Source organism: Anastrepha obliqua, chromosome 4, assembly GCF_027943255.1.
Source record: "Anastrepha obliqua isolate idAnaObli1 chromosome 4, idAnaObli1_1.0, whole genome shotgun sequence".
NCBI lineage: Eukaryota > Metazoa > Arthropoda > Insecta > Diptera > Tephritidae > Anastrepha > Anastrepha obliqua.
In genome coordinates this window covers 36964194-37204381 of record NC_072895.1, presented here as the reverse complement: position 1 = coordinate 37204381, position 240188 = coordinate 36964194, and the positions used below count along the sequence as shown (strand labels likewise).

Genomic DNA, 240188 nt, shown 5'->3' with positions numbered 1-240188 from the left:
TCATTATAGGCTTTAGATGCTGAATTGTTAAAATGTTTCCAATGCATGTATAAAACAAAAACATTTATATATATATTGGCGCGTACTCCCTTTTTGGGTGTTTGGCTGAGCCTCTCCTCCTATTTGTGGCGCACGTCTTGATGCTGTTCTACAAATAGAGGGACCTACAGTTTCAAGCCGATTCCGAACGGCAGATATTTTTTATGAGGAGGTTTGAAAATACTTTTAGAAAAAACTTTTTTCTTCATTTTGGTGTTTCACCGAGATTCGAACTTACGTTCTCTCTCTGAAATCCGAATGGTAGTCACGCACCAACCCATTCGGCTACGACGCAAAAAATTTACATATTTAAAAGGCAGTTTTGAAAAATTTTTTATTTTGCATTAATTGATCCAGCGCATTCCAAATGATGTTTGATAATTTGGGCTCTTCAAATTAGAATTTTGAACATCTTACCAATCGTTTAATTTTAAATTTCAAAAAGATAAACCATAAGCGGGTTGAATATTTTATGGAGAATGAGACATAATGAAAAAGATGGCTGCCAAACTGCCAAATTTACGTTTGCATAACACCAGGCAATATATTTTGATATATCCCGACAAAATATTTTTGTAACAGCTTTATAATTATTATATTTTAAATAATATTAAAATGACTACAACATCTAAAAATAGAACTTAGATGCCGTTTTAAAAACTTTATTCTGAGTGTTTAAAAAATTGTTCTGCAAGTCTTTCCTGTTGCGAGGGTTTTAAATAATAATATCTCAATACGGACGACTGTGCGGTGGCAGCTTCGTTGTAATCGAAGCTTTAAGCTTTTGGTAAACTTTGCCTTGTAAGCTTTCAGCTACAGTTTCACCGGGTGTTCCTACCGAAATTAAACGATTTTACAATGAGTAAAAATAATTATTATTTGAATTTCATGAGTCGAGCGCCACGTTCTGATTTAACAACTGTTATATAAAATTTAATTTGGTTAAGCGTAAAAAAATATCTTCCATATCCTGAAATTGACTTTTAATATTAAGATGGATATGTATGAGCGAATATGTGTATGTATGTATGTATGTATGAACAAAAATATTGTACTTGTTAAACAAACGCGTAATATTAAAACAGGGATTCAAATAAATTTTAAAGTGTCATTACTTAGAACTGAGGTGGGTAAAAGATTTTTTTGTTATAAAAGGCTTAAATGTTGAATATTGTAAAACTTAGCTATAAGATAATAATTTACTGGAAACTTTTGTACAAACTTTGCATATAAATAACACAGAAGTGTTATTTTGATATTCAAAGAAAAATGCTATTCTGTAATATAAATGATCGGATGTTTATTTCATTATAAAGAGGAAGGTATGCCGTTAATAGTGGAAAATAACATTAGGCAAAGACCACCACGATCACGCAAAGAAAAAAGTCACAAAGTGTTAAGTCCCAAGATCTCGGTGTCCAATTGTGATCACCTCTTCCTGAGATAACACGGATCGGAAACTTTTCCCGCAAAATATCAATGGTTTCGTTGCTTGTGTGGCATGTAGCGCCGTTTTGTTGAAAATAAGCGTTGTCCAGATCAATACCATCCATTCCGGCCATACAAAATCTTTAATCATCTCTCGATAGCGCAATCAATTCACCAATAACACCTGTTATTGGAAAACCCTTTAGATAAAAAGATTCATTTATTTTCCTCAAAAAATCTTACCAAACTATTTACAATATTTTTTACTTCATTTAAATGAACGGCAATGACTTTGAAAGTCGTCTGCCGGAAAAATTAGGTAGATATTTTTTTACAAAACTATTCATCTATAATAAATTGTCTGTACTTTAAAATACTAATGATACAATTGATTAATTTTTTCCATCATTTACACCATTTAGAACACGAACTACAAGGTGAAGGCAAAATAAACAAGAAATGTTTCTGATGGCACCATCTTTTCAATGAGTTAGTGCGTTGGAAGTTACATCCCGAGCTGACATCCAATGACAGCTTGGTGATATTCGTATTGTGAAGTTTAAATTGTCATCGGCACAGAAATGAGTTTCGAACAGAGAGCTAATATCAAATTTTCTTTTAAAATGGTAAAACGTTTACCGAATTGAAGAAAAAAGTTTATGGCGATGATTGCCTATCCCGTCTCAGAGTTCATGAATGGTTTACACGTTTCAGAGATGGTTGAGAGGACATAAATGACAATGAACATACGGGCGGCCCAAAATCAGTAATCAATTCTTAAAAACGAACCGAAATCATCGTTAAAGTTCACGGAATCGAAGTTAAATATCTCCAAAACATTGATTTATCGCATTTTAACTGATAATTTGGGCGTACGAAAGGTCTGTGCACGTTTCATTCCGCAGAAGTTAACTGAGGACCAAAAATTGCTCAGAATTTAACATTCTTTACAGCATTGTAACTGGTGATGAAACGTGGTGTTTCGAATGGAAAGCCCCAGACGAGTCACCACCCAAAAAATCGCGTTTGGAGGAGTCAAAAATTAAGTCGATGCCCATTTGTTTTTACGATGCGAAGGGAATGGTCCACAAGGAGTTCATGCCTATGGGCCAAACCCTCAATGCGATTTTCTATCTTGGCGTTTTGAAGCGTTTGTCGCATCGCATTCGCCCTGAATACCTCGAAGAAGGAAGCTGGCACTTATTGCATGATAATGTGCACCATCTCATCGATTCACTCTTGTGACTGATTTTTTGACTAGAAATCTTAGCATTTTAACCATCCCATGGCTTCCTGTGACTTTTACCTATTCGAAAAATTGCATTTGGCGTCCGTCGCGGCCATCCAAAAGGCTTGTACCGACATCCTCAAAGACATTCCGGTCAATGACCAGAAACACTCTTTCGAAAAGCTTTTAAAATCCGCAAAAGTATATCGAGGGGATTATTTTGAATAAATAATCTCGAAGTTATCAGAACAAAGCCCCTATCGTTTCTATTTTAGCTCAGTCTTGTTTATTTTGAACTGCACCTTGTATTTCGGTACTACTACGGAAAGGCCGTTCCCAAAGAAAGTGCAGCCGTATTGATTTAATATTGGGCATCGTTCAGGAAAATGTTGGATTGTTTCCTTCTCACTTAAATAACATAAATAGCAGTGTTTAGTGTAAAGGCAATTAAATGAAAATTAAAATTTCTCTGTGTCGGTCTTAAAATAACTTTGACCTACACTATGGGCCAGTTCCTTGAACATATATATATGTGTATTCTGTTCGCACTGTTTGGTACTCTAATCCACATTTTTTGCCTGTTAATACAATTTAGAAATATTTCGCTTTTTTCTGCCCACGGGCCTTTTTCTAAAGGCGCTCCGTCGCATCTCAAATCGTAAGCCAATCCCATTTGATTTGAAACCGTAGCCCAGAAAACTATTTTTGTTAAGAGGCGTGTAAGCCTCAGGGCTTCATATGGAAATATTGTTTTCGGATATAATTTAAGTACAATGCAAGCTTGTAAATGTGGGCACACTATATAACTATTTCTAAATAAATAATCTAATTTTCTTTATGAATTGCAGTTGTAATTTGCCAACATTCGCAAACATACAAGAGCCCCATACCTGCGCCGCATAACTTTGCACAGCTCGACAGACTGATTGAAACGTTTTCCATTTCACAGCTAATTTTATTTCCTTCTTTTCAAAACAGTTATTCCATGTGAAGCTTAAACTTGACATTGCGGCGTATTCCTTTTTTCTAGATGTTACTGGAAAACCATTTTGGGTGTAAGAACCAGATACCTGTAAACGGCCATATTTTCCTTGATTTTCATTAAAATTATTTAAAATGAAGAAGTAAATACATATATATTTTTCAAAATTATCATACAGTTTATTTACACATTAAAATAATATACATTTTTTTTTAATCATTTAATATGGCAGATGTGCACTCAATTCTTCCAGGAAGGTCGCAGCGGGGCTTCTCAATCGGCGGGCATTGTAGCATCGGCGTTAGTGACCTGAATACAAAAAACCAAAATTTTTTTTGTTTATTAATGTCATAATTTTTATATGAATTAAAAAAAAATGGAAAAAGAAAAAAATTCGCGGAATAAAATGCTTAAAAAAAATGAATTTTGGGGCGAATTTTCCCACTATTTTTGCTTCGAAGAAATTAATATATTTTTTCGAAAAATTTTCGAAAACTTGTAATTTCACATAGAAAGCAATATCATAAAAAAGATGTGTGCAAAATTTCAGGGAGATCGGTCAATAACTTTTCGAATTATCGTGTACGCCAATTCGAAAAATATAGTTTTGAGAAAAACGCGTCTAAAGTCGGCAACGTAACTATACCTCCGCCAGCGCTCGAACGCTAAGAAGAGAGTCGCCACGGTTGACGATTTATAATATAATATAAGAAATACTTAAATTTACGTTCTAAAATTTTTTTGACATATTCTTAAAGGATTATATTATATTAACATTTTTTGAAAAAAAAAATTAAATTAAAAAATAAATAAATAATAATAAAAAATAATTGGAAATACAATTGATTTATTTATTATAAAATCGTTATTCCGCACAAAAATGCGAAGGAGAAGATCTCACTGCTCACGTGAAAATGTGAGTGGGGTCTTTACGAAAAGGGTAGAAAACAAACAAAAATTTCAGAAATAATGGGTGGTTCACGTAAAATGGTATATAATGTCATCAAATGTTTAAGTACAGACAAAAATATGCTTGGAAGAATGAAACTTCGAAAGACGCCTGCGCGGAAGACTACAATACAGCAGGACTTTTAAGTTCTCTCGAGCGATAAAGTTGGAAACAAGTAAGGAATATAGCCTAAATAACACATGGGCTGAAAAGTACCGGGTGTAACACATAGGTGGCACTAGTTTTATTGTTAAATTTCGTGATATTTTATTCTTTAGTTTGTGAGTTGTTGTGCTAAGAGTGACGCTACCTTTGTTGTTTTTCAAAACAGTGGATCAAAAAGAATTTCGCGTTTTAATTTTGCACTGCTTCTCAATGAGCAAAAAATACCGTTCAAACACCAGAAAACATATAAAAAATGGCTACAAAATCGCTTTGAATGATCGAAAAGTTGCGTGAGTTAGCTGTCATTGTAAAAATATCAAACGAAGGTGTTGGCATGAGCATTTGACTATGAGAAAGCCGCATTTGCTCACTGTTTTGTTTCATCAAGGCAACGTACCGTGTCACAAGACAATCAAAACAATGGCAAAATTGCATGAATTAAACTTCGAATTGCTTCCACATCAACCGAATTCGCTGTTCGTTATTGGCTGTTTGCAGACCTAAAAAAAAATGCTCATTGCTGATGACGTTTGGGCAGCACACTTTGAGAATACGCCGGACACATCTGTTTGCAAAGCTTTGAATTTTTCCGGTTAGATGTTTGGGACTATTCACCAATTTCAAAATCATGTACTTAAATCCAAGCTTGAAACATTGCGAATTAAAAAAAAATATTCATTAATGTTCACTAAAATTTCATATTTCCTCGCACAAGTATTCTATCAAAAACGGAAAATCGGAACATTTTGTCTCTTGTCCCTCTTTATGATAAGGGTCCCGTGTTTACTTATAAAGGGTGTTTTTTAGAGGTTAGGTTTTCAAGTCGGCACTACTGTTTTCGTAGATGGTCTTTTTGACAGCTGTCACTTGATTTATGCTCAGTTTGGTTTGCCATTTCATAATGAATAGACTTACACCTGAACAACGTTTGCAAATCGTGCAAATTTATTATTTATTTGGTTGAATGGGTATGTCAATAAGCAAAATTGTCGCATTTGGAGTGAACATAATCCACAAGCCATTGCTGAGACGCCGTTACATCCTCAAAAAGTCACTGTTTGGTGTGCTCTATGGCAGAGGGAATCATTGGTCCATATTTCTTTAAAAATGCAGCCGGCCATAATGTTACAGTCAATGGAGAGCGCTATAGAGCCATGATTAATGACTTTTTCGTGCCCGAATTGGACGATGTTGATGTGGACGACCTTTGGTTCCAACAAGATGGCGCTACATGCCATACAGCCAACGCAACAATCGATTTATTGAAGGAAACTTTTGGTGAGCGCATTATCTCGCGCCGTGGACCTGTGGCGTGGCCTCCAAGATCGTGCGATATAACACCGTTGGACTATTTCTTGTGGGGCTATGTGAAGTCGCTTGTCTACGGAGATAAGCCCAAGACGATTGACGTCTTGGAAGAGAATATTCGGCGCGTTATTGCTGACATACGGCCCCAATTGCTGCAAAAAGTGGTCGAAAATTGGGCCTCTCGGCTGGAATTTATTCGAGCCAGCCGCGGGGGCCACTTGCCCGAAATCATTTTTAAAACATAATGGCAAACCCTTATCTTTATAATAAAGCTGAATTCTTGGCCATAACATTAAATTATATACGTTTTATTTCATCTTGAAAACCTAACCTCTAAAAAAAACACCCTTTATATGTACCTAGTAGGAACAAAGCGTAATGCGAAGTATACACGCTTCAACCGTTGTAGCAACATGGGCATGTCGGACCACATGTGTATTATGGTTGTACAACCCATTTCCCTGTTGGTCACACGGTTGCATGAAAGTAATATAAATTATTTAAATTTTTGGAATGAGTTGGAACATGTATAGGCAGATTGTATTAAACAACCCACTTTGTTTACATTTTTATTTTTAGCTATTAACGTAAAAAAAAAAAAATAAAAATAAAAATGCATATACAAAAAAAAAAAAAATAAAAAAACATAAATTTAAAAAAATATTAAAAAAAAATATATAATAAAAAATAAAATTAAATAAAATTTCATCAACTAGTATTATTGAACAAATTTCACTTGATTTCTGCATTTTGCGAAATGTTCAACACCACGAATATAAGAATAATGAAGTGAAACAATCCGTTGTGTATCATGTGTTGGTGCGTGTGTACTGAACACCCGTCCAACTCAACGTGTTGGTAACATATGTATGTATGTGCAACGGTTGGGGCGTATATATTTTACACAAAAAAATTTTTGACTAGCAGGAACATTTTTCATATTGACAGTATTGTTTCTCGTGAGAGTGAGCATTATAGCTAATTCAAGTCATTAAATACGACTTAAACTAGTTCCTGCTTTAATAATTCTTGTTTGTGCTACTTTGAGCTAAATAACAGCATTCAAAATCTTTTTACTTTACATTTTCCACACAGTTTATTTAATCCTTTGCGATCCAGTGTAAGCCACCAAATCAAGGCACCATACTAATTTTATAATGTATTTGTTTATAGAATTAATAAGTTTTGTTTATCCTTCATAATCTTACATGTTGTGTGTCATTGCTCGTTCAACGGAAATTAATTCCGATTAGTACGAGCCCGATGTCCCAATTTAATGTGACCGCAAAGGGTATGTTAAAATACTGCAGGTCTTTTTGAAATTTTACAGGATAATAATTAATAACAATTATCACTGACATTAACATCCCTAATATATATACATACACACATATTTGTATATTGGACAGATATTACTGCCAGTCTGTTGTAGTCCAGTATGAAAAACTTCTGTATGCTCACATTTTTATTAAAATCAGTATTTTATAATACATGTAAATATGTATATGCATACTCCACTCCTATATGTGTCTGTATGAATATGCGTCAATGTTTTTCTTGGTGCGGAGGAGCAGCAAATACTCTTTTGTACTCTCTGATAACTCTACTTGCTCCCGTGTGGAATTGGGCGCTGTGCTGCTTTCGGTATGGACGGCTCGATCAGTTCGACTGTGCGGCATTCGCTTTCAAACTGCTATCGGGGGCAGTGTGTACTCACGCTTAGTCGGTCTCGCAGGTATTTTAGCAGAGTGATAAATTTCTCAGGTGGTTTTGTTTACTTATACCAGAAGTGTTGTTGTGCTCTTTCTCAAATTAAGTTAAAGTGTAAGTGTAATCACCCAAATTTGTAATAAAGTTTGTATGAAATTCTCCCAAAATAACAGCGTTACCAACTCAAAACTCGCATGAGAGAACTGTGCAAACAATTAATGCATACAAAGCGAAACAATGGAAGAAGAAATAAACAAACACATAATCGTCGAGTTCATTTTATCGTTTCATTTGCACTTAAACTGAACCAGTACCTACGACTTCACTTTGCAACATTGCTTGTTTTTGTTTATTTTTTAAAGTTAAAAGGAGTCAAAGAGAAAACGTGCAAAGAAAACCCGAAACGAACCTGGTTCAAATTTGGAAAAATCCAGTTTGACCACCGCGCCTACATACATATGTACATACATACACACGCGAAAAAGGACTAAGAGACAAAAAGTGAAACATTCAAAGTTATTCAAAACAACAAAAAAAAAAAAAATAAAGAAATGGATAGGAAAATTTCGAAAATTTGTTGGCAGGCAATTTGCAAGGATTTTAAAATTTAATGCAACCGATTTTCCGCATATGCAAATTGAAATTAATTTTATGTACATATATCTATGCATGTGTGAAGGTTTGTACATATTTATGCACACATAAATGTGTGGGAAAAAGAAATGCGGAATCAAATTGCTGGCCTCGCATTTTGAATAAAATATAAGGAACTGCATATTTCTCGAAATTTTTAGTGCACAAAAACACATTAATGAGACTATTGGTACCTACATGGGGGCATATGTACATATGTACATATAAACATAACTATGCGTAAGTAAATATGCCTATGCGTGTGCATACCTGTATATATTTTGCATTGTAGGAATTGCGGGAATTTTAAAATTAGTATGACAAATATTAGCTACTTTTAATCAAAACTCACGTTTAATCGCACTAAATCGCCTAACGTGCCGTGCCGTTTCATACCGCTACAACCGTAAAGTATTCCGCCGGCAGGCGCAGGGTTGTTTCTGCCCAGGTGCGGTCAGTTGGAAAGTGCACCTACTTGGCTCCACCTCTGCACTTATTTGTTGTGTTTATGTATGTAAGTACGTAAGCAATATATTAACTTCGAAGTTATCCTCAAATCAGAGAATGCCAATTAAATAATATTTTTCAGAGAATGTTAATGAAAAATGTTAATTTACATACGCTGCTCAAAGTATTACATTTGCGTGCATACATAGGTATACTATTTACATACGTCCGTGTTTACACTTATACACAACTTTTAGTACACATTTTTTTAATATTATTGCGTATAAACACAGTTAACGGCTGTTCGATTACGAAAAGGGTTTTTAATTGCAATAAAAATTGTGAAGACAAAATTGATTTTGACGATTGGTGAGTCATATTTCTTACAAGCGTATGCTAAACTGAAAAGTTGACGCAAAGTCTGTATAAAAACTGTCAGTACATACGTATGCATGTATGTATGTGTACGCAAGTGGGTAAAAATCTAGTATGTTCAATATTCAGGTTATCTCTCCATTGCGAGCTTAATTTCTTAACCCGTAATCACAAAAAGCGATTAGGTTAGGTTGGGTAAAGTGCCTGTCTTATGACGCACTTAGGCTAATACTATCGTAACTATCCTATCATTACTTCACAAACCATCTTGTGGACTTTATAAATCTAGTTAGTCTAGCTAAATTTATATATACAACATCCGCGATGCTGTCCAGAGCGACTCCGACCTTCTTCTACCCAGAGACATGCTCGCGCATAGATCTGTCTCCAACTGTCTCTTCGTCTTCTGCATTGTGACAGCCTCTGCAACAGTCAAAATATGGTGCACCAATTCTACTTGCACGCTTTCCTATAAGACAGTGTCTAGAGAGGATTTCTACTAATATTTTTAAGTCTGTCCAATTTAAGTTAAATAGACTGTTAGTGCGACCTATATTCCATTCTGGTCACCACCTCCCACTTGATTGTTGAGCTTAGAAGCGCCGGTATATATACTGACATCATTTTCATAATATACTAAACCATTTTTCTAGTCCCCTCGATCGTATAAGGCCTGTCAAGGTGTAACTCCACCGAGTTATAAAAGTCAGTGGTAACCGGAATGCAAGGAAAAAGTCTGAGAATGCGCGAATGCACCGCTGTTAGAAAAAACTTTTTCTATTATTTGATGTTCATGCACGGATATTCTAACCTACGCAATCTCGCATGGTAGTCACGCACCAACCCATTCGGCTACGGCGTACCATTCGGGAATGCGTTGAGAGAAGATTTTACGACTCAATTGCGCACTTAGCACCTGTCGGCTAGAGTTATCCTTCGCTTGATTTCAAGGCTGACATCGTTGTTGCTGGTAATAGCTGAACTAAGATATATGAAGTCCTTGACCATATCGAACTTATAGGTGCTAACTTCGATCTGTGATTCAAGACGCGGCGACTCCCTGCAGGACGCCAGCCAATACTTGGTTTTGCCCACCTTTACCGCCAGACCCAGTCGTGTGTTCTCCTTTTCAATAGCCGTAAAAGCGGCAGCGACATTCCGCTTAGTATGACCGATGATCTCGATGTCATCAGCATGCGCACGGTGCTGAACACTTTTATAGAAAAAAGTTCCGTTTCGTTCTATCCACGCCTTGCGAACCACACTCTCCGTAACAAAGTTGAAGATATCGCATGGCAATGGGTGACCTTGTCTGAAACCTCGAACGGTATCAAAAAGTTCGGAGAGGTCCTTTCATTTCTTGACGGAGCTCTTCTGCACAGCCGCATCGGCTTAACAGGGATACCAAACTCAGACATTATGCGATATAGTTGGTGGCGAATCAGGCCATCAAAGGCTGCCTTGTAGTCGACGAATAGGCGGCGCGTGTTAATTTGGATCTCATAGGTCTTCTCATGATCTGCCGCAGTGCGAATATTTGATCGTCGGTGGAGCGACCAGGTGTGAAACCGCACTGGTACGGCCCAATTAGGGACGTTTCAGCATTCCCATGGCAGCCGATTCTACGTTACCGGAATGGCTTGAGCTTTTCCCGACCAAGGGCTGCCGCCCAGTAAACTAACCCTGTCTTTTGATCCGTTTATCAGGGCCGATTTAGTTTATCATATAGCAGGCAGGAGAGAATTTTATATGCGATAGCGATAATGCTAATCCATCGATAGTTGGCACAGTTCGTTTCATTTCCTTGTTCCTTTCTTTACGATCGGAGAAGGCTTACTGAAATACACCGGGCATCCATTTTGCTTGCCATATCAAGCCGATAAGTCGGTGTTAATCATCTCTTCCAGCTTTAAATAGCTCGTCAGACCGGCTCTCTAGCTACACTGAGTTAAAATGCTCCATTGTGCAACCAAAAAACTGGGCCTAAATAAATTGGTGCATTTTTTGCCATTATTCCACTTTATTAATATGATTTATTCAAACACCGAGCAAAAAAATGTACACAAACTTGCCATATTAAGTCTGTCTGAGTAAAAGGGTAGCCGAATTAACGCAATCTGTTTCGATAATTTCCCATCATTTAAGTTAATTTTGTCAAAATAGCTTCAGCATCTATTGAATGCTTGACTTAGACTAAATGTTCCATGACAATATTTATTATTCGGAACTTTTTGATTACGTCACACATTCTTCTCAGAAAATATTTTGGTTATAATTTCCGCGGGTCAGATTTTCTGTGGCAAAAAAAATTCTTTTAATGCCGTAGGTGTCTTAATAGCTGTATGAGTGTACAAATAAGTCTGAAAATACAAACAATGTTACAATTACATCTCGCATATCATCGGTTGCCTTCTAGTGAATTAAATAGAAGAGTAGCAAAGGCGAAAACTAAATGAAAGCGAATGGCAAATTTGATCTTACACTCAAAAAAAAGTATGCGCATATGTATGTATCCCTATTTACGTAGGTAAAAAGAATTTGCAAATGAGCAGCATTGAAGAACTATCAGCCGCGTTAACTGTTTGTTGGCAAGCAAACTGCTTTCGCGCCACGCGTGTATTGTTCGTGCTTTACTTTTGCTGTGACTTTTGTGCTCTCCCACAGCTCAAACAGGTCGCTTTTAGGGAGTGCACCAGTTCTACTCGCACTACACTCAGACGGAGGTGTGTATGTGTGTACATGAATATATGGATGTGTACATGAATGTGTACCAGTGTGCTAACGAATAATTATTATAGCAGAATGAACGCTTATTGGTTCTGAGATACAACTAAATACACCGACGAGAGATATAGAACAAAAACAAAAAAAAAAATAAAAATAACAGATAAAAAAACAACGGTGAGAAGGTAGGGGCAAATGCAACGATTGTCGCGAGAAACGCGCAATGTGCTTTTGAGACTTTTCACAATGATTTTCACGAATTTTCTTTAGTTGAGAGAAAATCGTCGCCTAGTCAACGTCGTCTTCTAAATTCGAAAGCACCAAAATAATTTTTAATAATCTAGCCAATCCGAACGAATGCAGACTACAATTATACCTATTTTGGGACTAATCGAAAATATCAAGACTTAGGAGCAAAACGAAAAAGTGCGTAAACGGAATTGAACGAAAACGGTTTACATACGAATTACATGAAAAAATCTAAACACTCATAGGAAATTACAGCTTTATATAAATAAATACATTTTTTTTATTAATTTTTTGCAATCTAGTGCATGCAGTGCTTTGTGAAAATTAGTGATACAGTAAGAAAATAAAAATAAACACACAATAAAAACGGATCAGCCAAAGCATAAATAGTGCCTTAGAAAGTATTTAATATGCGTTAAAAAAGTTCAAGGCCAAATTTAAATCAATCTTGCAAAAGAAATATTTCAAAAAAATCTATATTATAAATTGAGAAGAGGTAAAAAATAATATTTAACGGATTTTTCAGCCGAATATTCAGCGGACTGTGTGCCAAATTTGCAACAAAGCAACATCTTTAAATTTAGCCAAACAGAAGCAGAGGCAGCAGTAGCAGTAGCAGCGGCAGTTTTTTTTAACAAATTGTCCTAGTATCTGTGGCGCATTAGAGCGTAAAATTTCAGAATCTATAGATTCTGACAAATTAAAAATATATACCACCGCAGTAGTAGCAGCAGATATATCGAAAACTTTTCAAGGTGAGTTTATTTTTAGACATTCGAAATAGCTGAGCAGAGATTTGTTTTCGAAATGTATCTGCTTTTCATATTTCATTTCGCTCTTTTTCATTCAGTTCTTTAGTTGTTTTGAAGATTATTTGTCAGATGCAGTCTATTAATTCATACATAAGTGAGGCAAACATACATACGTACATACATACATACATTAATATTCAATTGCAACGCATTCATACATACATATCTACATATTATATATACAGATCCATTTACTTATTTACATGTGTATGTATGTATGTTCGCTGGCCGAATTCTCAGACATTTATGTGTGTATGCACACATATGTAATGTATATACACTTGCGTTCATAACAATAGCAGCGCGACATATTTTTCAGTTCATTCCTCGTTCGTCACACAAATTTTGTATACATTTTTATTAGCAATATCAGGCCTCTTCGTGACGTAAGCGTTAGCAAGCGGCGAATAGATGAAGCAACTGGTATGAATGAACATATCTTGGCAACGCTGGAATAGAGTTGCCTAAAATTACATTTGTTTGTAAAATAACGAGCGGAGAGTTGGCGAGCAGAAAAGTAGCGAACAAAAGAGGCCTAGGAGGTAAATTTTAATATTTTCCGAGTCATTGTAGAAAACATAGTTTAAATATATAACCTTGCGGAGAGAGAAAGTGAAGTTTGACCCCTGAGTGTAGTAGCTTTCGTGTATATTTGGCGAATGAAAAGAGCAACAATATAATTCATTTCCCATTCTACGTTACCGGAATGACTCGGTTTTTCCCGACCAAGGGTTGCCGCCCCAGTAAACTAGCCCTGTCTAGCGAACAGTATATACCCTACACTGACGGAGCTTGTATCACTGCTACAACCACAACAACAACAACAACAGCAACAATATAAAAGCGTTTTTTGTTAATAACTTTTGAAAGGAGAAAAAAAAAAGATTTTTAATCCTATGGTCAATGCGCGCCGATTGGTACTTCCTTTGACTGTTTCATGTACTCCATGAAGTATAAAATTAACAACTTTTAAAAATATTTAAATTTTTTTTTATAATAACAGGTTATACTGCAACAAACACCATCTAACTAATAGCTTCAAACTTTATATAAAGTTTATAAAACTCAACAAATTTAGATTAAAATTTTAAAATCATTTATAGACAGCCCTTTGATACGATGCAGGACTCTACTCTTATTGTAACCTTGATGTCGGTGAGAATAAATCTCTCTCTTCTTCTGTGATTACCATTCGGAGAACGTAGGCTCTAATCTACGCGCAAGAAACATCAAAATGATAGAAAAAGTTGTTTCTAATAGCGGGCGCCCCTCGGCAGGCAATGCCAAAGCTTCATATTTTTGGCAAAAAAAACTTCTTAAAAAAAATCTGCGGTTTGGAGTCGATCCCTCCTTTTTGGAAGGACATGAAGATGCACGCCACAAAAAGGAGCAGGAGCTCTGTCTTTTTGACGATGTGGTTGCCCTTTTTCTTTGCCAATACTGCATCTTTTGAAGTAGGTCTCAAGTCGAGGGCAGTCTACGTTTCCGAAGGCTTTGTTCCACCGGAAGCATTCGACTTCGAGGGCTATTCCGCCTTTCACAGGGGAGATGCAGTCTGACTTGCTTTTTTCGTACCGTCATACATCAGTGCCTTATCCCGTGTGGAAAGAGAATTTGGATCACGTTTGCTCAGCTTCCCAAAAAACTTGACTGAGCTTTTGTAATTTCATCTTTTGTTCTCGGGTTTTGTACACCGCAAGTCTCTGTGATGTATTATAGTATCATCTAATTTGGTATTTGGATCAGCGAGAGGCTTTGTAGTCTGGTCTTAGAACATTGCGGTTACCCAAGATATATCCTCTTCCTGTTCGATCCGAAAGACTGCTTTCGGAGACACTCGTAATTTTGGCCTGCCTTAGGACAGTTTGTTTTTCCCCAGTAGTTTGCCGATTGTCCACGAACAACTGGATCTCCGTAGATTTTAGAACCCTCTGTAGCCAGATACTGAGAGTCGAGCTGATTAAACATTAAACATCGTTAGGAGAGAGAGACAGGTTTGCATTTTATACCTACTGCCAGATGTGGATAAAACTGCAGCCCACTGGGATCAGACGCAGACCAGGGAGCCGCTCACTATGATACCGACACTTCTGGATTTCCAGACGTTGATGACCTACCTCACTATTACTTAAATTACCAATCAATTACTACTCTCAAAAATCATATTGGGAATGAAGCAGAGAGTGGAGAAAACCACAGAGCATGTTTTGTGCATTGGCGTGGCGAAGACAAGATCGCACATCTTTCATCGAGATCAAATGGATCCGAATGAAATCAAAAATGCTCCTCTTGCTGATATTCTGAAATTTGTTCGAAAGGCGGAAAATTTACTGAACGAATTTGACTTTCAAGATGTAGTAGCACAGAAAAGATCTTTTAAATCGAGGTGTCGGCCATTGCGCACACTCTACAGATATAAAATTATTGTTATCATTATTTAGAAAAATTACGAGTTAGCAGTTCTATAGGCCATTTAATTTCTATTAAATTGTGCCAGTTGAAATCGTCTGAAAATTCGTGCTTATTTTTGATAATTTTTTTTGTTTCTGTATTTTCTTCCACCCGCGAAATTTGTTTTTATGTCGAGAAAAATCAAAAAAAGATCATAAGTCAACGCGAATTTTAAACCATTTCAAATTTGCACTTTTTTATACCAAAATTCCATGAGCTACAAAGCTGTATACTCAATATTTGTTTATTACTGAAAATTTGTTTAATTTTTTTTGTGTTTGGGTTTGTGTATATAGTTTTTGTTGCACTACAACCCACGTTTAAAAAAAAAAAAGTATAAAAAAATATAAAGTTAAAACTTTGTTGCGCTGCTATTATTGTGAACGCTAGTGTATATATGTATATAAACGCATAGAAATATTTGCGTAGAGAAAGCATTGTAGCGAAATCAATTTTTTATATAATATTTAAATACGCAAACAGTATAAAGATTCTTTTAATAAAACGGCATAGGCGTCTCAATCATATTCGCCTACGTACATACATATGTTTGTATGCATGCACATACACATCAAATTTTTGGTAATCAACTTCGCAAAGGAAAGTTGTTTAGTCTAATGGCAAATATATATCAGAAGGCAACTCAATTTGGGGACTTGCATTTGCGATTTTCCTTCTTCTGGGAAGTACTGCTAAGAAAAGCGAGAGTTGCCATGAGTCAAAATTAATCAGCCTATCGGAAGATTTGTAATATTTGCAAATGGTTTCGTACGTCAATCATATTTGACACTTGTGAACTAGACAGCTTCAGTTTACAAAGAGACAAGCGCGTAAAGGCCAAAGGAAAGTTTTCCATCATTAAAAAAAAATTATTTGGTAATTAGAAATTATATGAATTAATTTAATTAAAAAGTTATTAAAAAAATTTGATGATTAATTTTGCGCCACCTTGCAGTATTGTTAGCGAATTGATGAAAATAGAAATAGAAAAAGAAAATTGGCCTAATTATGATAAATATTATTTTCTAGCAAAAAATACATACATATGTTTTAATAAAAATATTATTTTCTAATAAAATACATTTTTTTACAATCAAATTTTCAATTCTTATGATTTTATGTTAAGGGAGCCTCTCATTAGTGGCTTCAAAATAAGGTGTTTTTTCTCAATTTTTTTTTCGAGACGAAAAAAGCGACACACAGGAATAATCTTTTGCATTTATTTAAAGGCATGATTGAATAGTAATAAACAATTTTTTATCATAAATAAAAAAAAAATGGCGGGCATATGAGAGATCTCGCACAGCTTCTCGTTGCGCGCTAGTAAAACGGCGTGTAAGATTGCGGTCGTAGTTTTCACCTGAAACACAAAAGAAAAATATTGTCTTATTCAGAAGGCTTTCCCGCATATAATAGACTACACTACATAATTAAATATTGAAAAAAGTGCTTTTTTACGCTTTTTTTTCAAAAAAGGTGTTAAATAACATTAAAAAATAATTTTTTTTTGTATTTTGTTAGTTAATTAATTGCGCATTTTAATTATCTTTATATAGATTATCGGTTTGAAACGATAATTTTCGTCGTTTTTTTTTTAATCTTACACGCCATTTTCAAAAACATGGTTTTGAGAAAACGTGTTTCAAAGTTTTCAGAAGGTAGACAGTAACTCACACGAGGGACGGTACACAGGTCTGTAACTCCGAAATCACTTTGAATTCCGCTATAAAATTTTGAGGGCATATTCTCCTTCTATTGATTACAGTAAAAAGAATCGATTTTTAGAAGCCGACTGATAAGGGGCCCCCCTTAAGTATAGATTTTAGGCCTCTTGTTTCGCCAAGCGTTGATAAGTGACGAATAGATGAAGCAACTGGGATAATAGAACTGCCTTAAATTATATGTGTTTGTACGACAATGAGTTATACCAGTCTACTAATGAGATATAGCCATACTGGCTAGCGGCGAATCTTGCTCGATAATTTGTTGTTGCTTTCGCATGCAAATTTTTCGTCAATTTAATCGAGCATAGAGATAACGAGCGGGGGAAATGGCGAATAGGAGAGGCCTAGTTAAGATTTTAGTTGAAACGAACCATTTTCGGCTCGCAAGTCGCTTAAATGCGTGCCACAGTAGAGATTTTCTGAACTACGCTCCCAAAATCTGTTCGTCCGAATTGATCCGTGTACAGTCGACTTCTTGCTTTCTAAGTTTTGCATTGCAACTGACAAAATCTTTATAAGAATCAGCTTCGTTTTCAAATAATATATTAATTTATTGATTTTTATTTTTAAGTCCCTTACATCACTTTGAGGAATAATAGGACGCAACTAGGACGCGATTTGATTTCAATGTTGGCGGAAAGCGAAAAGTGGCTTCAGAAAATTAACCTACACGCCACTTTTTGGAAATGAAAATCCACTTTTTCGCATGGGTCTTTGAATGCATAATGCGATTTTTTCTGAAATCACTTCTTGCAAATTTTTGAATTTCACAGACTTTCAGAATATAATTGTTTTGGCACGTTTGATAGCAACATTAAGCAAAATAATTTCACTGCATTTTCTTGTGTTTACGAATTGGTTCAAAACTCCTCATGCAGCGATAATCAGTCTTAGGCCTATTCCACCATATGGAGAGTTCAGAGCACCCTGGATTAGTTGATTTTCCTGGAGGGCTGTAACGAAAACATATGTATATGCAAACATGTAAGCACATTTGTATGTATGTATGTACACATCTACGCGCAATAAACGAAACATACAAACGTGCGACGGTTTCATATGAATTTTATACTTTTGTTTACAAAATTGCTTTATCTTAAATGCGAAAATGTAAAGCAAAGTAAAGATATGCCTGTGCACTTACATACATACTTATACATGTACATATGTATGTACATATGTATATAAAATATTTCTTTTTCCAATTCTTTTCTGGTGATGTAATAATAAGGCTCGCTCTGCCCGGTTGACGGTTTGTTGGTACAATTCAGTAAAAATATTGTAGAATTTTAACGATTCGCAAGCGAAATAAAATGAAATAAAGAGCAGTGGTACATACATACATACATGCATACATACGTACATATATTTATATGTATATATGTACGTAAAAGTATCTAAGGCAGCACAAAGAAAGATTAAACTAAAAAGCGTGCAATGGCTTTGTGTACATACATACTTGTATGTAGGTATGTATATCCATGTATGTATGTATGTATGTGTGTATGTTCGTATGCTCTGTACTTGTACATTATCGCTTGAAAACGCTGCGCTACGCTATGCTACGGGCACTTGGTTGGCACTGACACTCGGTTAATACTTTGACGGCGCATTTGGATCCACCGTAATTTCTTTGTGGCTGTCTTCTTGCAAACATACGCGCATATCTACTCACATATGTATATATACACATACAAATGCACATGCATCTGCATTAAGAATTTTTGACTTATTAAAAACAAAAAAAACACTGGTAAATTTGAAACCTGATGATTTTTAAAACAAATATGTGTGTATGTGTGTATGTATGTATGTATGCAAGCATGTCTGTGTTCAGCCCATTGTTTTTGTTTGGCAAAGGAAATTCGCTGCATTTCTGATTCGAGTTCGAAAGCTTATGATTTTCAGTAGCGCAACAGACAATTTTCGAAGTTTTCTCATTTTTCGCGCCTTTTGAAACATCAATGTAAATGTGTATATATGTATGTACATATGTATGCGTGTGTATATACATATGAGTGTAATTTATATTTCATTTTTCTAAACTGAAGGCGCAAAATTTGTAAATAGGTCTGTTCATGAAGCAAATAATTTGTAAAAATTGGTACAAATTATCAAGTTTCGGTGTTCATGTATCCAAAAAACTTGCAAAGTACGGGAAAGAGAGAGAGCAAAATACCATTTCATTTTTAGGAGAAGTGGCAAGTTTTTACTGGATAAATTTTTACTTGTAAGGATTTGCAAGGTGAGAAAATAGCTGATCGCAAAGTAAAAATAATTACGAATTAAAACTTGCGAATTGCGAATGGAATGTTTTTAATCTGACAGCGATGATGAAATGGAACAAATTTGTGTGGACAAACTAAATCATGTGATTTCGAAGCTCGTTATTTTGCATTTTAATTGCAAAATACGAGGTAGCTCAATTAAAAAAATTGTCAGCTGTTCGTAAAACTTGCAAATTGTTTTGGTGCTCACACTCACCAACGTAAACGTACGCCTGTATCAGCTGGCACGATGAGACAACGATTTACGATACTACGGAACGGAACGATGAGAGAATTCATTTACATAGGGCTCTTATTAGTTTCATCGAGTCAGCTGATACGAGCGTACATTTACGTTGGTGGGTGTGAGCACCATTACTGGATTTGCGTTCGTGTGCTTTTTTGATATTTTTCTCTTTGAGAGCGAATTCTCGGATATTAAGTTACTCGATAATTTTCACATGAATAGGCCTAAATTCTTTGGGCAAATTATAAAAAAATAATTTTATTGTCGTTATTTGATTATTCAATACACAAACAGAGCTAAAGTTTTTATTTAGACGTTTGTTTGGAAGTATTTAGATAAAATACACTTGAAATTAATTACTTAATTTTAATTATTCAAAGATGCCAGGTAATATAATAACATTTTGGACTTTATCCATTCAAAGAAAATTTGTTATCAGAAATAGGCTTTGCGTTCTAAAGAAAAAAATATTAGGTGTGCAACTAAGACAGCCCTCCAACCACATCAGGGGTAGTCACGAGACCTCAGACTCCTTAGCTAAGATGCCCGTTTTGCCACTCCCTTCTGCGACCATCAAAGCCACGGTTAGCAAATGGGTTACTACAACCCACAAGCGAGCTTGGCAGGCTGAGAGAGCTGCAGATGGACTAAACTGATGCTATCTGTCATGTCCGACCGACTGTTGCAAATCCTCCTGTCATTAAGCAGAAAGGAGTGCAGACAGCTGGTTGGACTGATGACGGGCCTCTTTCGGTGGGCGAAGCACATGGAAGAGGTAGGCATCTCAGACAATGTACTCTGCCCAGCTTGTGAAAAGGAGGATGAGACGGCGGACCACTTTCTGTGCGTCTACCCTGCCTCCGCTCGAATCAGGTTTGAGGTCTTTGGCACTGATGTGTTAAGAAGCGACCATCTTGGCTCCTTGGCACCACAAGATCTACTCAGATTTCTTCGAATATCGGGTAGATTTAGAGAAAATTAAAGGGACTCCAAGTGTAGTACAATGGACTTAATTTATGTCTGAGTGCTGCACTTGCTAGTTGTCCCGACAAAAAAGAAAAAAAAAGAGTTCCCCCTTTTTATCAATAGATGCCGCCAACAGTGTGTGCTAGTCGATTCTAACATAACCTAAACGTCATAAACCAAGCTTAGACATATGGGAAACAAACTGCTTCGACACACTAGTGATTTGGTTTTGGTATCATATACTTTTGGTTTTGTGAAAATGTCTGATTTTGTACCGAATAATCGTCATTTGCGGGAAGTGGGAAATCCTACCCCACCCGCCATATTCTCCAGATATTGCGCCGTCCGATTATCACCTGTTCTGATCGATGGCACATGGTCTGGTTGACCAGCAGTTCCATTCATACCTTCTGCTCAAATATGAACGAGGCGGTATCAATAAAACGGTCCGCGGATGACAAATTTCAAAACTTCATTGGTCTGCATTTAAAAAAATTTCAGTCGTATTTTACGCAAGGTGACACAAAATTAGTTATCTGTCTTTGTTTTGGAATAACTTGTTTACTAAATAAAAACCAATGATTTTGAGTGATGGAAAAAAAGTTACAAACCGACAAGCATTAGAAGTGCAAAAATTGTTAAATGCACCATTTATTTAAATTGAAAGGAAAATATTTTAGAACAAATTTCATAGTTATACAGGGTTACCGGATAAGTCATCCTAGATACTTAATATTATTATTTAGGTCATTTCTAATTAATTTGGTTATAAGACATGATGGAAAATGGTCACCTTTTTCAAACGATTTAAAAAAAATTTTTTGAATTTAATAAAGCCCTTAAATTTAAAAAGTTCTAAAATTTTAAAAATTCTAAAATTAAAAAAAATCTAAAATTAAAAAAATTTAAAAATGAAAAAAAAAATTAAACAAAATTTAAAAAATTCGAAAAATTTCAAAAAATTCAAAAAATGTTCGTCAAATTTCAGGCTTCATTGGTCTGCATTTAACAAAAATCTAGTCGTGCAATTTTGTAGTCCATTGATATTTCTTGTCAGTCAATATTGAGGCAGTTTTGATAGTTTTTTGGTTGACGGTGTTTTTCTTTCATATAACTCCATCTTTTATCTACATACATACATATATAGAGAAAATGTACAAAATCGCCGCAAAAGAAGAGTTTTCAAAAATTTGTAAAAAAAAAATCCCTGAATAAAAAAATTTCACTCTCGACAAAGTTCCAAAACCAGATATTCCGTTCTATTCAATTTTAGTTCATAATAGATTATACCGATAATAAAAGATAAGAACCTCTATAAAATACCAGCTGCTTGAAACTAATACCATCTGCTATACAGACATATCTTTGTTGGAATGCAATTCAAAATACATACAAATGTGTATGTGTGCATAAATACACTTACATACCTACAAATATAGACTTGATCCGCCAAGCATTAACTGGACACAGGGGCAGGATAATAAGAATAAGAAATAAACCTCTTTGAAAAATGTAAGTCATAACTGCATTTGTAAATTCTCTAGAAATATTTTGATACTCGATTAAAATATTGCGTGCGTCATAGGGGTAAGTCTGATTAATGCGACATTCCTTACCATAAACCCATTACATCCATATAAACATATGCTTGTATTTTTGTTTTGGGCTCATAACATTTTCGATTTTTAATGGAAACAAATTTATCAGCCATGACCAGCCAACCGCAGCTCAAAACAAGAGAAACTAATCAAAAATATTTTGTTCGACACTTTGAATCAATATGCGCGAACACACACACACACACGAGTATACACTTCACCGTAGTAGTCATGAGTCATATATCAAATTATAGTGCCCACTGCTACGTTCATTGATAAGGAGAATAGTGAATCAGCCATCACACAAACACACACACACACCAAGGTATTATAAGTATGAATGGATTGCTCATACGAAATGAATACGAATGTGCATGCGACGGTACATCCAAAAAAATGCATAATGCGTACATTAATAAGAGATATGTATGTATGCATGTATGTATGTGTCTGTGTACATTTGGTATGCAAAAGAAAGGTATTAACACCTCGCTAACTCTGAGCTTCTATGATTACTTAGAAATTTACAAATTATCTAATGAACATTTTTAGTTTTTTTTTTGTCGAATGAAAATTTTTAATATCAGCAATAAGAACATTCAAACCCCAAAAACAAAAACAAAAAAAAAGGAACTAATATTTTTTATAAATTTTTTTTATTATTAGTCGAAGGATGCCTCTTGGCAGCTTGATTTTGTCTATAAGCCGTAGATGCCTAGTTGCATTAACAACTGGCTCTAATCCAAGTTTATTTAGTAAAATTTTCCATTCTACCGTGACACCTCTTTTAAGCGGGCGTTCACTCCTCGATCGGGCGTTCACTCAAAAGAGGTTAACTTCTACGATTTGGTATAGGAACCAAAAAGTCCGCTCAAGGGAGATGTCTGGCTAATAGAGGTGTTCGTCGGGGGAGGTTACACTGTACCTTCTACATCCATTCCAACGATGCTGCCCGACGCCATGATTGTACTGGTGTTTCTGCGTTGTCGCAAGGTAGACCGCAAGAACTTCTGTAGCGTTCACCTGGCCTTCTCAAGGTACTTCTCAGGCCATCTGAATCATTATAAAATGACAAGCATTAGAAGTGTAAACATTTGTAAATGCAGCATTTATTCAAATTGAAAGTCAAATATTTTAGAATAAAATTTCATAATTATACAGGGTTACCGAATAAGTCGTCCTAGATACTTAAGAATTTTATTATCTAGGCCATTTTTGAATAATTTGGTTATGATGTTCAAAGCTTAACCGTTTTCGAAATATTCGATTTTAAAGATTATTTTAAGAAAATATTTTTTTTTTCGCTCTGTGCGAGTTTTTGTCTGCTGCACAAAATGCCTTCATTTTTGGCTCGTACGCCCACTTTTTTATATGTTAATTCAGGGATTCGATTATTTTTAGTTAAAGGGTGTGTCAATTAGTACAAAATATCAATAAAATTCGAACTAAGCTATGATAGTTGTTGTTGTTGGCGTTGTTATTGTAGCAGTTCGGATGTAGTCACTCATCGTCAAAGTCTAGCTATTCTAACAGTAGGCTCAGGAATCAATACGGGTTAGATCCGGAGTGAGAGGGGAGATAGGTTAGTGAGTTTATGGGAGTGAGGGCATGTGAGTAGAAGTGGTTAGTGTCGTGATAGGAAGGAGTTTAATCTTATCCACAACGTAATTTAGTCAAAGTTACGCGGGTCTCACGAGGCAGCTTAAACTACTCACCTGCGATGGGTGGTAGTTGGACTCCAATGACGGTGTTCGGGGGTCACGGGTTAAAAATGGCTACTTGATAAAGTTTTGTTTTTCACTAGCTATTTATTACTGCACACCATTAAAAAAAATTTTGTGTAAACTATTCTGCAAACTATTTGAAAAACTGGTTTAGGCTTTTTTATGTTAATGTAAGTATGTTTTTTTAAGCCACCAAAGCATGATTTTGGTATAAAATGAATGATGCATTTGTCTGTTCCCTTTTTCTTTTTACTATTAGTAAATATTTTTGAAAACAAAATCGAACATCAAGTTCGATGAGATGTTTTGTTTTTTTATTTATTTGTAAATGCACACAATTCTCCGAAATTCTATGAAGTGATAGCTCCATATAACTGCGGTGCAAGCACTTTATTTGGCTATAAGATTTGTATGTCATCAACGCTGAAATCGTGAAAAACGTATTAAAACGAAATAATTTAACTTTTATTAATTACTCTATTACAAAAAAATATATACAAATCGTATTTTGAAATTTGCATCCGAAGAGAAACTTAGGCTTCACCAACAAGGCTCACCCTCATCAAGTATTATAAATTAAAAGATTTCTGCTTCGAATTGTGAGAGTAACTTTGGCAGCACCATTCTGTTCGCTCACTTCACAAATGTTTCCCTTATATCACCAACACAGTCTCGGTTTTGTCGTAAACAAATTGTCAACTAATCAGCGGACTCTTTCAAATTCACTGAGACCTGGTTACCGGTATTCTTTTTAACATTCACGCTACTGAGCAATGTATTTGAAAGAATCGTACAAAGAGGAGGCGTCTGAAAAGAGAGCGGTTTTGGTATCGATCAGTTCTAATACACGAACGAATTATTAAGGATTACAACACTCAGCGACCGCCATTTGTAAACAAAAAACAGCTGTTACATCATCCGTACCTAAGATTTTCACTTTTGTTTGTGTTCCATTGAAAGCTCAACATAAATTGTGATAAGTACTCAATTAAGTTATTTTTTTTAAATAAAATTGACACAAAAACCTCTATTCAGCGGTCGCGAACTCCTCAAAGGCGAACAAAATATTAGTTTGGAGAAAAATAAATTCATAATTTTTGCGTAAAATTTTTGCATAATGGGTTTCAAATTATTTTACGGTCTATCTTTAGCTCCTGGACGATGCTACGACTGAACTAATATATTAAGAGCCAGTAGTAGTTAGTTACAAAGGGTTTTCCAATAAGAGGTGTTATTTTGATATTCTAAGAAAAATGATATTTTTTAATATAAATGATCGGATGTTTACTTCATTATAAAGAGGAAGGTATGCCGTTCATAGTGGAAAATAACATCAGGCAAATGACCACCACGACCACGCTTACAGGACAATATTCCTTTCATGAAATTTTCCATAACCGAATTGCAAAGTGGCTGCCCTATGTCCTCGATAGCCTCACGAATTCCATCTTTGAGGTCTTGAAACGACCCTGAGCCTTCTCTTTAACGTAGCCCCAAAGAGGTAGCCCCCAAAGAGGTGTTAAATCACAAGGTGTTAAATCACAAGATCTCGGTGGTCAATTGTGATCACCTCTCCGAGAGATAACACGGTCCGGAAGCTTTTTCCGTAAAAGATCAATGGTTTCGTTGCTTGTGTGGCACGTAGCGCCGTCTTGTTGAAAATAAACGTTGTCCAGATCAATACCATCCAATTCCGGCCATGAAAAATCGTTAATCATCTCTCTATAGCGCAATCCATTCACCTGTAACACCTGTTATTAGAAAACCCTTTAGTAGGTTGGTACATATAAACCCTTTTCTAAAGCTTTTCGGTAGATATTTTTACTATTTAACTTAGATTAACTTAAAAATTCGGGTTAGTTAAACACTTTTAAAAATTTCAATTTTTATGATTTTTAGTACTTTTTTTCTAATCGCTGCAAAATTTTCTTCTTTCGGAGGCCTTTCAAGGCGACCGATTTGGGGTAAGGAGTCGCCAATATAAAACATCTTTAGTTTTGCGTCATGACAATTACTCTGCATTCTATTCATCATTGGTGCTGCCCCGTTTACAAAATGGGAAAACAATTTTGACTAGTTTTATAGAAATATCAGCGCAAAGAAATCAATTATTTAACATTGCGCTATGCTATTTCGATTATCGTAATTTCACTACCTGATAACTCAATTGTGTGAGCGAGCATAAGCGTACTCGTATGTGAAGTAGTGCAATTGCGCTTATCTCTTACAAAAAATGTATACAAAAAACGTGAGATGTAAAATTCGAAATGAGCGTATCACCTGCTAACATACTTACATACTTACATACCTCTGCGTCTACAATATTACATAAATAGCGCGCACATTCTTGTGCACATAAATGCAGTGGATCACTGTACACATTTTTTCACCTTCGCTTCTGTTTTTTAATTGTTTACTTCAGCGTTTTTCGGTCGTGTTGCGTTGCTACATCCGATGGTCTTCTATTCCGCTTTAACTTTTCACTACACAACACATTTTTTAAGTGCATTTTTCTATCGCTTCGCTGCTGACACCACTCACACACGAAATATCCAAAGTTCAAATTAGTTTTCAATTTCGATTTCGAGATCTTGGGCAGTGAGTATTTCAAGTGTTCCGCATTGGGTTTTGTTTTCGAAGTGGTCGCAGCGTCTACAGTCAATTGTGGCCCCATTTTCTTAGCTTTTGTTTTTGTGTGTAAGCTTTCGATTTTTATGACTTTCAAATGTACGTACATACATACTTACATATGTGTCTGAACATACACACATACATGCATGCATATAAAAATGTTACGATCGCATCGATGCTCAATTTCGTGTGGCTGACAAATATCTCATAGCAATGAGATGTAAAGTGGGGGAGCGAGAGAAGGCAATTGATCAACTAACTGCCTATGTGCCTGTCAAGTGCCGAAGCGAAATTGCGCAACATTCAATTTGGATTTTGCAAATGGGCCTTGTTTACCCACGTTTCAGTGCTGCTGGCTTTGAGCAAATAACGAAACTGGAAGTTCATACATACATACATATATATGTACATACGCACAAATATATAATATTAATGCAAACGCAATGACTGGCGAAGTAGGTAGATGTGTAGGCAATTGGGATTTTTCGTTATCCATAGAAAGTCTTATAACTCATATTCATACATGAAATTAACCCCATTAGAAATGGTCAACAGACTTGACATTCAGAAAATATGCTAAATTATATTCTTAAAAGGTACGCAATTAGAGGTATTCCATACATACATATCTACATCCTCGAAATGCTATTCAAGTTGTACGTATTCACCCAGCCGCAGTTTGTTTGGTTTTTCGCAAAGTAAAAAATCTATGAAAGGCGAATCTGCAATTTGCCATCAGAAACAGAAAAAAATGGTTCTATGCTACAAAACACTTTACAATTTTTTGCTATAAAATATATTTAATAATTAATAATAATTAATGCGATTGCCATAACAAGAAACCAAGTAACAAGAAAGTTCAGATAACAATGAGAAATAACTGTAGAAAAATAATAAACTCTTTCATTGTGACAGTAATTGAAAGAATTATCTTTTCTGCTCGAAAAATCATAAACAGTTTGTCAAAGAAGTATTTTGACATCTACCAAAAATAAATAAATATAAATAATTGGCGCAAAAACTCTTCTCAGGTGTTTGGCCGAGCTCCTCCTCCTGTTTGTGTTGTTCGCCTTGATTTTGATGCACAATTCGAGGGATCTACAGTTTTAAGGCGATTCCCAACGCCAAATGGTTTTTATGAGTAGCTTTTTTCATGGCAGAAATACACTCGGAGATTTGCCATTGCCTGTCGTGGGCCGATTGTTATAAGAAAAAACGTTTCCGTTGTTTTGCTGTTTCATGCACGGAGATTCGAATGTGTGCACTCCCGAACGATAGTCACGCACAAATTCATTCGGTTACGGCGGCCGTCATCTACTAATCTAGCGAAAATCAGACATTTCTTATATCTCCTCGTGGAGCATAGGACCTGTCGGTTGCATTCATCCAAACTCGTAGTTGTGCTTACCGGTCATTGGACAATCGGTACAAACGCCGAAAAGCTTTGTTTATCATTTTGTTCCCATTGCAGAACTGTGCGGACTTTTTAGAGAAGGATACTGTTGCGCACTTTCTCTATAAATGTCCGGCTTTGGCTGCTCGACGATTAAGGGTGCTCCTTAATGCGACAGCCCGGACTAGTGTTCCAACTTAAATCCCATTCACCTTCTCTATTACAGCAACAGCTCTGGTTGGCTTTAGATATCTGCCCTTTGGAGGTCTCATAATAGTATCAAAAAGGCGGTTTAGTGCGACTTGGGGAGTACCAGAGTGGTACCTAAAAAGAAAAAACAATATATGCACACTTTAAAAATAGCTGTTCGGAAAGTCGTTTTACATTTGCAGTTAATAACTTTAAGTTATATATTTTAAAGAATGAGATGTGAATCAGTACTTTGTATTATCCCGAGCATCTACAACACCTTCTACATAGTCTGCTTATCATAAAGTGTGGTTAAATTTCAAGGGCCGATGTTGAATGTGAACCACCCCTAAACGTCAACGACACCGTTGGACTTCTTTCTTTGGGGTTATTTGAAAGAAAAGGTGTATGTCGATAAGCCAGTAACAATTCAAGAGCTAAAAGATGAGATAATTCGGCACATTAACGGCATAGAACCTCAATTATGCGTCATCGAAAATTTGGACCATCGGATGGAGGTGTGCCGCCAAGGCCGCGGCGGCCACTTGGCCGATATTTTGTTCCATACGTAATTGAACTATACCAATATTATCATAATAAAGAGAAATGGGAATAATTTCATAAAAAACTGTATTTTATTCAAAATCAACACCGGCCCTTGAAACTTAACCACCCTTTAGAATTTGCATTTTTGAGCATCATTATGGGGTCCTTTGTGCGATTTCTCTAAAATAACGTTTATGAGTGTTTTTTTGTGTGCAACTTTTTTCTTCTGCCTAAAAAATTTCTATTGGCTTAATATCCGAGCTTTGGGCTGATGCAACCAATACTTTACTGCTATAAAAAGAAGCCACATTCAGACCATACGAGCTTTATATTTTGCATTGTTGTCCTGGTAGAATTTATGTGGTTTGTTATCAACAATGAAGTCAAATTTTGTTGCACTATTTGTCAAATGGCATTGCGGAATACTCAGATATTTTCGTGCATCCATCAGTAGATAAGATCACTCATTCCCGTGTTGGATGTGCATCCTCACAGCATGACTGAAAGTTTGCCAAATTTCACTGTCGACATAATAGTCCGCCTTTCCAGTGCATGATGATGATATTCAGGATTTGTGAAGTTCCGAGTTTGACTAAGCATGAAATGGCTGATACCATAGGCATCTCAGATAGACGCGCACTCCAAATTGTACATGAAAAATTACGTAACAAAAACTATTCGTAAAGTAGCTGATGGCTTGGGTTACCAATTCAGCAAAAACTAAATCGAAAATCAATTTCTCAGATCTCGCAAAATTCGGCTCCGAAGCTTGAAACAATTCTTGTATGAAATGCATTTTGCGTCGGCTGAAAAAGCCACATAATACTGCTATATTTTGCAGAGCTTCCGGAAAATCATTACAGTGATGGTATAAAATAATTGGAGATTATATTGAAACTAATTTGACTTAAAACTTCATAATCTTTTATTATTGATTTCAATATATTAGTTTTCAATGCAAACATGAAAAAACACGATTTAAAAACTGATAACTAATAGTCTAAAATGGATTTCGTTCCTTAATTTTATAATATTACAGGACTGTGCGGTTACACTTGTGGATCTGTACATACTTATATAACTATTGTATATATATATTTATAAACTTACGTTAATAAAAACATTTCACTTACACATATACATGCACACATACATACGCATATATGTATATAAGGGGCTGGGCAAGTATGACAGTGTTGCACGCTGCATTGCCAAATCGATTTGTCACACTTTACAAGGCGAGTATTTAACTCGATTCACTTTTATTGCATTTCGCTAGGATTATAGCTTCATGCCAAGGGAAAATGTGTGAGAGGAATGGGAAAAAGATGAATGGAAAACATCTGATATTCTGATAGTCAGTCGAAACGTTCAACGGGTCGACAACGCACCTACACACGTACACATGTATATAAGTATTTGTAGACTAGCCAACAGACATGCAATAAGTTCATTGCCACAACCAGAAATAAATAAATTTTAAAGTCAGTGCATGGCAGTAGGAGTAAAATGTATTAACTACGTGACGATAACTATTCGGCGGAAATGATATTAATTTTAAATAGCAATAACAAACATGGCACACTTGACACTCGATAAGGGCTCTTTTATAGCATTCTTTAAAAAAATGCTTTAAACCGACTTGAAATTCTTGACTGATGTAATTCTTTGATTTCAAACTCGAGTCATGCCTGGCAGACTTTATTTTTTTATGTGCCAAAAACAGGGCAACCATCTGAAATGCTTAAGCTTTGCATGAGTAGGTATGAGCAAAGGATGAGGGGGACCGGTTCTATAAAAATCGGCTTTGGATTAATCGGAACTTTATTGAATGTTAAGCCGTTTAAACAAACATTTTTACCAAGAAAAGACACAAAAAAAAACGCCGGTAATAAATTGAATTGAATTTTGTTTTTAATATATTATATAAAAAAAAAAAAAAAATAAATAATTGGCGCGTACACTTCTGTTAGGTGTTTGGCTGAGCTCCTCCTCCTATTTGTGGTGTGCGTCTTAATGTTGTTCCACAAATGGAGGGACCTACAGTTTCAAGCCGACTCCGAACGGCAGATATTTTTATGAGGAGCTTTTTCATGGCAGAAATACACTCGGAGGTTTGCCATTGCCTACCGAGGGGCGACCGCTATTAGAAACATGTTTTTATTAATTTTGCTTTCACCGAGATTCGAACCAACGACCTCTCTGTGAATTCCGAATGGTAATCACGCACCAACCCATTCGGCTACGGGTATTGGGTATGGGAATAAAAAGGGCGGAAACCTAGTAAAAGAGGTGTCGCTGCTGGCACTATTTTTGTGTCCTGTTGTATATGTGAGGTCTCAATCGCAGTAGTTGATTCGTGTAAAGATTCTTTTTAATCTGACGTCACAAATGTCTACGTTCGTTCTGAAAAAAAAAACACCATTTACGGGAAGTCAGGCTTCATTATTACCTTATAAAGAAAAATGCAGCTGAAACCTGCCGTATATTGATCAATATTTACGGTAATCAAGCTCCCTCAAATACATTATGTAAAGAGTAGTTTCGCTGCTTCCAAAGTGACAATTTCAACGTGAGTGAGAAAGATCACGAAGGGGCACCGAAAAAATTCGAAAATACTCAACTACAAAAATTATTGAATGAAGGCGCATGTCGAACCCTTGATGATATGTCTAAAGAGTTGGATGTTGACAGATCAACCGTCGGTAAACGTTTTCACGCGATGGGAATGGTTCAGAAAACAGGTAACTGGGTGCATTGGGGTCAATTGAAGGAGAGGGATATCGAAAGACGTTTGGTGACGTGTGAGAAGCTTCTTGAACGGCAGAAAAGAAACGGTTTTCTGCATCGCATCGTCACTGGCGATGAAAAATGGATCTATTATGATAACCTTAAGCGTAAAAAATATAGAACCTGCTAGGTGAACCAGGTCCATCGACAACGAAACAAAATATTTATGCTTCACAGGTTATGTTTTACATCTAGTGGGATCAGAAGGGTGTCATCTATTGTGGACTCCTTTAACCATCTGAAACCATCACAGGCGATCGTTACCGACTGCAGCTAATGCGTTTGAATCGAGCTCTCAAGGAAAACCGGCCGGAATGCGACGATAGACATGACAAACTGATTTTGTTGCATGACAACGCCAGGCCACACGTTGTTGAATCGGTCCAGAAATATTTAGAGGGACTGAATTGGGAAATCTTGCTCCACCTGCCGTATTCACTAGACTTTGACGGGTCTTTTAAACTCATAACGAAGCAGGGACGCCATATGTAAAAAAGCAAAATTTCATTAATAGCTTTAAAACTTTCTGAGCAGCCCAAGGGAATCAATAGATAAAGGCAGCATACTTACCTGCACGCCACAAAGAGGAAGAGGAGCTCGGCCAAACACCCAAAACGGGTGTAGACGCCAATTATATATACATATATATATCTATTTTAATGGCCATATGTGTACGCAGATGTTGAGGGCATTCATCACTCCGTGCGCTGTGCGGTTTGCTGCGGAGGTGCTTTTGTTATTCCATTTCGTTACTGGGTAAGACTCCGTCAGAAAATATGAGATTTGCAAGTGGTCTTTCGATTTCTTTGAAACTTTGGGAAATATTAGTTCTAGGTAAGATACATTCGAGCCTAAAAGGATTTTGGAAAATTTTCAAAATTGAGTCATCTGTTGAAAATCGGGACCGTGTTTTTTTTCAAAAATCAATATTTCTTGAACCGTTGGATGGATTTCAATGCAATTTACAGACAATATAGAAACAAATAAGTAGTTTAAATTAGTATTTTGTTAAAAAAAAATTTCGAAATTTTGACCAAAAAAAAGTCAAAAAAATTTTTTGAATCAATTTTTAGTTGATTTGGCCAGTTTTTTAGATTTTCTGTTATACACGTAACGATTCCTTATGATTTAACCTTTATTTTGAAAAAAAAAAAATTTATGGTGTCTATAATAGTTCTCGAGATATTGCGATTTTAGTGGAAGCGCGCACGCACGGTTCGCGCTGCGTTATGTGTTCCTGTATGAAGTGACTGGAGCAGACTGCTGCAGGTCTGTGCGCGTTTTTCTACTCCCGCTGAAATCCATCCAACGGTTCAAGAAATATTGATTTTTGAAAAAAACACGGTCCCGATTTTCAACATGGCGTAGATGACTCAATTTTGAAAATTTTTCAAAATCCTTTTAGGCTCGAATGTATCTTACCTAGAACTAATATTTCCCAAAGTTTCAAAGAAATCGAAAGACCACTTGCAAATCTCATATTTTCTGACGGAGTCTTACCCTACTTTGATCACGCAATCCTGGGTTATTTTCGCTCAAACGTTAAATTATTATTATTATTAAATTCTTGTTGGCTAGTAATGAATTGAACAGCTGAGCAGCTTTATTTGGCTTTCCGGATAATTAACAAAAATGTACAAAAAACAAAATACCTTCAAAGTTTTCCCGAATACAGAGTTGTAACTTTACCCAACTCGGTCTCATGTTTGAACATTTGGCATCTATTCGTGTGCAAATAAATGGGAAATTATTGCACTTCGTCATATTTGCATTTCATTGTGCACACTCCATATACATACGTGTGTGTATATATGTGTGAATAAAATGTTTATATATAATGAGTAAGCATTTCAGCAAATAATATATCGCAAATAAATAATCGAAAGGCCAGCAACAAAGCGCGTCGCAGTAATTTTTCACTTGTACTTCCTGCACCGATTACAGAGCCAAAGCCATTGAACGGCTATGACTCAAATCTGGACTTTGGGTGCAACTGAGACGCAATTCGCGGCGGCGGCTCTGTCACGCCGCAAGGCAGTAAATCGGCAGAAGTTTAATATTTTAGGTATAATACAAAAATATATTATCAAGTATTTAGGTATTTGTGCACAGACATGCGTATGTGCCAAGGAAACAATGCAAATGCTGCATGGCAGTTCAGTTTGTGAAACGGCAATTGACGCCTGACAAGCAGGGAGCGCCACATACAGGGAATACTGCTGATTTCCGTATTCTAAAGACATAAGAAGCAATCTATACGTACGAATGAAATTCATTAGCGACACTCATTATTCCACAACCGTGCGCCCAAGTGCTTTCTAATAACATAAATGCGATATTTATATAAGTAAAAAAGAAAATTCTCAAGCTTACGATTATCTAAAAAAATTGGAAAATCGGCTTGGCATCGTCTCTCAGTAAATAAAGCTGATATTGCCACTTGCGAGGCGAACAAATGTGGGGAAGCGAACGGTGTGCCGAACACACCTAAAATTTGCATTGTGAGTGGCGAATGATCTTATTCGCCGGAATTATGTCGTTGCCATTTAAGAAAAATAAATTAGTTCATCTTCTTTTGACATTTCTGTCATTATACTTAAAAACTTGTGTAGTTAAACGAACTGAAATTTGAACAACGGAAGTGTTTAATAACGCGGATCTTTATGTCGAGGATAGTTACAATGTGGATCCGGGAGCTAACCCTCTTCGTCAGAGGAAGAAAAGACTCCAATCCTATGGAGCTGCCGGCCGCAATGTAAGTAAAGAGATTTTCAATAACAGGTGTTACAGGTGAATGGATTGTGCTATCGAGAGACGATTTTTTATGGCCGGAATTGGGTGGTATTGATCTGGACAAAGTTTATTTTCAACAAGACGGCGCTACGTGCCACACCAGCAACGAAACCATTGATATTTTACGGGAAAAGTTTTCTCTCGAGGAGGTGATCACACCGAGATCTTGGGGCTTAACACCTTGTGACTTTTTTCTTTGGGGCCACGTGAAAGAGAAGGTCTACGCCAACAGCTTAGGGTCGATTCAAGACCTCAAAGACGGAATTCGTGTCCTTGGGCCACTTGCAATCCGGTTATGGAAAATTTCATGAAAAGGATATTGTCCTGTATTGTCCCGTGGTCGTGGTGGTCATTTGCCTGATGTATTTTTCACCATTAACGGCATACCTTCCTCTGTTTCTTTGAATATCAAAATAACACCTCTTATTGGAAAACCCGTTATTTAGTGCAGATAATCGATTCGGAGAAACAGTAATGTTTTTAAGTAAATTATGTTTTCTTTACATATTTGCATTTGTAGATTCATAGCGAACTTTCGGCTAAGTAAGAACTCATTTATGTTTGTGCTGGGCAAAATTAAGGATACATTTTATTACCGCCATTGCCATGTTATGTGCAAAAATTTGTTGCTACTGGCAGTGGGCAATGAATTTCAATTCACAATTTCACTTATTTTAAAGGAGATACTACCAATTTTGGAAGGAGATATTTGCAGTGCATCGATAAGGACAGAAATGACTTATTCTACTCGCGTTCCCTACGCCTTGGAGGACTATTGGCTTTAAGTTCGGTAGCTGACTTCTCCCACAGCTCTGCTCTGCTCTTTTTAGTTGAGCCCAAACTTCCCATTCCTCTGGCGACATCTGGGTTTTAATCCAATACTTCTTCCAGTTGCGCTGTTGTCCGTTCTGTACTGAAAAATGATTAAATTATTAAGTGTACTTACGCCCTTTCCATTTTTTAATGCGAACAGAATAAATAGTAGCCAAATTTGGGCAGTAATGGCGAAGCGAATGTTTTTTCGCCAATGGCAATACAGAAAATTCATTTTCGACACTTGTTCGCCATTGTGTGGCGAATTCGTTGGAGATTCGCATCTCACAATTCGCTTTGCAAGTGACAATTTAAGCCTAATTTTGAACTTTACTCCAGTACGAGTGGATGAATACAGTGGAATAACCAAAACGCAGTTCCCTTTTAAATAAATTAATTCTTCTCATTCTTAAACTCAGATCCCATTAACGGCACAAAATACCGATTTTCGGGAATTTCATGTTCAAATTCGGCAATCTTTGCCGGAATCCTGCTAACTATAAGCAATCAAAAATCAACGTTGCCGTGCCGATAATGTAAACACACTTTTGCCAAATGTAAAGCAATCAAGTTTTAAAAAATGTGCCGAATTTTATATGCCATTTGGGCACCGATCAAAGTAGGAAATCAATTTAATAATCTTAAAATTTTACGCCCACGATTAGTGATATATAAAAATAAAGATAAAATTCAGGCGTTGCAGGTTTTCCTGTTATTGCAGATGGAGAGTTCATGAGAATGAGTACTCCCACTCCCATTACTCTCGTTGTTAAGAAAAGGAAGTAGCCACATATAACAAATGGACAAATGATTCTATTATTGACTTGATCCAGTACGTTGAAACCCGAACTTGCATTTGGCAGTACTTTTGCCCAGAGTACAAAGACCCCCTAAAACAAGAAAGAGTCTGGCAAAGTATAGCAGAAAAGTTTCCAGAGCACGTCGTAGAAGGATGCAAAGCAAAATGGGACAATGTGAAAGCCTCATATCTGCATATGAAAGACAGAATGATAATAAAGTCTAGCGAGGGAGGAGAGCTTACTCAACCGCTTTGCCCGTTTTGGGCAGCCATGCAATTTTACTGGCAGTATGAGGAGGCGGCCGCCGTAGCCGAATGGGTTGGTGCGTGACTACTACTCGGAATTCACAGAAACGTAGGTTCGAATCTCTGTGAAACACCAAAATTAAGAAAAACATTTTTCTATGAGGAGTCTTTATGGCGTGCATCGGTGTCTACTTTTGAAGGTTCAAAAGACAACCAGCGAAGCACATCTTCCTCTGCTAAAAAACCGAGAATTACTACAGTGGAAGAAAAATTATCAGCAGACGAAGTAAAGCTTCGCGCACTACAGTTTTTGGATGCCGGTGTTGATAAATGGCATGGATTTGCCATATATCTAGCATTGCAAATGCGCGACCTTGCCCAAAAAAATATACAAGTTGCATGCCGAGCTGGTGAAAAAGCGTTGACAGGGTCCTACAGTTTTAAGCTGACTCCGAAAGTAAGATATTTTTTATGAGGAGCTTTTTCATGGCAAAAATACTATTGGAGGTTTGCCAATGTCAGTCACGCACCAACCCATTCGGCTACGGCGGCCTCCCTCTTGGTGACATAAAATAATTTTCGTACTCTTGGCGTACCAGCTTTTGCATCGTTGCGTATATAAGAACTTGGAGTTCCTTCTGTTTCATTTTCAACGGGTAAGGGATCATTAACGTGCGCTCCAATAACCAGATCCCCGTGCTCATCAAAGCGATCGACCAATGTTACTTTTTAATTGGGATTTTCGTCACTAAAAAGTTATGCAGTGCATAACAAGCTTAAGTTTCAGTCATAGTTTCATTAGCATTAGGCTTAATAGGACGAGAGAAGGGTTCGAATCGCTTGATCATAATCCCAAACACATTTAAGGGGTCCCGGTGGTCTTGAGGTCGAAAGTTAGGGTATTTGCAGGAATTTTTTTTACAATAAAAAAAATTAAAAACAGTATTTAAATTTTTTTGGCTTTTTATCAACTTCTTTTACATACAAAAATGAAAAAAAAATTTTAATTTGAGGAATTCTAAAAATGGCGCTGAAGTTGTCCCTCCCGAAAAATTGGTCCTGAGCGGTGTTGTCCGTTTTGGCTCTTCTATTTATCTTAAACATAAAAACTAAAAAAAACTATTATTCAGTATAATTGTAGCTATGTCCCGCTACTAGAATAAAAAACAAAAACAAAAAATCTGACAAAATGGCGCGGAATTTGACACTCTAAAAATCGGGGGTTTTTCAGTTTTTTAATAAAAAAAAATGAAATAATAGAAATAATAATATGCTTCTAGTACGGGCGATTGCCATTGATGTTGTGAACAACATATTAAAATTTCAGACGATTCGGTTGAATCGTGTTTTTTTGTTTGATAACACCAGACCGAAAAAAGTCGTTTCGAGATAATTGAGTTTAAAGTTTGAGGTACAGGAGCAGGCGGACCGCTCCCTACCTAATTAATAGGCTGTAGTAGCTAAAATATTGGGAATTTCCGCAGTAAATTCTAAAGATACTATACCTTCGAAATATCGAAAAAAACAAAAAATTGATTTTTTGAAATTTCTAGACCACTGGGTCCCCTTAAGCACTGAATTACACAATGAACGCCAACGAATTAGTTATATTTACAAACGCTTTTCTCCATTGAGAAGGTTGACATAGGACACAAATTTGTGAAAATAATAATGGCGAAACTCCAACACGATGAGCAACATCTGAGAAACGACTGAGGGGACGAAACGTCCGAAGAGCCTGCCTTACGAAGGAGTATCTTAACGGCCCCGGATTTGATGTTTTGATGGACGGTTTTGTACGAACAGCAGGATTACGAGGTAGAGGGGCTGATTCAGCCACAGAACGAGCGAGCGAATCGGGCATGCTTATAGCACGGGCTCTAAGTATCTTTAGAAGATTTAACCTCCTGTACCGAATACCAAAAAGAAAAAAAAAAACAAAAATCAAAAGCTCTTCTATAAAATTAATTTACGTCCCGGTAAGATATACAGTAGCTGTTGGTATATGTCTGTATGTATGCACAAATATGTAAATATATACATCTGTGTATGTGTGTGCCAATGAGCGAGTATACGCAAACACATTATTCATACTCACACACGCACACACCAGCCCATTTTTCGCGCACATTTTCCATTGATATTCTATTTTAATTAAATTATTTTTGTTTTTATGTATGTACATATGTGTATGTATGTAAGCACGTACATTTGTATATGCAGAGCATTTGCTCATTTCATATTAATTATGCGTCCGCCGAGTATGTTCTCGTGTCTAGTAGCAGTTGCTGATGACCCCCTTCGCAACCATCGCATTACCCATACTTCCAGGGCAACCCATCCACAATACCTGAGTTACTTTCAACGTCAGCGACACTGTCAGTGTCATTATCATTCGCACGTGAGCTCCACAGTTCCTCGTCATCTTTGCTAACATCCTAATGCACTTACCGCTTCTGCTTGGCCGCTCTTTCGTTTGTCGTTTCGCTTTGACAACTAACTCCACTTACTGGGTCACACTTTGTGAGGACATTTCATATTATTTCACATTTACATGCCGGCATCCTTTCGTTGTGAGCAACATGCAGGTGTGAGAGGGTAGAAGCGGTGGCACGTAGCTGATACGGGGCCGCTGAAAATGTTTTTTGCATTTCCACCTGCTAAGAAAGGGCATTTTTTGGAGGACTTACAGTTGTGTTACATGCGTTGAAAAGTGCTTTCGCTTAGCGATAGATTAGCCAAGAATTTTAAATGGACATTTTAAATCGGTGACAAAAAAAAAACGCGCTCAATTTTATATACAAATGCACGCATACTCACAGACGTGCATGTGCATGTATAAGTGTGTATTTATATGCAGGACCCTCGTAATTATTTATCCAGCACGAAATGTGTTTTGGCTTGGTGTTTGGTGATTATTGGCTTATTATATTATTACAGATATGCATGTGTGTGCGTGTGCGTGTGTGTCAGAAGGACAAGGAAACGTGGGTAGTGGCATTGCGTTTATTTAAAGTACAATTTTTAAAACATGTGGAAATATTTAAGTAGGTATTAAAAATTTAAAATAAAAACAAACTTAAGTGAAAATTTTCAAAAATCTTTCAAGCAGCCTTGACCAAACTCTGAGTTCGTTCGGAAAATTTCACAACACATTTCTTTCACGTTTCAACAATTATTTTTGGAAATTCTCTAGATTTTTATTTTTCTGTTTGTTTTTCTATTTATTCAAGTTTATGTCTAAAATGACCTTACCCTTTCTCATTTCAGTCTCATCCACGCAAAGGGAGGAACGTAAATGGCTCAACCTCAGTTACTGCAAATCAAGCTGTCGCGCTTCGACGCCCAGCCTTGGGGCTTTCGATTGCAGGGTGGCGTTGATTTTGCCACACCGCTGGTCGTGCAAAAGGTTTGTGCATGAAATCTTGTTTCATTTAGGTTATGTGAAAACGATAACTTGGATAACACTTTTGAGTTAAAAATAGGCATATCCATAAATTCGCATACATACATACACACACATACATATGTGCAAGTATTTTCAACAATTCAAAGTTTTGTGAACGTACATACAAATGTACATAAGTAAATATGTTTGCCAGTTGACGAGTATGTGAAATTGTTTATGGTATGTACATACATATGTATGTATGTACATATGTACGTATATTCAGTCGGATACAGTGATTTTATTTTTAAATATTTTCTTTAAACAATTTGGTATCTATTTGCATGTTTTTTTTGTTTCTGGTTTTTGTGTAAATGACGCCAAAGTTGCGAGGGTCGGCGCGGAGGCGTATTAGAGCAATTTTGCGCACGACTCGCTTGCCATTTTTATAAATAATCTTGACCGTCGTCGATTCGCTGGACCGTACATCTGTCAAATGCGGTTGTTTCGACTTTTCCGAAAAAACGAATCCATCTTTGCGGGTTACTTAACATTTTTATTTTTACTTTATTTTCACACCCAATAAAAATATTGCATGTTTTATTTACTTTTATATTTGCTTATAGCGTATTTTTTCATTCGGACATTTTTAGTAAATATTTCATTTATTTTCGTTCAGTATTTAATATTTCCACGAATTAATTATCGCTTCTGTGCATATTTCCATTTCATGAGTCAGTCAGTGGCTATGAAAAATTTCGAAATGTGAAACCAAGTCACAGAGTATTTGACTCACAATGAATTCATTTTCTTAAAAGCAGAAAAATGGTTACTCCTCAAAATTATTTGAGTTTATTCGCATTTATGTTGGTATCAACTCCCTGAAATTATCCTTATCCTTACGGGCTCTAATCGCAAAATTGGGCCATTTCTACAATTGTGACCAAGCTGCGCCATGAACAAGGAAGGGGCAAGCATATGAATGTATAAGTATTGACATATTTACTCACTACAAATACTCGTATTTTGTTAAGTTAATTCATAAAGTAAAACAATTTAAAAATATGTACCACATTAACATTCGTGTGAAAAGTAGCGAACCAATTTTAAGTGATCGATTTGGTTAGCAACTAAAAAAAACTTGTTGTATTATATATTAAAAGGAATTCAGCAGGATTTACATGCATACATATACATATGTGTGTGTGTATATACCTAAAAATATAACTTAAGTCCCAATTTTGTCCCAATGACTTTGAATGAGAAGAAACCATTTTAGCATTTTGTTGCTTTTCCTTTTGTTTTATTAGTTGCGTTCATTCTTTGCGGCATTGATCCGCAATGATTTAAGAAAATTGGTGGTTAAGCATAGAAAAGACAATTAATATTAAGGCGAAATTGCTAAAATAGCAAATTTAAGTCGAACAGCAGTACAGACGATTGCTAAAAACTATAAAGAGACACTAATTCATATGAAAATAAAAAGCGAATTGGCCGCGCCAAGAAGCTGTCCAGAAGAGATGTAAGCTCCATTTTAAGAGAAGTCGACTAAAATCCAGTACTTAGTTCTCCATAATTGGTCCAATATATCTTCGAGTTATGTGGAAAAACTGTTCTTTAAAGAACTGTTAGAAGATATCTTTATAAAAGCGGATATTGCAGCAGGACAGCACGTAAGAAGCTTCTGATTTCAGAAAAAAATCGTTGCCTATGGCTTGAGTTTGACGGACACATATTCCAGTATTTATTTGCTGACGAATCAAAGTGCAATATTTTTGGAAGTGATGGTCAGGCTCAAATTTGGAGGAGGTGAAACGCGGATATGGAAATTAGAAATTATATACCTACTGTCAAATACGGCGGTGGTACTGTGGTTATGTAATAGTCTGGGAAGCTATTGCTGCATCTGCCGTTAGAATAATTACCTTTTTTTAATGGACTATGAATCAATTTAAATATAAAAACATATTGGAACAACATTTGAGGTTATCAGTAGATAGCTTGGGTTTTAAGCAAGTAACCCAACTTCCCACAAGGCAATGACCCAAAGTAGGTGTAGCCACTAAAACAATCCCTCCTCCTCTTCTGGGGAGACTCCGTCTTCCGGAACTATTTTGCATTACTTCGTGAAGGCCCAAAACGGTGTCTATTAAATGGACCAATACTATTCACCCACGTCTGGGTCCACCATATTTGTAGCCGGCTCGTATTCTAATGCTTCTGTGCCGTCATACCAGTGGTATGTGAGGCATGCACTCAGGTTCCTCTCACATGGGCGTATGGATGTTATACGCTATCGAGGTTTCTTTTGCATCTGCAGCAAAGCAAATGTTGCGACAATATTATACCGTCTTATGCCGTCGTGAGCTCATGACTCGAGCGTCTGTGATTTGTCGTCAGTTCGTAGACAGTCTACCTCCTATCGAGAGCTGATTTGTTTTTCTCTGCGTTTTGCGCTGTCATTCCGCGCGTCGCACGTGAAGCATTATCCCCTTTGCAAAACTTTTAACTGGGTTCTAACAGTCATTTGTTGCACACATGTAATTGATTAAGCTGTCTGGGCTCAGCTGTTCACCACCCAAGACTAACTCAGGTGTTCGGCGATCTTCGTTGAAACGATCACAGAAAAAGAACACGTGCTCCGCGCTTTCTATTGCATTGCATTTAAGGCAATGACCCTAAACTCCATTCTTTATAGCTTTGTTGGTGTGTTTGGAATCATTATTCTGCTGATATACCCATTTCAGTGGCAGATGGCAGCATTTTTCTTCTTTTTGATTGACGCGTTAACCACTTACGCGATTTTGGCCGAGTTTAACAAACTGCGCCAGTCGTAACTTTCTCGTGCTAACCGGCACCAGTTGGAAACACCAAGTGAAGCCAAGTCGTTCTCCAACTAATCTTTCCAACGCAGATCTCTTTGCTAGCACCTCTCTTTGCTAGCACCTCTTCCTCTGCTAGCATCAGCTGGTAACGCATCGAATACTTTCAGAACCGGAGCATTTGAGATGACCCAGTCAACGAAGCCGAAAGATCTTTAATTGCTGCGCTATGTCTACGTCACCGTAAAGCTCAGCTCATACAGCTCACCGTTCCATAGCCTGCGATACTCGCCGTTACCAACGTGTAAAGGTCCAAAAATCCTCCGCAGAATCTTTCTCTCAAACACTTCGAGGTACGCCTCAGCGGCTGTTGTTATCGTCCAAGCTTCTGCGAAATTCGATGGCAACATTACCTCGTCTAATATTTTCACAATCACCTGTAATCTGACACCTTCAATGAAATACTAAAGTGGGCCCATTCCGCTATATGGAAAGCTACGCTCAGTAGCGCTATTTTTCGTGTACTTCTTGGGAATAATTTGTGTTCCACTAAACGTCTACGTCAGTAACTGGCAAACTAAGCTCGTCGCGGATAATTCTGGGTGATGCAAATGGATTTTTTTCCAGCAACGTATTATATTACGATCATCTTAAGCGGATATTTTGTGCTTTTGTCCACGAGTTTTATGCTTATTTTTATAATTAAGGCATTTACCACCACCTGATCAGAATATTCTATGGAATCTTGAATTGATATTTTTACTCTATATTTTTACGATATTCGAAATATTTTTCATACTCAATTTTTTTTTCGTAAATTTTTTGTAAAAATATGGTTAATTGCATGGCCCTGTAAATCAAAATTTCAAACTTTGTAGAAAATTCAAAAAAAAAAAGCAAATTTTCAACTTTTTAAACAGAATCTTTAGAAAATTTCTGCGTGTACAGTTTTAAGACTCATTCAATTTCAATGTAATAAAGTTCATGTTTGGTGTTACTCAAAAATCGCGTGGATTTTTTTTAATTTATGTTTTGTTTTTTTGCAAACGATGTTGAAAATTTTCTTCAATATAAATCAAATCTTCGACAGTCTTTTATATAGGAGAAAATGTTGAACATCGTATGCAAGAAATTTCATGGCACATTCATGACCGTAAATTGAGCCAACGGGTACCTATTGCGTTGCTTTCTAATTTCACTGATACTTCCGGCTAACCAATTTCAGCAGTTCCGCAAATTCTCATGGAGATTTATTAAAATCTTTTATTGTTTTGTTGCTTTTTTGAAGTTTGGCTACATTATCTGTCCCCAACCATTTTACTTATACAGTCAGCAGTGCAGTGAATGTAAATTTAATTTTGTTTTGAAATGTAAATATGTGCATATTTACAACGTCCGGAATTAATGTACATATACACATGTACACACATACATATGCAGATGCTAGCTAATGATGGTAGGACATGAATTAGAATCGACGTGAACTTGAAAAGCGACTGAAGTCTTGTAGCAAATTGCAAACTCAATGGCAATGCAAGCAAGTACTAAATTATTGTTTTTCTATTTTTGTCATACATATGTATGTACTTATGTCTGTAAGCAGACAGTAGAAAAATCATAAAGTAATCCGATTAAAGTGAATGAGTAGCTTAGTTTTTGTTGTACCAACGCTGAGAAGTAAATTGTACTTACACTGAAGAGCTGTACAAAAAATGTTTCTTCATAAAAAATTAATTAAATTAATTCAGTTACAGTTTTGAGGTCACAGCTTAAATGATGCACTAAATTAAAAGTATTCAAAAAACATAAACACATTAATATTTCGATTTCATGATTACGGCTAGTACTTAGTGGGGTATCCCTTTTGATTCAAAACAGCTTCTAATCGGGAATTCTTAGATTCTACAAGTTTTGCAGTCTCATCGGCACTAATTTTATCCCATTCTTCCTCTAGTGCCCCTATCAGATCAGAAGCATTAGAAATATTGTGGTTTCTTATTTTATTTTCCAGCACTGACAACAAATTTTCAATAACGTTGAGGTCTGGACTCTGTGCAGGTGTCTGTACTACATGTGGGCAGATCAAGATAAGCCAAGTTTTTACAATACCAGACGTATGCTTGGGATCGTTGTCCTGGTAGAACCTAAACGAGTCTCCAATGCCCATTTTATCCGTACTAAATTATCTTTTAGCAGATCCAGATACATCTCTTTATTCATGTTTGCTTCGATAAATGTTAACGACGCTGAATAGGGCATGCAACCCCATACCATCACACTAACCCCGCCGTTTTTGGTTTTCTCCAAAAGCAGGACTTCCCATCAGGCCTGCAAAAATAACGGACGAAACAAAAGACGAAATGTCTTTGTTCAAATGTTGTCTGCAAAACTCTTTCTTTGTTTTCTATTACGTGCATTAATCAACGGCTTATTTCGAACAGTCCTTCCATGAAAAGTTTCTTCGCGCAGAACTCTACGAACTGTTTCAGGGTTAAAGATCTTGCCTAAGCATTTTTCGATTTCGTTCGTTAATTTTGGAGCGCTAAAATCGGGTTCTTCTTTGACTTTGCGAACACTCTACCTCTTATCTGCATCGTTAAACATTTTATTTGGCGCAGATCTGCCCTCATTTTCTATCCTGTTTTCGTGGCGAAACCGTTCTATAATGTGCTGGGCAGTTGAGGAACTAATAGCAACAATTTCTGCAATTTTTCGTCGATACCTTTTTTCAAGTGAGATCCGTTTTCCCTTTTTAAAAAATTTTAATTTTTTCACTTTTTCCTCTCAACGATTTTTTGGGGATGACTTAAGACGCTAAGCTAAAGAGAGAAAAATACATTTCACCGTTATTGCATTCTCAGTGAAAATATAAAATACTCGTACACTGCATCATTTAAGCTGTGAGCATATCTTGATGAGAAAACTATTTGTTTCTATAGTTTTTCAGCAAGCTTTGTTTTTGTTATTGTTCTTTCTGCAGTGGTCAACAGTACATATGTACATATCTCATTACAAGTCGTATATATTTTTTTATAATAATTAAATTTAATAAACATCGAGTCATTTTCGTTTCTCTAAAAAAGTATTGCCTGCATCAAATAAGCTGTGAGTCACTGATGAATTCATGGGTACTGGTATATGCCCTTAAAAAATTCATTTAAAATATATCGCTAAATTTTCTTGGTTTTATGTATATAGTTTAGCTTAAAAAATCACATGCTATATAAAAATTGTTAATAATTAAATATCTTACTGCAAATTCAGTCTGTAGTATAAAAATTAATTCAATAAAATTAACTCAAAATATAATAGTTGTCCAGGCGCGTAGAATGCAAGAATATCGAACACCAGTTTTAATACTTGAATTATGAAGTCACAATTTTAAGAACTATGGGCAAAAGGCCCCCTAAACGCATTGAATAAGAACTAAAACTAACTCCAAAAAAAAAAAAAAAAAAAAAAAAACACGACGGTTTCAGCTACGAGTATTTACTTCGGATCGGCTGTGATAATTTCCACATCAAGATAAGCCGATGTGTGAATGCATAGGAGTGTATACCGGGCAGGCAAACAAACATTGATTTATACCAGTATGCATAGGTATATAAAAAAAAGGAAAAAATTAATTTACTCAATAATTATTGATTGACTTAATCAGTTCCGGAGCGAAAATTTAAAAATCGTTAAATTTTGAAGCCTTCAACAAAAATTACTACATATATTTAACACCGTCCTTACTCGCTATAAAATCAGTATATGGATTGCAACAAACAACAACATACCTTAAGGACTCCCATAAATTATTATTACATGTTGGAGCAAACAGGTTCATATGAAACCGCACACTTGCACATTTCCGCCTGGATTATTGCCGGTTATAAAAAATCCATTGCTCATCCATTAGATGAAACGTGCCCAGTTGCGGTGTACTAACAGATGGAATTCCATTTACAACAATTCGAAAACGATTTGTTACCGTGCTAAACGTGAACTACTTATGCGTCCCGGCATATGCGCCCTAGGATAGGATGAGTGTTTGCGAGTGTGTGTGCATACATACACGTGTCGTTCGTGTGTGTTCGTGCGTTAGAAATAAATTTTGACCAATTTGCTAGTGTGTAGAACAAAACCAAGTTAGGCCGACATCTGCATTTGCAGAAAGTTGCCGACGCACCAGAACTCGTGAATATCCTAATTCCCACCATAAGCGTTCATGCGCATGAATAACATTAAACTTATCGCTTTCATGTTCTTTGTTTGTTCATGTTTTGCTGCCTACGTCGCGTCGTTACTGTTACTGCCGTGCTGTCAAATAGATTTGCTGAAATTACTTGTTGCCCCTGCACGCTCGATTGCATGTGTAACCATGGCGTGATAAAGTTCTGAACGACGCATCGCACAGTAGATGAAAAACACTAAAATGTGCTATTATTTAAGTGAAGATTTTTAAGTAAAAATCTATTTATTCTTTTGAGTAAAACTATGATATTTTGGGCCTATCGAAATATTTGTGTGTTTTTTCTTTGACGGTGAGGTTGGTTTGAATGCCCAAGTCATGTGTTCTTTTTGTTGGTGTGGTTTTGTTTGTTTCTGATTGAAATTTTGGCGTTCAAACCAACAAATCACAAAAATAAAATATATTTAAATTTTGTTTTTGCACTACTGCTTGTGAATCTGCCTTGGTTCAAGCCTTATAAAGGTAAAGACAGTGTGGCATAAAACACAACTTCTACGTTAGTTTGACGATCCTACACGTAGACGTATGGCTGAGGATGCTCTTGTGAAATAAATATTGCGATTCAGCATCGATGAGCGAACACCGAAAGTAAGAACCAGAGTCAACTATCTGTACTTGATGCGATTAAATGCAAAATGAGAGGGGTAAACTGAAAAATGATTAGGGACACATAAAAAGAAGAAAACAAGGTCAATAACAGTTCCAGGTTGTTTATAATACAATAAAATATTGCAAAGCCTTACAATTTTTTGTATAAAAATATGGTACATACTACAATAAAAACCATATAGCTTAAAGTTTCAAAGTTTTTGCAAAATTCAAAAAAAATGTTGTCAAAATTTCACAGATTTTAGTCACAATTTCAAAATTTGTACAAAATTAATAAAAAGACATTAACAAATTTTCAAACTATTTAGTAGAAAAATTTGAAAATATTTTGGGGATGAAATTTTGTAGAAGCCAACTTAATTTTGGTACAATAAAGTGCAAGTTTGAAGTGGCTCAAAAATCGTGACGATTGTTGTTAATTTTTTTGCTGGAGATCCTGTGCATTTTCTCCATACAAAAAAAATTTCGAGCAAAAGGAACAAAAAAAAAATAATAATAATAAAAAATAAATAAATATTAAATATCAAGCTACGACAAAATCGAATACCCGGAATTTTCCTAAATTTTTTTTTACTAAACATTTGAAATTTTCAGAAAAATTTGTAAACTTTTTTTAATTTTGTACAAAGTTTGAAACTTTCAGTTACATGGCAGTTGTTGGGGTATGAACTATACTTTCATAAAGAAGAAATAAATAAGCAAAATTAAATAAAAAGTCATTGTGGACTACTTCAAAAACATCTCTATTAGCCAGACAACTCCTTTTAGCGGAACTTTTTTTCCTTACCAAAAGTTACTCTCTTTTGAGTGCCACCTCTCTTGAGCGAACAAAAGCTGACTGACGGTGAGTGTCTGGCGAAAGAGGTTTCACTGTACTCGAAAGTTTCCTAAAAACTCTGACTATAACGTTTGCAAATTGGATGCAAGTTTGTTGATTTGTTTAATTTTGTACAAAGTTTGGCTATTATTGTGGCTTATAATTTTATAATAAAATACTTAAGCAAATTGAAAAAAGAAAATAAATAAATAAATCTCTGAAATTTGGATCATCAAAAATTTGCAGTATATTTCGCTGCTATTTTTGTGAAACTTTCGATTTGGCTCTTGATTTTGTTCGCACATTTTCGAACATCCCGGGCAAATGAGCAACGAGTATCTGTTCTCGAGTCCACGGAGTATTTCATCTTTTTCGAGTGATTCGAGCAACAATTTTAAATATTTTGACTTTTTTCTCAGTACTTTTTTCTTAATTTCACAAATTTTACAAACAGTGCTAACATCGGTCGAAAGCTAAAGAAATGCTGATAAATAAAAATGTCGGAAGCTCGAAAATCTCGAACAAATCATTGAGCAGTTGAGCAATCAGCGAACTTCGAATGAGTGTAAAGCAACTCGCACTGCTCTTTATCCAGTTAACTGGAGCTTTGGTATATATGGCGCAAAATTAATCATCCAATCATGTTTTTACATGACTCTTTTATTAAATAAAAAAAATTATTTTGGGCGATGGAAATCTTTATTTTCATCTTTACCAGCGCTCCATTGCTCGTTTAATAAAGTGATGTCGATTTGAAAATATTTAAATTTTATTTCTTAAGAATTTGGAATTTAGTCCCAATGTTGATACGCCCATCTGCCTGTCAATGCTCTTCCGTTCCTTCCTTCGTCTCTCTCACAAATATTTCTTATTTGTATATTATTAAGTATATGCGTTATTTTATGTATGTATGTTACGTACCTACACACATAAAAAGGTGTATATATGGATGTGTGGGAAGCGCCTCAAGATGTCTAGTTTTAATAGGGACGTCCTTTTTGACACGACCATGTTTCAAAATCGGCATATGCGGTGAAAATTAAAAAAAAAATATATATCTCTCTCTTTCTCTCTCGTTTCTTCATCTAATTAATTAATCATTCAATAGTTTTTTTTACTAAACAAAAAACAAAATAATTTTGAGTGACGGAAATCGTTATTTTGACCTTTACGCGCTCCATTCCGTGTCTGTTTGTATACTGCAGCTGTCTGGTTCACGAGTGTGAAATTATGAATCTTCCGATGGGCTGATTAATTTTACGCCACCTTGTGTAAGGCTGGACTTTATGCTCGTTTATATGAGGATGTAAATGAACACCGCATAAAACGAGATACCAATCGAATAAAAATAATTTGTATGACTGAAAGTATCATTCATAAAACTGGATATGTGACATTCGTTTACTGAGGGGTCGTATTTTTTGTAATTTGATATATTCGAAGTGAATTGTAATACAAATTTTGTCAAGTAATGTTTTAGAGATAATAGAGAGTCATTGTATGTAGCTGTAGATATGGAATTACTTATTCTGTTTAGCAAGTGTTGAGGAGGAAGTCATGAAAATACCCATTGAATTGTTAGAAGACGGCTAAGGGTTAAAAGTAATCCGCCTTCCTTGCCGAAAAATGCTCTCATTAAAAATTAACTTTATTATCCAGGTACATCAAAATACTTCGACTCATTATTTATTTATATTTCCCTTTTTGCGTTCTTTAATTTTTACAAACGAATAGAGTTTCGCAATCGAATGAAAATTATGTTATATTGAGTATTTTTCTTGAAATTGTAATACCAAATTAGTTCGGGGGAAAAGAAATTTTTGTGTAAAATTCAAAACTTTAAGATATCTTGGATTGTCTGATTTGGGTCAAATATGCAAAGTTTTGTTCTATAATTTGTTGCTATTTCAAACGTATCTTAATAATGTCTCTCTCTTAGTAGTCTTGGTCCTTATTGGCGAAAAACTCTAGTAATCGATTTTCACAATCTTCTCTTGATACCAAATTCATATCCCTCAGAAAGCTTTGCAATGGAAGAAAAATGTAGTGATCGCTTGGTGCCAAGTCCGAAGTTTTTGACGAGTCCCTTCAGACGTGTGCGGCCATCTCTTCTGTTGGTCAATTCTCGCCGTTTCTGTTGTTTACAGTTGAGATCTAAATTTAATGTTTGGCCGTGCAGAAGCAACTCATAATAAGTGATTCATTTCAAATCGCACCAAATACAAAGTAGAGCTTTCCTGGCCATTAGTCCTGGATTGTCCAGCTGCTTTGACCACGATCGTTTTTGCACAATATCGTCGTTGTGACCCATTTCTCATCCGCAGTCACCATCCGTTTAAGAAATGGATCGATTTCATTCCGTTTGGCTAAGGCTTCGCAGATCGAATTTCTATCCATTATGTTTTTTGGTGTTAATTGGTGTTTCACCAAAGCAGCGAGCTTATTTTTGGATCCATCCTTACGCAAATGGCTTAAAAATGCTTTATGGTCGATCTTTCGCTCCTGGGCGATGCTACGACTACTAATGCCGGTCAACTTCGATTATTTCTGTGATTTTATCGACATTTTAGCATCAAAAATGCCTGAATTGAATCGACGAAACTAAAATTGCACGAATTAGCTGTTGAAGTATCGATACCATAAACACTATTCACAGTTTCAGCGGCTTGTCTTGCAATTGTTGACTTTCATTGTTAACGCCCGCAACAACTAAAAGGAAAGCAGCAAAATAATTGCTTTTGTGTGAAATGTCACCTTGACAACGAGCATAAAATTTTAAACTTTTTGATTGATACTTTACGAGATATCGATCACCACAGCCATCTACCGAGAAAATAAAATAATTATTTTTCCCCGTTAACAGATCATCTAATTCAATATCTCATTTTGATCTTTTTTCTGCTGTGATATGTTTTTCCTACTGAGAGCATCCTAGTCTTGTTTATTAGGCTGCCTTCTAACCGAAGCAGAGTGCCGAAACAGTATTCTGCCCGCTCATTTCAATCTATTCTTACACTTTTCAAATCAGTCTTTGGTCAAATGGCAACGAAGTAACAACAGTGAAAGTTGTGTTGATTTTTTCGTACATCGCCAACACAGTCTTAGTTTTTGCCGACCTCTTTCGTAAACAAACCACTAACACAACCCCAGTGACGTATCCAAATAAGCTGATTCCTTCAAAATCGCTGAGAATCTCTGCAATCTGTTGGTCGGTGCGCTTGTGCTTAATTTGAGTGACAATCCGAATAAGAAATCATTTCATTTTTCTCTCTTCGTGCTTATTCCACACAGGTTCGTTTTTACAAGCACATATGTCACTAACACAGTCTCACTTTTTTCCGACCTCTGTCATAACCCCGGTTACGTCAGCAAATCAGTTGATTCCTTTAATGTCGCTGAGAGCCGATTAACGGTCTGATGTTGGCTACACCTTCTGAATTCTGTTCACCACTCATCCGTGTAATGTCAACATTCATCACATCTTCAAATTCATTAAAATTCATTTGTGTCAATTTAATCAAAATCAAATACTTGAATGCACTTTTGTATATTTGCTAAAATTATTTTTGAAATAATGAACATCCCTTAGTTGTAAATTGCGTAATACCCCTACACCCTACACCTAAGGATATACATCAATACCCGTAAATATGGAATGCTTGTGTAACGTTGGCAGTAGCAACAACAATCACTTGTCAATAACTTTTGCTTCAACTGGTGCGTTCCTTACGTCTGCTAGCTGCCCACCTTTCATTATTTGAATTGACTGCCTGAATGCTGCCTGCTACTATTCCTAATACTCCTTGATGCTCGATGTTCAGGGCAAATTGATGATGTCTTGTTTACGTACATTTTTACGAATCGCAATTTATGTTTATGTGGCACCATGTTGCCTTTGTGAAACTGAGAGGCTCCGGTATATTTATTGATTTATGGGCATTGTTGTTATACAAGCCGTTGGGAACTGGGGAGGAGAAATCCGGTAACATTGCGCTTGTAGTTTCATACAAAACGTCTAATTGCGCAAATTGAAGAAGAGATGCTTGTAGCACACCAGTGCCTGAATTAATTTGTAGGTGCAACCAACCTATGAATGTCTGTGAATGAGTAATACGGGAATTATCTTTTGTTTTGTAAGGCAGAAAATTTCAATATTTCATTGCAGAGAGTACGTGAATAAGTGAATACAAGAAATATGTGAAATTTTTCACAGAAACTTCTACTTTGTAACTTTTTTTAGATGATCAACTTTTTTTGAGTTCACTGAATGATTTATATAAGTTATTTTACGTCACCTTTCCCAGACATTTTAAACTTTAAATTTGTTCCGAAGTCATTGCAGTAGAGATATTAGCAATCGCACTCGAAGAGTTTGTTTAGTAGCGCTCTCGGGGGACTGCACTTAGCAAAGGTTCAATAGGGGCTATTAATTTCGTCAATTAGTGAAATTTATCAGCATGAACTTGTTTAGTAGCTTCTAATTGTTCTGAAGTTGACCACAATTTTATGCTCCCTTTTGTCATTCCATAAAAATGCGGCTTTCGGAATACAGCAACGATGCTTAGAGTTGGATTGGAGAAGGTCGTATTTGAAATTGCTAAAAAAGTCTCTACAAACAAACTTCATTGCCTGATTGAACCAAAAGGCATGATATCGTAAACTAAACATGCCACGAGTTGCCACATTGCCTAGGGTACTTTGAAAGTCGATCCTGCTTAACCTTCGCAATTTATACTATTTTACTCGAATTTCCGGTAGCTGAGCGCTTTAAAACACTAAGTTTTCTATTTCTGTTTTTTTTTTTTCAATTTACTCGTAGTTTAACGGAGAGTTAACATCTAACATCCAACATCCAACATCTACACTTCTATAGGTCAAATCCGCTAAACCGTCGATTGACGAATGCCTAATTTTTGTCCGGTTTTCGGTCTGCCAGTCCTTTTTCTATTCTCCAAAGAACCAGTATCTTGAAATTATTTCACCAACCTCTGAATTTTGGACTCATTCGTACGATTATTCCCACCCAAAAAAACTACGAATTTTGCGATATGTTGTTCTTAAAGATCCACCATTTTCATAGTAAGTTTCAACAAAAATTTTTTACGCGTTGTTCTATCGTACAAAATTGTACATCTGTCTACTTAGCAAATGTCAAAGATGACATAAACAAAAGGCATCGTTTAGGAAGTAGTATTACTGGCATCTACGCGTCACTCTTGAAATACCCTTTATTTATCTTAAAACAAGGATAATTTCTTCTCAACAGTCGGTGGTGGTTGGAATATTTGTACTAAATAATCGGTGGTGATAATTAGAGCTTGTCAACTTCGAAGCATTCACACCTGCCTTCCTCAAGCACAGATTAAACCCAGCCTGTACTTGAACTTATCCAACTCTGCTTTGTGTTTCCTGACTTCTCATCATTCGATATCGCAAGTGGCACCCAGTTGAGTCTTACAAATAAATGTTTGTATTAAAACTGAGCATTTGGGAATTACATTAAAGATTGTGGAAGTTAAAAGGATATATTTTTTTTCTTGAAAAATATCTAATACAGCATAAAATTTATTTTCACGTGCAGTTAATCAATAATAAAAAATATCTCGTTATTCTTCCATTTCTTGATCGGCAGTATAGAACCACCTCCTCCATGCATCTCCAATGTCGGTTAGCATTACCGCAGTTGTGGCATGAATAAGACGTACATTTTTCTATAGAAATAGAAAGGAAAAGGCAAAGTCGTAAACAAACCCATACGAAATGTTATTGAAATCAAACGCTTCGTTTTCTTTCAAAATTGTATGGTAAAAAATAAAAATAAGTTATGGTTCTGAAATTTTGAGCTCCCTTAAAGAGACTGGGCAAACATATTACGCAAACTAATCCCAAGTTAATGTTTACAATAGTTTATTGTTGTTATTCTCTAAACTAATATTTAGAATAATTTATTGTAATAAATTTAGAAAAAAAATTTTTATTAAAGTAACAATTCATTTACAAAAGTAAAAAGAAGATACGATTTTTCCCTTGTGAAAGCACTTTTTTAACAAACTGTCACGTACAATTAAAGACATCGTATGTATGTATGGAGATACAAGTCCATGGGTATATATGCATATTCATCAATTAACTTTTCAGTTAGGTTATATGTACATTAGGGAGGCGTGATTTTTTAAATAGCTTTTAGCAGTACCTGAATTGAGTACTAAATTGGTTCTCTATTCCAGAAATAAGGGTGTGAAATATAATCTGTTAAGGGGTTAAATGTTAGAGGTGTCCTAAATAACATTCATTTTTGAAAAACGAAAAACGTTAAATTTGATGTTTAATTTTCATTTCTCAAAACAGTGTACATACATGCATGCATGCATTTAAACATACACTCGTATTCGCTCTTAGTTTTTAGATTGATTCCATAGCATTTCCATAGCTGCGTCAAATTTCGTTTATTTTTACAAATATGATTAATCTGGGCACCTCAAAATGTTATCTTAAGAAGGTAGTATTTTGCGATTTTTATTAATTCTTATAAAGGCAGCATCTCATTGCTATGCCATTACAAAAGCAACTAAAAATAATTTCCACGAACTATCGCAAGACTAGTAACAAGAGCAAGGACTTTCGATAAATTCGAACAAGACATAGGGACGCAGACTTAACTCTGTCTAGGAGTAATCCTTGATAAAATTTAGACCGAAAAAATCATTTTTCGTACATTAATATACAGCTTTGATAGTAGCATACTCGTACACGTGCCGAAGGCCAAAATTGATGATGGCATGGTCTTATAAGACAATAATAGCGCCTGTGACCACCTACGTCTCTTTAGTATGGTGGCCAAAGGCACGCCAAATTAAGCCTCAGATAACACTTCAAAAGGTATACAGAATAGCCTGCCTGTACGTAACGGGAGCAATTAGAACTTGCCCCACAACAGCGTTAGGAATGGCCATTTGACTAATTCCATTTCTCCTTGTATCCACGCTAAGCGTGGTGCAATACTGGAACATCTTTAAAACAGGGCGCACAGGTGTGGTTTACTGATATGTTCAAAACGAGAGACGGCAGTGCCGGAGCAGGGATTGTCGGCCCACATTTCAAGAAGGCAATTGTAATGGGAAAAACGACTTCCATTCTTCAGACGACGGTCCACGCCCTAGAGCTATGTGCCAGAGAATTTATTCGTAGAGCATTTCCTCTGACAGTTAAGCAGCTCTAAAATTGCTTGATAGCTTCTCATTCCAATCAAGGTTGGCCGGGGAATGTTTTACAATTCTCTCCCTAGCATCAAGATGCCTTGTTACCCTGATGTGTATACCGGGACATGAGGCCCAGGAGGGCCAGGAGGGGAATGGATTTGCGCACACTTTAGCGAAAAAGGGCGCAAACACTATCTTAACAGTCATTTGAGGGACGCTATCCATTGCTTTCGCAGTGCCCGGTGCTGATACCAACCATTAAACTAATGGAAGCCAGCCTAAATTGATGAGGAACCTAATTCTGTGTTCATTCCATTTAAGGTTGATATTATTAAATGTTTTTCTTATTTCAATAATTTATATTGAAATCAGTGTTCACTTCTGACAAACTAACTTTAAGGTTTGGCTTGGCGCCCGTTCGCACATAGGAACAGTGATACCACTTAGACCACGAAATGGGTCCATTGTGAGCAACTTTAAGGTAAATTTTTAAAGATTTTAAATGCTGTTATTAAACCATTTTCAAAGTGATTGCCAACTGAATGTTCGTATGTATCAGAAAACTGGTTAATATTTATATATATTTTTTGCTACCAGTGCAGTCTGGCATGCATTTATGTGATATACAGGGGGTGGGAGCCAAGCTTGATTCCCCAGTGCTTTCTAATACTTATCGCTACTCGACACTTAATGGCATTCCTCCGATTGCATTTCTGCCATAAAAAAGATTTTAATAAAACTTTGTGTCATTAGGAGGCGTCATAAAAGTGTAAGTCCCTCCATTTATTGGACACCACCAAGGCGCAGAGCACAAATCAGCTGAGAAGATTAACCTAAACATTTTATCATAATAATTATTATATTTTGGTAAATCTGCCACCCACAGGCGTCTTTCCTCAGTAATAAGTAACTCAAGTAGACGAAGATAATAATGGCTAATGTATTGACATGCGACTTTGTGTTTTTTTTTCCGTAGATCTGCTTTTATTACACAGCAGAAAAGCATAAAAATAAAATTGAATAACCACGTGGCAGCAGCAGAAGCAACATCAAACCACAGCGGCAATTGTTGCTGTCCTTGCCTAGCGCCCAGAAGTTAATAAACATTTGCACGCCTCTAGTTTTGGGAGATGTCATAAAAGGCAAACGAAAAAACAAACAGCAATAAAACTGAAGTCTAGGGCCGTAAACAGATTCCTCTATTCAATTTAACCGTAGCGGAGCTCAGTGCAAATGGACTTTGAAAGTTGCTGCCCTTTCCACATCTATTCGTATTCGACATTTGCTTATTTTATTTTCCTAGCTGTGTAATAAGCGTCAACAAAGAAAGCTTCGAGAAAGATACGAAAGCAATTTTATGTCACTTTTACCATATTTGGAGTTGCCAAATATTGTCTACTTCCTAGAACTTTTTTACGTGTAAATCCTAGTTATTGACAGCCGGAGACACCGGATGCTACAACAATACATACATGCATACATATACATTCGCTGAGCAATGAAAGGTTCAATTGATTAAAGGATCAATCAGGATGTTAATGCTTCAAGGAAATCACTTTGTAATATTCTGCCGACTTGATAGGGAATTTTCATTATTTTATGCAAATGCAAGCACGCAACTCGTAATTATTTTCTTCTAAATTTTGCTCATTGAGCGCATAAGTAATAAATACGAGTACATTTACAAAAGAAAATCTCTGTCGATAAACTGCGTTTTGTGGCCCCTGTGAGTTGTGTTTCAATTGCCTTCTTAAACTCCCATTCGCCGCTCCTCGCCTATGTCTTTTGCCGTCTATGGATGTGAGCTGCATTCTGCAGAGTTTCTTGGTTTGCGTCAAGGATTTGCGAATGATTAATTTGTGAAATTGCCAGTTCTCGGCCGTTATTCAGCCCGTTGCCCCTTGTATTTTATGCTGGCGTATTTATGAAATTTCTGCGGCTGTTGTCTATTAGTCGATTCAGCATTCCACAGATTTGTTCACAGAGATTGATGAATTTACTGATGTGCTGTTATCCTCGATGTGGAAAAATATCAATTTCAGAGATGCAAACTGTCTAATATATCAAATTTAGGTGGCCTTCCAGGCAGAATGTACAGTGGCGAGCATAACTGATTGCAATATGCTTGTTATTAATATTCGAGTTAGATTTTTTTGTTACTTTTTGTTTTGTTTTGTAAATAAAGCTCATTCCCTAATCAAAACCGCATAGTTATAATTTTTGAACTTTATACAAAATTTATAAAAATTTATCAAATTTAAATGAAAAATGTTGCACTTCATAATCTGAAATATTCAGAAAACGTTCGGGTAGGTATCTGGTAATATGGCTCACGGAATTTTGGTAGAATGAACGAATGCTTTAAGTGGCTAAAAAATATCTTTAATTTTTAATAATGTTTTTTCGGCGGCTTTTCATTCCATACAAAAATTAACTTTTTGTGGAAGAAAATTTGCAAATAAATGCGAGAAATGGAAAAAAAATCAGCTACAGTTTTTTTTTAAATTGCAGTTGTTATAAGAAAAAACCGCAAGACAGTCAATAAAAACATTTTTTATACCTGGAGTTTAATAAAAATAATAATAACAATAATAATTAGCGCACACTCCCTTTGTTGGGTATTTGGTCGAGCTGCTCCTCCAATTATTGGTGTGCGTCTTGATATTATAACGGCCAATGGCTTTTCATGAGCACTTTTTTCATGGCAGAAATACACTCCGAGGCTTGCGATAGCCTGCTATTAAGGGGGGAAACCGGTTTAGGAGGCCAAAATTTTTGTGTTTTTCGAGATTTTTTTAACAAAGAAGGAATAATCAAAAATTGCTTAAGTTTAGAGGATATTTTATATATATTTTTAGGTACACTTTTCAATTTTTTTTGAAGCTATTTCCGCGGGAGATAGTGGCGTTAGAGCGTGCTGTCCATGGACGATCGCCATCCGAGTGTCTTGCTGGTGATAATTCCTGAAGTTGCAATTTTTCTCTGAAATCAGCAGCAATTTTTTTTATATTAACAACATATTTCCTAAGAATACGAACCTAATTGCGGTAAAAAAATATTGAAAATTGCATGCCTTTGAGGCGCTTGAACACAAATTATTTTTTCATCTATTTTGCTTAAAAACCCATATTTTAAATAATAATATAATCCCAGAATTAGGTTCATATAGAATAGAATTGAATAAAGAAAAATCCCGAAAAATTTTAGAACGATTGGTCAATAACTTTTTAAGCTAGAATGCCCACCAGTTGAAAAAAATTGTTTCGAGAAAAACGTCGTGCTAACCAACGCGCGTTACGGCGCGGAACCGACGGGCAGTCCCTTAAGTGCTCATAGAATCGGGAATAATGCGAATTTCGCTTTAAAATGTTTACCACATATTCTTGAGTAGTTATACTAACGATTTATGCAAAAAAAATCGATGTTTTGATCGATATAAACCGGTTTCCCCCTTTAAAAAATTCTATTAGAAACAAAAAACTTCGGGATTTCATGCCCGTGGCTTCGCACCCGGGTACTACAGAACTATAATCACGCACCAAACCATTCGGCAACGGCGGCCGTGTAACTCGCACTTTACTATACCAAAATTCAATGCGCTATAAACATGCATATTCGAATTTTTTTTAAAAACTCCAATTTAAAATTTAAAATGCAAAAATGCCAATTTGTTGAACTTTTTTAAATTTTGTATGAAATGTGAATATTTGATTAATATGGTTTTGGTTAAAGAATGAACATTTTAAAAATAGAAATAACAAACAAATTCTAGATCGAAAAACATTTAAATATAAGAAAATTACTCAGTAATGCACACCGCAGTAATTGTGCATATACGGGTAATATTTCCAACAGAGATTGAAAATGCTCCTCTACTTCCTAGTTTTCATTTTTGCTCTCACTACTACTCTGACAAACCCAGTATACCTCGAAGAGGACTGACTACATCGTCCCGATGGTAATATTCAGTAGAAATTTTGTCAATCTCTTTCCATCTCGGAAAGAATGGAATAAGGGATTCTCACTAAACAACTCCGACACTACAGTCTATACAAATGGCAGTAAAATCGATAGTGGTGTTGGAGCTGGTATATATTCTCATAGACTTAAAATTGAAAGATCTGTGCGTCTCCCTAATGCTTGCAGTTCTTTCAGGCGGAAGTATTGGCAATTGGGGAAGCTTGTAGGCTACTAATCGCAGATCCTTCTTTTAAGGACAATATCGCTATTCTTTCGGATAGCCAAGCTGCAATCCACGCACTGGGTTCAGCTCCAACAACCTCTAAAATGGTGGAGCAAAGTAGGACCAGCCTTACCACCTTGAGCGAGAACCATAAAGTTACCTTAATCTGGGTCCGGGAGCATCGGAGCATCCAAGGTAATGAAAAAGCGGATGAACTGGTAAGAAGGGGATCTGCCACGAATAACGCTTTTGCAGAATCGGTATTCACACGAGGTGCAGTCAACAGTGCAATTTCCCTAAAATACCTCCGAATCGCAGATTGTAGATGGAGAGACCAGACGAAATGCAGAATTAGCAGAACGTTATGGCCCACCTAAAACCTTAAGCAATCGTCAACATTGATAAACATGAAACGACGGGGCGCGTGGAGACTAACGGCAGTCATAACTGGCTTTTGGTCTGTGGGAGAGCAAGCAGCCAAAATGGGCATGCCTCACAACACATACTGTCACAGTTGTAAACAACCGGAGAAAAAGAAAACAATCTTCCATTTCCTCTGCGAAGTTGTTGTTGACCCGATAAGGTTCCTGAACCGCACAGACTGGGTCATGCTGTAAATAACTGGTAAACAAGTTGGTAACGCGTATGCGGCAACAAAATGATCACCAAAGAATCACCACTTAAACCAATCAACCAACTACTCTGAACTTGAACAGATGAGTAGTGGAGCAGGTAGCGCAAAACGCGCGATCAACTGTTTTACTCCGCTCTAAGCTACGTTCCGTTACTGTTAGTAGCTTATAGTCCAAAAAAATGTACAGTACTCTTTTTAGTTGGAGTAGAAGCAGAAGACTTTCATTCGGTTACGAAATTATTGATGTGTACTCCAGCTACCGCTACTGCTTCTGTTGCCGAACTACTACTGCCATAGCTGCCATTTGAGCGGTGTTCGTGTTTGTTTTATTAGATGCATTTTGTATGCGATTTTATGGGGGTACACTGAAAATATAATGGACAATTGAGGTACATCAGTATACTGTACGTTGTAGATGTTGTTGAATATAACTTAAAATTATATTTTTTATAGCTCCTGAACCCTCGAATTTTTTTTGTTAAAAAAATTCATAAATGTATCTATGGATATCTTGGCTATTTTTTGAACGAGTTATTATTTATATATGTATGTCTATAACTTCGAATATGACGCTATATCACATTCTATGTCAAATCATATATCATAAGTAAATATGTGTATGTGCATATGTATGTATGTACTTATATATACGCTATATATATAAGTTCAGAGTAGTACATAGTGAGAGCAGAGCAATGTTTCATTCATATGACTGCTACGAAGTAGCCTGATTTCAAGTGAATCGGTGAAGATTTGTTCGAGTTATGAGTCCGGCCGACTTGAGAAATATATTTAGTTCCGAGAAAAATGCGGTACGGTATTAAAAATTGAAAATATAGGTGCGTATACATTTTTCCCACCATAAGCCTTTGAGAATGTAATTTTTAAGATATTAAAGCATCTCTTAAACAAAAATCGCATATTAGCGACACAAAAGAAGATACTCGTACTACGTACACAATACGCACATAAATAGCGCATGACAAAGTCTTATAATTTTGTTGCAAATTTCGCTTCACGTACAATAATATTTACCTGCAGGCAAAGGCATCATTTCTGCATATTCGCGTTGCTAGCGAGTAAATCAATTTGGACTTTATATTAAAGCGTTTTTCAGTAAGAGCGCTTCAACTTTTTTTTTTGACACAAACGGTTTGACTTTTTTAACTAATTTTTTTTTTTATTATCGAGTTTGAACATATACATTTAAGTATGAAATTCGATTTCTTTTGCATGACCACCGCGTGCACGTTTTACGAAGTCTAATCGTTGAACCCAATTTTCGACCACTTTTGTAAAAATCGGCCGAAATTCCAGTAATTTCGCGTTCAATATTGGCTCTGAGCTCACAAATCGTCGCCGGCTTGTTACTGTAGACCAATGACTTCACATAACCCCAAAGAAAATAGTCTAGAGGCGTCAAATCACACGAGCGCGGCGGCCATTCGACCGGTCCATTTCTGGAAATAATGCGCTCATCGAACTTACTCTTCAAAAAATCGATTGTAGCGTGTGCTGTGTGGCTTGTGGCCCCGTCCTGTTGAAACCACATGTCGTCTAAGTCCATACCATTCAATTGCGGCCAAAAATAATAGTTTATCATGTCGCGGTATCGTTTTCCATTCACAGTAACGTGGCGATCGTTCTCGTCAACGAAAAAATATGGGCCAATTACGCCGCCGGCTTGTAAACCGCATCAAACAGTGATTTTTTCGGGATGCAACGGTGCCTCATGAATCACGTGTGGATTGCTTTCTGCCCAGTAACGCATATTTTGCTTGTTGACAAAGCCATTGAGCCAAAAGTGAGCTTCATCACTGAAGATGATTTTTTGGAAAAAATCTGGATCATTTTCGAGCAACAGAACGATTATTTTCATAAAAAATTTGCACGATTTGCAATCGTTGCTCAAGTGTGTAGCGTTCCATGATGAAATGTATACTAATGAAGTTTACAAATGACAAGCGAAAAATAAAAAATATTGCGTCGTTCGCCCTCCCTATCGGAAAAAAGTTGAAGCGCACCTATTGAAAAACGCTTTATATTATTATTATTATATATATATTTTTTTCAAACATCCCATTCTTTGGGAGGCACTTATACAACTTGGCGGCAGCTTAGCTGCAAGTCAGATATTTACAGTGTTTTAATAAGTTTTTAACTATCGTACTCTAAATTAAAATATAACTAATAGGTACAGGTGTGCATATTGTAACAATAAATATATACTAATTTACTGAAGGAACTTTATTATGATGTGGCAAGAATTCAGCAGAGCCGCTTTTTCAAGATCATAGATAAGATGCTTCTCCAATTTGAGCTTCTTGAGGTTTTCCGTCAGATTTACGTGAACGAGTCCGTAGGCCGATATGATCAGTGGCAATAGAAACCCCTTTCTGAGTTTCTACTGCCGCTTGATGTTAATACACAAATCGGAATATTTGCTGATTTTCTCTGTGTACGTTTTATGAATATTTTTGTTCAATGGGATACCAATGTCTATGACAAACGCAGTGTTGTCATTTTTATGTACCACAAATATGTCAGGTCTACTATGATATGGTATTCGTAAGGATTGTTCTGTCATAATAGAGAAGCATTTCCCTATCTTCATGCACTGGTTCTGGAACAAATCTGTAAGAGGTTGTCATCTCACGGTGAAAATCGTACATTTGAGCAAGTCGTAGGTGTATAATTTTTGCAACACCGTAGTGCCGTTTAGGGTAGAAGGAGTTTCTTAATAGCGTACACCCAGCTAAAACATGGTTTAGAGTTTCGCCGTGGTCGCCACATCTACGACATATGTCTTTCGGAGCATTGAGCTCTCTGATGACGTACTTTACATAATTTCGCGTGGGTACTACTCCATCTTGCATAGCAAATATAGCACTTTCTGTTTCCGCGAAAATTCCATTATTGATTAGCCATAAGTGCGACAGTTTCGCGTCGGCATGCGGGCTTTACAATTCTTTGTAATATTTATATTATATTATTTTGTTCTATATACTTATATTACAATATTTGATTTTAATTGTTCTAGTTATGTATGAATACAGTGAGTGAGAAAATTAGTGATCATCCTAATTAAGTGAGTGGCAAGCACGAATGCAGAAGACACATACAGAACCGTTATGTATCCATTTCTTTATATTATCTTTAGCTATTAAACTCTGTATTTGTGTTGGTTAATTACAATAGCTAATTAAAATATAGCTCTTAGCTGTTTTCTTTGCTTACTATAAAAATAAAGGAACTCAATTAAGTATTCCCATCAATGATATTTAACCTAATAAATTTTATATTTTTTTTATGAGATCCTTTAGAAGACATGCAATTGTATACACATGTGGATGCATGTGTACGTATGACAACTGAAATCAACAACCTTCATCCTTTTCTGTCTACATTTGTACATGTAAACATATTTGCTTTCTTAGAGCCGCAGAACGAATTAATTTTTGTGAAGTGCTGCTTAGCAAGTCAATCGCCGCATTACGAAATTGGGTGATACTAAATAAATTGTCAGCGGTACTAAATACAAAAGAAAATAATTAGCACATCGGATTAGGGAAACTGCTTTAATCCATTCTCCTACTCAATGAATACTACTGATACTACCTTCTACCCCAATTCGGTAGCGAAACGCAATGTTTAATTTCCTCACCTCACACCAAATTTGTGTCATACCACTGCAGCCAGTTGGGTGATGTTTTTAGTGCAAAGGCGCTTTTCATCGTATACTTGAAGTCACAGTTTGTGCGTAAATTAAAAATTTACATATCTTAATTAGTATCGCTTTTGCAGCGGCGTACACTACATATGTACTTGTATCAAACAACATTCTGCTTTTGCTTTATGCTTCAGTTACCTCCGTCGTAACACCGCTGAACGTTTTCGTCTCAGGGGAACCATGTCTTTTGAAACTTTAAATGGCTTTATTGAACTGTATTTTGAAGAGTCCCAAGTATTTGACAACTCACGACAGCAGAATTTTTCTGTTGCCGTAGACGTGGCCGCTAAAATCTGTGGCGTAAAACCAAGTCAACTGGCTGTTCTCTCTCAAAGCAGAGTTCAACTACATGTAATGCTTTAGAATGTTTAGATCTGTGGATAGTTACAGTCATTAGTTAAAACTCCTCTTAGTACTCGTAAAAACCAAACTTCAATTTAAAAGCAGGTTTTATATTTTAGTCAATACTAGATTTTATCCGTATGAAATGCAAAAAATGGATAAGCCCTAGGAAGCCAGTAGTTAAGTGTGATTGTGCATGCCTACCGAATTCGGGTCTGAAGTCCATTGTGTATATGAAACATCAGAAATGTTTTCTTTGCTTTTATGCTTATTAGTGGCGTTTATCAATATTAAGTATTTCTATAATCAGTTCCGCAGGAATCATGAATTGAATCAGCGATTATGTAAATAATTTACATAAAGAGCGATGGTCCGGTCTGCAGAACGCTGCAGAACTGCAAAGTGTTTTATGAGAAGTCCGAACAGAAAACTGTCAAAACTTGGAAGGAAAGACGTTCGGTTGATGGTTGGTATCATTACAGGACACAACCCATGGGGTCAGCATATGACCACCATTGGAATCATTGATGACCCAACGTGCCTGTCGTGCTTGGAGGAGACGGATAGCACTGAGCACTTTCTGTGTGAGTGTCCTGCCTTTGCTAGAGTACGGCTACGAGTTTTGGGTTCCGATGTCGTGAGAATGAGTAATATTTGTTCTCTAAAACTGGAGGATATTTACAGATTTGCCAAAGAATCTGGAAAATTCTCACAGGACTAACTATCTCTATCTCTGTCTCTATTATTTCCTATCTCTTTCTCTGATACTTTTCTCCTTCCCTCTTTGACTATCTGCCCTATTTCCAGAGCTCTAAATAGAATGGGCTTTTTAGCGTGAGTGTTTTAGGAACCACCAAATCTCCTGGTGCTCCTAGGCTCGACCTTTTCTAATTTCAAGTATTTTTATTAATATTTATTTGCTGCTTCATGGAAGCAGTATTATGAAAATCCCCCTGATACAGCTCAAAAAACTCGTTTCGCTCCTTGTCTTTTTTGTTTTTCTGATCGCGATTACTTGCCCAGGGGCGACCGCTATATTTTGGTCTTTCACCGAGATTCGAACCTACGTTCTCTCTGAATTCCGAATGGTAGTCACGCACCAAGCCATCCATTATTTGATGCTGCTATCAAAAAATATATACTTTAATATGTAAAATATGTGGGAAAAAATGTTTCATTATTCCCAACATGATTCATAGAAATGAGGATGTGTGCATATCTGATTTTTCCTCCTTCCCTTTTCTTTTTTTCTTTGAAAACTTCAATGTTCTGGCAATACTGGTTGCAGCTTTCACTTTTAAGCCTTAGTTCTGATTAAAGTCACAAAAGTTACATAATTTTAATTTCAAATGTGCTTCCAAAATATTTCAATCTACGGTTACATAAAATTTTGCTCTACTGGCTTGTTGTGTTGTAGGCACACACGCACACAATACCCAGTGTAAACAAGATTAATGACATTTGCGTGTTGATTCCTGGCTTCGGCATAATTTGCAAGGATGATGGGGCAGCTAGGAAATCTGGTACCAAACAATTTTCTGTGGTTGAATGTGTAAACACATACATATCTATTTACATTTTTATTGTAATCAAGTAATATTTTCACACTAGTGGAATATAACCAGTCGATTCGATATATTTTAAAGCATTTTTCTTCCTCTTTGCCAATCGCTTTCAAATATCCTGTAATCTCATTGGAAAAAAGGGTACAACTTTTATTTCATTATATTTACTTAGAACAAACGAAAATAAAAATATATATAACTTATATTGAAAAGTAACTTCGGCTGTTCCGTCTCTGGGGCCAAGCCAGTCATTATTCAGATGGCAACGAATTAATATGAGCAATAGCTCATGTGCTTCGAGTTTTTCGTTAATATCCAATACAATCTGCGTTCTTTCCTAAACAAAGCGCTGTGGTGACCCCGACTATGCCAGCCAATCAGCTGGTTTTTTTTCAAAATTACTGAGAGCCGGTTAAAGGTCTGATATTCGCCACACCTTCTGAATTTTTTCCACCATGTTTTGCCTGCTGATTTCACATGCATTGACAAACTCGTCCAATCAGTCATTGCTCAGACGGCAGCGAAATAACCTGTGCTGTGGCTACGTTGATTTTTTCATATATCATCAACACAATCCTCGTTTTTTTCGTAAACAAATCGCCATCACAACTCGCATAACGTAAGGATATTAGCAGATTCCTTCAAAATCGCCGAGAGTCGGTTAACGGTCTGATGTTCGCCACACCTCTGTAATCTGTACATGCGCCTCATTTAAGTGATAATCTGAATGGGAAATCATTTTCTTTTTGTCTCTTCGTGCTTATTGCACAGAGGTGGCCTTAGAAGAAGCACAGAAGACAGAAGGTGCAGAGAGAATTTTTAATATTTTAGCTAACTTGAAGACTAAGGTTGCAGACTGCGTGGAAGCGAAGCCGAAGCCAAAGAAAAAGACGTTGCGCAAGCGGTCAGCTTGAAATTGTGCGGTAATGCGGTTTCAAAGATAAATCGCTTGCTGCAGTGAATTATCTACATTTCATCTAATTGCTTATATTTATGTATGTATATAGACCCTTTTTGGGTGTTTGGCCCAGCTCCTCCTCCCATTTGTGGTGTGCGTCTTGATGTTGTTCCACAAATGGAGGGACCTACAGTTTCAAGCGGATTCCGAACGGCAGATATTTTTATGAGGAGCTTTTTCATGGCAGAAATATACTCGGAGGTTTGCCGAGGGGCGACCGCTATCAGAAAAATGTTTTTCTTAATTTTTGGTGTTTCACCGAGATTCGAACCGACGTTCTCTCTATGAATTCCGAATGGTAGTCACGCACCAACCCATTCGGCTACGGCGGCCGCCTAATTGATTGCACTTGTAAAATAAACGCGACTTACTTTTACCAATTTATTAACGACAATTCTATTAATTAATAAACTATGTTGGATTAAAAAAACACTGCGAATGGGTTTCCGTCTCATTTTCAAATGGCTACCCAGGGGTCGTATATGTATTTATCCATATAGGAAGGGTAACTTTTCTTGAAGTTCGGATTGTGTACACCTCTTGCCCCTTCGCCAACTATTCAAAATCAGTTGGATATCTCCCTTAAAGACACAAATAATAATCCAGCGGCCATGACCAGAGATTTATGGAAATTTGTCCATTGTTTTTTAAATAAATGGCTAATTTTTTGGCAAAATGTAAACAAACGTATTAATTGACATTTTTGAATATTCTACAAATTTCTGTTCATCTTGCCGTTATTCTTCATACAAGTGGTGAAATTCTATAAAATTTTTTCTAGACAAATTTATTTCGTGAATAGATTTTTTTTTTTTCTATTTTAGTTTCACCTTAAAAAAAAGCTTTTCTTTTGAAACAATTGCTCATCTGAAGACGAATCCATTTTAACTGTTATTACATCTCGTTAGTGTTCCACTATGAACACTCGGTAGCTTGCCCACAATGCAAGCAATACTTCTTCGGCTTCGGTGGACTCTGTCTGCAACCTACAATCCTTTGCTGCTTTAAAAAATCCAGCTTGAGTAGAAGTAAAATATGTAGAGAAAGAGAGAAAGAGAGAGAAAAGAGACAGAGAGAAAAGAGAGAGAGCAAAAGAGAGAGAAAGTGGTAGAGAGAAAGGATATATGTAACAATAAATAAAAACAAATGCAGAAACTTTTATGGTCTGTTGGTATATCATTTTTGGCTAGATTGATGAGCACAAGAAATCATAATTTCGCTAGTTTTTATTCTCATAAGACCCATTTTCCATTCTCAGCCAGCATAGACCTGTAGGTTACTCCATTTGTAAAACAACGTCAAGAAACTTATCACAAATTAGAAGAGAAGTTCGAATGATAAGAACTAAATTCAGAAATGTATTCCCAGGCTCATATGGTTTCTGTGCGTTCATATATATATGTAAGTGTACATACATAGATATTAACCATATTTAAGTACATACTTACATTTGCACACAAATACGCATGTTTGAGATATTTCATTGAAAGTCTGTTTTCCACTTCCAGGCGGTGTAAAGCCAAAGCGAGAAATTTTAAGATAAAATATTACATAAAAAACAGATCTTCAGCGAATTGTTGGAAGAGTAAATCAACAAAATAGTTTAAGAAATTGCTTGTGAAAGATGTAAATATTCAGAAATTAAAACTTGTTTTGCAACTAACACAAAATGCTAATAACTCATAGAATCTAGGCAAATAAATGATGGCCTTTTTCGCATCATAATGCAGGGTTCGTTTTTGCATATTTTGTAATTATACTTAGTTTAGTCATACCCCTATTATGTGGTTTTGGAAATAACGGCAATTAAGGGTGTTATTCGCAATTTTAAAGCAATTGCTCGTTTCGCGCTAGCCTCCAAGAAAACGGAGCTTTTCAGAGCAAGCGATGAGTCTGAATCAAAATGCGTGATGAGGCTGGGGTGGGATATTACCCCAAACCATAACGTCAGGAAAGGTAAAAACTGTCGATTTATCACATATTTTTATGCTTTAGAGCGCTCAGGAAATGCCGGTGAAAATCTGCTGTTACTTTTCGTGCCAATAAAGAGCCCAATTAATCCACTACTAATGTTAAGATTCTCCAAAGTTCCTTTGAATTCTTCATATAACTTACTCGTACACTATAAAGACCAAAATTATATTAGTATAGCAGCAAAAATTGCAAGCCAACAAAAGCTTATAAAAAGTAAAATGATTTCATGTTACAGGGCCCGACACTCGAAGTGTAACCAACTTCAGACCGCTCGCGGCACTATATTAGTTCCAATTACATACCTATGATGTAAAAGAAAAATAGAGCCGTTTCAATAAAACACATTTTTTATTTCTTAGCTATTTTACGAACAAAATATATTCTAACTTCTATTATAAAAGAAAAACATAGATTTTAGGACTTAAAATTTCTTAAAGTGCGATATCTTTCGAAAAAATTGCCCATAAGCATTCGCGGTTTACCGGGACAAGTATCACAGTATTTCGAAGTAATACGTCTTTGTCCCGTTTTCTGTCCATTAGAACAAACAATATAATCTCTTTTCTTACCTTTTCGCAATATGTGCAGTTTTTAGCCCAGTCTTGTTTCAGTTGCTGAAGTGAAAGGTCTTGCCCGATCTTCGCGGAATTCACTTACAAGTTGATCGACTAATCTCTTGACGAACTTCAAATGGGACAGTGGTTAAGGGCGCCGAGGCAGCAAAATGACCATGTCGTCGCTACGGCGACAGCGGATTTACTGTTAGCTTTTTAATGTCGCAAATACGGCGACAACGGAGTGCAAAGGGTTAATAGTGTGATTGCATTATATTTGGTGGAAAATCCCAACCAGCGATTGCTCGTCATCTCGAGCATCTTAAAGTAAATAAACTTTTTGTTTATCGTACCATTACTCAACACAATGATACTGTTAGCATCGCGAAATGTTATGGAGGTGGTCATCAAAAGACTGCAACGTCACGTGAAATGGTTAAAAAAGTGAAGAAGCGACTTGAGCAAAATACCCGACAAAATGCCAATAAAATGGCGAAAGAACTGAAAATATCTGACCGTAGCAACCGTCACATACTCAAAAATTATCTTAACGTCAAGCCTTACAAGATCCAAAAGGCACATGATCTCACACAAACTCAGCAACAAGTCAGATTTGAGAGAGCGAAAGAGTTGCTGCGCTTGACCGAAAGCAGTTAATTTCCGAACCTTGTGTTTTCTGACAAGAAATTTTTTCGAATTGAGCAAATCGTAAACTCCCAAAACGATAGGGTTTATTTGACCGACCGTTCATACGAGAATTTGAGTCATCGATTGACCACCTGAAGACAGCACCCGCCACAGGTAATGGTTTGGGCCGCTGTAACCGCAGATGAGTGTTCTCCAATCGTTTTCATCGAGCCTGGCGTCAAGGTCATTAAAGCCGTGGGCAGACAAACGTTTCAGTGACAGACTATGGATGTTTCAACAGGACTCGGCACCGTCTCACAAAACTCGAGTGAACCAAGAATGGCTGAAAAACAACGTTACGAACTTCATAGCGTCCACACAATGGCTCTCAAATTCACCAGGCGTGAATCCGATGGATTATTCTCTTTGGGCAATTTTGGAGAGGAAGGTCCGAACTAAAAGATTCACCAGTCTCGAGGCGCTGAAAAAGCCATTGTCAGCGAGTGGGCCAATATACCTGCAAGCCACATTCGGGCAGCTTGCGACTCGTTTCTGGACCGTCTCAAGGCCATAGTCAAGGCAAAAGATGGTCATATCGAGCAAAAGTAAATTGATTCTTAATTTTGTATTATTTTCACACATTTTTTACTTTGAATTGAATAAAAGTAATTTTCCAAACTTAGTTTACGGCCTTTTTAATTGGTTGTACTTCGAGTGCCGGACCCTGTATGCCAGGTATTATGTCTAGCGCATCTATCGGGTTTTATTAAAATTTTGTTTTGTTGTTTTGTTTTTATTGTAACAGAGTCTGTTATTAGAGACTGTTTTTTGCTTTTCGAGTTGCTTATAAACGCTGGCGCAAAATTAATCACCCTATCGGAAAACTGGCTGCAGTATACGAACAGACAGGCAATAGAGCGCGTAAAGGTCAAAGTAAAGATTTCCGTCACTCTAAACTATTCTTTTTTTGATTCAGTAAAAACCAAAATTGGACGAATAATTTTGCGTCACCTTTTTCAAGTTATCCAACTACACGGCACCTAAAGACTACGCTGAAATTGTAATTAGAACTTTGATTTAAAAATATTCCGTCTTGGTTAGTTCTAAAATGTACTTTTTGCGTCGTTTTTGAAGGAATGCATCCTTGGTTATTCTTACTCGAAAATTGTTTACTTAATAAGGCAATCTTTTAGGAATTATTTTATGTTTGGAAAAGGAAAGGAATGTTTTGGAATTCGGTGAAGAACGAAAATTTTATGGAAGAAAATTTATTAGTGAACTGTGTTAGTTCAAAATCAAGTAAAAAAAAGACTATCTTGGGACATCGCTAAACTTCGCTGACATTTCCCAAACTTTACCCCAGTTGACATTTACGCGGAGGGACTGGCGGACAGATACACATAGTTAAGTCGATAAATCTAGTAACTCTAGTCATTCTGAACATTTTGCTATACATACCCGTGCTTGTATGTATGTTTGTATGTACTCGTATATGTCACATCTATCTGATACAAAGAATCACTCGTGCACTAATAGGGCCAGGCATGAAAATTGCTTTCAAATTTTGACAACGCAAAACTTGCTCAACTCAACAACGGAAAATTCAATTGAATGCGCTGATAAATTTTCATACTGAAAACTGCTGCGGGCCCTTTTTGAACAATAGGCTAACCCTTGTTGTTGTGTTAATGGGGAGTAACTGCATACCAATGTATAAAGCACATAAGTATGTATGTATGTATGCATGCATGCAAACGATTATTATTTACAAATGTAACTCGCTGGGTGGCCTTCATCTCATCGTCCTTGTATTGCTCCACTCGTCTGAAAGCCTCTCTCTCCGCCCGCCGCAGTTGCACGTCGGTAAACCATTTTAGGCATGATTGCGGTTTGGCAAACGAAAGGATCCTTGCGAAGGCCTAAAAGCCACCGCCAACGCCAAACAAATAACATCACGTTTGTTCAAATTTATTATTTGTCTGCAAAAATTATGAATCAGCAACATTGTTTAGCGATTGGCCATTCTCACTCCGGTACCGACAGGATGTACAGTAACACTCTCGTGCGTATGTAGTATACCGAGCTTTCTGTATGTTCGTTTGCGAGGGAATGTAAGCATTCCCGGCCCCCTTACCTTTTCCTTCTATCCCTGTGCTATTGAATAGCAACTGAATTCGACGACAACTAATTTACAAAGTTGCCTGCATAGCGATAATTCACGAACTGCTGTATTTTGTTGTTGTTATTGATAAATCTGATATTTTTGATATGCCTACGCTACGTTAAAAAACTATAGCACTGGGATTTATTGACAAGTTTTGACAATTTATTTGCTTTTTATTTCATAGTTTTTAATTTAATTTAAATTTAAAAATATTTGTGTCGAAATATAGTTCGTTTTCTTAGAAATCCAAAGAAATATCCATATTTCAAAATTTGTGCAAAGCTCAGAAAAAGTTTGCAATTTTCAAACAAATTTCACATTTTTTATTCAGACTTTGTAGAAAAATGCCTAGTGTGCAATTTTACAGCCCAATGATAAAATAAACTGCTAGTTTGATGTGGCTCAAAATCTTGCTGGTTTTTGACACATTTTTTTTGACTACACAAGTCCATTCTTTCCATTGAACGAATGTTCGAATGATTTTTAAAAAAGAAAACACCCAACATCGCCGTTATATTTTTCAAGTATTTCTCAACTCGTAATAAAGTTGACAACAAATATCTGAGACAAATGTAAGAAAAAATTACTGGCTTAAAGTAATAAACAGTGCTTCATAACAAAAGGTTTGAGATTTTTATTTGAAGTGTTTATTCGTTTGTTATTCTTTAAATTACCCATTACATGTAACACCTTGATCAAAAAGTTCGCGGAACAACCGCCAATTGTCGCTCTAAGTCAACTGATTTTTGAGGTTGCCATCTGTACCATCTGTGATTAATATTTTTACCAAAATTTGATCGCTTTTTCTTGACATTTGTAGAAGTTACGTCGTCTTGAGTAAACCTACCTTTGCGCGTCTTTTTGATTTTTTCTAATTCTAAAAATGGGTTTGGATTTGTAACAATGAATTGGTATTAAATTTTGCGTTAAGAATTGATTCAAAGTTGCGAAGGCCTCAGAAATGTTGTAACCCCGAACTGTTAAGAAAAGGAAAGATAATCTAATAAAAAAAGCCGCTTATGGGAGGCTGCATGCTTCAGAAGAAATCGTGAGCCCATCGAGAATGACGAACGTAATGTCAGGCCGTCGACATCGAAAACTGATGAAAAGATCAATAAAGCAAAGGAAAAGTTGATCAGCAACCGCATATTAACCATCGAAGTGCTGGGAGAGAACTTGAACATTGCTTATGGATCCATTCAGGGCATTGTCGTTAATGATTTGAGCTTGCGCCGTGTTTCTGCTGTTGGTCCCAAAGAACCTAAATTTCATATGAAATGCAAAACAGGGACCTCGTTGATATCGAATATCGCCAAAGACATGATTTCCAAGGCTGAATCCGACAGAAAATTCATCCAACGCATTATTAGTGGAGACGCGACGTGACTTTATGAGTACAACACCCAATCCAGACATCAGGCAAGTGAGTGGAGGGTTCCGAATGAACTATGACCAAAGAAACCACATCGTTTTCAGTCAAAAAACAGTGATGCTTACGATTTTTGTGGATTATAACGGTATTGTACACCACGAATTTTTGTCAGAAGGCCAGACAGTTAATAGAGCTGTTATTTGGACGTTATGAGACTTTTACGTGAATCAATTCGCCAAAAAAGAAAGGATTTGTGGGAAAACAACTTGTGGATTTTGCGCCATAATAACGCAAAATCGCACAGTGCTATCACTATTCGTGAATTTTTGACTAAGAACGAGACGAATATCATCGAATAGCCATCGATTTTACCTGATTTGGACACCTGCGATTTTTTTCTGTTTGATCGAGTCGAAAAGGCACTACGGGGAACGCATTTTAACAGCCGAGGAAAAGTAATCGAATCGAAAACTGCTCTGGGTACCGAAAATACAGTTCCAGAAATGTTTCGAGGTCTGGATCAAATGCTGGAATAAGTGACTTGCAGTTAATGGGTAGCACTTTGAAGCCAATAATTTGAGTTTGAATGTTTTGAAAGTTCAGAATGTATTTCGAGGTCTGTTTGTTCAGGTGTTTTGATTGAACGATTGATTGTATGAATATTTAAGTGTGTGCCATCAGTTGATTCTTCATGAGGCCTAGCAAAGATAGGCCAATGCAAATGCGGTTCAATGGTTGTATTAATGCTAATTTTATAATTTTGTCATAAAAAATCTTTAGGTACCTCCATTTGTTGAAGAAAATCAAGGGGCACAAAAAAAAATAGTGGGATGATTACTATTATACTTTTTTTTAATATAATCCTGATAAAACAAATACTCCTACAATATATAGTCTTTCCCACTTCCGCTTCCAAAGTAGTGCTATGTTGCACTCTAGTATTGACGGTCCTGAGTTTATCAAATATTTGACGAAATAATACGAGGTTTTACGAATGTGTTTCAAAATTTTCAGGCTGTTAAAATCTAAAGTTCTTCAATTTCAATACGAGGGCTTGCTATTTTAAATTTAAGAAATAAGATAAATTTAAATTCGATTGGTGAAACTGGGCATGTGACTTTTCCAAATTTCTAATTAAGTTTTTCTCATTTCCAGTATTTTAAGTTAATTTAAGATTTATGTAAAATGTTTACTAAAAGCTTTGAAAATTTTTGCTTGCAGGTCAACGGCGGCAGCTTGGCGGAGAGCGCTGGTCTCATCCCTGGAGATGCTGTGCTAAAAATCAACGATGTGGATGTTTATAATTTGCGCCACAAAGAAGCTCAGGACGTTGTTGTGCGCTCCGGAAACAACTTCGTTTTGACTGTCCAAAGGTGAGAGCATTACTTGCATAAGGTTTAAAAGGTAATACTTCAATCGCATGAACATATTTTACAGGGGAGGCTCAACTTGGCGCCCACACATTGCGCCAACAGGCAATCTACCTCAGCCGCAGCAGAATTCCCCGTATTTGCAAACAGTGACGAAAACTTCTCTAGCTCACAAACAGCAGGAAGGACAACATATTGGCTGTGGATACAACAACGCTGCCCGTCCATTCGTAAGTTCCGAATTGTCGCAGACGAGCGTGCATACATATTTCATAATTTGCTTATGTCACCACTAATACGGCTACTTTCACTCCTGACATTTATGGCCAGCATATGTGAGTGTATGTGGGTTGGAATGTTTGTAGAGCCAGCAAGAGATCTCTTGGGGATTTCCACCGCAAAGGGTTTGCTTTGTATGATGTGACAGTAAATCTTCATATTGCCAACGTCATTGTGTGGAACTTAATTGATTTATGCAGAAGATGTCTGTGTAGGTGTGTGCATATGGGTGTACGTGTTAAGTAGATAAGTTAATGTCCGAGCTACTTATGCATATGCACCCAAACAAGCAGCAAATCCACAGTCATCACCATCGTCATCATCATCAACATAAATTCCCAGAGTTCCAGTGGGAGCATAAATGGACCATGAATGGACTTAAAAAAAACATTTTTAAATTTATTTCAAACAATACAGATTTTTCAATCTTAGTTGCACACATATTTGCATGCACATGATGGGGCCTATAGATAGGTGAACAGTGGATAGGTTTAGAGGAATTTTATTTTTCTTGCTAGAAAGGTAGGAAACTCGGTGTATGAAAATGACCGATAAATGGGAGTTAGCACATACCCTATGGTCAAAAAGTACCGGGGATGTTTAATTGACTGTTTTCTTCGATTGCCAAGGCGTAATGCACATTGAGTACCTTCCATCGGACCAGAAAGTCAATAAAGAATATTATTTATCTGTTTTGAAGCGTTTGAGAGATGCTGTACCTCGCAAACGACCAGAAATGTGGGCAAACAATTCTTGGATTTTGCATGATGATAACGCGCCACCGCACCGAGCCCAAATTGTGCTGGATTATTTGACCCCGTGCGACTTCTTTTTGTTTCCTCAAGTTGAAGTTATCACTTCGTGGAAGGAGATTTCAGTCGATAGAGGAGATCAAAGAGAATGCGACGAAGGAGCTGAAGGCCATCCCTTCGTCGGCCTACCAGGGGTGCATGGAGGACTGGGTTAAACGTTGGCACATGTCCGTTGCTTCATACGGGCCATATTTTGAAGGATATAAAATAAATTTTGTTGAAATTTAACTCTGTTTTGTTTTATTTTAACATTTCCGGTACTTTTGGATCATAGGGTAAATATAATTTGAACCTTCAGGATTGACACATAAAAACCAAATGTAGACTACTTAGCCTTCATCAATGCTCAGCGTCCTAACCAACCACATGAAAGAAAAATTTAAATAATTTTATGAAGGCCTTGGAAATTAAAGAGTTATGCATATATTAAACACTTCCCTTTTATAACGGTACTAGTTTTATTATTTTATATGGGACATGTAGAGTATATATACGGTAATATCTTTGAGTGGTAAGACCACGCCGAAATTTTTAAAAAGTAGATTTTTTTGCTTGATTTAAAATTAAATAATTAATTTAAAGTTTAAATAATTAATTTTAAATTCAGGATATCTTAAGCTCTTTTCGGTAAAATCATCAATAATAAATAGAGAAGCTATGATTATTTCAAGACAACTGAAGCAGAGTGCAGAGGCTCTTTATCTTCTTCTGCGTTTTTCTAGAAGCCTCGTTTTTCGAAACCGTGGGCATGATAACTCAAACCTAATTCAACTGATTGTATGATAAATACTTTGTACATAGAGTATCGTATAATGTATTTTTAAATCTGTAATATTGGTTAGTTGAAGTGGTGATTTATCCAGAATCCAACTAGCGCTTCCGCACGATTTTTTTGCCACATCCTCGTTATCAACTTGTTAGTGGTTTAACAACCTTCTTATGTTATTGACGTCTAAGCCAGAAGTTGTTCGAAACTCTTAGCGATTTCCCAAGGTTGATATTCTCTCCTTCTATAAGGGAGGGCTTTCACAGAGGAAATGGAAAATTGCTTCCTTTTTCTTGGTTGTTTACAACTGTGGCAGTGTGTGTTGAGACAAATACCCATTTTGGCTGCTTATTCCCCGACAAAGCAAAAGCCAGTTATGACTGCCGTGAGTCTATAAGCATCCTAAGCAATTTTTATCAACAATGGCGTTTGTTTGAGGTTACAGGTGGGCGTTCTGCTAATTTTGTGATATTACAACATTAAAAAAAAAAATGTTTAGCTAGCTTTTGTATCCAAAAAAACTTAAGTTTAAAATGTTCCAATTCGCGTTAAAAATCTGTTTCCAAAAACGGTTACGTCACTCTGTAGATAATTTATCAAACTTTAAAAAGATCTTCAGTTACTTTTTTGGATAAAAATTCAGGTGCCACCTTGAAGGAGAGTTCACGAAGAAATACTGCCTTGCGTAGTCTTACTTACATTTCCACTATTTACACATTTTCCGTTTTTGAAATACTATATTTGTGGCACAACATCAAGATGCACACCACAAATAGGAGGAGAAGCTCGACCAAACACCTAACAGAAGTTTACACGCCAAATATTTATTTATATTTTCATATTAAATTTATCTGTTTTGAATCTATAATCTAATTTTCATGCTCTCAGGGTGGTCTTACCCTTTATACACTTATCGCAGGGAGGTATACCACCTTGATCAAAAAGTTCCTGGGATATATTAAGAAGATTTAAAATACCAGTTTTTGGTACTCCAAAAAGTGCTATTATCCCCTCTAAAATACTCGCCATCGATTGCAACGCACTTATGCTAGGGTTTGATGCAGCTCTCAAAACATTTCGGGAACTGTATTGCGATTACTTTTCTTCGACGGTTAAAATGCGTTCCCCGTAATGGCTTTTTCACTCGATCAAACAGAAAAAAATGCAGATATCCAAACCGGGTAAATTCGATAGCTGTTGGATAATATTCGTTTCGTTCTTGGTCAAAACTTCACGGATAGTGATGGCACTGTGCGATTTTGCGTTAATATGGCGCAAAATCCGCAAGTTGTTTTCCCACAAATCCTTCTTTTTGGAGCGAATTGCTCCACGTAAAACTCTCATACGCCCAAATAATAGTCTCCATTAACTGTCTGGCCTTCTGAGTAAAGTTCATGGTGTACAATACCGTTATAATCCATAAAAATCGTAAGCATCACTGTTTTTTGACTGAAAACGATGTGGCTTCTTTGGTCTTGGTTCATTCGGAGCTCTGCACTCACTCGCCTGATGTCTGGATCGCCAGTCGTACTGATAAATACACATTTCGTTTCCAGTAATGTTGTGTCAGATGCAGTCTTGGTTATCATGTTTTTGGCGATATTCGATATAAACGCATTCGCTTTTTTGCATGAAATTCAGGCTCTTTGCGACTAACTATGCAGCATTACGGCATAAACCCGAATCATTAACGGCAATGTCCTGAACAGATCCATAAGCTATGTTCAAGTTCTCTGTCAGCTCGAGTTGTTCAAATTAGTGAAATTTCGAATGTGAATCATCTGATTTGTAGGTATTTCGTCTTCTCTGATTTTTATCGCAAATTTAACGAAACTAAAAGGAACGAAGTTATAGAGGAAATGCTGCTTTTCCACAAGATTTGCAAAATGTTTCTTTTTACTTCTCATTATGTATTGATTGCAAGAAACAATACCATACCAGATAAAAAACAAAAAAAGTATAAATGCAAAGAACAGAAGAAGATGAAGAACTAGACGTTGACTTTACTTGATACGCCTAATTTTCTCAGGCTGACGAGCCTTTTTCAACTTAGCTGAATTCCGTGGATGGCAAAGAGGGTCCGCCTCCAAGTGCATTTTCGCCATGAAAGAGATTGTAGGTCCCTCCATTTTTGGAACAACGTCAAGACTCACGCCACAAATAGGAGGAGGAGCTCGGCCAAACACCCAAATAGGGTGTAAGCGCCAATTATGTATGTATGAATGTGTAAACAGGGTAATTCGCGCTGGTAATCGCGAAAGTAAACAACATCAATGGAGTTATGTGTGGGAACTTTCTTCTAGGCTTTAATGTACTGGAAACTCTCTTCTGCACTTTCTTAAAATAATATTTTTTTAATGTGCTTGTGCATGCAGTGGGCAAATTTATATAATAGCGATGCTTAATGCACGTAAAATTCGCCATAATGCGGCTGGTAATTCCCTTGCACACAATTTACTAAATTGAATTAAATTTCAACGTGTCCTGCTGTTCGTTCGCGCTCCTGCTGAAATACCATTCATGAGCAACCTTAAGAAACTATCTTTAAAATATACAAACATTCATTCGCGAATTCCTTGGAACTCACCAACACAATGCTTTTTTTATCAATTCCGCTTTCACCCGGTCTTACACTCTTTCATCTCCTTATTTCCTTCTGTTTCATTATCACTGATATTTCGGTCTTCACCGTTAAATTCTCAAATACGTTTCTTCTATCCACATTCAGGCCAATGGCGGCGATGGCAGCGTCAAGAGTATCGTCAATAAACAATACAACACCCCGGTCGGCATTTATAGCGATGAATCTATAGCGGAAACCCTTTCAGCTCAAGCTGAAGTTCTGGCAGGCGGCGTTCTTGGGTAAGTGCAAATGGATGGAGTGTTTGTAAAAAACACAGATAAATATGTCTATGTGTGCACGTGATTTTGGGGTGGTAACAAGAACAACACAAAGGCATTTTGTTATGCAGCAACGGCGAAACAGCGAAGGCAGAAAAAATTAGTGACGGTAACAGAGACACAAAAGTAAAAGTTGAGTGAAAGTGAGTCGAATTCATGGTGCGCCCCTTATCGGATTCTTCAAATTATTTTGGTGAATTCTTGCGGCGTTTTGTTATTTTAAAGCCAACAACAACTATGTGCTTTTGCGAAGGGCAAAAAGTCGTTCATGCTGGCGCACAACAATTGCAGTAAAATAACGGTAATGGCAAGTCAGAAAAGTTTTCCACTTGCCCTTAAAATCTCCATTTAATTCATTTTCCCTTGAAGTCAGTAAAATTTCATTGTTTTGCCGCGGGCTTGAGGCATGCCGAGAACGCGAAATCCGGGGAGTTGAACGTTAAGTTTGCTAAAGGAGGTTTGTAGGAGAGCTGTTATCCGCTCCTTCATGCGGATGGCCACATATTTGTACTCACGAGCAAGCGTAAATCTGCATTTTATGCAAATGTGTACACCTCCTAATGTACAAAACCTATGGCATACCATTAGCCTTAAGTTATTCAATAGCAAAATAAAATATTTTCAAAAGTAATTCGATTTCTTTGTTCCAGTGTCAACTTTAAGAAAAACGAAAAGGAATATCAAGCTGACAAGTCGGAGGTTTTGAAGTTCCTACGTGAGGAAGAAACTGGACACTCGACTCCAGGTAACGACATATACGCACACTATTATACTTTGGCGCAAATTCTATACACAATAAATAATGGCGAAAATCTCTTTGTAACAGACAGTTTACTTGATTAAGTCAATAGGAGATTAGAAGTAGGAGACAAGTTTGTAGAGCAATAGGCTGTTTTTTGGTGTTGTTATAGTTCTGTTTCTAAAAAAATTATAAATAAAAGATTCTTCATATAATAAATCCTTTTTCACATATAAAAGTAGTTTCTATTTATGCATTTTGTTTGAAAAATTTTATTTCTACGGAGGGCTGAAAAAAATACGATTTGCCTCTGTTTGTTGGAGAATTTTACACTAACAGTAAACTTGTGTTTGTTTGTGTAATATTTGTTGCATTTTTATTAACAAATATATCTGTTTCTCTGAAATCTTTCGTTACATATTTTACATTAATCAACTTGGCATCAAACTTGTCAACGATCTCATTGTCTATTCTGTGTATTTTTCTGGCTTCCACACACCTCTGCATCTCTAAACCACAATATACAAAAACCGTAATTACACAGCCCCACATCAAGATCACCAACACCATCAACAACACCACCACCAACAACAACAACAACAACTACCACCTCAACAACAACAACACTATCAACCATCTGCCACCAGGCATGTAAGCGCTCCGGTGAATGCACCAAAACCTCCAAGTACTGGTGGATTGCCGACTGGCCAGAACATTTGCCATGAGTGTGAACGCCTCATAACGTAAGTCAGAGTTCACATTTTTAATTTAAACTAATCCATGTGTAACTGAGGGCCTCTTCGATTCGCCAAGCGTCTGGAAAAGAGTTGTCAAAAATTACATTTGTTTGGAAGCACTTAATGAGTATTAGTAAGGCTGCGATTGGTGGTGCTGCACCATAACGCCGTAACCATAACCGTAGCTGTATGTGTACATTGAATTTTGGTTTTTCTCCCCTGCTTACGGTTAGCAGCTGTGAAATACTTATTTGTTTTATTATTTGCGTTACAAATTTGAATATTAGAAATGAGCGACGAAAGTTTAATTGAGCTATTGACTTATCCGTGTTTTTATGACAAAATGAAAATGTTGTCATTAATTATACTTCTATACCAGCTGTTGATGGTTACGGCATGACTAATCGACAAATGCTGTAATGTTGCAGCTATGGGTATAGTTGCGGCTATGACACCACTAATTGCAGCTGAAGACCGCAATCGTATAGGGCAACTTTTGTTGCTTCAATTCTTTGCTAGGGAGTCTCATGCTCTATGTACATTCTTTACGTTGTGTGCAAGCTGTGTGCACGCTACGGAAACATCAAAAGAGAATTCGTGAAGTTGGAGCAGCAAATGTTTCCCTGTATGAACTCGGTCTAATGCAACTCTGTCGAAAGAGAGTTGGCAGCGTTGAAAATAGTGAATTATACCAGTTTTGTGAGGAATAGCCATATTCGCTAGTGGCGTATCTTGCTCGATAACTGTATTGTTGCTTTCACATTTTTCGTCAAGTAAGCAGAGTGCGAGCAGAGAAGTGGCGAATCGAAGGCGCCTTGAGTACCGCATAATGCTATTGGAAGCTACTGCAATACTAACTCTTCAATTAAATTAGTGAATGTCAGTGTAAAAATTTAATATTTATTTAGTTTCAATTTAGTTTCTTCTAATAAATCGATTTATTTTAATGATAGGCAGACAATCTGAAATATTATCGCTTGCATCATTGCTGACACGTACAAATTTTTATTACATCAGTAATTTTACCTACTTATAAAATTAATATACTTAATATGCACTAACATTTTTCTATTTACTAAATCGCATTTTTTACTAATCACTCTGTTGCTTATTTGAGAAAAGTTTTTTTGACAAATTTTTGTGGCATACTTTGTCAGGAAAAATAATTTCTGAAGAATTAAAATATAGCCGCTCCTCATATTAAATAAAAGAACGGTGGCCAAATGATAGAAAGCTTTTTTTAATGGCTGTGGTCCCTTGCCAGGCAATCGGGAACCTCCGAGTGTATTTCTGCCATCAAAAAGCGCCTCATAAAAAACTATCAGCTAAAATATCACAGATTATGCCACGAATAGAATGTGAGGAGCTCGGCCAACCACCAAGAAAGAATTTAGGTAAAAATTATGTGCATCAAAGTACCGTATCCCCTTAAAGATTTTCAAATAATGTCAAATATTTCACGACGCAAAATGTTGCATATTTTTTCCTTGTTTTCTCTTTTTAAATTGGTGTTAAGAAGAGATATCGAAAACGTGTTGCCTAAGTGACACAACCCAGACCCAATTAGCACAAAAAATGTAATTTTCGTGCATCGAACCATCTTGATTTGACTATGAATCTGCCTAAGCCGTCTATTTTATTTTCTGCAATTTCTTTCAAGTTAACCATCGAGAATCCGCCCAGCATTCTATGTCGTAGAGCACCAAGACTTGGGCACTCACACAGATAGTGAAATACGGTTTCTTTAGATTCTTCTTGATAGCCGCTTCTACATCTATCGTTGTACGGTCATCACATATTTCTGGCATGGCCTTCCAAAGGCCAGTGGCCGGTGGTTGTTGACGAAGTTCTGAATAAGTCTGCTCGTAACTTTCTTAACAACTCATCACTTCTGGATTTGTTGAAATTGGGTCACGTTTGTTGAGTTATTTTACAGGTCATCTGTCAAGGGCCTGCCTCTCGAATAGCGAGTAGATCTCCCTTTTGCGCACACTTTGGGGACAACCTATTTCTACCGCTTCGGATTCGTTGTAAGATGCCCCCTGTGTTGCCAGTTCATCAGGTTTCTCATTTTCTTCTTTGCTCATGTGGCCATATACCCAGATGAGAGTGTTGTCTGTGGTATGCGCTAAAGCATTAAGCTCTTCTTTGCATTGTTTGACTATTTCTGAATTGGTTATACGAGTATGTGACTTTAAAGCTAAGGTGGCTGCTTGACTATCCGAAAAAATGCATACTTTGTTAGTTGTTGTGGATGATTTATAAATAGCCTGCAAGCTTCACTTATCCCGAGAACTTCTGCTTGAAATATATTATTCCAATCCCAGGCGAAAAGGCTTGGAAGTCCCGGCGCCGACGCCGCAGTCTCATCGCGTTATTCCATTGGAATCTTTTAAATTATTTTTGGATTCATCAGCTAAAAGTACGGTTTTCCATTGCTGAACTGTCCAGTTCAATGGGAGAAATGCGATTTAGCAAACTCGAATGTTGCTTGTCTGCTTTTGGGCGAAATAAACGGTTTCGGGTAGGCCTTATAATCGTCCTCGCACCAACTGGCATATTTTATTTATGTATGTATGTTTATTAGCTTAGAAGAAACTGTAAGAAGGCTCTAAATTTGTCTTACTATTAATATACTTGGAATTATTTGAAATTTTTTGAGGGGAACCCTTTAGTTTGAGCCACTTCATGGGTGCATACTGCATGGGCGTTTATGCGGAGCTTCTCTTCTTATTTGAAATTTGAAGTGATCCGTGAAGCCTTACTGCAAATGGAGGATCTTATAGAACCAGTATATAAACTCGAAATGTACATGGAAATGTACTCAAAAGTTTCAGGTTAGTTGACATAGTAAGCTGAAAACTTTGAAGCCGTTTTCCTCAACGCTTTCGGTTTTAGAGGCCGATATGCAAATGATATCAAACAGTTTTCTGTCTAACTTTCCATCCTTGGCCAGTGGAATAAGTGCTCAACTGCCAATCCGACGACTTCAATGATCTTATGAGCTTCATCGACGATTGGCCTACAAAACTGAAGTAATGTTTGCACTTTCTACGGGAGCAGGTGTAAGTCTTTGACTAAAACTCGCTATAGGGTCGTCCGGTTGATGTTTCTTCGATCTCAGCGACATTGGCAGCCACAGCCGCGATATTTTCGTTCGAATGAGCACTTCGGCATACCTGTTCGGGACGAGCAGCCAAGCGCCGAAATGTTTGCTCAGTTGGCGCGACACGATTAGGAAATCGACATCGATACTCACGCAGCGCCTACACCACTGATCGATTATTGGTAAAAAAATTCACACAATTATTCGGAGTATAGGCTCCATTGCTTGTTTGTTTGTATGTACAATGCACCTGCCTGGCCCAGAAGTGTCAAATATGATTGTCGTACGAGGCCATTTGCAAAAATTATAGCCTCTTCCTACCAATTTTGCGCCACCTCATATAATACTAGGTTAGGTTAGGCAGGTTGCTTGTCTAAGACAAGACATTCGGTGATACCTGCATTTGCTTGCCATCCCCTAACTAAGTTGCTTAAACCACTTTGATTGGCATAGAAGATACAACTTAACATTTTTTTGGATTCTTTAATTCTTATGCGAAATGTTGCAGCCTGCATAATAGCCTGATGCTAACATGGGTTTCGGGACACGTGGGTATCGTGGGTTACGAGATCTCTGACTCTTTAGCTAGAATTGGCTCTGAGGTCAACTTTTTTGGCACGGATCCCGTTCTGCCACTCCTTTCTACAGCCATCAATGGTTAGCAAATGGGTTATTCTAACCTACAAGCGAGCTTAGCAGACTGAGAGAGGCTGCAGATGGACAAAACTGATGTTACCTGTCATGCCCGACCGACTGTCGCAGTTCCTCATGTCACTAAGCAGAGGGACTGTAGGAGGCTGGTTGAACTGATGACGGGCCACTTTCTATGGGCAAAGCACATGGAAAAGGTGACCATCCCAGACAGTGCACTCTGCCCAGCATGTGGAGAGGAGGATGAGCCGGCGGACCACTTTCTGTGCACCTGCCCCGCTTTCGCTCGAATCTGGCTTGAGGTCTTTGGCACTGATGTGTTAAGAAGCGACCACCTTGGCTCCTTGGCACCACAAGATCTACTCAGATTTCGTCGGAAGTCGAGTAGATTTAAAGAAAATCAAAAAAGGAATCCAAGTGCAGCACAATGGATTTAATTGTGTCTGAGTGTTGTACTTGCTAGTCTGTCCTGACAAAAAATAAATGTTATAGAAAATTTAGGTGCTTTGTTGCTTTTTACGTAACTAATTTTGTTTTATTCCCACATACAAATATTGACTTAAGTATGCGATACCTGTATGCATGTGTGTGTGTGAGCAAAAGACACTTACTGCCCATGAATGATTTGGTTATGTGTGCATGCATGTATAGTACATACATACCATAGCTCTGGTATTTGTCATTATCTAATAAATGTTTAATACATTGCGCATTTGTGTTCTTTAATTCTTACCTAAGCATTTGATTTACATTCCATTTGCCGTCATTGCCATAATCAGTATTATATTTAGGAGCAAACTACATTCGACAATTAAAAGTATTTAGCACAACAAAAGGTTTTCGGCAGGAGATTTAGTCATTGTATGTAAAACAACACACAACACTTTATTCAAAGGCGGCCATGATTATTCTACATTTATTTATTCGGATTAGTGGATTAACAAATTTTCATTTATGAAATTTCAATGCCTCAAATTGAAAATAGAACCACCAGCTCCGGCAAATTTCTATTGGACTCAAAGCCACGCCATTGGCGGCAATGAACGGCGTACTCCGCTATCGCATCAACACCAACAACATTCACAGCAGGAGCAACCGCAGGATGAACGCGTGGAAGCAAAGTCGCTTCAAAGCAACGCGGCCACAAATGAACCGTCACGACCAGGCCAAGCGTCCAAAGAGGCAGCGACACCCGCTGAATCCGTTGATCCTCGAGTAATCATAATGCCTGTATGTCCAGCACTACAGGGACCGGAATACAAAGCGGAATTGGAAGCGGCAGCGGCTGCACTGCAGCACGATGCTGGCCCGCGGCCCTTGTCCGCCAGCGGACATCCGGCGTGTGCATTGTGCGGCGTCGGCATTGTGTAAGAGTTTCGAGTGCATTGTAGTGTGTATTTATGTGCATACATATGTATGCATATTTATTGTATGTGCACACTAGGGTAGGCCAATTTGCATGGAACGTTTTTTTTTCACATCGTTCCCAGCAGATTTGGATTTAGAATAATATTCTAAGAAAAAACGTTTATTAGAGCATAGCTTTAAGGTAGTAGTTTGGTAACTTGCACGTTTTTTGAGGCCATGTTTGGGACATTTTTTGGAAGGGAAAATAAAATTCAATCGCTTTGATTTTCTGATATGTTATAAAGGTATCAGAAGGTGTACAAAAAAAATTTTTTTTTTTTTTTATGTTTTGATACTATTTTTGTACACTGCAGCAAGCGGCAAAAAAAAAAGAGGTACAGTGGCTGGCCGGCGTGATTTCGTCACTTGTGGTCATCTGAAACAGAAAAAACAAATTGCTTATTAATCAGTGTGCTTGTCGTTCTGGCGGGTAGTAAGATCAAATGATTTAAAAATAACAAAATGGCGGATTTCGTAAGAGAATTGCCCTTTTTTAAAGCGGAAATCGGACTAAAAAATGGAAAGTTAGAGACGAAATAAATTAAATCTTCTACCCGCCAGAACTATTGATGTGTAGAAAAACATATCTAAATTTCAGCTCAATCCGTTAGATAGAAAATTTGTTTTCACGACGGCCATCCGGAAAAACGTTGTTTTGAGAAAAACGCGTTTAAAGTTTTAGCGGCTTAGCGCGCGCAAGTACGAGCCGCTCTCATGTATGTGCTATAATTTCGTCAATATTTCGAATTTCGGTCTAAAATTTGTACAGTATATTACCAATATATCGCACTTTCAAAATATGTAAAAAACCGAAACTCGAAATTTTCAAAATAAGTTACCAGACTACTATCTTAAATCCAATTTTGAGCGTCTTAATTTTAAAAGAATCTATCTTTGACTTACACGATTATACTTAATTTAATAATATTGGAGGGAATTTTGGCAATAAGGAAAGCAAGTAGAAAATTACGCCTGCTAAAAGTAGAAAATATAAAATAAAATCGAAATACGTTGGAAATGTAGCCTGATCTGCATCATAAAAACCCACAAGCAATGAAGCGCGTAAAAGTAGGAATAAAGAGTTCAATCTTTCGAAATCAGTTTTTGGTTTTTATTTAGTGAAAAAGTTATTCAAAACCAAAATTGGATGATTAATTTTGTGACATCTTTTCCAATACAATCCTGTTAAGTTATTAACAAAGAAATGTTTCCTGCTTTGTAGTGGCATCATGTGGCTGCTGAAATAAAAAATAGGTATCAAAAATATAAAGGCTGATCAATTTAAAGGTATCGGATTTTAAATTGAAATAAAATAGCGAAAATTCAAATTGATTGGGCAATCTTTATTATTTTTGTGTAGAACCATTCATGACATTTATTTCTTTAAGATAATCCCTTTCAAATGTAGGTCGCAACTGCGTCGTAATTCGGCCATCCGTAAGCACCAATGTTGAATGACTTGCTGGAGGACTTCGGTCGGTATCCCGTGAATAACCTTAGTAATGTTGGCTTCCAATGCCTCAGTCGAAGTTGGTTTATCCACAAAGCATTTATACTTTGCATACCCCAACAAATAAAAAGCCAAAGGTGTGTTATCCAACGATCGTGGTGGCCAACCCACTGATCCGAGACGAAAATAGCCCTCCGAAACGAGCTGCCAATGTTTCACGAGCTGTATGGCAAGTGTCTTGTTGAAACCAAATGTTGTGGAGATCACAGGCTTAAATTTCCGGCAACAAAAAGTCGTTTATCTTGGCGCGATAGAGTTCGCCATTCACTGCTACATTGGCGCTAGCCTCGTTTTTGAAGAAATTCCTCCAACCCGTACGCTACGCCAAAGGTTTTCTTTGTAATGTTATGGCTGTTTTTTAAATGCTTTGCGTTGCTCTTCAGCTCAAATACGGCAATATTGTTTATTGAGGTAGCCATTAATCCAAAAATGGGTCTCATCACTGAACACCATAAGTTGGCCTGAGCGCGCGATGAACTCTGTTCACAGAGTGTCAATTTTCGTAATACAATTGTATGATTTTAAAACGTTTTTAAGGCGTAAGTCTTTCGATGATGAAATGTCAATGAATACTGAAAAAATGTATTTAGTTTGACAGTAATCACACGTGATCCTTCATAAACCACTATTGGAAAAAATACCTCCAGTCTGATCACCCTTTATTTGTCGTACCGAAAAATCTCTACGTAGAAGTTTGTATTAAAAAAGATAACAAAGTACACGAGTACTTTGACCAGTCTCAATCTTCATATTAACTTCGTATTAAAAAACGATAGTTTATTTTAAAGTTTGCAGAACTCGAAATTGTCTTCATATGTTAGCTATGCTCTTATGTACTTTATTTATTAGAACTCTATGTACAGCCCGAATCTGCTACGAACGATGTCAAAAAAAAAAGTTGCCCCACCCTAATGTAAGTACAAATGTATGAATTTGCATGTGTATGTGTCAGAATTCCAGAAAACCAATAGGTAACAACGGCCGAACTGAAGGCTAAAACACAAAAAAAACATTGTTAAAACTCTATTCAATTCAGAAATATGCATGAACATTAAGGTGAGGTGGAAAACGTTTTGTTTCAACATGCCTTAAGCATTCGTTCGGCTTTAATTAGAAAACGTTTGGTATAATGGTTTTATTATCAAATGTTTGTAATTCGTTTATGAGTTTCCAAATTAAGTTTTAGTCAATGCTCACAATGAAAATGACTCGAGTATACAAATTTGCAAATTTTCATAGTTTCAGTACGGCAGTGTGTATGTGCATATATATGTATGAAGATTAGGCCAAGCCAAATAATTGCAGCTAAATGTTAGACGTAAGTACATACAGATATGTGTCAGCAACCCTTTTTCGATGTGGCTGAAAATAAAAACTTTCCTTCTTCTCGAACTTTGTTCTTCCATTCTGTTTAGGGCGCCCTCGCCTTCGTTGTTGCTTGCTCATGGGCATTGTACAGATCCATAAGAACACTTTCCCCTGGCCGTCATAAAACGCCCACAGCTGAAATCACCTGATTCCAAAAGGCTCTTTTATGTAAAGAATAATTAAATTTCATACAAAGTCTAAAAAATGTCGTAAAAATTTAGATGTTCCTCAATAAAAAAGCATTATTCTAGCTAAGAAATATATTACAAATATTTCGTATTTTAAATTTTCCCAGTCAATATCTTTGTATTTTTTTGTCGATATTCTACTGCCGTTATTCTACCGCCAATACGCTCAAGCAAAAAGAGCGTCAAACTCACACCAAAGGTACCTGTCTAAAAATAGGAAGAAGAAAAGTGATTTTATTTGTATTTCTGTACAATGGTCATGGCTGCCGAATTGGCGCCTTGGCTTCTTTGTTCGACATCCTTGCCTTTAAATTTCCCACCAGACCTAAAATAGTTCATATTAGCAAGAGTTTGTTTTTGAACTTTGCATTGAACGCAAGGTTGATATTGTTGGTGGTATTTTACTGGTTGCTAAGTAGACATAACCAGTCTGAGAAGTTATAGCACAGCTATCGAAATTGACGATTGTTCTAATATGCTGCGACTGTTTGTAATGCAGTCACGAGGTAGACTTTAATTTGCCCTCATTCACCACTAGACCATCAGATTTGTCGCCTCCTCTAAGCAGGGACTCCAAATTTAGATAAGTCATCATATAGTCAGCTTCTTTTCGGGCTGTCAGAAGTAGAATTGAGCTCAGCGGAATTGTAGTGCGTCTGGAAACTTTTGCAGGATTGGCCGTACGTAGAGAAATCTGGTCTGCGGTGTACCAGGAAGTTTGACACCAATAGGTTAGTGCGTGATTACCATTCGAATGTGCGTAGGTTCGAGTCTCCGTACATGAAACAGAAAAATGATAAATGAAAAATGATAGAAAAAGCTCTTTATAATAGCGTTCGCCCCGCGGCAGGCAATGACAAACCCCCGAGTGTATTTCTGCCATGAAAAAGTTCTTCATAGAAAATATCTGCCGTCCGGCGTCGGTTTAAAACTGAAGGTCGCTCCAGTTGTGGAACAACATCAAGAGTAACACCACGGCCAAATACCTAACAGAAGTGTGTGCGCCAACTATTTATTTATTTTATTTAATTCAAATTTTTCAGGTAAATGTATTATAGTTCCATGAACTTTGTTTTCTACCCATTTTGGAGATTTAGTTTCATTTAAAACATTGCTAAATCTGTAAACTAAACTTAAAGGTTTAGCAGCTATCATTATTAAAATATTTACCCCTGGAAGGTACAATATGAATTGAAATTTTTTCCAAAACTTATTTTGGGATTGGTTTATAAAAATCCTAAGGCATCTATAATTTTAGTAAGATCCACACGCACTCTGTAATTTATTCTTCTTCTTCTTCTTGATTGGCGCGATAATCTCTTAAGCGATTCTGGCCGAGTTTATCAAAGCGCGCCAGTCGTTTCTTTCTCGTGCTAACCAGCGCCAATTGGACCTAAGTAGGGAAGCCAAGTTCTTGGGGACCGCAAAGGAGACCTTCCTCTTCCTCTGCTACCACCAGCTGGTATCTCTCTGCGAATACTTTCAGAGCCGGAGCGTTTGCATGCATTCGGATGGCATGACCCAGCCAACGAAGCCGCTGGATCTATGTCGTCATTCATAAGTTCATACAGCTCAGTATTTCATCACCTGCGATATTTCATCGCCTGCACCGTCGCCAACGTGCAAAGGTCTAAAAATCTTCAGCAGAATCTTTCTCTCGAACTCTCCAAGGGATGCCTCATGGATGTTATCATTGTCCGTTTAAATATTTGACGTAGCTTAGAGTTTTATATGGCGGCAGATATTAATTAATTATCCAGATAATTAATACAGTTACGCTGCGCAAGCAAGTTTCAATTGGCGTATTTAGGTGAATTATGCAACATTGGGTAACTTTCTGTTGGTCTAAATAATTATAATCATAAATGCGTACGAATGAGTTCAGACTAGTTGTTGTATTGTATATACATATGTGCGTATATGTATGTAAGTGCGTATGTTTTTTGCTTTTGTATTTAAAGAGCAAATGTCTCTAAGATGTCAATAATCTTAAGAGGTGCAAAGTGCTTGCAATGAAATAGTTTTAGAAATAAATATTTATTTATCTGCATAAATTCACCTGCGCGTATGCATTAACATTGCTTTGTTTGTGTGTATTCTCATAAATATGTACATTCATGTTTAAATTACGCTGAATTACTCATACATTTATATCCTCGATATTTAATTGAATGCAATTTCCGTTTGCTAATTCGCAGTGGCGTGTTTGTGCGCATCAAGGACAAGAATCTGCATGTGGAATGCTTCAAGTGTGCCACTTGCGGCACCTCATTGAAGAACCAGGGCTACTACAACTTCAATAACAAGCTCTATTGCGATATCCACGCCAAGCTTGCTGCTATGCAGCATCCACCATCCGGCACCGATGGATATGTGCCCGTGCCAATTAAGCCGTAAGTATTTCATGTATCTGCATAGAAATATGATTTTTAAGAAAACCTACATTGGAAGTAGTCGAATCCGCATTTATATGGATACTTCCCTTCCCAAATCGATTAACTCCAGGTGTTGAGTATTATTAAATTTTAAATCAAAGCACTTGATTAGCACTTAACAAATTTGCCTTAAAACAAATTTGTCTAATAATAAGTACTAACACTGCTAAATGACAACACCCTTTTAGCCATTGAATAATAAATAATTTATGTCAGAAGCCAATCTGATAAACTCCATACTATAATATAATGTATTTATATCATAAAAAATCTACTTAATCCGGTGCACTATTTTTCCTCTCTTACGGTGAAATCTGCAAGTCGTTCGTTAAATTTCGTTATTACCGTTAGACGAATAACTGTTATCGCCCACACGAACTAAATACCAGACATGAATAATAATATATAAATTAGTTGTATTCGAACTGCCACAAGTGCAGCTACTTATAAATTTCAGTTTTATTGTGAATTGTTTAAAAATCTGGTCTCCGTACTCTGTGCCACTCGTTGGAGAAGTAATGCCGGCGCACGTTAATCATATATGGCCCTTGTGAAGTAGACAGCTGCAGCATACAAACAGACAAGCAATGGAGCGCGTGTAGATCATAATAGAGGCTTCCATTACTCAGAATCATTTTTTTATTTAGGAAAAGAATTATTCAAAAATAAAATTGGATGATTAATTTTGCCCCACTTTGTATAAATAATTCCCAACTAGTATTAAAACTTGTATGCTCGTGTTTTTTCATAAACTTGATAATTTGTTTACTAAATAAAAAAAAATGATTTCAAGTGATGGAAGTTTCTATTTTGATCTACAGGGTCCGCCATATAACTTTACGGAATTAAAAATGCTATAAAAAAGAAACTACTTAATATTTTCCCAACTGTTTTTTTTATTTTGAAGTACAATCCTTCCGGTTAATGATGGAACACAACTTCATTCATATGGTTGCCTCGGCTAGCCACCAAGGTCTTTACGCAAAATTCGTCTCAATGATGTCTCCGAAATGTCCAATTGTTGAGAACGACGATGAACTGATGTTCCTGGTGATTCACGAACACTCTCGGCCACAGCAGCAATATTTTCGTACGCACGGTTTTTGGTCGGTCACGCGTTGGTTTGTCAATAAGCAACCCTGTTTCTCTTACTTTTTTCGCAAAGTAACGCACATACGCTTCATTCGGTGCTTTTCTTCTTCCCATTGCCGTACGTAATTTTCGTACACATTCTGCAACATTACCATGATTTTCAAAGTAATGTCGCAATATTTCCCAGCGTTCTTTGAGCGTATACACAACCATTTTCGTTCAAAGAAGGAATAAAACAAATTTCCTGTCAAATCAGATGACAGCTAAGTGTTACCATTCTTCAAATAATACCTAGTTCAAATCCGTAACGATAGATGGCGGGCCCTATACATGCGCTCCATTGCTTGTCTGTTTGTATGCTGCAGCTGTCTAGTTCACAAGGGCCATACAAGTATGATTGACGTACGCAGAAAAAAGATCGCAGTTTGTGATTGCTAATTAAAGGTGGCCACTTGATTGATATTGTACTCAAACAATTGTTTTAATAAATTGTAAATAACCAAACCAAATAAAAATACCTCACTTATACAAATTAGTTTTTTTTTTTTTTCAAAGTTATTCAGCGTTTACATACCGACATAAAAGATGGCGCACCCTGTACAGAAAATTAAAAGCATGAAAATACAAATTAAATGGTTTAAACTAACCCTTTTAAAAATCATAAGAAAGCATTTCAAAAAATTCTGGTTTATTAAATTCGTAAATATTCAATTCAGTTCAAACCTAAAATTATTCGTTTTAAATACACAAATTAATTTTATAAAATAAAAATACACTCCTGCATAACTCTGTGCCCCATCTTTTCCAATTTGTTCCTCTGTAATGATACCACAAAGGACGAATTTGATTTATTGCGCTCCCTACGGGCAACCATTTATGCTAACCTGATTAGACATTTATACACCATTGAAAATTCCATTAAAACTGGTCATTTACTAATTAAAATGCAAATGTTTTGCGTTGGCGGCCGCCCATGTTGATGTTAATCAAATACCATCCACCAAACCCACCAAACAGTGAAAATATGAAATTTCGCCAAGTAGGTGAATTGTTTTGATAGCCATTTCAGTTACCAAATACTTATAGCAAGCTTATACATATATGAACATACATATACACAAACATGTCATTGGTGAATATTTTTACGATGTAACAATAAAATTATAGAAAAGCATCCTCTAATAGCAGCCTCCTTTCATCAGGCAATGGCTAACCTCTGAATGCATTTTCGTCATTGAATATCTACTAATAAAATCCAATTGTCATTTGTAAAAGTATGACGTGAAACTATAGATACCTTTAGTTGCTAAAAAATATCTACTTATATACAAATATTCCCAATCGAAAGAGAACACGGCCCAAACCTCTTAGTTTTATGACGCCACTGCAGCCAAGTGTGTTTTTGCGCGACTCTCTTTCGGTTAGTCCCGAATTCCAAGCTCACTAATAGAAAAAGTGTACGTCAACCAAAGGCTCTTTTCTTACATAATGAAACCGCCTATAAAAACCCATATGCGTTGGTGTTACAATGATTTATTTGCCCTTCTGTTCGCGTGGTCAACGTCTTCGTTGGGTGCATTCAATGTACGTTAATCGTAGTCCTTTTAGTGTGTCTTTCTGCCTTCAAAAAGCACCTCATGAAAACCAGCATAAAACTGTTGGTCCATCTATTTTTGGAAAAACTTCAAGATGTACACTACAAATAGGAGAAGAAACTCTCGATTGCACAGCAATTAAATGCCTAAGGCCTTTTATTTTGTTTTTATCATAAACAATGGAAGTTTATTTATATAAACAAAAAAATAATTATAGATTTAAATAAAAAAATAATGAAATGCCCAACTTAAAGAAAGCAGCGCATTATTTTTAATAAATTAAAAGAAAAACTTAACATTTCTTGGTAGATAAATGGCTCTCAATAACTGTCTTGCACCGCCTCGGCATTGACGCTATCAAATTGCCGACGATGATCTGAGGTATATTTCTCGACGTTTCAAGGAAAAATTGGTCAGCATTTGTTACATTACTGCGATCAATTCTCTTTTTTTAAATTTCCCATAAGTTTCCTATAGGATTAAGGTCTGGGGAATGTGGGGGCCACTCCCTCACGTCTACTTTATTCTTCTGGAATCATGATTTAAGGACCTTTGTCGTATGCTTTGGGTCATTGACCTATTGGAAGATCTATTTTAGAGCCATTTCTAGATGGGCAGGTGGCAGCATTGCGGATTCCATAATTCCATAGATTCTGATTGTAAAGTAAGAGTTTGTTTTCGACACTCAACTTTATATTTCTGCTAATACGCCAATTAAGTTTATTATATTTGGTGATGTATATTTTGTTGTGATAAATTTTATTATTAAATTAATTTATGAAAGTTTTGAGTTTTTTATTAGTATTTTCGAAAATGTGCGTATATAATGAGATGAAATTTGTTTCGAAAAGAAAACCATTAGACATGCAGGGTAAATTCAAATTAGTTTTCAGAATTTGACGCTCCTCCAGCGTGGTTGAATATTTTATTTATATTACAAATAAATTATTCCGTAGATTATTAATTAGAAAAATGTTTTTAGTTTTTTGTACAAAACAGGTATTTTTTTAATTTTAAAATTTTTTCTTCAAATTTTTCAAATACAAAGTATATAATTATGCATATTAGAGTCATTTTTTTTTCATGCTAACCGCCGCCAGTTGGACACACCAAGTGAGGCCAATTCCTTCTCCACCTGATCTTTCCAATGTAGGCGAGGCTTTTCTCTTCCTTTGTTACCCCCAGCTGGTTCCACATCGAATACTTTCAGAGCTGGAGCGTCTGGAGCTAATAGAGAGGCATGACGTAGCAAGTGGAGCCCCTGGATCTTTATTTACAGCACTCTATCCATGTCGTCGTAAAGCTCATACAGTTCATTTTTCCATCGCCTACGATATTCGCCGTTGTCAGAGTGCAAAAAGGTCCAAAAATCTTCCACAGAATCTTTCTCTCAAAAACTCCAAGGGACGTCTCATCGGATGTTGTCATCGTCAACTCTTCTGCGCCATACATTAGTACGGGCATAATGAGAGACTTGAAGAGTGTTAGTTTTGTTCGTCGAGAGAGGACTTTACTGCTCAGTTGCCTACTTAGTATCACCTGCAATAAATTGAAATTATTCGTAAAAAAATTATGTGATACTTAAATAGGTGGAACAGGCGGATCAGGACCATATTTTTACTTTTTTATTTATTTACACGCATTCATTTTCAATAATTTTTTACTTAAACCCCGATTTTGAACACGAAAGTTCCTTATCTCGATTTCGAAGACTAACTTCGAAAGTCGAATAAATTACTTTTTTACTTATGACTCTTTAAAAAAATTGGATTGGATTGACTCTTTAAAAAAATTGAAAGTTGATTTTGTCATATAGTGTAGTTGTCAAGTGTCTAAGTTTTCAACGCCCAATTAAATTTTTATTTTATCTAACTTTTCAGGAACACCAAATTAAGTGCCAACACCATCTCGTCCGCATTGAATGCTCACGGCTTTAGCGACATACCCTACTCTAATGGCGGAAGTGCCAAGCCATCTCCTGTTCCGGTAAGCATACCAACACGTCTACGTACACACATAAAAACTATTTGTTATTTTTTTTTGTCGCAACTGAAAGCGCCCATTAACACATACGAGTACATACAAGAACACACCAAAACACGAAATAATTCGGGCATAAGGCAATTTCTCATTTCTTTATGCTGCGCTCGAGAAGCGAGTTTATGTTCATAGCTTTCATTTAAAAACTGCTGTTAACTTTTTGAATACGCTGCAATTTTGCTTATTGCATTTTTTTTTTACAATACATATATAGATACTTATTTATATATAATACGGGCATACGAGTCCGCATAAAAAAGAATGAGCGAGAAAATCAAAATACTTGGCCAAAAAGCTACTAACGACATGAGATGGCATACCCGATTTGAGTTCCATTGCAAATGCCATTTTAGTGTGAAGGTGATGTATACAGTGCGCGAAAAGCTTGCAAAAACAGTGATGAAATTGAATGAGAATTTGCAAAGATAGCACAATTTTTTACATACTACAGGTCGCCGCGTAAGTGCTACTTGTAGTGTGCCTGGGGTACTCTTGGCATCTAACAGGTCGCCTAAAATAATACCGGGACGCAAAGTCTTTTGAGTTCTGTTAAATCGCAAATATTTATTGTTTGCAGGTTTGCGTAAAATTTCGCGCGATATAAAGTACAAGGTGGCGCAAAATTAGTCACCCTATCCGAAGATTTATAATTTTTGCAAAAGATGACCATCACTCAAAATTATTATTATTTTTTATTTAGTAAAAAAGTTAAATAAGATTTGATGATTAATTTAGCGCCACCTTGTTTTTGCTTCCATCGTAAATCTTTATATTCGGTTGAAATGTTTGCATTCTCAAATAATGAACACTCGGAAATGTTTTGCATTTTTTCGCGCACTGTAGCTATGTATGTATGTATGTACTCGTACCTATGTCCACGTAGGGTGCGCGAGTAGGTACATGTCAATTTTGCATGAAATGCATTTTATTTGATATTAAAATTTTGCATGTTTAAGAAAAATTTTTTTTAACCCAAAGCCGCAAGTGCAATGAAAGGTTGAATTGAATAGGCCATCATTTAGGAAGCTGTTAAAATAGTTTCAGGTACACTTAATTACATAATCAGACAGCAAATATACTCATCAGCTCGACATAAATAGGTATTTTGCCATTCATTAAATTGAGTGTATACAAATTTTATGGCTCACTGACTTCCTTTCAATTGGCACCTGCTTACATATATCGGAGCACCAAATTAAAATAAATTCGTTCTAAAAATAACGAAATCGAATAAACTTGTAGCGGGCACACACAGCAGCGTATGCAGATATGTAACTATAAAGCATTTTGGCAATCAATTTACACACCATCAAATGCAAATCGAAAATACAACGCTGCATATGTATGTAGATGGGTATGTATGTGTGTGTGTAAATATGCTGCATACACATGGGCGTCTATTTCCATTTCTCTAAAATTGGGGTAATGATTAATAAAGCAGCAGCATGATTTACAACTCAATTGGCCTGCTTTAATATGACTGAAAACTATTTTAGAGTCAAATCGTAATGGATTCAACATAGGAATAAATTTAACTGAATTAGTGTTTTTTTAAGATTTACTAGTTCTTATGTCTTCATTAACATACTCGTACTATATGTATACGTCAGAGAGCATTTCAACGTGGGCTTTGTAAACTCACTGCTGTGCGCTCACTGCAAGCGTGACTCGTAGCAGTGAATCGTATGTAAATTTTCTCACTAACAGTAAGCTGTTATGCACTCATTTGCTTTCAAGTACTTCATCTTCTTCCTCTTTTTAACTGAAATTATTTAACTGCAAAACTGGTGTATGTCAAACGAACCGCGTATTCGCACGATTAAATAATAAAAGATTGGTTTCAAACTGAAATTTGACACTGCTTAATCTATTGTTGCATTTGGGAAGTAGAGATTTGGGGGAAGAATTGGATTTTTTCTGTGGAAGCGAGAAAGCCGCTTGAATACAGAACCATTTATTATTGAATCATGGCGTATGCGAATGATATTGACTGGAAGTACCTTATTGAAAAAATAAGAGCAAGCAGCTTCGAAAATGTATACTGAAGGTGTAAGTTTTGAATTGTAGGTGAATGTTACTACTTACTATCTACCTCCTTACTCTTCAGGGTTTTAAATACAATGGGCTTTTTAGCCTGAGTATTTTAGTAGTTGCAAATCTCTCGATGTTTCTTGGCACGATTTTTTCAAAATTTCATTTCAAGCTGTACTTAGTAATGATGAATCAAACACTACCCAGAACAACCCTTTAAACGAGTATCACATAAAAAAACAATATTTTGAAAGGCATCTTTAAACTTAGCACAAAAGAGCGGGTCGCAGTATAGTTTGGAACACTTTTGGGTATGTCAAAGATGACACCGCACCGAATTTATTCTGGAGGTCACACACACACTTACAAATCAATTACCACTTGCGCCGACTTGAATGCAATATCGTAGAAAAAAATTATATAAGCGAAGAAAATATAACCATTGAAGTGAATTAGAGTGATAAGAAAGAACCCGTGGAAATAGTCACTAAATGGATTGTCAAAAACTGTCGTCCAAATTAAATGATAGGCGACAATTTTTTTTCTTGATTGGCGCTATAACCGTTTACGCAATTTTGGCCCAGTTGAACGTTTCTTTCTCCTGCTAACCGGCCCCAGTTGGACACATCGAGTGAAACCAAGTCCTTTTCCACCTGATCTTTTCAATGCAGAGGAGGACTTCCTTTTTTCATGCTACCAGCAGCTGGTACCGCTTCGAATACTTTCAGAACCGGAATCTTTGTATTCATTCGGATGACATGACCCAGCCAACGAAGCCGCTGGATCTTGTCATGTCATCGTTCGGCAGTTCATACAGCTCAGTATTCCATCGCCTATGGTTATGATTTTCGCCATCACCAACGCGAAAGGGTCCAAACATCTACCGCAGATTCTTTCCCTCAAACACTCCAAGGAACGCCTCATAGGTGTTACAGGAGACGAAAAACTTGTAAGAAATTTTGCTTTCCAACGGTGTTCGCAACTTCATCAAACATATTTGTAATTATAGGACTAGTTTTCAATTGGTCCATAAAAAATATCAAAGATGTCATCCACTCGTTATTCAAATCAATCACTTAAAAATGTGATTCACTCATTCACTTGACTTTTTTCACTTAAATGCTAACGCATTTTATGTTTACAGAGCCACTGAGGGGTTGGACTGTTAGATTTGCCAACGAATGTTATGTTTACAAAGCCACTGAGTGGTTGGACTGTTAGATAGGAGAAGAATACGAGTGACTTAGTAAGCGCTTTAATTCCATTCGCTCTACTCTATGGTATGCACATATATATGTATGTGTGTATATCTATGAAATATTCAATGATTCAGAATTTGATTTTTAATCCTATACGTGATCCAACACAATTTAGTGGTAATTAAAAATGAAGACTTTGTCTTAGAATAGGATGCATTGATCAAAGAGATTTCTATGTTAACAAAGTAAATGCACGTCACGATCAGCGCCCTTCTAATTGCTTTCGCTCCCACCGCCTTTGTACAAAGTGTTTTGCAGTCGCGTTGGCACTTATTGACGAATAAATCACACGTACCGTTGCAGTGATTTCGATGTAATTGGCAAGCTCTTAGTTTGCTTTTATCCAACGCGTTCGAATGGTGGTCCGTGCTCTTGCCGACCGCTGCAGCGCATACGACAACTTTAATATTTTATTTGTTGAATTTTAATATACCAAATTCAAAGAGATAACGATTTAAATAATTCCACAAAACGACAATTTTTAATTCCTATTCTTCTAGGAACTTTAGCGAATTTTCTCGAAAAAGTGCTGTGTTTTCAAAGAAAATAAAATATTTCTCACAGGATTGTGTGTGATTTCATTACATAACACCATGGCCATCAACTCTTGTGTGCAACTTTTGGAAAACTCCTTCATGCTGGCGAAAAACCTATCGCGGAAATAATTGTTTCAGTGTTAACACTTCGTGAATTTTCGTATGAATTGACCTTGACCCAAAATGCTAAATGCAGAAGTACAGCTTTGCCAAATAAATCCGATATTGAGTGGAGTCGTTTCGACTCATTGCGGTGCTATAAATAAACTATGAAATAGCGAATAAGCTTTACGCATTCAGCAACTATTCTTCATTCAATAATGAAGAAATCATAATTAAAGCCGCAAAAAGCATTAATCTTCAATGATTATTATTTAAGAAAACAGTTGGTGACGATGCGATCGCTCGACCTCAGAAATTGCAAAAATTATTGTATGAACAGATGCGGAAAAAAAATTGCTAGTTTACGCCTTTCTAGGGACCAGCTTCCTTCCATAAATCGTATAATCTGTGTTAAAATAATTAAACAAATTTAAATAGCATTCAAAATTTTATTGAAAGTTGAATGTGGATCGAAATCAGTGACACTTCACAGGCAGTAATCAATTTAAATTAGTTTGAAAGTTTCCTATTTTTCTATAGTTCTAAATTCGACGATATCCGATCCATATTAGAGAACTAAATTTAGGAATAAAAAATAAAAAAAAACATTTAAATAATTGACACTTCTCTTAGGTGTTTGGCCGAGCTCCTCCTCCTATATATGGCGTGCGTCTTTATGTTGTTCCACAAACGGGAAATAAAGGGCTAAAAAAATTGGTGTAAACAAATGAAAAAATATAATCTTATTTATTTGATTATTTGCCCTTTTTTTAAATTAACAAGCGGGTGCTTCCAGTCAGAGCTATAAGACTCTAACTTCAGTAAAATAGCCATAAATTAGCTGAGGTGTTTTCTTTAGAATTTTGTTTTTTTGTTTTTTTTTTTTTTGCTAGCAAAAGACTGATTTTAGTGTGAAATGTCACCTTGACAACGAGCACAAACTTGAAATTATTTGATCGATACTTGACAAGATATCGATCACTACAGCCATCTACCGCGAAAATAATGGATTACTTTTTCCCTAAGCTAATATATACGTTTTGTTGTTGTGTTGCCACGCTAATTTGCCAGTGTAATGATGTCAGGTTTTAGGCATTTAATTGTGAATAGCCTTAATATGTATTCGTGCTCCATAAATTAAAAAAAAAACCAACTAACAGAACTTAGCCAATATTGATAATTTATGTTCTTTTTTTCGCATTTTTTGTTCTTGCTGTTACTTGCCGCCGGATGATTTTTTCGCTTTGTTCGCTGTTGTGCGTTTACTAACCGACTAACATTGCCGCTTCGCCTTTGAAAAAATAACACCTCCAGGGAGCACAGCTTCACGAATGGACCGATGCAAATAAAGAGGACAATACTGACTTACCACTGCCACCGCCTCCCTCGCCCACCTTGCTGCAACAGCTAGAAATCGATAGCCAATGCCGTGGCTATATTGACGATAACACAACCGACACGAAGCAACAATTACAACACACACGCACAAATAGCAGCAGCCTCTCAACGCTTTCGAATACTTCCAATAGCCCGTCCATGTCATCGGAAGCACATTCAATTCACAATCTAGCCATTGTAGAGGGTATAGAGGGAACGCCACCAACGTCAATGGCAGGATCCGCCGTTGCAGTGGATGAAAAGTCCAGTGGTTACGCTTCTACTACGTCGTTGCATTCTCGTCAAACCTCATCGTCGTCTTCTTCGGTGTGTGGCATTAGCAGAGACGCGGATATTAGTTCACTGTCGTCACCACCACCGCCTCCACCGCTACCGCCGTCTCTACCAATACAGATGATTCAACAGCCGCATCGGCAACAAAATGAAAATGATATGAATTCACAAAATCAGTATGGCAATGGCGGTGGTTTAGCGGGAAGTGGTGTTGGTAGCAAAAATTCACCGTCAGGTGGAGTTTATAGCAAATTTTTGAAGGAGTATTCCAACAAGTTGCTAACACACAGCAATAACAATAAAACACAAACAAATCCGCTATTTCTTGACAATTCCCCAAACAACAGTTTCAATAGTAAAAACTCAAACAAAACTATCGTTACAAATAACAGTCAGAATCGCTTAAATGACACCGCCCCACCATACCAACCAACAACACAGATATCAGCGGTCGCTCATCCACAATCAATTCAAAACTTAAACTCAACAAGCACAACCACAGCCGCAGTCGCAGTCACATCCTCAGCCACAGCCACAGCCGCAGCAACAGCAAAGTCAAAAACCACACACCCTTCGGTTGTTGCTGCCATAGCAACGACGCCCCCTAATTTATTAAATTTTAATCCATGCCAGCAGGTTGCCAAAGCAGCAACAGCATCGGCGACATCCCCACCAGCAGTTTCCCTACCGCCACCAACAACAACAGCAATTAGTGCAATAATCAATAACGCGACCTCTTTAGACACTGCCAACAGTAACAGCAGCAGCAACAGCAAGAGTAGCAATCGCTGCGAAGGTGGACAGTTAAGTGAGTCGGAAAATACCCACGACACAGCCAAAGAGATCACATCAGCAATGTTGGCAAATCAATCATCGGCACTTGATGACTCGCTGAACGACCAGCCATTCGGTGAATACGTTACCTTAACGGGCAGCGTCATCCGTAGTGTCGTTCCGCCTGGTAAGGGTGTAAACATCAACTATAAGGTAAGTGAGCGCATCGACTCAGAAACGACCTAAGGCTTTGTCTAAGCTGTAACTTGTTTGGAGCTCGTTTAGTTGTTGTTATAATTAACTGCCTTCTAATTCAAAAATAGTTCTGTGTGGATTTAGACATTTGACTGCTATGGAATAGCATTAGCGAATATATAATTTTAATATGTAAACGTCTTTGCTTGTAGGTCAATCAGGGATACGCTAGACCCTTCGGAGCTGCTTCTGGCCCACCAGCCGCTGCCCCCAAGTCGCCGGTTTCGTATGCGCCACAGAGGCCTGCGGTCAACCCGTACGCCACATTGCCGCGCACCAATATTGGCCAACAAGGTAAGGATGTTAAACATCTTCAATATTACAACGACGACGACGATGACGATTACTGTTCAAGTGGTATGGAATGGATCTAGTTTGTTTAGAGCCTTCACTAGACGAAACAATTCGAGCAAATTCTTATCATTTTGAGCTTAAATATTTTTTATAACGCAGTAACTAATGTACGACTTAGCGTATTTGTAGCGTATAAATGTGATCTCATTTCTTGCTCGGAAATTTAGGAAAATTGTATGAATACAATAAGTGTTTAATTGAAAATAGATGCTTACATATATTTGTTAGGAAAATTCGTTATGATTGAATTTTTATTTTTGCGTTATTTATTACATTTGTATTTGTGTTCACAATAACAGCAGCGCGATTTAATGAAATTTGTAAAAGGCGAGGCTAGAAGCACCGAAAGATTGGTAATTCCTAAAACACTCAGGCCCATTGCATTCGAAGCTCTGGAAAGTAAAAGGGTTGATAGTGAAGAAGGAAGGGAGAAAAGTGACAGAAGGAAAGATATAGGATAGGGTAGAGACAGAGACAGCTACAGAGATAGATAGTGTTGTGAGATTATCCAGATTCCTTGGCAAATCTAAAAATATGCTCCAGTTTGAGAGAACGAATATTAATCATTCTCATGACATCGGAACCCAAAATTCGAAAATACTCAGTGCTGTCTGGCTTCTCTAAGCTGACCCCATTGGCTGTGTCCTGTAATAATACCGACCATCAACCGAACGCTTTTCTTCCAAGTATTAGAAGAAAGTACGACAGTTTTCTGTTTGGTTTTGTTACAAAGCAATGACTCGCTTTTTTTTATGAAATTACGATTTATACCACAACAAAAACCAATATAACTTAAAGTTTCAATTTTGTAGGAAATTTAAAAATATTCAACAAACTTACATCAAAATTTCAAACTTTTTAATGAGAGTTCTTGGAAAGATTTTGAGTATACATTTTTGTAGCACATTGAATTTTGTTTTTGTTAGTCAATATTTTGTCAGTTTAAAGTGGCTCGAAATTCAAGTTGATTTTTCATATTGTTTTGTTGTCCGTCTTATGAGTTTTTCTGCAAGTAAGGAATGCTTGCACTTTTTTTGGTTGGAAGTAGAAGAAAAAGAATTATTGGATGACGACCAACAGGGCTAATTACGTTCGTATTTATTAACCACTTCATGCTACTGATGAATGCCATCAGGTGTGTGATATTTGAACCCGCAATATCCGCAGTTGTAGCTAAAAAGTGCGACCCCAGATGTGTAAACCTTTGCCCGGAGAGAGTAGGGCAGCGGAGAAGAAGGTGCTGAGATGATTCCCCCTTAAGCCAGAGAGAGCCTTCTGCAGAAAGAACTCAAAGCAATCCCGTCTCATCGCATGAACACCAAACGGGCAATATAGACTACAGGTGCTCAAGGAAACTCTCGATGAAACCGCCTCCAGAGTTCCCTGCCTAGCCAGCTTATAAGCCCAGCAGTTTCATTCTGGTTTCCGCGAGCCCAAATGAGCCTAATAGCGAAGTATTTTGCTGCAGTCGAGAGAGAGGTCAGGCATTCCCCGACTAATTTCAAAAGCTATGCGCATTAAGCCGCGTACTCTAAATTTTTCTAAAGATTCCACTTAAAAACTTTGAAAATTTTATGTAAATGTGTTCAATTTTGTACAAAAGCTTGACACTTTAAGTTGTATGGTTTTAGTTGTAGTTTAAACTATATTTTTATAAAAAACAACATATAAAAAAAGAAATTAATAAATATTCAAAGCTTTGCAAAATGTCACGCTGCTGTTATTGTGAACATGGGCGTATATGAGTCACATTTGAAAAAAACAAAAATATTTAACTTTTTTAAAAATATTTTTGGTATACTTCTGAGATCCACTGTGGCATCAAAGCGCCTAATGAAATTTTATTTAAATTAAATCAAATGCTTTAACCTCTTGCTTTCGCAAAATTCATGACTTATGCATTGGCCAACAAAATTTACTGACACTGCACCTGAACATTTAAAAATAGTCACTCATTAACAAACACATTAAATACCAAATTTCTATACGGCAAAGCTTCAAAATTCGATTGCGTTTAACAGTTTAAAAATACAGCATTTCGTATTGCTGGAAACAATGTTCCCGGAGCTTACGTTAATATCTGAAAGAAACATTTTCTAAACTCTTTAACTTTGCTTTGAGTGCTGTTAATATCCAACTGAAATATTTTACCTTTTGTTAATCCCGATCGAAACCACCGCCACCACCACCACCTCGTCAAAGCCAAAGCCAAAGCCAAAAGCAAAAACGTTTAGTATGTCTCTAAAATGGCCGGCATGCACATATATTCACACATACATACATATAATTCTATGAATTTACATGTGTATATGTTACTAGGTCGACGCATAAACACATACAACAATTACAGCAACAATTACCCAACACAATTTAGAAAGCCAATATCAACGAACTATGGGTCCAATAAATACGCGACCATGCCCGTGTATAATATTTCTAAATACAACAACAGCTACTACAATCAAGGTAAAAACCGATTGTAAGGCCACAATGGAAAGTTCGAAAGCAGCACGCTTCGACGCTTTGAGCTTTTTAATCCTTGAGTAAATATCAAAAAATACATAGCCTGTTGTAGTACTTACAAAAAATACTTGTGCGCAGCATAATACATACATATATGTACATATGTATGTGTAATATTCCATAAAGTCAGTAGTATAGAAAAAGGTATTGCATTCTCAAGCAAAAACACGCATTTACTTACTTACTTACTTGTAGATAAATACATTCGAAAATACATCAGCAATTTTCCAACAACTAGGCACATACATACATACATACATACATATATGCAAAAGTAACGGCTTAAAAAGAATATTCCAATGTTTATTATGTTCACTGTTTAGCTTTTAAGGAACTACAGATGACGGACCTGGGCTGGGCTGTCTCATTGTTTGAATCCGATATGCACTTAATGTGCTGAAGTTGGCAAATATGTGCATAAGGGTGGAGGGAATTTTTTTTTAATCGCCTTAGGCAGATCTGCAGAAAGTTGACTTTCTAGCTCAGATATAAGAGCTTGCCCCCATACTAATAATTGTTGAAAAAAAAAAAAGTAAAATGGAATTTTCATTTTGCGCAACGAAAAAATGGCGTGCCTATTTGTAGATATACACAGGCGTACGTACGTTGTAAGCTGGCCCCGTTTCACTTTTGTTTGTTGTTAGTGCTTAAATTTATTTAAAAGCGTTTTCATGGCCTTTTAGGGTGGCATCAAATGCCTTTCAGTGAGACGAGATCGCCTTGTGGGTGATAAGTTGTGTCGGGTTTATTATATATTATTAATTACTATTGTTATTGTTATTTTATTATAGTACTGTAAAGAATATACACAAAGTTAAAGTTGAAAACTTTCGATATATGAGGTTTATTAATAGCTGCGTAAAATTAATTATTAATTTTTTTTGTATTTGATTAAGCTTGGGGCACTTCAAAACGTTATTCTAAAAAGCTAATATTTTGTTGATTGATTATTATAAAGGCAACTTCAAATTGATATGCTATTACAAAACAAAAAAAAGTATATAAAGGGCGGTTAAGTTTCACGAGCCGGTGTTGATTTTGAATAAAATACAATATTTTTAGGAAATTATTGTAATTTCTCTTTATTATGATAATATTGGTATGGCTCAATTACGTATAAAACAAAATATCGACCAAATGGCCGCCGCGGTCTCGATGGCACTCCTCCATCCGATGGTCCAAACTTTCGATGACGCTGAGGCATAATTGAGGTTCTATGCAGTTACGGCTCTTCAGCCACACTATCGCGAACCGTAGCAATATTTTCTGCAGTACGAACTGTACGAGCATGCACTGGTGTTTTCACATCTCCTACAGACCCGGTTTGCTCAAACTTTTGCACAATTTTTCCGATTGTACGCACATTTGGACGATTAAATTGACCGAAAAAATCACGAAGTGCGCGATATACATTTTGATTTGAACGCCCGTTTTCATAATAAGCCTGAATAACTTTAATGCGTTGCTTGATTGTGTATATTTCAATGGTTCAAATTGAGTTAGTCTTGGATTAGAAAATGTCAAATGAAATGCAAAAGAAAACTTGACGTTTAGGTGTGGTTTACATTCAACATCGGCCCTAAAAATTTAACCAAACTTACAATAATAAAAAAATATGAACAAAATTTCTTTTACTATCGCTTCACCTTTATGTGCATACATACGTACACATCCCTCAAATGCCATTACAAAAACAAAACAAAAAACAAAATATGAAAAAATTTCTTTATGTTAGCGCGGAGTGCCTTTATAGTGCCTTTATAACGGAGCGCCTTAATAAAAAATAGTTAAATTAAAAAAAAAATAGTTGAGCTCAAAAAAAATATGTAGTTGAATTTTCTTCCTGTGGAGTAAAGTACACAATGAATACTATACAAAATCTATATTTGCCCAGGCGAGATGAGTATAAGTTTTTAAAACAATTTTCTGAAAATTTTGAACTTTCAAACTTTAAATTCCTTTTGAAACTTAAATTGATGAGAATATGAAAAACTGAGTATGCAGCCTTACTATATAAAATCTATAGTTTTATATGAAATTTTTCCTGGATAATAATAAAAGTTGGTTTGCGCACGTTGATATGGATACATAAAAGCGGCAGAAAAGGCTTACAATGTGACAAACAACAACAAAAAAAAAGAACATATTTCGTCAAGTGAGATAATCGTTTAACCAAAGGCATTGAGTGAGTAGCGGCACACATTTTAAAGGGACTTCTAGTGATTGCTAAGGCTTATTAAACTGTTTCCACATTTTTTCGGGATGGACATTTTGCCGAATAGTAATAATAATACAATAAAGCACCAATTTTTGGAAGTTACTTATACCGAGGTTATCATTCAATTTATGCTCTACGTCTTGACATAGTTTTTATACGCGCCTGCCAGTCCTAAATGCTACCAGAAATGTTGTTACCCGGAAATTTTATAACAAAAAGTTGTTACGAAGAATGCGCATAGAGACAAAAAAGGAGTTATTGAGCGTGGGGAAATAAGCTACCTATTTACAGAGTGAGCTTAGGCGCAAATTTTTGTCTTTAAAATTAGTCTTTTTTTTGTTTTACAATTTTAACGAATTAATTATATATTTTGTGCGAGATGAATTTTTCAACTCTCTAAAAAAAGAACAAATAAAGCTGGTGAGTGAAAATGCTATGTGCAAGTTTATGTTTATGTTAAAAAATGCCAAACATTTCGATAAATATATCGAATTACAGCTCATGACACGTAGTGCTGAAAAGGCGCAAAATACAAGGGAAAATCCTCGTAAATGCACTGGCAACATTTCAGTGCTATTCATGCGAAACGAACAATAAGCAAAACTAGTCTACCTGTGTGAATTATTCGCACCGAATAGTTTTAGAATAACGCGAAAATAAATTAACACAGACGTTGGCAAACGAAAGATATTCACGCAGGTTCCGTAATTCACGTCCAAGTGAATTTCAATGCAATTGCCAGAAAATTTTAATGAAACTAAGGCGGCAGTGAATTGCAGAATATACACGATTGAAATTCTTAATTACATATATGTATAAATATAAAATCAATACGTTTTTTTGTAATATTGAAGTGCAGTGATGTGCAATAAATCCACAAAAATGAATCTACTCGTTCACATTGGCAGATTAGCTGCAAAATTTGCAATCGGCTGTCAAGATGTTTTCAAAGCTTTTCCTTCATAGAAATTGATTTGGTGGAATATTTTAGTGTTTTTGGTTTGTTTAATTATTATTACCGATATGAAGAAAAGCCATAGTTAACAGTTGGAGGAAATCCGTAAACGACATCTACTGAGTTTGCAAAAAATTATGCCAGCAATACGCATGTGAAATTCGATATTACATTTTATAATAAGCAATAACAGGCCAAAACGACTATGGACACACGTTTTTTTTTTCTGTAATATGAATTTAAAATTTGAGTAAATATCTAACAAACATTTTATTAGAATTATGTCTACTTGCTTCACTTGTCATTTTGAAAACTAAAGCAAATAAGTAAGCATAGCGTTCGGAGGACTCAATAGATCTTTTAGGTCAAAGTGTCGGCCATTGGGCAGACTGCGGGTACAAAATTATTATTAAATAAATCATAGCATTCCGCTAAGTAACAGTTTTTCACCTACTCCAGTAAGAGAAAATAGAGATGAGAACTATAAGCTGGTAAAAACTCTAAAAAAACAATTTCCACTTGAATAGGTTCACTCGTTTAAATAGGTGAGGTTAGCGAGAAATCACTTAAAACAGCGCCAATGTTTTTCCGGTCAACTGTATAGTTAAAGTCTAAGATGCTGCCCTTGTCGAAGGTTTTTATCTAGGCTTTGCCCAAGTAGATGGCGATTAGAACAAAATGAGTTTGCGTTAGGCTTTTTAAGCACTTTTTTTCAAGTATTATTTTTTTGTTTTCGAAATTTCCCAATGATTCTGTTCAACGTTACAGCGTTTTCCCGCTTTCGAGAAAGGTCTTTCGCAAGGGCGCCAAGATACACTTTTATCTGTTGCAAGCTTATTGGATGCAACTTTTGCAAAGTTTCCCAAGCGGAAGAGAGTGGAAGCATCGCAAAATCTCAACTTTTCAAAATAAAAAAATTACAGAATTTACAAGAAAAGCAAATACAAAAAAACTACGTCTTACATGAGCGACTTTCACATGATGGAATAAATTTATGATGAAAGATATATTAGTTATTGCGTTTTCATGTAGTAAATACTACAAAAAAGTGTTGATACCAAGTGCCAAACTACAAACTAAAAAACTAATTGCTTAGGGGAAAAAGTGTCGAGTGTTTACTTGCAAGTACAGGCATCAAGAAATCACCACCAAGACGACGGTAACAATCGCCTACGGAGTATGAACGACGTGTGAAAGTTACTAGGGTGTACTAGAGCTTTTTTTTATTTTTTACCGATGCAGTATAATTCTGGTAAAGACGCACTTCACAAATTTGCTGAAATTTATCTTACTTCGTAAAAATACCACTTCTAAATCGTAAGTGTCGCATTCTGCTGAAACTACAAAATGCCAAGAGTTCGGCTTAAGGCCTTGGGTAGTTTCAATAGGAAAATAATATACGACTTATAAATGCATGTGCACATCTTTTATAATCGAAAATGTTCAGTCGCTCTCTACGGGGACTAAATTTAGTCTAATATTCAAATACGTATTAAAATTTAATAGGCGCAGTAAACTAACACAAGCCCACACTTAGTCATTTAATCTCTTTATTTGCTGTAATACTCGCATTCCAATCTTCCCCAATTAAAAATTATGTATTTTTTAATTCTCCGTTTTAGGTTACGCATATTATTAAACCAAATCAAAGATCAAGTCCCTTCCTTGTATAATAAATTACAAATCTGCTAAGAGGACAGCAGCCTGCAATCCGTGTATCCAGTGTTCCGTGGTGAATTTCAAAATACTTACCAACATACTTTTATATATATTTTAAATGAATTTTTTTGAGATTAAGATGATTGGTTACAATCCACAACTCTGAAAATCCCATCTATTAAATTAATCCTTTAAAATATTTAATTGTACATACATACATACATACATACCTGTCACATTGTTTTGCGTAGAGTTACCAATAAACACTCTCGGATTTTGATTTTTTCTCACAAACTTCGAAATGTGGTTTTGTTTTTTCTCCATATAACTAAACTTTTTTAACCAAGGATGTCCGTGCATTCAATGGACGCGAAATTAGTTTTTGCCATCACATTTATTGGTGGTTCAAACTGCACTAATCGGTGTAAGAATTGCATTTATATAGCAATGCAGTATACACAAATATACAATACTACTTATGCGCATACATACACATACCTATTTATGCTGCATGCATCGTGTCAGCCAATATACAGCTGCGATCAAAATAATAGGAGCGCGACGAATTACCAAATGTCAAGAATTTTTTTGTACCCAATTTGCTTTTTTTTGTTGTTTTCATAAAAGTTTAGTGCATTCTACCATAAAACACAGTCCAAATCAGGGCTAACTTCGTACAAAATGCACAAAAATTTGAAAATTAAAAAAATAAAATAAAAATTCCGAACTTTTTATTCAGATTATTTTATTTTTTATTTTTAAATTCCCAACTTTTTTTATTTAGATCTTTTCAGAAAACTCTAAAAATTTTAAATTTCCAACCTTTTATCAGAATTTTTTCAAAAATTCTATAAACTCAAAATTCCCAACTTTGACAATTCACAAAAATTGAAAAAACCAAAATTTCCACCCCTTTTTCAGATTTTTGTTTTTAATCTAAAAATTTCCAATTTTTTATTCGAAATTTTGTAAAATTTTTTTTTTTTAATTTTAAAAATTCGAAATTTCCAACTTTTTTTCAGAATTTTTTTTTAATTCGAATAATTCAAAATTTCCAGCTTTTTATTCAGAGTTTTTTCAAAAATTTTAAAATTTGCAACTTTTTTTCAGATTTTTCTTAAAAATTCAAAAGTTTTTATTCAGAATTTTTTTTTTCAAAGTTCTAAAAATTAAAAATTCCCAACTTCCTATTCTGATTTTTGTTGTTAACTCCAAAAATTCAAAATGCCCAACTTTTTATTCAGGCTTTTTTAAAAAATTTTGAAAGTTCAAAATTCGAATATTTAAAATTTTGAAAATCCAAAATTTCTAACTTTTTATTTAGAATTTTGTTTTTTCGAATTCTAAAAGCTTAAAATTTCCACCTTTTTCAGATTTTTTTAAATCTCAAAACTTTAAATTTCCAACCTTTACAAAAATTCTGAAACTTAAAAATTCCCAACTTGTTTTAGATTTTTTTCTTATATCTTAAAATTCAAAATTTCTACTTTTTATCAGATTTTTTTGTTATCTAAAAATTCAAAATCTCCAAGTTTTAAAAATTCCGAAACTTCAAAATTTCCATCTTTTTCAGATTCTTTTTTAAATTTCTAAAAATTCAAAATTTCCAACTTTTTTTCAGAATTTTTTGTTTTTGTTTTTTTAATTCAAAATTCCCAACTTTTTATTCAGAATTTGTTTTTACATTCTAAAAATTCAAAAGTTCCAATTTTTTATTCAGGTTTTTTTTTTAGTTCTAAAAATTCAAAATTTCCAACTTTTCATTTATAATTTTTTTTTTAATTTTTAAAACAAATTCTGTGTATGCCGTTTTCTAGCCCATTGAATTTTAGCAAGTGAAAGTTTCAAGTGGCTCAAAATTCTCGTTGATTTTTGGCAATTTTTTTCCGCTAGGCTGTTAAACATTTTCTTTCAGGTCAAGGATTGCTCCACTTCATATGTAAGAAAACTGTCAAAAATTAATGCGGTTTTTTAACGACTTCAAACTTGCACTTTATTATACTAAATTGAACGGACTATAGAACTGCATGCCTCGCATTTTTTTATTTATAATGTTTAAATTTTCGATGATAATTTATTTTAAATGGTTACATTTTTGTGAAATTTCTGAAAAAATCGGAATTCTGAGTTACATGGTTTTTGTTGTAGAATGCACTAAACTTTTATAAAGAAAAATTAAATTCAAACAAGAAAATAGGTGAAACTTGATAATTCGTAGCGCTCGTATTACTTTGAGCACAAGTGTACATACATTCATTAATACATCTTTAGGGAATGCTGTTGAAATGCTATCGAAACCATTTCTACTGTTCTGCTCATGCTAAATGCTAATTACCCGAAGCTACCCAATACATACATACATATATGCATACATACATATATACTTTCACATATGTACATACTTTCAAATTTAGTTTACTGCGCTTATTATCTCTTCAATTATACGTACTTATATTCAGGTCCGTCACCTCGACCACATTTGGCGGGAAGAGATGAGATGGACTTCAAAGAGATAACAAAAAATGTACACAAATTTGCGGTTATCTTAATGAGTAGAAATTAAAGTGTACATACATACATATTTACTTTTAAGCACAAACACGCGATTTCTATAAATTTTTATATTTTTAGTATTTTTAGTGTTTTTTGGGTTCATTTCGTATGAATTTGGGACTCTTCCTAAAGATAGTAATTAAAATCTACAAATGAATTGGAATATTCTTTTTATGTAAATGCACCAAAATAGACAAAATTTTTATTTTTACGTTGAATTTAACAGTAGGAACCAAATGCTGCTTATTTCCAATGCGTCATCCGCCTCCACCTAAACATTCAATTCAATTGCCAATTGACTTTACTCGTATCTGCGCCTCAATGCTTCAAAGCAATTCTAACAAATAAATGTATTTTATTTCTCTTTTGATTTCATACATTTCATTTTGCATTCACACTCACACACTGCCATATGTATTAACCTATCAACCGCCAATTGCAACAATTACACGGTATTCACCCTCATCCCTCATTCCGCATCCTTCGTTATTGAACATTCCAAATATGAAAAATGAAATTCACTCTCAATCGTTGATTCAAAACTCTGTTGTTGTACGCCTATCGGGTGCATGTGCATACATACACTTGCATACATAAACTATTTTGCTGCGAATTTGCACTGATTCCATTGATTACAAATAAAACCACGTCAATTGGAAAATGCGCCAAACTCATAATCATAAAAAACTATTAAACACCGGTACGGTAACCTGAAATCCCCCTGGCATGGCAACCAACCGTCCACTACCGTCCTTACATCATCCCGATATAAATATAGATAATGAAGAAAGCTTGCAATTGCAATATGCGGAAGAGTGTAGGACTTCAGCTCCAATCGGAGCGGAATTCTTTGAAGAGGACCACGAGTTGGTTGATGCCAATCGGCAGAATCGTAATAACTTCTCTTGGCCACCACGAAAGGAAGATAGTCCCATTGTACCGACAGCGGCACCACTTTATATTGCCCCGCCAGAGACGCAACATGTGGTGGTGAAGCCATTGAAGTCGTGCCAACCACAATCTGAGGATGAATTGACTAAAGAGCAAACTCGACCACAACCTAACGGCCAGCAGTACCTTCAGCCAAACTGGCAAAGTAAGTCGGCACCTGAGTTAACAATTGGATTACAGCCGCCTGAAATTGAGTCTAGTTCAGAAAGTTTTACCTCGACTTCCACAACAACGACGACTACTTCCGAAGAATATCAGCGCATGTATGCGGCCCAGGTACAAGCTTATCAATCACAGCAAATGTATGAGCAGCAATCAGGGTCCGAGTTAGACTACCATATGGATATGGAGGTTGCTACAATGCAACAAAACTTACAAGACTCATCCTGTATAAGCTCATCTGAGTATATTTCTGGACGCCGTAGTGCTCAGGAATGCGTTGAATCTTTGGTTGCTCCATTGAATACGTACAAACTCATTGATATGGTGCGAGAAGTAACTCCTAGTCCAGTTCCTCCACCAAGTAACCAGGGTCCTAGACATGTAGTGTTTGTCGACGAACCAATGACGAAGGAAATTTCAGTAGAAGATATGGGAGAAATTTTGCGATATGAAAATTATTCTAACACAAATTCGGCTTTGCAAAGCGACACCAATAATATAGAAGCTGAACAACTTACGAATCATAACATAAGCAGTCAGAAAAGTACAAATGAAAGCGAAACTTTTGTTAAGACGCAACGTGGTGAAATTCTCGAGAATCAGCGAATTTTCCAGCCCACTCCTGAAATTAAAATTGAAATCGCTCCGGTTCGGCAAATACCACCATCAAAAATTCCAAACCCAGTGCCTAAGGAATGGATTAATCCCATGGTTAAAGTGTTGACCACAGCACCGGATGTTCCGTTTCACTTAGTGGAATGTCCATGCCCTAAACCTTGCGAAGGCGAGTTCGTATCCGTGGAACCAGAGAGAAAAACCGTAGAAGTTGCAGAGACTTTAGATATTAAAAATAGCGAAATTATAGAAACCAAACCCATCGAAGAAGCTCCGCCTAAAGGATCACGGCTCGCAAGTGCTATGACCACAGCACCAGAGTGGGAAGTAGTTTTTCAGCCACCTCCTTCAGAAATGATTCCCCTTCCTGAAGAGACTGCGCCATATATGCCGCCGCCAATCGATATGAAACCATACATGCGTGAGGACTATCGACCCAAATCGCCATTTGTAAGCGCGCTAACTACAGCACCCGAACGTCCATTTGAGGGTCATTTTGATAGGGATGTACCCATCCATTTGATTGACCTTCCCACACCCAAAGAGCATCTAACTTTCTCTGATGCTTTGTGTACCGCACCCGACAGGGCATATACGCCGCTCAATCCAGAAAATGCCACACTTCTATTTGAGAAACAAGAAATGGAGAAGGAGAAAAAGAAACACGAATTTCAAGTTCTTGATCGAGAGAAGGAACTAGGTATCACCGCTCTTAACAGCGAGTCGATCCAATATTATACGACGGCGAAGCGCGAAAACTCGCAGCAACGTAAATCATCCGCATTTGCGGCAATGCAAGCATTCCAACCAACCCAAGAGCCACTAACTTCCAATACTCCACGACAATCCATTACTTCCTTTTCCAAAGAAGAATTTGATCCCGATTATGAAAGATATTATAAAGCTAAAGAGCGTAATAAAAAACGTATTGATTACTACCACAAAAAAGAAGAAGAACTTCAACAACAACAAGTTGAAGAAATTAAGACACAGGAAACATCAGAGACTAACACACGTCAAATGTCCTCATTAAGTTCCTTTACCAAACAAAGTTCTTCCTCTGAATCCTCTTCCGCAGTCCAAACAAAGTCAAACACCACTTCTACCAGCACATACGCCTCCAACTTAACTCAAGCTTCAAAGTCATCGTACCAAAGCAAGGCCTGTATCGCCATCAATGACACAAAGATTGATTTGCATGACGTTATTGAAGAAACAAGTGAAGAGCTTGAACACTCTGAAGTGCTCTTTCCGCCACCATCACCGCTTAGCCATCTCCATGGTAAATCCGCTTCTTCCGGTTTACACAAAGCTGATACGATACCAAAATATCAACGTAATTGGACCATTCTGCCCACACAAAGCCCCGTCCGTACTCCAGAACCACAAGAGCTTCGTGAAAATGTTCCACTTGCTTTTGTAGATGCTCCTGTTGCTAGTTCCAAAAGCAGCTTGGTCCATAAACCCGTGGCACAAATTAGCGATTCCGCATCTATATCCCACCAGCAACAACAGCAACAGGTGACAAATGTATGTGCCTCGCGTGGATCGGTTACAAGTACGACAAATATTTTAAGTGAAACGAAGAAGCAGCAACAATCATCAGCGACTCAGCAGCAGTCGAGAATAGAATCGCAAACCAAGAAACCTGTCGTGCCCATTATAATCGAAGAAAGAGTTGCACCCCAAATAACAATGGCTTTTCAATCCTTAGATGAACACTTACAAACAGACGAATCACAAACACCAAGCCGACCTTACACGCCATCACTGAGCAATAAACCAGTCCCAGTAGTTCCTTTCTATCAAACGCCGGAAGCACTCTGTTTTGACGAGTGTCCAGCAACACACGCTCGCACTTACGATCGGCGCTCAGCTTCACCATACCCGGACCGTGCACGATCCCCTGCTCCGGGTCCACCACCAAACCCGTTAGCGGCTATCCGTTCACCACGAGCGAAAGATAATGAGTTGTCTTCTTTGTCTCCACGTGTACTTCAAGCTGGTTCTATTACTACCGGACAAAGCTACTTAGGGGCTCAACAGCAACAGCAGCAGCAAACTCAGATTCTATCGCACTATGAACATGCAAGCAAAACAGGAAGTCAAAGTTACACTGTGCAGCCTGAAAAAGTTGAGGAACAGCAAATTGGTGATTACATGGTACAACGCCGTGAGAAAGAGAGCCACAAGGCCGATCAAAAGCAATCGAGCTTGGAAAGCCAAACAAAAATGAAAGTTGGCGACACCCAAATTGAAAGGAGGCGTCGAGTAACAGAAGAATATGAGCATACACAAAGTGCCCGTTCTGTAGAGATCCGTACAGGTTCAAAAACCACCACTGTCACGCCAGCCATCTCGGCTACTGAGCGCCGTCAGTCGTACGGCAAAACCGGTTACGTTGCTAACCAAGCGCGTCGCTTATCGGGCTTAGAGCAGGAGATTACCAATCTGACCAGTCAATCACAAGCTATTAGCGCACGCGCCGCCACTCTAACAGACACATCATTTCCGCAAATAAGTTCGCCGGAGCCGGTGTCGAAATTTCCGACTAAAGCATTGCTACCTCCTCACGATGAACCTAAGCGCCCCGACTATCTATTTTCTGCGACCCCTTATAACAAAATGGTTGGTCCGCCACCAGGATTCAATAAACCAGAACAGAAGCAACAACAGTTGTCTACCATTCAAGTGTCAACTGCATGTGGAGCATCTATGGTTTCGCAACAACAGAAATCATTAAGTACATACTCAAGCAGCAACTTCACTACTTCCACAAGCACAGCATCATCATTATCATCGCAAGCTAATGCCGCTAACGTTAGCAGTCTAACCAAGGCTTCTATTACTAATAATAAACTAGCTGGCGCGGCAAGTGCCACGACCAGCGGCGCCAGTGCCATTTGCCCCGTAACGGGCACATTCTGTCGTCCCGGTCACACTTGCTGCCGACAGCAACAGTTGCAAGCGCAAACTCCTGCAACTGACGTAGTTAAGTATAATGACAATAATAATGTAACATATCGGCCGAACGCTTTCACAGGTATAACGGATATTAAGCCTAATGCACAAGCTACCGCTATTGCTGCTGACACAGCGTCAACGCAAGCGCCGCCTGCTGCTCCCGCTACTTCTGCCGCTGCGCCTACATCTTTTCCGCCACCCAATACCATTGGTAACAACAAGTCTAACGCTGGTCTCGGTGGTTCCACAGGTGTAGGGGGCAAAGGTGCGTTTGGCGCCACCTCGGCTCCAAAGCGCGGACGCGGAATCTTCAACAAGGCTGTTGGACCCGGTGTTCGCGTGCCCTTGTGCAACAGCTGCAACATCCAGATCAGGTGAAAACCGCATGCTGAGTTGAAAGTTGATGTTGATTTACAAAAAGTCCCCCAACGTTGTTCTACCAATTTTGCATGTTTTTTGTTGTTATTTTTTATGTAAACAGAAGTTAACTACAGTTCATAAAACGCAACTGTACTTATAAGTACCTCATTTGAGCCTAAGTTTGTGCGCTATGCCGACATCTTCTTCCAGAAGAGTCAAAAAACTGCACACTCGCTTATTTGTGATTATTCAGTTCCGAATACAAATACGCTTCCTAATAATTACTACCCTCAATCTGCTTTAGTTCAATCGCATGATCTGTCTCATTTAATTGTAACCCTTGGCTTTGTGCCTTTGTTTTTGTTTTGTTCGTTTTACAGAGCTTTGCACTAAACCCACTAACGCTAACGCTACACTTCCACACAACGTAAACTCGAAAAGCAATAGGACCGTGTCGGACGCTCACCAAATTGACACTAACCTGCAAGCGGGTGGCGATGCAACCGCTATGCTGACAGAATCGATCGGCCGTATCAATATGGGAGATAAGATGGATAACTTTATGGCAGAGGCGGGTAAAATTATTTCGAACATGTTGGAGGCTCGTCTGGCCAGCAATGGCAACACATTGAAAACATCATCGCACGGTGGTAGTACGTCTAGTTTGCGCAGCAACTGCAGTTCCAATCCATCGCGAAGTCCAATGGTGATTCGCAAACGCTTCGATTTGGACGACTTCAAGAATGTTGATCCCACCGAGCCCGTCTCTTTGAAACCAGTCCTAGCCGTTCAGCAGCCACCGCCTGTGGAGCTCTCTTCGACCATTAGTCAAAAGGCAGAGTCACCAATTTCGATTAGGGATAAGAATGTTACTCAGCCAATTGATTTACCTAAAAGCCATCCCATGGGCAAAGTACTTGACCTTTGTGATAACAATAAGCCGGTTTGCACCTCGACAACTAAAAATTTCGACGTTGATCTGAAAACAAACGACACAGGCGTATCTTCAATAATGCCAACTCCACTAGGTGCGAACTCAGCTAACTCAAACTGTGATGACAACTGTCAGCTGACAACAAATCAGCCTCAAACTGTGGTATATCGCGAGAAGGCCAGCGGACCACGCAACTCTGGCTCAAGCCAACGAAACGGCGAAATGTCCTTTCATGCGATGGATCGTCGATCTTATATCGAACCGAACGATCTCAACGTAAGTGATAGTGCCCGTGATGGGCCGGCATTCAGTATTAACGTCCGAGCTTTGGGCCCAAAATCCGAAATTAATGAACAACCATCGAATACAGTCATGACGCCGGAAAATGAGCAGGTTGTAAGTCAGTTACTAAAAGATGGTAAGCGTCCGATATGCTGCCAATGCAACACTGAAATAACGAAGTGAGTTGACATTTGCCACAACCCAATGGGCCACTTATTTACCGTATTTGTATATATTTTGTTTAAATGTTTGATATCTACCTCAGCAACAACTTTGTACTTATATTCAAAAGTCTTGCTTATTAATAATTACTTTTTGGACTATTCTTCGCACAGGGGTCCCTTCATTACGGCATTGGGACGCATCTGGTGCCCAGAGCATTTCATTTGCGTAAACGCCAACTGTCGTCGCGCATTGCAGGACATCGGTTTCGTCGAGGAGAAAGGTGATCTCTACTGCGAGTACTGCTTCGAGAAATACTTGGCTCCGACATGCAGCAAATGCGGCGGAAAAATAAAGGTGCGTACGCATGTTTGGCAATCAGCGTCAACTTGCATAATATTGAGTGCATTCTTAACTGATTTGTATGTCTGTGTATTTGAACTCCAATTAGGGTGACTGTTTGAACGCCATCGGCAAGCAATTCCACCCAGAATGTTTCACTTGCGGCCATTGTGGTAAGCTCTTCGGCAACACCCCGTTCTTCTTGGAGGACGGCAACGCCTATTGCGAGGCCGATTGGAATGAACTTTTCACAACCAAATGCTTCGCTTGCGGATTCCCAGTTGAAGCCGGTGATAGATGGGTTGAAGCTCTGAACCACAATTATCATAGCCAATGTTTCAATTGCACAGTAAGTTTTGTGACACAATTTAAGTTGCAGATTTCATAGTTTGAACTAAAATTTTGTTTTGTTTATTTTCTTATTCAGTACTGCAAGCAAAACTTGGAAGGACAAAGCTTTTACAACAAAGGTGGGCGCCCCTTCTGCAAAAATCACGCGCGCTAAAAAAATCACATTTGCTGCACATCTGGGATCGCGCATATTACAATACCTACATTAAATAAAGAAAACAAAAACGTTAAAAAATAATAACTACTCAAAAATGTACTTATAAATTATATTAATTAAAAACTAAATATAAACATCTACGCTAAAGTCCTCGAAAAATAACGAAACCATATCAAATGAAGCTTCGCCTCAATCTCAGCCACAGTATCGGAACTGTTCTCTCATATTTTACAAAGTTTAGTTTATGAACCTGTTTTTAAATCCAAATTAGGAATAATATTGTAAATGTAAAATTATAACTGTAAGTAACTAAACAAGTCCCGGCGGCACGCATGCACTAAACACATTAGATATGTACGTATGTGTGTGTGCATGTGAGTACATCAAATAGCACAAATGCACACTTACGAGTAGAACAATTTGCATTTGAATCCCAATGCGCCGGATTGATTAACGGTTTGCAGGCGCTCTCCAACAAGCGCCCGCATAGCTTTGTGTGTTGAATAGCTCGCCGAATTGTGAAAATGTATCCTATTGAGAAATGTCACTATCGATTTTTTATTAATTGTATTGTAATATGAGAGCAAATCTCTAAATTGTAATCCCTCTTATCAAAGTGAAATGTAATTGTTTTGAACTTATTGTAATATATTTTAGTTTAATGTCTCTGATGAAGAAGCAACCCCAAATTAATATTTTTACTCATCAGCGAAAAAAAAAAATGTTTCTAAAGCCAATTGTAATTATGCCAACAAATAAACCGCAATTTTTTCCGAGTTCAATAATTAATAATTTTATTATTTACTGTGCCATGCTGGAGCTAATAAATCCCAAAGCCGTGTTACCGCAGGAATATTCCTGTGGCAAAGGTGGCAAAAGAAAGGGTGTATATTAGGGCTACATATTAATGACAATTTTGTTAATAAACAAAAAAATTAATTTTAGTTTTTTTATATCAATAATGCGATCGCTATGTGCTTAACAAGCAGCGACAGAGAAAGCAAGCAGAGACAAATTTAAAGCAGGAGATCTTACTGGACACCTCAATACCCTAAACAGGGTGCAACATGCAGTATGCATGGCCGAGGCGAACGATAACACGGGAGCCGAACTCAATTTGACTAAGAGATGGAAAGTCATTTTCCCGTCTAGGGAAGAGCGGAGCACTAACCCAACATGGCTATATGATGAGTTGCAAAAATGGTATATATAGGGTTATCTAATAAGAGCTATTGCTTTGATATTCAAAGAAAAATGCTATTTTTTGATGGATGTTTATTTCATTAGAAAGAGGAAGATATGCCGTTAATAGTGGGAAATAACATCAGGCAAATTACCACCACGACCACACTTACAGGATAATATCCTTTCCATGAAATTTTCCATAACCGAATTGCAAAGTGGCTGCCCTATGTCCTCGATAGCCTCACGAATTTCATCTTTGAGGTCTTGAATCAACCCTGGGCTGTTGGCGTAGACCTTCTCTTTCACGTGGCCCTAAAGAAAAAAATCACAAGGTGTTAAATCACAAGATCTCGGTGGCCAATTGTGATCACCTATTCGAGAGATAACGCGGTCCGGAAGCTTTTTCCGTAAAAGATCAATGGTTTCGTTGCTTGTGTGCCACGTAGCGCCGTCTTGTTGAAAATAAACGTTGTCCAGATCAATACCATCCAATTCCAGTCATAAAAAATCGTTAATCATCTCTCGATAGCGATAGACCCTGTTATTGGAAACCCCTTTAGATGGATACAAAAGGCTTCAGGGGGTAGGTGCAGGAATAGAGGGTTTGCAAAAGTAAAAAAAATTAAAATAAATTCGGACAGTAAATCAGTTCTCAAAGCCTTAAATAGCTTTACGTTTAATTCAAAAGTTCTTGTAGAGTGTAGCAATGCACTCAACAAACTGGCGACCCTTAATCAGGAGTCTCATTTTTGGGTACCACACATGAGGGACACGAAGGAAACGAGAAGGCACACTTTTATGCCAAGAAATTGGCGGAAGGGCCATTTATTGGACTACCCCCATTGCTTTAACAAAAACAACCTAAAACATGAAACCCCAAAAAAAAAAAAAATAATAATAATAAAATAATAAATAATAAAAAATAATAAAAAAAATGAACCAAGAAGAATCCAATTAAAAACTAGGCAACATTGGAACGGCGCAAACGGTCTTAATCACTCCAAAAAGTTCCCGAACTTTAATACCAACAGAACAAAATCTGCTCTAACTCTATATAAAAAGGACCACCGATTTCTCTGTGGAGCAGGCCCCTTTGCCTGCAATGAACCTTTGAATACAATAGGTATATCTAGCACTAGTTTAAGCAGGTTCTGCTGTGATGAGGCATTAAGTCACAGAATTGTGTGCTCATACATACTAAAGCATGAAGACTTGCAAATGCTGCCTCCTAAGCGACTGGTTCGATTCCTCGCAATACTAAATAATTAAAATTAAGCGTTAGGGGCGTACAATAGATAAATCTGGTCGCAGAGCATACAGGCCTGCGCCTAACCCGTACAACAATTACCATCACCATGTGCTTAACAAACTCAAATTTCGTTTGGTTAATTACCAAAAAAAAAAAAAAAATCGACAAAATGGTTCGTTTTTATTAACCCTTTACTGAATTGATACTTATTGAAGAATTAATGAAGCGTAGAAAAAAAATTCTTCACGCTGCAAATAACTTTATATTTAATTATCAATAGGTTAGGTAAGGTTGTGATGGTTGCCGAGAAAGTGGGCCCACTTGCACGAAGAAGTTTAGGTCATCCTTTGAGATACCATTGCAGGGGGGAAAGAGGTGAAGGAAAAACCGATAGGTCGAAAGGAGGGAGGAGGGAGAGGAGGTATTTGTAGATTACGAACGGTGACTAATTTGCGGCTGTGTTAGCCGTTTTATGCTGCTGATGAAGTTCTTCAGATTTTTGATATCAAGGCCTTCTACGTCGGCAGGCATAGGAAAGAAGTTGGTTCTCACTTCTTACTTCACTTCACTTGCTTAAATCTTAGTTCCGCGAAAGCAGGGCAGCTAAGCAGCAGGTGCTGAGATGACTTCACCTCATCCTTCATACAGCTGCCACAAAAAGGACTCGAAGGACCCGAGTCTCAGCGGATAGTGCCCACGAAATTTGAGAGCTGAGATTTTGTCATCGTCCGAATATCCCTCAAACGCCTCCGCTCCATCCGTGGCCAGAAGGATTTCGCGACTCTACACGTTTGTGTACTTGCCCTGCGCTCGCTGAGTTGACGTGAAGCCCACCTTTCCGGGAGTAGAGCGCAGGTTGTCAAGGGGATCGCGATTCTCTGCTTTCGCGGGAACAATACCTCCCTGTGTAGTCAGCTCGTCCGCTTCGCAATTTCCCGCGATGTTATTATGAAGAGTTATGCAGGCTTGCACAATAATAGTTCAGGGCCCTAATTGTCGCAGTTATTTCGCAAGTAAGTAGCCAATCAGCTGCTTCTTTGATTGCGACCACCTTTGCTTGGAACACACTGTAGCGACCCTGTAACTTGAATTTGAGTCTGATGGGGAGATCTTTGCAGAATACTCCTTCTCCAACCCTGCCGCCCAACTTCGAGCCATTCGTAAACAGGTTAACCAAGCCCTGTTTCCGTTGAACCCCACTGGCCCATTGTTGGGGGCATGAACCCAAATTTAATTGTCAATAAGACGTATAAAAAGAAGAATAGTAAAAAAGGTAAATTTTTTTTTACCAAGCCATATATTTATATACATATAAAAAAGTATAGAAAATAGTTGAAAAACAGAAAAATTATTATCGATCGGGAAAGCCGAGTATATCGACTCATTCATAAAAATATTTTTTCTTTTTGTCAAAAAGTAGTTATGTTTTGCTCTGTTATCGTTTTTTGAAAATAAGCTTCTCGCACTTCAATTCTGCTTTTTCATCCACTTCCACAAAAGTGATTTTATTTTGAAATGCCATAAAATCATAGACAATGTTTTTGCGTTTTATTATTGCTAAATATGGATTGATGGATTAAAATAGTTTGAATTATTTTGTAATGCAATTGAGTCGAAACTGCAATACCATATATGGGCTCATATGTGGTAAAGGGTTGGCAAAAAAAATTTTAAATAAATATTGTGCAAACAAAAATTTTTTAAACAAAAAAATGTAGTAAAAATTTGAAACGAATCACAAGCTGTCCGAATGTGACTTGCAGGTATTTTGGCCCACTCGCGGGGAATGGATTTTTTCAGCGCCTCAAGATTGGTGAATCTTTTAATTCGGACCCTGCTATCCAAAAAGCCCCAAAGAGTAATCCATTGGATTCGCGTCTGGTGCATTTGAGAGCCATTGTGTGGACGTTATGAAGCTCGAAACGTTGTTTTTTAGCCATTCTTGGTTCACTCGAGCTTTGTGAGACGAGTCGTATTGAAACGTCCATGATCTGCCACCGAAATGTTTGTCTGCTCACGGCTTCAAAGCAACCTCCAGAATACTTTTCCGATAATATTTCGCATTTACCTTAATGCCAGGCTCGATGAAAACGATTGGAGAGCACTCATCTGCGGTTACAGTAGTCCAAACCATTACCTGTGGCGGGTGCTACCTCCTGGTGGTCAATCGATGACTCAAATTCTCGTATGAACGGTCGCCAAATAAACCCTATCGTTTTGGGAGTTTACGATATCTCAATTCGAAAAAATTTCTTGTCAGAAAACACAATTTTCGGAAATTGACCGCTTTCGGCCATTTTCCTCCAATTTGGTCGAGCATAGAGATAGCGACCGGGAAATGGCGAATAGCAGAGGCCTTTGGAGTTACCTATTTTTGGCTGGTAACGCGGTGAAGAGCATCGAATGGATTATAGGTATATATATATTATATATAATTGGCGCGTGCACCCTTGTTTGGGTGTTTGGCCGAGCTCCTCCCCCTATTTGTGGTGTGCGCCTTGATGTTGTTCCACAAATGGAGGGACCTAAGTTTCAAGCCGACTCCGAACGGCAGATATTTTTATGAGGAGCTTTTTCATGGCAGAAATACACTCGGAGGTTTGCCATTGCCTGCCGAGGGGCGACCGCTATTAAAAAACACTTTTTCTTAATTTTTTGATCTTTCGCCGAGATTCGAACCGACGTTCACTCTCTGAGTTCCGAATGGTAGTCACACACCTACCCATACGGCCGCGGCGGCCGCCCGATCGGATGGATTACAACATACGACTTTTTATATGTAATTTGCTGAGCAGTGCTGTAAATTTGTTGCTAGGAAAAGTCGGGTGCTAGTTAGCTACATTGCTTTTAGGTAGCCTTTCCATTTTTCAAATAAAATGAAGCGAATTTGAAACAAATTATTTTATTGCGTTTATTTTAATTTGCTCATAAAAGTATTTAATTGCAATTTAAAATCAATAACATTCTTATACTTGCGTATTGTAGACATATACAATTTTTCGTTAGTTATACTCGAATGTATGTACCCTAAAACTATGTAGAAATTATGCATCCAATTTAGTTTCAGTTAGTAAAGTAAGGTTCGACTTTCGGGAGTAACTCTACGACTCATAACATAATATTTCAAATATTCGCCACCAAGTGAATACCGCTTTAATTAACTGTCTATCGCTTAATAGCTTTCTGGTGTGGCTTTCATTTATTTATTATCTCCAACAAATTCTTGGATTGCGCCACTTACATTTTTGGAATCGTCTAATACTTTAGCTTGCAAATATTTTGCTTCGCTTTTCACAATCTCCTGATACTCAGATACTCAGATACAAATACAAACGTTATTTAAAACAAACTCTACATACATACTTAACGATTTACAATACAACAACAAACGTTAGAGATATACGAATGCCTAAAGGTGCATAAATATGTAGCTATCACTAATACATCTACCATGTTTTGGATGTGCAAATAAATAACCTTGAACTTAGATTAAAAGAGAGTAGATTATGGAGATTAAAAGTAATGCATACACATACATATATGGTACATATACATACACATACATATGTATATGCAGTTAATCTTATACACAAATATCTATTTGTACAAAAACTCTTACACAACTGTACAAGATTGGGGTTGCAAAACAATTATAAACACATTAACTTCCCATACCCTCATACGTTAGGAATGTATGTATGCATGTATGTGTATTGTCAATGTATTACGAGTACGCCACTGGCTTATAGGTGCGCCAATATTTCGATATGCTCTCCGCTGCTGCTCGGATTTTTATCCGCTTGACTATCACTTTTAGATATCGTAACAATCGTAACGAGTTCTTTCTGCGAAGTGGGGCTGGCATCCTTCGCATTTTCTGCCCTTTTATCAAATTCATTACTTTTGCTACTTGATTGACTTTGTCGGCTATTGGTGGCCTCGATTTCCACAATTGCCGAAGTGCGCAATTGATTTGGACGTGGATGTTTGAGATGTTGAAAGGCTTTCGATAGCGTCGTTGATACCGTAGCCGTACTGCCACTTGGCCGCTCTGATAGGGATCGTACGCTTGTTGAGTCAGAGTGGTTGTTGAGCGCTGGTTGCGTATTGGATGGTTCTGGGATATCTTCGTTAGCCAGCAGGCGATCCGATGGCGCAGTCTCCACGCTGTGTTCACTGCGTATTGTAGCCGGGGTGGTGTTGCGTGACCTGTAGCTCGGCGGAAGGCTGTACTCAGAAGTGCCAGCTATGCTGCCGGTTGCTCCATTTCGTCTTAGTGTTGTTGTTAGTGGCGCCCTGAAAGTAGAATTAAAAAAAGTTGAATGTGCGAAATGTACGAAAATATCGTAAGTATTAAAGTGGCAACAATGTGAATAATTTTCTGTGCTTTATATACATATAAGTACGCCGTAGGCGAATGGGTTAGTGCGTGACTACCATTCGGAAGTACACAGGTTGGAAACCCTGGTCACGAGACGCCAATTGATAGCAAACGTTTTTTCTAATAACAGTCACTTCTCCGCAGGCAATGGCAAACCTCCGAGTGTAGTCCTACGATGGAAAAGATCCTCACAAGAAACATTTCTCGCTTAGAGGCGACATTGTGAGTTAGATGATTAATTAATCATTAATGAAAAAATAAGAAAAAAATCTGACGAAGTGGAGGTGTTTTCCATAAAGGGCAAACCAACCTTCTCTAAAAATATTGAACAAACAGACAAATATTTTTTTCCAAAAAAAGTATTTTTCTTATAGTGTATTTTATCCGCAGCCGCGTAGCCCAATAGTTTGGAGCGTGACTACAATTCGGTAGTGCCCAGGTTCGGATCTTTGGGCATGAAACATAAAATGATAGAACAAATTTTTTCTAATAGCTGTCTCCACTCACTAGGCAATGGCAAACCTCCCTCTGACATTCAGAAGCGGCATACAACTGTAGATGGAACAGCATCAAGACGCACACACCACTAATTGGACCCAAAAAAGAGCGTTGAATAAAAAGAAAAATTTATAAAAATGTTAAACGGAACCGAAGATATTTGAGTTAAGAAAAACTCATTACTCATTTTAAATATTAAATAAATCTCAAAAACATTTATACTTTTTTTCAAATTTTTGAACTTTCCTTCTAAGTGAGCGTAACTCAAGCCTAAAAATAAACCATTTTTTTCAGAAAAATTGATGACCAAAGAAAAAACGTTCACAATGTTCTGGTGTGGTGTAGCCTTCCAATGAATATATTTTATTTATTTTAAGGGTACCAAGAAAATTATTGGCTTATTCGCAAGTTGACACAACAGTCATGCAAACATCAATATAGGTATTCCTTTACATTTATTTAGACGCGCTGCCTCGCAGATGCAAGAATAGAGAATACAAGTAGATGTGTTTTTTCGTTTATTGTGACTTTATCGGCAAAACACAAATGTTGGGTTTGCTGCCCGGGAAGTAGGAAGCACCAGGAAATAGCAGTCATTGTCACAACGTTGGCATACTCTGAAATTAATTTTCATTGCGCAGGCAAAACCGAGATAACTTTTTGATGCATAATTGCCGCTTTGATCGTATAATGGCTTCTAATTACAAAAGTTCCTTTTATTGCATTAGTTGGTAAATTTTGTGCGTAAAAGTGTCACATAAAGGATGTCTTTTATTCCTAACTAAATATTTTTCTTCTACGCACACAGGCACATATTTATGTGGTACAATTCGTGACGTATTTGAAAACACTCGTATGAATTTATCAACCACCTTTCTGCTTTAGCGGGCTAACTCAGCAATTCCGCTACCAGGAAAATTTTTACTTGCTATATTGAAATATAAAGTACACAAGGAAAGTGATGGAAAATATTGCTCTAGGGAAGCGCTGGTATATGTATTCGTATATTAGGCCTTTTATTTTCGCCAAGAGTTAGCAAGTGGCGAATAGATGAAGCAACTGGGATAAATGAACGTATGTTGGCAACGCGGGAATAGAGCCGCCTTAAATTACAAGTGTTTGTAAATATGAGTTGTACCAGTCTAATGAGCTATACCTATACTCGCTGGCGGCGAATCTTGCTCGATAACTTTGTTGTTGATTTCGCATGCAAATATTTCGTCAAGTTAATCGAGCTAAGAGATAACGAGCGGGGAAATGGCGAATAGAAGAGGCGTATTGTGTTTGTTTGCAAATCAATCGGAGTGTTGCAACGTATGTATGCATGTCCGTACTTTAGTAAGCAGTTACACGGTAGTTTTCACTGGTTCGCAGAACATACATAAGCATTCGGCAATTGAATAGAATCGCACTAATAAACCTTCAGGGATGACTGGCCGGGCTCCTCCTCCTATTTGTGGTGTGCGTCTTGATGTTGTACTACAAATGGAGGGACCTACAGTTTCAAGCCGACTCCGAACGGCAGATATTTTTATGAGAAGCTTTTTTATGGCAGAAATACACTCGGAGGTTTGCCATTGCCTGCCGAGGGGCGACCGATATTAGAAAAATGTTTTTCTTAACTTTGGTTTTTCACCGAGATTCGAACCAACGATCTTTCTGTGAATTCCGAATGGTAGTCACGCACCAACCCATTCGGCTACGGCGGCCGGCTTAAGTGCTTGCACAAATTTTGAAGAGGTGAAGTCTTGACGAACTAAACTAACACTCTACAAGACTCTCATCATGCTCGTCCTAACGTATGGCCCAGAAGATTGGACGATGACAACATCCGATGAAGCGACGCTTGGAGTGTTTGAGAGAAAGATTCTGCGCAAGATTTTTGGACCTTTGCACGTTGGCAACGGCGAATATCGCAGGCGATGGAACGATGAGCTGTATGAGCTTTCCGACGGCATAGACATAGCGCAGCGAATAAAGATTCAGCGGCTACCCTGGCTAGGTCATGTTGTCCGAATGGATACAAATGCTCCGGCACAGAAAGTATTCGATGCGGTACCAGCTGTTGGTAGCAGAGGAAGAGGAAGGCCTCCTCTGCGTTGGAAAGTTCAGGTGGAGAAGGACTTGGCTTCACTTGGTGTGTCCAACTGGCGCCGGTTAGCACGAGAAAGAAACGACTGGCGCGCCTTGTTAAACTTGGCCAAAATCGCGTAAGCGTTCATAGCGCGAATTAAGAAAAAGAAGAAGAAGTCGAAGATCCTTCCTCAATATTTCATGCACAATAGTTTTTGTCCCAGGGCAGCCGCTCTTTTACGCACGGACTGATGCGGATTTTCGTGTAAACTTGTAGGGACGAGTTACGAGTTCAATATGCTCATTTGTTCTCTACCGCGGGCTGTTTCCGGAACCTTCGCACCTATGGACGCATCAAATCTTCACTTAGGGCATCATGTGAACGTCGAATTATGCAGCGTGAACAAAATCTACGACGAGCAGTTGCACACGAATCATTGGCATTGAAATACGCATCGATTGCGAGCGCACATTATTCACCCGTCTATAGGGACATCGTGACTAAATAAGCCGCACCAATAACAAAGCTAACGCGATGTCCTTCCCGCTCATACGCTCAGCGGTTAGGGAGAAGCTTTAAATGTAGAACCTAATTCTGCCACCGGTCATCCTGTATAAGCCGTCCAGACTTTCAGAAAAACTTTCTCTCAACAATACCGCAGTCGGCTTCAGAACAATGTAATAGTTTACTGTGTAACCCATAAGAGTGGTACCTCCACGTCAAGATTTAAACAGAAAAATACACGAGAAAGTATCTGCAAGTCCCTATAGCTTTGTTTTATTTAAGAATGTGAATTTATTTAGGAGTGTGAATTAAAAATAATTTATGTAAAAGGTTTTTAACACCAAAGTGCCTGTTCATGTACCCAATTAGTAAGTAAGGGTATAACGGTTTAATTTACCTCAGCAAACTGCCAGCATATGACCGATATGTCGGTGGCGGAGAGTTACCACGAACAACACCATTTTGCCTGTCGCGGTCCAATAGTAAAAGCCTGAAGTGAAATAGAGTGAAGTGAATAATTTAATTTAATTTAATTTAATTTAAAAATATTAACAACAAAGTAATAAAATAAAATCATTGGTAAACGGATCGGGTCATATAAAATTGTTTTTTGGACATATTTTCTTTTGTATTCAAATTACCAATTAGTGGTTAAAATAATTCAGTTAAAGATACAGCTCATTCGAGAGTATATGCATGCATAGTTTTTATATTGCAGACAGGTATTGGACTATTTTATTTAGCCCTGCTTATTTTTTTTAATATTTAAGCTCTTGCATTTATTTGAGCCGCATTTTAGTTAACTTTTTCTACATCGACAATCAGATGGGGCAAAGTATTGCCTTCCAATTAGTAATTATCCAAATGTGTAGAGATTATCGATTATTGCCAAAAAATTGTTGAAAGTAATATTTTTGAAATTAGGCAAAAAATTTACAAAAAAACGGGGACACAGCGACTTATTTGCAAGTTCTCGCAATTTATTTATTTCGCCTTTCCTCAATGTAAACAGAATTGCTCAGTTTCATATGACAGGTGTAATTAATAAAGGAAAAAAATAAAAAACAATAACAAAATTTATATTAATTTAATACAATTTAATTTGTAATTTTTTTATGGAAAGAAAGGGCATATAGCCCAAGTTTCAAACTTAAAAAAAAAAATCTATAAATTTTCATAAAAACTTGTTAATCTGTAAGTGTAAGTTTGAAATGTTTTTTTTAGATACGCATACTTTTTATTAAGATTTCTAATTTTTTCTTATGAAGATATTTTCTTCAAGATTTCTTCAGATTCAACACTCTTGCACCAGAGTTACAAAATGAGTACCTAAATGCAGTTACTAACCTCAACCGGTATTCCTGCATGCTGGCTTGATAAGAGGGTGGTGGTGGCCTGTGCTGGAATTCCGGATAAAGTAAGCCATGTGTGTTACCACCACCACGTCCGCATGGCCGTCGCCCACAACGGCCCAAATCCACTGCTGATCCTAAACCAAGGCACGGCGGTCCACCAGGTGCCGTCATTCTCCACGCCGCACCGCTCACAGTCACCAATACAACACCAACACCTAGAAATTAAATAAAATTGAACAGGGCGCATAAAAAGTTAAGTACAAAACAGCTCAAGAAGAAGTTCATTTTTGTGTTTAGGTTTATTTTATCACAATTTTATTTATTAGGCTTAAAAATATTTTACTCATAGTATACATAGACAATAATTAAATAATACTTGTATCAGGAATTTTTTTACATTAAAAGCTGAGAACTCTTCCTTCCATGTAACATCTGGAAGGATTTGATTCGAACAGTGGCAACATAGCAAGCTGACTGTTATTTTCAACGCAGTTAGCAATTATTGAAAATAAATAGAACTTATAAAATTACTGTACTGAAATGCATATTTTGGTTGTTGAAAAGAAGTAGCAGTAGAAGATAGAGGCCGACCGAATCGATTTTGTTTTTTGTTTATCACCGGCTTGTTGGATTATATAACTGCATAAAAATAGTAAAAGTGCGTGTTTGTAAAGCTAAATTGATATTTAATTGAAAAAAATCGTAAACCAGGGAAAATCCTTAATAGTACCATTACAGTAAGCTCGCGATAATATGAACTAATTAACACCAAGTCTGTTCATTTTTACGAGATAGTTTCTATTTGAGAAAGGCGCAAGAACTATGCTTATTAAAAAATATAATTTAAAAACTCAAAAGAGACGATAACGAATCAGCACATTCACCCGAAGTTGTCGCCGCCAAACTTCATGAAATTTGTTATATTGTAAATTGTTGTCGCGCCCCCGTATTCACCCGATCTGGCTATCTGCAACTATTTCTTCTTCTCTAACATGAAGGAATGGCTCGCGGAAAAAAATTAGTTCAAACGAGGAAGCCATCGCTGAGACTGAGGCGTATTTTGGAGAGTTCGACAAATCTAATTTTTTGGAGGGGTAAAAAAAATGGCTGAAGCGTTGAGAGAAGTGTATCTTTCTAAAAGGGGGCAAAGATGACAAATAAAAAATAAGTTTTTTCTGAAAAAATGGTGTCTTCATTTCTAACACGGGTACTTATTGAACCTCCCTCGTATAAGCAAACCTTTCGTGATAGTAATGGAAAGCCAACCCGAATTTCATATGTATCTCTTTTCGGAATTTTGAAGCCATCCACTGTTGGTATCAAATTCAAACCAATTTTTTCTACTTTTGGCCTTTTCTTTCAACATCACTTCACTAGCCGAGAGCTGTTTGTCTCTCATAAGCAGAGCTATCGACATAGCGACTTTTCCTTTTTTGGGTACTATGAAGGACGCATAGTTTGCCTTTTTATAGACCCAAGAAATGTTTCGTTGCACATTTAAAGATACAATTTTCATTAGTTTCTTTCTCTGTTTCTCGTCTATTATTTGTGATAGTACTCCGCCAATGCCATGTCCGCTAGCATCTGTGTCCAACATAAACTTCGGTCCAGAAACGGTGTTAAGCGACAATAACTGCACGAAAGCCTTCTCTTACTCCGCACCCTACTGAAAATCTTGAGTTTGGTTAAGCGACTCGCGATGGCGGCAAAATCAGGTACGAAGTGCCTCTAAAATGTGCATAACCCCAAAAGACGCGTAGCTCAGGCAAATTTTCCGGTCGCGGCTACTATTTGGCTGCTACAATTTTTTCTTGAACAAAGTGTATTTTTTTCGCTGTTATTTTATCTCGTAAGTATTTGACCTCTTTTCGGAAGAACGAGTATTTCTTAGAATTCAGCCACAGACCAGCTGTCTGCAGGTGCTCAAATATGTTTTCTATCTTTCCAAGTGATCTTCGTTTAAAACGCTCTCATTTTTTTAATAAAGATTTAGACTAATTAGAGGAATTTTCACCTAAAAATGGTAATTTACTTGGAAAACTTAACAACTCCCGGCTATTCAGTTTACACATTTTTATTTTGATTCGCATTAGCAGCTGTTTATTTAGACCGTAAGGTGCTTTTTGATGTGACAATTATTCGCTCGTTTTTTTCGCAACATCTGTATGTATGTATTCGTGCATTTGTGCATAATCAAGTAAAAATGCAACAACAAACAATTAAGTTTCGAGATTGCGTCATTTGTAACAATTTATTGTATTTAATAGGTTTTTTTTTCATAAATGACCAAGTGACTGGCAGGGGCAAATTGACGGGCGGACAGTATAATTGGCCAGGTTAGAGTATTTGACGGCAAAATAAAACACGCCACAGAAACGTGAGCTGGCTTGTTACAACGCGCTTTAAGTAGCTCTGGGGCGAGAGGTGAAGACGATACGGATTTTTTGTTGGCCGACTTACAACAAAGACGAAACTAAAAAAAGCGCAAAGTTTAACAAAAACAGACAATTACGTTTGTAATTGTCACATGAAGATTGCCTGACAAATACAATGTTTTGCACGTACTTAAATACATTTTTAGCTTTCTTACATACATACAAACACATTTAGATATATATTTATGTACCTCTGTATATGAATAAAATGGAATGAATACATGTCTGTATGTATGTGGCGTGCCATGCCACTGCTAAAAAAACACCATTTGGCAACTATCACCATTGTACTCAAGTTTGTTACAATTGCCGGTTAATGGGCCGTCCAGCAACATCTTAGCCTTTCTTTTATGAGCAAATCAAAGCCTGCCAGCAGGTGATGTAAGGGCTAAACAAAACTTTTGTATTTCCCCAATTTGAATGGCATTACATTCAAGCCATTCAACTGGGGTGGCTTCTCAAAAACTCGCCCAGCGTAATGTCGCTATTCAGGCCGCAGTCATTAGTCACTATTATTGGACTAATTGCGCCACTCCGATACTAACAGAAGTAGTAAGCGATGTCGGCCACCCTGTATAAATATGTTTAACCATATTCACTTGAGGAAATGAATTATTAAATATTCTATAAAAATAAGGAGTAAGAAATAAGGTATACCAAAGCGTCACACAGGCACAGGCCTTAGTAAGTAAGTGAGCCTCACAACTGAAGAATAGGGATGCCATCGAAAAGATGCGGGATAGAATCGAACTTGATGCGGTAAAGATAAAAAGCGAACGACAAACTGCTGAAAGCAAAAACATAACGGGTGATCAGATTGGAGGTACTTTTTCCAAAAGGGTTTTTTTTTACAGACCTGACGGTAGTCTTGCCAAGCTAAATACAAAATTTTTTTCAGTATTCATTGACATTTCATCATCGAAAGACTTACGTCTCAACAGCGTTTACAAATCGTACAATTGTATTACGCAAATCGACGCTCTGTGAAAAGAGTTCAACGCGCTGAGGCCAACTTATGGTGCACGTAGCCGTCCTACCGAACGAACTATTCGGCAAGCCATCGGCAAAATTTAAAAAAATTTTAAATTATTGGATGATACTCGACAGATTGGACCACGTACCTCCCGAAGTGAAGAAAATATTGCGGCTGTAAATGAGAGTTTTGCCGAAGATCCGGAAGAATCGATTCGGTGCTGATCTCAACAACATGGCCAATCTTATGGCACTACTTAGGCGATTTTACGCAAAAGATCTTGGCTTGAAAACATATAAAATGCAGCAAATGCCAGATTTGAAACCGGCCGACCTCCAAACCGTCATAATTATAGTCGTTGCGCCCTTGAAAATATCGCTAAAGATCCGCGTTTTGGGACCTGAATTTTGTTCAACGAGGAGGCCAATTTTTGGCTAATTGGGTACGTCAATAAGCAAAATTACCGTACTTGGGCTGAAGAGCAACCCGAAGTTAATCACAGGCAGACATTACATCCATTGAAAACTACCGTTTCGTACGGTTTATGGACTGAAGGAATTATCGGCTCATATTTCTTCAAAGACGAGGCTGGCACCAATGTAAAAGTGAATGGCGAACGCTAACGCGCCATGAGAAACAACTTCTTCATACCGGAAATTGAGCCCCTGATCTCCACAACATTTGGTTCCAACAAGACGGTCCTATGTGAAATGCAGCTCGTGAAGCAATGAAGTTTCTGCATCCTCGTTTCGGTGAGTAATTTATCTCTTGTCACGAACCAGCCCTTTGGACTTTTATTTGTGGATAAACCAACTTCGACTTAGGCATTGGAAGCCAACATTACTAAAGTTATTCGCGAAATACCAACCGAAGCCCTCCAGCGAGTTGATCAAAAATGGTTTACGGATGGCCGAATTACGGCGCAGCTGCGGTAAAAATTTAAAAGAGATATTCTTTAAAAGATAAATGCCATGAATGGTTCTACCCAAAAATAATATTTCGTTGTTTTATTTAAATTTAAAATCAAATATCTCTAAATTGATCACATTTTATATAGTATATTGATTACTTCGTCTTCTAAGAGTTAGTTTATTATTTAAAAAGACTTGCAATAAGAAAGCATTTTTAAATTTATACCAACATTTCTTTTAAATATCTATAATCAACGCTGCATGTGGGTATTTGAAACACAAAATCATAAGCCATACCTATCATTAGAAGAGCAGCAGTAAGATGCGAGTTGGGAGGCCCCGCGAGACCTGTTGCACCCAGCGCTGCGCCGCCCAAAGCGCAGGCCACACCACCAAGAGCAACCACAGCAATCAAGGCACGCAGCGGTGGGCCAGCAAACCATTGACCGCAACAGCCTTTTCCAGAACGTTCTGAAGGCGATCTGAAAATGAACAAGAGAAAAACAAATATTAAAAATAAATATTATTAAAGCGTTTTATTAGTAATATTAGTATCGCTTTGGGGCAAGCAATGTATTTTATGCTAAAACAAATTTTCAAAGTCAGCAGAGCTATGTTGACGCTTAAATGCGGCTTGAATGATGCTTGGTACGCACATATATATGCACATATCCACTTATACATACAACTACTTAAAGTATTAAACAAACGTTAGTTGAAATAGGCGTAATTCAAAATAAGGATATTGTTTTATTACTCGTATGAGTAATCTCGCAATTTGAAATTTGCCCAGAAGAGAGATTGGCAGCATTGAAAATAGTGAATTATACCAGTTCTACGAAGTATAACCATACTCGCCAGCGGCGAAGCTGTCTCGATAACTTTGTTGTTGTTTTCACAGCCAAATTTTTTGTCAGATGAGCAGAGCCGAAACATGACAAGCGAGGGCAGGAATTTTAATATTCGGACGCAAGGCTCAGCAGACTCGAACGGTTTGGTTGAAAGAAAGGATTTGATTGCTGAAGATGAGAAAGAAATATACTGCAAATTTTGTTTCTGCAAACTACAACCAAGGTTACATAGCTTCATCGATTAGCGCTGGAACGGGTTTGGATCTTGATTTACATATTTACTGTAATTGCTTGTTGGGATCACTCCATCTTGTACTATATTTTACGTTTCCAGGGAGGAATAAAGAACCAATTTGATAATGCACTAATTTAATAACCTACTGGTAATTTCAAAGATAAACCAAGCTTTTGAGGTATTTTGTTACTTGTGACTTATTCACAAATTATTGGGTATGGGAATAAGTTACTCTCACAATTTTGCTTCGAATGACCAAATCTGGTAATCTATCATCCTTGAAATCGCTGTGTATCACATTTGTGCAATTTATTCGTGTGTTGTTTGTGTAATATCATTTTTTTGCTACTTGAATTCTTGTTCGCATTGTCACATTTTCCTCCCGCATTCTGTGATAATTGAGCTTTCAAATAATCCTACGTCCTCAAATTCACATTTTGTTCATAAAAACAAAAAATTGTCATTTTATCACCCTTCACTTTTTTCAACGTTTTTCAAGAAAGCTGCAATTCTCATTGCATTTAAGAATTTTTTCTTAGCAATCCCGCCTAAGATCAAGATCTTCTCATTTACTCTCTCTAAATATTTCTGGACCGATTTAGCAATGTGTGGCCTGACGTTTTTATGCAGCAAAATCAGTTTGTCATGTCTACCGTCCCATTCTGGCCGCTTTTCTTTGAGAGCTCGATTCAAACGCATTAGCTGCAGTCGGTAACGATCGCCAATGATGGTTTCAGATCGTTTAAGGAGTTCATAATAGATGATACCCTTCTGATATCACCAGATGCACAACATAACCTTTGAAGCATGAATATTATTTTTCGCAGGCTCCAACTTTTTTGACGCATAGGGTTATCATAATATATCCATTTTTCATCGCCAGATGCAGAAAACCTTTTCTTTTCTGGTGCTCAAGAAGTATCTCACACGTCACCAAACGTCTTTCGATATCCTTCTCCTTCAATTGATGTGACGCCCAGTAATCTGCTTTCTGGACCATTCCCATTGCTTGCAAACGTTTACCGACGGTTGATCTGTCAACATCCAACTCTTTAGGCATATCATCAAGGGTTCGACATGCGTCTTCATCCAAATAAAACGACTAAGAGATAAGACTAAAAGTAATTCATTTCATTTCAATTTCGATTTATGTAATTAATGAAGCAATTATTTGTAAATCTGCTCCGAAAAGGTTCTTAAACAAAATGTATATTATTTTAAATAAAAAAAAACACAAGTCGCGCATTTAACCCCTTGCCTTATTAATCGAGCGATGATTGTGTGCGCCAGTTCCGATGGAAGCTTTTCTTGTGCGTAAAAAAAAATCTCGTATTTGATACGGTGTTCTCACTTTTGGCCAGAAAAAGTCATTACATGTCTGATACGAGACTCTTATTGTAGGCATAGAAGTATCAGGGCAGCCCATAATTTCACCGTTGTACGATTTTTGCATACAAAAAATATATATATACATAACGGGACTATTCATATTTTTTTTGATATATTGTGCATTCAATATGATTTCAATCGGGGATAGAAGCACATGTTGTTAAAAAATAAAATGGAATCTTCGAACGCGTACAAGAGGCATATTTTGTATTTTATTTTTATTTTTTTTAAGTTTTTATTTTATAAAAGTGGTAAAAATGCAACAACTGCTGTTGCAGAAATAAACACTGTTCAAACAACTGCTGATTATTATTCCCATCAGCTATCAAACCTGAATGACGCACTTAACAAAAAGCGACCGTCTTTAGTGAATAGAGGCAAAGTTTTGTTTCACCACGATAACGCAAGACCTCATACCACAAGGCAAAAATTAGGCAAGCTGAACGAGCTCGGATGGGAGCTAATGCCGCCTCCACCATACTCTCCGGATATTGCACCTTGTGATTTTCACCTTTTCCGTGGACTTCAATCCCATATGAGTAAGAAGAACTACTCCTCAAAAGTATTTGTCTCCAAGGACAAACAATTTTTTGGGAATTAAAAATTTGCCTAAACGTTGGGAAGACATTGTAAATAATGAAGGAAACCATATTATTGATTAATAAATACTTTAAACATCTTTTTTATTAATTTTAAAACTACCTTTAAAAAACGCACGAACTTATGGAGTGGCGTGATAATATTTCATCTCTTTTACGTTTTTGTAAAGCAAAGGGTTAAGGTTTAATTGTTCTATATGAGACGGTAATTGTTTGAAGTGCCATAACTTTTTTGTGTATACATTTTTTGTACAGTTTAAAGACAAGCGTTTAATGAATTTTTATTTGCTTGAGTTTGATGAAACAAAAGGGATATTTTACGAGGATACAACTCCGTTTAACTGAGCCAACTATGTATATAAAAATCAATTCGGAGCTCAAAAGGACAATAAGAAAAAATTATTGAAGTCTTGAAGACTAAAGTAATGAAATATTGTTATTTTTAAATTGAACAACAAATTACCAGCTTTAGGAAGGATCTAAAAATATTTTTTTTGCGGTGCGGAAATCTACTCAATATAAGCTTTAAATACAGAGCTGAAGGTTTCTAATTTTTTTTGTTCGTATGGCGATCTAGACGGTCTCCTGTACAAAATTAAAATACGTCTTCATTTTATTATTTTTAATTTAAAGGCATTGCACACCAAACGCATTTAAATTTGCATGCTCTCTTTCTTTTATAATATTACAATGGATCAAATGGTCGACTTTTAAACGTTCCCACGACAGTCCGTTCTACGTTACCGAAACGACCCGTTATTCGGCCCTGAGCGAATTTTACAGAATTAGCTGATTGGCTGACGTTGCTTGAGTCACGAAGCGGTTTGTTTACGAAAAAACTGAGATATACGAAAAATATCAACCAATGACAACACTTCGTTGTTATCTGAACAAAGACTGATTGGACGAGTTTGTGAATATGAGTGAAATGATCGTGCGGAATTCGGCTGCAGAATCTCCCAAGTGGCGGGGCAGCCAAAGTACCCCTTACATTCATTTTTCACTACAGCTAAACAAAAAAAATGATAATCTATCAACCTTGGATGATGACCGGTGGCTACACAGTACTAGCTAGGCTTGATGAAATGCTAGAACAACAACCGACTTTGAACTAACACCTGAAGATACTAATTTAGCAATCGAGCCGATGGCCCTTATTTCGTGTAAAAATAATTTATTGTTTTTCCTCGTTATAAATAAATAAATTTAACAATGCATGTGCTTCATTTTATATAACTTAAAAACTAAACATTTTTGACTGAAGTTCACATTAAAAAATGAAATATTCTTGTAAAAAATAAAATGTAATTTTACGATGGGGCTTGGGTCACTCCACCTGTCGGAACTTGTTGCAAAAGTGCATCGGTCATAGACCGGGTTAAGGCAAATTCGTTTTGCGCACACATTTAATGTGAGAAAATTTCATTCCCCTTTAGAGGAACCATAGACTTTCTTATTACCTGCTAGGGTTTAGTTCGAAATTTACCGATTTTCGCTCGGCGTGCTTTCTCTCTAACCTATTTCAAATTATTTATTAATTAAAATATTTTAAAGTCATTCTTCTTCAATTCTTACGGTACATAATTAATATTTCGAGAAAAAAATAAAATATAAAATATGTAATTATGCAATTTCAAAATAAAAAATTTATGGTGTATGCTTACATATTATAAATAATTTATTACGTGATTCACATTGATTGACTAGAATAAATTTACGATTCGTTGGTTTAGCAGGGAAATTATGTATGTAAAACATATACACCTGTGTACTTGCATGAAGTAGACAAAGAAGACCTAAAAGGCATGGAAATAACAACCCGACCCCGTCGCCTCTAATTTTTATATCCACTTATTCTCAACGTCAATTTTATTCTCAATGTAAGCATTACCAAAATATGAATTACACTTCGCCTATACTGAAATGACATGCATAAATGGGCAGTGTGCGCTTAAAGCTAGACGGTGGTGTAATTAGAAACTAAAAATGAATTTAATTGAATACCTTCAGTCTGGCGGAGCGCCAATGAGTCAAGTTGAATTTGGTTAAGCGAATGTTGTGCGAACGGCGCCCTTGAACTACTTAGCATTCACAGCGCATTACATACGTAATAGACGCACCGAAACATACAAACAAACAGCAAACCGACCGATTGAGCAATAGATATTGCACTTGCACTGCTCATTAAAATTTAAACATCCAAATATACATAAATCATACGCTTATAAGCGCATACATTTTTACATGGGCTTTGGAACTTACATACATACATACATATGTGCTTATTGTGCACTATACTGTGTTAATTAAGTAAAGCACTAGGACTTATTGACAAGTTTTTACAATTTATTTAATTCTGCATTAATTTGAATGATTTTTTATGAATATATGAATAGTTCGTTCTCCTACAAAAATCATATAAATTAATGTTCCAGTTTAAAAAAAATCAATAAAACTTTTAATTCGAGTTTTAGAAAAATTGCGTGTATACAGTTTTATAGCCCAATTAATTTTGGAATAAAAAAGTGTTAGTTTCGTGTGCCTCAAAAACCGCGTTGATATTTGACAATTTATACGCAAGAGAACACAGAATAAAATTATTACATTTCACAAGGAAAAATATATGAAATCAAAAATTTTTTAATATAATAATCTTTAAAAAATTATGCCATTTTGTACTTAATCTTGACTTAAAATGTTTTCTTTACGCATAAAAACTTTCACTTTCTCTGCATTTAAACCTTTTAAATCAACTTTTACAAAAGCATTGCGCATTGATTTTCAAATTTATTAGGTAGTTCTGAAAGTATTATAATCTTGTTTTTTTTGTGGATATATCGAGCTTCGAAGCTAAACCCAGGCCTTTCAGGTGGTCATAAACAGTTGAATTCGATAAATGTAACCTCTCATTGTTATTCGCCGGTGTACATGAACTAATGACTTTATTGCGTCTTTATCAGCTTCAACCGGCCTTCCAGAACGTGGTGCATCTTCGACATCACAATTGCCGGATCGAAATTTTGCAAACCAATTCTGGCACTGGCGTATTGCCAACACATCTTCTCCATACACATCGGTTAATTTCTTTCAAGCCTGTTCAAGCCAGACAGCGATTTTATCTTTTCTATAATAAAAAAAGTAAAATATGACCAACAACTACTGCGTAAAATCAATTGAACTTATTCACATACAAGCCTTGCTATATCAGCTGTCAAAACATATAATGAGAATGCGACTTAAGTTTGAAGTTAGCTGTTACAAAATACAAATAAAACCTCTGTCGGGAAAAAACGAAATTACTTTCCAAACAACCCAATATATAAAACATATTTAATTTAAATCCGCTACCGTATCCGAATAGGCTGGCGCGTGATAAATATTAAACTATCTGCCGTTCGGAGGCGACATAAAACTGTAGCTCCTCTACAAAGAGTACGAGAGCTCGGCCAAACATCCATAAAAAGTGTTTAAGGGACAATTCTATATTTTTATTTATTTATTTAATAACCTAAAAATACAGTATTTCTTACAGACTATAAAAAACAGATTCAAGCTAAATAATTCAATAAAAAATAAATTTATCTTATAATTTACTTGTTTCGTTTTAATGAATGACATAAAATGTTACATTTCTTCTAGTTTACAGGGAAAGAATATTAGTGAAAATTAGAGAATAAAAATTCTACTTAAACAATTCATTTAGTAACATTTTGAAGTAGTACTTTGTGAAAGAAAAATGTAGGTCTACAATTTTGGCCGGAAAGGGTTAAAATTCATTGGATTCCCTTCTCTTTTATTAATTAGTAACTAAACTGAATTCTGTTATTAGTCTGTAAGAAGCTTCCGTTTGTTTAGTTAACTAAATAAGTAAATAAATAATTACTTGTAAGTTAGTTTTTGATATGAAAAAAAATTCCTTCCGGAATTCATGGAAATGAAATCGAATCAGTTAACTTTTTCCCTTGTCTCATAGGCACTCCCAATTTGATTTCATTTGTTTACTGTTTGTTCACTGCGATTTGGAATAAGTTTAAGAAAAAAGTGCAAGCGGGAGTTTGACGCTTTGTTGCCGAGTCGATTTGAACCCGATGGCTTACAGGAAGACTCGATCTAAAAGCGCATTGCATTTCGCCCCTCTTAAGTGCTTTCTAATTCCGCACAACTTATATTTCGTGCGCGTCACGTCCCATGCGCGTAGACACCAAAGTTGGCAGTATTTGGTTAGTATTTATTTGCTGTTGGTGTGGGTTAGTTAAGGGTTCTTCGGTCCGGCACGTTTCGTACGTTTCGCACACATCAAACTCACTTTCACGCCCCGAATATGCAACTCAATGGGCTATGAAATTTGGCATTTTCTAACTACGTGGGCATGTTAATATGTATGTATGTGTGGAGTAAGCAATAACATTTTTGTGCTGTGATGTGTTTTGTTTTTCTCACTTCGAAAACATTTACATATTTCGAAATCTCAGATGCATTTATGCGCTAAAGGTGCATGTAAATTTAAAATTTGAATTTGCATTTTGAAGAATCAAAAATTGATACGTGATTACGAGGCGGCGCAAAATTAATCATCCTATCGCAAATGTATAATTTTAACAATTTTTTTTTAATTAGGTAAAAATGTTATTGAGAAACAAAATTTGATGATTAATTTTGCACCACCTTGTATAATTGCAACTACTTTTCGAGACTGTCGCGTTATTTATATAAAGGGTGGTTAAGTTTCAAGAGCCGGAGTTGATTTTGCATAAAATACAATTTTTTATGAAATTATTGTCATTTTTCTTTATTATTATAATACTGGTATGGCTCAATTACGTATAGAACAAAATATCGGCCAAATGGCCGCCGCGGCCTCGGCGGCACACCTCCATCCGATGGTCCAAATTTTCGATGACGCTGAGGCATAGTTGAGGTTCTATGTCGTTAATGTGCCGAATTATCTCATCCTTTAGCTCTTGAATTGTTGCTGGCTTATCGACGTACACCTTTTCTCTCAAATAATCCCAAAGAAAGAAGTCCCACGGTGTCGTTGACGTTTAGGTTTGGCTCACATTCAACATCGGCCCTTGAAGTTTAACCACCCTTTATATTTTTTGAAAGCTTCAGAACTCAAAATGATAATAAAACAGAAATATTTTTGGAATGATTTTTTTTTATTTTTTATTATAATCTGGTTGATCATTTCATGGCGTTTATTTTTTGAATATGACATCTGGCACATGTCCACCGCAGCTACGATTTACATGATCCATTCGATCAGTCCAATTTTCGACTACTTTTTCCAATTAATCTGGGCGTATGGCGTCAAAGGTGGCTTGAATATTGCAATAAATCGCTTGTTAAGCGCGTTGTGTGCCAAGTTGCGCGCTCTTGTTGCAACCAAATATCGTCGATGTTTAGCTAATTAGTTTTCGGAAACAAAAATTCAGTCAGCATGGCCAATTGCGCTCGCCATTCACCGTAACGGTAGCTTCTCCCACATTTCGAAAGAATTAACGACCGAAGATGCCGCCAACGATCTCTAGATTTTGTGAATAGAGCAGAAGCTGGCCAAACACCTAATAAGGGTATACCATATATATACATTTATATATATATGCAAGTCTTAAGTTACTCAAATATAACGATAGATTAGATTAGGTCCAAGCATTCAGCCAGGAGAGCATTGTACTACACCCGGATAGATTTCAGTAGAAAGAATAGAGAGATAGGAAAGATAAAATGTGGGTGGTAAGACGGAAACGAATATAGCGTGCTTTTAAAGACATTTTTTTCCAGAGGTCGTGTGCATTTGCTCCATTTAAAAGAAACGCTTTGTTTTTGTTTTTACATCGCAATTTTTTTTATTATCATCTGATACATCTGTCCATGGCCACTTAGTACTTTTTTATAGCTTAGGTGGGAGATTAATTGTTACTTGAAATCAGTATTTAAATAACATGTTTCAATGAATAGTTACATAGCTCACATTTAATATACACACATTACATTTAATAGCAGCAGTAATATACTTAGTTTTAGTTTGTCAAAATAGTTTTTGTATCTGCTAATGCTGCTGGTGTGATTCGCTTTAGTCTTAATTTCTACGTCAGCTCCATGTGTGGTATTTCTTGTACGTCTTTGTTCGAATGGGTTAGTAATTTTTGCGAGTGTTTCGTGCTGTATTTCTGAATTACGTATTTTATGGGATCAATTTTTAGGTCGCGGTATAAGTCTTTATTTGTTATATACCAGGGTGCATTTACGATGGTTGGTTGGTTGGTTTAAGGGTGACCCCGCATCGGAGTGCCACATAGACCGCAAGTTGGGTCCGTTGTATTGCCCTAGAGCTCATTATATTGTATGATTTCCCAACCTAACCGAGATTTTTATTATAGATTTTGGTCAAAGATATTAATTAGTACTGAAGATTGTCAATTGTTGGGGAGCCTAGAAGAGCGAGCCGACTTCTGGCTAGACCGGGACAACTGCACAGCAAATGTCTGCTCGATACTTCCTCATCTTCGTCCACGCAGTATCTGCACAGGTCGTTTTGAGGAACCCCGAGCCGACGTGCGTGAGTGCCCAAAAGGCAGTGGCCGGTGATAAGAGATATTATATGCCTTAGTTCGTGTTTCGAAAGACTTATAAAGGTTTTTGTCTGTTTCAGATTGTAGGATGGCCAGATTTGTCTGGTCGTAACGCAAGTAGTTTCCACTCGCCACCTCCGATCAGCAATGCTGCGAAATTCTCGATCAATGATCATTTTACATGTTGCGAGCGGAGTGTTGATAGTGGGTAAGTTACTAACATTTGATTGCGCAGCTCCAGCTCTCGCAAGCTCATCAGCTTTGCAGTTACCTTCGAATCCACTGTGGTCCGGTATCCAGATAACTTGGACATAATTCTGAACACTTATCTCGTTAAGAGATAAGAGACAGGATCGAACCACATCTGAGTGGGTATAAGAGGAGCTGAGTGCTCGAACGGCCGCTTGACTGTCAGTGAAAAAGCGGATATCCTCTAGTGATATTCTTTCTTCTAAGATAGTATTCGCAGCATACCAGATAACGCATACTTCCGCTTGGAATACACTACAGTAGTCGGGTAATCTAAATGACAGATTGATGTGAGGGGAATTGGAAAAGATTCCAAAGCCCATGCGTGTCGCTGCTTTCGCTGCAATCGTTTTGCCAGCCAGATCGATAGGGAACAAGTGAAGAAACGTATTTAGAGTCTTAGTAGGTGTTGTACCTAAGCATCCTGTTATCAGGAGGCAGGCTGTTCTTTGGACTCGATCAATTGTGGTTACTCTACACCGTTTTTCGAGTGCTGTCCACCATTGCATGCAATTACGATAGTCCTTAAAATTTTTGATTGAAGTCGTTGAATTATTTGACTATTTGATTTGCATGCTGTCCCCCAGAGTTCTATGCCGTATCTCCAGATGGGTATTATCATTGTTTTATATATTAGTAGTTTGTTGTATACTGACAGTTTTGAGTCTTTGTTGAGTAGCCTACACAGTTGTCTGATTCTGTTTTTTACTTCGCTCCTTTTTTGGATTATGTGGTCCTTCCATGTCAGTTTTGCGTCAATGATCATGACCAGGTATTTAGCTTTCGTGTTTTGAGTGATGATTGTGTTATTAATTGTTATCGTAGGATGGTCATGTTTGCGGTTGGTATATATGGTATTACTTGGACCATTTTGTCTGTGTTTACTTGGATTCCCCATTTTGCAAACCAAGTCAACAATGTGTCAATTTGACTTTGGGGCTTCAATGAAGCGATATTTATATTCCTATCAGACGTAATTAATTCTGTGTCGTCGACGAAAGTAGCAATCATGCTGTCGTCATTTGGATAGGGAATGTCATATGTGTAAATAATATACAACAATGGTCGCAGTACGCTGCCTTGTGGTACTGGTCAAGTGGGAATATTTGTTTTAACTTATATAGTAGTCCCGGGTGCCATACGCTGTCAAAAGCCTTCCCTACGTCGAGATGAGTTGCGACACAGTAGTTTTTCTTGTCAATTTCATAAATGATTTTGTTAGTTACTCGGTGCACTTGTTGAATGGTCGAGTGCTTATGTCGGAGTGTAAACTGGTGGGAGGGAATTATGTTCTTCGCTTGTATTCAGTTTTCAAATAGTTTTGAAAGAATTGGTAAGAGGCTTATAGGTCTATATGATGATGGTTTATTTCTGAAGCATTCCATGGAAGGGGGAAATATTTTAGCCTAATGGATGAGTTAAAGATGTTTCTTAAGTATATTATTCCATCGTCATGTAGTTCTTTTAATATTTGCCCATTGATTTTGTCATATCCAGGAGATTTTTTGAAAGAAAGAAAAGTTGAGTAGACAATTACAGAACTGTGAACATAAGTGTTATATACTACTTCCTGCGATCCAGGCTTTTCTTGAAACTTGTGTTAAACCTTATGTAATATGTATTTTCTTTTATATCTAATTATGTTTGTGTCAAAGTTTAAATGATGAAACCATTGACAGCCAATCTGTGCAACTGCCCTACTTCTTATGCAAAACTATGAATTGCTGCATGAACTGGAAAATCCTTTTACATTTTCATTCCTAATGCGAGTATAATCTGCTAATGAAGTTTGAATTTCGTTGCACTTTTAATAAAATCACTAATTACATAAGACAATAAATCACATTAACATAAATCAATGAAGGTGGTTTCCTTGAATTCTTATATTTTCTCTCAATTTAATTGAATTTTATAGTTATGCAGAAATATAAATAAAACCGAAAATTTCAATTCGATCCGTCTTTTGACACAATTTACTGCAAGTCACCTATTCTTGCGAAGGGACAGCGAACGTAACACATTTGGAGGATGTGCGCTTTTACACTTATTTCACTGCATTTTATGCCAGTCTCGGTTACCGATGCCGATACGTTAACTTGTGGCATACTTTGTGGCGTTGCGACTTGTTGATGCTGCATAGCCTACATACGGCTGACTGCATTTGTTTCTGCCGATATTTTTATATTGGATTTCCCTTTGAGTCTGGCGTGAATAGCGTAAACTCTGTCTCGCATACTTAACAGGGAGAAATATGTTTTTATGTATGTAAATGTATTGTGTGCAATTGTGCAATGGTAACATACACAAACAGCACATCATTACTTGGCTAGATGGCTTAGATGTGCATTAGGATTTATTCATATCATATTCCATCTCATTCCGTATTTTATTTTTATTCTTGTAATTTTGTTAATGGTTCGACAAATGTTTATGTGTGTCAGCAGCCACAAAATATTTTCAAATATACGAGGGTCGTTTGAAAAGTTCTGTACAAATAAAAATCACGTAATTATTTGGCGTAATTTTCTATTTTTCGGCATAGTCTCCTTTTAGGCTTTAAGGGGACAGATGTAAAATTTCGAAAAAAATTTTTTTTTTCTTTTTTTCATAAAATGCTAATATGATTCTTTAAGGGGACAGATACCTGTGAAAATTCGAAAAAATTTTTTTTTTTATAAAATGTTAGTATAATCCTTTAAGAATATGTCGAAAAATTTTTAGAACGTCAATTTATGTATTTTTTTATATTATAGATCGTTGACCGTGACCACTCTATTCGTTGCGCTGGGAGAGGTATAGTTATGTATTCAAACTTTAGACGCGTTTTTCTCAAAACTATATATTTCGAATTGGCGTACACGATAACTCGAAAAGTTATTGACCGATCTCCCTGAAATTTCGCACACTTCTTTAATAGCAAATAATTCGAAGTAAAAATAGTAGGAAAATTCGCCCTAAAATTAATCTTTTGTTTTTTTAAGCATTTTATTCCGCGAATTTTTTTCCATTTTTTTTTATTCATATAGAAATTATGACATTAATAAACATACAAAATTTTGGTTTTTTGTATTCAGGTCACTGACGCCGATGCTACAATGCCCGCCGATTGAGAAGCCCCGCTTCCTTCTTGGAAGAATTGAGTGTATATCCGCCATTTTAAAGATTAAAATAAAAAAAAATAATTTTTATATTAAAAATATATTGACTTCTTCATTTCAAATAATTTTAATGAAAATCAGTGAAAATATGGCCCTTAACACTTCATCCAATGCTATTCTTGTTTGTTGACTTCTTCCGCATAATAAAATTTGTCCAAGTCTGAAAATTAGCCATTCCTTTTTGCAATCACCTCCTCGTTTGAATAAAATTAGTGAACAAATAGTAGGCCGAAAGAACCGAGGAGGTCAAGTCTGGAGAATAGGAGGAGTGTAGAACAAGATGGAACCCTATGTCCATTAATTTTGTGACCGCAACTGCTGATGTGTGATGGAAAAGGAACCCACTCGACTGGACTTCTCGATTGAAACGAATGTCAAACACAAAGAAATAAAAAACTGAAACTTGGTATATGTTCTTCCGAGAGTTGCTGCTAACTAAACGTAACTTCAATACGTGCCAATACTGGCATCTCTCTGACTTTGCACGGACTTTTCAAGCGATCCTCGTACTTGGTTCTTTAGATTGTTAAATGGGTCCACTTCTAGTACCATTTTAGCAAACTCGTGCATACTTTCTGATAAACTGAAGATGAATCAAGCAGTTGTAACATTAAAAATATTTCAAGAATGTATATAATTAAGAAACGTCAGCGCAGGTAGCGGAATCATGAAGAAGCGCTGCTACAGCATAGTAAGTTATAGAAGACATGCAAAATGGTAGCAAAGCATTTAAAACTCATCAGCTACTAACCAGAAAACTTATTTATTTCTGATGATGTAACTGCAACTTGAAAGCAGAGGTAAGCAAAACACGTGATTTTCTACGTTAGATGTCGTAACACACTTTTTCACGCGTAAACGTGAGAGGTTTGAGAGAAAATCAACAAACCTTCGTGACTGTGTCTTACTGTAATTTTGGCATTCGTTCACGTCCGCGAACTCAATATTTCTGTCAATCACGTAATTTTTACATAGCCGTACATTTGTATTTTTTTAAGCAAAAGAAAAAATCTTAAGTTCAATAATGCGACAAATGCGTTTGAAATTTTCATTCTTCGTTTCCCATTATTTGTACTACTCAAGTAAGTACAAGCAAAAAGGTAGTGTTCACACACATACAAAAGTATTTTGAAATTCTAAATGATGGTTCCTTCAACTCAAAGCAGGCAAATTGACAGTTTAACTTTGGTCGAGTATTTTGATGCATAAACGACTTTTATGTTATTAGCAGAAAGGCTGGACGTGACAGCGGTTAACCTGATACGGCCCCTTAGACTACATCTAGAGCAGGGGTTGGCAACCTTTTGATTCGGAAGAGTCAAAAATTACAATTTACAAAATTTGAAAGTTTTTAAAGAGCCACACAATTTTTTCCTGCCAACAATAAATAAATAAAGTTTTTTTCGCATAAACAAGGTTTTTTGTTAAAAACTAACCAATCTATTTATTCATAAGAAAATAGATAATATGCAAGTATGTATATCAAAAAGAAATTTGATAATAAAGGGTTTTCCAATAAGAGGTGTTATTTTGATATTCAAAGAAAAAAGCTATTTTTTAATATAAATGATCGGATGTTTTTTTCATCATAAAGAGGAAGGTATGCCGTTATTAGTGGAAAATAACATCAGACAAATGACCACCACGACCACGCTTATAGGGCAATATGCTTTTCATTAAATTTTCCATAACCGAATTGCAAAGTGGCTGCCCTATGTCCTCGATACCCTCACGAATTCCATCTTTGAGGTCTTGAATTGACCCTGGACTGTTGGCGTGGACTTTCTCTTTCACGTGGCCCCAAAGAAAAAGATCACAAGGTGTTAAATCACAAGATCTCAGTGGCCAATTGTGATCACCTCTTCGAGAGATAACACGGTCCGGAAACGTTTTCAGTAAAAGATCAATGGTTTCGTTGCTTGTGTGGCACGTAGCGCCGTCTTGTTGAAAATAAACGTTGTCCAGATCAAAATCCAATTCCGGCTATAAAAAATTGTTAATCATCTCTCGATAGCGCAATCCATTCACCAATAACACTTGTTTGTGAAAAACCCTTACTTATGGCATTATTAGATAATTAGTTATTATTTAAGAAAAAAATGAAAAGAATTAATAATTTACTTAGAACACTACGCTGTACTCCATTACCACACAATCGAGCAAACAAATTCAAAGGGAGCAACAAATTCGATAGCTTTACATGGTTTAGAAAGTTTGTATAAATGGGGCTCGTAACTTGTTGTGTTAAGTTTCATACCCGACTCTAAACTTTCATTTTCTAGTTGGCTTCTTACTTGACTTTTGTCTTTATTATAAAGGATGGTTAAGTTTCAAGGGCGGGTATTGATTTTGAATAAAATACAATTTGTTGTTCTACAAAATGGAGGGGCCTACAGTTTTAAGCCATTGCCTGCCGAGGAGCGACCGCTATTAGAAAAATGTTTTTCTTTTTCTTTTAATTTTGGTTTTTCACCGAGATTCGAACCTACGTTCTCTCTGATTTCCAATAGTCATGCACCAGCCCATTCGGCTACGGCGACCGCCAACCTTTTGCAACCATTTGTCGTTCTCTAATTCAGGTTGAGTAATGTCGTTTTCATTTAGGAATGTATTCATTTCACACAAGCACGAAGCAAAACGTTTCAACGCTTGCCGTTAGAAAGCCAACGGACTTTATTGTGAAGAAGGAAATCGGTTTATTGAGTCTCCGTTTCGTTTAAGAATTTTTTAAACTGACGATGGTAGAGTGTTTTGACAAGATCTTGTTAACAATCATGTCCTGAACTATTTCGGCCGGAAATTTTTGGACATAAAGCGCTTCTTGGTGTATTATGCGGTGAAACGTAAGAATTCCGTGGTTTATTTTGCTCTGCAGAATCGTTGTTGCCCTTAATTTTTTTTCTGTTATATTTCTGGCTCCATGAGTTGCTATTGATACGTTTCGATTTAAAGCGATCTTATTATCTTCAAGGCATTTTTGCATTCATTCGCTATATCTTCACCTCTAGTTTGTCCCGAAAGCGGTAGCAAGGCTAGTAGTTCTTCTTTAAGACCTTGGGAAGACATATATATACCTGACAAAAAGGGCAACCTGTGCCGTGTCTTTTATGTTGCAAGACTCATCTTTACCAAGTGATAAGGCAGAAGAAAGTTAAATATCTTTCACCTGCAAATATGTTATATTTGAAGACATTTTAACTATTCTAACTTGGACTGTTTTTAACAGGATTTTTATATTTTTATATTTCAAACCGGCACGTAAGTGCTACTTGAAGTGTGCCTGGGATACTCTTGCCATATTTGTTATATCTTGTCTTTTATTTTAATATAGAAAAACTATCATACTTTAGCATCAGTATCCAACAATAGGACTTTGTTTTTTTTTTGACAATTCTTGCTGACTTCATAGAAATAGCCAGGTATCTTACTTGGAAAAAAATGTATACTATGCACTTAAAAAATACAATACTTATTATGTTATCGACCTTTGCTTCGGTTTTTTTATAATTATATTATATATATGTATGTACATATATAACTCGCTTCTAACTCTTTTACTTGAATCAACAAACTTTGCGTCAAAGCTAAAGCACTGGTGAAGACGCGTCGAAAGCGCATTAGAACCTAACTAGAAACATCCGACGACAAGTGGTTGGGATATAGAATCGGTGCCTAATCCTCGTTAATCGATTCAGAATGATTTTTAAACTTTTTTTTATAAAATACCTAAATAAGATTTGCGTAAGGAACTAAAGAGTCGCAGGTTGCCGACCGCTGATGTGGAGTATACATAGTTAAATATGACTCTTTATATGCTCCTCAACAAGTTCGTAGATGCATTAATTATTTACGATTTTCATTAACTTAAAAAGAAAAACAATGATTTTCTGTAACGTAATGTAAGTATGTTTTTAAAGGAAGGTGCTGATTAATCAACTGGTGACATGTTTGACTGGAGCGCTGGAGTTTTGTGATTGTGAGAAATTACGCAGACTTTGCTTATGTAAATAATTTTACCTGTAGGGATACGAGCCTCTGTTATGCTTACAGACTCACTAAAATGCCATGGCGCTAATTCTTACAGGGTGTGCTCAATCAAACATGTACATACATATGCATATTCGTAGGTGTGCATTTATAAGTATATATGAAAATCGAAAATTTAATTATGATAATGTCCGCACTGGTGCATTTGGCTTCTTGCCACAACTTCCAACACAGTTAGTTTGGCCAACTGACCGCATATACACCTGTGTTCACAATAATAGCAGCGCCACATAGTGCAAAGTTTTGACTACTTATTTATTTTATATTAATTTTTTTATAACAAAACCATATAATTCAAAGTTTTGATAATTTTCTTCCTCAATTTTTTTTATTTGGTGAAATTGCACAAGATCGCCAGCAAAATGTGACAAAAAATGTCAAAAATCAACGCGATTTTTAAGCCATTCAAACTTTGCACTTTATTGAATTAGAATTCAATGGGCTATTAAACTGCATACTCGAAATGCATTTAGAAATTCTGTTTAAAAAATTTTAAATTTAGGTGGCAAATTTTTTGAATTCTTTAATATTTTGTACAAATCCTGAAACTTTAAGACAAATTATTTGCTGGTAATATGAACCATATTTTTGTAAAAAATAAAAATTACATAAAATTAAATAAATAGTCGATGCAATATGTCGCGTTGCTGTTATTGTGAACACAGGTGTACACACATATTATTATAGTATATAAAAATACTAGCACATACTCGTGCCTATATTATATTTCAGCTTGTCCGTTGTAAATGTATACTACATTCGACAAAAATTCATATATAAATGCCTACATATTTATATAGTTTTTAATTTCCAGTTTTCATAAAAATTTCATTTTGTAATTACATTAAACCTCGGAAAACGGCATTAAGGCAGGGGCCAGATTAAACAGTTAGTAGCAGTAGAATAAGAACAAAAAGCGCAAATCAGCTGCTCTACTGTTACTACAGGGTGTCCGATGGAAGGATTATGTTTTAAATGTAAAGTCTCTCCCTAACTGATGAACGCATGAGCGGGGAGGGGACCGCGTTAGCTTCGTTATTCGATGACAAACAGTACACATGGAGGACAAGTGAAAATATTCAATATGCCCCTATACAAGTGAGTGGCATACATGAATTTAACATATTTCTATTATAGCTAACTACTTGAGCTGCCAAGTCGCTTCCTAAAATTTAATTTTCTATCGATTTATGGATATAACTTTTTAAAAAGGATCCTCGAACAGGACGAAAAAAGGCCAAACCCGAGTGTCTAACCGAGCGTTTTAAGAAAGGTGCTCGACGGAAGGTTCAGTGAAAGTTTAGATAAGCAAAATTTTCGTTATTGGTCCCCTAAAGGACAGAAACCACTATTAAAACATCAACAGCTACTTCACAGTCCCAAAATTACGGGTTGGTATGCTTTACATAGCTATGGAACAATTGGAGCATCGTTTTTTGAAAATTGTTGAGGACAAGCAGTTTCTGTAGACTATGTCTCTTATCGGCGCATGCTGATCGATTGCTTTCTGCCACTGATGAAAGAACATCTATCCTTCAATGCACACACTTGGTTTCAGCCAGACAGACTATGACGATACAGCGTGATTTCTTTCCTAACCACTTTGGATTTTTTTCTCTGGCGATACCTCAAAAGTAAAGTCTGTGAAACAATACCCAGCGACCATCTTAGCACTAAAAGAAAATATTGTTCATGAGGTTAATGGAATCCCGGCTTCACTTTCTGGGGAGTAGCGCTCAGTACTACGCAAAAGTAAAAATATAAAATTTGACTCCGATTAGTTTCGATTTCAGTGGTCCAACGATCGGTTTCGGTTTAGGAACCCATAAAGAAATTTTCCATACAAATTTGGACACCCCTAATGCACATAAAAATGTATTTAATATGCATATAAAATATGTAGGTGATGTACATATGCACATACACACGTACAGACGTATGTATGTCAAATATTTTACAAGTAATTAAATTTGTATTGCTCATGTGAAAGTAAAGAGCGAATACGGATAAGTTTTATTGCAACAAAAAGAAACTGTACCAAATCTGCTACTGCCACACTGCTGGTACTTCGTATTGTTGTTTGATACAGTGAGAATTGCTCGGGAACTTTGAATTGACATTCACCCAGTTTAGGTGAAAGAAGCTAAATATACATACACGCATACATACACATTTCTATTTGTAGTTGAAAAAGCCAACCTAAAACTACAAAAACATCGCATGAAACGAGAAAAGAGAAACAATGACGTCGTTGCACAGTGTTTACCGTCAAATTTAGTTTACACAGAATTATTTCTACTGAAACGTCTGAGTATTGCGTTTGCCTACGTATTGATTAACTGAGCGTTAATTGTCGGATGCGACAGGCCGAGTTATGAAGCTAAGTAACACATGGGAAAACCACTTTGTCATAATAGAGGCTCCGATTAGCACGAATATTTTATGACCCTTCGGCTCTGGTTCTAGCAACCTTTTCTCAACCTCCAACATAGATAAGGCAACAGGCAGAATAGCTTCTGACTATAGGATACAATTAACTCTTTTTTTTAATTTCATTTTTAGAGTTTAAATCAAGGCGTACACTAGACCAACAACAACATTTACATGTAATATGTTTTTGCAATTTTTGAACTAATTGTTAAAACCTCCATAAAAATGTGAACAAACATATAAAGACCCAAACAAAGAAGCAGGCTGCTTTGACAATAAAGACAAAAACCGCAAAATCAGCTGCTCTTCACTTTGAATGAATTCGCCTTGGTTTAAGTCTAATTTTTTGAGGGGATCAAAACATACCATTCCTAGAGATGGAACGGCATAGAAAATCATAAGACCCTTGTATCTGGGGTTTAAAATATATTAATCATTATTTGAGGAGTACTGACAGGATAATTTCTTTAGAACCCAATAATCACCGGCCCCCTTAAAATATACAAAAAACAAACACGCATAAAATAAACAATTTGAATTTAATTACAAAAAAAAAGCATGCTATCTATTTGTAAATACACAGATGAGTACATATTAAAGTATTTAGCGTAAGACTGATTTGTTTCTATTGGCTCTGGGAAACTTCGTGCCGTTAACAAGCAATTTCCACTCAGCCATAAGGGAGTAAATACGAGTACCCTTGCTTTTGCAATACTCTTCAACAGTTGCACATATAGAAATTAAAATTTGAAAGGCGAGCCAAGAAGCACCGAGAGATTGGTAACTCCTGAAACCCTCAGGCTAAAATGCCAATTGTATTCGAAGCTGTGGAAAGTGAAAGGGTTGATCGTCAAGGAGGATAGGAGAGAAGTGACAGAACGAAAGTGATAGAATAGAATAGAGACAGAGACAAAGATAGATAGTCCTGTGACATTATCCAGATACTTTGGCAAATCTGAAAATATCTTCCCGTTTGAGAGAATCGATATTAATCATTCTCTTTGCAACGGAACCCAAACTTCACAGCTTTGCTCTAGCAAAGGCAGGACACTCACAGATAAAATGCTCAGTGTAATCCGCCTCGTCTAAGCAAGACAAGTAAATCGGGTCCTCAATGCTTCCAATGGTGATCATATGCTGATCCCTTGGGTTATGTCCTGTAATAATACGTCTTTTCCTCCGAATTTTAGAAGAAAGCTCGACAGTTGTCTGTTCGAGCTTAACACAAAGCACTTTGCAGTTCTGCAGCGTTTTAGACTGGACCATCGCTTTTTATGTAAATTGCATATATAATCGCTGATGCAATTAATGATTCCTGTATAACTGATTCCGATTATTGGCTCGGGTTCCTTTGGGGTAGCCGCTGATCCGCAATGGTCAATTCGTCGGCAATTGAACATCGCAGTGTCCTGGAACCCATATATGTAAGTACAAGCTTATTCCGTCTTGCAACAGAATTAAGCTTCTTTTTACGGTCTGGAAAAATCTTTGAGGTTTGCTTCGCGTTCTCCCAGGTCTTCAGTGCAGCCTGACTCTCACTAAAGACTCCAATCTGTTTCCTGCTCAATCTCCTCTAAATTATCCGTTCTGCTACTTTCAGAATGGCAAAAATTACTGAAAAATATCTACTGATCGATCCACCTTCACTGAAACATGTTTGGAAGACACAGTTTCTCAGTCAGTTTCTTATCCAAGATTACTCCTAGATATATAACTTCGTCAGCAAGACTAACTGTCTCACCTTTCAGCGCTGGACTCTAATCCATCCAATTCCTGTTTCCTCGTGAACAAGACTAAAGTAGTGTCCCATGTAAGCGCACAGCCATCGTCCGCATATGCTTGGACATAAAATCCGCATTAGAGAGAATTTGCGAAAAAGCATCACAGCAACGGAGAAAAAACACCCGCTTGGGGACATCCTTGTTTGGCCCTCACGGTAATTAGTTCGTCATTGTTCTCACCAGCGGTTACCAGGTATACTCGAAAAAATTTTGGCAGCAATTCTAAATTCAACTGCTTGTAAAATGCACTGCCTTGGAATGTAGAAATACACTTTTGCTTCTCTGATTCATCCTTGTTGTTTTTAGAAACGGCTCTTTTCCGCCGCTTTATAGAAAATATTTGCGAGACAGGTCGGTACGACAATGTGGGCTCATATTCATTTGTTTTCATATTTTTATTAAAAAGGTAACTACCCTGAACCGCTGTTCCCCGTATGAATCAGAGCATATTGCGAAATTTTTGGTTTTGCTCTTTATTGCGTTGATAGCTTCAAATATGCCTATAAATTCGGCGGGGTATACTGAGCTAGAGCATAGAACTTTTGAATTTTTGTAAGGTTATACCGAATATTGTATCATCCATCTATGCAGATAAAGGTGTAGTTGTGGTATTGCTCTTTAATTTCGTAAAACATTGTTTGGTATTGCGGAGAGAAAGTATAAAGCAAAAAGTATGAGTAGAGTTATTTGGTGGTAAACTATTTTAACTTTTAAGGGATATATACACCTGCATCCAAAATAATAGGAGTGGAAAGTATTACCAAGTAAATTTTTTTTTTGTTTTTTTATAAAAATCTTTTTATGTTTTTACAAAAGTACAGTACAAAACTAAGCTCCAAACTTGTTAAAAATTAACATTTTAAAGAAAATACATCAAAATTCCTAACTTTTGATTAAGAATTTCTAGAAAAATTCTGGGTATGCCGTTCTATAGTCCATTGAATTCTTGCGCAACAAAGTGTAAGTTTTTACTTGATTTTTTACAATCTTCTATCACTGAGGTATTGAACATTTTCTTTCATGGAAAGGGCTCCCGAACATGTACTCTCCATGGAAGAAAATTCTTAGCATTGCAAAAAAAGTTGCAAATCGAATAAGCGCAGTACCGTCAATCAAAAAAATTGGCAAAACTCAACGGCATTTTGTAACCACTCGAAACCTTCTCTTTGTTTTTCAATAGGCTAAAAGTCTTCATACGAGTATATAGAAAAAACCTAAAAATTCTGGTTAAAAGTTTAACGTTTTGATGAAATTTAAAAAAAATTTGAAAAGTTTGGTACAAAACTTGAAACTTTCCGATACATGGTTTTTGTTGTAATACGAACTATATTTTTATACAAAAAAAACACTGGTATGTTTATAATTTTGCAACGGGGTGTATATGAGGTGTGTTCAAAAAGTATCGCGAATTTTGAATTTTCGCCGGTTATGTATATTCGAATTTCGATTTTTTTGTTGGTACTCATGTCGACGAGTTCGGCCATTTTGAATGTTTAGTTAACTGTTGACAGTTGCTTTGCTTGCACGTGTTTCGGCTCGTCTTCGATTTTCACCTATTCAAAAAGATGGATCAAAGAACCTGTATCAAATTTTGTGTGGAAAACGGTGCATTCCGAATGTTGACTGTGTCATACGGAGAACCTACTTTGGACCAAAGCAACGTTTATCGGTGGTACAAAAGGTTCTCAAAAGGCCGAGAAAATATGAAAGACGAAAAGCGTGCCGGACGCCCGAGCACTTCAACAACAGAATTTATGAAGTGAAGAATATGGTATTGGCCAATCGTCGAATCACAGTTAGAGAAGTTGCTAGATATGTATATCGTGCCATTCGATTTTTTCAATGATTTGGGCATCAGTCGGGTCGCCGCAAAATTCATACCAAAACTGCTCAATTTCGACCAAAAGCAGCATCGCATGAACATTGCTAATGAGATGTTGGAGTTTGACCGCGACGACCCATATTTACTTCAGAGGGTCATAACTGGTGACGAATCGTAAAGTTTTGCTTACCGTTTTCTTCGATTGCAGGGGCATTGTGCATCATAAACTCTTACCACAGGGTAAAACGGTCAACAAGGAATATTACCTGCAAGTTATACGCAATTTGCGCGAAGCAATCCACCAGAAACGCCCGGATTTGTGGAAGAACAAAAATTGACACGATAACGCCCCTGCTCACTCATCGTTGCTTGTGCGCGACTTTTTGGCCAAAAACAACACACTAATTATGCCACAGCCACCGTATTCCCCAGATCTGGCCCACTGTGACTTTTTCTTATTCCCGAAACTGAAGAGACCCATGAAAGGACGACGCTACGCTACGATTGACGAGATAAAGACGGGATCGAAGGAGAAGCTGAACAAGATAAAAAAAAAATAATTTTTTGAAGTGCTTCGAAGATTGGAAAAACCGTTGGCACAAGCGCATAATATCTCATGGGGACTTCTTTGAAGGGGACAAAATAGATGTTAATGAATAAATAAATAATTTTTGAAAAAACACAAAATTCGCTATACTTTTTGAACACACCTCGTATAGTAAGAAATCGTATTTGTACCCCCTTAATGGAGGTTAGGGCAAGTGTATAAATATATTTAAATAAGAAGTTGTTCATGCTCTTGGACCACTGCGCTCGAAGTAGTCACTCGCAGTCATTCATATCTCCATCACGTCTCCGATCGCACTCGATAGAACTGTGTAAAAAAACAGTTTCACACATTACTGACCCACAAACTGGCTGCAAATTTTACTTTTTTATTGGTGCTGCTATTTTTAATGTGCATTCGTTTGATGTTTGCTCATATTTGTTTTACTCGTTTTTGCTTTTATTTTCCTTTTCTTCCATGTTTTGAAGTGTTCTCTTAGTTTTGCTGCAGAATCGTATCTCGAACAGTTGGGACGCAGCTTGAATATAATCACTAAGTGACAATACGACTAACCGGTCTGCCACAACAGCTATTAGGAATGCGGGACAAAAGAGAAGAGCGAACTGATTGGGAAGAAAAGAAAACGAAAGATGGGTAACATGGAGCGCCTCTTCATAGGCATACATAAAAACCATATATTCGCCAGCTATGAGAATGCAATTTGTGGGAGTCATTGCCGGTCGCAGGGCTAGAGGGGAGTACGCGCAAACTCAACGCGAATAGACAAATTCAATAATAATAAAAAGAAAGCCGGAGCTGCATCGGCTGTGGAAGAGAAAAAGTAACAATCGATTTGCGACATAACGACTTATTAACTCAGTAAGCAATGCGCTTAGCGCGTGCACATTTATTGGATACACACAGAGATTTAGTTTAACAAGCAAGCACTTCTTCAACTGATTAAATTAGTGCTTATGGACTTTTTCTGTTAAGAATTCGTTTCTGCCAACGGCCGACAAGAGCGACTCCCTGTGAATTGATCCAAGTAACTTGGACATGGGCGTACATTTTTCTGAAAATTGGTTTAAATGTAGGCTTGGGTACAGTCACAAGTAAACTGGACAAAGTTTATAATTTTGAGATGTGTTCTATGTTGAACATTTTGGCATGGAGTTTTTTACTGGCTTGGGTTCTTTTGACATTTTTTAATATAAATCATTAAAAAAATTCTCAAAAGCTTAGATTTACTTGGTTCTTTTAACATTTTTTAGGATAAAATATAAAAAAAAAAACAAATTTTTATTATTTTATTTTATTTTGTTTTTTAATTTATTTTTTTTTTTTGGTTTTTGTTTTGTCAATTTTTTTTTATAGGACTATGAATAAGTTCGTGCGGTTTTTTTTTCGAAATTTGAAACTTTATTGACGTAAAATGGTTACAAATTTAATATTCAAAGTATTGTCCATCGCTTACTACTACTTTTTCCCATCTTTCTGGCAATTCACGGATTCCCTTTGTGAAAAATTCGGTCGGTTTTGCCGCAATCCACGAATCGATCCATTTTTTGACTTCATCGTAATTACGGAAGTGCTGGTCAGCCAGGCCATGTTGCATCGATCGGAAGAGATAGTAATCGGATGGCGCAAGGTCTGGACTATACGGCGGGTGGGGTAGGACATCCCATTTGAGCGTTTCTAAGTATGTTTTGACCACTTGTGCAACATGTGGCCGAGCATTGTCATGTTGCAAAATAACTTTGTCGTGTCTATCGGCGTATTGCGGCCGTTTTTCTCGCAGTGCTCGGCTCAAACGCATCAATTGTCGTCGGTAGACATCCCCCGTAATCGTTTCATTCGGTTTCAGTAGCTCATAATACACAACACCCAGCTGGTCCCACCAGATACACAGCATAACCTTCAGGCCATGAATATTCTGCGCCGACGTCGATGTTGAAGCATGCCCAGGGTATCCATACGTTGCCCGACGTTTTGGATTGTCGTAATGGACCCACTTTTCATCGCCAGTCACAATTCGATGCAAAAAACCCTTTCTTTTGTGCCGTTGAAGCAGTTGTTCGCATGCCATAAAACGGCGTTCAACGTCTCTTGGCTTCAATTCATACGGCACCCAATGGCCTACCTTTCGGATCATTCCCATGGCTTTTAAACGTTTGGAAATGGTTGATTGATCAACTCCCAAAGTTTTTGCAACCTCTTCTTGCGTTTGAGCCGGATCTTGATCGAGCAATTCCTCCAATTCGGTATCCATGAACTTTGGCGGCGCACCCTCGCGTTCTTCGTCTTCCAAGCCAAAATCACCACTTTTAAAGCGTGCAAACCACTTCTGGCACGTTCGCTCAGCTAGAGCATGCTCACCATAAACTTCCACCAAGATACGATGACTTTCGGCTGCTTTTTTCTTCATATTAAAGAATTCCCCTCAAAAACACATTATTTGGCACGAAATTCGACATTTTCAAGTGTGGTAAAAATATTGTTGTTTACGCTTCAAATAAAAAACTTATACTGACGTTTGTGCCTTACGACAGTAGCTCTCCAATGAATGTTTGGAAATGTGGATCGATGGAATAATAATCAAGTTACGCCATCTGTTGTAAAACCGCACGAACTTATTCATAGTCCTATTATATTTCATCCTAAAAAGATCTGTAAATCTTTTAAGTTTTTTTTTTGAGTTTTGGCAAACATTTTTTTTTTATCATTTGTAAAAAACTGTGTGCGTTATAAGACCTAAAAAAATGTACATAGATAATTTGTTTATACATTAAATACATTTTATGAAAATTAAAAAAATCTGTCTGAAATATGAAAATTGCTTCGATTGATGCGCGTCGGCATAAATGGGGCATTGAGAATCTGTTCTACGAGAGCTCTCAGTGCAGTTCTAGTAACACTCACTTCTCAATCATGATTGAGAAGGAGGCTGCATTAGAAACGCTGAGACTTGATACATTTTTTTAACGAAGAATTGGAAATTTCGCAGGACATCTTGTAGTGCAAATGCGTGATGCCATAACTACTGTGCTAAATATCTATAGGCACTTCAAGGTAACTATTTTAGAGATCGGCCGCTCTAAGAAACAGCTACCATATACACCGAACTTGGCTCTGAAGTTCAGTACACAGATGGCTCGATTTTTGTGGAGAGTGGAACTGGTGGGGATTTATTTGGGACGAATTTTAAATGATCGATGCCAATAAGTGAAATTTGTGACAGCAAACATCCAGGAAGAGATACTACTTCGAAGCGCATCTGGATTTTATCAGACAATCAGGGAGCTAGGTAGGACTGTGTGCATGGCCTTACTGCACTTGGTACTAGGACATGAAGGCTAAGATGGCAACCAAGGGGCGTAGCGAATATACACGGTAAATCGAAATTCTATGAACCTATGAACTTTTTGTTTTCTCACCAATGGACAAACAAAGATAGTTACCAAAAACTGTGCAGCCAGGGAAAGAGATCCAAGGCCAGACACGACAGCAACTACTGAATGGGACAGCATACGGAGTGACATTAAACGATACTCATCGGGAGTCTCTTACCACCTTCCTGAACTCCCAACCCTCGAATGCCGTCATTGGAGTTCAACCCCCATCAAACGCAGAAGCAGTATTCAACTGCCTCGTAAAACCCACGTAACTGTGGCTCCATTACGTCCAGTGAATTGTAGCAGGTAAGCTCCCCACTCATCCAGAATCGACGCCGATATACTCAACTTATGTCCCACATGTAAAGATACTCCGCACGATACTAACCATCTGCCCATATTTCCTCTTAAACCCACTCACCTAACTGTAGCCCAATGAGCTGGTGCGTGACTACCAATCGGAATTACGTAGGTTCGAGTCTTCGGGCATGAAATACCAAAATTATAGAAAAAGTATGTCTATTAGCAGTCGCTCCTCGGCAATCAATGGCAAACGTGCGAGTGCATTTTTGCCATGAAAAAGCTCCTCTTAAAAAATATCTGCCACTCGGAGTCGGTTTGAAACTGCAGGTCCCTCTAGGAATAACATCAAGACGTACGCCACAAATAGGAGGAGAAGCTCGGCCAAACAGCTAACAGAAGTGTAGACGCCAATTATTTAAACTTTATATTGTAAATGCAGGCACATTTGCCAGGCAAGGTTCTGCAGGAACCTTTGGTTAATCTCACTTCTGCTGCCGACGGAAAGCTAATTTTCTATTCGTAGAAATGCAGATTGGCCATCAGAGATCAGATATAATTGTATGCCATCATAGTGGGTGATCCTATTTATTTTGACTTTTACAATGTTTTTCTAATCTCAAAGCGCTCATTTTACGTGAATTTATAAACTCGTATTTTTTTTAAGTATAAAAGGTGACACAAAATTAAGAAACCTATCGGAAGTTTTATAATTTTTGCAAATGGCGTCATACGCCAATCATATTTGACACTTGTGAATTGGGCAGCTGCCGTAAACAAACAAATAAATATTTCCATGACTCAAAATCATTTTTTTTATTTAGTAAGAAGTCGTAATAAAATTGGGTGTTTAATTTTGTGCTACCTTGTACAAGAACGAGAATTCAATAATCTTCTGAAAATTCTGACTTGTGTTCTATATCCAAAACAATCAACTATGGAAAACTTTTAATCAGAGCACCAAAAATAATTGGCTAATAAGAAAGTGCATTCACACAGGTAAGTCATTATTTACCATTCGTACGCACAAAGTAGTCTCGCAACCGTCGAAAAGCGAATTGTTTGCATGAAAAGGGAACGAATTTATAAATTTGCTAAAAGTTTGTTTTTGTTCACAATTTTTTACTTTTTTGCTTTCATTGCGCCTTTATGAGAGTAGTTAATTTAAAAATTTTACTTTTTCTTCACGCATTTTAGAGCTCATAAATTATATAAAATTTGCATAGCTGCTTAAGAGACAGACCTACAAATATAAGTACTTTTACAAATTTATGCTCACGCTAACAATGTGTTGTACTTGGTTGTGGGCATACACAAACACACATACGTGCGCTTGCCGCTTGCTTCGAGTACTGACGAAATGAAGGTAGCAGCGCTACGGCTTAAAACCGCAGGGTCATTAATATGTTAATTTTATTTTGTATTTGGTGTCTTATGTTGTTTTCTCTTTCTACTCTTTCTTTCGAATTCGCTTTCGTTTTTCGCGAGTTTTCATTTTTTTTTGTTTATATTACACAGTAATCTCCATACCTACATACGTTCGTTGTGCATTGTTTTCGGCGGTGCTTTCATTTGACTTAATTATGGGTCTACTTCGAATACGTATTTTAATAAATATGAAAGCCAGTTAAAAGGCCATAGAAATGACTTTAACAAATATGACTAATCGGACTGGTGTGTACACAAACCAACAACCCAGCAACTAAAATATGAATATAAATATACACCTGCGTTCACAATAATAGCAGCGCGACATACGAGGGCCTTTTGAAAATTCCGTATAAAGTCAGAGAAATGACACTACTGGCGCGTACGGAAGTTATGTATAGTTAGTAGCATCTCTTGAAAGAATACACACCAAGTTTCAGACAGATCGGTCCATTCCTTCGTGTTTGGCATTCGTTTGAAACGAGGAAGTCGGGTGATTTTTCTTAAGCATTACAACAACGCACCAGCTCACGCATCAGCAGGCGAAGCCACAATGGAAATAGGGTTCTCACTCGTTGTACATCCTCCCCATTCTCCAGACTTGGCTCCCTTGGATCCCTGGGACTACTATTTCTTTCTTTATTTGCAGAAATGGCTGGCGGGAAAAATATTTGTTTCAAACGAAGAGGTGATTACAGAAGCGTATGGCTATTTTTCAGACTTAGACAAATCCTACTCGTATTATATTTTTGTAAAATCATAATGAAAATTGTTCTGGTTGTCGATCTTCTTTTCTACCTCATTTGACAGAACTTTTTCGAAGTAATTTGCAAAAGTGTTTGCCTTTTCCTCCTTTGTAACGGCTCATGAGTTGTCATCTCTTTTCATGGCGGCTGATGTTTTTAATTTTTTAGTGCATTTCCATAAGGAGTAGTTGGTATCTTGGTTGGGAGTCAGGCTCTTCAAATAATTTTCTACTTCTATGTTATTTCTTTTGTTTAAAGTATTCTTTAGAATATTTGTTGCTAAGTTTAGTTTTCGTTTGTCGTCAGGTGATCTAGTTTTCTGCTATTTTCTTAACTGGCTCTTTTCAATAATTTGCTTCTTAATAGATATTAAGAGGTCGCCGTAGCAGAATGGGTTGGTGCGTAACTCCCATTTAGAATTCACAGAGAAAACGTTGGTTCGAATCTCGGTGAAACACCAAAAAAAAATTAAGAAAATCATTTTTCTAATAGTGGTCGCTTCTCGGCAGGCAATGGCAAACCTCCGAGTGTATTTCTGCCATGAAAAAGCACCTCATAAAAAATATCTGCCGTTCGGAGACGGCTTGAAACTGTAGGTCCTTCCATTTGTGGAACAACATCAAGACGCACACCACAAAAAGAGTAAGAGCTCGGCCAAACACCCAGAAAGGGTGTACGCGCCAATTATATATATATATAATAGATATTATGATAAGAAGGTTTTAAATTTTTTAACTTTTGTACAAAGTGTAAAATTTTGAGTTATATGGTTTTTGTTTGAATTAAAAAAAATTTAAAAAAATTCAGGAAAAAAAATTTTAAAATTCAATAAAAAATAAATAAATAGTCAAAACGTTGCAATGTGTCGCGCTGCTATTATTGTGAACGCAGGTGTATCTTTACACAGGTTAACAGAATCATTCACACCATTCGTGCATTTATTTAGCAATTCAAATGAAATTTCATCGTTTCACTTTTCGATAGGCAAATTTTATTTATTGTATTTATGTATGTATGTATATGTAATACCGTTATTGCAGGAATAGATTGAAAAAATTGTGCAAAATGATGGAGCTGGAAAAAATGTATTTATTTATTTATTTTTCTTTAACTACATGAAGTATAGATATAAATAATCCAATTACAGAACCAACGCAAGCCAGCAGCAAAGGCTATCGGCTCAAAAAAACTTATTAAATTTATTCATTCCGTAAAAAAAGAAATTATCTTCGAATATTTTATATAAGCCTTTTTCAGTTGCGTAAATCTGCGTTTTTGCTTTAAATCTGAAAGTACTCGTATACACATTATCCACGGTATTTATCTATTATAAGTTAAACTGCGGCTTTTTCGGTCTTACTTAAATTCCAACAGGCTTGTGAAAATTGTGATGGTAACAAACTTGCTGAGTATTCGACTAACTGATGCCCTATTCATGCTAACAGCAAGCTGAAATGTAGATGGATATGTTTAGCAAATGAAAGCAGTTGGCGGCTACGTTTTTGGGCCTATATAAGGAAAAAGGGACAAAGTGGACCCTTAAAAATTAAGTTCAACTAAAAGGTGTATATGAATATCAAGAATGCACTATGGTAAAATTCTATGTTTTATTTTTTAGCCAGAACCTCAAAGTCATGTCAAGGCAATGGGTCAAAATATAAATTTTCTGTGAAATACATCGGACGAACTATAGATTAGGTTAGGTTGAAATGGTTGCCCAAGGAATGAGCACACTTGGACGAAGATAAACGGTTTCGTCCTTTGTGGTACCATTTGAAGGATGTGAGGTGAAAGACAAAAACCGATGGGGTGCGGGAGGGCGGGGAGAGGTGGTGATGGGATGGTTAGGAGGGTGGGATTAGAGTGTGTGGATTATGAACGATGACTGTGCTGCGTTTGTGTCAACTGCTTAGTGCTGCTGATGAAATTCATCAGATTTTTAATGTCAACGCCAGCTGTATCAGCAGGCGTTTCAAAGAAGTAAGAACTAAGATGCTTGGATGTAAACCCCGCCAGAGCAGGGCCACTAAGGAGAAGGTGCTGAGATGATTCCACCTCATCCTCAATATACCCAACGCAAAAAGAATTCGAAGTAATTCCAAGTCTCACAGCATGCATTCCTCGCGCATAGTGCCCTGTGAGAAAACCCACGAGATTCGAGAGCTGATATTTTGTCAACCTCAGAAGCTCGCCCGAGTGCTCCCGATCCATACGTGGCCAGAAGGATTTCGCGGCCTTACATTTTTGTGTACTTGCCCAACGCTCGTTGAGTTGGCGAGAAGCCCATCTTTCCAATAGCAGACCGCAGGTAGTCAGGGCGATCCCAATTCTCTCCCTTTGCGTGGAAATCACCTCACATGTCCCTTGTCTGGCCAGCTCAACGAACTATAAGAAAAAGATGGTTATGATAATATCTACTAAAGCAACAATAGAAAAAAACCCCAATATCGTTTGGTGGATTATATGTTTTAAACGGCATCTTTTAACGGAAATTATTTCTTATTTATTGCTGGTATTTTAGTAACACTCAAACCCCAAGAGTTCTATTTGTTTATTTTAAATAAAATAGCATCGGCCTTATATTTTTTCACTCTGTAAATTTTACTTTCCTTAACAATTAATTTAAGTTTCGTAAAATTTGTGCTTATTTCTGGATATTTTTGAAACATTTACCATTAAAAGTTTAAATAATAAAAACATAAATTGTCAGACCTAAACTGATAATAAAAATATAAAAGAATTAGTGTGTCTAATAATTTTTATGTGTGGTGCACCTTAAGTGGCGCTGGCCTGAATTAAAGTGGTTTAGAAGTTTTTTTCGGCAAAAAATCAAGCAATTTTTTGATCAATTTTAAAAAATGAGACAATTAACATTAATTATCATATTCCAGTGGTCCAAAATATGCAAAAAATGAACTTGATAAGACAACCCGGGACTGCCAAAATTTACTCTTCTGAGAAAATAATCAAATTTTGAACAGCTGAGTAGGAAATTGCGTGATATTAATTAGCAAAACAAGTAAATTATTCCTCGCATTTTTCTACAATCGCCAGTAGTAAGAAGATCGATATTCTTTAACACTTTCATTGCGAGTGCTACAGCCAAAATCCTTAGGAGGGTGAACTTCTCATTCAGGAACAAAAGGCTTGAACGACCATTACGAGTGGGAATTTAATAAAGGAGATTATTTAAGAAAACTTAATTTTAATGTTAATGAAACCTTTTTGTAAATTTTTTTTTTTAATTTTTAGTAGCAATTTGTTATGTGTGAGTTTTACATCGCTTTACTTTACTACAAAATAAATCTAACATACCATCTCGCATTCATTTCTATGCAATTTTTCAAACACTTTTAATATTTAAATCCCTCGTTCTCGCCCCGCGGTTGCTAGGAGAAGCGAATTTGTGAGCCGCAACCTTTAAAAGTCCTTCATTAAAAATTTATGCTTCGTTTTTCCAACTGAACTAATGTAGGTTTAGTCATTTACCTTTAGATATATTACATAGAAATGTTTTTTCCACATATGGCTTATCGAATAATCTAATCCAATGTTCCAAGCTGAGGCATTTTTTATTTTATTCTAACCTATAATTTGATTTAGTTAACATTTGCGGAGTGTGACTTGCAAGGCAAGTGGTTAGCCAAACTCCAGCACATGTACAAATACATGTGTATGTGCTTACATGTACACGAGCTCACATCTATATGTACATATATGTAAAACCATTAGAGGCTACGAGTTTTTCTGCTTGTTACTGTCGAATCAGTCTTGGAACAGCTCAAAGCTAGGATAAATAATTTGATGCCTATTTGGAGCTGGCCACTCAGAATTGACTGTCTTAAGTTCTTCTAGTGCTACAGTTAGGACACGATTAGCTTTTTCGAAAAAAGGTGATTATTTGCTTTGTCGTGCGAATAACTTTTGTTGCATTCAGTTCCTTTTGGAACAGCTGTTAAGATGTCGTAGACGTGCTTTGAACCACTGCAACTGAATTTCCTCAACATTTCTTTCCACCAATCGGCACGAGTTCGTTTTTGGTCAAATTATGCGGTATGCAACGAGAACAAATCTTCTTGACATCCAAATGTTTATGCAATATTGGATGTATGCTGGTCCCATTACTGTGCTCGACGACCTGTACGAAATTTATAGACATTGTAGACTTTTATTTAATCCTTAATCGCACACCCTAATAAAAATTCCTAAATCAGTACTCAGGAGTCACTTATTACATTTTCAGAATAATACAAATTTTATTAAATTATTTCAATTTACTGAAATATATAATTGCAGCTATTTTAATATGAAACAGTAAAACAATTTATTTTAAGCTTAAAAATTAGGATTCAAAGTTTTATGAAAAAAAATTAAAAAAAGAGAAGAAAGTAAAATAAAATTTATTTAACCAAAATAATAAATTTAAGCATTTTTCTTAAACTCCACATAAATAACACAGGTTGGCAAATAATTAATGAATCAGACTATTAAATTCCTATGTAAATCGCCCACTGAGTACGAAAATCCTCAAGATTTTTTGTCATGTAGTTTTGGAGATATCGTCGAAAAGCAGTTTTGAATTATAAAAAGAGTATATCATAACAATTTAGGATATCTGGAGAAACCGCTAGAGGCGTGAACAAGGAAAAAAACAAAAATTTCCAAGAAAATCAAACGTTTTCAAGAGAAATATTAAAAAAAAAATTTTTTTTCAAACATATGAAAGATTTCGATGTATGTGATAAGAAATATTATTTTTTATGAAAGAAATATTATTTATTATTGCGACAAACTCAGCACACCTCGGTAAGGACTGATTACATTGTCCCAAGGGGGACATTCATTAGGAATTTTACCACTCTCTTTCCATCTCAGGAGGAATGGAGTAAGAGACTTTTCTAAACGACTTCGACACTGCAGCCTATACAGATGGTTCAAAATAGATTATGGTGTAGAAGCAGGCATGTATTCTCATAGACTTAAAATTGAAAAATCTGTGCGTCTTCCTACAAAATAGCTGTAGTATCTTCCAGGCGGAAGTATTTCCAACAGAAGAAGCTAATCGCAGCTCTCTGGCTCTTTTAAAGGCAATATTGCTATTGTTTATGGATAGCCAAGCTGCAAGCCAAGCACTAGATTCGGTTACAACAACCTCTAAACAACCTCTGGTGGTGCAAAGTGGTAGTAAAATTACCACGTTCAGCGAAAAGCATAACGTTACCTTATTCTGGGTCTCGGGACATCGGAATATTGAAGGTAACGAAAAAGTAGGTGAACTGGTAAGAGAGGTATCTGAGGGTCGCGGATTGTAGATAGAAATTGTGCAAAGGCAGCAAAACGTTATGACCCCCCTACAACCGCAAACAAACGTCAACGGCGACAAATATTAAACGAAGGGATGCCTGCAGACTCACTGCAGTGATAACTAACGTCTGGTCCAAGGAGGGCAGGCAGCCAAAATGGGCATCCCTTATAATATATACTGCCATGGTTGTAATCAGCTGGAGAAAAAGGAAACTATCTGCCACTTTCTCTGTGAATGCCCTGACCTATGGAGGACGAGTATGTTAACCCCTGGCAAACAACGAAACCTCGAAAACCTCAAAGAACTGGCCGACGTAGAAGTGAACAAATTTATAAAGCTTCTCAATCGCATGGAATAAATATAGAAGTGAAGGAATAACCGTATAGCTTGTTGGTGGCGTGGATGTGACAACAAAATGATGCGGAATCACCACTTCAACCAGTCAACCAACCATGAGAAAAAAACTTTCTAAATTTTGTTTACACATTCCCTAAAATAAGTAATCTAGAAAAAAATTTAAGATATAAATGAAAGTAAGTTATCCAATAAATTTAATTAAAGTACTTCATTTTGCATTCACCAGCCATTGGACCACACAAAGAATTGACACTCTTGCATTTTTACTAACAGTGAAAGCTTTAAGTACCATCCATGTAACACGCAACACCCTCGTGAGCCCTCAAGACTCACACTTACCAACAGGGCCGTAGAGAACATATCCGGCCCCGGGGGAAAATTGCAAATGCGGGCCCTTTCCAATTATGTCGAATTCATATAAATATGTATAATCTCGAGTCCGGGCCCCTCTGAGAACTCCGGGCCCGGGGTAAAAGTCACCGTTCTCATCTCCCCCTCTCATCGGGCCTGCTTACCAAAACCAAAGCCTTATAACAGTTGCTCAACTACGCGTTCTTCGTCTTACTGAACGAAGGTAAGCGAATTTGAAAAGATGTGAGAAGATGTGTCTGTTTTAAGGTACTAAAATTTATGGTGACTCCAGTGGGCTCAAGGTGTGTGATTATGGGTTATAAGGACTAACTCTGCAATAGTTTCATAGCATGCAAAGTGATTGAATTTATTTGAATCTCCAAAAACGGCATACATTGCGAAGCGTGCGGTGAAAGTGAATTCTTCACAAATGGGGCACGAATCTATAAAAATGACATACGAGTTTTAGTGCGTTTCATAAGGGGCGAAAGAATGTATTTTATCATGATGCGTAATGTAATATCTTTTTTCCAAAAAGTTGTAGATTCTACACCAACGTAATATGTTTTTCATAACCCTATGGGTACCTTGCTTGGCCTAGGAGCGAATGACTTGTTTTGCTTTCATTAATTTATTTTGGTTTTGCAATTCTATTCACCTGAAGTCATCTTAATACTAGTATTTTAGAACTAAACGAATTCTTACGTAAAATACACTGCTTTTCATACTACTCCAAGCAACCAAAAAAATATCTCCTCAATTACGGATTTAAATCCGTACCCAAGGGGGTCGGGCAGTAAATTGTTTTAAGAACAAAACACTGAGAATCTTAAGCGAAAGAAACACAATTATTTATTAAAAATATTGTTCCCAATATTTTACTCCATAACGCTCGAGTTCTTAGATGTGAAGAGAAACAAGGTTTTACCAATTATCAAATATCCTTTTAAATGTACCTGAAGAATCTTATATGAGGCAATCAATTACTTTATTTCTATAAGTAAATTTTAAAAATTATTTTCGAATTTATTATTTTTTTATTATGCAAATTAAGCGTGAAAAAATTAGAAAATGGAAATATTTATCTTATAGATTTTTGATCACTTTTTTAGTCGTAGTTGGACATATTCATAAATTGTGTTGCCTTTTAAGAACATACACACATACACATACATATACACGTGTCAGTAAACTAAACTTTAGAAAACAATTTTGATATTTATTCAGGTAGTTTATTCAGCCTTGACACGCACACTGTTTCAGGTTTACGAAATCACAACAACCATGCAGACATTGTGGCTCTTTAGCTGCATGAAAAAACAGATACATTTTTGTGGGATGTTTTCCGCCACCAGCTTTTTATCATCGTTCCATGCTTCCTTCGTCCGTATTCTTTCAAGTTAGACTGCCGTTATCGCAGAAAATACGGGAAATGGAAAATGAGTTTGCATGTTTGACTGCCATTTTCAGTTCGCCAGTTACGGTTGGCTGCTCCAGTAATTCACTCCCTCATATCTCTGCGGCACATTATGATATCGTGAATTTTGTACATTCATTGTGGCTTAATTTAGCCCATGATTTTAATGTTTTTCGCCAGCTATGAATCACGCTGCTTTCCTCGAGTTTTCGGTGAAATATTGGCAAGTAGTTAACCGACCATAAATGCGTTGGGTTGGCTTGTCTCTGTCTTAAATACATAATCGTTGAACATTCACTGGTTGGCGGCGGGTTCAAGAAGATGCATTTGATGATGGCCTTCATGAAATTCGTCCAGCAGCGAAGTGAGACCACGATTGAATTCAGAGCAACCCAGTGAGTCACGCTGATTCGAGATAGTGCTCCATCAGCAAAAGGCGAAGCGAGCGGCATACGTCGAAAGTCACGGTAGGTATGTAGAAGTGGCGTCGCTTTCTAAACCAACTCACTTAAGCCATTGCCGATCCATTGTGATACCAGTCCTCGTTAAACCATTTTGCAAACCCATTGATTTTTCTGGCACTTACTATATATCCCTAATGCCATCAGTATCATTCAAGAACTGGCCCATCGTTTTAGTAACTTAACCTAGTGGCATTCCACTCAGGCCAGTGACAGAGAAGATTCTTCCTTCTCCTCATTCTTACAGCTTCTACAATAGTCGAAATGAGGTACGTTGAATCTTTGAGCATCTCGTCATAGAAGTCAGTGGCCTGTGATCAAAGCAACTAGCACAGAGACGTTTTTTCTTGACCGCTTTATTATTGCCTTTGAGCTCTTGACGTCCCATTTCGGCCAAATTCATTTTGTAACATTACAAGTCAAACTATCAACCCATTTTGTAGCGACCATACTACTTGTACCCCGCAGTTTGTAGGTTGAGAGGGGTACGCCTACCAAGAGGAAGTCGAAAGTCATAGAGCGCGAAAATCTTTACGATTGAATACCATCTTTTAGAACAAGATAAGTGTTTTATATACTTGTAAATAACATATATATCTATAGCTACCCAGTGAATGTCTGACTTCTTTCTCGAATGCATCCGAATATATCGATATTGGGCTCATTTCAGTTCCTGGTCACACTCCCCTAGCAGGAAATAGCTGGGCTGATAAGAGAGCTAGTCAGGGAGCCCTTGAAATAGTTTCCCCGCGAAATGAGAGACTTGGGATTCCCTTCAAAACCTGTGGTCTGCTCTTGGAAAGATGGATTTCACATCAATTCTGGGAGCCCTGAGTTAGTGCGCAAACGACCAAAGTTGTGAGTTGATTCAGCCCACGTGTAGATCGAAGGCGCTTAGCTCTTGAATTTTTTGGCGGTGATAGTTGGTATTACTTCAAGATCTTTCTTCAGCAGCTATTTGGAGGAAAAGGTGGAATCATCTCAACACCTTCTCCTCAGCTTTCCTGCTCTCGCCGGGCTAGGATTCAAATGTGTCGGTTTCCACATCTTTTTGTCATCCTCCTCCTCTAATCCATAGCACCCTCTCCTTTTTCTACCCTGTTCTGTTCTTCCCCACTCTGTTTTCCTTTGTATGGTACCACAATAGATGAATTTGACTCTGTGGGCTTTTGCATGGGCGGCCATTTAACCTAACATAGATAGCGATCCCATGACAAAACATTCACACTTACCGTTACAAATGTCAAATTTTAAGATGACAACATCAGAATTGACGTGTGTACACTGGTGTTCCCAAAATTCAAAATTTAAAGTAGGAAGCCACCTTTTGAAAAAATAAAATGTATTGTTATTATTGGGTCCCAATGAACTGCAACCTCTGATGCGATCTGTTGTGCTCGAATTAAATTGGAGGTATCTGATTAGTTTGAGTACTTTCCAGGTTTAGAGTGTACGAGTCTTCGACTATTTATCTACTTTGTTTTCCCGGGGGTTTTCTCACATTGCCCATTAAGACTTTTCGCAATTGAATAAAATAGCAGGGCTAAAAACAAACAGACAGATGTTTGCGGTTTAATTTCACTGTGGAATATTATAATTTTGTAATAGCGGCAGGTTTAATTTATTTCAGATTAGAGATTAGATTTCAATTATTAGCGTGCATAAATAAATAAAATTAAAGTTCTCTCCATTATGCCCACTCCAATGTTCTATGCATTCTTTATTTTCCGAAAAACAACCAGGGCACTCTTGACACTTGAAGCTCGTCTACCCCAAAGCAAATATTCAAATTGGCTATCAATAACCAATAACAGAAACAAATCTGAATACTTGCAATCTTACTTAGGCGAAAACTTTCTCTGCGGCCATCAACAACAAAATTCCATTTCCTTTAGTTCCCCTCACATTTGAAGGTTGATATTAATAAATTTTGCGAAATACTAAATACAAATAAAGAAATCAAATTTTATTTCCTTGGCCTTGTTAGTGATTTACGTTTGGTAGAGGAAGAACTGCTCAGAAGTGGCGCAATATGTTAGTAAATTTCCAATTGAGTGATTTCATATTCACGCATTGAGACGTTACGGGCAAAAGTTAAACTGTAAAATAGCCAAAAAATAGAATTTAACAAAACAAATTTACCATATCAGCAAATTTCGAAGAGATAAAGGAGGGAAGGAAGTGAAGCATCCGGTGGCATACATGAAATCATTCTACTTAGTTGCTTCCAATATTTATAACTTTTGTTGTTAAACTAGCGCACGTATGCACAAATATATATATTTGATATATATATATATGTAGGTATGTATATATACGTGCAAGGTTACATCTAATGTAATGATTGGTGTGGTCATTCTCTGTTAGTGTTTGGCCGAGCTTCTCCTCCAATTTGTGGTGTCCGTCTGCGAATCGCAGGTTGGTTTTATAAGAAGATTTTACAAGGCAGGCATCCACTCTGAACTTTGCCAAGGCCTGCCGAGACGTGACCAAACTTTAATATTATTTTGTAAAAGATATTCACTTACTAACATTGAGGAGTGATTTGGCTCATTATCTTGCCAAAGAAGCCACCGAAATGGCTTGTCTCTAAAAGATGTCTATTTAATTTGAGGTCGAAAACCTTAGATTAGATTAGATTAGATTTGTGGAGGGTTGGACAAGTCCAACTCAGTCAGGAGACTATTGTACTACACCCTGATAGATTTCAGTAGAAAGAATAGAGATAGGAAAGATAAAAATTGGGTGGTAAGACGGATAAATTAGTTTGAGGTCACTCTTCCACAAATATCTTGGATTCATTGATGAATTTTAAGAGATCCGGAAGAGGAAGAGTATGAACTTTATCCATACTCAGTATATCACAACCCAATATCCTAAGTCTGATTCTGGAAAACGCCGGAGAGCTACAGAGAAAATGCTCTGCAGTGTCGTCATCCTCAAGACAGGATTGGCATATCGGGCTGTCTACGACCCCCATGTCAGCCATATGCTGACTACAGAGGTTGTGCCCTGTGATTACACCCACCAGTACTCTCAGGTACTTTCTGCTGAGTTTTAGGAGAAAGGTCGCTATGATCCTGTTTGGTTCTTTCACAAAGCACTTGGCTACTCTACACAAGTTCAACCCACACCAACGTCGTCTATGGGTAGACCTCACATGAAGTCGTCAATCCATAGTTGAATCGATGCGAAATTGACATCTAGAAGGGGTTCAGGGCCTAGTGGCATACTCGCAGAGCCTTCATTAGCCAATTTATCAGCTAGCTTGCTCCCTGCAATACCACAATGTCCATGCACCCAAATAAGACTAACTTTGTTGTGTTTTGCAACACTGTTCAGTTTTGTCTTACATTCACCGACTAACTTCGCAGAGCAGCGTGGGTTAGCAAGGGCTTTCAGTGCAGCTCGGCTGTCACTACAAATTCCAATACTGCTACCCCACCCCTTTTTCTCAATTAGCCAGTACGCCATATTCAAGATGGTATAGACTTCCGTAAGGAATACCGTGGCCATCTGTTCTGTGGCATAGGAGTACTTAGTGTCTTCGTCTAAGTACCATCCATATCTGCTACCGTCACTGGTTTTGGATCCGTCGGTGTAGAAAGTGTGCTGATATCCCGTTTAGAGGTTCTCTGGACTCAATCATTCATCTCTATCTGAGATCAAAACATCATAATTCCTACCGAAGCTAACGATAGGCACCCGATTATCTACTGGACTGAACAGTGTGCACCGCTCCGACAACTGGTGGTATGTCTGACAGTGGCCCGTGCTTTCTTCATTTCCCCGTCGAAAAACTTGCTGCTCCATATTTGGTACCCATGATTTCTGCTCAGTTATTTTGGGTACTTTTATTTTCACACCGGTGCGTATGTACATACATGTGCGGCATAAGTTAATATAAGAGAAGGATGAATCTGTCAGTTATTTCACGCCACATTATTTTAAACTAAATTTAATCAGTGTAAGTTTTTATTTAGTGTTAATTAAAGTAGTCTAAGTAAAAAATTTAAAGAAATTATATAAACATAACTGAAAGATAACGCATGACCCTCTTGAATACTTGAATACTTTTCTGAATTACATAATGAGCCGATAAATGAAAATAAAATAATAACAGAAACGACAATTCATTCGTGTTTACCCAAGGATATAATTCGGTTGGGCTCTTCGGAACTATGATAATTATTGGCGATTTACTGAAGCGAAAAATCGGAGCAAGTAATAATGAGGAAGAGATATTAAGTCTAAGAGAAAGTCATGCTGTACATTTACAAAATGCTGAATGACCAGAAAAAATCTAAAGAAAATTCCAAGAAATACTATGGTTGCCCATTTGATTTGCAAAACGCACTTCCTTATCATAAACTTTCGGTTTCGTTGCCCTATTATAAGCGAAATATGTACGTCTACAAATTTTTGTTGTATTCCAAAACTATATAAGTACATGTCTACTACTTGGGTTTCCATAACGACAATGTCAAGATGTATGTATGGGATGAAACGACACCCTCAAGAGGTGCGAAGGAAGCAGCATCATGTCTTTTAGTGCATATGGAGGATATAACTACTTAAAAACACTTAATATGTAGCTGGTTCAGGCCAAACATTCGTAACATTAAAGTAACAATAATTTTGATATGGATAATTCTAAATAAAAACGACGCATAGTGTAAAAATATTTTTTAATTTATTCAAATGCAGTTCACTAAATATTTCGAAACAAGAAATTAATGACTTAGACCACTTTCATAATTATGGGCACACAAAATCATGTAGAAATTTGGCCAGGATCAAGCGCAATATGCGATATGAAAGCCTTCCTTATTTAGCATTTTGCCGGTGGCGTCTGGGTTTGGCGGCTCTCAAGTAAAATATCTTTGGAAAAATTACGACAATGAATTACTTTTAAGTTGGTATGAAACAAACATGGCTTCGACTGCTAGTTAAATGACGCAGTCATAACTAACCATCCATTTTTCAGCAGTTCAAAGTCAATCTAAAAAAAGAATATTATAAAACCACTCGCTTTATGAGGTTGTACTACTTACTACTGCAGAGAATTAAGTGGTCAAATGGAGACATACAAAGACACATACATATGCACATACTACATGTTTTCTGTATGTATGTACATATGTATGTATGTATGTGCATATATACTTCTGTACCCATACTAGGAGAATGTTGGACACGAGTCATAGTGGCTCACCCATAGATAATTTAGGCTTTGCTTGTTTGCTTATGAGAGTAACAAGAAGAGAATGATGGCAATTGTGGTAAAAATGACTGCAAGCAAATCCGCTCAGCTTCAAAAGCATTGGCCGCATCATTGGCTCCATCAACTTTTGGCCTTTTACGAGCGAATTTCGGCAAAGCAACGAGTAGCTCACACTTCACTTTGATGCGGTTTATTGTATTATTAGTATTTTCATCTCGAGTCGCAAATACTAAAATACTGAAATACAAGAAAAAACAAACATACAATTGTTGAAAGAAAATAGTTGGGAAAGAAAAAGGAAAAAATGACGGCAAAATCAAATCTGGAAAGTTGTTCGACCAGTTCACCAGTTTGTTGTGTGTATTTAAATATACGTACCTACGTATGTATGTATGTATGTATGTATGTATGTATGTATGTACAAATATCAGCATAAGCTTTTTCTTATTTAAGTTGATTTCTAATTTGTATTCTCCTTCGCAGCTTCTTTCTTTTCAGGTTACAAACGTTGATAAGTTGTTATTAGAAGGCTCAACGCAATTTTTAAGTTTTCATTGGGACAGACGCACATTGAGAGGTTGGTGGAAAAAGCATTGCGCATTTCGAAATATTCATATTAATCACAAATACCAATACATTTGAAAATCTCTATAATTTCCACCTAATTGTTTTTCCGTAATAAATTAATGCAGGCAGAGCGCAAACTATTTCGTAAGCCTGTGGCAACCGATATGCTATCTTACCCAGAATTTAACCTCCTCCCATATATCTGCTGCACAGCGTTTCAGTCGACCACTCGCACAGCATTCCCAGCTTTCGGGCTCAAATGCCAATCTTAATTAGTTTGGTGTATTACGAGGGGTGCCTTTTATATGTCGGGATTAGAGAACAAAAACAAATTTTAATCATCGAAAATCACTTTATTGTTTTTCAAAATATTCTCCATGAAGATCTATACACTTTTTCATGCATTTGAACCAATTGTCGAAGCACTTTTGCCACTCTGAATGAGGTACCTCCAAAACATGCATTCTGAATGCCGAAACCGCTTCTTCAGATGTCGAAAAACGTTGACCTCTCAGTTTGTTTTTTACGTACGGGAATAAAAAGAAGTCATTCGATGCCAAGTCAGGACTATACGGCTGATGACCCATTAATTCGATGTTTTGGGTGCTCAAAAATGCAGTTTTTTGAGCCAATGTGTGAGAGCTCGCATTGTCCTGGTGAAGAGTGATCCGTCTTTGGCGATTGGGTTTCCTAATTTCTTGGAAGACAACTGGCAAACAAATGGTTGTGTACCACTCAGAATTTACTGTTCTGCGTTGTTCTAGTGGCACGGTTGCGACATGTCCAGTTTTTCCGAAAAAACAGGTGACCATTTGGTTGGAAGTGCTTCGTGCGCGAACAACTTTTGTTGGATTTGTCTCATCTTGAAACACCCATACAGTCGACTGCTGTTTACTTTCGAGCTCATACGCGCAAATCCCTGATTCATCACCTGTCACGATGTCATAGACGTGTTTCGAAGCCCCGCGATCGTATTTTTTGAGCATTTCCTTCGACTAATCGACACGAGCCTTTTGGTGAGCGATTGACAAATTGTGTGGGATCCAACGCGAACAAATTTTTTTGACAGTCAAATGTTTATGCAATATTGAATGTATGTTGGTCCCACGAATGCCTAAGATTGTCTCAATCTCACGATAGGTCACACGACGATCTTGCAATATCAGTTCGCGCACAGCATCAATGGTTTTCGGAACAACAACTGATTTTGGACGACCTTCACGAAATTCGTCTTGGAGTGAACTACGACCACGATTGAATTCACCATACCATCGATAAACACTGGTCCTTGATGGAGCTTCATCGCCAAAAAATGAATTAAGTTCATCCATGCAATGTTGTTGAGTTAATCCACGTCGAAAGTTGTAAAAAATAGTCGCACGAAAATGTTCACGATTTAATTCCATTTTTGGTCCGAGATGAATATTTTAAGTTACTGTAAACAATACAAATAGCGCTGGTATTTCAAAAAGTTCTGAGTACGTAAAAGCCAAAAAATGTCAAACTTTGCGATACAGCTGTCAGTTGCCAGATTCCAACACTAGGGTTGCCAAATCCCGACATATAAAAGGCACCCCTCGTATAAATCGCTCAAAATCAGTTTTACACATTCTTTTCAAATTGGGAAGGTTTTATTTACAAATTAATGGAAAAAATATATACGATAAGATACAGACTTAGTGTAAGATGTGGTAGAAGACCAGACTTAATAAATTATTCGTTGTTATAAATAATTTTTACAAATAGTGCCATATGGTTAGGAAGAACGATTCATTTTATATTTATTGTCATCGGCTCTAAGTTAGTTGCTTTCTGTTTACTAGAGTTGTTACACATAGAAAATGAGTAATCCGTTTAAGGAATGTTACGGATTTTGAGAGAGAGCAGCAGTGGTCATACGAAGTATTTTCGGAAACGCACTTAGCAGACCTGCTGCAATAAAGCAATGAAGCAAATTTACTATGCCGAAAACAAAAGCATTTAATTGCTGAACTTTGAGGCTCACAAATTGCGATCAGGATCAGCGATCACGAATATGAATATATAAATCATTCCCATGCCAGCCGATTCTAGATTAACTCAGTAAACTGCCGCCCCAGTAAACTATCCCTATCCAATGCACCGTACCGTATGAATATCAATATTTATAATTGACTATATCACGGTTCGGCTCCCACTGTCGAGACTTTAAATATACTGAAAGCGATGCGGTCATGCTTTTTAGGAGTTTGGGAACAGAAACATCTTTGAAATGAATTAAAAAATATGATTATATTTTATTATAATGTGGTAGATAATTTCATTGCACTTATTTTTTAAATATGACATCCGGCATAAGTCCGCCGTGGCTACGAGTTACATGGTCCTTTCGATCAGCCCAAGTTTACTACTTTTTTCAAAATTGTTGTATGATGTCAATGCTGGCTTGAATATTGCAATAAATCGATTGTTAAGCGCACTGTATGGCCAGTTGCGTGGCCTTTTTGGAACCAAATGTCGGAGTTGTTTAGCAGATTAATTTTTGGAAACAAAAATTCGGTCAGCATAGCACGTAACGGCAGCTTCTTCCGCATTTCTAAAGAAATAAGAGCCGGAGATGCTGTCACTGCTTTATGAACTTCGGGAACTTATATATTTTTTCTTTTTCAAAGGAAATTTCCCCAACTTTCCCACAGTTTGCCATTCGCAGTTGTTAAAGCATAGTTATCGATATCGATAGTTCTGATGCAGTAGTAGTAGCGTACATACAAAGCGTTGGAAGTTGATTTGCAGCAATCACTGTTGCAAGTGCAGCAATCACTGTTAGTATTTTGCTACGTCGGTCCCACGATAGTCAGTTCTACGTAAGCGGAACGACCCGATGTTATATCCGGCCAAGGACTGTCATTTCCGCAGCATTTCCCGTATATGTATGGGAATGTTTATGCTGCTACAAATAACAAAAAAAAAAACGGTATCCTATTAAAAAATCGTACTCTTAAGCTTTTAGATCACTACCTTAAAATCATCCAAGAACTATTAAGAAATATCTTATTAATACCGGATATTTCAGAAGGACACCACGTGAAAAGCCTCTGTTTTCATAAAAAAACCATCGCTTTCGGGTGGAGTTTACACGGGCACATATTGACAAGATTCAAAGTTTTATTTACTGATGAATCAAAGTGCAGTATATTTGGAAGTGATGGTCGTGAATTGAAAAATTGTATACTTACGGCGGTGGTAATGTAATGTTTTGGGAAGCTATTGCTGCATCTGGCATTGGAAAGGCGACCTTTTTTGAAGGTACTATAGATCGATATAAATATATATAAAGATGTTGGAACAACATTTGTGGCCTTCAGTCGAATGCTTGCGTCTTGGGCAAGGTTGGGTTCCCCAACAAGGTAATGACCCTAAACATACTGCACTAATTGTCAAAGAATAGATCTTACTCAGACACGCACCCAGCGTACAGCGTCGCAGAGTCCGCATTTAAATCCGATAGAGCAAGTTTGGGAGCCTTAAAGAAAAAAATTCGACCAAGTATAGTAAACGCAAAATCGATAATTGATGGAGGAATGGAACCAAATAACGTGGAAAGAGTTTAATCAACTAGTTGGATCAATTCCGCGATGCCTTTAAGCAGTGATTGATAACGGTGGTGAGCCCACCTTTTTAATGAGTTAGTGCGTTGGAAGTTACATGTGAGAACATAAATGAGAATGAACATACAAAATCAGTAATCACCGAAAACTCCATCGAAATTGTTCGTAAATTTTTCAAAAATGAACCGAAATCATCGTTGAAGTTCATGAAATCGGACATTTGGGCTTATAAAAGGTCTGTGCACTGAGGACCAACAATTGCTTAGAATTCAACATTCGAAAGACCTCATTAAAGAGACGAGAAAATACGAGAACTTCCTTTACAACATTGTAACTGGTGATTAAACGTGGTTTTTTCAACATGAACCTGAAACTTAGCGGCAAAGTGCCGAATGGGAGGCCCCAGATAAGCCACCACCCAAAAAATCGCATTTGGCGCCGTCTCATCGATCCACTCTTGTGATTGCCTTTTTGACTAGAAATCGCATTTTAACCATCAATCACTCACCGTAGTTGCCTGATATGGCTCCATGTGACTTCCACCTATTCGAAAAATTGCGTTTGGCCATGAAAGGATAACGTTTTGCCTCCGTAGAGGCCATCCAAAAGGGCACTCCGGTCAATGACATGAAAAACTCTTTCGGAAAGCTTTTAGATCGCGCAAAACAATGTATCGATGCCAGAGGAGACTAGTTTTAATAAATAAACTCGAAGTTATCAGAACAAAACTCCTGTCATTTCTATTTTAGATCAGTCTTGTTTATTTTAGACTTCACCTTACAAAAAGCTAGTTTTAAAATGAATAAATGTTTTTAGGCTGATTGCACTGTGTTTAGATTTGTCATGCCGCTGTTTTGTTTGCCTAGGGAATAACACTTATTTTTTTAGAAAAACTTCAAAACTTGTACACACATACATATACTAAAGAAAGTTGCAAAAATATAAAAACCGGCGAAAGTCGCATAAATTTTGAAAAAGAGTTAAATAGAGGAAATTTATAAAAAGTTGGGTTCCGAGGGAGTGCCTCTGTTTGATTGTAAATGTAGTTGCACAACGGTAGCACTGACTGTCGGATTTATGCAACTCATATCAAATTTTATTATAAATAAAAATGGCACATATGTATGTATGCACGTAGGTATATATGCACAAACGCATCTCATACATACACACATCCATCCATTCTGCTTAGCTGGATTTCAGCGCATTAAACTCCACTCATTGCTAATTTTCAACGATTCGTATATCGACTCGAATGTCGTTTGCTTGTGGCTTTGTGGTTTATCGGTTTGTCAGTTTGTTATTTGCGAGAGAAGCGGATGCATTTGCTGGAGTCGCTGCGATCATTGAATTGCTCCATCCGTTAGAGTAAACCTCATCGACAACAAACAAAACACCCAACAAACCACACAGCATCCAAAGAAAAGCTTATTCAACAGAGAAATTTCATGGCTTTAGTTGATTACCAAAGCCGCTCGTATATTTTAAAATGAAGAAACTGGCAAGAGTGAGCCACACATGTACGAAAACATGCACATATTTCTAAAGAATGAATTGAGTGATTGAGTGAGTGAGCACATCAACATTTTGACCAGTTTTGACTTTTTGTGGTGTATTTAGTGTTTATTAGTTTTTTAATAAAGTATCCCTCAGTACCTAAAAAAAAACTATAAAAATCCACGTGTCAAGACTTATATAAAAATCAAAAAAAATTCCAAACAACAAAAACCATATAACGTAAAGTTTATGTTGGGTTAGATTAGCCAGGTTGCTTGTCTAAATTAAGGCAAGGTTAGCTTGCTTTTTCTAAAACAAGACACTGCGTGACTCTAAGGCCCATTGTGATACCTGCATTTGATTTCCATCCCCTAACAAAGTTCCTTAAACCACTAAGATACCTATTTTTAAAAAGGTAACTAGTTCTTTCAGTGGGACATTGTGCAAATTTCCCAAGTCTTCAAAGAAATAATCGCCAAGATATTTGACACGGCTTCTTTGAAGTGCAGGACATTCACAGAAGAGTTGTTGTACCGACTCAATTTCTTCTTCATCTCCACAACTCACTCTTCAGAAACCATTGTGAGGTACACCCATCCTACTGGCTAGGGTGCCACTAGTGCAGTGACCATTTATAATATCCGTAAGGACGCTGGTAGTTGATCTGTTGAATCCAAACAGATATTTGGTCCTTTGAGAGTCAGTTTTGGTCAGAGCGCTTTGGAGACACTGCACTTAGTAGTCGGAGACCACCTTTTATTGCTTTACGCGGTTGCGTTCAAGTCAATCGCAGTGTACAATTCGTTTAGAGGAATGCTTATGCCCTCTAGCACCCGCTGAATATCAAGCTCAGATCCTTTCCTTGCACACTCAACCGCTCTTTCATTTCCCTCCACTCCATAATGGCCGGAGGCCCAACAATGTGTGGTGTTGTTGGATAAGCGAGAGCGACCTCTTGCATTTTTTAACAAAGTTTTTAACTTTGTACAAAATTTTTAAAAAACTTTCAAAACTTCACCAAAATTTTGAACTTTTCAAGCAGGATTTTTAGAATTTTTCTGAATTAGCAGTTCTGTGGCCCATTTAATTTTAGTGCAAATGGTAGTTTTAATTGCAAGTTTTGAGTGACTACAAAATACCGTTAATTTTTGCCATTTTTTTTATTAACGGTGCTAAGCTTTTTTTCCATATAAAAAAATTCGATTGAACTTAAAATATTTGCTATGGATTTAATACTTTTAATAATTACAGATTTTTGTTCAGGTGGTTATTTCGTATTCCATTGGAGAAATCTCGAGCTTTGTGTTTCTCTTTCTTTAACTTTGAGGTGGTGAGTCATCAACTATTGAACGGCAATAGGCTGGAAAATATACGTTTTTATCTGATTTGCATTTATTATTTTGAGTCGAAACGTATCTACAAACACAAATACATTCATATTTGTATAATTATGTGTATCAGTACATACAAATTCACACATACATACACACATTGGCCATAAAAATGTTTGTACCTTAAGTGGATGCTGCTTTTTGTATTCACGTATGTATGTATTAGTATGTACCTACATTCATATGCAAGAAGATACATGTGAAGTTGGACATCAGTGATGACTTTCGGTTATTGTTAAGTCAACAAAACGTCAAAAATATCTTTTACCGGATAGAAGTCGTTATCAAATGAAGAAAGTATCGAAATAAAGGCATTTATGCTAATAGAAAATCTGAAAAAACTTTTGAAAATAATTAATTTAGTGGCAGCTTGAAGAGGACAGTTGCAGCGTTTGGTATTCAATGCATCTTCCAAAGAAATCACGATTTACGCAGCTTATGAATAAGAACAGCTGTGACTGGGACCAGGTGTACTAAGTAAAATTACGTCAGACTAAGTTAAGTTGAGTGATAATACAGGGTATTAAATTGAGTCGACTTACGATGCACTTATATAATATGTATGTATAAATATTTACATGTGTTTATTTGTACCAGAAGTTTCATATTTGTATATATTCACGCATGAATTGCCGAATTGGCGCATAAACGTAATCTGTTGTCAAAAGTTATTATCTGGATTATATCAGCAGATTTCTTGTTCTACAGTCCATTTGGACAAACCAATAAATTCTTGTGGTGCAAGTTTCTGACAAATGTCTTATAAAATTATTGATGGCGTCGAAGATGCTTCAAAGATTTGTGTTTTTTCTTTAGCTCCAACTTAATCTCACTGAATACCATAAAAAGACATAGTGCGAGGGTTTTGTTAATATTTCGCAGAGATGAAAGTGAAAGTGCGCGTAAGTATTTGTTAAGATGGCACAAGAAAAAAACAAAAACAAATAACATCCGTTGCGGATGAGCATGGATGGCATCGTATGAAGTTCACTGCATTTACTGCTCATACGCGTATCCGCGTGCATACATATGTATGCGATATCATACCCTGCAGGAAAAATCTGATCTCGTGGAAACCAGTATCGCAATAAGATATATTTATTTATTTATTTATTTAATTAATTAATTAATAGTCTAAAAAATACGGTATTTCCTACAGACTATTAAAACAGATTAATGCTAAATAACTTAATCAAAGTAAAATTATACTTATATTAATTAACTAGTTTCAATTGTAATGAGTGAAAGAAAAACGTAACATTTCTTATAATTTACAGAGGAAGATTCTTAGATAATACTAAGAATTTAGTTCAACAATTCATTTAGAACCAATTTGATTCTTTGGCCGTAAACTTCGCTGAGGAATATTGAAATTGATTTTCTGGAGTAGCGATAGGGAGTCAACAACCCCATTTATCAAATCGAAAAGGAAAGTAATGGAGAGAATAGTCCTTCTAATATCTAATGATTTTAGATTTATGAGGAAGCACCGACATTTATAAGATGGAATTGGATCAGTGAAATTTAAAGAACGCAAAGCATAACGCACAAAAGCTTTCTGGACCCGTTCAAGCCTACTAATATCACAAGCATAATATGGTATCCAAGTAAAGACGGCGTATTCGAACTTCGAACGCACTAGAGACGTATATAACAACTTTAAAGTACATGTATGGATCAACAAAGTCCGAACTAAAACGTCGAATAAACGCAAGTACGGAATAAGATTTTGAAATGGTGTGATTTAAATGTTTTTGAAAAGAGAATTTAGAATCAAATACCACACCAAGATCAGTAATTTCACTTCGATTGCATAAACTAGAACCACAAATCTGGTAGGAAGTGGGTATAAGAGAACAAAATTTAAAATAAGACATATAAAAACACTTGCTTATATTTAAATCTAACTTATTTCTTTTACACCAAGCAACAACGTTATCTAAATCAGATTGAAGGTTTAAAGAGTCCACTGTACTTGCAATACCCGAGTATATCTTTAAATCATCGGCATACAAGAGAAAATTTGCGTTATTAAAACAACTAGAAATGTCATTAACAAAAGGTATAAATAGTAGGGGACCTAGTATACTTCCCTGAGGTACACCAGAGGACGCAATAAAAGAAATTGATAACGATCCATCAACATTAACAACATATTTCCGAGAGGAGAGATAGGATTTAATCCATTTTAAAAGAGTGGAATGGAATCCTATAGCACTCAATTTGGAAATTAAAAGACTGTGATTAACCTTATCAAATGCTTTTGAAAAGTCTGTGTAAACAGCATCAGAGAATACAGCAAGATTTGAAACAGTAGATCTACCTTTCACGAAGCCGTGTTGGTCTGCTGAAATATAACGATTAACTGCGAAATAATTTTTTTCTTTCACTATTAATTCAAATAATTTTGAAATCGTGGATAATTTGGCAATTGGTCTATAATTAGCATTATTGTTTTTATTTCGATAAATGTTGCTAAGAATTTTTTTATGCAATGAGAAACAAGCACGAAACATATCTTCATCGAAATCTCCTATCGCTTAGGTTTAGTAGGGAAATAATCACATTTTAGAAAAATTTAATTTGTGCTGACTATTGACATTTGGATTCAAACAATCTCGTCTTCAAACACTCTCACAATGACAGTTATAGCTTCATCAGATGGGCAAAGGAAATTTAGTCTTAACACATAGAAAGTCTTCGCAAAACTGTGCGCCTTTTCTGACCTGATTCCATCACCATCAAAAGCAGCCTTAGACTGGAACCCGTAAGGCAGTCGGAGATGTAGTAGGCTATCTAATACGTGGAGGAGATTAGTGGAAGCAGAAGCCCTACAACTTGGTCGCACTTGACGACGAATCAAATTCTTAGTTTAAGTAAATCGAATTTTAAGCTGTTTATTGATACACTTCGTTTCACCTAGGAACTACGGGAATATACATATATATACGTGGCGACGGCGTGGGCGTGGTTTTGTCCCATCTCAATAATATTCAAGCCAAAACCAAATGCACACATAGAGAGTCTCTCCACAGTAAACAAGTTTTCACCCAACTTTTTTCGATCGTTTAAATATCTCGTTATGTTGGACTTCCTGCTGAGTCTATTAAATTAAATTACTCTTAAAATATTATACCTTTTTGGACAGCTAAAAAGACGTAAAAGTTTTAAAATAATTCTCAGAATTATTATTATTATTAGGCTACTGCGGACTGTGACCAAAAGGGTGGGAAGCCGGCCGGCTAAGTAATTCGCCGAATAGTTTCCATCAAAATTTGTTTCATGATGTGAAGCAGGAAAAGTGAAAAGTCGTAAACTCATAACTTTTCAAGCAGTCACCTTTAACAAACAGGACTTGGTTCACATTTTATTATTGATTTTTATTCTTCTTCTTAATTGGTGCGATAACCGCTTACGCGATTTTGGCCGATTTTAACAAAGCGCACCAGTCGTTTCTTTCTCATGCTAACCGGCGCCATTTGGGCACACCAAGTGAAGCGAAGTCCTTCTCCACCTGATCTTTCCAACGCAGAGGAGGCCTTCCTCTTCCTGCTACCACCAGCTGGTACCGCATCGAATACTTTCAGAGCCGGAGTGTTTGTATCCATTCGGACGACATGACCCAGCCAGCGTAGCCGCTGGACTTTTATTCGCTGCGCTGTGTCTATGTCGTCGTAAAGCTCATACAGCTCATCGTTCCATCGCCTGCGATATTCGCCGTTGCCAACGTGCAAGGGTCAAAAAATCTTCTGCGCCATACGTTAGGACGGGCATGATGAGAGTCTTGTAGAGTGTTAGTTTTGTTCGTCGAGAGAGGACTTTACTACTCAATTGCCTACTTAGTCCAAAGTAGCACTTGTTGGCAAGAGATATTCTACGTTAGATTTCAAGTCTGTCATTGTTATCGATGTTAAAGGAGGATGGTTCCATATGTAGAAGTACACGCAAGTGGGAAAAGTTACTGATCGCCATTCACTTGGGAGTGGCCAGGACGATTCTTATGCACATGGTTGAAGCAGCTCACAACTCCCGCGATTAGCCCAAGTATTCTCTGGGTAACTTCCGAACACCCGTTGGAGAGCGAGCTAATTTGAGAAGGCGAAGCATTCCATGATAGCTGGTTGTGCGCTGGGTTTGGGACCCACCACTTAAAAATCCCCCAATGAAAACATGCACAAAGCCTCGGATTGATTTTTATTAAAGATAAAGATAAAAGAAAAATATCGGACCCTAGAACTAAAATTTAAAGAAAGTGAGCGCACGAGCAAAAATCATTTTTGTTTTTGCAAAATAATCTTCAAAATCAAATATCTCGAACACGGTTAAGTTTTGAACACCATATCATGTAACCCAAATCGATCTCACGACAGTCGGCTCTAAGTCCACTGTCACTTCAGCAGCATTCCCCGTATATATATGGGGGGTAATGTTTATGCTACTATTTCAAAAATTTCCATCACAACTTTTAACCTTGAAATCAGAATTCTGCAGTTTTATAACTCTTTCAGTTCTAGTATAAAAAAGTGTAAGTTTGAAGTCGCCCAAAATTCGCGTTGATATTTGATTTTTTTTTTTGCACGGGTAAGCAGTTTCTTCCATATAAAGGACTTCCGATGTGTTTCAAATGGAAGAAAATTCTCAACGTCGTAAATTAATTTAGTTATTTTAATGATCTAATAAAAAAGTTTTCGGATTCACATCCGTCCCCACGAAGGAAAGGTATATATATATATATATAATATATAATTTGTGGTGTGCGAAGGAAAGGTAAGTCCTAACAATTTCTCAAATTTTTATATTTAATACTCGGGTAGATATGCGTCACTATGAACTAAGATTCAACTTTGCAATGACTCAGAAACTAGACTAGATATAGAGGGTTCTGCTTTGCTTAGCTTACTGCAAAAAGTGGTGTTGAATAATTCACAATTTGACTTTTGTCCTAATGTAGTCGCTGCAGAGTCTATTGGTGGAGTGGAGGGCTGTCGCATTTCAAGAATTGCTAATGCGTTAAAATGCGGTCGTACAAAAGCCACGCAAATAGCGGTCACACTTAGTAGCAAGGCCAAACGACAAATAATTGAAGACCTAAAAACATCCAAGTAATCTGTAGTAGTCGATGAAGGTGACTTATATTGTGCTGGACCGGTTTTTTGAGTTATTAAGTCTAAATACTCCAAGCCTTTTGCGGTATCTATGAAAAAGTGCATACAGAATTTTTTGCATTTATAGAAGTGGCTATAAAAAATATGATTGGTCGGCAAGAGGCAATATTAATTTGTTTTATTTAAAATACGCTTGCTGCCGTTCCCTTCACAAATGCTTGCAAAAAACTGCTGAAAGGAATTGAATTGCGCTTAATCGATTCCAAAGTACGGCGAAAGTAGTCACGCTTACCATGCCTTTGTAGAGGCTACATTAAAATGCATTGTAAGCAATTTTCCTAAAAGTTCGGTATTGCATAATTTAGAAATCTTTGATATACTAGGTTGTTCAATACGTTTTGTGGTTCGATAACAAAGGGCGTTGCTGCTAGGCTAAATTTTGGGTTTTTTTGGTATATTGGTAAACTCTTCGTATGAACGTACGTGAAGTTTCATTTCAATTTATTGCAATTTAGCATCGTCGTGTCACAGTATTTTCTACAATAGAAAAAATCAAGTATCGCGCAGTGATTGAACTTTTATTTTTGGAAGGTTTAAAAGCAAAGGAAATTTATAAACGAAAGTTGAAAGTGCATAAGGACTTTTCGCCATCCATTAGTACTGTAGGAAGATGATTTGCTGAATTTAAATGTGGTCGCACAATCCATGACGACAATCCACGACCAGGGCGTGCAAAAACAGCAATAACACCAGAAATCGTAGAAAAACACAGGTATTGGAAAATCGTCGAGCGACTGAAAGAAATTTAGTAGAAGTCCTAGGCATCTCATTGGGCAGTGTAGTATTGGGTTTCAGAGAGCTGTGTGCACAATGGGTGCCACAATGGAACAAAAACATATTCGAATGCGACTTTCTCAGCAACATTTAGAGCGATTTTGAAAGGATTAACTGGATTTCACTGTGGATGAGACTTGAGTCTATCACTATGGTCCTAAATCAAAACAAGAGGCGGAAGCGTGGTGTGAATTGGTTTCTTCGGCTCCGAAACTAGTTCGTGTTCAAAAATCGGTCAAGAAGGTGATAAGTTATAGTGTTATTAGTTTTCTTTTATGCGATGCGCAAGGAATTTTGATTGTGGATTACTTGCAAACTTGTAAAATAATGAATTATGAATATTATTGTAACCTTTTAGACCAGCTGACGGAAAAAATTCGTTAAAAAGGACCCATTTTGAAAAAAAAAAATTTTTTTTATCTCAGAGTACTGCAAAGCGTCACAAGAGCATTTTGGCAATGGCTAAAATTCCTGAATTAAAGTTCGCATTGTTGGAGCATCCACCGTATTTACCAGATTTGGCCACTAGCGACTTCCATCTATCTCCAGACCTAAAAAAATGCATGCGTGGAAAGTGTTTTTCATCAAGTAATGAGGTCATAACAGCTGTGGAAGCGTATTTTGCAGCCCTTTGCAGATTCTCACTTCAGCGATGGAGTTCATAAGTTGGAATCTCTTTGGAACAAGTGTATTAATGTTCAGAGAGACTATACTGATTAATAAAGTGCATATAAAATACACCATAAAATTACGTTTTGCTTATCGAACCGCAAAACTTATTGAACAAACTTGCAACATTCGCAGTGACAGTGTTGATATATTTTTATGGAGAATCAAATATCACTCCATAAATTGAATATTTCGTAGGTAGTATGAAAAATGTTGAGTCTATACTTATTATACAGAGCGCTGCAACATTTCTCTTATGAAATAACTCCAGAGACGGCATTCATTTGTAAGGAAAGGGTAAACACAAGTCGAGATTATATGTGACTTTCCTAATGTTGGAGTAAATTGAGTGGACGTAAAATGCTGTTGCTGTACTTACATACAACAAAATTCTTAGGGATTTTTGAAAAACTGTATCTCGATGAAAAATGGTCGCACGGAGTTCCGACAAACAGCAATTTGAAGCTTTAAACTTCTAGTTTTAAGAACTTTGAGCAAACAATTTTTTTATTTAACGGTTATTTTGTAATCGTCAGCTAAAGGACGACACAAAAATTGTTGACATTTTTTTGATTGCACGGGCTTGGCAAAATTTTTCCGACTAACACTAGCCACACAGTCAATTAGCTTGCTTATGTAGCTTCAATTTGCTTTTTTTGAATTCTCGCTACGATTATTTCTCTCTGAGATATCCGCATTTTACGAAAAAATACCATTTTATATTTGATCATTGATGTCTCAGCAACTAATAACTTCACAATAAATGCGACAATGGTTTTGGAAAGTAAAATAAATTTCCTATAAGGTCCTAATTTAATTTTTTGAGAAAAAAAAATTTTTTTTTGCTCTTAACGTTGGTTTGAAGTGAACACAAAAACGCCTTTTTACGGTATTTCAGAAAATCTATCGCTCGCTTACAAATATTAATGCGGGGACTCATGTTTCCAGTGATTTTTAGAGTCTAATATTCCACTAATAACCCTGTAAATTTTTAAATCGATCCATCAAGCCGTTTTTCCAGACCGATTCATTTAAGTTTACAAAAGAATTAAAGGAACAAGTGCATTGTTTTTACATTTTTTTTTTTCAACTTTTTGCATTATTGAATAAAAAAAAATTCAAATTTTAAAATTTTTCAAATTTTAATTTTTTTTTTATTTTTTTAAATTTGCAAACAAAGTTTGTTCAGCAATAATACTGAGCACTTATTTATGCTCACATCAACTGAGCATTAAAAACCTTACTGACACATTTGAAATATGCTCGATTTTTCCCAAATTGAATTTATATTCACCTAAGTAATTGGCTACTTAATATCTTTCTGGAGCCATTTACGCGTTTCTAGTTTTTTTTTCGGGTTGTAATTTGCGTACACGTTTTTGATATTCCTTACAAGTGAGGAAACGTACAATTGAGCAACTTTTCGAGAAAATTGGCCATGCGCTTAACCATGAACCGTTGCCCTGCCTATTCGTTAGTATGAAACTAAGCTCTTACATGCAATACTTCAAAATATTAAAGTTTGTGTAGAGTAACTCTTAAATGAACTCTTAATTAACCAACATTTAATGTAGTTTAGCGTCAGCTCTTAGAGTGGGCACTTACCTTCTAATTATTGGCAGTGGTAAAGTGAAGCGTCCATCGCTGACGACTGTTGGTGCACCACCTGGCATAGGAACCGTTGATATCACTGGCGTAAGAAGAGTTGTGCCCGGCGGCGGTGCAGGTCCTATCATTGGGGGAGGGGGTGATGATGTTACCGCCGTTGTCGCACAACCACTCAAGGGCAGCGCACTGTATGGCGGTGGAAAATGCCTATGTATTAGATCGGGAAGCATGGGACGCAACAAAGCAGACATTGCCCCTGGTATGGTGGTTGTCGCAGATCCCGCTGAATGTTGTAGATTGGCTGGCAAATGCACAGCAATAGGCACTGGCCCAGGGGGCATCGAATGACGGTCTTGTGGCCGACGCAATGGAGAAGCCATGTGCAATTGGTGCGGATGCGGGTACGACGCAGATAGATGCTGCAGTAGTTGTCGTCTTTCACGTCTGTCCCGTCGTCTTTGTGCACGGTTAGAAATCGGTGAGACTGGAGCCCGATCGGTTCGCAGTTGCACGGACGAGATTTCGTCGGTTTGGCACTCTGTTGACGTGAACCTACGCGGTTGTTGGGGCGCGGCAACGCACATAGCACTTATCGCTGGTCGAGATTCGACGTCTGTCTGCGTTGACAGTGCCGATCTTGTAAGAGGCACGGACGAGGAGGTGTTGGAAGCTTGCTGGGCACGCACTTGCGTACTCGGCGATTGAGCACTTAAACTTATAATATTGACACTATCGGCAACATTAACTGTATTAAACCCATTGCCGTTAGAACCATTTTTGGCAGCACTACCATCGACAGCAACACTGTTGCTGCTTCCGTTCTTTTTGACGACACAGAATACATTAGGTAATGGACTCACTTCACTGACACTTTTGTTAACACTGACACTGCTCACTGGTGTTGTTGTTGTTGTGATTGCCATATTTGTACTCAACATAGACTCACTGTTGTTGTTGTCGTTGCTGTTGCTGATTGTGTAAACACTGGAATAATTACAATTGACTATACTGACGCCATTGCTTTTAACGATATTTTTCTGTTGATTGCCTACATTCACATTCGGCGTCGCGGCATCTACGGCGACGCAATCATTATCACTGCAATTATTTCTTCTATTATTGTAACTTTCATTATTTTTGTTGTTAGTGCAGTTGTTGTTATTGTTTTGATCACTGTTATCCGAATTCACGTGTATCGTCAGGCTCGGCTGACTCCGAACGGTCGACGAGGCCAGCACCGCGACCATTGCATTATTGCTCCTGCTGTCATTTCCAATGGCACCAACAACATCGTCATTGTTGATTTCTTGATTCTCCACATTATTGGAGCAATCACCGTTACTATTTTTTGTTTCGTGCAGCAGATTGCTGCAGCGATCGTCACTGCTAACACTGCCGCTCTGCGCCCGACCATTACTTGTCAGACAACCTGTGGCCGCACAGTCGAGGCTGGTTACAAAGACGCTGCTCGTACTGCTCGCGGGCAAAACTTTGATTGTGTGCACTTGTAACTCCGACGGTGCGGAGGTAAGCGGCGTGCTTGCCGCAGCGGGTATGTTGAGACGCATATTGCTCGCCGAGTCAGTGATTTTGGCGGTGACGCACTTATTTGCATTCAAAAGTTCACAATCATAATCGCAATTGGAGCCACTGCCTCCACTATCACTTTGACCGCAGCTATGATGACTATTTCGGCGACGGTGGCTACTTTTGTTGCCTTCGCCAGCATCGCTACGAGCTGCTACTAGCGCACTTTCACTCGCCCGAAATTCGGCATACAAGCGCTCGAGTTCGCCCAAACATTTGTTGGGTGTTAGCGTGTCCAGCGGAGCGGCGATTGAAACGTGAAGGTTTTCGGAACTTGGCCGTGTCACCCGTTTGACTTTTGTACGCACACCGCCTAAAGTCTTTTTCCACAAATGCGAATACGAGGGTAAGGCAACTAACGAAGAACGCGGTTGACGCGCACTTACACGACCGTCGAATGAGCACGTCGCGGACTGAATGATCGTCACTGCACCAACCACCGGTGGCAAGGTGCGTTGCTCAGCGTAGTCGCTTTCCCAGTGGCTGCCGGGTGCTCTCTCAGCTGTTGTCGCTTTGTCGCTCCAAGCCGCCGCAAACAAGTTGGTTAGCGTATTTATTGCTGCAGTATTCATTCGCCTTTCATTGTTCGAGCCACCACCACGCATTGGTATTGGTCTGAGAAGACTGTCATCATTATTGTTATTGTTATTGTTATTACTATTTTGATGGTTTACGCCACTGGTGCGTAAATGCGAAGTGGAAAAGGGGTTTTGGCTGCGGCCAATGCAGGAAACAAGTTGACTGACCTCCTCTCCCTCGTGTGATATTGTTTCTGCTCTTTCCACTCCTTTTATGCTTTTATCCGTAACCCCTGCGATTGCTGTAGTTATCGCTCTTGCCATTGCAGTTGCTTGTGAACTGGTGGTGGTGCACTCCAACTGCATATGCGGATTGTGTTGTTGTTTTAATTGGTTTTTCTCTCTCGATCCATCATCATCTTCGTCGTCATGATTATTGTTGTTATTAATTTTATTGTTATACTCTTCAGTTTGTTGTGATCGACCATTCGTCGGCCGCATTTCGTCACACAGCCGCATCGTAGCTAACTCTCTTGGTTCGTTGCTGTGCTCGTGTTTTGCAGCACTGACATTGTTGTTGCAATTTTCTAGTTCAATGTGCGATTCAACTTCCAAGTTAATCTGGCCCAACGGCTGAAGAGTGCCCTAAAACAGAAAAAAAATTACGGAAAATTAAATTATTTTATGAATGGGATAAAAACTTAATGCGTCTACTGCCGAGCACTTAGCTTGCAATTAGTCAATAAGGCCGTAAGCGCACCAATCAGCTGTTCTTGGCTGCATAGCTTTATTGCCACTGATCGGCTTGCAGGCACACCTTTGCACACATACATGCATGTGCCCATTTACTTGCCATAAAAGAATGAAAGAATAGAAGATTGCACAGCGAGCGTTTCGTATGTTATTTGTCAGCCAGTGACGCCATAAAAGAAGCAAGTACAGTGCACGCTCGATATTGCAAACTGGTTCACTTTTGAGAATGCCAAAACTTAAAGAAAAAATATCCATATTTTATGCATTTTAATTTGCATAGTTTATTTTACAATATCACGCAAACATTCATGTGTTTGGTTACAAATTGTATGTGATTTTGATCATTTTTCTCTTGAAATCGATGGCTGGGCTCAGATAGGTAGGTTAGGTGGTAAGAGAACTACGGACGCACTACAAGTAGCACTAGAGTGCCGCTTTGATATCATAATGTAGACCACCCGCTATGCAAAATTAAAAAAATTAGAGGAAGAAAAACAATCTACAGTCATCCAGTGCTTCCTGGTGTAGTGAAGTAGAAAAAATGGATCTAGGCTGGAGAACTGCCTCAGGCCCCAAAGGGCACACTAAAGAACCTCAAGCGCCTAGTCGCCAGAGCCGAACATTTGCAAAGAAAGTGTTAAACTCTCTCCTCCTCTGCAGGATGCCCACGGCTTCTGCAATGGGGATTGTACGGAAGTTAGTTGAGTTCCGATAACCGAGTGACCGTTGAACACCGCCATGAGTTTGGAAATTGAATGGCGGGGGATCCGCAACACTTAAAGCGTCTTGCTTCTGTTGTACTGAGGCCAACCCTTTTCTGAGATAACACAAAAAGATACAACTCCATCTGTCTTGCGCATTTTTAAGAAATGCAGTTGAGCAGTTTCCCTTTACCAAAGATCAAGGGGGCACCGATGTCTGAGATAGGAGCAACTAAAACCGCTTCTGTCGATCTCTTACTGGCAAACTCATTGGCAATTTCGGTTCACTCTATGTTCCTATGTCATAGATCCCAGATAAGAGAAGTGTTTCCTGCACGTTCGAGACATTTGATCTACCCCTTACAGCAGTTGACCAAAAGAGAGCTGCAACATAGCGATGACAGGGCCTTGATAGCTGCTTGACTATCGGCAAAGATATTTATGTCTCCCTCCCAACAGCGATCACGAAGCATTTGCACGCCTGAAGGATCGCGAAGGGCTCTACTTGGAAACACTACTAGTTTTCGGCAGTTTAAAAGAGGCAGAAGCATTGGATGTTTTAGAGAAAACCCCCACTCCAACACTAGATCCCATCTTAGGTCCGAGGGTGAAAACACAGGTATCTATGTCCGTGCAGACTCTCCCCTCCGTCAAATCCAGCCTGCTTGGAAAGATAGCCGATGCAGAGATCTTTACGAATTACAGGGAAGGAAGAAGAAATTTGCGTCAAAATGCTCCTATGTCTTACAAGAGATAGCCTCCATGGAACTTCCTTCAATCCAATAGCGCTCTGAGCAGCAATGGACGTTACGGGCGGCAGTGGCGCATGTTCTACACGCCCCAGTGATGCTAATACATGCAGACCTGTGCACTCTCTCTAATTTAATAAAACCAAACTAGGCAGCCATATGTTGAAATTGGTAGAACCACTAAGTTGTACATCCTGAGTATGACAAATGACTTGATACTCCATTTTTTACCGAACATAGATTTACAAGAGTAGAAAACTATACTGGCCTTCTTAACTCGATGTTTGATGTACAGCTTCCAATGGAGTTTGAGGTCAAGTATTATCTTGACTTCCGATGCGAGTGTAAGACACTGGTTGTTTAATCTAAGAAGTATAAAAAAAGAAGGTTTGTATTTGCTGGTGAGTCAATTCAATTTTGCAGAGTTGACTTTAAGACCGCAACTGACAGTCCATCGACTGAGTACAGCCAAAGCTCCTTCCAAAATTTCAGCCATGACTGAGCTAAAAAATCCATTAAATGTTTTTTTCTATTATGCAGTATTTGAGATATTGCCAAATAATGATTTTCGTAAACTTGTCTTACCCTTTCCTAACGTACAAAGAAAAAAATTATGTTTTTAATGAAAAAAATCCTCCAATAGGTGAAAAAGTTATTCGCATGAGAATAAAAATACTCACTTTGGTCTTATTTTTGGATCATATTTAAGTAAAACTGTTACAAGTGGATAGCTCAAAATAGACTTTTGGATGTCATTAGTTAGTTTTCCCAGTGTCAAAATACTTAGGGTATTAAATTAGAGTTATAAAGCGACATATTAAAACATCGCAGCAAGAAATCAGGTAAAAAACTTGATAGAACTAATGCCATCCCTTGAAAAGTTTAAAAGAGATAATAAAAAATGTATTTAAAATTATATTTTTTATTTATAAACTTTACTGTATTTCCAAAAGTAAGGTCATTATTATACAATAAAAAACTTAATTTATACTTATACACACACATATGGTCATTAAAATAGGTGCGCTGCCTTTATCTATCGATTTACTTGTGCTGCTCGAAAAAATTTAAAGCTGTTACTGCACTTTCGCTTTCTTTTAAAATGGCATCACTGCTTCTATGTGAATTTAAAAGACCCGTTAAATTAAATTGCGTTATTGGTTGCACAGATCCGGTTATTTTCATAAAGTGTAATTTTGTGTGGCCACTAAAATAAGTACTTTGCGGATAATTTTTTCATTTTAAATAATTAAATGGAAAATATTGAATGTTACGCAAGTAGCGAATTAAAAATCTTCGAACAAAAAATTGCACAAATTTATCGCTGAGTTACTTGGACGGTTTCCACTATGAATGCCCTGCCCTATGGAAGGGCAGAATGTTAACCATGGGCAAACCGCTGTTCGAGAGTCTCGAACAACTGTCTGGCTTAAACGTCAAGAACCCCATAAGGTTCTCAAACCGCACAGACTGGATATAGTCATGCTGTAAATAACCGTTAAACAGGTTGATAGCGAGGATGTGGCAAAAAAATGGTGCGAAGCCGCTAGTTGGATTCTGGACGAATCACCACTTAAACCTACTAAACCAACCAACCAACTTGTACGGTCCCAAAATTTGCGAAGTATCAGAATATTTTGATCTGATCTGGGTGCCAGACCACAGAAATGTACAAGGTACTTGCAAAGCATATGAGCTTGCAAGGAAAGGTACAATACTAAACATTCACTCAGCAAATTATTTATAGATAGACACTCTATCAAAGCTGCTAATGCTCGTTGGAAGCTATCACCTTTTTGTCAAATAAGCAGGTAAACTTGGCCAAAGTGACCACGGCCGCACAAAATCGTTCTTGAATCCTGAGTCGTTCTTGGGGACAGGATATGAGAAATACGATAGGCTTACTAACAGGGCATTGTCTAATTGGACTTTTGTCGAAGCTGTCACGATAATGAAGAAGAGGAAACCGTGGATCACTTTCTATGTACATGCATCGTTCTATACAGAAAACGACATTCCACGCCCGGATTCGCTTTCTTGACAGCATTGAAGAGATCTCACAAATAGGGCTGCCGAAATTAACAGCATTTTTAAATCCACAGATTGATTCAGAGAAGACTCAGGAGTGCACAGGAAGAGCTTCAGTGGTATCACAATGGGACTATTCTGTCCTAAGTGTGTCGGATAACAGCCACTCAACCTAACCTAACCTAAGTGCTCTTAAGCCCAAAAAATCCAAAACGACTTGGTGGTAGAAAGAAAACGACTTGCACTACTGGCAATTTAATTGTGGCTATCGCCGAGAGGGATTTTTTTCAGTCATCGAATGACATTGCGCCTGAAAGCGATAATGTAGTATTAGTGATAACAGTACGGCTTCGATTGTACGACAGGAACCTACCAGATAGAAGAGCTCATAAAGTGCCTCTGTTGAAACAAGCCAATTGAAGGACGAGTGGAAAAGCTTTGCTCCACAGCACAAGTAATGGTGTGGACCAAAGGATATGGAAAAATTGTATAACATACTTTGGAGCGATGATACAAAAATTAATTAACTTGAAAATGATGCTGGGCGAAATTTTAGAGGTCTCAAAGGACAAGAGTTCTCACAGCGGTTCACAAAAAAAACAAAAACAAAAGTCAATCACGTTGACGGAAACATAATAATTCTGGGATGCTTCTTATGGTATGGAGTACGACCTATGCACCTCATAACCAATAAAATGGACAACTTTATTTACGAGGATGTAGTTCAAGAAGTGATGCCCCCATTTGCTGAGGAGAATATGCCGCTTCGGTGGGTTTTTATGCAAGATAACGTTCCGAAATCGCCCTCATTGTTAGTACGTGAATGGTTTTAACAAAAAAAAACCAGCCACCCGACCTAATCCCCATTGAAAACCTTTTGGGTGATTTAAAGAAGCAAAACGCCACGGAAACATTCAAAAATATGCCAATACATTCAGAAACGCGTCAAAATTGTGTAGCCTCTGCAATCTGAACGAAGAAGAAAGTGTGAAACATTTTATTGGAAGATGTCCTGTACCCGCTAAATTTGGAAATATTCACTAAAACAAAAACAGAATTGATAGAAAAAGAAATTCTAAGCGCAGTCATGATGGATACAGTGGTTTTAGATCATGCTTCGATATATCAGAAGGTATTCTTAATAAAGTTTTCTTCGATAAAAAAAAGAAATCATTTGTGTCGTAACTATTTTTATTTCGTATATGTTTTAATGACCACATCAATACTTCTTTTTTGCTCCTATTGTCACTAGTTTGTATTATAAAAGATCTTTGAGTTATTATTTTTATTTGTTATACTAATCCATGAAATAAAAACCGCATCCAATTGAAAATTGAGTATATGTTATTATTAATTTAAAAAACTACATTTTCCGTACGACTGTGAGGGGTGCTCATTTTAATGATCATGTGACTATGCCAAAATTATTAGGTGCGCAACTAAGTTCTCGCTGTTTTTTTTTTATGAAAATACAACTTTATTCTGAAAAAATGGATACAAGTGAATCATTAAAACTATTGCCCATCGCTGGCTACTACTTTTTCCCATCATTCTGGTAGATCTCGTATACCGTCGCAGTAAAATTGTTCATCTTTTGAGGCTATCCACGGATCAAGCCATTTCTTGATGTCTTCATATGAATGGAACTGCTGGTCAGCTAGACCATGTGCCATCGATCGGAGCAGGTGATAATCGAACGGCGCAATATCTAGAGAATATGGCGTGTGGGGTAGGATTTCCCATTTCAGTGCTTCAAGGTAGGTTTTAACGGGTTTGGCAACGTGAAGCCTCTCACTTTTTCATGCCTCTCCGCGTATTGCGGCCGCTTCTCGCGCTGTGCTCGGCTCAATCTCATCAATTGAAGTCGATACCGATCGCCAGTGATGGTTTCGCTTGATTTTAACAGTTCATAATAAATAACACCAACTTGGTCCCATCAAATACATATGTAGTATAACCTTCGCAACGTGAATATTCGGCCGAGGCGACGATGTAGAAGCATGACCGGACAGTACCCATGACTTTCTTTTCTTTGGGTTGCTGTAATGAATCCATTTTTCATCACCCGCCACGATGCGATGAAGAAAACCCTTCCTTTTTTGCCGCTGGAGCAGTTGTTCACAGGCGAAAAAACGACGTTCAACCTCCCTTGGTTTTAACTCATAAGAAACCCAAGTTTCTGTCTGAGCATGCAATCGCTTGGAAATGGATTGGCCGATGACTCCTAATACTGAAGCAAGCTCTTCTTGCATTTGACACGGATCCTCATTGAGCAATGCCTCCAATTCAGCGTCTTCGAAGGTTTTTGACCTTCCTTCATGCGGACGGTCGTTAACATTAAAATCACCGTCTTTGAAGCGACGAACCAATCTCGGCACGTTGTTTCACTTAAAGCAGCATCTCCATAAACTTTTTGTAGCTCTCGATGCGCTTCAGCCGCCGGTTTTTTCGAATGAAAGAAGAAAATCAACACTTCCCGTAGATGACGATTATTCTGCACAAAATCAGGCATTTTCCCAAAACCAAAAGTATATGATACCAAACCAAAATCACTAATGTGTCGAAGCAGTTTGTTTGCCATATTTCTAAGCTTGGTTTATGACGTTTAGGTTATGTTAGAATCGCTGCTGACGGCAGAACTTAGTTGCGCACCTAATATTATTTTGATCGGTTAACGCATTCTCCATATAGAGGAAATTTTTATGATCTACCGCTTTTTTCTTTAATTCAAACCTGTTATTTGGCGATATCGCAAATACTACATGACAGAAAAATTTGTGTGTGGATTTTTGAACTAAGCGACCAAGTTTACATTCAAATGTCAGGTTCAGTGATGACGTTCTTGGGATTCTTTCGCTGTAATGCCAGATAAAGAAAAGAAATAAAGAAAAGTAGGCAATCTTTGGTTGACTCTAATATCGAAAATGTTTACCAAGCGTAGTTGTAAGTGACAAGCTACATTATTTGTGCTTGGTTGTATGTATTTACATACTTATTTCGGATCTAAGCGTTAAAGTGGTTTCAATGTGCAGCAATGCAAGTTGCAGTCTACACTGCCTATAGTGTAAAAGGTGTATTTTAACCTAAAATTTGTTGCACTATCATGCAGAGCCGCATGGGTCATTCAATGTTAAATGGAAATAGAATTTTACACGCGCTTGATTCAAACATTGGACTGCTTACAATCATCTACAGTCTAGTTGTGTGTGTGTGCGCTGAGTCTGTTCCGAGAGCCTACCACCGGGTGGTATTATATTCGTATGTGTGTATGTGTGTATAGACAAAGGCGTATTGATAAATGCACGTAGCGCTCATTTTATTGGGAAGCCTACTTTTAGGCGAAGTTGTGATGTTAGATTTCACAAAAAATACACTGACTTCCCAAATATCAGCCAAGTTTAGTTTTAGTGTGAATGAGCATATGAAGCGTTTATTTGGAGGCAATGCGAGTTAATTTCTTTTTAAATTCGAGGAACAAAACGCTTTGTATTTGCTGGTAACATTTGCGCCTTCTCATTTCAATAGCATTCTCTGGTGGTAGCAAAAAATATATGTTTTCTTGAAACAGTCTTCTTTATCTAAGCATACACAGCCATATCAATGTATGCGTATGTGTATTACGCCCATTTGTATGTATGTGTATGTGTTTATAGAATTTAAATTTACCTCTCCTTTTGAACTAAACGCAGCATCTCTTTGTGTATTACAATCCTCTACACCAGTATAATTATCACGTTGTGCTTCTGTTTTGAATCCTCTTAATTTTGTGTCATAGACTTCAGGTGCTACTAATGCTGCTGAGTCGTTCGCATAAAGCGACTCATAGGAAGGCGGCTCTTTTGTGCTGATCGATGGAGACCACCATTTGTGGAGGCTTGAAATATTTCCATAGTACGGATAGGAGTACCGGAATCCGCCATCGCTATGTTTTTCCGCTCGTTTGTGATTTGATTGATCGATTGATATGGGATCACGATGGCTACTGCCGCTTGCATCATTGTTGTAAAAAAAGTTGGGAAAAGGCACAAAAGGTGTTGATTGCAGGGTGTTGGCTACATTTGCTGGCGTTGATGTTGTTAACGCCCCAGACGGGACCAGCTCATTATCATCATCATCATCATCATCGAAGTATGTGGAGGTGAACGGTTCACAGGTTATTCTATGCTCATAGCTGCTATGCGATTTACGTAGGCGTTTGGCACGCTCGCGTCGCTCATCTTCTTCGGAGGAACTATCGTTAGTTGTACGCTCATATGGGGTCCACAGCATGGACGAGAGCGCCTCTTCGACGTCAGGTGGTCTGCGCTGATGGGAAAAGCTGCGATCGGCGTTCATATTGTCTATTCCTCAAATGGATGATAGAAATGCCTTTAGTGATCATTTCACAAGTATACATGAACACCCGTTTTATATGCTTCCGTTCGACACTGCGATCTGCAGTTCTGTTTCGAAATCGGTAATTGTAGCAGTATTAGTTTAACGCTCATACTGAGTAGTCAGTAGTCCTGGAAAAGAAAAGATATTTAATTATTTTAAAGTTTGATGTAGTGTGAGTATTCAGACGGACAGGAAAATAGATGAATGTACATGTACCCGTATATATGTATATATTTCATAAAAATGGAAAAATTAAGGCTTCAAATTCTCATACAACTTGTGTTCAATATAATCCTGATAGTATTATAGAATTCTGAAATTAAGAAGTATATAATGGAGGGTATGGTACTTTGTAAGGTGAAAATATTTTTATAGGTGTTCATTCAACAGACCGTTATTCGGTTCTTTCCGAATTTGACAGCATCAGCTGTTGGGCTGACCTCACTTGGGATGTGGCTACAAAAATACTGAGATTGTGTTTGGTGATTACCGAAAAAAATCAACCACTGTCACTTCGTTGCTATCTGAACAACGGCTGACTCGTAGACGAGTGTGAACGTATGTGAAATGATCGTGCAGTATTCGGCTGCCGAGTTTTCCAAGTGAGTTGGCTGTCGAAGTTCCCTTCACAATTTTCTTTTTCACCTTAGTTAAAGAGCAAACCTTGTAGATCTAGCCTCCTTGCTTTGTTAGGTTAGATTCGGTTTGGCAGCCGTATCGCACATAAGGACAGCAATGCCACTTAAACCACGAAATGGATCCGTTGTGAGCCGCAGGGGCTGGGCTGGGCTACATTTTCTCTTCCAGATTGAACCAAACCATCCTGAGCTTTGAACAAGGCGTGAAAAGTTTTTAATACCAAAAATGTATAGACTATCCATATTAATTCAGAAGTAGGATCTTAAATATCGGTTCCTGGCTTGTGGATGAAGCCGAGTATGTGCAAAAAAGGTGTTGAATTGTTTCCAACTCCTCCTCATTCCTACAGTTACGGCAGAAATCATGCATGTAAACACCTAATCCTTTTGCGTGCTTTTCTATGAAACAATGTCCAGTGAGGGCCCCTACTAAGGACCTAATTTGAAGCCTACTCAATTATATAATATTCTTGGACAGACATAGATTTTGCCTTAGCCATATATGCATAGCAATTTCACAGGTGTTAGCGCTAATCCCCACAGTTTCAAGACGACTCCGAACGGCAGATATTTTTTATGACAGAAATACACCCGGAGGCTTGCCATTGCCTGCCGAAGGACGACTGCTCTTAGAAAAAACATTTTCTTAATTTTGGTGTTTCACCGAGATTCGAACCTACGTTCTCTCTGAATTCCAAATGGTAGTCACGCACCAACCCATTCGGCTACGGCGGCCGTCCAATAAATTAGAAGAGAATAGGTATTTTTCTGCATAGCGCACCAACAGACAACATTTCCATGTAGATGTTTGGGCGTGACAACTGCAGTAAAAAGCCAATGAACAACCTTAGGTTTAATTCCCCAGGTCTTACCTAAAGCTCTCAGCTGTAAAAAGCTAGACTGACTTTCCTAACTCTTTCTGAGATGTTTGACTCCTAAGTCAATTTCCTATCTATGGTTAGGTCCAAGTACTTGGTCTCTTCCGAAATCACAACTTAACTGATGATTCTATGTTTCCTAGTGAATAATATGAGTTATGTTTTGCCTGGGTTAACTGCTAGACCACTCTTTTCTGCCCACCTAGAAAGTGTGGAACAATTTGTATTAGGTCTCTTAATGTATCATAGATACAAATTTACCAGAGGCAGCAATAACAACATCATCGGCACCTTACAACCCACCTATTCCAGTATTAACAGACGTTTATTTACCACTGCGTTCTATAAAAATGATTAGAACACTCTGCCTTGCGGTGTAGCTCTTCTCACCAATCTCCTGAGTACCGATTCTCCCAAGGATGATAGATCCCTGGTTTACTCGTTAGGTATGGTGAAAAAAGAATGTTTAGGGGAACCTTGGACTCTACGCCATTCGTTCTGTGTTTTACAAAATTTAGCTTTAGCTTTAGTGAAACATAAAACGACTGCTTCGGCATATCTGTCAAATTCGCTCAGAGCCGAATAGCGGTCTGCTCGGTAGTACACCTCTAAAAATCTTTTCACCACGTGATTCTCCTAGATTCGCTTCAAAGATTCTGCTATTTAGCATTTTCCTAATGAAGCTTACCAAGCCCGGTTCTCCCGTGTGGAGTTGCCTGATTTCCCATCGGGCGCGTCCCAGGTGGTGGATAGGGAAGCCCTGGCATGACAAGAGTGGCCTTCCCTAATGGGGGGGTTCAACACTCGTGTGATGACTCAAAGTTGGCATAGAATCAGGGTGTCATCCGCAAACCAAACTGGCTAGGGAGGAGTCCCGAACAAAAACCATCATTGGTAATGGAAAATACACAGCTTTGTGTATATTTGTACATATATTCGTATATAGCATAAACATATGCATTAGTTTTAGGAGACTAAATGTGTAATGCCACTTTATCGGGTGTTTTTAGATATAGTGTAACCTCTTCCAACGGACACCTCTATTAGCTGGACACCTCTATTAGCCGGTCACCTCCCTTGAACGAACATTTTTTTCTATACCAAATCTTATGTATCGGAAAAAGTTGCCCTCTTTCGCGTGGACACATCTCTTGGACGGACAAATGTTAACTGACGGGGAATGTCCGTCCAAGGGAGGTTTCACTGTAGTTTTGAATAATGTATTTTTTTAAGAACTCAAGATGCTAACTTTACATGAACCAACAAAATTACTTCTTAGTAGCGGTCGCTCCCCGTCAGGATATGGAAACTTTCCAGTAAATACTGCCTTGTGAGTCAGCTGACATTAAGCGGCGAAAACCTACACTTTTAGATCGACTTAAGCACTCAGAGAAAAGCTACATTTTAAATCAATAACGAAAATTTTATTTTTAAAATGGGCATTTCTTGTTAAACCATTTTTATATTAAGGATGTATTAACCCCAAAACAAAGTTGTTATAAGTTCACTTTGTTCATAGCACTCAATGGATGATGAAACCATGTTTATTGCGAGAAAAGTAATACTTGTCCCAACCACTATTATTCTCAAATAAAAAAAATCGACCTTGTACTTTGTGTACCTTCAGTTTTCGGCTTGCCGACGCTGTAGTGCCTTTCAGGCTGAACTGATGGCAATAATGAAAGCCGTGGCTCGGGTACAGTGGGATGCGATATCTGGAGATGATATCTACATTTTCACTGATAGCCAAGCGGCAATAAAATCCCGCCCAAAGCTACCTCGAAGGTGGCCATGAAATGCCGCATATCTCTTAACGAGATAGCTGAGTGATTTCACCTAAAGGTAAAATGGGTTCATAGGTAACTGCAGAGCCGAGGAATTAGCGATGCACAAACCTGTAAGCTACTTATCTTTGAGGAAATTGTCAGAGCAGCAAATAAAAGATGGTGTAGTAAAGCCAACTGCAGAATTGCCGGACAATTGTGGCCAACTCCCAATGCTAAGCGCACAGAACCTCTGCTAAGCCGAAATCAGCTCAGTGATTTCAGTTATAACGGGGCCCTGCCTAAAAGGCAGGCACGCCCAGAGGAAGGTTGTGCAATCACATGGCTTCTACAGAAGTTGCCTAGATGAGGAAGAGAGAATGAGTTGATCTCGTACCTTGGCTCGCGGGAAAAAAATTAGTTCAAACAAGGAAATCATCGCCAAAATAGAAGCGTATTTTGGAGAGTTCGACAAATTCTATTTTTGGAGGGGTTAAAAAATGACCGGAGTATTAGGAGAAGTATATCTTTCTAACAGGCAACTATGTTGAAAACTAAAAAAAAAAATTTAAATGGTGTATTGATTTCTAACACGGGTACTTACCCTTTCGTACATATAGTAATTATGTATGTGTGTATCAAAATACTATATCTTTTATTTTGATATCTACCCATATAATATTTTCGCACTTAAACAATTGCGAAAGTGCAATTAAGAGCTTTTGAACTGAACTTTAAAATATCCACAGCCATGAAAGGTGTCACGCCACACTAATACTTCCAAATGCCAGAAAGTGATTTAAAAATTTCCAATGTTTTAGTAGTGTCATTCATCTGGAGCTTAGTCAATAAAGTCACACGAAACGCTCGACTATTGCCGCCATCGGCGAATCCAATAAATTATAAGAAACTTGTTCACAAGTAAACTTGAAAACTTTCGAGACATCCATACGGCGAAGTTAAATAAATCTTTAAATGGAGCGTACGCAGCGAAGTGCTTTGGTTCCTCCCTCTTCGTTCCATCTGCGCATGTTGGACGCGGAGGTCCAATGGAAGTTGGTTTCTTGCCTGCGTTGCAACTTCGTCACTGCGGGGTGTCGCAAGTGCCTTCAGTTTAACCCCAACTGTTATGCGTTCTATGCATGGACAAGTTTTGCGTAAACTTTTGCTCCAAAGTTGGGCGTGCAAATTTCTCTGAGTTGATAAATTGCGATTAAACCATTTAGAAACGAAAACACGCCAATTGCAGACGAGAAATGTGCCGAAAAACATAAAAACTCATTCGAACGCATGCAACGTAATCGTGTGTACCATTGCACATACATACATACATACGTATATCCATGCATACATACATTCATTCATACATACATACATACATTCATACATACATATATCCAAAATATGTGCGCACCCACCCAAGTAAATTTGTTCGTATGTCGAAAATAGTTTAAATTTATTTTACATTTTCTTTATTTTACTTTCTTGCAATTAAATGAGAGACAAAAATTATAAGATAAATATTTCCACTTCGTTACGAACTGTTTTAAAACTACGTAAATCCTGTCAAAGGATTGCCTCTTATAAATTAAGCAAACTTACATAGTTTCTTGATTTTAGGATAAAGCTGGCCATCAGAAATTTTGGAACTATAGAAATATTTAATTTAATTTAATTTATTATTAGCTGGCCCTTGCAGCTTCGGCTACTAAAAAGTTGAATCACATTTAATAAAAAATATGTCAAACATTTAATTTTGGAAACGGAAAGGCAAACTATTTCAGTTTTTAGTTTTTTTTCTTTACTGATTTTAAAGTATGCACCAAGGCACATTAAACAGTTAGCAGCAGTAGGGTTGCAATTTTGGTTTACTTTCTATTTATTAGGTCTCTAAATTAAGTAGTTATGTTTAGGTTACTCTAAATTGTGCTCCATTTCTTCATGTGTTATTTCGAAAACCCTTTGGCCCCAAAACGATATACGAAGGACTCAGAAAGTCCTTTGGACTCCTCGCCATTCAATTTCCAAACTCGTAGCTGTGTTTACCGGTCACTGGACGATCGGTACAACGCGGGAAAGCTAGGGTTACCATTTAACCCCCATTGGAGAAGAAGAAGGAAACTGTAGAGCACTTTCCCTGTAAATGTCCGGGTTTGGCAGCTAGACGACTAAGGTCACTGGGCGCTCCTTTTTTCGACAGACTGGTACAGTACGCCAACCTAAATCCTATCAATCTTCTCCATTATATCAAAAGCTCTGGCTGACTGTAGATATCTGCCTGTTGGAGGTCTCATAATGGTATCAAAACGGCGCTTTAGTGCTACTTGAGGAATGCCAGACTGGTACTTCAACCATTTCACCTACCTACCTACTCTAAATTGTCAATATTTCTTTATAAATTTTGACTTTCTAGGGATCAAGCTGTTTTTGCTTTACTGCTGATACCTCTTTAATATGCTTTGGTATTTACTTACATATATTGTACTTTTTTCGAACTGAAAATTTCGTTATTATTTACATGGGTTATTGGTTACTTTTCTTCTTCAAAGTTGGGTAATATTTATTTTTCACTCACGGCAACACTGACAGGAATGCCGTATGCGTCGTATGGTGGCATAAAACTGTAGGGCACCCGATTTGTGGAACAGCATCAAGAAGCACATCACGAATTGTAGGAGGAGCTCGGCCAAACATCTAAAATAAGCGTGGAGCTTATGCAGCAGCTCAGGTAGGTTAGGTTAGGTGAAGTGGCTGTCCTTCGACGTACCTACGGCAGTTGATGGAGTCTTGTGATACCACCGGAACTATTATATACTTACTCTACTTGGTCATTTCTAAACCATTGTTTAGCCTTTGAACAGCTGGCTATCTAGTTTGAAATTAGCTACATCCGCAATGTTGACCAGCGAAGTGAGACCGAGCAATCTGAACCGTATTCTACACAAAGCCATGCACGCGCATAGAAGGTGTTCGACTGTCTCTTCTTCTTCTATATCCTGATGACTTCTGCAATAGTCATTGGATGGTGTCCCTAATCTACCAGACAGGGCCCAGATAGGGCATCTACTACGATGCTTAGATCCTTCGTACTTAATTTAGGTGCGACTCATGTGCCATTCGGGCCACGTTTGTCTACTGATAACGCAGGTGTTTAACTGTTTCCAATTGAAATTTGCAACAGTAATGGTGTGCCTGTCTATTAAAAGTTTACATGTTGCCAAGGGCATGGGCATGCCAACCTTGTCCTGATTAATTTGGAGCGAAGGGCCCAATATAGCTAAGTCATCTGCCTTACAATTACCTTTAATGTTACTATCTCTTGGCACCCAGATTAGATTAATAGAAAATGACTGTGTAAGTATTTTTATTAATTTGTAACACTCGGTTACTGTCTTCGACGAGTGTTTCCATGGTACGAGCGATTTCAGAGCTGCCTGACTATCGGACTATGGTAAATGAAAATTTCTCTAATTATGACTACGCTTTTATTTAGCTTTTAGAAGTTCAGGTAACATTCCCTTGATCTTCGGCTCCCCCACTCACTCTAGGCTTAGCAATGTGTATACCTAAGATTTTGAAACTTTTTCAAAAGTGCATTGGACGAAAATTATAAGCTTATTTTGTTTAAATGTAGTTATCAAAAATTTTTTTTAATTTTACAAAACAATAGGTGGCAACGTCAGCTAAAATATTTTTTATAAAAACTTTTTTAAGCAATTGATATTTTCCTTTTAGTATTCAAACAAAATAAGCTGCTATTTTTGTAATGCAAGCCGTATAAAAATATGGCAACACTGTATAAAAATATTTCTCATCAAAGCTTATTTAAATACTTTTATACTTTGACACCTATCTACTAATATTATGAAATTTGTGATTATTTGATATTTTTGTATTCATATGCAGGTGGGAATGCTATCAAAAATAATTGATGCTGGCATAGATTTTTCTTAAAAATATTTATTCTCATATGTCTGTTTTTAATAAACTACTACTATTTTTTTATATACAAACAGAGGCAACGCGCTGCTAGACTAAAACCAAATTCTAATTTAAAATCAGTTTCTAAAATTTTGCGTCATAGATATGTATGTATGTTAAAACTAGTTTCTAGCTAAAATTAGAGGGATCAGAGCTACCCATATGAATAGAAAAAATTTACTTGGCAATATAAAAAACTATGCGCAATTTTATTAGTTCTCCCTGTGTGAGCCACAATACAACAAAAAACCAAATTATACCCTCGTGTTAACATTTTAAAATCACGTTCTCCTCATTTTCCAGTTAAAGCTTTGATTTTGTGATAAAATGCATTTGCAGCTGACTATAACAGAGTGTGACTAAGGCGTTTATTATATGTAAAACACAATTTTAAGCGTTACAACCATTTTAACTTCTTTGTCACTATGGGCCATTATATTTATTTGCCGCATACCTAATAAAACACATGGCAACATATGCACAAACATACCTGCATATGAATTCAAATTCTTAAAAGTTAGTATAAATCAATAAAAGCCCTGACTTCCCTACTTGAAACTAATGAGTGCCCCTGTATTTAATATTTTTAAATACGCGAATGCAAACAAAAACTTTGAATTGCGAACTTTTTCGGTTAGATGGGTGATTTTCGAAACGATTGCAGCGCCCTTTTCAATTTTTCTCTGTTCACACACCATTTGGTGGCACATTTACAGTCGGGCGGACATTTCCAAACACCACCTCTGCTGCAATTGAATGGAGGTAACGTAAATGCTCCTCGGCATCTGGACTTGAACAAAAAATTAAACTGGAGCAGATGTGCATTTTAAGGTTGAAATTTTAAAGCACAGTCGAAGTATCAACATCATCTCCATTATTGTTACTGCTGGTAACTGATATTTCGTAAATGCCTCGTATTCGCCTTTCGGTAGTAAAGTTTTCTTGCTTTCATCGGCTTTCTTGTTGAGACGTATTTTCACGCATACAGATATATGTATGTAAATACATATCCATGTGTGTAGTCAACCCAAAAGCATGCATAAAATCTCATGTGCTTAAAGTTGAAGGAACACCCACATCCATGAATACCCATATGTATGCATGAATGTATGTATGTATATTTGTATGTATCGTACTTTTCCACATTGTGTTTCTTTGTAGTTTTGCTACTATGTGTTTACATTACCGTTGAAACGAAAAAAGTTTTTGCGGTTGGCAATGAGCGCCAGAGGCTGTTATGGCCTCAACCACCAACTACATCCATACACACATGCATATGCACATACATACGTTGAAGCAAACCTTATTTTACGAGCAAAATAGTCGTCATGCGATGCCATGAAGATGATACAGATGCGGTTTTGACGGAGGCAAGGACTTCTATAGATCTGAGTGTAAATGATGGTATTTGTTAAATACTTAGCTCAATAGTTACTCACCCAACTGTTTTGAGGGCTGGAAATAATAATTCGTTGATACGTACTTAGGCACATTAGGGTGGAGTGATAAAATATAGATTTTTTTAGTTTTTTTTTGTATTGGCATAGCAATGAAAAGTTGCCTTTATAAGAGTTAATAAAAAATCCTAAGTATTATTTGCCTAGGATAATTTTCTGAAGTTGTCCCAGTGTAATAAGAATTGGAATTATCAAGGAAATCTTACAAAGCAATGGCAAACCTACAACGAAAAAGCTCCTCATAAAAAATATCTGCCGTTCGGAATCGGCTTAAAACTGTAGGCCCCTCCCTTTGTGGAACAACATCAAGACGCACGGCGCAAACAGGAGGAGGAGCTCGGCGATGCACCTAAAAGGAGTAAACGAGCCAATTATTTATTTAATTAAGAAACTTCATACGTCAACGATTTTAAGTTTAATGGTTCTAATTTGTTTCTAAATACGAAGTGGCGCAAAATTAATCACTCTATCGGTAGATTTGTAATTTGACACTTGTGAATTAGACAGCTGCACTATACAAACAGACAATCAAAGGAGCGCGTAAAGGTCAAAATAAAAGTTTCCGTCATTTAAAATCATTTTTTTTTGTAAAGAAGTTATTCAAAAACTAAATGAATGATTAATTTTGCGCCATTGCAGTAGTAAACTAAATTAAAAATTCGGCCATGTGAAAATCAAAGCCTAAAAAATCAATTTGCACAATTAGCCGACAAAAATCAATCACTCATGAAGGTATTGCCAGATTGTTTTTTTTTGTCAAACACTATTTGCTCCCTAGCAAATTTAACCTCCAAAATGAGGAGATTTTTTAGAAAACTAAAGTTTTTTATTTATATTAAGCATAGCTAAAAAAAATTAGTTTAAAATAAAATAATATAAACAGTTTCAATTATACTTATACGAAGAAGCAAAAAGTGATTGAAAAAGCTATTCCGATATTAATTAATACAAAAATAGTTTCTTTTCAATTAAGATATTAATTAATAAAAAAACATTTTTTTTACATTAAAATACTTTAATTTATTCGTTAAAATCAGAAATTTCGGTTAAGCTGTAATTTGTAGTATTATGTAATATAAAAAACTGTGAATCTGGCAGCATTGTTCACAATGCAAGCTTGCCATTTATGGTCATTTGATGCCACCATAAAAAGCAAAAGCACTAAATGCTGTAGTGAGTTACCTAAGTAGGGCATGAAAGCATTTTTAAATTCATCTAAATACTAAGAATAACTAGAAATTGCAAACAAATGCATAAATTAGCTGAAAAAAATTAGGTTTTTCTTGATGCAGCCACCTAAATTTGTCTTATAGACAACTGTCTCTATGAGACAACTATTTTTTTAATTTTTTTATTTAATACAGTGAACTCTCTCTTGGGCGAACACCACCGTCAGACAGTTTTGGCCGTCCAAGAGAGGTGTCCACTCAAAAGAGGGTAACTTCTTCCGATACATAAGATTTGGTATAAAAAAAATGTTCGATCAAGGAAAGTCCCTAGCTAATAGAGGTGCCCGTTAGAAGAGGTTACACTGTATTTAGCCGCGCCGCTAACGCTTGGAAAATTATCATTGAATTTGGACGGAAAAAACTCACTTTTTATTAAATTTGGTATAAACAGTTTACGGATCGATATTCTTTAATCTTCTCATTTAACTTCTCTTCACGAATGTCCAAAATGCCCAGGTATTCAGCCAAGTGCCAGCGTATTTTCCCAAACTGTGGCTATAAATCATTAAGGCACTTATTTCAGATAGAATATAAATACTCGATTTGTTAGTGTGGGTGAAACCGCCGTAAAGGCAGAAAGTATAAAGAAATTTGTGAAAAATGTATGTTTAAAATTATTTCGGTTACGCTACTTAACAACGAGTTAATTCGTTATTTAAGTGAATCTATACCCGAAACAGGTAAATACCTGGGTATAAAAATGGGTATTTATAGGGAAATAAAAAAATAAAATAAAACTAAATTATTGGCGCTTACGCTATTGTTTGCTGTTTCGCTGAGCTCCTCCTATTTGTGGAATGCGTCGTGATGTTGTTCCACAGATGAAGAGATCTACAGTTTTAACCCGACCCCGAATGGCAGATAGGTGGTCGAAAACCTGGGGAAATTCCCACATGTAAACACAACACCAGTTCCACACTATGGTGGCATATAAAAAGTGAACATTTTTTTTTAGTTTTAGGACACAAAACTCTTTTCTACAATTTTCTGTAGAGTTGTGCCCACGGATTTGCCTTTGGAGTATTCGTGCTGCAACGGCGAGATGAATGTCTGTTAGATTTGTTACCCGTTATGGAGGTCCAACAAATTCTTCAGAATATTGAAAAGAAAATAGGTGAGGCTTGAAGAACTAAAATTTTTTGGGGATGAAAACCAACCTTGCCATGATGTGGTGTTGACGGCATGAGTAGCAACTTGATTGATGTAAACGTCGATTAAGTAACTCTCGTATCTATAGTAACAACCAAGGAAGATAGATTACTAGGTTTGGCCACTAACTGCCACGTCACGGGGGTGATTCGCCAGCCGGATTCAGCATGATCATTTTCCATGTATTCACACACTCGTCTAATCAGTTATTGTTCAGATAGCAACAATCATTAGAACCCTTTGGATGCCAAAAGCGCAATAGAACTCTGGCCTGCGCACTGATCGTGACCAGTAAGAGAAAAAAAAGCCAAAAGTAAAAATACCAACAACAAAAAAACATTAAACAGTGTTTAGCAAGCAAGCAGCTCGAAAAGGCAACAACATCACTTTTAAATAAGCACGAAGTAAGCAAGTCGTATAGATACTATTTGTGGGAAGGGGAGTTAGAAAGCCTCCAAAGGCCGCTTGTAATTCAGCGGGAAAATGGCCTCAATTTCGTTCGATTTATAACCTTTTGCTATTTAAATGAAAAATTCTATATGGTAAGTCACTAAAGGTTTCCACTACCACTAAGCATTTTTTCATTCATCATTTCATCATTGAATGTTTAGTGAGAGTGCAATCTCGTTCCCACTATCTCTACATGTTTAGAAATAATTCAATTCTATTGCTACATACGAGTATTCACGATGTACAGAATGCATTCTTGCTGCATACTCGTATTGGTGCGAGCTATTAAGTTCAAATAAATAAAGCCGTAAAGGAGCGCACCCCGATGCCTAGCTAACGTTAACTATCCTCGGTTCCACACTCTACCTCTCATCCCTAACCTATCAACGAAGTCATTAACGATAAGCAATGCTTAGTAGGCCTTTACCCCAACACAACATTTTACCACACTGAAAACATCATAAGCTCCGCACACAGCAGAGCACGCAGGGCAGCACAAGCAGAGCACGCAGGACAGCACAAGAAAACGTTGAGCAAATTTTAAGCAGACATTTTTCCTACAATGGATAAAATGGTGGATTGATAAAACATATTACCGCAGCGACTTCGAAATCAAATACGCATACATATTAAAAGTACATATCGACATTTTCTCCACTTAAAAAATATTTCCTACGTGCACTTAAAAATTCGCAAAACGTTCTCAATTGGAGAAATAGAGTACTCGCCATACTGAAGCAGGCATTTATTTTATTATTTAATTCAGGTTTTCCCGGCCGGGGTATTTGTATAATCTCCCTTTGTTCAGATCAAAAACAGCCAATTGACAATATTCTCAAATGGAGCACGCAGCGTAGAAGGGAGCATTCTAAAATGTGTGTCAATATTATTGATTCAGTAAACATCATCATGCCGGCAAACAACTTCTACTTTCACTCCACTGCCACTTAATGCCATACCGTACGTTCGCGTGAAAGCGCTTTGGTAAATACCTACATGTGTATGTATGTATGTATATAAGTGTGTGCGCATCCTCCTACACGTGCATATATGTAAGTGTATATGTATGTACGCCGGGTTGTATTTATTTGGATTGACAACTGAAGTATGCAAATATGTATGTATCTCCAAGTAGTCGCTCAGCTTATCAGCAGATATTGAGTAGGGGGTTCTTAAATATTCTGAAAAGGTTCACTGAAAAGTTTACATATGAATACACTGGATATAGTATGTATGTGTGTACAGGTAAACATCGCTCATTTGCTGCAAGAGTGTCATAATCAGAAGAAAAAATGAGATAAGTTTGCAGAAATGACAGCCAGCTCTTATTTTATGCTGTGTAAAATATTATTAACGGTATCTTTTAACAGAGACCTACTTAGGGAGACATGGGAAATTGCAAACTTTAAAGCCGTTTTTTTCGACATTTTGGTTTTTCGGATTAAGCCACTCTCGCAGCAGATGAGTGAAATGTAACTATTAAAATGTTCGGAAAATTTTAAGGTCGTAGAGCTTAAACAATCAAATATAGATCATCAAGCGCAGACCAATGAATGTAATGAAGCAACAACTGAGGGATTATTTTCTAAGTAAAGTTATGACGCACAAAATTAATTAATTTATTCATCAACAAACCGGATGCTTCCAGGATATATTCAGTATTATAAGTAACTTCTTAAAAGTAGAGTAAGAGTAAGAACATTCGAAGTCTAAGGAAGAAGAATAACACTAAAGTGAGCTGCGTCCTCCTAAAAGAAGCTTTCATTCCATCAACAGGTTAAGCAATACCCACCAAAAACAATTCGCTACAACGAAAAATGCGTGAGGGAGCATTAAAATGAATTGTATTGAGCCCATACAAATATCAAAGACAAAACACATCGACAACAGAACACGCCTAGACTCTAATAGTCCGGGAGCCAGGGATTATTTTGACCTCATCATTTCATGCCGACAGATTTTAATACTGAATGCAGACACCATCCAATGGATGACGAAACCAACCGTCAGCTGGTCCAGTAGCGGTGGGTACGTGCGTGGAATGCTGCGAAACGTGTCGAAAAAAAAACATAAAAAAATTTCAATCGGCATAAAGTAGTTTTACTTTTCAATTTTTTTTACAAGTTCACCTGTTCAGCTGACGTGTTTTCCCCCCTCTACCGCACAGCTGACTATTTTTTATTATTCTACTAAATGTCAACAAAACATGAAAAAAATTTCAGCCGGTATAAAATGAGTTGGTAGAAATTTTTTTTCGACACGTTTCGTACCCTCTCACAATCACACCCACCGCGGATGCGTCAGCTGACGTTCACTTTCGTTATTCATGATGAAAGCTAAATCACAAGTATAGTCAAGAATTTAACGGTATAAAACGCAGTCCAAAATCGACCCCTGGCTCCCGGATTATAACGACATGAGATTAATTAGTACGCAACGAAAGCGATAGAACGGAATGAGATCAACGAATTTCATCGAGCGCACAGCAAAGCGCACAAAAGCTCTCTGAGCGCATAGACAGCAATATCGCATGAAAATGGCCTCCCAACGAATATCGCGCATTCTCACCTGGGTCGAACTAAGAACGAGTAGAACAGTTTGAGAGCATAGAGATCAGAAAACGATGAACTATTTCGACAAATAAAGGTCAACATTGCGAACGACTGAGAAACAATATAATTTATGTTGGTGGTGAAGTTGAGTTTGGCTGCGGGGCCTGAAAGTAGTCGATGCGGCACCTGGTGGTGGTACCAGAGGAAGAGAAAAGCCTCCTCTGCGTTGTTAAGATTAGGAAGAGAAGGACTTGGCTTCACTTGGTGTATCCAACTTGCGCCAGTTAGCACGAGAAAGAAACGACTGACACGCTTTGTTAAACTCAGCCAAATTCGCGTAATAGATTATCGCCCCAATCAAGAAGAAGAAGTAGAGCTTGGAGTCAAAATAGCCACCCAAATTTTCTAATTCACTAATTGTGCTTAGCGGCGAGTTCGAGATGTAGGAATAAATAATATTGAAAAATTTCGCATGCGAAGTTATAGTCACATTTACTAATGTTAAGGATTAGATTAGATTAGATTTGTCAGGAGAACATTTATTGTTAAGGAACATCGGATTGCGTACACACCAACTATGTAAGTTATTCAACTTACGCTGAAGAGTGGTGGAGAAAAGAGAAATGAAAACAAAATATCGTTAATGAAGAGGACAAATAGTAACGAGCCTAATTGCAGGTATTCAAACACAAACACTTTGAGCATGTAAAAAAGGGCAGTTAGGCTGTTCTATAAGTTCAGCGGTAGAGTCGAAAAAAATATTATCAAGCGTCAATTGCCGTGCCTACCACGGCATATAATAGAACATATTCATAGAATACGATTTATCATACGATTATTATATCAAAAAATCAACAAACCTTTTGCGAAATGTTATGCTAATACAAGGTGAAGTCCAAAATAAACAAGACTGAGCTAAAATAGCAACGACAAAAACTTTGTTCTGATAACTTCGAGTTTATTTATTAAAAATAGTCCCCTCTGGCCTCGACACACTGTGTTGCGCTAACTAAAAGCATTTCGAAAGAGTGTTGCAGTTCATTGCCTGGAATATCCTTCAAAATAGTGGTACAAACCTCTTGGATGGCCTTTACGGACGCAAAACGGTTTCCTTTCATGGCCAAATGCAATTTTCCGAATAGATAGAAGTAGCAGAGAGCCATATCAGGCGAACACGGTGAGTGATTGATGGTTAAAATGCAATTTCTAGCCAAAAAATCAGTCACAAGAGTGGATCGATGAGATGGTGCATTATCATGCAATACCTAAGTGCCAGCTTCCCCCTTAGCAGTATTTAGGGCGAATTCGACGAATGAGATGCAACAAACGCTTCAACACGCCAAGATAGAAAATCGCACTGACGGTTTAGCCCATTGGCATGAACTCCTTGTGGGCAATTCCCTTTGAATCGTAAAAACAAATAAGCATCGACTTAATATTTGACTTCTCCAAACGCGATTTTTGGGTAGTGGCTCATCTGGGGCCTTCCATTCGGCACTTTGACGCTTAGTTTCAGGTTCATGTTAGAAACGCCACGTTTCGTCACCAGTTACAATTTTGTAATGGAAGTTATCGTCTTTTCTCGCCTCTTTAATGCGGTCTTTCGAATGCTGATGCCAATGCTTTCACTGGAAAACAGCTAGGGATGTACTTCCAACGCACTAACTCATAAAAAGATGGCGCCATCAAAAATTTTTATGACGCCCGTCTTGTTTACTTTGGACTTCACCTTGTATTTTGAGAGTGAATAATTAAAAATTTCAAAAAAATAACACACTTCAGATTGGTCGAATATTTCGCGAGTATGTACGTCTTAAAACAGTAAACAGTAGTAAACGGATCCTCCTACTTTGTTGAAGCAGCGATAGTCTCAATGCAGCTCTGATGATGACTTGAGCTTGACTTAAGAGAGTTAATTACATGTGCAATATGTGGCGCAAAATGAATCATCCATCCCATTTGATTTTTGAATAAATTTTTCACTAAATAAAACAAACAAATGATTTTTATTTCAAGAATGACTGACGTAGGACGCCATTTGTCAAAAATTATAAATCTTCCGATAGCGTGGTTAAATATGTGCCACCTTGTAGAATACAGTACCTACAATCGAGGTTGAATGAGCTCCAGCTTAACTGAACGCCAATCGTGGTGTTCCAGTGCACTCCGAATTTCTTTCATTGGGCACACTTAACAGGGCATACGTAATTTCCTTTGTACTGACTAGTTAGAACCAATATTACGAAAAAAAGTGCGTGTGGCGTAGTACACTTAACAAAAGTGAAGTCAAGGCAGACAAAAAAAGAGAGAGAGAGAAAAAATATATATCTAAATAAATTCACAACATTTGCAGAGAATACAAATAGACAAAATTTACAAAAAACGGAGAAGGGTCGACCAGTGTAGGTAAATGCCGGACATAAACCGTGACAACAACGAACACTACTCCGAGCGTTTTGCACCCGCACAAACGTTGCGGTTCCAGGACCGCAGCAACGGCACAAATTACCGCAAGGCAATACCAATAAATCCGACGCCGGAATGGATAGCACTAGCCTGGAAACGGATATAAGCTCAAAAAAGTAGGCACCAAAAAAAACGCCAAAATATTGGGACCAAAAAACGTCCCAAGCAGTAGCCACCTAGGATATATAACGCCAAAAAGTAGGCACCAAAAATATATTTCCTACAAGTTTGCACCAACAAGCAAGCGTAAAAAAGTAGGCAGTTTTATTTCTCACTAGAAATTAGCAACCACAAGGAAAAACTCAGGAAAAATAACCGAAAGTGTATCTAAGATAGGTATAGCTCTCTCTCTCCTTTTCCTCTACGTTATATCTTTTTTCTCTCTCGTGGAACGAAAATGCCCATTGCATATCCTTGAAATTTTACTCCCCATTCTCGCTCGTTTATGGACGCCTAAGAAGTTTCACTTCAAAAAAATTCTATGCAAGTCGAAATTGCTTTTATTCCATAGTTATTTTACGGGTAACTTCTTTCGAAATTTTAGAGATAAAGCTGTAGAAGAGTGTCTTAAAGGCAAAAAGAGATAAACTAAGATAAAGACTTTTTTGCAAAACAAAATTTGGATTCTACCTATGCCAAATTTTTGAAGTGAACATGACTTTGAAAATGCGTTTATGCAATAATTAAAGTATGACGTAAAACTCATACTTTTTTTAAAATGCCGTAAATTGCAAAATTTTTCGAAATTCAAAAATCTGGCTCGTCAACTGTAACTACAACGTATTTTATAAGATTTTTTTTTTACTTTTTACTGATCCATCAACATTTCAAGGAGAAATGATGCAGACCGTGGAACAATTTTTCTTCTAGCGCATTTTGGGCGCTGCTGGACGTATGTAACCTCTTAATAGTCACCAAAATATATTCGTACTCAGCGTCTCGAAGGACCTAAAAAAATTTGCGTTAGCGGGTGCACAAAGCTTGGCGGATGGGTATTCTAGAGTCCCTATTATATAATATTCGCCATATATTCGCTTGCGTACTAGTAATGATTGATATGCAAATGTAGCGACATTCGTAGATGATACATAAAAAACTCTTCACTTCAGTTGTGAGACTACGATATATTCTTCACAAAGCAGAGGATTGGTTTGACAAGTGGAAATAACATAAAGAATAAAATAAAAGCAGCTCTACATCGGCAACAATTTTATATGAGAGATGGGTTTTATTTTTATTAAAACAAAAAATAAAGCTTAACATATCCTAGTATTATACCTAGCAAAGCTAACAAGGAATATTTTCCGGTATACAGAATTGATTGATAGCATACAAACAATAAAAAATGTTACAGCATAACTATGACGCTTTGGTCACTTAGTCACGAGCTTTGGTTCTGCGTAGTCTCCTTTGGTACCCTATGATCAGGAAGTACCGGGAATGTTGAAAGGAAACAAAACGGAGTTAAATTTCAGACAAATTTATTTAATCTCCTTCAAAATATGACCCATCTTAGTTTCTTCGTCGCATTCTCATTGATCTCCTCTATCGACTGAAATCTCCTTCCAAGAAGTAGTAACTTCAACTTGGGAAACAAAAAGAAGTCGCACGGGGCCATATCAGGTGAATACGGTGCTTGCGCGATGGTATTCACTTGCTGTTTGGTCAAATAATCCAGCACAATTTGGGCTCGGTGCGATGGCGCGTTATCATCATGCAAAATCCAAGAATTGTTTGCCCACATTTCTGGTCGTTTGCGACGTACAGCATCTCTCAAACGCTTCAAAACGGATAAATAAATTCTTTATTGACTGTTCTGCCCGATGGAAGGTACTTATGGTGCACTACGCCATCACAATCGAAGAAAACAGCCAACATCACTTTCCCGGTACTTTTTGATCATAGGGTAACTTCTTCTCTAAGTAATTTGTAATTTATTTAGCTTTCTTGCTATTTTCAATTCATAATAGTATTAATTTCATACGAGTATAGTTTGTAGTTTTTTGTGTGGTTTGCTTAATGCTACGGTTATTTTTTACAATATTTTCTGTACTGAAGCTCTTGGGTTTGTGTGCTCTTGCAGCCTTTTTTCATGCTTTGCATCAAAGAGAGGTATGATATTATTTGATATTTTTCACCGAAAGATCGTTGTGCAGATCGGTATTCCTTATATACCAAAGATAGATAGACTGTTCACTAGGCAGGGCTAGTTTACTGGGGCGGCAGCCCTTGGTCGGGAAAAAACCCGAGTCATTCCGGCAACGTAGAACCGGCTGCCATGGAAACGTGTATACCGAAAATCATTAACCATGCCTCTGAGCACCTTATTTTGTTGGTGTGTGTGATTTCGGTGTTTGAAGCAGCGATGCATCCCCACCATTGAATGCCGTATGTCCATATCGGCTTGAGATGTTGATTGTATATAAGTGATTTGTTTTATATGGACAGTTTAGAGTTTCCGCCAATAAACCATTTATGCCTTTTTTGATTTTATGTTAATTCCGTTAGCAGTTATTATGACAGGTGACTTGCATTTTAGCTTCGTGAGCAATGCCATGGAAGATAATCCTAAATCTCACAGTGTTAAAATACAAGAGTTCCAAGAGAAAAAATGTATAAAAAAACATGCACATAAGGCTATCAAAATTCAAAAATTAAACCCCCAGAAATTTGTCCATAACTACTACCATAAATGTATGCTCGCAGTAGTTGTGTGGTGTATACTTGTACATCTAGAAATAACTGGATCACAATTTATTATATTTAATAAAACAGTCTAGCTAAAGTCTGAAAGCAAGGCTTTATGGTGACCAGAAAATATTTTAGTATTGGCATCGGACTACGACCAACTTTGCCAGTTTATTAGATTCGCTTCGAGTTGGACGAGCATTAAGGGATATTTTGGTCACTTCGCTCGCTACAAAACATTTTATAGTGAAATTTATTAATAATTATTATTATTGTTGTATGAGTTCTACAATGGTTATTAGTAATAAGAAAGTTAATAAAGATTTCCTGATAGAAATTAAAAATGATGGCTTTTAACTATTCCTTACTTTAGTTTTGTTGTTAAATTTACGGCATTTTCCAGGTTTGTCTTAATAGAAGTGTAATGTCAAATTTGAATGTATTGTGTTGGCAACTAAGTAATTGCGGATTTTGTTTAGAAAATCAAAGACAATTTTTGCATGGAACTAAATAACTTTATTCTGTAATGTTTTAAAAATGGATCATTTTCATTACTTTTTTTTAGCATATCGCAGCTGTTAATGCGTTGGGGTAATTGCGTTTCATTCAGTTCGTGAGGAACCCACGTATTGAGTTTTTGAACATAGCCAAGTTGTTTTAAGTGATTTTCAATGCATGTATGTATGTGATACATGAAGCTTCTCTGCAATCTCACGTGTTGTACTGTGACGATCGGAATCGATTATTGCTTGGATTAGGACGACATCAACCTCAACTGGAGCTTGCGACGCGGTTTTCCCTTTGCGGAAATTTCCCAACGAACGCCAAACGAAAACTACGCAACCGACCAAAAAACTTTGTTTACTGATTGTCAGTCATCAAATAACAATATGTGCCAACTATCAAATAACAAAATGTGTTTTACATTTCTACTACGTCTGCAAACCTAAAAATTCAACTGAACCCACCTATGAGTGAAATTCGCAATTACTTAGTTAACAACCCAATAATTTGGCCTAACAAATATCTATCACCAAAAGATAGGCTCTTTTTAACCCATTACCCGCAACTATATCAAAATACATTTAAAAAATGTACGCGTATTTTCATTGTTTAATTGCTTTTACTAAGGAAACATGTTTTTTCTCACCAAATAGTCAATGCAATTCGCATTGTCAATGTGTTGAAATACCAAAATAAGCTGTTAAAAAAACAGCTTAAATTCTTGAAGCCAGTGCGGAGTAAAATGCATATTCAAAAACACATTCACATTGGTATATGTAAATATACTAGTATATGTACACTCACACATATAAGAGAGAATCATTATCATTGGCTGAAAATAAATTATTTACCAATAACGTAGTGACTTCTGCGCCAATTAATTAATTTTTTACGCAGTATTTTATAATTTTATAATTCATAGCCTTTAATCCGATCAGCGTTTGAAAAATGCGAAAGTTTATTACAGTCAAACTTCAATAACTTGAATCACCAGTTTCCACTATTCGAATGCTCGACTTATGCAGACTACGAGACATAGAATATATTTTTAAAAAGCTACCAATTTGTAAGGTACCTACATCTTAAATATTTTTTTAATTTTTATTTTCTTTAATTATTAAATCTTTCTTGTATAAGCAACTAAGAATAAGTTTAGAAATCTTATGTACTAGAGTAATATGCCTCCTTGCCTGTGCTATGAAACTAATTATTTGCACAAATGAAATATATATAATATTTACATATATGATTGATTCGGATGTGAATGTGATGGAAGTGAATGAATGGAGCGAGCCAGAAAGGACGGGTTTCTAGTCTCCGATTCTTCGTGGCTGGGGGCCGGAAAGACCAAGTTTCCAGTTTCCCTTTGAGCTTCCGTTGGCCATACGATGATTGTGAGATTTTTTTTTTTTGATGTCGTGGTATTTGCTAGCCTAGTTTTCAGCCTCCCTTGGAACTTCCTTTATCTCTCATGACGAAGAGGCCGTACTGAATGCCGGAAAGACCAAGATTCTGGTGCCTTCGTGGATGGACCCTCGTGCGAGATGATAATTATTAAGATAGTGCAGACTTGTAGATGCCTTTTTTCTTAATCGTGCGTGTTCTTCATTTAGAAGTAGATTTCGCACTAATTTATTGGGATGATCTTCTAGCTTTTGTAGGTTTTTTTGCTTAAAATAACTTAAATAATAAACATACTTAATTCGAAATCAAGTTCATGCTAAAGCTGCAATAGCCGTGAATTTTTAAGCACATATGCTCTTACAGCAAAAAAAAATGTCTATAATCCGTAAAACAGTTGAAATCACTGTTCAAAAAATGGCAAATCAACGCCTAACGTTCCGACTGTTGCAAACAACGGTTTCCAGTCGCTGCAACGTTAAGGCCGTTAACCTCGGTATTTCCCCGCCGAACAGTCAAAACGTGTACTGTGTTAAACGCTGTTCGGCGAGGTTACTTTCGTTATAACATTTAAACTTAATATCACTTCCAAAAAGAGGGCGAAAGGAACAGGACGTGTCAGCCAGCGTTAGGTAAGGCTATTCTAACTTTAGTGTATAATATTATTGTATGTATCATTAATGTATATCGAAATACAAATAAATTATTGATAACAACAAAATACTAATACACTTTTTTCTTTCCATCAAAATATCATCGGAGCGACCATGAAGGATCCACATGCAATCACTACAACGGCGTCGCCATCCGATGATTACAAAAGTTTTTAAGTAATGTGATACAAAAATGTGTATTGATTGGAAGCACTGATTTCAATCGCAATTATTTCATAAGCGCATATAAAGACTGCCATTGCTTCATACACATTTCAATTGCAGATTATAGGCGCAAAAAAATCAACAATACTTGCTTTCGATTCCCCAACACTTAAGTGCTGGTTCAATGCAGGCTGGCTTTGCTCGCTGTACTTGTTTAGCTTGGCTTTGAAAACTTGTATGGCTAAATGGGCGCTTTGGGCGCTGTCATAACAATCAGATGATTCGTAAAAGAAAAGAGGAGACAGAGATGTTAGCCATATTCAATAACAGAACATTTTTGAATCATGTTGTTAACTAGAAGCTGTGAAATCATATTGCGAATTTTCTTTTAATAGTAAAAAGGGGGTTTGAACCGTTTTCCATTTTTATAATTATATTTGTTACTGGTGAATTTAGTGGCGCTGCACTAATTGCTTCATTATTTGTAAAAACCAAGCATTTCATTGGATTTCTTTAGCCTGTATTTTCAAGAGTTCCACTCCTTTGTTGCTTTCGCATTACCACTCGCCTACCTGCTTAAATTCGCACACTTAAATAATTTCGCAAGTAGCGCTCCGGCCGATTCCAAGTTCTTTACTAGAACTCCAACTGCAGGAGGCGTTTAAAATGTTGTTTGTTTACTGCTCTGAGCTACCAGCAGTAACGAAATGTCTTTATCTTCGGCTTTGTCTTCGGTTCCACTCTGTCTGCAACATAAAATTCAGAAATGAAGCTAAACCAACTTAATTTAAATGAAAGACAGGGGTGTTCAATTTCTAATGTCAAAAACGCTGCAAATAAAACGTTGAGCTATTTTAAACTTCGCCGTACTTCAAGCGCTTCAAGCAAAGCTACCATTTGGTCGAATTTCTATTGTTCTATTCATTTTTGATAGTTATCGAAGCCAAGCAAGCATTAGCGAGTAAGAAAAACAAACAAGTTCCATTGAATCCAGCGTTGCATATTATTTAGCAGTACTGCATTATTTTTATTTTTTCCAACTGTTATGTTTTAGCATTGTTTTCTAAGGCATCCCACTCAAAGTATGTAAAATAAATTATCCCTAATAAAAAAATATCCCTACTTATACTCGGAAGTATATCGGTTGTGAGCTAATAATAGTTTCACATATAACCACAGGCCTCTTCTACTCGCCACTTCTCTGCTCGGCTCGCTTGACGAAAAATTCGCATGTGAAAGCAACAACAAAGTTATCGAGCAAGATTCACCGCTAGCGAGTACGGTTATGCCTTATAAAACTAGTATAACTCACTATTTTACAAACAAACATAGTTTTAGGCAGCTCTATTCCAGCGCTGCCAAGATATTCATGTATATAGGGTGGGCCATGTAAAATTTGATTTTTGAATCGGCTATAAAAAAAACTAATCAATATTTTTTCAAACTTTTTTTTTATTTTGAAGATTGAACATTGTCATTTATGAATAAAAAATAATATCGTTCAAATGACTGCCACGACTGGTTTTACAGTAGGCCATTCGATCAAACCAATTTTTAGGCATATTTTCCATTGTTTGGGCTCCAATTTCGTGAATGGCAACTTCGATTTCGTGTTTTAAAGCATCAATCGTCTCTGGATGGTTCGCATAGCATTTGTCCTTAACGGCTCCCCACAAAAAATAGTCCAACGGGCTTAAATCACAGCTTCGAGGCGGCCAATTGATATCGGAATTTCGGCTGATTATTCGGTTTTCAAAAACGGTAGCCAAAAGTTCGAGTGTAACTTTGGCAGTGTGACAAGTTGCACCGTCCTGTTGAAATCAAATGTCGTCCATGTCATCCTCTTCAATTTTTGGAAACAACTCGTTGAGCATGCCACGGTAACGCTCGCCATTTATTGTGACCGCGGCTCCTCGCTTATTTTCGAAAAAAAATGGCCCGATGATACCGCCAGACCAAAAACCGCACCAAACAGTGACTCGTTGTGGATGCATTTGCTTCTCTACAGTAACGTGTGGATTTTCTGAGCCTCAAATCCGACAATTTTGCTTATTGACGTAGCCACCGATGTGAAAATGAGCTTTATCAGAAAATATGATTTTTCGGTAAAAATGCTCATCTTTAGTCAAACGATTTTCTGCCCATTGAGCGAACCGAAAACGCATTGGATGGTCATTAGGCTTCAGTTCTGGCACCAATTGAACTTTGTAAGCCTTCATACCGAGGTCTTTATGCAAAATTCTCCTCAAGGGGGGAGCCTGGTTTATGAGGTCTAAAAATTGCATCTCTTTGCGATTTTTTTTTAAGGAAAAAATCAATTTAGCACTGAAAAGTTTTTTCTATCTTTTAATGGACTTTTAAAAACTATAAAAAATATTTGTACTAAAACAAGTTGAAAAAGATGTTTAACATAGAAATTATTAGAGCGCTGCAACGCTGGAGTTTCCAACTGGCGTACAAGATACAGCTCGTATTTATTATCTAAAGCCAAAAATTCAAATGGATTTCTATTATAATTATCATGATTTTTTATTCTAGATGAACTAAGAAAACTGAGAGAAATTCCAAAATTTCAACTTTTTGGAAGTTTTAAAGAAAAAAATGCCTTTCTATAAAAAAAAATTCACTTCAACTTGGTATAAAAATCTTGAAAATTTTTTTTTATCTATTTTGTTAGTTCAAATAGAAGAGAATTTAATACTGAAGGGAACAAGCTATGATTAATTTCAAAAGGTTCATGTACGCCAATTCAAAGAAATCATAAAAATGAAAAGTCGAGAAAAGAAGATAAAGTCTGTACTATAGCTGTCCGGTCACAGCGTAACTACCCAACGCTCGCCTACCTTTGGCTTTTTATCTACGGAAATATTGAGAATTAGGCTCTGTAACTTTGTGTGAATATTCTGAAATATATTAGGAATCGCTTAAAACGGAGAAAAAAAAATGATTTTTTTGACCTTATAAACAGGCTCCCCCCTCAAAGAAGTGCGTGAAATGTTCAATTCTTGAGAACGATGACGAGTTGAGGTTGTTGGATGTTCACGCTCATTTTCAGTACAGCAGCAATGTTTTCGGGTGTACGCACTGTAGGAACACGTTCACGTGTTGTTTTATCCATTAACCATCCACTTTCACGAACACGATTAACAAATTGATCCACAAACTGCCTTGTTGGCAAATCTTTTTTTTTGGAATTTTTTTGCTTTCAGTTTCTTATAGTTTGAGTAGAAGACTCACCACTTTGGAAATAGGTTTTCAATATTTCCCAATTTTGTTCAAGCGTATAGTGACCCATTTCGTAAATGTCAAACCTTTAAGTAAATTTGACATGTCATTTGTGTTACCATTCTCAAAAAAATAGGTGGTTCAAAAAACAAACGCTATATGGCCCACCCTGTACTTTATACTGGTATATTTTCATTTATACCAGCTTCTTCATCTATTCGCCACTTGCTAACTCCCAATCGGTAATTAAAAAGCGAGATGGCCCAACGAAATTTCTCGCCCGAAATCCAAGATTATAAAATATCTTAGATTATAAAGATACTTTTTTCGTACAACCCTGTTTTTTTATGTTATCGATAATTATTATTACGGATGTAAGGAGAAACTTCATTGTAAAAATTAAATAAAATAAACGCCGGCAAGGAAAAGAGGTTGGTAGATATAAATCTAACACATTTTTTATTAAATATTAATTTTGCATTCATATTACAGAAAAAAGTCTGTATCCTTAGACGCTTTGGCCTTTTATTGCTTATTATAAAATGTAATTTGAGTTCCGCCATAATTTTTTGCTTTCCTCAGTAGACTTCGTTTACGGATTTCCTCCAACTGTCTATTGCTAGTAGCAAATTTTAATTTTTAATATTTATTAAAATTAATATTATTTTAGTGCAATCTATTTAAAATTTAAGCATTAAGCAATTTATATTCTATAACTTAGGTTAATGGGGCGATCTTGAAGAGTGCGAAATAGGTGAAGTCCGAGTTCACGTAAAGAATTTACTCACCACATGCCCTTGATAGAAATTACTTACTGAACATGAAGCGAGAGCCCTAACATTTCGAGGTTGATTTTATAATATATATGTATATGTTTTTAAGCAAATTGAATTAACTACTGCTGCTCTTTCTCTTTACTCCATATCGATGTTTAATTCATAACAAACCGAAAACCCTAAAATATTCCATCAAACCAATTTTTATTAAGAAAAACCTTTCAAAACGACTTGACAGCTGAATGTCAATTTTGCATCTAATCTGCCATATGAACGGGTAGATCAATTTTCGTGGATTTATTGCTAATCACTGCATAAGTGAACGTAGTTTAAGTCGCTTGATCATCGCTAAATTGTTATTGCTTTAAAGCAAATTTTTCGCTTTGCGAACAGCCGCGATTCCTAGCGAATGACAGATAAATTCAAATAACCGGAAATTAGTGGTCGAAATCCTACTTTCTTTTTAAATTTTGTGTAGAATTATACTTTGTTTAACTTTTATGCGAGTTGGAGAAGTTTTAGTTATGGTACTAAAATGTAGTTATATTGCTCTCTAAACGCTATTGCCACTCGATTTAAGGTTATTTAATTAGCGCGGCCATAACCATGACCACATAAATCAGCTGATCGAACTAACCTATGGGCAATACTGCAATCGATTGGAAGTGATCAATGCATCCTGACATATCGACTAAATGAAGATATATTGGATCATTTCTTTGGAACGGTGCTACCTTTTGTTTTCAAGTAATTTTTAATTATAATAGCTTCAAAAATCTTCTGTTAAAATCTCTTAATTCACTTCTAAAGGGATATTAAATATTACATAACTTTTCAGATAACCCCGTCTGCGCATCTGGCTGTGATTTTGAATATAAAATAAAATAAAAAATATAAATATCTTTCCACTGGCATTTTCGCAGAGGGTGATAACATTCTTCCCCTTTCTGCCTACTTCCAAAATGCAACAATAGTTTAAGGAGTGCCATATTTCAGTTGTTACTGCATACAGAAACTTTTATTATTGAATGATGATGCGTCACTGACAGTTTAACTTTAACTTAACATTTTGCTGATTTAAATTTCCTTATATTTTTTTTCCTACACATTTTTTTTTATTTTTTATTACCCTTATGGTTATTTTACTAATTGAGTCAATTTTATTTGATGTCATAAATTGATGTACAAAACCACATGAAAGGCTTATTAAGCGCTCATTGTTGCCCAAGTGGTAAATCAGATTACTTCTAATCGAGTTATGCAGATTTTCATCCACAAATACAAGTACGTAATTGTACATATCACCTACACAAAAAGGGCTGAAAAATAATAACATAACTTATAAGAAACAAATTTACATAATTCAACACTCGCAGGCGTAAAAATTCAGTGCTGCAGAAAAACCTAAATTTGTACGACAGGCCAGTTTTAATTGGTTATGATATCTGAGAACTTAAGAGAAACATTTGATTAGAGTAGCAGGAAAGGCATGAAACTTGAATTGAAATTCAATAAATTACACTTGGCATACACATGCATGCACATACATACATACATGTCAGCAATGCATGCCCGAATATCTGATGGCTCCATGCCAAGGGCGAATTTGGTATATTTTGAAAAGTAAATATTTTGTATTGACCACACGCGGAGCGGTGTTGTTTGACAAGTAGCCGATGATCTTGTATGCGTATGCTAAAAGACATATTTCTGAATAAACGAAGGGAAACTATTTACTTGTGTCTATTATAATAATCATTTCACTGCTAGAAAGCGCTGCGGTAAGCAAGAGTAGGGGCATCATGGAATGAAGCACAACGTAAATAAAGCGCATAATGCTCCTATCCATGCGAGAGACACAATTTAGCGGTACCTACCTATTGCTGTTGATGGAGAAGATGCTGGCTCACACCCTGTATACTCGTACGACAAATAACACAGGATTTTTGAGGTTGGCTTCAGGAAGGACAATGGCACTTCAAGCCATTAAAGCACACTTCTGAAATTTGCGCTAATGAATCAGTGCCCAACAAGGCTAACACACACAACTTCGAATGGAAGGAGTTGCTGCATGGAGCTAATTGATATGTTAAATCGAGAAAATTTTAGCGAGCATGCACGGGCAACACATCGAGTGTGTGAGTGCTGACGCGGACATCACGAACACTCAAATTCGCACAGTCGAATTGTAACGGTTGGCCACGATGTTCACGGACATGAACGCTGACTGAGCGCGACCGGGCACTTATACATGGCGGTAATCAGATTATGCGGAGCACTTTGAACTTGAACTGTGCGGGCAACGAAAACACTGTTCTCAGCGGCTAAAGGCAATACGCGCTATGACCGACAATTCCAACAATGCGAACAAACCGCACGCATAAATTACTTTTTGCGGCACTTGGCAGCAACGTTCGCACAACAACACTACGGATTTCCACTTTGGTGCACCACGACCAAGCACCAAACATTGGCTCACAGTGGTCGTTTTAGCTCATATTTAAAGCTCATTGGCATTTCATTTAAAATTCACACGCACTGCTAGCCCATTCACACACACCCTCGCACTGTTCGCGGGTATTCGCAAAACGGTAACACGTATCCTCCGTTAGCTACGAACGTATCCTTCGCGAAACCGAGACTGAACTAAAGCGACGGCTTTTCTTATAGCTTTGTTATGCGGCGAGTCCTGCGCTTGTGTTTTCACCATCTTCACCTATTTTTTCCCACCAATTCTATGTTGAGTGTGCGCTTTGGCGCTGTTTTGTTATTGTAATTGGCGCCGAGAGTATGGCACGGTATTAGGTGAAATATGAGGGTCTATCGGCTATTTGTTGTTTACATTTACCTGCCATTGAAAATTAAAAACCACCGTTAGTCGAGCAGCAACCCGCCATGAGGTGGCACATGCGGTTCGTATTGATTAAAAATAATTTACATAAATACTGTGGAAATTTTATAATTTATTTTATACGTTGTTGTCGATCGTAATCTGTGTAGATTACACTGCACAACAGCATTTCTGATGATTGGGTTATGATACATGTCTTTAGTCCAATTTTTAATGACAATTTCAAATCTGGAAGTGAAATTCCTGTATCAGCTCTATATGACTCTATATGACACATTTGACTTTTTGTAATAAAACACTATAGATTTAAAGATTATTCTATTTTATTGCCTTCTTAAGTTAAAAAAAAAATGTCTTTTATATTATTTCCTTGCTGAAGTTGAAGGCATAGAACTGTTGTTAATGCTCCAACAATAGTCGGCCATCATGTGTGCGTTCCAGTAACCTTGATAGCGTTCCTCCATCGTACGAAGGTCCTGGTGAAATCGCTCGCCCTGTTCTTCGCTGAGATCCCCAAGATGGCTGGAAAATAGTCCAGATGGTTGTGAAGAAAGTGTAACTTAATGCTCATATTACATCCAACCCTTTGGAAGTGACCCATTAGTTGTTCGACGTACTGAGAATAGTCAGAACTTTTCTTATTTCCTAAGAAATTTTGAACAAGCCAAACAAACTCATTCCATGCCATTTTCTCAATCACTGTCATAGTGTCTATGAAATTTGAGTCTTTTATTAACGACCTTATCTGTGGCCCGTCAAATGTACCCGCTTTTATGTTTTCTGCACTCAATTTTGGAAACTTTTTAGACAGAAAAAGAAAACAATATCCATTTTTGTCAAGAGCTTCAACAAATTGTTTTATAAGCCCCAGTTTTATATGCAACGGAGGTAAAATTATACGATCCCTTGATATTAAAGGTGGGTTAATCACGTCTATGTGCCGATCGTATGGAAGGATATTCCCATTTGTCTCGATTTTTTCGGTTAATGCCAGTTATTTTTATCATACAAAAATAACAGTCGTCGTGGTGGTTCACAGGTTCAATCCAGATCATAGCAGTTTCGTATCTAAATTTATTCCTTTTCTTATTCGTCCACAAACGTAGAAACTCAACGCACGTTTTGCATACCTTTTGTGGAATCCAAGGCTTATTTTTCATTTCCATCGGGTGACCGAAGTAATTTTTGTACGCCTCATTTACGAATGATGTCACATTCAAACGGTTTTCTTGAAACATATACTCTCCGCAAATGAAACAAAAACTATTCCGGCCATTTATACAAACTCGTCTTGACGATGCCATAACAAATAATATTAAGAAAACTTAATATTTGTTTAAATATTCGTCAATTAACACTGAAATATAGTGATTTTTTTGTGATAGCTATAACTCGTAAACAAGAGCTGTTACAAAAAAAATGAGGGTATATTTAGAATCAGCGTTGTCAAATTAGTAAACATCAAGTATCAAATGTCATTCATCAGACAAAAAGTGCGAATTTGTTTTTTTGTGTTATTGAGAATTCATCTAAATTTGATAACTAAATTTCGAAACTTTATTAATTTATTTCAAAATATATTAATTCGTGTTTCTGCTAGATTACTTTAGGTGCTTTTATTATATATCTGCTTGTATGTTTGTGTGTATATCGCGTAAGGGGATCAAATAGTGAAGGAGAATAAAAAGAAGAGAATTTATTGTATTCTACAGATATTTAACAATTTTTATTTTTATTCATTTGAAATAAGTTCTTTCTCAGTTTTATCTCTCAAATGAAAGGAAGGTAGGCATAGTGCGAATAGCTTGAAATATTGTCCAACAGAAAACTTGCCCAAAAGCTCGGCGACTTCAAATGATTTGGGAACTGGACCAAAAATCGAATGTTCACAGCCGTAAGTCTTCGTGGCTACCGCTGTGTTGGTTTTAGTTTTCATTATGATTTTAAATTACTTAAAAATTGAAAAAAAAATTTTAAAATAAAATAGGAATAAAAGCAAAAAAATTCGTGCATCTTATAATCTTCAAAGCGTAAAAAATGAATAAATAATTGGCCCATACACGTCTGTTAGGTGTTTGGCCGAGCTCCTACTCCTATTTGTAGGAAGGGACCTGCAGTTGTATGCCGACTCCCAACGGCAAATGATTTTTATGAGGAGCTTTTTCATGGCAGAAATGCACGCGGAGGTTTGCCATTGACTGCCGAGGTAAGCTCTTGGAAAATCTCTATAGAAGCCAATTTCCATTACCTGCCTCCATTCACCAATTTGAGATATCATGCGACCAGCAAACATACGTACCTTGGTTTATAGAATTTCTCGTTCTAAATATCCACTACACACACACAAATAAAGCCAATCAGAGAAGATTAAATTCTACAGCGTTTCATTTAACTAAAGTGAGTTAATTCAGTACCACCTGCCTTTGAATTTCACAAATTGTCTCCTATTGAAGAACGAATTTGTGCTATGTAGAAAATGTGTCAGAATTTGTTCTACCATTTATTTATCTTGGGCTTCCAAAGCGCTCGCTACGCGTTAGTTTTGCTAATGCAGCCAAAACACAACGAATGGGTCTCGCTCCATTGAATAATTTTGTTGAAAAAAAATGGAGTATATGAAAATGTTTATAATCGCGCTTTGCTCTATTTTCCTTTTTTGTGTTGTTTCAAAACTCACACACCAAAGAGTGACACGTCGTCGTGCGTGTGTACGTTGGTACTGCTAAAAAAATCAACAAAAGACGTGCACGAGTATTCAATTCATCTATCAGACTAACACACGAGCCGGTATTTGCGGTCGAAATGTATTTTGATTTGTGGTTTTCTGCATTAGCCAAGATTTGTACCAATCTTCGTACATTATTGAGGGCTCTACAAAATATAAACTAAGCCACAAGTATTGTAATTTTTGCTCAGCTCAGCGGCAGGAAAGAGGCCATATTACTTCACAATAAACTGTAAAAGTGGATCGAACTGTAAAACTAAAACATTAAATGAAGTTGACGGATGACGACCGGCATATTTCATACAATAAATTTTTAAACTTTTTCACTAAACGAAAATCAAATTTACGTATCACGTACGACGTGAGGCTTGTGGGCAAATATTATATATTAAGCCAGCATAGAACAACCTGCAGATTGATATATTAAAATAAAATAAAAAATAAAAAATAATAATTGGACTATGGTTAAGTTCGTGCGGTTTTTTTTTCGAAATTTGAAACTTTATTGACGTAAAATGGTTACAAATTTAATATTCAAAGTATTGTCCATCGCTTGCTACTACTTTTTCCCATCTTTCTGGCAATTCACGGATTCCCTTTGTGAAAAATTCGGTCGGTTTTGCCGCAATCCACGAATCGATCCATTTTTTGACTTCATCGTAATTACGGAAGTGCTGGTCAGCCAGGCCATATTGCATCGATCGGAAGAGATAGTAATCGGATGGCGCAAGGTCTGGACTATACGGCGGGTGGGGTAGGACATCCCATTTGAGCGTTTCTAAGTATGTTTTGACCACTTGTGCAACATGTGGCCGAGCATTGTCATGTTGCAAAATAACTTTGTCGTGTCTATCGGCGTATTGCGGCCGTTTTTCTCGCAGTGCTCGGCTCAAACGCATCAATTGTCGTCGGTAGACATCCCCCGTAATCGTTTCATTCGGTTTCAGTAGCTCATAATACACAACACCCAGCTGGTCCCACCAGATACACAGCATAACCTTCAGGCCATGAATATTCTGCGCCGACGTCGATGTTGAAGCATGCCCAGGGTATCCATACGTTGCCCGACGTTTTGGATTGTCGTAATGGACCCACTTTTCATCGCCAGTCACAATTCGATGCAAAAAACCCTTTCTTTTGTGCCGTTGAAGCAGTTGTTCGCATGCCATAAAACGGCGTTCAACGTCTCTTGGCTTCAATTCATACGGCACCCAATGGCCTACCTTTCGGATCATTCCCATGGCTTTTAAACGTTTGGAAATGGTTGATTGATCAACTCCCAAAGTTTTTGCAACCTCTTCTTGCGTTTGAGGATCTTGATCGAGCAATTCCTCCAATTCGGTATCCATGAACTTTGGCGGCGCACCCTCGCGTTCTTCGTCTTCCAAGCCAAAATCACTACTTTTAAAGCGTGCAAACCACTTCTGGCACGTTCGCTCAGCTAGAGCATGCTCACCATAAACTTCCACCAAGATACGATGACTTTCGGCTGCTTTTTTCTTCATATTAAAATAATGAAGAAGAATTCCCCGCAAAAACACATTATTTGGCACGAAATTCGACATTTTCAAGTGTGGTAAAAATATTGTTGTTTACGCTTCAAATAAAAAACTTATACTGACGTTTGTGCCTTACGACAGTAGCTCTCCAATGAATGTTTGGAAATGTGGATCGATGGAATAATAATCAAGTTACGCCATCTGTTGTAAAACCGCAAGGAACTTATTCATAGTCCATTAAATATAATGGTAAAAAAATATGAATATTATTAAAAAAAAAATTGCTAAAATTAAATTGAAATTTCCGAATATTTCTTTAATGTATACTAAATTATCGAAAACATACTCGTCAGCATTTTAATATTACAATTTACAGTCACACAAACTTACAAATAGCACACGGGCTGAAAAGTCCCGTCCTTAACAAAGAAAACACGTTTTTGTTTTTTCAAAATTAGCTTTATTCATCAACGTAATTTCCATCAAGAACAATCGCTAGAGAAGCACTCGAGAAGCAGGAATATTGTGTTGCAGGTTTTCTAGATGTCACGCTGACTTGTGGTAAGGTCTGGCATGAAGGCCTGTTATAACAGCGAGAATGCCGCGTAGTTACTAAGTGTTCTTAAAATCACATCTTTCATTCAGACATTTTTTCATCATAGTAAACAGCGATGCCACCGACCTCCACCCAATTAAAGCAGGGGTAAGACAGGGGGGCGTCCTACTATCTGTATTATACACCCTGTTTGCAGCCGATTTTCCCTTATCGACGAACGCATACAACTTCGCATAAGCAGATGCTACTGTTGTAATGCCTAAGAATAATCATGCCTCAGCTTCTTTTAATCATCAACGTAATTTCCATCAAAAACAACGCAATCGTTTCAGCGCAGCTCTAACATTTTAATACCTCTTTTGTAGCACAATATATCTTTTGCCTCAAAACAGGCCTCAGTTTCAGTGATAACCTCTTCTTTCGAGCGAAATTTCTTACCGGCGAGCATTTTTTTAGGTCTCGGAACAGCCAAATCTGCCGAATACGGTGGATGTGGGAGCAATTCGAAGTTCAATTCATGATGTTCAAATACTGCTCAGAATCATCAAAACGTTCTTGTTGTTGATCAACAATGAGCGCATGCGGCACTCACTTTGAACAAAGCTCTCTCACAGTCAAATGCTCATGCAATGTAAAGCCACTCATTCTTTTGATAACTTGACAATGTCAGCTAACACACGCAACTTCACTTTTCGATTATTCAAAACGATTTTGTGGAAATTTTTATGTTTTCTGAAGTTACCGCCTCATTTGGACGACCACCGCGTTGTGCCTCATCGGTCTCTACGACCACATTTGAAGTCAGCAAACCTTCGTTTTATTGTTGTTTCTGATGGAGCGGAGTCCCCATAACACTTTTCAAGCCATTACTTCGCTTGAACGGTATTTTTCCCCAACACGAACCTCTTTTTGATCCATTGCCTTGAAAATAACAAAAGTAGCGCCACTCTTAGCACAACAACTCACAGACCAAAGAATAGAATATTATAAAATTTTTGCAGCTCTCTTTTTAAGGTTAGTGCTAACAGAAAAAGTGGTGAATGCAATAAAACTAGTGTGTTAGGCTCGGGACTTTTCAGCCCATGTGTTATATCCACTTATTTACCAGATGATTGAATATGCACTAATTTCCTAATCAAATATGCCATCAGAAAATAATTTGACTAGGCTGGTTAATCATTTATGATCCATGTTTTTATGCAATTTCTTTTTGTTGTAAACTTTTCTTGTAAATTTATATTCATATACAGCAACACACACACATATGTGAATGTATGTATGTATATAGTGTGCACATATTTTTATTAAACATTTATTTTACTGGATTTAAACGTCAACGTTGGGTTGCGCGCACTTTTGATGTTTTCGCAGGACGGAATTAACTTTTTGTACGCGAATTTGAATTTGAAATAACAAATGCGCATTCTTCCTTTAAATGACTGTTATCTATAACAACTAACTTTTGGCGCTTGGCCTTTTCGGTCGCCTTTCTAAAATTAGTACTCAGATACTGCGTTTGCCGCTCCCTCAAGCGTTTGAGACAAAATTTGGTTTTTTTTATCGTAGTGGATCCATTTTTATCGTAGTGGATCCATTTTTCGTCGCCAGTCACCACCCGATGCAAAAAACCCTTCCGATTTTGTCGCTCGATCAGCAATTCGCACGTAAAAAATCGCCGTTCGACGTCGCGCAGCTTCAACTCGTACGGGACCCAATGTCCTTGCTTTTGGATCATTCCCATCGCTTTTAGACGCTTGCAAACGGTTGATTTATCAACGCCCAATGATTCAGCAAGCTCTTCTTGGGTTTGGCACG

General features: G+C 37.1%; 2 protein-coding genes across 10 annotated transcripts; one reads left to right on the top strand and one right to left on the bottom strand.

The window, feature by feature from the left end:
• Positions 1-7780: 7780 nt before the first annotated feature.
• LOC129245026 (PDZ and LIM domain protein Zasp) lies at positions 7781-121352 on the top strand. Of its 9 annotated transcripts, XM_054882979.1 has the most exons (17): positions 12264-12414; positions 12764-12992; positions 39497-39635; positions 74623-74774; positions 74839-75001; positions 79357-79490; positions 80180-80274; positions 80813-81011; positions 91434-91628; positions 96238-96343; positions 101640-102983; positions 103178-103319; positions 105699-105845; positions 118230-118353; positions 119891-120074; positions 120169-120408; positions 120487-121352. In XM_054882979.1, the coding sequence occupies exons 3-17, from the start codon at positions 39525-39527 to the stop codon at positions 120562-120564; spliced, it is 3414 nt and encodes a 1137-aa protein (XP_054738954.1). In that variant the 5' UTR covers positions 12264-12414; positions 12764-12992; positions 39497-39524; the 3' UTR covers positions 120565-121352. The 9 variants fall into 9 exon arrangements, with proteins under 9 accessions (XP_054738951.1, XP_054738953.1, XP_054738954.1 ...); XM_054882976.1 differs by lacking the exons at positions 12264-12414; positions 105699-105845; positions 118230-118353 and adding exons at positions 7781-7923; positions 118720-119734; XM_054882984.1 differs by lacking the exons at positions 80813-81011; positions 105699-105845 and adding an exon at positions 85748-86129 and having other exon boundaries at positions 114066-118353.
• A 4535-nt stretch (positions 121353-125887) lies between these two features.
• On the bottom strand, positions 125888-232764 carry LOC129245300 (uncharacterized). Its single transcript, XM_054883382.1, has 7 exons — positions 232620-232764; positions 204057-204895; positions 194052-196804; positions 136430-136614; positions 131806-132028; positions 130856-130948; positions 125888-127297 (listed from the first exon to the last, which is right to left on the bottom strand). The coding sequence occupies exons 2-7, from the start codon at positions 204723-204725 to the stop codon at positions 126745-126747; spliced, it is 4476 nt and encodes a 1491-aa protein (XP_054739357.1). The 5' UTR covers positions 204726-204895; positions 232620-232764; the 3' UTR covers positions 125888-126744.
• Between the last annotated feature and the right edge of the window lie 7424 nt (positions 232765-240188).

Excerpts from the sequence above, each read along its gene's own strand:
- LOC129245026 (XM_054882984.1), top strand. The coding sequence starts at position 39,525 with ATGGCTCAACCTCAGTTACTGCAAATCAAGCTGTCGCGCTTCGACGCC. Across the intron at positions 86,130-91,433 it reads TTGTGCGGCGTCGGCATTGT|TGGCGTGTTTGTGCGCATCA; the intron begins GTAAGAGTTTCG and ends GCTAATTCGCAG. Across the intron at positions 96,344-101,639 it reads CCAAGCCATCTCCTGTTCCG|GGAGCACAGCTTCACGAATG; the intron begins GTAAGCATACCA and ends TAACACCTCCAG.
- LOC129245300 (XM_054883382.1), bottom strand. The coding sequence starts at position 204,725 with ATGAACGCCGATCGCAGCTTTTCCCATCAGCGCAGACCACCTGACGTC. Across the intron at positions 196,805-204,056 it reads CGTTTAGTTCAAAAGGAGAG|GGCACTCTTCAGCCGTTGGG; the intron begins GTAAATTTAAAT and ends TTTCTGTTTTAG. Across the intron at positions 136,615-194,051 it reads CCACTGCCAATAATTAGAAG|ATCGCCTTCAGAACGTTCTG; the intron begins GTAAGTGCCCAC and ends GTTCATTTTCAG.